General features: G+C 55.1%; 8 protein-coding genes and 2 non-coding genes across 44 annotated transcripts; 7 read left to right on the top strand and 3 right to left on the bottom strand.

The window, feature by feature from the left end:
- The first annotated feature begins 12,176 nt into the window (after positions 1 to 12,176).
- TRNAV-CAC (transfer RNA valine (anticodon CAC)) lies at positions 12,177 to 12,249 on the top strand. Its single transcript has one exon. It is a non-coding gene; the product is annotated as a tRNA-Val (tRNA).
- Positions 12,250 to 12,776: 527 nt separating this feature from the next.
- On the bottom strand, positions 12,777 to 12,848 carry TRNAG-UCC (transfer RNA glycine (anticodon UCC)). The gene has a single exon. It is a non-coding gene; the product is annotated as a tRNA-Gly (tRNA).
- Positions 12,849 to 13,101: 253 nt separating this feature from the next.
- On the top strand, positions 13,102 to 62,458 carry DPP9 (dipeptidyl peptidase 9). 17 transcript variants are annotated; one of them, XM_063620718.1, is made up of 24 exons: positions 13,145 to 13,250; positions 13,536 to 13,668; positions 14,048 to 14,124; positions 14,378 to 14,430; positions 16,994 to 17,084; positions 22,638 to 22,894; positions 31,285 to 31,397; positions 32,960 to 33,133; positions 33,210 to 33,378; positions 34,549 to 34,662; positions 35,108 to 35,236; positions 36,959 to 37,020; positions 39,561 to 39,661; positions 43,197 to 43,374; positions 43,936 to 44,098; positions 46,299 to 46,378; positions 47,565 to 47,717; positions 48,396 to 48,531; positions 51,831 to 51,976; positions 52,793 to 52,939; positions 53,969 to 54,121; positions 54,760 to 54,902; positions 57,714 to 57,825; positions 61,036 to 62,458. In XM_063620718.1, exons 5-24 carry the CDS (start codon positions 17,029 to 17,031, stop codon positions 61,126 to 61,128), a joined length of 2,679 nt encoding a protein of 892 aa, XP_063476788.1. In that variant the 5' UTR covers positions 13,145 to 13,250; positions 13,536 to 13,668; positions 14,048 to 14,124; positions 14,378 to 14,430; positions 16,994 to 17,028; the 3' UTR covers positions 61,129 to 62,458. The 17 variants fall into 17 exon arrangements, with proteins under 17 accessions (XP_055106397.1, XP_055106402.1, XP_055106403.1 ...); XM_055250422.2 differs by lacking the exons at positions 13,536 to 13,668; positions 14,048 to 14,124 and having other exon boundaries at positions 13,102 to 13,250; XM_055250427.2 differs by lacking the exons at positions 13,536 to 13,668; positions 14,048 to 14,124 and having other exon boundaries at positions 13,125 to 13,250; positions 33,210 to 33,345.
- Positions 62,459 to 68,995: 6,537 nt separating this feature from the next.
- MYDGF (myeloid derived growth factor) lies at positions 68,996 to 83,543 on the top strand. 2 transcript variants are annotated; one of them, XM_055249635.2, is made up of 6 exons: positions 68,996 to 69,261; positions 70,778 to 70,828; positions 74,684 to 74,745; positions 80,012 to 80,093; positions 80,769 to 80,841; positions 83,006 to 83,543. In XM_055249635.2, the coding sequence occupies exons 1-6, from the start codon at positions 69,088 to 69,090 to the stop codon at positions 83,083 to 83,085; spliced, it is 522 nt and encodes a 173-aa protein (XP_055105610.1). In that variant the 5' UTR covers positions 68,996 to 69,087; the 3' UTR covers positions 83,086 to 83,543. The 2 variants fall into 2 exon arrangements, with proteins under 2 accessions (XP_055105610.1, XP_063476933.1); XM_063620863.1 differs by lacking the exon at positions 83,006 to 83,543 and having other exon boundaries at positions 69,002 to 69,261; positions 80,769 to 80,999.
- A 4,550-nt stretch (positions 83,544 to 88,093) lies between these two features.
- Positions 88,094 to 102,364, bottom strand: TNFAIP8L1 (TNF alpha induced protein 8 like 1). 4 transcript variants are annotated; one of them, XM_055249630.2, is made up of 2 exons: positions 102,210 to 102,364; positions 88,094 to 89,192 (listed from the first exon to the last, which is right to left on the bottom strand). In XM_055249630.2, exon 2 carries the CDS (start codon positions 89,187 to 89,189, stop codon positions 88,629 to 88,631), a length of 561 nt encoding a protein of 186 aa, XP_055105605.1. In that variant the 5' UTR covers positions 89,190 to 89,192; positions 102,210 to 102,364; the 3' UTR covers positions 88,094 to 88,628. The 4 variants fall into 4 exon arrangements, with proteins under 4 accessions (XP_055105605.1, XP_055105607.1, XP_055105609.1 ...); XM_055249632.2 differs by lacking the exon at positions 102,210 to 102,364 and adding an exon at positions 101,682 to 101,868; XM_055249634.2 differs by lacking the exon at positions 102,210 to 102,364 and adding an exon at positions 100,841 to 100,912.
- A 56,316-nt stretch (positions 102,365 to 158,680) lies between these two features.
- Positions 158,681 to 195,522, top strand: SEMA6B (semaphorin 6B). 3 transcript variants are annotated; one of them, XM_055249602.2, is made up of 17 exons: positions 158,681 to 159,010; positions 180,735 to 180,884; positions 181,072 to 181,195; positions 181,962 to 182,022; positions 182,170 to 182,232; positions 183,125 to 183,226; positions 183,650 to 183,740; positions 184,109 to 184,228; positions 184,727 to 184,815; positions 186,531 to 186,748; positions 188,233 to 188,364; positions 188,881 to 189,030; positions 190,066 to 190,248; positions 190,338 to 190,484; positions 192,015 to 192,092; positions 192,209 to 192,267; positions 193,972 to 195,522. In XM_055249602.2, the coding sequence occupies exons 2-17, from the start codon at positions 180,764 to 180,766 to the stop codon at positions 194,871 to 194,873; spliced, it is 2,640 nt and encodes an 879-aa protein (XP_055105577.1). In that variant the 5' UTR covers positions 158,681 to 159,010; positions 180,735 to 180,763; the 3' UTR covers positions 194,874 to 195,522. The 3 variants fall into 3 exon arrangements, with proteins under 3 accessions (XP_055105577.1, XP_055105576.1, XP_055105578.1); XM_055249601.2 differs by lacking the exon at positions 158,681 to 159,010 and adding an exon at positions 161,070 to 161,365; XM_055249603.2 differs by lacking the exon at positions 158,681 to 159,010 and adding an exon at positions 179,677 to 179,697.
- Positions 195,523 to 198,322: 2,800 nt separating this feature from the next.
- Positions 198,323 to 201,381, top strand: LRG1 (leucine rich alpha-2-glycoprotein 1). The gene is made up of 2 exons (XM_055250482.2): positions 198,323 to 198,488; positions 199,523 to 201,381. The coding sequence occupies exons 1-2, from the start codon at positions 198,457 to 198,459 to the stop codon at positions 200,532 to 200,534; spliced, it is 1,044 nt and encodes a 347-aa protein (XP_055106457.1). The 5' UTR covers positions 198,323 to 198,456; the 3' UTR covers positions 200,535 to 201,381.
- A 1,891-nt stretch (positions 201,382 to 203,272) lies between these two features.
- PLIN5 (perilipin 5) lies at positions 203,273 to 215,445 on the top strand. Of its 6 annotated transcripts, XM_063620810.1 has the most exons (9): positions 203,273 to 203,429; positions 203,690 to 203,759; positions 204,497 to 204,577; positions 206,751 to 206,946; positions 208,691 to 208,773; positions 209,357 to 209,537; positions 212,164 to 212,363; positions 212,924 to 213,037; positions 213,902 to 215,445. In XM_063620810.1, exons 3-9 carry the CDS (start codon positions 204,518 to 204,520, stop codon positions 214,451 to 214,453), a joined length of 1,386 nt encoding a protein of 461 aa, XP_063476880.1. In that variant the 5' UTR covers positions 203,273 to 203,429; positions 203,690 to 203,759; positions 204,497 to 204,517; the 3' UTR covers positions 214,454 to 215,445. The 6 variants fall into 6 exon arrangements, with proteins under 6 accessions (XP_063476880.1, XP_055106432.1, XP_063476881.1 ...); XM_055250457.2 differs by lacking the exon at positions 203,690 to 203,759 and having other exon boundaries at positions 203,274 to 203,429; XM_063620813.1 differs by lacking the exons at positions 203,690 to 203,759; positions 206,751 to 206,946 and having other exon boundaries at positions 203,363 to 203,429.
- Positions 215,446 to 215,540: 95 nt separating this feature from the next.
- PLIN4 (perilipin 4) lies at positions 215,541 to 236,140 on the top strand. 4 transcript variants are annotated; one of them, XM_063620687.1, is made up of 9 exons: positions 215,541 to 215,988; positions 216,369 to 216,654; positions 218,228 to 219,459; positions 219,610 to 219,677; positions 220,204 to 220,348; positions 221,202 to 221,263; positions 224,152 to 227,905; positions 229,418 to 229,605; positions 233,415 to 236,140. In XM_063620687.1, exons 4-9 carry the CDS (start codon positions 219,627 to 219,629, stop codon positions 233,907 to 233,909), a joined length of 4,695 nt encoding a protein of 1,564 aa, XP_063476757.1. In that variant the 5' UTR covers positions 215,541 to 215,988; positions 216,369 to 216,654; positions 218,228 to 219,459; positions 219,610 to 219,626; the 3' UTR covers positions 233,910 to 236,140. The 4 variants fall into 4 exon arrangements, with proteins under 4 accessions (XP_063476757.1, XP_063476759.1, XP_063476758.1 ...); XM_063620689.1 differs by having other exon boundaries at positions 215,541 to 216,654; positions 233,415 to 233,501; positions 233,577 to 236,140; XM_063620688.1 differs by having other exon boundaries at positions 215,541 to 216,654; positions 224,155 to 227,905.
- Positions 236,121 to 270,920, bottom strand: HDGFL2 (HDGF like 2). 5 transcript variants are annotated; one of them, XM_063620747.1, is made up of 16 exons: positions 270,725 to 270,920; positions 267,662 to 267,738; positions 267,430 to 267,568; positions 252,624 to 252,824; positions 249,528 to 249,644; positions 249,375 to 249,446; positions 244,462 to 244,618; positions 244,267 to 244,342; positions 243,849 to 244,158; positions 241,939 to 242,042; positions 240,266 to 240,339; positions 239,921 to 239,991; positions 239,383 to 239,484; positions 238,593 to 238,806; positions 237,009 to 237,135; positions 236,121 to 236,419 (listed from the first exon to the last, which is right to left on the bottom strand). In XM_063620747.1, the coding sequence occupies exons 1-16, from the start codon at positions 270,794 to 270,796 to the stop codon at positions 236,323 to 236,325; spliced, it is 2,010 nt and encodes a 669-aa protein (XP_063476817.1). In that variant the 5' UTR covers positions 270,797 to 270,920; the 3' UTR covers positions 236,121 to 236,322. The 5 variants fall into 5 exon arrangements, with proteins under 5 accessions (XP_063476817.1, XP_055105580.2, XP_055105581.2 ...); XM_055249605.2 differs by having other exon boundaries at positions 236,121 to 236,422; positions 244,462 to 244,621; positions 270,725 to 270,919; XM_055249606.2 differs by having other exon boundaries at positions 244,462 to 244,621; positions 270,725 to 270,919.
- Between the last annotated feature and the right edge of the window lie 3,290 nt (positions 270,921 to 274,210).

The following is a 274,210-nucleotide window of genomic DNA, read 5'->3' as shown; positions in this document are numbered from 1 at the left end:
TCAGCCTCTCCAGCAGCTGGGACCACAGGCACACACCACCACGCCCAGCTAATCTTTTATTTTTTTAGAGGGGTCTCACGGCGTTGTCCAGGTGCGTTACCACACCACCCAAGAGAGACCAAGAGTGAAACCCAATGCAGGGGAAATTCCAGCAGATTCTCTGTCTGTGTGTTGGTGGGGGATAAACACAGGGGGATAAGGAGAGCATCTTCACGTACCTCCACCCGCCCTGTCCCATCTCTCTCTCCACGTAGCCTTCAGACGGGTGGCTGTTTGATTTTGCAGAGCTAAGACTGTCCCTGAGCGATGTGAAGTGGCCTTAAGCTGCAGGCTGGTGAGAGGTACAGAGAGAAGGAAGGAGAGAAGGAGGGAGTGAGGAAAATCCCGGCCTCCTTTCTTTTTTTTTTTTTTTTTTTTTGTGATGCAGTCTCGCTCTGTTGCCCAGGCTGGAGTGCAGTGCTGCGATCTCGGCTAACTGCAAGCTCCACCTCCCAGGTTCATGCCATTCTCCTGCCTCAGCCTCCCGAGTAGCTGGGACTACAGGCGCCCGCCACCAGGCCCGCCTAATTTTTTTGTATTTTTAGTAGAGATGGGGTTTCACCGTGTTAGCCAGGATGGTCTCGATCTCCTGACCTCGTGATCCGCCTGCCTCGGCCTCCCAAAGTGCTGGGATTACAGGCGTGAGCCACCGCGCCTGGCTGGATTAAATTTTTTAGTGCTTGGGGGGCTTTGAGAAATGTTATCTGCTGTTAAGTTTGTAGTTGTTACAGTGCCATGTATGATAGATTTAAACACCCCCAAATGGCAGTAATCTTAGGGGACTGTGTTAGCAGGGGCTGCAGACAACAGGCATCGTTTCATAAATCAATGAAAATTGCAAAGATGTAGTACAATGAGGGGTTCCTGGGTACTTCAAATCTCCCTGGCCAATCCATCGAAGAATTGCCACTGTGGCATTGAGAATAAATGGGATTATTGTAGATAGGATGCTGAGGGAAGAAATATAAATATTTAATTTTTTTTTTTGAGACAGAGTTTCACTCTTGTTGCCCAGGCTGGAGTGCAATGCCGCAATCTCGGCTCACCGCAACCTCTGCCTCCCGGGTTCAAGTGATTCTCCTGCCTCAACCTCTCGAGTAGCGGGGATTACAGGCATGTGCCACCAGGCCCGGCTAATTTTGTATTTTTAGTAGAGACGGGGTTTCTCCATGTTGGTCAGGCTAGTCTCGAACTTCCAACCTCAGGTGATCTGCCCACCTAGGCCTTCCAAAGAGCTGGGATTACAGGCGTGAGCCACCTCGCCCGGCTAATTTAATTTAAAAGTATTTTTTTTTCAAAGGCAAACATCCACTCAGTTGAAATACTACTGTTGAAGGGGCAGGGAGGGAGAGAAGTGAGTGAGATGGTTTCTGGAATCTCTATCTTTCTCTCTATTTATCTGTCTCCCTTTCTCCTCCCTTTCATTCTCTTTCTCTCTCTCTGTTTATGTCTTTCTCTCTTTGTTTCTTTTTCTTTTCTTTTCTTTTTTCTTTTTTTTTTTTTCTTTTTTTTGAGACAGGGTCTCGATCTGTCACCCAGGCTGGAGTGCAGTGGTGTGATCTTGGCTCACTGCAACCTCTGCCTCCCAGGTTCAAGCGATTCTCCTACCTCAGCCTCCTGAGTACCTGGGACTACAGGTGTGCACTACCACGTCCAGCTAATTTTTGTATTTTTAGTAGAGATGGGGTTTCACCATGTTGACCAAGCTGGTCTTGAACTCCCGGCCTCAGGTGATCTGCTTGCCTCAGCCTCCCAAAGTGCTGGGATTACAGGTGTGAGCCACCATGACCAGCACCCAGCCCCCAACTTTATTTTTTTGAGACAGGGTCTCACTGTGCCACCCAGGCTGGAGTGCAGTAGTGGTGCAATCATAGCTCACTGCAGCCTCAGCCTCCTGGACTTAAGCGGTCCTTCCATCTCAGCCTCCTGAGTAGCTGGGACTACAGGTACATGCCACGATGCCCAGCTAATTTTTGTATTTTTGGTAGCGACAGAGTCTTACCCTGTTGCCCAGGCTGGTCTTAAACTCCTGGCCTCAAGTGATCCTCCCTCCTCAGCCTCCTAAAGTACTAGGATTACATGTGTGAGCCACCGTGCCCAGCCCCATGGCCCTTTTAAGGTCTAGGCTGGTTCTTCTACTGGCTGGTTCAATTCAATGGTCTTTTATTATATCTTATTTTATTTTTAATTACTTTGATTACCTTGAAATTCATCTATGTTGAATGCAGTCTCATCTTGTCCCATGGACTTTGGAGCCAGACCACCTGGCTTTGAATCCCAATTCTGCTACTCATGATCTGGGTGACCTTGGTTGAGTTACTTAACCTCTCTGTCGCTCCTTGAGCAGGTTGAATTAACCTCCCTGTCCCTCCGTCTTCTCACCCGTTAAAAGGGCAATGATGATTCTGGATAGCACCTGTATAATGGGGTTGTTGGGGGAACTAAATGAGTTTAAAGTGTGACCATTCTTTTCTTTTCTTTTCTCTTCTCTTCTCTTCTCTTCTCTTCTCTTCTCTTCTTTTCTTTCTTTCTTTCTTTCTTTCTTTCCTTCCTTCCTTCCTTCCTTCCTTCCTTTTCTTCCTTCCTTCCTTTCCCTTTCTCTCTCTCTTTCTCTTTTTCTTTCTCTCTTTCCCTTTCTCTCTTCTTTCCCTTTCTCTGTTTCTTTCCCTTTCTCTCTCTCCCTTTCTCTTTCTCTCCCTTTCTCTTTCTTTCTCTTTCCCTTTCTCTCTTTCTTTCCCTTTCTTTCTTTCTTTCTTTCTTTCTTTCTTTCTTTCTTTCTTTCTTTCTTTCTTTCTTTCTCTGTCTCTCTTTCTTTCTTCTTTCTCTGTCTCTCTCTTTCCCTTTCTCTCTCCCTCTCTCTTTCTTTTTCTTTCTTTCCTTCTATGGGATCTAACTCTGTTGCCCAGGCTGGAATGCAGTGGTACAATTACAGCTCATTTCAGCCTCAAACTCCCAGGCTCAATCAATCCTCCCACCTCAGCCTCCTGTGTAGCAGGGACTATAGACACTCACCACCATGCCCGGCTAAGGTTTGTTTGTTGTTGTTTGTTTGTTTGTTTGTTTTGCTAAGACGGGGGTCTCACTATGTTATCCAGGCTGGTCTTGAACTCCTGGGCTCAAGCGATCCTCCCTTCTCAGCCTCCCAAATTACTGATAATACAGGGGTAAGCCACTGTACCCAGGCAAAAAGTGACATTTTCTTAGAACAATTCTCAATACAGATTTCTGCTATTCCATGCATAGTTATTCTTGAACACAAACATTTGTATGAAATGTTTCCTGGCTGGAAACATTGAATCCCTATGTACTTTCCTTCTTTTTTGAGATGGAGTCTCGCTCTTGTCACCCAGGCTGGAGTGCAGTGGCACGATCTCGGCTCACTGTAACCTCGGCCTCCCAGGTTCAAGTGATTCTCCTGCCTCAGCCTCCCAAGTAGCTGGGATTACAGGCATGCACAACCACACTCAGCTAATTTTGTAATTTAATAGAGATAGGGTTTCGCCATGTTAGCCAGGCTGGTCTTGAACTCCTGACTTCAAGCGATCCACCCGCCTCAGCCTCCCAAAGTGCTAGGATTACAGGCATGAGCCACCGCACCCAGGCCCTAGGTACTTTCCTTCTTTTATTCCTTTTTCCTCTTCTCTGCAACCCTTGCTGAAGTTTCCTGGTGTGATCGGACATCAGGTAGGACAGGCCACCAACCATGCCTGCTGCGAAGGCCTGCCTGGGGACAGGAATTTGTCTGCAAATACAAGGGTGTCTACCGAGGGAGGGAAGTGTCTGACATTGAGATGCTGAGGTCTGGGGCCCAGAGTGGAGATGGAGAGGATGGGACGGGGGTGGTAACTGGGGTAGGGGTGGAGAGACGCCCAGTGAGGCCAGCTGTACTTCTGCTGACACCTAGTGGAAAGATGGAACTATTGTTCCTTTTAAGCAAGCCGTCTCTGTGAAGTTGTAGCCACCTCTGAAACATCTACCTGACCTCAGGCAGGCAAATATGCACTGAGTGGTGCAACTTGCCAGGAGTCGCACAGCATGCTGGCTGCCCTGAGAGGGCTTCAAAGACCCAAGAAACCATTTTATTTTATTTATTTTATTTTATTTTTGTTTATTTTTTGAGACGGAGTCTTGCTCTGTCGCCCAGGCTAGAGTGCAGTGGTGCGATCTCAGCTCACTGTAAGCTCCGCCTCCCGGGTTCACGCCATTCTCCTGCCTCAGCCTCCCGAGTAGATGGGACTACAGGTGCCTGCCACCACACCACGCTAATTTTTTGTATTTTTAGTAGAGACCGGGTTTCACCGTGTTAGCCAGGATAGTCTCGATCTCCTGACCTCGTGATCTGCCTGCCTCGGCCCCCCAAAGTGCTGGGATTACAGGCGTGAGCCACCGCGCCCGGCTGATTTATTTTATTTTGAGGCAGTCTCACACTGTGGCCCAGGCTGGAGTGGAGTGGCACGATCTTGGCTCACTGCAACCTCCGCCTCCCTGGTTCAAACGATTCTCATGCCTCAGCCTCCCGAGTAGCTGGAACTACAGGCACGCACCACCACGCCTGACTAATTTGCGTATTTTTGGTAGAGGAGGGGGTTTTACCACATTGGCCAGGTGGGTTTCAAATTCCTCACCTCTAGTGATGCACCCACTTTGGCTTCCCAAAGTGCTGGGATTACAGGCATGAGCCACTGCTCCCGGCCCCAAGAAAAAGTTTTAAAGGAGTGTTTCGTTTGTTTGGTTGGTTGGTTTTTGGTAGATTAATGAGTTCGCAGGCCTTCATGGGGCTTCTGGGAGAGGTAACATGTTCTTCCAGATTCGCCCCCTCCACCAGGAAGTCCGCCTGTATTACTTCACTACCATCTCCAAACCCCAGGTCTTTTCTCTCCTTTGGCCGGCTGTGCATTTGTTCATAATTTCAACAAATGTTTACTGAGACTTAGTGACACAATAGGAAACAAAATAGACTAAAATAAATAACAAAAATACTGCTAGTGAAGCTCATAGCCTGGCTAGGGAAATGGAGGAGAAATTAGCAAACAGATCTACAAATGTGATTATTTCAGAGACTAAAAAGTCATTGGGAGGACATCTTTATTTTTATTTTTATTTTTTTGAGACAGAGTGTTGCTCTGTCACCCAGGCTGGAGTGCAGTGGCGTGATCTCAGCTCACTGCAACCTCCCCCTCCCAGGTTCAAGCAATTCTCCTGCCTCAGCCTCCCAAGTAGCTGGGATTACAGGCATGCACCACCATGTCTGGCCAATTTTTGCATTTTTTTTGTAAAGGCAGGGTTTCAGTGTGTTGGTTAGGCTGGTCCTGAACTCCTAGCCTCAAGCTATCTGCCACCCTCAGCCTCCCAAAGTACTGGGACTGCAGGCGTGAGCCACTGTGCCACCCTGGAAGGACATGTTTAAATGACAGGTACCAAGTTTGTGAGTTCCAAGGTCAGGTAGGACACGCTACCACTTAGCTAGGCTCAGGCAGGAAGGGCCCTCTGAGGAGGTAACCTTGGAACCAAGGTTTGAAGGAAGAGAGGGAGTGAGCCTTGGAAATACCTGGGTCTGCCAGAGGGCACAGCCCGTGCAAAGGCCCTGCAGCAGGACCTCAACTGGTGTGTTGGAGGAACAGTGAGGAGGAACAGAGTGAGCAAGGGGGAGAAAGGGAAGAGGAGAGGGCAGGGAGGGGACGGGGCAGGTCATGCCAGACCTGGTGAGACATGGGGAAGACTTGGGCTTTGACCCTGAGAGAGGTGGGAGCCGTGGAGGGTTGTGGGCAGAGGAGGGACAGCACGTGATTCAGGTGCTCAAAAGCACCCTCTGGTGGCTGCTGGTGGGGAGACAGCCTGTGGGGGTTGAGGGCAGGAACTGGGGTCCAGGTAGGGGTGACTGTGTTGGCCCAGGTGAGCTGTGCTGGAGGCTGGACCAGGGAACAGGCACTGAGTGGGAAAGCAGTGATTAGATTCTAGGTGCATTTTTGTTTTTTTGAGACAGAATTTCACTCGTTGCCCAGTCTGGAGTGCAATGGCGCGATCTTGACTCACCGCAACCTCTGCCTCCTGGGTTCAATCAGTTCTCCTGTGTCAGCCTCCCGAGTAGCTGGGATTACAGGCACATACCACCACGGCCGGCTAAGTATTTTTAGTAGAGACAGGGTTTCTCCATGTAGGTCAGGCTGGTCTCGAACTCCTGACCTCAGGTGATCTGCCCACCTGGGCCTCCCACAGTGCTGGGATTACAGGTGTGAGCCACCGCGCCCAGCCTAAGTGCATTTTGAAAGCAGTGTTGATCGAATTTCCTGAGTGATTGGATATGGGTGGGAGAGTAGGGGCCCAGGGTGACTCCCAGGTTCTGGCTGAGTCCCTGGAAGGACGGACCTGCCCTCAGCCTAGGTGGTGGACATGGGAGGAATGGTTTGGGGGTCCAGTTGGGCCCAACGTGACTGCGTTGAATGTGAGACCCCATGAGCCCGCCATGTGGAGACATCAGGGGCTGCTGAACAGAGTCTGGACTTCAAGGGAGACTCAGGCTGGAGACCAGACTGTGGGCAATGCTGGGTGTAGACGGGGTTTGGAGCCCGCTGGGGAGGGGTGTGGGTGGAAGAGGGAGGAGGCTGGAGGACCCAGCCCTTGGCCAGCAATGGAGAGAAGGGAAGACTGAAGGATGTCCCAGACAGGTGGGAGGGAAGTGCATGGTCTGAGGACAGAGCTCCCCGGAGCAGGAGGGATCCGGCGGGTCAGACGCCATGGAGAGGACTGGGACGGAGAGACTGACCTTGGAACCGGATGCAGGAGGGCCATCAGTGAGAAGAGTTTCTAGGGAGTGGTGGATGAGGGAGTCTGACTGTGTTGAAGCTCAAGACAGAGCGACCCTATAATTTATAGTCAAAATCAGGACCCCTTTTTTTTTCGAGACGGAGTCTCACCCTGCCGCCCAGGCTGGAGTGCAATGGCGCGATCTCGGCTCACTGCAACCTCTGCCTCCCAGGTTCAAGAGATTCTCCAGCCTCAGCCTCCTAAGTAGCAGGGATTACAGGCACACACCACCATGCCGGGCTAATTTTTGTATTTTTGTAGAGATGGGGTTTCGCCATGTTGACCAGGCAGGTCTCCAACTCCAGACCTCAAGTGATCCGCCCACCTCGGCCTCCCAAAGTGCTGGGGTTACAGGTGTGAGCCGCCGCGCCCGGTCAATCAAGACACTTTTGAGCAAGAAAGGGGGCACTGAGGGGGTAGGGGCATAAACTGGGACCATCCTAGCCAAAGCCACGTATATAGTCACCTTAGCTCAAAATAGAATTGGAGGCTGGGTGCGGTGGCTCATGCCTGTAATCCCAGCACTTTGGGAGGCCGTGGCCGGTGGATCACCTGAGGTCATGAATTCGAGATCTGTCTGGCCAACATGGCGAAAACCCATCTCTACTAAAAATACAAAAATTAGCCAGGCATGGTGGCACGCCTGGAATCCCAGCTACTCGGGAGGCTGAGGCACCAGAATTGATTAAACACAGGAGGCGGAGGTTACAGTGAGCCACGATCGCCCCATTGCACTCCAGCCTGGGGGACAGAGCGAGACTGTCTCAAAACAAAACAAAAAGATAATTGGAGAAGAGAAAGTGGAACTGGAGAATGAGGACGTCTCATTAGATTCAGTGGGTTTTGCTCTAAGCAGAAACAGACACGTAAATGGGCAACATTATGATAAACTGTAGCAACCGGGATTTCCTGGCAGCTTAGTTAACAGGGAAGCGTTAGAAGTCCGACAATAGGGGATTGGTTAATTAGTTGCAATTCATCAAACAATGGCTAATCCCTCTCTTGTGTCCCACTCCCCCAAAAGATAAGTCAGAATTCTAACCCCCGAGTATCTAAGAACATGGCCCTATTTGGAGATAGGGTCTTCACAAAGGCAATGAAGTTGAAATGAGATTATTAGGGTGGGCTGTAGTCTAATATCATGGATGTCCTTATAAAAAGGGAACATGGGCTCGGCGCAGTGGCTCATGCCTGTAATCCCAGCACTTTAGGAGGCCAAGGCGGGTGGATCACCTGAGGTCAGGAGTTCGACACCAGCCTGGCCACTGTGGTGAAACCCTGTCTCTACTAAGAATACAAAAATTAACTGGGCGTGGTGGCGAGTGCCTGTAATCCCAGCTACTCTGGAGGCTGAGGCAGGAGAATAGCTTGAACCCAGGAGGTGGAGGTTGTAGTAAGCAGAGATCATGCCATTGCACTCCAGCCTGGGGGACAAGAGCGAGACTCCATCTAAAAAAAAATGCAAAAAAAAAAAAAAAAGCCACTGGCTGGGCACGGTGGCTCACGCCTAGTAATCCCAGCACTTTGGGAGGCGGAGGCGGGTGGATCACAAGGTCAGGAGATGGAAACCACCCTGGCTAACACGGTGAAACCCCATCTCTACTAAAAATACAAAAAATTAGCCGGGCTTGGTGGCGGGCACCTGTAGGCCCAGCTACTCAGGAGGCTGAGGCAGGAGAATGGCGTGAACCCGGGAGGCGGAGCTTGCAGTGAGCCGAGATCGCGCCACTGCATGCCAGCCTGGGCGACAGAGCGAGACTCCGTCTCTGTCTCAAAAAACAAAAAAGCCAGAAAAGCACAATTATCACAGTGAGTTGTTGTGTTTTTTGTTTGTTTGTTTTGTTTTTTGTTTTTGACAAGGTCTCACTCTACCACCCAGGCTGGAGTGCTTGTCATGATCATGGCTCACTGTAGCCTTGACCTCCTGGGTTCAAGCAATCCTCCCGCCTCAGCCTCCCAAGTAGCTGGAACTACAGGTGTGCACCACCACACCCAGCTAGTTTTTATATTTTTTGTAGAGATGGGGTTTTGCTATGTTGCCCATGCTAGAATACAGTCTTTTTTTTTTTTTTTTTTTTTGAGACAAAGGTATTGCTTGTTGCCCAGGCTGGAGTGCAGTGGTGAGATCTAAGCTCAGCAAGCTCCGCCTCCTGCATTCAAGCTATTCTCCTGCCTGAGCCTTCCCAGTAGCTAGGATTACAGGTGCGTGCCACCACCCCCCGCTAATTTTGTATTTTTAGTAGAGAGGGGTTTTAGCCATGTTGGCCAGGCTGGTCTCGAACTCGTGACCTCCAGTGATCCTCTCGCCTTGGCCTCCCAAAGTTCTGGGATTACAGGCGTGAGCCACCTCGCCCGGCCTAGAATACATTCTTAATATTGTGAGTTTTAATGTATCTACTTTTAATGTTTCAATACGGTTTCAACAGCATTCTGAGAGAAATAACCATTAAAATACATAAAATCAGGACAGGGATAGTGGCTCAGCCTTGTAATCCTAGCACTTTGGGAAGCCAAGTCGGGAGGATTGTTTGAGTGCAGGAGTTTGAGACCAGCTTGGGAGAGATAGCGAGACCCCATCTCTACTAAAAATTTTTTTAAAAATTAGCCAGGCATGGTGACACCCACCTGTGGTCCCAGCTACACGAGAGGCTGCGGTGGGAGGATCCCTTGATCCCTGGGGGTCGAGGCTGCAGTGAGCTGTGATTGCACCACCGCACTCCAGCCTGGGTGACAGAGTGAGACCCTGTCTCAAAAACACCCAAAAACCCCTCAAAACACATAAAAAACAGGCACAGAGAGGCACACATTTTAGACTCCAATACAGTTTGGCAAATCTCTACCAAAACCTGTCTCAATGGAAACTTTTGACAATTTGTTCATGATGGAGTTATTTACCAGTAATTATTTATATTTTTATTTATTTATTTATTTATTTATTTATTTATTTATTTTGAGACAGTCTTGCTGTCGCCCGGGCTAGAGTGCAGTGGCGCGATCTGCACTCACTGCAAGCTCTGTCTCCCAGGTTCACGCCATTCTCCTGCCTCAGCCTCCCGAGTAGCTGGGACTACAGGCGCCCGCCACCACGCCCGGCTAATTTTTTGTATTTTTAGTAGAGACGGAGTTTCACAGTGTTAGCCAGGATGGTCTCGATCTCGTGATCTCGTGATCCACCCGTCTTGGCCTCCCAGAGTGCTGGGATTACAGGCGTGAGCCGGCCAACCAATAATTAATTTTTTTTTTTTTGAGACGGAGTCTCGCTCTCGCCCAGTCTGGAGTGCAGTGGCACGATCTCGGCTCACTGCAAGCTCTGCCTCCCGGGTTCACGCCATTCTCCCGCCTCAGCCTCCCGAGCAGCTGGGACTACAGGCGCCCGCCCACACGCCTGGCTAATTTTTTTGTATTTTTAGTAGAGACGGGGTTTCACCGTGTTAGCCAGGATGGTCTCGATCTCCTGACCTCGTGATCCGCCCGCCTCAGCCTCCCAAAGTGCTGGGATTACAGGCGTGAGCCACCGGGCCCGGCTAATTTTTAAAATAATATTGTGGTGGGGTGCGGTGGCTCTCGCCTGTAATCCCAGCACTTTGGGAGGCGGAGGCGGGTGTATCACTTGAGCTCGGAAGTTCAAGACCAGCCTGGCCAACATGGTGGAATCCCGTCTCTACGAAAAATACAAAAAATAGCCAGGCATAGTGGCTCATGTTTGTAATCCCAGCTACTAGGGAGGCTGAGGCACAAGAATAGCTTGAACCTGGGAGGTGGAGGTTGCAGTAAGTCAGGATCGTGCCTCTGTACTCCAGCGACAACAGAGAGAGAGAGAAAAAAAGGTGTATTGAAATATTATTTTTCTTGATTATTGAGTGTTTTGGCACCTCCTTAATTTTTGCACCTGGTGCCAGTGCCTTACAATGCTTTAGTCTCCTCACCCTAATCCCAGCCCCGCAGGAGTGAGGGTGTGCGGAATTTTATAGCAGTCTGATTCTAAATTCTTGCCCTCATCTCCCCACCTCTTTTACTGTCTCTTTAAGAAAATAAAGAGGTCTGGCGTGGTGCGCACGCCTGTAATCCCAGCACTCTGGGAGACTGAGGCGGGCGGATCCCTTGAGGTCAGGAGTTCGAGAGCAGCCATGACCAACATGGCGAAACCCCGTCTTTAGTAAAAATACAAAATGTAACCAGGCGTGGTGGTGGGTGCCTGTAATCCCCGCTACTTGGGAGGCGAGGCAGTAGAATCGCTTGAATACGGGAGGCTGAGGTTGTAGTGAGCTGAGATTGCGCTACTCCATTCCAGCCTGGGCAACAGGAGCAAAACTCCATCGGAAGGAAGGAAGGGAGGGAGGGAAGGAAGGGAGGGAGGGAGGGAAAACAGATTGCTTTAACGTGTAACACTGTCTGGGTGGTGAGATGAAAAGCCATTTTAATTACATTTTAATTATCTTCTGTGTCTGGCTTGTTTTTTGTTTTTCCTCCTAAATTTCCTGCATTTAGCGTGTAAACACATACACACACAGTTTTTCTTTTCAGAAAGCTCTTTTACAGTGTAGTTGGGGTCGGGCGCGGTGGCTCATGCCTGTTATCCCAGCACTTTGGGAGGCTGCAGGCGGGCGAATCACGTTGAGGTCAGGAGTTGGAAAGCAGCCTGGGCAACATAGTGTAGGCCCTCTAGTCTCTACAAAACACAAAAGTTAGCTGGCAGTGGTTGCACACGCCTGCAGTCCCAGCTATAAGGCACCGTCTCTACCAAACGCATTTTTTACAATTTAGCCAGTCGTGGTGGTCCACACCTGTGGTCCAAGCTACCCAGGAGGCTGAGGTGGGAGGATCGCTTGAGCCCAGGAGGTGGAGGCTGCAGGGAGGGATGATCGTACCGCTGCACTCCAGCCTAGGCGACAGAACAAGACTCTCTAAAAAAACCAAAAAACAAAACACACACAAAAAAGTAGTTTGATCTAAAGCAAAATGGTGAATATCTGCAGAAACTAATGTGATATCAAGTACAGATTTTATCTATGAGATGAAAAGGTTCATTTGACCCGGGATGGGTTTGTGGGCCATTTGACTTGCATTGTTTTAATGGAAGGTGGATTTATGATAAAGTGATAAACGTGTGTGTGGGTGGGTGGGTGTGTTGGAAAGGGTGTTTATTGGATTTCTTTTTGTCTTCCTTATTTTCCTTCTTTCGGTCTCTACTGTATCAAGTAGAATAACAGATATTCAGGAAGAGCGGATATTGCCTTAGGTCACTGTAGCCAGTGTTTCTCTGGTGCGACAACGTTAACTATTCCTGCAACGTTATCTTTATATGAGAGTTTAAAGAACTCCAATGCTTACCGGTTTCCGTAGTGTAGCGGTTATCACGTTCGCCTCACACGCGAAAGGTCCTCGGTTCGATCCCGGGCGGAAACAGAATTGCTGTTTTTCCCTAACCGGAGAGTAATATACTATTTGAAATTCACCGAAACAGCAATATTAGTCCGATCCTTTCTCTTCCCCCTTCCTTCTGCCTTTTAGACATTTTTATGGGATTTTAAAAAATTTTCCGTGCGCGATGGCTCACGCCTGTAATCCCAGCACTTTGGGAGGCGGAAGAGGGAGGATCACCTGAAGTCGGAGTTCGAGACCAGCCTGGCCAAAATGGTGACCCGCCCCCCCCCCCCCCGCCCCCCCGCCCCACCCCATCTCTACTAAAAATACAAAAATTAGCTGGGCGCGGTGGCGTGAGCTTGTAATCACAGCTACTTGGGAGGCTGAGGCAGGAGAATCGCTTGAACCCGGGAGGTGGTGGTTGCAGTCAGCGGAGATCGCGCCACTGCACTCTAGCCTGGGCGACCGAGCGAGACTCCGTCTCAAAATTAAGATGAAAATTTCAAACTCGCAAAACTCCGTCTCAAACTTAAGATGACAATTTTAAACTCGCAAAATGTTAGATCATATGCGTTGGCCGGGAATCGAACCCGGGTCAACTGCTTGGAAGGCAGCTATGCTAACCACTATACCACCAACGCCTCGATAGCAAACGTAGTCTCCGGATATCCTTAATAGTGGGCAATCATGGGTTTGACTGAGTGATACCAAGTCACACGGGGGTGTCTCTCCCTTACCCACCGGAAGATGTCGTTCATGGGGCGTTACGCACCTTAGGCTGCCGCGCCGCCCCGCGGGCTCCCCCCCCAAGGGCCGCGGACGCCTTGGTACGTGCCTGGTGGTGTCCAATCCCAGGCCGCCGCCTGGGCCGCTCAACTTCCGGGTCAAAGGTGCCTGAGCCGGCGGGTCCCCTGTGTCCGCCGCCGCTGTTGTCCCCCTCGCCCGCCACTTCCGGGGCCGCAGTCCCGGGCATGGAGCCGCGACCGTGAGGCGCCGCTGGCCCCGGGACGACCTGCCCAGCCCGGCCGCCGCCCCACGTCCCGGTGAGCAGCGCCCGCGCGCCTCGTCCCAACCCGGCCGCGACCCTGAACCCGCCATTGACCGGCCCCGCCTCGGCCCTGACCCTGCCCTCGCCATCGCCTGGCCTCCCCTCACCCCGGCGCCTCCATGCACCCGTCTGAGGGTCCCTCCGGCCCCCTGCCTCGTTTCCTCTCCGCCCCAGGCCCCCCTCCACCTTCTTTCCCTCCCCGATTCCTGCGCTGGCCAGGTCACCTCCCAGTTTCTCCCATTCCCTGACGGGCTTCCCCACCCATCCCGTTGCTGCCCAGGCCACCAGGCTCTGACCCTTTCCGGAGGTGGCCGCACCCAAGAACGCCCTCGCTGCTGCAGACCTTGACACCCTCTGCCCTTTCGTGCAGGCTCTGGAGGTCCGGATCTCCTCTCTCTTCCCATGCAAATGCTGTATGTGCACAGAGGCCACCTCCCTCCACCTGCATCCTGTCCTCACCCCTTTACCCCTTCCCCCAACCTTCGCCCCAAGGCTTGTTCTCCCCCGACCCAGTCCTGATCCTCAACCCTACTTGATCCCTCTATTAAGGGTATCCAGAGACCCTTTTTCCTGCCGAGGCGTTGGTGGTGTGGTGGTTAACAGAGCTGTCTTCCAAGGATCCAGCCTACAGGGTCCAGCCCCCTTCTCTCAGCCTCCCTTCTCAGGCCCGTCCAACCGCCCACCTTCTTCCCACACAGCCTTAGGCCAGCCCTGACACTTCCCTTTCCACGCTTCCTCTGAGCCATCAAAAGTGGTCTATTCCCTTGGCCCCCGCCCCCTGGTCTTCCCCAGGGGCCCCAGGAGGAAGTCACTTGCCTCCCCGGCAAGAACCAACCTGCTTTCGAGGAGCTGGGACTAACGCCCAGGAGGTGTGGACCGTAGGCACCAATCCCTGCATTCCTCTGCTGGGTCCCAGGGGAATCGGGGCCCGTGGGATGGCTTCTCTCCCAGATTCTGTCCAGGGCATGCAGACAGTGCTGCAGGGCTTCGAGGCAGAGCTAGAATCTAGCCAGGTAGAATCGGGCCTGACAGTCTGTCTTCAGCTCCTGAGTCGGGGAGGCTGAACGGCTGGCCGGTGCTTCCATTAACCTGCCACCTTCATGACATGTTTATCCTATAAAGGTCTGTGTCTCACGCCTGCAGCTGGAATGGAGGCTGTCTGGACCCTTTAGAAGGTCAGTTGTGCTGGGGTTTGGCAGCCAGGAAGGCTGGGGTGTGGGCTGGTGGGATTCCTTTGCCTGCTCTAGAATATAGAGATTGGCAGGAAATGGTTTTCTATGGCCCTGGGTTGTTGTCCTCCGCAGGGCAGTGGCTGCAGCTTTTTGTGCGCCTGCTGGAGGCTTTTCTTTCCACCCCTGTCCCCCTCTAGCTGCCCCTGGAAGGAGCTTTTTGAAGGCTTTGAGGAGAAGGAAGGGGAGAGTGCTGATTTCAGCAGGATTTGGTGGAGGGGTGCCTGTATCCCCCTACACTGCCTGACCTGGTCAGTAAATGGTGTGGATTCTGGCTCTGAAAGGACTTTAGTTGGAGTCTCCCCCTTCCTGTGGTTTTGAGTAGCTTGTTTAGTTGACAATGCTAGCTGTCATTTAGTTCGTGCTACATCAGACACTGTGTTAAAAGCTGTATGTGTGCAGTCTCATTTAATTCCCTCGGTGGCCCCAGGCGTAGATACTGTCGTAGCATGTTCTTGCTGGGGAAGTGGAAGCTCAGAGAGGTTCAGCGACTTCCCCAGAAGTGTCAGAATTAGGATTTGAACCTTTCTCTCTGAGACCAGAGCCCACACTTTTCACCACTGGACTGAGAGTGTAGCCAGTGATTTTTCGTGGTGACTTTATGCTTAACCGCTTCCCTTACAATCTCAGTCCTGTCCCCATGTGCTTCCCTCTCTTCTTTTGTTTTTGAGACAGAACCTTGCTCTGTCACTGCTGGAGTGCAGTGGCGCGATCTTAGCTCACTGCAACCTCCGCCTTCCGAGTTCAAGCAATTCTTCTGTCTCAGCCTCCTGAGTAGCTGGGATTACAGGCTTGCACCACCACAGCCGGCTGATTTTTGTGTTTTTAGTAGAGATGGGGTTTCACCATGTTGACCAGGCTGGTCTCGAACTCCTGACCTCAGGTGATCTGCCCGCCTCAGCCCCCCAAAGTGCTGGGATTAAAGGCGTGAGCCACTGTACCCAGCTGGCCCTCTCTTCTTTAAGCCTTTGGGCGACTGCGCATCATGGGACCTGGCTTGCCTGAGAAGGTAGTTGGGCACCAACCAAACAAGGGGCCCCTTTGACTTTAGACAGCATCCAAGAAAGGACAGTAGCTCGTTCATTCAACCTGAAATGTTTGTTGAGGACCAGGTGTGGTCTGGGCTCAGGCAATCTGTTGGGACCAGGATAGATGTGGCCTGCCCTGTGGAACTGACATTCTCGTGAGGAGTGCCCCCTTACCCACAGCAGGGTTGCTCAGCCTTGCCACTGATGTTTAGGGTTGGGTCATTCTTGGCAGAGGAGTGGGCGCGGGGCTGTCCTGTCCACTGTAGGGGATTGAGCAGCATCGCTGGCCTCCACCGGCCACATGCCTCCCCTCACCATCCCAGTCGTCATAACCAAAAATGTCCCCTGGGAGGGGCCAGTTATCCCCAGGTGAGACCCCCTGGGTTAGGGGATTCCATGGATCCCCAAGAGACTGCGTCCCATGATCCTCTGCCCTACTAAGGTCCCAGGAGGCTGCACACATTGAAATCCTCACTCTGAGTGGGGGAGGGAGAAAGGAGGTGAATCCCAGGAGCTGGGGGTCCCCCTCGTTTAGAATGCTTGTTCCATGGGAAGTTTATTCCAGTATTAATATGAGCGTAGGCGTCGAACTCAAGTCTCTCCCCAAGTAATGGATGCAGGGGTCTCCGGCTTGGCGTTGCTGACATTTGAGGTGGGATCCTTCTCTGGGGTGGGTCACCCTGGGCACTGTGGGGTGCTAAGCAGCATCTCTGGGCTCCACCCACTCCATGCCAGGGTCACCCCCGAGTTGTGACAGCCACAAATGTCTCCAGACATTGTCCAGTGTCCCCTGAGGGGCCAAATCGCCCCCAGTTGAGAACCACTCTCCCTGGGGAAGGGGACCACTGGCATGATGGTCCAGGCCATTGTATCAGCGTCTGGGTGTGGTGATGGGGGTAGTCAGGTAGCATCTTCAGATGGGGCGCTCAGGAAAGATCTCTGAAGAGGTGGTATCAGGAGCTGCAGGGCAAGAAGGAGCAAGTCATATCAAAAGCAGGGAACTGGCATCTCAGGCCAGGGGGCGCGTCTCGCAGAAGCTGTGTGCTAGGAGCCAGCAGGTGTGTTGAGGGACAAGAAGGAGGCAAGTGTGGCCAAAGGTCACGGTCAAGGGCGAAGCGAGTAGCCAAGGTCACCAGGGCCATCAGGGAGCGGCCACAGTGAGGAATTTGGGATTCTTCTGTTTCCAGCAGGTGCCCTGGTGTGGTGTCCCCGGAGTCACTTGAAACTCCCAGGGACTTCACACCTTGAAAGGAACCTCCTGTTGAGAAAGATGCCAGTCTCTGGCAAATGCCCAGAACCTCCTGCATTTCAGGGGCAGGGCCTGAAGCATCGTCTCTTCAGAATGCGCTTGGCTTCAGGGTGCTCCCTGGAGGCTTGGAGGGCTGCCTGGAGAAATGAGGAGGGGGCGAAGGGGGCAGGAGCGCCCACTCCCCACCTGCCGGGGTTGCAGCCCTTTGGTCTCTCCTCCCACTTGCCCGCAGGCACCCCTGCCCTCCTGAGGTCAGCCGAGCGGTTAATGCGGAAGGTTAAGAAACTGCGCCTGGACAAGGAGAACACCGGAAGTTGGAGAAGGTGAGGCTGGCCTTGGAGGCCCTGATCCATGGGGATGTGGCCCAACTTCTGGAATTCCCCAACAGTCTAAGATCTGGAAGGCCCCTTCTTTCCCTCTCCCCTGGCTTCCCCAGCACGTCCCCAAGGCTGTTCTGGTTATTTCAAGCGAGGAGGCAGTGTGGCGTAGTGCGGGGTTTCCCCCTCAGCACTGTGGACGTTGGGGCTGGAATGTTCTGTGGGGTGGGGCTGTCCCGGGCACTTCATGGTGCTGAGCAGCGTCCCTGGCCTCCACCCACTTCATGCCAGGAGCTCCCCTCAGTTGAGACAACCACAGATGTCTCCAGACATCCCGAAGTGTTTGCTGGGGGCAGAATCACTCCTGGGTGAGAACCACTGACCTCACTGTAAGGATGTGGGTTTTGGGCTCCAAGAGACGGGATTCCACTCCCCTTCCTCTCTGGATGACGTTGGACAGGCCATTCAACCTCACTGAGTCGATTTTTATTTATTTATTTGTTTATTTAAGACGGAGTCTCATTCTGTCAGCCAGGCTGGAGTGCAGTGGTGCGATCTTGGCTCACTGCAACCTCCACCTCCCGGGTTCAAGCCATTCTTCTGCCTCAGCCTCCCAAGTAGCTGGGACTACAGGTGCGTGCCACCACACCTGGCTAATTTTTGTATTTTTAGTAGAGACGGGGTTTCACCGCATTAGCCAGGATGGTCTTGATCACCTGACCTCGTGATCTGCCTGCCTCAGCCTCCCAAAATGCTGGGATTACAGGCGTGAGCCACCGCATCTGGCCTGAGCCCATTATTTTGGTCCTGAAAATGAGGAGGATCCCAGAACTGAAGAAGTCCCCCAAAGTCAGGTGTGCATGGAATGTGGTTAGACACGCACCCCCTGGGGCAGTCAGTAAACTACACATCTCAGGGCCTGGCACAAGATGAAAAGGCGGTAGGAATTCCTCAACCCTGTGAACCTTTCTCAGTATTCGATTTTCTAATACTCTTAGGCTTGTTTGCTTTAATGGAGCATGCTCAGTCGGGAAGAGAATTGAAGAATGGACCGGGGAAGACGGGGACAGTGTGAAGGGCTATGATTGGCCCAGCCGTGGGCTCTAAAACCGGGAGGTCCCAGTGTCTGGTGGGCACATGCCTTAGGGGTCAGTTACTGAAGGGAATCTGTGTCCCTTCCCTTATCTGCACACACTTAATGTCCCACTTGGGTACAGGCTGCTGGGTGACTCTGTAAAGGTTGCATATCAAAGCTAAAGGCCCAGGTGGTGCTGGGGGCAGTTTGGGTAGGACAGAGGGTGGCATGCTGTTTCCCCGGCAGCCCCCACTTGCAGGGGCACTTGCCTGGCCTGGGCCAGCTGCCCAAAGTCCACCTTGAGGCATTTCCCCATCCAGCGCATGGGCAGAACCCTGTCCTCACCGCCCCCATACGCCGCTTGCCCCACACCAGCCAGGGGCTCCCGCCTTTCTTTCTGCCTTATCACCTTGTGGTCAGCCTGAACTCAGAACCACAGTCAGCACTGAATCTGCAGTTCCTTCTAGGCGTCCAAATACTTCCCCCATCTCCGACTACTCCCCCGCCCCCACTCGCCACCAAAGTACCAGCTCAGACGGAGAGATCACAGAGCTTTGGAGCTGGGCACGGTGGCTTGCACCCCTCTCATCCCAGCTATTTGCTAGACTGAGGTGGCAGGATCGCTGGAGCCCAGGAGTTTGAGACCAGCCTGGGCAATATAGCAAGACCCCATCTCTTAAAAAAAATGAAAAATTTAAAAAGGAGATCACAGATCTGCCATCCAGCCTTGACAGAGACCATGCTAGGAGGTCTGGAGCTGTTTGCTGGCTTTGTCACAGGCCGCAGAGGCACCCAGCTGATTGGCTGAAGGAAGGAGTAGGTAGACTTGAGTTAGTGGCCTGGAATCCATCTCTGCAGCTGTGTAAACTCTTGACTCCCCTGAGCCGCAGCATAGGGTGGTACTAGGTGGAGAAAGCCCGTCACAGGCTCGCCCTTGCTCCCTCACTCTTTCGCCAGCCTCTCTGCAATCCGGGCTGTGCCCCCGGGTAGAAGAGAGATGAGTGGAGGGCCAGGCTCCAGCACCAAGCCTCGGCCTGCCTGGAAGCTCAAGCTAAAGAGCCTAGCCACATCCAGAAGATTCCTGGAAGTTTCTCGCGATGTTTCATTTCATTTCTCATCTCCGGGATCAAATTTTTGCTTCTTGGGCTATCTGTGGTGATCAGAGGCAAGATAATTTGTATTGTTCTTTGCAATGGAAACAAGCCACGCGGGTCTGTAAGTGCTTCCGGGCAGGCTCTCAGCTTATGGGTGGCCCCTTTGGGAGCTCTGAAGGTCACATTTTTTCTTTGCTGCTGTGAGCCAGGCTTGAATTGGGGCAGCAGAGCTTAGAGGGGTGCTTAGGCCGCTCCGAGGAGCTCCCCGGGCTGTTTTCTGGGCTTGCTGCCAGCAGTGTTCGGGGCAGTGTGGGTTCTTGAGTGCTCAGGCGGTCCTGGTCCCAGCCCCTGCCTAACGCCGCTCGTGGCTCCCCACTGCCCTGGAGGGGACCGGCAGCTCTGCAGTGGGTGCGGACATCCTGTGTGTGACCTGAGAGCCCTGTAAGTGCTGATGTCCTTTGGTTCGTGTCTTTATTTCTGTCTCAGGAGGAGCTGAACTAACAAACTGTGCTCCTTCTGGCTGGAGGGCAGGACACGCTGGCCCTGCCTAGATGGAGTAGAATGAAAAAAGGGAAGCATTTTCCCCTGTCATTTCTTTGGGGTCGAGTTGGAGAGGGGCCTCCGGAAATCAGCCCACAGCCGTGATACTCAGAAGCCACCTTCCCAAGGGGTCTTCCGCCCCATGAGCCTTTCATATGTCCCATGCTGAGGTGGCTTCTACTCTCCTTGGCTTATGGGACCTTCCCATAGGACATGGGTGTCTCGCAGAGCACAGCACGGGAAGCTCTCTGGGCTCCCACAGGACGCGGGTGTCTCACAGAGCACGGCATGGGCAGTTCTCTGGGCTGCACTCTGTGGCTTTTCCTGCTGTAATTGCTGGGCTTGTCACACAGCATCTCAGTGGGAGGCCGGGGGCTGGGCTGCCTCCACTGAACCCCTTTTGCTCATTCACTCGGCTCTGATTGGGAGCGAGCTCCAATGACCTCCCAGCCTCAGTTTCCCCACCTGTAGAATGGGCTGTCATCACAAGCCCAAGTAAGGCCCAAATGAGGTGACAATTGCAGGTCGTGATCTTTCCTTTTTTTTTTTTTTTTTTTCTCAGACGGAGTCTCGCTCTGTCACCCAGGCTGGAGTGCAGTGGCGCGATCTCTGCTCACTGCAAGCTCCGCCTCCCGGGTTCACGCCATTCTCCTGCCTCAGCCTCCCGAGTAGCTGGGACTACAGGCACCTGCCACTACGCCCGGCTAATTTTTTGTATTTTTAGTAGAGACGGGGTTTCACTGTGTTAGCCAGGATGGTCTCGATCTCCTGACCTCATGATCCTCCCGCCTCGGCCTCCCGAAGTGCTGGGATTACAGGCGTGAGCCACCGTGCCTGGCCAAGTCCTGATCTTTCAAAGGCGCTCGTTGACATCTTTGCAGCTCTTTCTCCCCTTCCCTCTCAAAGCAGGCTGGGGCCCTTTCTCTTGCAGTGGTCACCCCGTGGGGGCTCCTCTTGGCAAGAGGCAGAGTCTTCCGGGCACTGGCACGCTGCAGAGTCAAGGCGGCCCACTCGTCTCTGCCGTTTACTTCTCTCACACCCAGTCCCTGCTGTCCACTCCTGCGGGTTTTCCCACTTCCTCCAAGCAAGCAGCGACTTCCCCAAGCCACGCTGTTGGTCCCGGAGGACAGGGCTTCTGGCAAGGTCGGCAGTCACTCGGAGCCCACAAAGGGAAGCCAGACCAGCCCCGGTGCCACCCTTTCCAGACCACTGGCTCTCGCAGAACTGGGTCACTGCGGCCATGTTTAGATTTCTGTAAAACAAATATTTGCCTGGCCGGTCCAGTCAGGTCAAGGAGTGTGCTAAGTGACGAGGGTGGGAGTGGGGTGGTGGGAGCTGTGACACTGCAGCAGCCGCTCGCGGTGGCTGCTTTGCGGACCCAGAGTGTCCTGAGTGGGAGGAGTGAGTGGGATATTCTTTGGGGAAGGGTGTGCCATTCACCCTTTCACCTGCATCTCCCACATCCCGAGGCTCTGGAACTTCCAGTGAAGGCCAAGCGTCTCCCCGGCTGGACAGCAAGCCGACAGCACAGGTGACCAGGATGGATTTTCATTCCTTCACGCCCAGGCCTCTCCCGAGACCCAGCATGTCTCCCTGCAGGCCCAGTGAGAGATAGTCATTCCACAGTGCTCCGTGGAATGCCTGCCACGTGCCAGCCACCAGCTAAGATTCTGGGAGCACAGCTGTGAATGAGACAGACGTGGGGGAGACAGGGGTCCCACAAATAACCACTGTGATGAAGGTGGAGGGAGGGGGACAGCCAGGTGGTGTGTGAAAGATGAGCAGAAAGACCAGCTTCAGCGTGGATGGTGTGAAAGGTTTCTGAGGGCCTGCCAAATACTTCAGCTGAGATCTGATTAGAAGTTGGTCAAGCAGGCTGGGTGCAGTGGCTCACGTCTGTAATCCTAGCACTTTGGGAAGCTGAGAGAGGCAGATCACTTGAGGTCAGGAGTTCGAGAGGAGCCTGACCAACATAGTGAAACCCTGTCTCTACTAAAAATACAAAAAATATTAGTTGGGCATGGTGGCAGGCACCTGTAATCTCAGCTACTTGGGAGGCTGAGGCAGGAGAATCGCTTGAACCTAAGAGGCAGAGGCTGCAGTGATCTGAGATCACGCCACTGCACTCTAGCCTGGACGACAGTAAGACTCTGTCTCAAAAAAAAAAAAGTATATATATAAAAATATATATCAAAGAAGTTAAGCAAAGTGGGGAAAAATGTACTCCGAGCAGGAGGGCCTGCATGTGCAAAGGCCCTACGGTGGAAAGGAATTTGGCCTGTTTGAGGAGCCGGGTGAAGGCTCATTTGGCTGGGTCACGGGATAAGGAGGATGAGATTCAAGGGCTTGGCAGGGGTCGGCAGCAGCCTTGAGGTGGTGATGAGGACTGGTTGTTATCCCAGGGACTGTGGAAAACCAGGAAGGGTTTTGAGTGATGGGGTCTTGGCAGTGGATGTGGAACATCCTGGTGGGAGGTGCTTTCAGTCATTCAGCCAAAGCCAAGCATGGTGGCTCACACCTGCAATCCCAGCAACTTGGGAGGCTGACGCAGGAGGATTGCTTGTGGCCAGGAGTTTGAGACCAGCCTGGGGAACATAGTTGAGACCCCCACCTCCAAAAAGAAGAACGTTTTTAAAAATCATTCATTTGAGAGGTGATGGTGGCTTGAATCTTAGCAGCGTTAGTGACATGGAAAGAGGTGGACCAACCCAAGAAGTGTTTAGGGAGTGGGGAAAGCGGCAGGGGTGGGGCTCGTCTGGAAGAACCTGAGTGCCTCGCAAGGGGCAGCACTGGGGCAGCTCGTAGGTAACACAGTTCTCCTTCCTCACAGTCTTTGCTTCCTCCCCGCAGCTTCTCGCTGAATTCCGAGGGGGCTGAGAGGATGGCCACTACCGGGACCCCAACGGCCGACCGAGGCGACCCAGCCGCCACAGATGACCCGGCCGCCCGCTTCCAGGTGCAGAAGCACTCGTGGGACGGGCTCCGGAGCATCATCCACGGCAGCCGCAAGTACTCGGGCCTCATTGTCAACAAGGCGCCCCACGACTTCCAGTTTGTGCAGAAGACGGATGAGTCTGGGCCCCACTCCCACCGCCTCTACTACCTGGGTAAGGCGGGCCCTGCAGGCTGCCTGGGCGGGGACAGCATCTGGGACTGCAGTTCATTGGTCATCTCTGTTCCCAGAGGTCCACAGGAGTCGGAAGATCTGCTCGGATGGCTGGGCCCTGGGCATGCTGTCCGAGGCTCAGCCACAGACGCCTCTGACTACAGGGAAGGGCCACCGCGGGGTGGGTGGGGAGTTCCCCGGAGGGTCAGCCGTGCGGGGAGCCATGCACAGGGCAGCCCCGCTCCTCCGTGTGGCCAGGGTGCCGTGGCTCAAGCCTGCCCTGTGGCTCCCAGCCCGGAGATGGTTTCCAGTGCTAGTCAGCCGGGTCCACCCCCTGAGTCACTTCCCAGCCACCTGGTCCGGGCTGGGTGGGGCTCGTGACAAACAGGATCGGACTGAACCATTCCCAGAGGGAGTAGGGAGTAACTCCAGGAGGAGCTCGCCGTGGAGGCGCGTCAAGAAGGATCTTGAGGTTCCAGGAAAGCCGCCCGGATGGCGGAAACTGGTTTGCTGCCGGTGACAGCACAGGGGTAGCTTGCCACGTGCTTGCAGCCCCTGCTGCAGGCCCTGGATCAACACTTCCTCCTCTGGGCGTGTGCCTGCACGCAGCTCCTCCGGCAGCGTCTCCAGTGCCTCATGGGACTGGGCTCCTCTGCACCACGAGTGCCTTCAGGGCACGGGTTAGGCTGCATGTCCTCCAGCAGCTTCTGCAGCCACTGTGTGCCTGGCTTCCGTGAGGTGGGCAGCGGATATTCGGATGGTGCCCACTGCACCCAGAGGCCTTAAGAGCTGGGAGGAAGGACACCTTGGAGAGATCAGCCAGGCCTTTGTCTTTGAAAGCAGTGTGACACATGGCCGGGGACCAAAGGCAGCGTCTCTCCCGCTTGGCACCGTGGACACTGGGGCCAGATTGTTCTCTGGGGTGGGGCCATCCAGCCACTGCAGGGTCCTGAGCAAGTGTTCCTGGCTTCCACCCACTCCATGCCAGGAGCAGCCACATCCCAGTGGTGACAACCACAGATGTCCTCAGATATCGCCAAGTGTTCCTTGGGGGTGGGGTGGCGCTGGGATCCTTGTCCAGGCCGCTGCACTCATCCATGGGACTCATGGTGGTGCCCTCAGCCCCTGAGCCCAGGCCCACATGTACTGCAGCCCCTAGCCAGCATTGGAAGCAGTGAACGGCCGTCATCCTCTGCCTGAGGCTGACCACGTGCTAACGACAGTGACTGAGGTGGACACCAGGTGGCTGTCTTCTTCCCGCCATCAGCGCAGTCCCTCTCCACAGACAGACTTGTGTGGGAATCAGATGGTGGTTTGGCAAACAAAGAATTTAAAAGGAAGAATCATCCAGAACAGGGGTCAGCAGGTGACAGCCGTCTTCAGAAGTCAGGTTTTCCTGGTCCCTGTTACTTTTCTGACATCTTTGACTGTTCTCAAGCTATAGCAGGAGAGTCACTGCAACAGAGGTCATATGGCTCACGTGGCTGAAAACATTTACTGTCTGCCTTTTATTTTTTATTTTTTTTTTTAGAGGTGAGGTCTCACTCCATTGCCCAGGCTGGAGTGCAGTGGTGTGATCACAGCTCACTGCAGCCTGGAAATCCCTGGCTCAGGTGATCCTCCCGACCTCAGCCCTCCAGGTAGCTGGGACTATAGGCACGTGCCACCATACCCAGACAATTTTTTGTATTTTTTGTAGAGATGAGGTTTTGCCGTGTTGCCCAGGCTGGTCTTGAATCCCTAGGCTCAAGCAATCCTCCTGCCTCAGCCTCCCAAAATGCTGGGGTTTCAAACATGAGCCACTGCACCCGGGCTGTCTGGGCCTTTAAGAATGCTGGCCAACTCTAGTCTGGGAGAAATTGGACTGAAATGGCTTGAGTTGCAATTACCTGAGAGAGCTTGGCTGTTACAACTGCAAGTGTACAGACCACGGCTGCCATGGGCCGTTGCCTCTTTCTTATCCTGTGGCATCCACAGTCTCGGGCCACCTGCTCCCGTTGGGGTTGCTGTCCTGGTCAGGGTGTTTGGAGGAGTTTTCTGTGGCTGCCATTGTGAAAATGATTCATACTTCTGGAGGGCAGAAATCCAAGATCAAGGTATCATCAGGGCCACGCTCCCTCTGGAGGCTCCAGAGGAGAACCAGTCCTGGCCTCTCACAGCTTCTGGTGGCGGCCGGCATCCTTTGGCTTGTGGCCACAACGTTGGAACCTCTGGCTTGATGGTCACACAGCCTCCTCCTCCTCCTCTCCTTCTCTTCTGTCTGAAATTCCCCTCTGCCTCTTTTTTTTTTTTTTTTTTTTTGAGACAGAGTCCCTCTCTGTTACCCAGGCTGGAGTGCAATGGCGCGATCTCGGCTCAGTGCAACTTCCACCTCCTGGGTTCAAGTGATTCTCCTGCCTCAGCCTCCCGAGTAGCTGGGATTACAGGTGCCTGCCACCATACCCAGCTAATTTTTGTATTTTTAGTAGAAGCAGGGTTTCTCCATGTTGGTCAGGCTGGTCTCAAACTCCTGACCTCAGGTGATCCGCCTGCCTCAGCCTCCCAAAGTGCTGAGATTACAGGTGTAAGCCACTGTGCCTGTCCTGCGTCCCTCTGATAGGGACTCATGATGCCATCTGGCTCACTTGGGTCATCCAGGATCATCTCCTCAGCTCAAGAGCCTTCACTTAATCCCAGCTGCACAGGCCTGTCTCTCTGTGTAACATAGCCTCCACACCCGAGCCCCAGGATATGGGCACCTCTCTGTCAGGGCCATCATTCAAATCTCCGCGGAGCTGCTAAAAGGGACAGAAACCCTCCAAGCTCATCTGAGCCATGAAGTACCCCTGGAGTAAAGGTAGAGGGGCATCTCATGGAACCCAAGAGCAGAAAGCCCAGTGGACCTCAGGAAGCAGCGCCTGAGAACCAGAGCCTTCCAGAAGCCAGGCATCCATCCATGTGTGTGTGTCTCCATGGGTCCGCCCCACCTCACTGCCCACCTGTCCTCTGCAACCCCTCCACGGCCCCCGGGATTCCATGCCTCAGGTTCTAGCCACCAGCAGAAACGGAGGAACTTTCTCCAAATTTCCGGGACAAAGATTCAGATTGACTCCGCATAGATGAGATCGTCGGGTCGCCTGTGGCTCGTGTGTGTCTGGGGCTGGGATGAGCAGGTCCTCACGGTACACGGGAGGTGCTGAGGGCCCACCCCAGTGGGCATGAACTTGGCAGAAACCCCAGAACGTACCTAGAGCAGCTCAAAAACCAGACTGCCCCTTTGAGGGTGAAATTCACCCTTCAACGACTCCAGTCTGTCACTTCACACTGTCAGGGGCAGCACTGAGCTCACGTCACATCCAAGTTCTCGGGGCAGGCCTCCCCACAGCCCCTGAGTAATAATAACACTTCTTAGCACTAGCCCAGCGTCCAGACTCCAAGGCCAGGCCTGGCCTGCTGCTCAAAGCATGGGACCTGTCCCCTCTGCTCCCTCTGGGGACCCTTGTCCTCAGCAGGCACCAGGTTTGCTGTGGGCGTGTGGGGCTAATCACTGGGCCCCTCCAGAAGGGCTCTTTCAGATCCACATGATAAAGCCCCCAGCGTCAGGCTGGCAGGAGCAGCGGGGAACGTGCGGTTCCTGCTGCTGGGAAGATGGGCTGGGGCCGGCTCAGGTTCCAGGCCTCAGACTGCAGCATTGGGAAACGCTCCCGACCCCGCTCCTGCCCCATGCGGATCGGCTTCTTCCAACTGCAAACGGTGACTTCTGTGGCTGGAGGAGGCCACAGGGTTCCAGACAGTTCTGGAACTCCCTCAGAAGGGAAAGCAAGAATTCCTGTTTCCCAGGCTGAGGTCCAGGGAAGAGCCCTAGCCCTGTGTGGATCACAATCCCCCGCCGGGCCAGCCACTTGAGGCCACAGCGTGCAGTGACGGGAACCGGTGTTTGCGCAGGCCTGGGTCACCGGGACGTGGGTGGGTGACAGGTCAGCATCAGGTGTGTTTGCAGGGGCAGAGCTGGTGAGGGAGGTCCGAGGAGGGATGGGGCAGCAGAAATCCACAGCTCTTGGCGGTCACGTCTAGCCCTTGCCTCAAAGGCCAGTTGTCACCATCATGGTGCCAGCAGCAGCTCGCCCGAGGAATGTGCTGGCAGGAGCCATTTGGTGATCATTGATTAATCAGCCTGGAAGGAGGTGGCCCTGGCGTCCCTGGCAAGTCTGTGGCTTTGATTTCCTGTTTGGAAAGCTCCAGCTCTCCCGGAGAGTCCCTGTGGAGCAGCTACCCAGGCCCTCCCATCCCTCCCACCCCTCCTGTTGGCCCAGGGTGCTTTTTAAAAATTGAGATGTAATTCACATTGCACAGTTTCACTTTTGAAGGTGTGAAACTCAGTGGCTTTTAGTCGCGCATTCACAGAGTTGTGCAGCCGTCACCATTGTCTACTTCTAGAACATTCCCTCGCCCCAAAAAACAACCCCATCAACCATCACTCCCCAGCCCCGGGCAACCACGAACCCACTTCCTGTCTCTGTGGATTGGCTTGTTCTGGACATTTCACATGAACGAAATCACACATCACTTGACCCTCATCCCCATGGGCGGCCGGACGGGCAAGGTCCCAGCAGCTTCAAGGGCTCTTAGAGATTGAGTCATGTTTCCAGCACTTGCGTTCTTTTGCTCACCCCTCAGTCTCTGCACGATTTTTCTCCTTCCCACACACATCTCACTGAACTTTGCATTTTTCATAAATACACTTTAAAAGGAACCCTGTTAATCTAATCTTTTTCTTTAAGTACATCCTTCTGTCACTACCGTACTTCACAAGCACGCTTCCTCATGCATGGGAAACCTGTGTTCCTTGCCACAACTAGAAGTTGCTGTTTCTTTCTTTTTTTTTTTTTTGCGAAGGAGTCTCGCTGTTTTACCCAGGCTGGAGTGCAGTGGCGCGATCTCGGCTCACAGCAGGCTCCGCCCCCCGGGGTTCATGCCATTCTCCTGCCTCAGCCTCCTGCGTAGCTGGGACTACAGGTGCCCGCCACCTCGCCCGGCAAATTTTTTGTATTTTTAATAGAGACGGGGTTTCACTGTATTAGCCAGGATGGTCTTGATCTCCTGACCTCGTGATCCGCCCGCCTCGGCCTCCCCAAGTGCTGAGATTACAGGCGTGAGCCACCACGCCCGGCCAGTTAAAAGAACAACTGGCCAGGCGCGGTGGCTCACGCCTGTAATCTCAGCACTTGGGGAGGCCGAGGCGGGCGGATCACGAGGTCAGGATTTCAAGACCAGTCTGGCTAACAGTGAAACCCATCTCTACTAAAACTACAAAAAATTAGCCGGGTGTGGTGGTGTGTGCCTGAAATCCCAGCTACTCGGGAAGCTGAGGCAGGAGAGTCACATGAACCCAGGAGGTGGAAGTTGCAGCGAGCCAAAATTGCGCCATTGCACTCCAGCCTGGGCGACAGTGCGAGACTCTCTCTCAAGAAAACAAACTTTTAGGTTCAAGGGCACATGTGCCAGTTTGTTCTTTGGGTAAACTTGTGTCACGGGGGTTTGTTGTATAAATTATTTCATCACCCAGGCTAGTACCCAATAGTTATTTTGTCTGCTGCTCCCCCTCCACCCTCCACCCTCCAATAGGCCCCAGTGTCTGTTCTGCTCTGTGTCCATGTGTTCTCATCATTTAACTCCCACTTACAAAGTGAGAACATGTGGTATTTGGTTCTCTATTCCTGCATTAGTTTTCTAAGGATAGTGGTCTCCTCCTCCATCTATGTCCCTGCAAAGGACATGATCTCATTCTTTTTTATGGCTGCAGAGTACTCCGTGGTGTATACGTACTACATTTCCTTTATCCAGTCTACCATTGATGGATTTAGGCTGATTCCATGTCTTTGCTGTTGTGAATAGTGAGAAGATTCTGTTTCATCCCACTGAACCCACAGCTGCAGTCACCCCAAAAGCAGCAGCAGAGGAGTTCCCACAAGGGAGTGCCCTGAATAGTCCCCAGATGGGGTTGGTTGGGATTCCAAAGAAAGGAACCCTAAATGCCAGGGGGATGAGTCCAGAGCATTTCCCAGGGGGCCTTCGGTGCAGGGTGGGCTTCAGCGTCCTTGCGATGGGCATCAGAGAAAAGGCGCGTTCTACAGCCAGGTGTGTCCTCGGCAAGGGGGTCAGGGTATGGAGTTTATGTGAGGGTTTAAGGATTTTGGCTCAGGGCCAGGGCTGGCTTTTGGTATTTATCAGTGCCTGGGAATGTTCTAGGCTCTGGTTCAAGCCTGTAGGGAAAAACCTGCAGCTGGCTGAGCCACAGAGGTCAGGGCACTCTGTGATTTTCAGTCAGGACACAGAAAGCAAGCAAGAGGAACTGGAGGACCCTGTGGCTGCCTATAACAAGAAATAAAAATGGCACAGATATTACTAATTAAGCACTAATCCCAGAGGTGGTGAGCTTGTGGCCTTCCTGTTCTCCTCTTAAAAGCAACCGAGGGCCGGGTGTGGTGGCTCATGCCTGTTATCCCAGCACTTTGGGAGGCCGAGGTGGGCAGATCACCTGAGGTCAGGAGTTCGAGACCAGCATGGCCAACATGGTGAAACCCCATCTCTACTAAAAATACAAAAATTAGCCTGGCGTGGTGGTGGGCGCCTGTAATCCCAGCTACTCTGGAGGCTGAGGCAGGAGAATTGCTTTAACCTGGAAGGCAGAGGCTGCAGTGAGCCGAGATCATGCCACTGCACTCCAGTCTGGGCGACAGAGCAAGGCTGTGTCTCAAAAAAAAAAAAAAAACAAGCAAGTATGAGGAGGTCCTGAAAAGAGGACGGAACAGCACCAATCCGAGGCTTCCTCCTGGAGAAACTCAGGGTTGAAAGTAGAGCAAGGAGGGACCAGGGCTCCGGGCTGTCTGTGACTTGTCGTTAGTCATGTCACGTTTGTGGGCTACTGGACAGCTTTATGCTTGGAGGAGCCCTGTCCCGGTTTTTCAGTGTGTTGCATGGAGAGCGGAAACCGAGCCTTCCCAGGGATTACCGTTCTGCTTCTGCCATTCCCTTTTCTAATGACAATTGTACTGTCAGCAAATCTAAGACATGACCATTTGGAAAATATACAATTATTTTATTTGCCACTAAGAACCTGATTGTGCCTTCCACAATAAGACCCATCCCAAGCCCAGAGACACACGTATGTGGAAAGCCGCAGCTTACTGATGAAATACGCCGATTTCACAGAGGGTCACACACATTGTGCCAAGAGCTTTACGTTTCTTACCTCATGTAATCCACCCAAAACCCTCACTTGGCAGCTCTCACTACCGTCATTTTCTACAGAAGCTTTGATTAAATCAGTGGTTTGAGGTCGGGGTGATTCTGCCCTTGCAAGGAACACTGGGAGATGCCTGGGGATATGTGTGGTTGTCACGACTGTGGGGTTCCCCTGGCATGGAATGGGCGGAGGATAGGGATGCTGCTCAGAGCCTCGCAGTGCCCAGGATAGCCCCACCCCGGAGGATGGTCCAGGCCTGAATGTGATTAGGGGCGAGGTTGGGAAATACTGGACCAGGTGCATGCTTCCCCATTCCCTTTTTTTGAGGCAAAATCTTGCTCTGTCACCCAGGCTGGACTGCAGTGGCGCAATCTTGGCTCACTGCAACCTCTGCCTCCTGGGTTCAAGTGATTCTCCTGCCTCAGCCTGACGAGTAGCTGGGATTACAGGCTAATTTTTGTGTTTTTAGTAGAGATGGGGTTTCACCATGTTGGCCAGGCTGGTCTCGAACTCCTGACCTCAAGTCATCTGCTTGCCTCGGCCTCCCAAAGTGCTGGGATGACAGGCGTGAGCCATGTGGCCTGGCCCTTATTCCTTTTTGATGGTTTTGCCCTCCCTCTAATCCTATATTAAATTCTTGTCCTCTGCAAAAGCCTTGATAAAGAAGGGACTTGGAGAGCCGAACCCAACCTGTTGAGAGTTGGATGTTTGTTCCTGACTGCCCTTCTTGTTCTCTTGTGTGCGATTTCTTTTTCTTTCTTTTTTCTTTTATTCTTTTTTTTTTTTTTTTTGAGACGGGGCCTTGCTATGTTGCCCAGGCTGGTCTCAAACTCCTGGGCTCAGGCAGCCCTCTTGCCTCAGCCTCCCAAAGTGCTGGGATTACAAATGAGAGCCACCGCGCCCAGCCTCTTGTATGCTGTTTCTTCGGTAATTCAGGCCATGAGATTCAGCAGAAATATCTCAGGTGGAAGGCCCTACTGCCTACTTATGCAAACCCAGGATCCATAGCTTTCCGGGGAGGGCTGTCCCGCCGGTGGCCTGGCAGAATGTTCTAGAAGCAGAGGGAACCAGCTGGGTCCAGCTGCAGGGAGCCAGCATCGTGGCTGAGGGCGTCTCCCCATCCTGAGCCAGGGTACCCGCTCTGGGTGTTTCCTTTCTCCCTTTAGGAATGCCATATGGCAGCCGAGAGAACTCCCTCCTCTACTCTGAGATTCCCAAGAAGGTCCGGAAAGAGGCTCTGCTGCTCCTGTCCTGGAAGCAGATGCTGGATCATTTCCAGGTGAGCTGTGCTATTGAGCGTGGGCCCTACCGTGGGCGAGGAGGTGGCAAAGGCCAGCCCCACAGGCCATACACGCCTTCGGTCACCTCTCCGCCCCTCCGGCTGTGAGTTCCCGCAAACCCTCCGTCCTGTGGACTGTGGCGGATGAGCCTTCCCTCCTCCCCCTGACCACCTGTACTCAAGCGACAGAGAAACTCTTACCAAAAGCATCTCTTCCTTTTAACGGCATCACCAAAGATTGGGAATTAACTTGGCTTGAGGCCCTTTTAGAGAGGCTGGTTAATCATTAATCTCATCCAGTGTTGGCTCTCTGGGGATGGTGGAGGGAGGAAAAATGCCTTTTGCATTGATTGGCGTGTTTTTGTGTTTGATGATTGGTAGGCCGAGCAAGAGGATTGCTTGAGCCCAAGAATTTGAGACCAGACTGGGGAACACAGCAAGAGCCTGTCTCTACAAAAAATAAAATTAGCCAGGCCTGGTGGCACTCGTCTTGTAGTTCCAGCTAATTGGTAGGCTGAGATGGGAGGCTCTCTTGAACCCAGGAGGGCAAGGCTACAGTGAGCCGTGATCTCACCATTGCACTCCAGCCTGGGAGACAGCAAATCCCAGTCTCTAAAATAGTAACAATGTAACAATAAAAATAACAACATTATAACATAGTAACAATGTAAACATAACAATGTAACGATAATGATATCTAACAGTGTGGCTGAGATCGTGACACTCCCACTTTCTCCACCACTGGTTCACTGGCCCTCACTTTGGCCTGTCTGAGTCCCCAAGCCAGTGTCCTCGTATTTACACTGCTTTCCACAGAGTGTAGGGGTAATTTTACTTTTGATTCTGCTTTTTTTTTTTTTTTTTTTTGAGAGAAAGTCTGGCTCTGTCACTCAGGCTGGAGTGCAGTGGCACAATCTCGGCTCACTGCCAACCTCTGCCTCCCGGTTCAAGCGATTCTTCTGCCTCAGCGTCCCGAGTAGCTGGAACTACAGGCATGCGCCACCACAGCCGGCTAATTTTTGTATTTTTAGTAGATATGGGGTTTCACCATATTGGCCAGGCTGGTCTCGAACTCCTGACCTCGTGATCTGCCCACCTCAGCCTCCCAAAGTGCTGGGATTACGAAATTGAAAGCTCTTGATGGGAAGGGATTGTGAACAGGGTAGGAGGGTGGGGAGTCTGTAAGAATGGCACTAGGGACCCAAAGAGAGCACTCTGGTGGTGTGGGACAGGGGACAGCCCCTCCCAGGGGCCCCCATCTGCTATGGAGAGGGTCAGTGGGGAGGGAGCTCAGGAAGTGAGGAGGCTTCTGGCCCCAGAGTCTCCCCCGCCACCTCCTAGGATACTCAGCCAGTCCTGCAGGGCCAGGTTCGCTGGCAATCTTTGGCCATCCACTGTGTCAGGGGCTTCGGCAGCCAATTCTGCCCAGTACATGAAGTTCTCTCTGGCGAGGCCCGAAGTCAGATTCCCTGGGAATGCCCCAGCCCGAGGATCTCTGCCCTGGCCAGCGGGGGATCCTCTTTGCCCACTGATGCTGCCCCCTGTCCCCTGTATGTTTCCAGGCCACGCCTCACCATGGGGTCTACTCTCGGGAGGAGGAGCTGCTGAGGGAGCGGAAGCGCCTGGGGGTCTTCGGCATCACCTCCTATGACTTCCACAGCGAGAGCGGCCTCTTCCTCTTCCAGGCCAGCAACAGCCTCTTCCACTGCCGCGACGGCGGCAAGAACGGCTTCATGGTGAGCCCCGGCCCTGGCTGCATGCGGGGGTGGCGTGGCGGGCCCCTCCCCCTGAGCTGGGCATCTCTGTCCTCAGGTGTCCCCTATGAAACCGCTGGAAATCAAGACCCAGTGCTCAGGGCCCCGGATGGACCCCAAAATCTGCCCTGCCGACCCTGCCTTCTTCTCCTTCATCAATAACAGCGACCTGTGGGTGGCCAACATCGAGACAGGCGAGGAGCAGCGGCTGACGTTCTGCCACCAAGGTGAGGCCAGCCCCTCCTGTGCACAGCCACCATAGCCACCTGGCCAGCTTCCAGAAAGGCCCCATTGCCCCCACAGCCAGGGTCTTCTTGCACACACCCCTCACAAGCCACCCTCCCGTGCAGACCTTCTGTGGCCTACCATGTCTCCTGGGAGGTCCTGGCGTCCCTGCCGCTCTGTAGTTTTTTTTTTTTTTGAGAGAGTCTCACCCAGGTGGGCGTGCAGTTGCCCAGGTGGGAGTGCAGGCGGGAGTGCAGGCGGGAGTGCAGGCGGGAGTGCCCAGGTGGACTGCAGTGGTATGATCTCGGCTCACTGCAACTTCCGCCTCTTGGGATCAAGTGATTCTCCTGCCTCATCCTCCTGAGTAGCTGGGATTACAGGTGCCCGCGACCACGCCTGGCTAATTTTTTTTTTTTTTTGTATTTTTAGTTGTGACGAGGTTTCCCCATGTTGGCCAGGCTGCTCTTGAGCTCCTGACCTCAAATGATCCACCTGCCTCGGCCTCCCAAGGTCCTGGGATTACAGGCATGAGCTACCGCACCCGGCCGCTCTGTGGTTTTCTGCTGCAGGCATCAGCCCAGCCACGGTGCTCTGGACCCTCTTCCAGGCGCCCCTGGGCATTTCTGCCCCTGCACACCTTCCCCTCCACTCTGCCTGTCCAGCCCCATCAAGTCAAGGCCACATCTCACCTGCTTCCTACGTGTTGTCTCCACTCCCCTGCTCATCAGAAGTGACCTCGTCCTTCCTTGTCTTGGTTTCAAGTCACTGATCGCTGCCTCTCTGTCCCATAAGCCCTGGCCCCACTTTCCAAACCTGGCCACTCGGCGATGTCCAGAGACATTTTTAGATGGCACACTTGGGCGGGGTGCTCCTGGCGTGCCATGGGGTGAGTGGAGGCCAGGGGCACTGCTCAGCACCCTGCTGTGCCCTGGACGGCCCCACCCCAGAGACCAAGAGGACCCCAGTGTCCACAGTGTGGGGTGGAGCAGCCCTGCTTGAAAGCAGTCAGCTCCAAGCTCTGCCTCCCTCTCCATCCCTCTCCCTCCCTCCCTCCCTCCCTCTCCTTCCCTCCTTCTCTCTCCCTCTCTCTCATGCTCTCTTTGAGCCCCTGGCTGTCCCCAGTGTTAGCAGCCTGCTCACCCCTTGTTGATGCTCTCCATCCCTCCCCCTAGGTTTATCCAATGTCCTGGATGACCCCAAGTCTGCGGGCGTGGCCACCTTCGTCATACAGGAAGAGTTCGACCGCTTCACTGGGTACTGGTGGTGCCCCACAGCCTCCTGGGAAGGTAGGTCCCTTCCATTTTTCAGCATGCTCCGGGGCGTGCTTTTCCTCCTGGAATCACAGGCTGTGTCCTTCCTGCCCCTTACTCCTTTCACCTCAAACCACCTCCACGGTCTGTCAATACCAACACCTAGAGAGTTCCTTAACGACTGTAGACATTGCTGTTGCCCTAAGAGGGGACACAGTTCAGCCTGTTACACCCCACGTGGCCACTTCCCTTGCCAGTTCATGCTGGGAATAGCCCTGCTCTGCTTCCCACTGCACAGGGGAGGAAACCAAGGCCCAGAGAGTTGGGACTGGCATAAGGTCTAGCGAATGGCAGAGCCGGGATTCTGGTTTCAGAGCCCACGGTGCCCATCTTCAGGCCCCGGTGCTGCAGATGGGGGTGGGCTGATGGCAGGGACTCTGCCTCTGGCATCCTCAGCAGTTTGCCCGCCACCCCACTCAAGGTTCAGAGGGCCTCAAGACGCTGCGAATCCTATATGAGGAAGTTGATGAGTCCGAGGTGGAGGTCATTCACGTCCCTTCTCCTGCGCTAGAAGAAAGGAAGACGGACTCGTATCGGTACCCCAGGACAGGTGAGTGCCCGGTACATGTGAGGGGCCAGCCCCTGGGGCATGGCTGGTGAGGTGCACTGTCCCCCAGGCCCTCTGAGCTGCATGTGTGTGCTCTGGGCATCTATGGGGGTGTAGAAGGAAGGCTTCTGCCCTGCAGGGGCCGCCCCTTTCTCCTGGCTTACCTTGGCCTCCTGATCATATTGCTCAGAGGTTGGCAAGCCGTCTCTGGAAGGGGCGAGGGCACAGGTATCTCAGGCTTCCAGGGCCAGGCGAAGGCAGGCTCTCTTGCAACTGCCCCACCCTGCTGCTGCAGCACAAAAGCGGCACGTGCAGGAATGGGCGTAGCCATGTGCCAAGGAAACTTGACCAAAGTTTCGATTACAAATAATTCACCTTGAGATACATATGATTTTCATATTAGCGAAAATGTCGCTCTTGTTTTGTTTGCTTGTTTTCTTAACTGTCTCAGAATGAAAGAAGGATTTTCAGCCATACAAAAACAGAAGGCAGGCTGGATTTGGCCCTCACACTATAGTGGTGTTTGTTTGTTTTTGAGAAAAGGTTTCACCTTGTGGCTCAGGCAGGAGTACAGTGGTGCAATCACAGCTCATTGCAGCCTCCAATTCCTAGGCTCAAGTGGTCTTCCCACCTCTGCCTCCCAGGTAGCTGGGACTAGAGGTGTGTGCCACCATGCCCAGCTAATATTTAAATTTTCTGTAGAGACAAAGTCTTGCTTTGTTGCCCAGGCTGGTTTCGAACTCATGTTCAAGTGGTCCTCTCGCCTCGGCCTCCCAAAATGCTGAGATTACAGACGTGAGCCACACGCCCGGCCACTCCCAATTCTTAAACATCTTTCTAATTATTTAAAAATATCTCTGGAGCCAAACAGCACACGTGCAGCCCAGATTCCGAGTTCAGGCCTTAGGTTTGCAACCCCCATGGGACCATATAAGAGCATCGTTATTGCCCGTACTCCACGAGTGCCTGCTCTATGCCGTGCTAGATGGAAGCTTCTTCCTGTGGGGTCTTTCCAAATCCCACTGCAAATGAGCTAAGTCAGTCTTTTCCCCCTCGTTTGACAGATGAGAAAACAGGCTCAGAGATGTCACCTGCCCTGGAGGCCAGAGCCACGAGGGCTGGAGTTGAGTTTCTTATAGGTCTAGCCAAAAAAATAAGCATTCTCCGCTCTGCTGTGGCCCACGCCCTCTTTTGGAGCCTGAACTAAGTCCCACTCTTTGGAAGCCTCTTGGGTCCCTTATTCTGTCGCCACTGGCCTCCCAAGGGCGCAGGTCTGGCTGTCACACAGGCTCCCTGGTTTTGCGTGGGACACACCCCACTTGTCACGTTGTCGGTTTCACTGTGATGCCTTGGGCTTCACCGTCTGCTCCAGAGCTCTCCCAAGGCAGGGATGGCGTCTTCCTGGTGTCTGTGGCCCCCACAAGCCCCAGCTCTCAGCACAGGGTGCGGCCCGTGTTCTTAAATGAGAAAGCTAGATGCCACGTCACTGTCGGGAATGCAAGCCAGGCCCAAAGTCAGAAGGTCCCCACCTGAGGGGTGTCATGCCTGTTCCAGCAGGACGATGTGCCTGCAGACAGACCGTGGGACACCTGGCTTCTCCTGCCTCCCCCACTCCAGCTGTACACCTCTCTGTGGATGTTACCCCACAGCCCAGGCCCCCCGCGCCGGCTCTTGGCACACACAGGTGATGCCTGCCTGGTGTTCACCTCACTTTGGTTTTTGCAGGCAGCAAGAATCCCAAGATTGCCTTGAAACTGGCCGAGTTCCAGACTGACAGCCAGGGCAAGGTAAGGGGGCCTGCTGCATACTAGATAATCTTCTAGATGATGCGGGGAAGGGCCGGGTAGGCAGCTGGGTGGATGGGCAGGTCACTCACCTCCCTTGCGGGGGCACTCCACAAGCCCCAGCCCTGCCGCCCGGTCCGCCTAGCCATGGGCCTTCCCTGTATGTCTCTGGGCCTGCGCCTAGAATGCGGCGTGGTGAGCTGGCCTCCCTGCCTCACAGAGTGGGTCCTGAGACTCGAGGCCACGCCCGCGGTAAGGAGCAAGCACCGGGCAGGGGTCCTAGGAGGACAGGCGCGGCAGGTGTTCCCAGGCTACCCCAGGAGTGGGTGATGTGTGGATCTAGAGCTGCCCTCTCTCCAAGTTTCTAGAACAGAGAACTCCATGGGGCAGATGGCTGGGGGACCCCAACTTCAGATGGGGTGTTTCCTCCAGCATTTTGGGCAGATCCTCAGGGGTCAGTTCACTGGACCCGTCAGCTACTGTGGGGAGGAGAGTGTTCTGGATCCCATCCTCCCGACCTCGTCAGATCTAGTACACAGGGTCATCATCACCTGGGGCTCATCTCAAAGGACCCCACAGCCTGGAGGCGCCATCAGGCAGCAAAAGGCATCATCACCCTGCAGCAAGGCGGTCACCGGCAGACCATACCTGTGACCGCATCTCCCTCGGCCCCCGCCTCCCCAGCCACCCCCTGCAGCCCAGCATATCCCTCCCTTCTCTCACATCCCTACCCTCCCTGGGGACCCCCAATAGCCCCACATTGATCAGTTCTCTCGGAAGTTGCAAATCCCATAAGACCTAGAAGGGTGTCAGGAAGTTAAGTAACATCACATTGGAGAACTCGCAGACAGAGCCCTGGGCCAAAGAGGCTGGGGCAGAGGAGAGCAGATGCCGATGGGGACATCAGGCGTCCAGAGAAACCCTCCCTTCCCCTGCGCCAGAGGATGGAAGGGCCGGGACAAACCAAAAAGGCCCTTGTGTGCTCTTGCAAAAATGACATAATATGATTAGGGCCTCTCCAGACCTCTTTTGCATTCTTTTTTTTTGAGATGGAGTCTTGCTCTGTCGCCGAGGCTGGAGTGCAGTGGCGCGATCTCTCCTCACTGCAAGCTCCGCCTCCCGGGTTCACGCCATTCTCCTGCCTCAGCCTCCCAAGTAGCTGGGACTACAGGCACCCACCACCATGCCCGGCTAATTTTTTGTATTTTTTAGTTGAGACGGGGTTTCACCGTGTTAGCCAGGATGGTCTCGATCTCCTGACCTCGTGATCCGCCCGCCTCAGCCTCCCAAAGTGTTGGGATTACAGGTGTGAGCCACTGCACCCGGCTTTCTTTTGCATTCTTGACAGGAGCAGTCTGGCAGATTTTAGGTGATCAGTCTGAGTGGCTTTGCCAGTGATCCACATGAAACCTCCCTCCAGGCTGGGGTTTTGCTTTGCTTGTTTGTTCTTGTTTTTTGAGACAGGGTCTCACTGTCATCTAGGCTGGAGTACACTGGCACAATCATGACCCACTGCAGCCTCAACCTCCCAGGCTCAAGGCAATCCTCTCGCCTCAGCGTCTTGAGTAGCTGGGACTACAGGCATGCACCACCACACCTAACTAATTGTGGGTTTTGTAGAGATGGGGGTCTCGCCATGTTCCCCAGGCTGGTCTCGAACTCCTGACCTCAAGTGATCCATCTGCCTCGGCCTCTCAAGGTGCTGGGATTACAGGCATGAGCCACTGCACCCGGCCCCGCCAGGCTGTTTTAGTGGCTTCTTGCACTCTCAGACGTGCAGAGTCCTTGGGTGGGCCTGGGTGATGCCAATCAGACAAGTCGGCTTGGGGATGTGGGATCGGTAACCCACTCAAGTGGTAGAGCTGGAGGCCCTGCTGCCGTTTCTCCCTTCGATCCTCCAGAGATGCTGTGCCAGCCCCATTTAGGCACGAGAAAGCCCCAGGTCCCCTATCTCTCAATACCCTGGAGACGCCATGCCAGCCCTGTTTAAGCATGGGGAAGCCCTGGGTCTGGGGACTGTGCTTGCCCAGAGCCACCTGGCTCTAAGGGACAGCCCAGACCAGAGCCTTTGGGTCCAGGCACCCGCTGGGGTGCCGCCATTGGCTCGCCCAGCCCACCTGCCCCTGTTAGGTGTAGTCGTTTGTTTGGGCCATGACAAAGGACTACAGACTGGGAGGCTTACACGGCCGAAATTGACAATGTCCAACACCAAGCTGCTGGCGGGTGGCTCCTTCTCCATGGCTTCTTGGTGGCCGTTGCTTCCTGTATCTCTTCTCAAGACGGCCTCCCTCTATGTCTGTGTCCACGTGTCCCCCTGTAAAGATAGCAGTCATGCCGGATCAAGGCCCACCCTCATCCACACAACCTTGTCTTAGTACATCTCCAGTGGCCCCATTTCCAAAGAAGGTTGTGTTCTGGGGTTCTGGGGGCTGAGACTCCAGCATATGAATTTGGGGGGGACACGATGGGACCCAGCACAGTGGCCTTCTCCTCCGAGCAGCGCCGGGCAGCCCAGGGCATGACCCATACCTGTTTCCCTTCAGATCGTCTCGACCCAGGAGAAGGAGCTGGTGCAGCCCTTCAGCTCGCTGTTCCCGAAGGTGGAGTACATCGCCAGGGCCGGGTGGACCCGGGACGGCAAATAGTGAGTGTCTCCAGCTGGAACCCAAGGAATTCACCTGCAGGGCCCTGGGCCCTGGGCAGCCACTGAAGCTGCCTCCTGGCCTTCTGTGCCATTCCTTCCATCTGCTCACGTCTTCCCGCAGTGCAACTGCCAGGACAGGCCTCAGACCAGTGTCCAAAGGGCCCTCCTGACCTCAGCCAGTCTGAGGATGAAACACTGGACTTATGAGTCCCAGTGTTAGTGCCACTGGGACATGCTGATCCAGTTACCCAGAGTGTGGAGGAGGACCTACAGAGGGGATTTCAGGTGTCCCCAGACCTCAGGCCCAGAAAAACTGAGTCACAAAGTAGAGCTGCTCACCTATACTCACTCCTCAGCCTCCCACCCATGTCGAGGAGAGAACTCTATCACGTCCCTAAACGGGGGCCCCAAACCCCAGTGGGCAAATTCAGCCTCTGCCTGTTTTTTTTTTGTCTGAGACGGAGTCTCGCTCTGTCGCCCAAGCTGGAGTGCAATGGCGTGATCTCAGCTGACTGCAACCTCTACCACCTGACTTCAAGCAATTCTCCTGCCTCAGCCTCCCAAGTAGCTGGGATTACAGGCACCCGCCACCATGCCCAGCTAATTTTTGTATTTTTAGTAGAGACGGGGTTTCAGCACCTTGGCCAGGCTGGTCTTGAACTCCTGACCTTGTGATCCACCCGTCTTGGCCTCCCAAAGTGCTGGGATTACAGGCATGAGCCACCGTGCCCAGCTGTCCACCTGTTTTTATACATCCCATGAGCTCAAAATGGCAGTTACACTTTTATTTATTTATTTATTTATTTTTTTGAGATGGAGTCTCACTCTATTGCCTAGGCTGGAGTGCAGTGGCACGACCTCGGTTCACCGCAGCTGTTGCCTCCTAGGTTCAAGCGATTCTTCTGTCTCAGCCTCCCAAATAGCTGTGACTACAGGTGCCCGCCACCACGCCCGGCTAATTTTTGTATTTTTAGTAGAGACAGGGTTTCACCATGTTGATCAGGCCGGTCTCGAATTCCTGGCGTTAGGTGATTGGCCCACCTCTGCCTCGGCCTTTATGCTTTTAAATGATTGGAGGGCAGAAGGGAGGGGATCCACAGAAGATTTTATCACACATGGAAGTGACGTGAAATTCACATTCAGTGTCCATGCATAAAGTTGTGTTGGCACACAGCCAAGCCTACTCATTTGCAGACTGTCAGTGGCAGAATTGAGTAACTGTGATAGAAACTATGACCCACCAAGCTGAAAGTATTTTGTATCTGGGCCTGTTTCACAGAAAAACTGCTTCCCTTGCCCTACACACTTGCTGGGCCTCCTTTCCTTTTATATTTTTTGTAAAAATTGGGAGGCGGAGGCAGGTGGATCATGAGATCAGGAGATCAAGACCATCCTGGCTAACACGGTGAAACCCCGTCTCTACTAAAAATACAAAAAATTAGCCGGGCATGGTGGCGGGCGCCTGTAGTCCCAGCCACTTGGGAGGTTGAGGCAGGAGAATGGCATGAACCCGGGAGGGGGAGCTTGCAGTGAGCTGAGATCGCGCCACTGCACTCCAGCCTGGGCGACAGAGTGAGACTCTGTCTCAAAAAAAAAAAAAAAAAAAAGGGCTCTTGCTCTATGGCCCAGGCTGAAGGGCAGTGGCACAATCATAGCTCACTGTACCCCTGAGCTCCTGGGCTCAAGCATTCCACCCACCTCAGCCTCCTGAGTAGCTAGGATCACAGGCAAGAGCTAGCATGCCTGGCTAATATTTTTATGTTTTGTAGCAACAGTGTCTTACTATTGTCCAGGCTGATGTCAAACTCCTGGCCTCAAGCAGTCCTCCCATCCTGGCCTCCCAGAGTGCTGGGATTCTGGGATTACAGGTGTGAGCCACCATGCCCAGCCTGGGCCTTCTTTCTAACAGATTCAGGTTCAGTGCTTTGGGAGGCCCATGAGCTTTAGTTAGGATTTCTTTTTTTGTTTTTTTCCTTTGAGACAGAGTCTCACTGTGTGGCCCAGGCAGGGGTGCAGTGGTGCGATCATAGCTCACTGCAGCCCCGAATTCCCAGGCTCAAGCAATCCTCCCACCTCAGCCTCCTGAGTAGAGGGGACTACAGGTACTCATCATCACGCCTGGCCAATTTTTTGTATTTTTTGTAGAGATGAGGGTCTTGCTTTTGCATTCCTATGCCTCTAAGTGTGTTCACTTTTCTAATTGCATTTGTTAATGCCTCCAATAGAATGTTAACAATGAATTATATTACGTGCTGCTGCCATATGTATGTTTGCTAGGACTGTGGGTGTGAGTCACCACACCCAGCTAATATTTTAATTTTTTTTTTTTTTTTTTTGAGACGGAGTCTTGCTCTGTCACCAGGCTGGAGTGCAGTGGTGTGATCTTGGCTCACTGCAACCTCCGACTCCCAGGTTCAAGCAATTCTCCTGCCTCAGCCTCCCGAGTAGCTGGGATTACAGGCACGCACCACCACACCCAGCTAATTTTTTTATTTTTAGTAGAGATGGAGTTTCACCATGTTGGCTGGGACGGTCTCAAACTCGTGACCTTGTGATCTGCCCGTCTCGGCTTCCCAAAGTGCTGGGATTACAGGTGTGAGCCACTGCGCCTGGACTTTTTTCTTTTTTTTTTTTTTTTTTGTAGAGACAAGGTCTTGCCATGTTGCCCAGGCAGGTCTTCAACTTCTCGGCTCAAGCGATCCCCCCCACCTCAGCCTCTTAAAGTGCTGGGATTGCAGGCCTGAGCCCAGGCACCACTCTAGTTAGTATTTTACGTCCCTGTGATGCTTCCCTTTGGTTTGGTTTTCGTTGCTCTCTCTTTGTGTGGAGGTGCTGCTTTTCCATGTAGAATACTGACATCTCCTCTTAAAATAAATTCAAGTTTAAAACTTGTTCATTTAGGTCAGGTGAGGTGGCTCACGTCTGTAAACCCAGCACTTTGGGAGGCTGGGGCTGGCAGATCATCTGAGGTCAGGAGTTCAAGACCAGCCTGGCCAACATGGCGAAACCCCATCTCTACTAAAAATACAAAAATTAGCCAGGCATGGTGGCAGGCGCCTATAATCCCAGCTACTCGGGAGGCTGAGGCAGGAGAATCGCTTGAACCTGGGATGTGGAGGTTGCAGTGAGCTGAGATTGCACCACTACACTTCAGCCTGGACAAGAGTGAAACTCTGTCTCAAAAAATTAAATAAATAAATAAAATAAAGCAAGCCATGAAATAAAGGATAGCAACTGTGGGCCGAGGAGTCAGTGAAGAGGAGAAACTATTAGAGATTGCCGCTGTGAGACTTAGGCCATTGTTCCCGAAACACTTGGATCATGAAATCTTGTCACCCATCCTGTCCGCCCCTAAGCATGTGCCAGGAAGGAAGCCTGTGTGTGCTGCGGGGTTACTTGGCCAAGTGCAGGTGAAGCCAGCGCAGGAAACCCAGCCCTGATTCCACACGGGTTTGGACGCTACGTCCCCAGCTTCTCTGCAGGCCACTGAGGCTCCCGGCTTCCCTCCCATCTTCCCCCCCATCTTCCCCCTCAGCGCCTGGGCCATGTTCCTGGACCGGCCCCAGCAGTGGCTCCAGCTCGTCCTCCTCCCCCCAGCCCTGTTCATCCCGAGCACAGAAAATGAGGAGCAGCGGCTAGCCTCCGCCAGAGCCGTCCCCAGGAACGTCCAGCCGTATGTGGTGTACGAGGAGGTCACCAACGTCTGGATCAATGTAAGCGGGGCAAGCACTGGCTGTGTGCCCGCCTGGGCCCTGGAGTCACACTGTCCCCACCCCCACGTCCTAGAAGGCCGAGCGCCAATGGCGAGCGGGGTTTGCCCTTGTGTGGAGAAGTGAGCTCAGGCTTTGGCCATCCCTGGCTGGCAGGGAAGAGGGTCTGGGGGGGTTGGTGAGTCTGGCAGCCACTGGAGCCTCTCCCCTCATCTATTTTTTTTTTTTTTTTTTAATTAGAGACAGGGTTGCTCTGTTGCCCAGACTAGAGTGCAGTGGTGTGGTCATAGCTCACCGCAGCCTTGACCTCCTGGGCCTAAGTGATCCTCCCACCTCAGCCTCCAGAGTAGCTAGGACTACAAGCCTGCACCGCCATGCCTGGCTAATTTATTTATTTAGTTTTAGAGGTGGGGTCTTATTATGTTGTCCAGGCTGGTCTCTGAAATTCCGTGGCTCAAGCAAGTCTCCTGCCCCAGCCTCCCAAACTACTGGGATTACCGGTGTGAGCCACCATGCCCGGCCACTCACACCTTCTGACGCATCTTCTGTCTCCTTCCTGGACAGGTTCATGACATCTTCTATCCCTTCCCCCAATCAGAGGGAGAGGACGAGCTCTGCTTCCTCCGTGCCAATGAATGCAAGACTGGCTTCTGCCATTTGTACAAAGTCACCGCCGTTTTAAAATCCCAGGGCTACGATTGGAGTGAGCCCTTCAGCCCCGGGGAAGGTGAGCAGAGCCTGATGAGTACGGTCGACTCATCGCGTTAGTCATGTGTGGTTCAATATGCTGTTTGTTCATTGATCGGCGCCCCCAACTCAACCAGCATGGCCTGCAGGAGAAGGGACAGAGATCGGCAGGAAGCCAGCCTTCCCCAGTGACTGGTCATGATCTGGCAGGGCTTAGAGCACCCAGCTGTTGGCTTATTCAGGCAGCAGATTTACTGAGCACCTCCCCTGTGCCAGGCCCTTAGCACTACCAGGGGTTGGCCACCTATGGCCCACAGGTCAAATCCGGCCCACCACCTGTGTTCATAAATAAAGTTTTATTGGCACTGGGCCACGGCCACTTGTTTACAGAGACTGTCTGTGGTCGCTTTTGTGCTGCAGCAGCAGAACTGGGTACTCCCAGCAGAAACTGTCGTGCAAGGCTAAGATTTACTGTCTAGCCCTTGTAGAAACATTTGCCAGCTCCTGCTGTTGGTAGTAGTGACGGAATTGTTCATTGTAAATAAAGAAAAAGGAAAATCCCTGCTCTTGGGACCTTCTAGTGGAGGAGGCAGTATTCCAGAAACAGGTGCTGCCTCTGGTGTGATGCGCGTGGTGGAAGGAAATGCAGTCGGGCGAGACGCTTGAGGGTGAGGGGCCTTCTTTCTACAACGGGAAGGCATGAGGATGTCTCTGGATAGCATGCTGTGGAGGTGAGGGGTCCACACCATGGCTCTGGGCAGAGCCACAGCCCATACAAAGGCCCTGGGGCAGGCAGGACTGTTCCTGGCATGTTGGAGGAATAGGGAGGAATTTGAGACCAGCCAGGGTAACATGGCAAAACCTCACCTCTACTAAAAACACAAAATATCGGCTGGGCTTGGTGGCTTACGCCTGTAATCCCAGCAGTTTGGGAGGCTGAGGCAGGTGGATCACCTGAGGTCAGGAGTTGGAGACCAGCCTGACCAACATGGTAAAACCCCATCTCTACTAAAAATACAAAATCTAGCTGGGCATGGTGGCAGGCGCCTGTAATCCCAGCTACTCAGGAGGCTGAGGCAGGAGAATCACTTGAACCCAGGAGACGGAGGTTGCAGTGAGCCGAAATCACGCCATTGCACTCCAGCCTGGGCGACAAGAGCAAGACTGCGTCTAAAAAAAAAAAAAAAAAAAACGCCGGGCGCGGTGGCTCACGCTTGTAATCCCAGCACTTTGGGAGGCCGAGGCGGGCGGATCACGAGGTCAGGAGATCAAGGCCATCCTGGCTAACATGGTGAAACCCTGTCTCTACTAAAAAATACAAAAAATTAGCCGGGCGTGGTGGCGGGCGCCTGTAGTCCCAGCTACTCGGAGAGGCTGAGGCAGGAGAATGGCGTGAACCCGGGAGGCGGAGCTTGCAGTGAGCCGAGATTGCGCCACTGCACTCCAGCCTGGGTGACAGAGCGAGACTCCGTCTCAAAAAAAAAAAAAAAAAAAAGTCTGGTTTTACAAAGTCCTAATGTGTCCTAAGAGGTCATGGGCCCAGTTGGCTCCTCCCCCACACTCCCCACCGCCCCCCCATGCCACACACAGATGTCATGTGGCCTTTGGAGGGTTCTAAAATTGGGAAATTCCAATGAAAATCCAGATTCCTGGTTTCTCTTCCTGGTTTTTTTTTTTTTTTTTTTTTGAAACAGGTTCTTGTTCTGTCGCCCAGGCTGGAGTGGCAGTGGTGTGATCATAGTTCACCGCAGCCTCAACCTCCTGACACAAGCAGTCCTCCCAACTCAATCTCCCAAGTAGCTGATGCCTGGACCACAGGCACACACCACCACACCTGGCTAATTTTTTTTTTTTTTTTTTTTTTTTTTGGAGAGACAGGGTCTCACTATGTTGCCCAGGCTGGTCTCAAACTCCTGGCCTCAAGCAATCCTCCTACCTCGGCCTCCCAAAGTGCTGGGATTACAGGAGTGAGCCAGGGGCCTCCTGGTTTCTCATGGGAAACACTGGGCCTGCCATCCACATGGCAGGAACAGGCCCCACAGGCTTCCTCGCCCATGTGGCAGGTTTGACGCAGTGGCCTGAGTTCACAGCCAGGTCTGACGCTGGCGTCTGAGTTCACAGCAAGCCGGGATTTCAGTGGCTCCATGGCGAGTCTGCTTGGGTGGAATTTGGCCTGGGTGCCATTGGGCGCCTGCATCACCTCCCAGGCCCCTTCACCTCCCTTCTTTCTTTCCTTCCAGATGAATTTAAGTGCCCTATTAAGGAAGAGATTGCTCTGACGAGCGGTGAATGGGAGGTTTTGGCGAGGCACGGCTCCAAGGTACCAGGGTCTCCTTGCAGCCTTCCCCTGCTCCACGCATGTGTGTTTTACACACATACACTCACACACACACACACAAGTGCATACACACACACTCACACACACATTCTCACACACACACTCATTTTCGCACACACACATACACTCACACACGCTTGCACACACGCACACAGATCTGTGAGGACTCTGCTTTATAGCAGTTTGCAGGCCTCAGCACGGTGTCTACCGTACACACAAGCCAATCATTTCATCACCTCCCTGTCTCATCTTGAACGTTGTGCCATTCACGTGCTTTATCCTTTCACCCTGAAATTAAGGAAAACATTGGAAGCCTTTTAGAAATCCTGAAAGAGGAAGCGTGTCCTCTGCAGGCCGTCCGGGGCCATGTGTCCAGCTGCCTTGTTGGGGGCACGATGCGCCCCCCAGTGGAAGCCTGTGCCCTGCTGTCCCGGGAGACCACTTATCCTCAGTTTCTTCACGTCTTGGGGTCCCTGGTCACCGCATGCTCCAGCTGCCTCCACTGGCCTCTCAGGCCCTGGGCACAGGGGTGATGCCCTCTCCGTCCTTGGCGCTCTGAGGCCTCCCGGCTCCTTTCCAGGCATCAGCCAAAGCCTGCTCACTCCCGGGCAGCAGCAGTTGTTTCGAGACCATTAGTGTCCCGGCGCAGGTGAAGGAGGGGCCCCGCTGCTCCACGCAGTGCAGGCTGCCCTCCCGCTCCTCCAGGAGACGCCACTTCGGGGCCTACTGGGGCTTCCCACAGGAAGGTAGGGCCCTGCCACTTCTGAACCCAAGCACCTGGGTCGGAGGAATGGCTGACCAGGCTGGGGACTGCTGGGTTCCCCTGAGCCTCTGTTTTGGGCACGGTGCCCTCCCTAGCCTTCCCACCTGGTTCTGGTGGGCCCTCCCAGTTCAAGCCGGGAAAGAGCCGTCTGGGGTGGAGTGCAGGCCCCAGGTCCCACCTGAGGACGCGCAGTTCTCAGCTCGACCAGGGGCTGCTCCCAGCCCACGGGGCCAGATAAGCGCATCTCTCAGAGATGGTTCATCTCCAGCCCTAAAGCCAGACTTGGGTGAGAACAGCGTGCGTCCCCAGTCCGAGGAACATGGGGCCCACTCCTGTGGGGCGTGGAGAGGGGCATGGGCCCACGGAGATCTGGGATGCATCACGAGGACCCCCTGTCCCCTGCAGATCTGGGTCAACGAGGAGACCAAGCTGGTGTACTTCCAGGGCACCAAGGACACGCCGCTGGAGCACCACCTCTACGTGGTCAGCTATGAGGCAGCCGGTGAGATCGTACGTCTCACCACGCCTGGCTTCTCCCACAGCTGCTCCATGAGCCAGGTGGGACTGCCCAGCCTCATGGCATCGCCCCGTGCCCATCCAGCAGCTCCCAGCCAGAGCAGTCCCTGATGGCCGGGCACAGCACTCAGGGTCATTCTCATGGTCTCACATTCTCATAGCTGCCTTGGGGCAGGTGGTGCCCACCCCTGCCTCCTGGGTAAGGCAGGGAAGGGAGTAAATTGCCCACCACCACTCGCAGGGTAGTAAGTGGTGGAGCCCCACAGTGCCTGTCTGCTGAGCCTGGGCTCTGCCGCTCTGTGTGCAGTGGGATATGGCCCTTAGCCTCTCAGAACATTCTAGAATGTCAGGCGGTGGCCATGCAGAGGGCTGCCCCTAGTCCAGGGCATGAGTCGGCTGCAGTTTGCCAGCTGTGGAAGCAGCAAGTGTGCAGGCCTGTGCTGTGGCAGAGCCCTTGGCAGATCCAGGGCGTTGGTGACTGTCCCCGGGCCCCTGGCTGGGGGACGGACTTGTCCCGCCCTCAGTTTCCTGCTCTGCAGAATGGAGTGATGGCAGTGGTGCCCCCCTTGCAGCAGTGGGTAGAGCTTTGAGGTTTCGTGACAGGCAGGGGCAGAGGGATGGGGGCAGGCGGGAGGGAAGCTACCCCGGATTTGCAGTTGGCACCCAGTGGAAAGGGTGCAGCGGCATCCTGTGGAGCTCATCACCCCATTCCACCCCCAGAACTTCGACATGTTCATCAGCCACTACAGCAGCGTGAGCACGCCGCCCTGCGTGCACGTCTACAAGCTGAGCGGCCCTGATGACGACCCCCTGCACAAGCAGCCCCGCTTCTGGGCCAGCATGATGGAGGCAGCCAGTGAGTAGCCCCTGCCCCACCCCACGGGAGCCTCCGCCTGCCTGGCTGTAAAACAAGACAAGGGCCCCATGCTGGGGTAAGAGTCAGAGGCCTGGAGCCGGACTGCTTTGCCTCCCACAGCACCCAGGCCCCTCCAGGCATCCGGGAACTCGTCACAGGACATAAGCAGCAGACCCTGCTGTCCGAGACAGTCTTGGGTCCGAGCTGCAGTAAAGGGCTGGACTGCACAGAACCCGGCAGGGATGCAGCTCCGTGCCAACCCCCTGCCAAAATGGTAACCAGTGAGACACAGACCCTGTCACTGGGAGCTCCCAGGGTAGTGGGCAGGTGACAAGTAAACATTTTCATCAGCGGGCACAGTGGCTCCTGCCTGTAATCCCAATGCTTTGGGAGGCCAAGGCAGGAGGATTGCTTGAGCCTAGGAGTTTGAGACCAGCCTGAGCAACATAGTAAGAACCCCCTCTACAAAAATGTTAAAAATTAGCTGGGTGTAGTAGTATGCACCTGTAGTCCTAGCTACTCAGGAGACTGAGGTGGGGGGAATCATTTGAGCCTAGAAGTTGGAGGCTGCAGTGAGGTGTGATTGTACCACTGCACTCCAGCCTGAGCAACAGAGCAAGACCCTGACTCTAAGAAAAATTAAAAATTAACATTTTGGGCCGGGTGCGGTGGCTCACACCTGTAATCCCAGCACTTTGGGAGGCTGAGGCGGGCGGATTACAAGGTCAGGAGATCGAGACCATCCTGGCTAACACGGTGAAACCCCATCTCTACTAAAAATACAAAAAATTAGCCGGGCGTTGTGGTGGGCGCCTGAAGTCCCAGCTACTCGGGAGGCTGAGGCAGAAGAATGGCGTGAACCTGGGAGGTGGAGGTTGCAGTGAGCAGAGATCGTGCCACTGTACTCCAGCCTGGGCGACAGAGTGAGACTCCGTCTCAAAAAAAAAAAAAAAAAATTTTTTTTGAACAGTGGTGGTCCATGCAGGGGTGGCCGGGATGCCAGAGTCCACCCACACTGGTTTGAAACCCGCCGTGGTTATCAGGCTTTCCACTTCACCTTCTCCAGGACCCTGGAGTCCTGGCCACAGCAGCATGCAGAGGGCCCTTTATGGTGTCCCGTGCCCAGAGGCTGCCGCCCACAGCAGCACCTGCTCAGAGCCGACACTCCGAGGCCTTTATCAGGAAAAGGAGCAAGGGGTCAGTCACGGGGGGCCTCAGGAAATGAGACAACCTGACACCTTGCCCAGAACCTGGAGGTTGGCCAGGACCCTGCATTGATGACTCCAGGTTCCAGTGCTGGCTCCGTTACACACGTCAGCGTATCCGCATGAAGTGTTTCTTTATCAATGAAACTGTATATACAGAGTGTAGGATGAAAACCAGCAGGTCAGCACACTGCTGGGCTCCCAGGCATCACTCAGTACAAGGACAACCCACCCTGGCCCTGTCTCTGCCGTGTTGGTGGGTTTCCAGAACATTCTAGACACAACGAATTTCCAGCATATGCAGAGTATTCCGTGGGCTGGAAAGCATTTTGTGATGCCCTCACCCCTGAGCAGAAACAGATCCCAGGCCTCCCTCCAGAGCCCAGTCCTCACCCTCCTGTCCGCACCGACACCGCCAGGAGCTGGGTCCCTGGCTTCAGATGAGGAGATGGGTCAGGGAGGGGAAGGGGCCCAGCAGGGCACCCAGCCTAGCAGTGGGGGCAGAGACCAGAACCTCAGTGCCCTGGGGAATGAGGCACTGTTTCCTGAAACTCCCAATCTGTGCCACGTTTGAAGACTGCCTGCATTAAGAGCAGGCCAACTGCTGCCAAATCCAGCCATGTGCAGTCCCTCTGTGGTCTGTGGCCGCATTAGCGCTACCGCAGCAGATGACACAGAGACACGGCACAGAGCATGTGTCCCGCCACGCCCAATTCCCAGAGCCCAATATATTTGCTATCTGGCCCTCCACAGTAAACTTTTGCTACCCCTAGACCTGTAGTACCCTTTACTCATCTTCCTATAAATTGCCCCACCAAAATTTACCTACATACATTTATTTAAAGAAAAAACTTTGGGCCAGGTGCAGTGCCTCACGCCTGTAATCAGCACATTGGGAGGCCAAGGTGTGCAGGTCACCCGAGGTCAGGAGTTCGATGGCTGGGTGTGGTGGCTCACGTCTGTAATCCCAGCACTTTGGGAGACCGAGGTGGGTGGATCACCTTAGGACAGGAGTTCGAGACCAGCCTGGCCAATATGGTGAAACCCCATCTCACCGGGCGCGGTGGCTCACGCTTGTAATCCCAGCACTTTGGGAGGCCGAGGTGGGCGGATCACGAGGTCAGGAGATCGAGACCACGGTGAAACCCCGTCTCTACTAAAAATACAAAAAAATTAGCTGGGTGTGGTGGCGGGCGCCTGTAGTCCCAGCTACTCGGAGAGGCTGAGGCAGGAGAATGGCGTGAACCCGGGAGGCGGAGCTTGCAGTGAACCGAGATTGCGCCACTGCACTCCAGCCTGAGCAACACAGCGAGACTCCGTCTCAAAAAAAAAAGAAAAAAAGAAACCCCATCTCTGCTAAAAGTACAAAAATTAGCCAAGCGTGGTGGCGAGCACCTGTAATCCCAGCTACTTGGGAAGATGAGGCAGGAGGATTGCTCAAACCCGGGAGGTGCAAGTTGCCGTGAACTGAGATTGTGCCACTGCACTGCAGCCTGGGTGACAGTGTGAGACTCTGTCTCAAAAAATAAAAAAACAAAAAATACAAGCAGTTCGAGACAAGTTTGGCCGACATGGTGAAACCCCATCTCTACTAAAAATACAAAAACATTAGCTGGGCGTGGTGCCGTGCACCTATAATCCTAGCTACTCAGGAGGCTGAAGCAGGAGAATCGCTTGAACCCAGGAAGGCGGAGGTTGCAGTGAGCCGAGATAACAAGACTTTGTCTTGAGAAAAAAAAAAAGAAGAAAAAGAAAAAAAACGGAAAAACCTCCACCATCTTAATTGGACGACCACTGTTGCTTTGCAAAAATAGCAGTGACCCTACTCAGGAGGCCAAGGTGGGAGGATCGCTTGAGGCCAGGAAGTTGAGACCAGCCTGGGCAACAGGGAGACAAGACCCCATCTCTACAAAAACTGTACAAATCTTATTTTAATTTTAAAAAATGTTTTTTTCAATTATCAATTCTCGGGAAGCCCAGGAAAAGAGGGGGTGCTTTGGTCCACCCTCCGAGGCTTGGGGTGGGCAGGAGAACAAGGGTGTTGGCCAGATGTGGCTTCCCTGGGCAGCCAGATAGCCGCCCTGTCTCCCGCAGGCTGTCCCCCGGATTACGTGCCTCCAGAGATCTTCCATTTCCACACGCGTTCGGATGTGCGGCTCTACGGCATGATCTACAAACCCCACGCCTTGCAGCCAGGGAAAAAGCACCCCACCGTCCTCTTTGTGTATGGAGGCCCCCAGGTGGGTGCACACATGCTCCCCAGGCCCCAACCCCACCATCCACCCGAGGACTCCCCATCCCCACTCAAGCGCCAGCTGTAGAATGGTCAACCAGAGGAGGCTCCCCGGCCACCTGCCTGGTGTCCCAAACCACCCCGCCTGCCCTGACTACACAGGGTCCTTGGGGCCCCTCACTCTCCTGCCTCTGTGCGCGTTTGCATGCTCCCCGCCCTTCCTGGACGGCCTCTCCTTCCCCCTCCGCCTACTGACTCTCCCCTGTTCCTCTAGGAAGCCCTCCAGTCTCCAGGTTGGTACAGAGGTGGCCATGGGCCCTGGGCCCAATTCCTGGAGCAGGGGTCAGGAGTAGGCAGCAGATTGGCAGGTGGACCATCTTAGGCGCACATCTTACCCAGAGCAGCTCTGTCCCCAAAAAGGATGCAGGGCGATGTCTGGGTACTTTGTGGTTCATCACCACTGGGAGTTCTCCTGGCCTGGAGTGGCTGCTCAGCACCCTGCAGTGCCCAGATGGCCCCACCAGAGAATGAGCCACCCCAATGTCCATCATGCCAGCATGGTTGTTCCAGGCAGGACTGGGGCAGTGGCCCAGCTGAGAAAGAGCCTGACAGGGGCCTTTCCCTCTTCCTAGCAAGGTCCCGAGTGTGGGCCCCTCCCGCCTTGTCACTCCCAGGTGTCTATCCAGAGCCTCCGGGGCACAGGTGCCTTCATTAGGCTCTAAGGCCCCAGCCCGGCCCGGTCCCCAGCCCGCTGGCATCTCCCCTTCCCGGCCCGTCCTGCCCGGCATCTCCTGCTGGACTGCTGCCCCTCACCTCCCCACAGGTGCAGCTGGTGAATAACTCCTTCAAAGGCATCAAGTATTTGCGGCTCAACACGCTGGCCTCCCTGGGCTACGCCGTGGTTGTGATTGACGGCAGGGGCTCCTGTCAGCGAGGGCTTCGGTTCGAAGGGGCCCTGAAAAACCAAATGGTAACAACTCCTCCCAGTTGCTCTGGGTCCTTCCAGTCTCGGGAAGGGAGCCCTGGGCTGTGTGGGTGCGGGGCTTGGGGGCGGCTCTGGAATACCACCTGCAGAAGGGCACTTCTGGCTGGGGTGACGCAGGCTCAATGAGGTGGCCTTTTAAAACAAAAGGGGACGTATGCTTTGCTGCTCAGCCCTGGGCTGCGCCCTGCAGGGACAGAGGCATCTGTTCATGCTGCCTAGTGCCTGAGCACACAGAACTCAAGAGGCTGCAACCCAGATGCAGCCAGACACCGCAGGACTGCCCGGGGCTGCAGGAATTCCCAAGGGCGGGGCTGGACAGGGCCGGTGGCTATGGAAGTTGTGCCAACAGTGGCGATGACGACGGTGGTGATGGCGATCATCTCAGCCCCTTTGCACTGCTGGAACAAAACCCCACAGCCTGGGGATTTATAAAGAAGGAAAATCTCTCACAGTTCTGGAGGCTGGGAGGTCCAAGGCCAAGGCAGGGCTGTGTCGGGGAGGGCTACTCTCTGTTCCCACAAGGATGCCTGGTTGGCAAACCCTCCAGAGGGGCCCTGTGCTGCCTCCTACACGGCAGAGGGGTTGCAAGGGGCGGAAAAGGTGTGACCTCCCTTCATCAGGCCCTTTTATAAGGGTTCCTCATCCCATTCACATGAGTGGGCCCCGTGGCTCAGTCGCCTGGGCACCCCTGTCTTTTTCTTCCTCGTGCCCTCTGGAAAATGGTTCCTTTTCCTGTTAATGTCCCTTTATTAGGGATGGGCAAACAGGCCCTCAGAGGGGATGTAGCTCCCAGAGCCACTCACCTGGGTGGTGGCAGAGCAGGATGGCTGCTGGATCTGTCCAGCCACCCCCAGATAGCAGGCAGGGTTGGCAGGGCCTGGAGGGACAGGGGGCTGCCAGCGAGCCACTTTTCATCCAAGAGGGAGAGACGCCCTGAAAGGAGCAGAGGTGTCACTGCAGGGGAGGGAAATACCGGGAGGAGGCCACTGAGAGGTGCCCGGCTTCATCCCTCAGGGCCAGGTGGAGATCGAGGACCAGGTAGAGGGCCTGCAATTTGTGGCCGAGAAATATGGCTTCATCGACCTGAGCCGAGTTGCCATCCATGGCTGGTCCTACGGGGGCTTCCTCTCGCTCATGGGGCTAATCCACAAGCCCCAGGTGTTCAAGGTGGGTCCCATCCCTGGCCGGCCTCAGCCGCGCCCCTCCCTGCCCCCTTCCCCATCTACGCCGCGTTCGCCCACCGCCCGCGCCACCCGGAGCCCACCCCCCGGGGAGGCGCCTCGGCAGGGGCCTTGCCACGTGGCTGTTTCTCCCTGCAGCAGCCCCACGGGGCCGAGCCCCCCTCCTCATTGCCCGCCACCGCCGACCGCAGGATGGCATCCGGCTGCACAAAACCCCGCCAGCAGCTCTCTGTGGGAGGCTGAGCCCGGGACCCCGGCCTCGGATGGGCAGAGGTGGGGCATGGTGTGCAGAGCGGCGGGGGGGCCCCAGGCCGGCGGCAGTCAGGGCACTGCGGGGCGGCGGCGATGAGGAGGAGGAGGAGGCAGACGGGCAGTGGGACCTGGCCCTCTGCGGCGGCGGGGAGGGGCCGCACCTGCCCGCCTGTGGCGCCCTGCCCACCCCTGAGCCACGCACCATCCACGGGGGCCACGCGGTCTGAGGGCCCCTCCCTTGTTGGCCCCGTGTGCATGAGCGCTCCTCACGGGCTCCAGGGCGGCCCCGGGACAGCGGCTGATGCTGGCTGTAGGACCCGACGCCTGTTTCTCTCTCTCTCTCTGCCCCCATCTGTCTGCTGTGTCCCTCAGGTGGCCATCGCGGGCGCCCCGGTCACTGTCTGGATGGCCTACGACACAGGGTACACTGAGCGCTACATGGACGTCCCTGAGAACAACCAGCATGGCTATGAGGCGGGTTCCGTGGCCCTGCACGTGGAGAAGCTGCCTAATGAGTAAGGCCGCCGCCCTGCCCTGCGCTCCTCCCCAGGGCTTCTCCTGCAACCCGGCACCAGCTGTCTCCATCAGGGTGCCCTCCTGCCCAGCTGGCTGCGCCCAGGGAGCCTCAGGCCATGCTCCCACCTCCCCTCTGTGCTCCTGTGGTGGCATCTGCCTGCATGTGCCTCACAGTCCCCTCCAGCCCACCCTCCCTCCTCACTGCACCTTGCAGGAAGGGGCACCCGGGGATGCTTGTCTGGGGAAGGAGGCTCCCAGCCCTGCCCTGGGAAAGATGAGGGAATTCGAGTCACTGCTTTTCACAGGCAAGCCTCCCCGACTCCCCTGTGCTGCATCCTGCCGGAGGCCCCATCACAGCCTCTGTCTTGTGCTTCCGGACATAGATGTCCCCAGGGCCAGGGACCAGCTCAGATGTCCCATTTTATGCTTTTGACATGGGTTTTATTCTCTGATGGAGAGAAAACAGTGTTCCCATTTTCTGGCACATCTCCAGAAAACGTTCCCTGCAGTCCCATGCAGTCACCTAGGGGGTTAAAAATCTGCCTGGGCATGGGCCAGGCGTGGTGGCTTACGCCTATAATCCCAGCACTCTGGGAAGCTGAGGCGGGCGGATCATGAGGTCAGGAGATTGAGACCATCCTGGCTAACACGATGAAACCCCGTTTCTACTAAAAATACAAAAAATTAGCTGGGTGTGGTGGTGGGCGCCTGTAGTCCCAGGTACATGGGAGGCTGAGGCAGGAGAATGGCGTGAACCCGGGAGGCGGAGCGTGCAGTGAGCCAAGATAGCACCACTGCACTACAGCCTGGGCGACAGAGCGAGACTCCGACTCAAAAAAAAAGAAGTCTACCTGGGCACTTTGGGAGGCCAAGGCAGGAGGATTGCTTAAGGTAGGAGTTCGAGACCAGCCCGGTCAACATGGTGAGACCCCATTTCTGCAAAAAAATACAAAAAATTAGCTGGGCGTGGCGGTGCACGCCTGTAATGCCAGCTACTCGGAAGGCTGAGGCAGGAGAATCGCTTGAACCCGGGAGGTAGAGTTTGTAGTGAGCCAACATCATGCCACTGCACTCCAGCCTGGGCAACAGAGAGAAACTGTCTCAAAAACAATAATAATAATAATAATAGGCCAGGCACGGTGGCTCGCATCTCTAATCCCGGCACTTTGGGAGGCTGAGGTGGGAGGATCGCTTGAGGTCAGGAGTTCAAGACCAGCCTAGCCAACACAGTGAAACCCCATCTCTACTAAAAATATAAAAATTAGCCAGGTGTGGTGACACACACCTGTAATCCCAGCTACTCAGGAGGCCGAGGCAGGAGAATTGCTTGAACCTGGAAGGGTGAGGTCGCAGTGAGCCAAGATCGCACCACTGCACTCCAGCCTGGGCAACAGAGCGAGACTCTCTCTCAAAAAATAATAATAATTTATTGTGGTGAAATTCACAGAAGCTAAAAGTCACCTTAAAGCAGCCCTCGGTGCATTTGCGGTGGTTCCAGAACCTTTCCAGCATTGCAGCGTCAAACCCTGTTCCCATTCCTTAGCAGTCACTCCTTGTCCGGGGGCAGCCACTGATCTGTGCTCTCTCTCAATGGGTTTATAAGTTCAGTTAATTTGGATGAATGTAAACCGGAATTTCAATGGCGACGTGTGGCCACTGGCTCCCGTATCGGACAGGAAGGGCTAGGGCAGCCAATTCTGGTGAGGCTGCGTGTTGGCCTCACCAGTAGCCCAGGCCACACTCCAGACCACAGAGAGCAGCAGACCTAGGTGGGTTTTTGTTTTGTTTTGTTGAGAGAGTTTCCCTCTGTCGTCTGGGCTGGAGTACAGTGGCTTAATCTCAGCTCACTGCAACCTCCACCTCCCGGGTTAAAGCAATTCTTGTGCCTCAGCCTCCTCAGTAGCTGGAATTACAGGCATGCACCACCACGCCCAGCTAATTTTTGTATCTTTAGTAGAGACGGGGTTTCACCATGTTGCCCAGGCTGGTCTTGAACTCCTGACCTCAAGTGATCCACCTGCCTTGGCCTCCCAAAGTGCTGGGATTGCAGGTGTGAGCCACCATGCCCAGCATTTTTTTTTTTTTTTTTTTTTTTTGATCATAGCTCACTGCGCCCTCCCAGAGTTCAGGTGATCCTCCTGCCTCAGGCTCAGCTGGGACCACAAGTGTGCACCACCATGCCTGGCTAACTTTTAAATATTTTTGTAGAGATGAGGTTTTGCCATCTTCCCAGGCTGGTCTCAAACACCTGGACTCAAGCAATCCACCCAGCTTGGCCTCCCAAAGTACTGGGATTACAGGCATGAGGCACTGCACCGGCCTGGGTTTTTTTGTTTGTTTGTTTGTTTGTTTTTAATTTAGAGATGGGGTCTTGCTCTGTCAACCAGGCTGGAGTGCAGTGGTATGATCATAGCTCACCGTAGCCTCCACCTCCTGGGCTCAAGTGATCCTCCTGCCTCAGCCTGCCCCAGTAGCTGGACTTACAGGCACACCACTACACTCAACTGATCTTTTTTTTTTTTTTGAGACGCTGTCCCGATCTGTCGCCCAGGCTGGAGTGCAGTGTGATCTCGGTGCACTGCAACCTCTGCCTCTGAGGCTCAAGCAGTTCTCCTGCCTCAGCCTCCCAAGTAGCTGCGATTTCAGGCACCTGCCACCATGCCTGGCTAATGTTTTTTAATATATTTTTAGTAGAGACGGAGTTTCACCATGTTGGCCAGGCTGGTCTCAAACTCCTGACCTTGTGATCCGCTCCCCTCCTACCCCGCGGACAATCCCTGGCCTCAGACCCTTCCCCCTCTGTTTTCCAGGCCCAACCGCCTGCTTATCCTCCACGGCTTCCTGGATGAAAACGTGCACTTTTTCCACACAAATTTCCTCGTCTCCCAACTGATCCGAGCAGGAAAACCTTACCAGCTCCAGGTGGGTGGCTCTTGGGGGCTTCGGCCCCTCCCCGAGCCGACAGAGCCCTGGGAGTTGGGGTTGGGACGGGGCGGGGTGGCTTCCCACTGTAATCAGAGGCTCCCTGGGGGATCTGGGGCTCCCAGCCCCCCACCCCACAGCCCTATGTCCCTGCCCTCCCAGCTCCCAGGGCCATTGATGTATCAGTCCTGTCTTGACAGCTCAGGGTTCCGCCTGCCTTCGGTGCTGGGAGCACGGGGTCGGGGGAGGGGGGGCTGCCACACCCACCCCTGCTCCGGGCCTAATGGAGGGAGGAACCCCTACCGAAATTGCCCCGCAGACGGGCTTTATTTGAAACTGAGAAATTGCGTAGAAGAAACCGCTGAGTGCAGAAGGCCCTAGGAGGCTCCTTAACTAAGGGGCTGGGGCCAAGCGTTCCCTGAGGATGCAGCAGTGAATGGTGCTAGAGTGAGTGGTGCCAGCCAGGCTTGGGGGACCGAGCGGGAGGAGCGTGGGGGAGTGGGTGGAGCCTTGGCAGCAACGTGAGGCTCCGTCTAGGTGGGCGGGGCTTCTGCCCAAAGGGGTGGGCATGGTTATGGGCGGGGCCTCAATGGCGAGGAGGGTGGAGCTTCTGCGGAGGGACGGGGCTTCAGTGTTACGGTGGGTGGGGCTTCTGCAGTAAATGGTTGGGCTCGGTGTGGGGAAGGGCCTCAGTGGTGAAGAGGGTGGTGCTCGGTCGGGGAGCAGGGCCTCAGTGGTGAGGAGGGTGGGGCTTCCGCTGTAGAGGAAGGGGGGGCCTCAGGAGGGTGGAGCTTCTGCTATAGAGGGGCGGGCCCTCCGTGGGGGCGGGGCTTCGGCTGGATTTCCAACTGAGGGTAGTGGGAGGTGACCCGGGCTTGTGAGCAGAGCGTAGAGTTGGGCGGCTTGCCGTTTGACCCACATTTCTCTGGCTGCTTTGTAGACGGCCTATGAGGGACAGTGGGACGTGGTCCATAGTTGTTCCGGCGGGAGATTCCGGAGGTATCTTGGAGGCAAGAGGGCCAGGTTTTATTACCTGTGGACTGCAGACAATTTCTGCTTCCGGGGCGCCTCGGCATGCTCTGTCCTGTAGGGAGCGTCCTGTTGCCTTTCAACAAAGCAGGGAAATGGGGCCGCAGAGCAGGAGGGAGGCAGAGCCGCCTTGTGGGGTGATGAGTTGATCTCTTGGCAGTGCCCCCCACCGACACCTCACATCCCAAGCAGCCCAGGGGGTGATGTCAGGCGGGGTTGGAATGGAACTTCAGATGTCTCTTCCCAGCCTGAGACCCGAGCCCACTGCCCTCCCAGGGGCCAGGTAGCTGGGACAGCATTCACCCTTGCACCTCGTTTCTCCGTCTTTGAAACGGACATGATAATTCGGCCTCCTCGGAGGCTGCTGGGGCCAAACAAGGTCTGTCAGAAAAGCATTCAGGCCGGGCGTGGTGGCTCACGCCTGTAATCCCAGCACTTTGGGAGGCCGAGGCAGGTGGATCACTTGAGGCCAGGAGTTTGAGACCAGCCTGGCCAACATGGCAAAACTCCGTCTCTACTAAAAATACAAAAATTAGCCGAGTGTGGTGGCACACGCCTGTAGTCCTAGCTACTCGGGAGGCTGAGGCAGGATAATCTCTTGAACCTGGGAGGCGGAGGTTACAGTGAACCGAGATTGCGTCACTGCACTCCAGCCTCGGCGGCAGAGCGAGACTCCGTCTCAAAAAAAAAAAAAAAAAAAAAAAAGAAAAGAAAAAAGAAAAGCATTCAGCACGCAGGGTGGGCCCAGGGTCCTGTCTCACTGCCTCCCCACAGGAAGTGGAACATGAGATGAGACAGGCCTTGAGGTGGGAACACGGCATTGTGTGGGACAGATAGAGTGCACCTCACCTTCCGTTTCAAAGACCCCAAAACATCTGGGCCAGGTGGCTGGCAGCCCCAGGCCCTCTTTATGCACAAATCACATTTGTCACATGCTGGGCCTTGGGCTTGGTCTGGAAGCTCACTGGGGAGCCAGACAGACCCTCTCTCTGCCCTCTTAGCCCAAGAGGAAAAAGTAACCAGGCAGCTGGGACCCAGAGTGGCATAAAGGCATGGGCACAACATGTGCATATGGCTGGTAGCAAGGGCAGCAGAGTCTGCCCCAGGGAGTGCCACTGCCCGGGCTGGGGAAGGAGTAGGCCCTTGAAGTGTCTGGGGCAGCAGGACCTGGAAGCTGGTCTTGATGTCAGACTGGCAAGTCCTTGCAGAGGTCTAGGCTGGGGACGGTGTCATCAAACTCGTGATTCATCCAGGGATGGATTAAAGAAGGCAAGAGTAGAGGAGGGGAAACCAGTGGGTGGCTTGGTGCATTCCCAGGGTGATGGGCAAGGGTGGGGACCAGTAGCCTGGAGAGGAGGGGATGATTCAGAAACCCATCTCACTGGCAGGAGGTGGCATAGATGGGCAACCTGCCCCTGCTACCGGCCAGCGTCAGGGTTCTTTGTGGAGAACGTGGGGTTATTTTCATGCCTTGGTCCTACCAACCCCTAGGGGGCAGTGGGGAGCTATAGGGGTTGTCCGTCAGTGCCTCGAGAGCCCTCCTTCATGGCCAGAGGCAGGACCTGCACCTCCCCCACCCCCACCCCACCCCCGCCCCCGTGTGGATCCACCCCTGGGCCTGGCGTTGGCTGAGCCAGGTCTCTGGAGCCTGGGGAGTTCCACATTACTGCCTGCCTCTTGGCTTGATCCCCCTTGGGCGCTAAGAGGACTCAGAAAATGCTTCACAAATCCTCAAAGGCAGCTGTCCTAAGGCCCAGAGCTAGTCACATGCCTTTTGGTAAAGTGGAAATGGCTCGAGACCAGGGCACCAGATGTCCCTGAGGCTTGAAGCCCCAGCCACCTCCACAGAGATGAGTTGGTCGCCCGTCAGCAGGTTTGAGGGAAAGAGGCAAACGGTTTCTTCCTAAATCTTTCCTCTGTGCAAGTGCACACCGCAAGGCGTTTTGTAAACTTTGTCTTACCAAACCCTCCCAAAGACTGTGAGGTCCAGATTCACCCCATTTTTGAGAGGAGCCCAGAGTTACACTGCAAGTCAACAGCCGAGGTGGAATTCAAACCCAGATCCATAGACCTCAGAGCACCTGCGCCTTTCCGGATGCCCTGAACCAGAATAAGGGAGGAGCCTGGGACACGGGGGTGGTCCGGCCACGCCCCCCAGCCCTGCCTCCTGTCTCCCCGCAGATCTACCCCAACGAGAGACACAGTATTCGCTGCCCCGAGTCGGGCGAGCACTATGAAGTCACGTTGCTGCACTTTCTACAGGAATACCTCTGAGCCTGCCCACCGGGAGCCGCCACATCACAGCACAAGTGGCTGCAGCCTCCGCGGGGACCAGGCAGGAGGGACTGAGTGGCCCGCGGGCCCCAGTGAGGCACCTTGTCCCGCCCCGCGCTGGCCAGCCCCGAGGAGCTGCTGCCTTCACCGCCCCGACGCCTTTTATCCTTTTTTAAATGGGTTTTATGTCCGCTGCTTCTTGGTTGCCGAGACAGAGAGATGGTGGTCTCGGGCCAGCCCCTCCTCTCCCCGCCTTCTGGGAGGAGGAGGTCACACGCTGATGGGCACTGGAGAGGCCAGAAGAGACTCAGAGGAGCGGGCTGCCCTCCGCCTGGGGCTCCCTGTGACCTCTCAGTCCCCCGGCCCGGCCAGCCACCGTCCCCAGCACCCAAGCATGTAATTGCCTGTCTCCCGCCGCCAGCCTCCCCCACTTCATGTTTGTGTTTTGTTTGAGGGGATATTTTTCATAATTATTTAAAAGACAGGCCGGGCGCGGTGGCTCACGTCTGTAATCCCAGCACTCTGGGAGGCTGAGGCAGGTGGATCACCTGAGGCTGGGAGTTCAAGACCAGCCTGGCTAACATGGGGAAACCCTGTCTCTACTAAAAATACAAAAAATTAGCCGGGTGTGGTGGCGCGTGCCTGTAATCCCAGCTACTCGGGAGGCTGAGGCAGGAGAATCGCTTGAACCTGGGAGGTGGAGGTTGCGGTGAGCAGAGATTGCGCCATTGCACTCCAGCCTGGGCAACAAGAGTGAAACTCTGTCTCAAAATAAATAAAAAATAAAAGACAGCAAGGGGTGCCTAAATCTAGACTCGGGGTCCACACCGGGCAGCGGGGTTGCAACCCAGCACCTGGTAGGCTCCATTTCTTCCCAAGCCCGAGCAGAGGGTCATGTGGGCCCCACAGGGGAAGCGGCCAGGGCCCGTGGGGGGCACCACCTGTAGACAGCCCTCCTGTCCCCAAGCTTTCAGGCAGGCACTGAAACGCACCAAACTTCCACGCTCTGCTGGTCAGTGGCGGCTGTCCCCTCCCCAGCCCAGCCGCTTGGCCACATGTGTCTGCCTGGCCCGCACACACCAGGGGTTCCGGGGTTGGGAGCTGAACCATCCCCACCTCAGGGTTATCTTTCCCCCTCCCCTTCCCTCCCCGCCAAGAGCTCTGCCAGGGGCGGGCAAAAAAAAAAAAGTAAAAAGAAAAGAAAAAAAAAAAAAGAAACAAACCACCTCTACATATTATGGAAAGAAAATATTTTTGTCGATTCTTATTCTTTTATAATTATGCGTGGAAGAAGTAGACACATTAAACGATTCCAGATGGAAACATGTCACCTGCCTGAGGTTCCTTCTAAGTCCTGGGGCTCCTGAGTGGGAGGGGCTTCCGGGGGGCAACAGACAAGACACGGTAGAAGGGCACTGCCATCTGCGGGGACTGCTGGGGTGGTGGGGCTGCCTGGGCACCATGCCCTGATCAGATTGACCCAAAGAGGATGGCTTCAGCCACCTGATGAGGGTAGTCCTGTCCTCACTGGTCTAGGAAGGTCTACTGGTCTCCAGGGACTCAGCTCTGGCTGTCGTGTGTGGCCTGGTCTGGCCCCCCGGGCTCCCCAGAGCCTTACTTAGCACAACCCAAATTACAGCATCCTCCACGCTGGATCCTCCCCCGGCCAACACCTCCTTTTCTACATGAGACTCTGCACCCTGAGGACCACGACAAGCCAAGGCCCTCCTCACATCGTCCCAGCAGCCAAGACACCCAGGAGACCCTGTTGGCAACGTGTGGGGCATGTGGGCTCCGTTTCTAACAGCAGGGATGGACTGCCCTGCTTATCCACTTGCTCCATTCTTTGGAAATTTCCACTTTTAAAAAAAAGGGGGGGGGCTTACCGTCTGGGAAGTGAGGAGCGCCTCTGCCCGGCCGCCCCGTCCGGGAAGAAATGAGGAGCGCCCCTGCCCGGGCGCCCCATCCGGGAAGAAGTGAGGAGTGCCTCTGCCCGGCCGCCCCATCCGGGAAGAAGTGAGGAGCGCCTCTGCCCGGCCACCCATCGTCTGGGAAGTGAGGAGCGCCTCTGCCCGGCCGCCCCGTCTGGGAAATGAGGAGCACCTCTGCCCGGCCACCCACCGTCTGGGAAGTGAGGAGCGCCTCTGCCCGGCCACCCACCGTCTGGGAAGTGAGGAGCGCCTCTGCCCGGCCACCCACCGTCTGGGAAGTGAGGAGCGCCTCTGCCCGGCCACCCACCGTCTGGGAAGTGAGGAGCGCCTCTGCCCGGCCACCCACCGTCTGGGAAGTGAGGAGCGCCTCTGCCCGGCCACCCACCGTCTGGGAAGTGAGGAGCGCCTCTGCCCGGCCACCCATCGTCTGGAAGTGAGGAGCGCCTCTGCCCGGCCACCCCGTCTGGGAAATGAGGAGCGCCTCTGCCCGGCCACCCATCGTCTGGGAAATGAGGAGCGCCTCTGCCCGGCCACCCATCGTCTGGGAAGTGAGGAGCGCCTCTGCCAGGCCGCCCCGTCCGGGAAGAAATGAGGAGCGCCTCTGCCCGGCCGCCCCGTCCGGGAAGAAGTGAGGAGCGCCTCTGCCCGGCCGCCCCGTCCGGGAAGAAGTGAGGAGCGCCTCTGCCCGGCCGCCCCGTCCGGGAAGAAGTGAGGAGCGCCTCTGCCCGGCCGCCCCGTCCGGGAAGAAGTGAGGAGTGCCTCTGCCCGGCCGCCCCATCCGGGAAGAAGTGAGGAGCGCCTCTGCCCGGCCACCCATCGTCTGGGAAGTGAGGAGCGCCTCTGCCCGGCCGCCCCGTCTGGGAAATGAGGAGCACCTCTGCCCGGCCACCCACCGTCTGGGAAGTGAGGAGCGCCTCTGCCCGGCCACCCACCGTCTGGGAAGTGAGGAGCGCCTCTGCCCGGCCACCCACCGTCTGGGAAGTGAGGAGCGCCTCTGCCCGGCCACCCACCGTCTGGGAAGTGAGGAGCGCCTCTGCCCGGCCACCCACCGTCTGGGAAGTGAGGAGCGCCTCTGCCCGGCCACCCACCGTCTGGGAAGTGAGGAGCGCCTCTGCCCGGCCACCCATCGTCTGGAAGTGAGGAGCGCCTCTGCCCGGCCACCCCGTCTGGGAAATGAGGAGCGCCTCTGCCCGGCCACCCATCGTCTGGGAAATGAGGAGCGCCTCTGCCCGGCCACCCATCGTCTGGGAAGTGAGGAGCGCCTCTGCCAGGCCGCCCCGTCCGGGAAGAAATGAGGAGCGCCTCTGCCCGGCCGCCCCGTCCGGGAAGAAGTGAGGAGCGCCTCTGCCCGGCCGCCCCGTCCGGGAAGAAGTGAGGAGCGCCTCTGCCCGGCCGCCCCGTCCGGGAAGAAGTGAGGAGCGCCTCTGCCCGGCCGCCCCGTCCGGGAAGAAGTGAGGAGCGCCTCTGCCCGGCCGCCCCGTCCGGGAAGAAGTGAGGAGCGCCTCTGCCCGGCCGCCCCGTCTGGGAGGTGAGGAGCGCCTCTGCCCGGCCACCCATCGTCTGGGAGGTGAGGAGCGCCTCTGCCCGGCCACCCATCGTCTGGGAGGTGAGGAGCGCCTCTGCCCGGCCACCCATCGTCTGGAAAGTGAGGAGCGCCTCTGCCCGGCTGCCCCATCTGGGAAGTGAGGAGTGCCTCTGCCCGGCCACCCATCGTCTGGGAGGTGAGGAGCGCCTCTGCCCGGCCGCCCATCGTCTGGGAAGTGAGGAGCGCCTCTGCCCGGCCACCTATCGTCTGGGAAGAAGTGAGGAGCGTCTCTACCTGGCCGCCCCGTCTGGGAAGTGAGGAGCCCCTCTGCCCGGCCGCCCCGTGTCTGGGTAGAAGTGAGGAGCTCCTCTGCCTGGCCGCTCCGTCTGGGAGGTCTACCACGGAGGCCAGAAGCAATGTGGGGGCTGGACGTGGTGGCTCACGCCTGTGGTCCCGGCACTCTGGGGGGCGAGGCGGGTTGATCACTTCGGGCTAGGAGTTCGAGACCAGTCTGGCCAACTTGGCGAAACATGAAGAATACAACAGACAAACCAACCAACCAACTCAATGACAACAAAACAGGTCTACCCTGGAGTCATACTCTAATTTTTTCTATTTTCCTCCCTTTCTGATCCTTTATCCCACTTTCTTTTTCTTCCTCTTCCTTCTCCCTCTTCTTTGTCAAATAGAGGATTGAGTTATTATGACTGATCCAAAAAAAAAAAAAAAGGGGGGGGGGGCTTAAAAAAACATACGAGGCCGGGCGTGGTGGCTCACACCTGTAATCCCAGCACTTTTGGATGCCAAGATGTGTGGATTGCATCAGTCCAGGAGTTGGAGACCAGCCTGGGCAACATGGCGAAACCCTGGCTCTACAAAAACAAAAAATTAGCTGGGTGTAGTGGCGCATGTGTCTGAAGTCCCAGCTACTGAGGAGGTTGAGGCTGGAGGATCACTTTAGTCTCGGGAGGTCGAGGCTGCAGTGAGCTGTGATCATGCCACTGCACTCCAGCCTGGGTGACAGAGTAAGACCCTAGTCTCCAAAAAAACAACAACATCAAAAAGGAAGTATAAAAACAAAAAAAAATTCAGTACAAAATGATATTTAGGGGACTCAGGCACAGTGGCCTCCACCTGTAATCGCAGCTAATCAGGAGGCCAAGGCGAGAGGTTGGCTTGAGCCCAGGTATTTGAGATCAGCCTCAAAAAAAAAAAAAAAAAAAAAAAGCCGTGTGTGGTGGCTCACGCCTGTAATGGCAATACTTTGGGAGGCTGAGGCCAGCAGATCACTTGAGCCCAGGAGTTTGAGACCAGCCTGGGCAATATGGTGAAACCCCATCTCTACTAAAAATTGAAAAATGAGCCCAGCGCGATGGTGCACGCCTGTAGTCCCAGCTACTCAGGAGGCTGCAGTGGGAGGATCGCTTGAGCCCTGGAGGAGGAGGAGGTTGCAGTGAGCTGAGGAGGTTTCTCCAGCCTGGGCAACAGAGTGAGACCCTGTCTCAAACAGACACACACACACACACACACACACAAAAAGGAGGCCAGGCACAGTGGCTCACACCTATAATGCCAGCACTTTGGGAGGCCAAGGTGGGCGAATCATTTGAGCACAGGAGTTTGAGACTAGCCACAGCAACATGGCATAAACCCCATCACTACAAAAAAAAATAATAATAGCTGGGTGAGGGCTGCATGCCTTGTAATCCCAGCTACTTGGGAGGCTGAGCGGGAGGATCATTTGAGCCCAGGAGGTTAAGGCTGTAGGGAGCTGAAACTACCACTGCACTCCAGCCTGGGCGGCAGAGCAAGACCTTGTCTCAAATAAAAATAAATAAATAAAATAAAAAATCTGATATTCGTGTGATCGAATCTTGTCCTTTAGGACTGACAGATTTCATATCATGATTAGTGGGATCTGTGGAATAGTTTGCTGTTTGCTCCTCTGTCACCCAGGCAGGAATGCAGTGGTATAAGGACAGCTTACTGCAACCTCGACCTCCTGGGCTCAAGTGATCCTCCCACCTTGGCCTCCCAAAGTGTTGAGATTACAAGAGCCCCGTGTCCAGCCTTGTTTTCTTTTTCTTTCTTTTTATTTATTTATTTATTTTTGGACAAAGGGTTTCGCTGTGTCACCCAGGCTGGAGTGCAGTGGTGTAATCTCAGTTCACTGCAACCTCTGCTTCCATGGCTCAAGTGATCCTCTGGCCTCAGCCTCCCAAGTAAGTGGGACTACAGGCACAAGCCATCATGCCCAGCTAATGTTTTTGTGTTTTTTACAGGGACGGTGTCTTGCCATCTTGCCCAGGCGGTTTTTAAACTCCTGAGCTCAAAGTGATCTGCCTCCCAAAGTACTGGGGCCAGCCTTGTTTTTTCTTTTAATCCTTTTAGTGTGATGATTTGTGGTGGATGGGTGAAACTTGGGGCTGAAACCTTTCTGGAAAGAACACACACACGCAGGCACACGCATACGTACAACCTGCCTGGGTTCCGTAGCAGACTCCCAGCAGCTCACAACTGAAATTCCTTGTTAGCAGCAGAGCTTGGCCATGCATCGAATCCTTCATGGTGACAGGCTGAAAGTTGAACACCGTGGTAAGGTAATGGGGACTCCATCAGTGGAACCGTGCTGTGTCACTCACCTAAGGAACAGGGCTGCACTGTGCTTGTCCAGTTTATGGAGACAGTGTCTCATGGGTCCGGAACAGACAGCTGCATGGAGGAAGAGATTTGTTTGTTTGTTTGTTTATTAAGACGGAGTCTTGCTCTGTCACCCAGGCTGGAGTGCAATGGCATGATCTCAGCTCACTGTAACCTGTGCCTCCTGGGTTCAAAAGATTCTCCTGCCCCAGCCTCCCAAGTAGCTGGGATTACAGGCGCCCACCACCATGCCCAGCTATCTTTAAAAAAAATCTTAAAATATCTTAAAATATATATATATATAAAAATATATTTATGATTATATATATTCATATATATGAATATATATAGAGAGAAATGGGGTCTCACTATGTTGCCCAGAATGGTCTAGAACTCCTGAGGTCAAGCAATCCACCCACCTTGGCCTCCCGAAGGGTTGGAATTACAGGCATGAACTACCACGCCTGGCCAAAAATTTCCTAACGCAAGCAGGTATCCCAATTTAGAACAGGCTGCCACTGCAGAAAGGCAACTGGCCTGGACTTCCGTCATTGGCAGAGGAGTCAGCCTCCACTGGGATCCTTCTCACCTCCCTGGGGCTCACCACCCTCCGTAGCTATGGAGTAGAGTGATTTAATTCCTCAAAGGGTGAATTATAACCCATCTTAGGAGTCATCTATGACGTTTTCTCTCTGGATTCTGTTTTTTGCCAGTTGGGAAGGACTAGAAACACTGGCTTAATTCTTGACCCCCGAGGCCTGGCCACTGGTGTTTTCTTGAAATGTTGAGCCATTTGTAACCAAAGAATGACTTCCTTCTCTAGTTGAAAACCTGGGATCTAATGATAGCAATAGCTAGAATTTATAATTCTCAGTTCATTCGTCCCAGTGTGGGAACTTAATTCCCTCACTTAATCCTCCCAACAACTCCTTGAGGTAGGGATTATTTTCTTTTTAACTTTTTATTTTGAAATAATTTTTGCCTCCCAGAAAATCTGCAGAAACTGTAGGGTTTCCTAGTACGCTTCATCCAACTCCCCCTAATGTGAACATCGTCTGTAACCCCTAGGACAAGCCAGGTTATCAAAGCCAAGAAGTGAACACCCACATAATCCTATTAATAAATACACACACTGGTCGAGCGTGATGACTCACACCTGTAATCCCAGCACTTTGGGAGGCCGAGGCAGGCGGATCACTTGAGGTCAGGAGCTCAAGACCAGCCTGGCCAACATGGTGAAAACCTGTCTCTACTAAAAATACAAAAATTAGCCGGGCGTGGTGGTGCACACCTCTAGTCCCAGCTACTCGGGAGGCTGAGGCAGGAGAATCACTTGAACCTGGGAGGTGCAGGTTGCAGTGAGCCGAGATCGCGCCACTGCCCTCCAGCCTGGGCAACAAGAGGGAAACAAAAGCAAGTATCCTGCTTCTCATCCTACTTTCCCTCTGCTAATTTGGAATATCGATGCACACACATCTTGGCTGTAATGATTATGAGAAGTTCGCCTAATGGTGACCTTCGATTTCCCTCACTCCCTGTACATCCCATAACTGAAAGAGCTGCAGTCAGTCACACGGCTGGTGAGGGACCCTGAGACCGCAAAACGAACTCCATTACCACCTGAGGGACCCTCCAAGGATCGCCGTGCTACGTAGGGTCCCTAGGGTACGAGGCCGCCCCCTAGGCGGCCCCGACCCCTCTGCAAAAGTCCCGCCCACAACATGGTTGCCCCGGGCGGTGGAGAGGGCGGGGCGTGCCGGGTCACGTGGCACAGCCGACGCCGACGTGGCCTTCAGCGGACACTCCACGTGTCCCTCGCCGCGCCCCGTCCGCTCGCCCCTGCCCTGAGGATCTTAGTCCAACATGGCGGCGCCCAGCGGAGGGTGGAACGGCATCGGTGCGAGCTTGTGGGCCGCGCTGCTCCTAGGGGCCGTGGCGCTGAGGCCGGCGGAGGCGGTGTCCGAGCCCACGACGGTGGCGTTTGACGTGCGGCCTGGCGGCGTAGTGCACTCCTTCTCCCATAACGTGGGCCCGGGGGTATGTGCCACCGCCGTCCCTCATATCTGAGTGCTGGCAGGCCCGGGGAGGGGGCACGGAGCATTGGGGGCGGGGCCTGAGGAGGGGGCGCGGACCGCGGAGGTGGGTACTGAAGAAGGGGTGCGGATTGTTAGGGTCGGAGGCTGAGTGGGGGGCGCGGGACCGTGAGGCCGGGGTCATCACTGGGGCAGGACTGAACTCATAGGGAGCGGGGCCTTGTGGGCGCCGGTGGCGTTGAGGGTGCGTGATCACCTGTCACTTGTCGCCTGCCTAGAGTGTCCAGGCAGCCCTGCCCTCCAGACGCAGAGGTGGGGAGGGGTCAGTGATGGGAGCAGCAGGAGGCTAAAGGGTATCTGCCCTCCTGGGCCTGAAGGAAATCAGTCGCTGCAGCTCTGACGAAGGAGGAAGTGCTCCTTCTTTCCATTGCACAAGGTCCCCCCTCACCGAGGGTGTGAGGCCGGGCCCTCAGGCCTGTACTCAGCTTGTCGGCAAAGTCCCTTTCCCTCTCAGCCTCCCTTTCCCCGCCTCTAATAACGGTATCTTTACTGTTTTTTGACTATTTCTTTTTAGACTTGCGTGCAGTGGCGGGATCTCGGCTCACTGCATCCTCAGCCTTCTGGGTTCAAGCAATTCTCCTGCCTCAGCCTCCCCAGTAGCTGGGATTACAGGCGTGTGCCACCACACCCGGATAATTGTTGTTGTTGTTTGAGATGGAGCCTCACTCTGTTGCCCAGGCTGGAGTGCAGTGGCGCGATCTTGGCTCACTGCAACCTCTGCCTCCCAGGTTCATGCCATTGTCCTGCCTCAGCCTCCCAAGTAGCTGGGACTACTAATTTTTGTATTTTTAGTACAGATGGGATTTCACCATGTTAGCCAGGCTGGTCTTGAACTCCTGACCACAGATGATCCGCCCACCTCGGCCCCCCAAAGTGATGGGATTACAGGCGTGAGCCACCGTGCCAGGCCAGTTTGTTGACTACTTCCTTATAGCTAGGTGTGATGCTGAGTCTTTTATATGTTAGGCCCAAGTTACAGATGAGAAAATGCTTCAGATAAAAAAGAGAAACAGAAAATAGAGGCTCAGAAAAGTTTTCACTTGTCCAGGGTCCCCAGGTCCCATGGCAAAACCCATCTCTACAAAAATAGGAAAAATTAGCCAGGTGTGGTGGCAGGTGCCTGTAATTCCAGGTACTCAGGAGGCTGAGGCAAGAGAATTGTTTGAACCTGGGAGGCAGAAGTTGCAGTGAGCTGAGATCATCCCACTTCAGCCTGGGCTACAGAACAAGACTCTGCCTCAAAAAAAAAAAAAAAAAAAAATTTGTCAGGTGGTTGCGCACCTATTGTCTCAGTTACTTGAGAGGCTGAGGCAAGAGAATCACTTAAACCTGGGAGTTCGAGGCTGCAGTGAGCTGTGATTGTGCCCCTGTACTCCAGCTTGGGTGACAGCAAGACCCCATCTCTTAAACAAAATAAAAATTTCCTTCTACTGAACCTTTTTTTTTCTTCCATTCTCTAGGACAAATATACGTGTATGTTCACTTACGCCTCTCAAGGAGGGACCAATGAGGTGAGTTGTTCAAAATTCCCTCTAGCTTGCTGTGACAGTATCCATTGTTGTATGGAGATATTCTGTAGCAGACAGCAGGGTTGGGTCTCACCTACATCACCTTATACTCATTGAATGACTCTTCCTAAACCAATAAAAAGGGAGAGTATTGGCATTAAACAGTGACGACAGATTCTGCTGTCATTATTTCACAGAGCAAGCAAATGTCTGGACAAAAGGAGGGATGGGAGATGGGAGTCTGCCATCCCCATGAGCATCTGTTGGGATGTTGAATTTTATATGCAGTGCAACAAGTTATCACAGCTTAGGGGCTTAAAACAGCACCCATTTATTATCTCATAGCTTTGTAGGTCAGAAGTCTGGGTCAGCTCAGCTGTGTGCTTCATAAAACCAAACTCAAGGTATCATAGGCTGATACCTTGCATTTTGGGAGGCTGAGGCAGGCAGATCACCTGAGGTCAGAGTTCGAGACCAGCCTGGCCAACATGGCAAAACCCCATCTCTACTAAAAATACAAAAATTAGCTGGGCATGGTGGCACATGCCTGTAGTCCCAGCCACTCAGGAGGCCGAGGCAGGAGAATCACTTGAACCCAGGAGGCGGAGGTTGGAGTGAGCCAAGATTGTGCCACTGCACTCCAGCCTGGGCAACAGAGTGAGACTCTGTCTCAAAAAATAAATAATAAATAAATAAAGGTATCACAGGCAAGGCATGGTGGCTCATGCCCCGTCTCTACAGAAAATAAAAAAATCAGCTGAGCGTGGTGGCGTGCACCTGTGGTTCCAGCTACTTGGGAGACTGAGGTGGGAGGATCGCTTGAGCCCAGGAGGTCAAGGCTGTAGTGAGCCGTGATTGTGCTACTGGGCAACAGAGCAAGACCCTGTCTCAAAAAAAAAAAAAATCTCTCTGGGCTGGGAGAAGAATCCTCTCCTTCCAGCTCTTAGTTGGCAGAATTCAGTTACTTGTGGTTCGGGGACCAAGGTCCCTGTTTCCTTGCTGGCTGTTTTCTCCAGCTGGTGGCAGAAGAGCCAGTAAAAATGATTTGGGCCGAGCACAGTGGCTCATGCCTATGATCCCAGCACTTTGGGAGGCCAAGACTGGCGAATCACCTGAAGTCAGGAGCTCGAGACCAGCCTGGCCAACGTAGTGAAATCCCGTCTCTACTAAAACTACAAAAATTAGCTGGGCGTGGCGGCACATGCCTTTCATCCCAGCTACTTGGGAGGCTGAGGAAGGAGAATCACTTGAATCCGGGAGGCAGGGGTTGCAGTGAGTCAGGATCACGCCACTGCACTCCAGCCTGGGCAACAGAGCGAGACTCTGTCTCAAAAAAAAAAAAAAAAAGGGTGATTTGAAGCACATGGACACATACGCCACTGCTGCCCTTGAGGGAACTGCAGGGCAGGGAATACAGGCGGCCTCTAGGAGCTGAGAACAGCCTCTGGCTGGCAGCAAGAAAATGAAGACTTCAGTCCTGCAACTGAGAGGAACTGAAATCTGCCGCAACCGCAAGAGCTTGGAAGAGGACCTTGAGCTACCAATGAGAGCCTAGCCCGGTGAACACCTTGAGACGGGTTTCGCCATGTTGGCCAGGCTGATCTTGAACTGCTGACCTCAAATGATCGGCCTGCCTTGGCCTCCCAAAGTGCTGGGATTACAGGGGTGAACTAGCGGCGTCCGGCCTCCTAGCGATTTTTCTGTATCCTGTGTAAAGCGCTTCAATCGCATGGACACATGGAGTTGACAGCCCCTTACTAATGAATTGAGGGTTACTTCCAACCCAGTCCGTGAATAACCTTGGCCAGGGTTCATTGTACAAGTGCAGTTACATCTGTGGGAAAACCACCCAGAAGTGGGATTCCTGGGTCCATTTTCTTAAAAGTAAAACTGGGCCGGGCACAGTGGCTCATGTCTGTAATCCCAGCACTTTGAGAGGCCAAGGCAGGTGGATCACCTGAGGTCGGGAGTTCGAGACCAGCCTGGCTAACATGGTGAAACCCCATCTCTACTAAACATACAAAAGTTAGCAGGGTGTGGTGGCACGGGCCTGTAATCCCAGCTACTCAGGAGGCTGAGGCAGGAGAATCGCTTGAACCCGAGAGGCAGAGGTTGCAGTGAGCTGAGATCACACCACTGCACTCCAGCCTGGGTGATAGAGCGAGACTCCGTCTCAAAAAAAAAAAAAAAAAAGTAAAACTGTATGTTTTGATATCATGGTAGATTTACATTCACTTGTAAGAAAAATCCTCCAGAGAGATCCAAGTACCCTTTAACCAGGTTCCCCAGTGGTAACACCCTGCAAGATGCCGGTCATTTTAGAGATGGGGGTCTCGCTATGTTGCTCAGGCTGGTCTTGAACTCCTGGGTTCAAGTGATCATCCCACCTTGGCCTACCAAAGTGCTGGGATTACAGGCATGAGCCACCATGCCCAGCCTGCATTTTCCATTTTGCCTGTACCTGTTGCACCTCCACCAACGACCTGGGATAGCCTTGGTTTTCACACCCGTATGGTGTGTTAGCAGATGGGGGCTTTTGCCCTTCTGACCTGTGAGAAAAAGGTATCTCACTGTAGTTCAGCTTGCATTTCTTTATTTTTCTTTTTTTTTTTTTTTTTTTTTTTTGAGACAGTCTCCCTGTCGCCCAGGCTGGAGTGCAATAGCGCGATCTCGGCTCACTGCAGGCTCTGCCCCTCGGGGTTCACGCCATTCTCCTGCCTCAGCCTCCCGAGTAGCTGGGACTACAGGCGCCCGCCACCTCGCCCGGCTAATTTTTTGTATTTTTAGTAGAGACGGGGTTTCACTGTGTTAGCCAGGATGGTCTCGATCTCCTGACCTTGTGATCCGCCCACCTCGGCCTCCCAAAGTGCTGGGATTACAGGCGTGAGCCACCGTGCCCAGCTGCGTTTCTTTATTTTTCATAAATGATATTGGACTTTTTTTTTTTTTTTTTTTTGAGACAGAGTCTCGCTCTGTTGCTCAGGCTAGAGTGCAGTGGCGCGATCTCAGCTCACTGCAAGCTCTGCCTCCTGGGTACACGCCATTCTCCTGCCTCAGCCTTCCGAGTAGCTGGGACTACAGGCGCCTGCCACCACACCCAGCTAATTTTTTTTTTGTATTTTTAGTAGAGACGGGGTTTCACCGTGTTAGCCAGGATGGGCTTGATCTCCTGACCTCGTGATCCGCCTGCCTCAGCCTCCCAAAGTGCTGGGATTACAGGCGTGAGCCACCACACCCGACCTGGACATCTTTTTATGTGTTTAAGAGTTGTTCTTAGGCCTGGCGTGGTGGCTTATTTCTGTAATCTCAGCACTTTGGGAGGCCAAGGTGGGAGGATTGCTTGAGGCCAGGAGGTTGAGACCAGCCTGGGCAATATGGCAAGACAGTGATTCTGCAAAACACAAAAATTAACTGGGTGTGGTCCTAGCTACTTGGGAGGCTGAGGTGGGAGGATCGCTTGAGCCCAGGAGGTGGAGGTTGCAGTGAGGTGAGATTGTGCCACTGCACCCTAGCCTGGGCCACAGAGAGAGACTCCATCTCAAAAAAAAAAAAAAAAAAAAAGAAACACAAACAAACAAAAAACGTTGTTCCTATTTCCCCATCCTTGGGAGCCACTTTGGGGTAGTTCTCATTAGAGGCACCACTTTTATGGGAAGGGTGTGGTACAGGCAGGCTCCCTGATCACAGATGGACAGCAAACCCCAGGCCATCAGGAGGGCGGGGCAGGGGATTTAGTGGCCAGCCCCTGAATCGGGAGGTACAGAAGAGGTGGCCTGACTATAGAATCAGAGGCACACCTTGAAGTCTCCAAGAGCAGCTGTGTGTCCGGGGCTGACCCGCGCTGTCTTCTGTCCCCAGCAATGGCAGATGAGTCTGGGGACCAGCGAAGACCACCAGCACTTCACCTGCACCATCTGGAGGTGAGACTCGGGGTGGGGATAGCATTTCCGGCTGCCATTGGCCTGCCCTGTGGCCTCGGGAGCTGCTTTGGAAGGCAGGGAATGAGAGGGGACGAGGACAGACAGACAGATGGGGGCTGCACCCCTGGAGGGGAAGACAGGCCAGCAGGGAGACTCATGCATGTGCAGGTGTGGGGTGGCAGGGTCGCTGGGGCGGGAGTGCTCCCCAAGGAAGTGCACTGATGTAGAGACTGAGAAGGTCTGGGGGAGACAGGGGGAGCCTGTGCAGGGCAAGGTCCCAGGAAAAGGAGAAGCAGCTCAGAGGGTGCAGAGCGTCGGCGAGGGCCCAGGAAGGCCCCAAGGGGCTCCACCCTCCCCTAAGGGTGACACGAACTCACCAAAGGGCTTTTTGGCTTTTTTGGGTTTGTTTTTGTTTGTTTTTTTTTTTTTTTTTTTGAGATGGAGTCTCCATCTGTTGCCCAGGCTGGAGTGCAGTGGAGCGATCTTGGCTCACTGCAACCTCTGCCTCCTGGGTTCAAGCGATTCTCCTCCCTCAGCCTCCTGAGTAGCTGGGATTACAGGCATGTGCCACCATGCCTGGCCCTTGTTGGCAATGTTTAAAAATTAAGATAAAATTCCATAAAACACAGCATTTGAAGCTCACAGTTCAGCTACATGGAGTACTTTCTCAGAGGTGTGCAGCCAGACCTCTGCTTCCAGAACATTTTCATCCTCTGAAAATAAACTCTGTTCCCATCAGAGTCATTCCCCTTCCCAGCACATGGCAGCCACGAATCCCCCTCCTGTCTCTGGATGGGCGTGTCCTGGACATTGCATAGAAATGGGGTCAAACCTTCCCTGTGTGGCCTTTGGTGTCTGGCTTCTCAGTGAGCGTGACGTCCTCAAGGCTCATCCGTGCTGAGGCCTGTGTCAGCCTCATTTCTTTTCCTGGCTGAGTCCTATTCCAGAGGGCTCCCTTCAGGGACATGTGGAGCTCAGATCCCTCTGGCTGAAGGAGGCAGGCTGAGGCAGGGAGCCCCTCCAGGCACTGACCAGGATGGAGTCGGGGGTTGGGGGTGGGGCGCAGATTGAAACCTGTGCAAAGTGAGGATGGGGTGGGTGGAGAGGGCACAGATTGGAGGCTTTGTAGAATGAGGATGGGGTGGGTGGGGAGGGCACAGATTGGAGGCTTTGTAGAATGAGGATGGGGTGGGTGGGGAGGGCACAGATTGGAGGCTTTGTAGAATGAGGATGGGGTGGGTGGGGAGGGCACAGATTGGAGGCTTTGTAGAATGAGGATGGGGTGAGTGGGGAGGGCACAGATTGGAGGCTTTGTAGAATGAGGATGGGGTGGGTGGGGAGGGCACAGATTGGAGGCTTTGTAGAATGAGGATGGGGTGGGTGGGGAGGGCACAGATTGGAGGCTTTGTAGAATGAGGATGGGGTGGGTGGGGAGGGCACAGATTGGAGGCTTTGTAGAATGAGGATGGGGTGGGTGGGGAGGGCACAGATTGGAGGCTTTGTAGAATGAGGATGGGGTGGGTGGGGAGGGCACAGATTGGAGGCTTTGTAGAATGAGGATGGGGTGGGTGGGGAGGGCACAGATTGGAGGCTTTGTAGAATGAGGATGGGGTGGGTGGGGAGGGCACAGATTGGAGGCTTTGTAGAATGAGGATGGGGTGGGTGGAGAGGGTAGATTGGAGGCTTTGTAGAATGAGGATGGGGTGGGTGGGGAAGGTAGATTGGAGGCTGTGTAGAATGAGGATGGGATGGGTGGAGAGGGCACAGATTGGAGGCTGTGTAGAATGAGGATGGGGTGGGTGGGGAGGGTAGATTGGAGGCTGTGTAGAATGAGGATGGGGTGGGTGGGGAGGGTAGATTGGAGGCTGTGTAGAATGAGGATGGGGTGGGTGGGGAGAGCACAGATTGGAGGCTGTGTAGAATGAGGATGGGGTGGGTGGAGAGGGTACAGATTGGAGGCTGTGTAGAATGAGGATGGGGTGGGTGGAGAGGGCACAGATTGGTGGCTGTGTAGAATGAGGACGGGGTGGGTGGGGAGGGTAGATTGGAGGCTGTAGAATGAGGATGAGGTGGGGAGGGTAGATTGGAGGCTGTAGAATGAGGATGGGGTGGGTGGAGAGGGCACAGATGGAGGCTGTGTAGAATGAGGACAGGATGGGTGGGGAGGGTAGATTGGAGGCTGTAGAATGAGGATGAGGTGGGGAGGGTAGATTGGAGGCTGTAGAATGAGGATGGGGTGGGTGGAGAGGGCACAGATTGGAGGCTGTGTAGAATGAGGATAGGGTGGGTGGGGAGGGTAGACTGGATGCTGTGTAGAATGAGGATGGAGTGGGTGGAGAGGGTACAGATTGGAGGCTGTGTAGAATGAGGACAGGATGGGCGGGGAGGGTAGATTGGAGGCTGTAGAATGAGGATGAGGTGGGGAGGGTAGATTGGAGGCTGTAGAATGAGGATGGGGTGGATGGAGAGGGCACAGATTGGTGGCTGTGTAGAATGAAGATGGGGTGGGTGGGGAGGGTAGACTGGAGGCTGTAGAATGAGGATGACGTGGGGAGGGTAGATTGGAGGCTGTAGAATGAGGATGGGGTGGGTGGAGAGGGCACAGATGGAGGCTGTGTAGAATGAGGACAGGATGGGTGGGGAGGGTAGATTGGAGGCTGTAGAATGAGGATGGGATGGGTGGAGAGGGTACAGATTGGAGGCTGTAGAATGAGGATGGGGTGGGTGGGGAGTATAGATTGGAGGCTGTAGAATGAGGATGGGGTGGGTGGGGAGGGTAGATTGGAGGCTGTAGAATGAGGATAGGGTGGGTGGGGAAGGTAGATTGGAGGCTGTGTAGAATGAGGATGGGGTGGGTGGAGAGGGCACAGATTGGAGGCTGTAGAATGAGGATGGGGTGGGTGGGGAGTATAGATTGGAGGCTGTAGAAGGAGGATGGGGTGGGTGGGGAGGGTAGATTGGAGGCTGTGTAGAATGAGGATGGGGTGGGAGGGGAGGGCACAGATTGGAGGCTGTGTAAAATGAGGACAGGGAGGAGGGGAGGGCACAGATTGGAGGCTGTAGAATCAGCTAGCTGGGGTAGGAGGAGGAGGAAGGTGCTGGGCAGAGTCCTGGTGGAACTGGCAGAGCTGGTGCAGGTCTGGTCTGGGGACGAGCTAGGTAGGTGACAGGTGTGGGAGTCTGTGGGGTAGTGGCTGTGGAGGTTTGGATGATGCTATCTCCCGGGGCGTGTATCCCGCCAGAAGGGCCCCAGCTGTTTCCCCTCAGGCAGGTCTTTACCAGCATGTTCTCTGAAGGACCAGCCTGATGGCTCATAGCCTTCTTGGGGTGCAGACATCTGGGAATCAGACAAAAGCTGTGCACTCTCTTCCACCTGCCCAAACACACACGCATCTGGGTCCACAGCCCCTCTGCAAGTCTCCCCAGACGCCGCCCGATTCTGCCCCTGCCGCCATCCTCTGTCAGGCTCATGGTTTATGGGCTTATCCCGGCTCCACTTGCCCCACTCATTCTCGTAACCCCACTGCCTAGATCCCAGCTCAATCTGGGCAAGGTCATGAAGGGACGGAAGCCGTCGGGCCCCCTCCAGTGGGGAGGGGGTCAGGGGGCTTCAGGAATCTTGTCCCTTCTTCCCTGATCCTTGGCCCAGAATGTCTCAGCCCAAACAGTGGGTATTTCTTGAGCATTTATTTTGTGCAGACACTTTGGAGGGGGAAGTCCAAGCTATAGTTCCACCACTGCGGTCAGGTTAAAGCATGTTGACAAATGGGAGACGGAGATCAGGGAGTGGCGACGTTTAATTGAAGGACAGGGTGTGATTTGCCGCCTCATGTGGGCGTTGTCCCGCCGTGCCCTGCGGGGTGCTTTACAAACAGCAAGTGTTCACCCAGTTGTTTCCGGGGAGATTCTCACCCACTCCATGGGACTGGCTGCGTCACGGGCAGGCCAAGGCCCCAGGAGGCATCAGCAGGGTCATTGAGAGGAGATAGGCCCCATCAGCCCAGAGAGACCCTGCAGAGGCCGCCCTGTAGTCATGGGGAAGCCCACGGTCGCCACCGTCTGTCTGCAGGCCACCGCCCTGCATGGACCCCTGAGTGCCAGCTCCCCAGTGGGCATCTGGGCAGGTGCAGGTCCAGAGCAGTTGGGATGGTGGCTGGGCTCACCTTGAGCCTGAATCCTCCTGTCCAACCCCCACAAAAGCTCCCCAGGGGCATGCTCAGCCCTGGAGACCCGCCACCCCAGGCCTCCTCATCTCAGACAGTGACTGGACCCTCCCTGACCAGGCCTGTTGGCGGGTGCTAGGGCTTAAAGAAGAATCTAGGGCTCCCTGGATATCCCCGCCCCACCCATGCACATAGAACCCCAGCTAGGGCTTCCACAGAAATGGCCCCCCTGCTGCCCCTCCATCCCCATCACACTCTCTTCACACCAGAGATGCCATCATCCCCTGCTGTCACCTTCCGGCACCTTCTGCCACTCCAGTTCCTTAGAAGCCCCCGTTAGCAGCCTCTAGAGACCTGGGCAGATGATCCTCCCCAGTTCTTAGTTAACTCCTGTACCTCTTAGTCAACGCCCTCTGGGAAGCCTTTACTGGCCTCTCATTGCCCAGCCCCAGCCCCCGTCGCAGTACCTGGATTGCTTTCGGCACCCGAGAAGCCATGTGCAGTGAATGGACATGGGGTCCTGTCCCAGAGCAGCTCCCAGCCCACGGGAGAGAGGCGTGTCTGTGAATGAGCTGGAAGAACATTCTGGCACAAAGGGGCCAGGCATAGTGGCTCACACCTCTAATCACAGCTCTCTGGGAGGCTGAGGTGGGCAGATCACTTGAGGTCAGGGATTCAAGCCAGGCTGGCCAACATGGTGAAACCCTGTTTTTACTAAAAATACCAAAATTAGTCGGGTGTGGTCACGGGTGCCTGTAATCCCAGCTACAAGGGAGGCTGAGGCAGGAGAATCACTTAAATCCAGGAGGCAGAGGCTACAGTGAGTTGAGATTGTGCCATTGCCATCCAGCCTGGGCAACAGAGTGAGACTCGTCTCCAAAAAAAAAAAAAAAAAAAAAACATTCTGGCACAAAAGAAAGAGGGTTTGCTGTTGAGAGGGCCCCATCCGTTCTTCCCAGTCAGCAGGTGCTTGGGAATGGCGTCCATGTTGAGAAGCAGGCACGAGATCTGCTGACCCCAGCCCGAGTCCCTGGCGGGGCTACTTCCAGGGCACACAGACCCAGCAGGCCTGGCCTGACTCCCTCGCCCCTCTTCCTCTGCAGGCCCCAGGGGAAGTCCTATCTGTACTTCACACAGTTCAAGGCGGAGGTGCGGGGTGCTGAGATCGAGTACGCCATGGCCTACGTGAGTATCTTGGGGTGGGGCAGGCTCCAGGTGGGGCTTCTGTGCACTGGGGCAGCTGTGAGATGTCCTGCCACAAGAGGGCTCCATGGGAACAGGGAGGAGAGGGGACAGCGAATCCTGCAGAGGTAGGGTATGTAACTTGCAGGAACCTGGCACACAGACGCCCTCAGGCCAGGAGGCACCGGGGCACGGGGGTTTGGTAACCTGTTGCTGCTGGCTTCTCTTGTATATGCCAGAAAAGACTTCTCCAGGCCAGGCGTGGCGGTTCACACCAGTAGTTCCAGCACTTTGGGAGGCTGAGGCAGGAGGATTGCTTGAGGCCAGGAATTTGATACCAGCCTAGGCAGTATAGCAAGACCCTGTATCTATCAAAAGTAAAAAAAAAAATAGCCAGGCGTGTTGGCATGCACCCGTAGTCCCAGCTACTCAGGATGCCGAAGCAGGAGGATCACTTGAGTCCAGGACTTTGAAGCTGCAGTGAGCTATGATTGCACCGCTGCATTCCAGCCTGGACAGTAGAGTGAGGTCCTGGCTCAAAAACGAAAAAGTTTCCTCTCGCTCTCTAGTAAAAGTACAAAGCTTTAGTCTGCGCTTCTCTGGAAAGCAAACTGAATCGTTTTCCTAATGATGAGCATTGAAATGGCCCTGGTAAAGTTTCCACTCATTCTCTTTCAGTCTAAAGCCGCATTTGAAAGGGAAAGTGATGTCCCCCTGAAAACTGAGGAATTTGAAGTGACCAAAACAGCAGGTGCGGAAAGATGGGGATGGGGTAGAGGTGACGCCACCCCCATCGAAGGGTGGGCAATCGCGGTGGTTTGGAGGGGGTGTCGGCCATAGGGGTCCTGGAGACTGTAGACCAGGCATCCACAAACTAATTCTATAAAGGCCACCTCGTCAGTATCTTCAGCTTTGTGGCACTGTGGGTTCTGTCTGAGCTGTGCCATTGTGGCACAAAGCTGCTGCAGAGAGTATGTCCATGAATGGGTATGGCTGTGTGCCACTAGAACTTTATCTTAGCTGGGCACAGTGGCTCATGCCTGTTATCCCAGCTGCTCAGGAGGCTAAGGTGGGAGGATCATTGGAGCCCAGGAGGTCAAGACCAGCCTGGGCAACAAAACAAGACCCTGTCTCTACAAAATTTTTTTAAAAATTAGGCTGGGCGCGGTGGCTCACGCCTGTAATCCCAGCACTTTGGGAGGCCGAGGCGGGCGGAACACTTGAGGTCAGGAGTTCGAGACCAGCTTGGCCAACGTAGGGAAACCCCATCTCTACTAAAAATGCAAAAAATTAGCCAGGCATGGTGGTGCGCACCTGTAATCCCAGCTACTTGGGAATTGCTGGAACCTGGGAGATGGAGATTGTAGTGAGCTGAGGTCGTGCCACTGTACTCCAGCCTGGAAGACAGCAAGATTCCGTTTTATTTTATTTTATTTTATTTTATTTTTATTTATTTATTTTTTTTTTGAGACGGAGTCTCACTCTTTCACCCAGGCTGGAGTGCAGTGGCATGATCTCGGCTCACTGCAGGCTCCGCCCCCTGGAGTTCACGCCATTCTCCTGCCTCAGCCTCCCGCGTAGCTGGGACTACAGGTGCCCACCACCTCGCCTGGCTAATTTTTTGTATTTTTAGTGGAGACGGGGTTTCACCGTGTTAGCCAGGATGGTCTCGATCTCCTGACCTCGTGATCTGCCCGCCTCGGCCTCCTAAAGTGCTGGGATTACAGGCATGAGCCACCGTGCCTGGCCAATGCCGTTTTAAAAAGAAAAAAAAATTAGGCAGGTATGGTGGTGCGCACCTGTAGTCTCAGCTACTCAGGAGGCTGAGGTGGGAGGATTATTTGAGCCCAGGAGGTCGAGGCTGCATTGAGCTATGATCGCACCACTGCACTCCAGCCTGGGCATCAGAGTAAGACTCTGTCTCAAAAACAATAAACAGGGCTGGGAATGGTGGCTCACACCTGTAATCCCAGCACTTTGGGAGGCCAGGAGTTCCAGACCAGCGTGGCCAACATGGTGAAACCCCGTCTCTACTAAAAATACCAAAAATTAGCCAAGTATGGTGGCACATGCTTGTAATCCCAGCCACTCAGGAGGCGGAAACAGGAGAATCTCTTGAACTTGGGAGCAGGAGGTTGCAGTGAGTCGAGACTGCACCACTGCACTCCAGCCTGGGCAACAGAGGAAGACTCTCATCTCAAAAAAATAAATAAAATTTAAAAAATAAATAAATGAAGTAAAACAAAGTAGAAACCATCAGGGCTTTGAGGTTAGGACTGTGGCATGCCAAGGGGAGGCTGCAGGGGTCACTGGGAAACATCAGGGTCCTTCTTTGGTTGCCTGAGCAGCACCAGTGTCCTCAAGCCACATTCAGCTGCATGGCGCCAATGCTAAGCAGAGGAATCGGAGGTGCCAAGCTGAGGTAAGGGTGGGAGGCAAGGGAGTGGACACAGCAGGTAGGGCCAGGAGACTTGGGTGAAGCAGTGGAAGCCAGAGTTCTGACCCTGCTGGAGAAGTGTCGTGTGGGCCTCAGACAGGTTCACCCACTGAGCAGGAGGTCTTGCAGCCTGACCCACCCTGCATCCTGTTCAGGCCAGGATCATCTCCTTCCTGGGCTTCTTCTGGCCCCTTTCTGCGTCTCTTCTTGACAACGTGGCACAAATGACCAGGGTTCTTACCACCTCAGGTCTTTCTGTGGCATCATGCTGCCTGCCATCTATGTTAGCCCCACCAACCTTACCCTCCACATCACTGTTTTCCTGTCTGTCACCCATAAGACTTTCAGTGCCTGGGGCCTTTTCACATGGGAGTCTGCTTTGGGGACTGCTCCCATTCCCTGCTCACCCACCCCAAATCCTCAGGACTTCTGAGAATTTTCAGTGTTGAGGGCCCAACCATGTGTTTCTTTCTTGCAGTGGCTCACAGGCCCGGGGCATTCAAGGCTGAGCTGTCCAAGCTGGTGATTGTGGCCAAGGCATCGCGCACTGAGCTGTGACCAGCAGCCCTGTTGCGGGTGGTGCCTTCTCATCTCCGGTGAAGGTGAAGGGGCCTGTGGCCCTGAAAAGGCCAGCACATCACTGGTTTTCTAGGAGGGACTCAAGTTTTCTACCGGGGCTGATGTTGCCTTGTCCGGAGGGGCTTGCAGGGTGGCTGAAGCCCTGAGGCAGAGAACAGAGGGCCCAGGGCCCTCCTGGCTCCCAACAGCTTCTCAGTTCCCACTTCCTGCTGAGCTCTTCTGGACTCAGGATCGCAGATCCAGGGCACAAAGAGGGTGGGGAACATGGGGGCCACGCTGGGGAAAGCAGCCGTGCTCCCCCCGACCTCCAGCCGAGCATCCTTCATGAGCCTGCAGAACTGCTTTCCTGTGTTTACCCAGGGGACCTCCTTTCAGATGAACTGGGAAGAGATTAAATGTTTTTTCATATTTAAATAAATAAGAACGTTAAAAAGCAACCCCACAGCCTGGGCCCTCCCAGCTGGCCGTTGCGGGTCAGGGGCTCAGACGCGGCTGACACTGCCCCACCGTGGGCAGGTGGGCGGTGTCTCCGGGAGGGACTTCTCTGCAGGCATCAAAGTGCGAGATCCCAAGGTGGCCGTATGTGAACTTGCCCCCTTCCCCCCTTGGCACTCGCTGTCCCTGGGTCCCCCACATGCTGTGAATTCACACTCGGGTTCCTGTGGCTGCCACAGGCCCCAGTGCAGGAGGATGTTCCAAGGCCGACCTGCTCTCCGCAGCCTGGGGCGTTGGTTTCCCTTAGTTTGTTTTTCTTTTGAGACAGGGTCCTCTCCTGTCACCCAGGCTGAAGTGCAGTGGTGTAACCACGGCTCACTGCAACCTCCACCTCCTGGGCTCAAGCGATCCTCCCACCTCAGCCTTCCAAGTAGCTGGGACTACAGGCACGCGCCACCATGCCCGGCTCATTTTTGCATCTTCTTTTGATAGAGACAGGGTTTTGCCATGTTGCTCAGGCTGGTTTCAAACTGGGCTCAAGCGATCCACCTGCCTCGGCCTCCCAAAGTGCTGGGATTATAGGCATGAGCCACTGTGGCCAGCCTCCCTTAGTTTTTTGAAGATGGGTTGCAACAGTGACTAAAAAAAAAACAGACTAGACAGAATGGTTTACGCCTATAAATCCCAGCACTTCGAGAGGCTAAGGCGGGAGAATCGCTTGACACTAGGAGTTCAAGACCAGCTGAGGCAAAATAGCAAGACCCCCATCTCTACCAAAAAATTAATTTTAAAATCAGCCAGGTGTGGTGGTGCACACCTGTAATCCCAGCTACTCAGGAGCCTGAGGCAGGAGAATCGCTTGAACCCAGGAGTCCAAGGCAGCAGTGAGCCAAGATCGTACCACTGCAGTCCAGCCTGGGCCACAGAGTGACACCTTGTCTCAAAAAGAAAAAGAACCAGCCAGCCTTGACTTCCCAGTACATACTTGATGCCACCACGTGAGGAAAGGCCTGACAGCTGCACACGTCCGTGGGAAGGGCCCCTAGACCAAGAATGGCCGTGCTCTGAGGTCTGAAGACCCCCCCAGGGCCAGGAGCCTTTCCAGCTCTCGACTCTGAGGTTCCACAGGGCCCAGAAGATGAGCACGACAGGGTTGCCAGGGCCTCGTGTGCAGAAAAGGCTGTGGGAAACAGTGCCCGCCACCCATACCCCGGCCAAGGCGGGGGGACTCTTTCCTGGTCAGCTGGGATTCACCCACAGCTTCCAGATCCCTGGCTGTCAAGGATGATGCCCGGGTGGCCTGATGCACCAGCACACATCAGGGCATCTCGGAACACACAGGAGCTTCACTCTGACCCTACATGTGCATATGTGTGCTTTTTTTTTTTTGAGACTGTATCTTGCTCCATCACCCAGGCTAGGGTGCAGTGGTGCGATCTCGGCTCACCGCAGCCTCAACCTCCTGGGTCCAAGCCATCCTTCCAGATAGGTGGGACCACATGTGCATGCCACCCTGACTGGCTATAATTTTTTATTTTTTTATTCTGTTTCTGAGACCAAGTCTCACTCTGTTGCCCAGGCTGGAGTGCAGTGGCACGATCTCAGCTCACTGCAACCTCCGCCTCCCAGGTTCAAGTGATTCTCCTGCCTCAGCCTCCCAAGTAGCTGGGATTACAGGCACCCCCCACCACACCCAGCTAATTTTTGTACTTTTTAGTAGAGATGGGGTCTCACCATCTTGGCCAGGCTGGTCTTGAACTCCTGACCTCAGGTGATCTGCCTGCCTCAGCCTCCCGAAATGCTGGGATCACAGGCGTGAGCCACTGCACTTGGCCTTATATATATATATTTTTTAGAGCTAGGGTCCCGCTATGTGGCCCAGGGTGGTCTTGAACTCCTTGGCTCAAGTGATCCTCCTGCCTCAGCCTCCCAAAGCATTAGGTTTACTGACATGAGCCACTGCGCCCAGGCTGGTGTGTGCTTTTATTTAAATTGTTCCATAGTTCTATTTGGTTTGTTTCCTTTAATTAAATCTCAAATTTACAAGAGTCCAGACTATCTGGACAGCCCAACAGGGACACGGAGAGTTTTGCACATTGATGTCTCAACAGCACAGGGTTCCATCGGGACTTCGTGAGAAAATCAGAATCCATGTACGTTCTTGAAGATCTCTCGGCCTAAGATAAGCGGAGAAGGTTGCCTTGGAAGCGTGGGGTAGAGGTAGGAACAGCTGGCTCTCTGGCCAAGGCCTTTGGCTTTTTCGCGGAAGCAAAAACCGAACCACGGGAAGGCTGCTCCGAGTCTGGGGTCAGAATTTCCTATCAGTGAGTGCAGCAGGCCAGGGAGAGGCGAAAGGGAGTGGAGAGGACTGTGGCGAAAGGGAGAGGGGCGGCCCCTGCACAGCTTCACCAGGCGTCAGTGCAGGCTCAGATGGCCCAATTGGCGAGTTTTCAAGAGAAACTCCAAATCCAGACGGGTGTGTGTGATCTCTTGGTTTTAAATGCAGGCAAATTCCAAATGTCTCAAATACTGGATGGGGCCGGCTAGACCTACCTTCTCACCAAGTAAGGCCCACAGGCCCCTGCCGCAACCTCTACCCTCCACAGGCAAGGTTCTGCAAAACAGTCATGGGACCTCATTTCACCTCCCCCCACAGGCACCCAAAATAACCTTCCTGACCTGCAGCACCATTTTGCAACCTTTGAGAACCCATGCCCCCTGCTGACAAACAAAAATGGCAAATAGACTCCCCCACACCACGCCTCCACGCCCCGAGCTGAGAATCACCGCATCTCGTGGGTGGTACCACAGCCAAGACGACAGCCAAGCTTTGCTTTCTCGGGTCTGTCTGATAAAAGCAACATGGTTGGCTGGTTGGTTGCTGATTGTCCAAACATGAAATCACAATATTACAATGTACACACTTTTTGAGGCCGAGATAGGTAGGTCGCTTGAGCCCAAGAGTTCGAGACCATCCTGGGCAACATGGTGAGACCTTCTGTCTACAAAAAATACAAAGATTAGCCGGGTGTGGTGGTGCACGCCTGTAGTCCCAGCTACCCAGGGCTGAGGTGGGAGGATCACTTGAGCCTGGGAGGAAGCAGCTGCAATGAGCCGAGATTTCACCACTGCACTCCAGCCTAGTGACACAGCGAGACTGTCTCGAAACAATAAATAAACAAAATGTGCACACAGCTCAGGTGGGTCCCCCCTCACCCCTGGGAGGGGGGCACGCTCCGTCCCCTCCCACGTGGCAGTCCCTGGATTGGAGCAGTTTCCCCTCCCGACCCAGGGCAGAGGTCTCCAGCTTCATGGAGGCATCCTGGCTGAACGTGCCAGCATTCACTGGAGCCTTCTTGAGTGGGGGGCTTCCAGGACCACATCCTGTGGACTGAGGGGCTTCACGCACATTTATTCTCATTCAGTTCTCTGGGCCGCAAGTCTGAGATGAAGGTGAGGCTAGGTCCCTCCAAGGCTGAGGGGGATCTGCCCCGCGCCTCTCCCAGCTCCTGGTGGTGGCCGGCATCCTTGGCCTTCCTTGCATGCATGTCTGTGTCCAAATCCTTTTTTTTTTTTTTTTTTAAGACAGAGTCCCACTCTCACCCAAGCTGGAGTGCAGTGGCATGATCATCGGTCACTGCAGCCTCTAACTCCTGGGCTCAAGTGATCTTCCCTCATCATCTCTCAAGTAGCTGGGATTATACGTGCGCACCACTACAGTAATTTTTTTTTTTTTTTTGAGACGAGTCTCGCTCTGTCACCAGGCTGAGTGCAGTGGTCGATCTCGGCTCACTGCAACCTCCGCCTCCCTGCAACCTGCGCCTCCCAGGTTCAGGCGATTCTCCTGCCTCAGCCTCCCGAGTAGCTGGGACTACAGGCATGCACCACCATGCCCGGCTAATTTTTGTATTTTTAGTAGAGACGGGGTTTCACCATGTTGGCCAGGATGGTCTCGATCTCTTGACCTTGTGATCTGCCCACCTCAGCCTCCCAAAGTGCTGGGATTACAGGTGTGAGCCACCACGCCCGGCCCACCACAATAATTTTTTTTTGTAGAGACGAGGGTCTCACCATGTTGCCCAGGCTGGTCTTGAACTCCTGAGCTCAAGCAATCCTCCTGCCTCAGCCTGCCAAAGTGCTGGAATTACAGGAGTGAGCCACTGCACCTGGCCCCAATCCCCCACTCCCCCCCTTATTTTTTTGAGACAGAGTCTTGCTCTGTCACCCAGGCTGGAGTGCAGTGCTGCGATCTTGGCTCACTGCAACCTCCACCTCCTGGTTCAAGCGATTATCCTGCCTCAGCCTCCCGAGTAGCTGGGACTACAGGCATGTGCCACCATGCCCGGCTAATTTTTTGTATTTTCAATAGAGATGGGGTTTCACCGTGTTAGCCAGGATGGTCTCAATCTCCTGACCTTGTGATCCGTCCGCCTCAGCCTCTCGAAGTGCTGGGATTACAGGCGTGAGCCACCACGCCCTGCCCCGGGCCCCCATTTTTTAAGGACCCCAGTCCTTGAATTGGGGCCCACCCTACTCCAAGATGACATCATCTGAACTAATTCCATCTGTAATGATCTTATTTCCAAATCAGATCATCTTCTGAGGTCCTGGGGGTTAGGACGTGAGTTTATGGACGGCGGGGGTGGGGGGTGCTGCGACTTGTCCCCTAACACTCCCCTTCCCCCAGTTCACCATGTGAACCCCTAGTCCTTGTGCGAGGGGATGAAAATCCCAGGCGACATGATCAAGTGGGAAGCAGCAGCAGATTTGGCTTTTACATCAAGCGACCCAGGGGTCGGTGTGGCCCAGAAAGTACATACGGGGTGGAAGGTGGTCCCCAGAGTAGGGCCCCGAATTCCTCTCCCCACTGGGTAGGGGGCCAGGAGGAGAGGTGACATCGATGTTTGAAACAGCTTCTACAGATGCCTCAGCATCCTCTCAAAGGGGACAGGTCACCCACCTGTCTAGGGGAGTTTGGCCGGAGTCCGATTGGGAGAAAAGAGGTGGAAAAAAACCCATAAACCCCACCCACGCACAGCAGGAGAGCCCCAAAAGGCGTGAGGGGCGCGGTCGGGCGGCCCCGGGGCTCAGAGGCTGCCCTCGTCCAGCATCCGGCCCAGGCCCTCGCAGATCCTGCGCAGGTGGGAGCGGTAGGGCTCGGCGGGGCCGTAGAGTGCAGCCAGGAAGTCGCAGTCGGCCAGGTGGCCGAACACGTGGTTGATGCGGCCGTGGGACTTGGCGGTCAGGTGGGGGCCCACGGCCTCGTGCAGCAGGTCGCGGCACTCGAGCAGCCCGGCGGCCAGCACGCGCCGGTCGAAGGTGAAGTCCACCTGGTGGAAGCTGACGGCCGTCATGGCCAGGCAGCGCGCCCGGTGGCGGAAGCGCCGCAGCAGCGCCAGCTCCTCACTGCCCAGCTGGTCCCCACGCAGCAGCAGTCCCAGCTTCAGGGCCACCTTGACCAGGTTCTTGAGCATCTTCTGGGCCTCCTTGCGGCTGCGCGTGAACTCCCTGGTAGCGCGGTACAGCTCGTCCAGCACCTCGCTGCTGGTGTCATCCACCAGCACGGCCACCACTGCCTTGGACGCCATCTTACTTAGGAGCTTCTTCTGCGCCTGCAGAGCCAGGCTCTTGGTGCTGAAGGTGTCCATGGCCTGCAGGGGACACAGACCAGCCATCAGTTTTGCACATTGGGGCACTCACACAGAAGAGTTGACAATACCACAGACCCCAGAGGGCCTAACGGAATTTGTTTCTTTAAAAAGTGTCATGCTAGACGCAGTGGCTCATGCCTGTAATCCCAGCAATTTGGGAGGCCTAGGCGGGCGGATCACCTGAGGTCGAGGTCAGGAGTTCGAGACCAGCCTGGCCAACATGGTGAAACCCCATCTGTACTAAAAATACAAAAATTAGCCAGGCTTGGTGGTGGGCGCCCGTAATCCCAGCTACTTGGGAGGCTGAGGCAGGAGAATCCCTTGAACCCGGGAGGCGGAGGTTGCAGTGAGCTAAGACCATGCCACCACACTCCAGCCTATAATTCATGCCTGTGGTTCATGCCTGTGGTCCCAGTGCTCTGGGAGGTTGAGGCAGGAGAACTGCTTGAGGCCAGGAGTTTGAGACCAGCCTGGGCAACATAGCAAGACCCTATCTCTACAAAAAATCAAAAATTTTATTTTTTATTTATTATTATGATTATTATTATAAACAGAGAAGGCCCTTCTAAACCCCACTATCTGTAGGGCCTGATGCCAGCCCTCAAACTCATCATATCCTTGCTATGAGCTGAGAAGGGGCTCAAGGTGATTGTTACAGGGGGTTCCGTTCCATCCCCCTAGGTCCAGCTCAACACTCCCCACCCTCACCCCACAGCTCCATGAGGTGGGGTTCCGAGTGAGCCCCAGACCCGGGGCTGTTCAGGGTGGAGGAGCCCTGTTACTATGGCAGTGCCTCCAGTCCCACTGCCCCCGCAGGGTTGGTTTATTTATTTATTATTTATTTATTTATATAATTTTTTTTTTTTTTTTTTTTTTTTTTTTTTTTTTTTTTTTTGAGACAGAGTCTCCCTCTGTCGCCCAGGCTGGAGTGCAGTGGCGCAATCTCGGCCCACTGCAAGCTCCACCTCCCGGGTTCATGCCATTCTCCTGCCTCAGCCTCCAGAGTAGCTGGGACTACAGGCACCCGCCACCACGTCCAGCTAATTTTTTGTATTTTTCATAGAGACGGGGTTTCACCGTGTTAGCCAGGATGGTCTCGATCTCCTGACCTCGTGATCTGCCCGCCTTGGCCTCCCAAAGTGCTGGGATTACAGGTGTGAGCCACCGCGCCCGGCCCCCGACAAGGTTTATAACAGGCATGCCCAAGGCCTTCAGCCCCGAGTGAGCCAGGGAGTGGTGGGTTCAAAGGGGGCCATTTGTGGGGTTTCTGGGAAGGCACGGCTCCAATGATTCCTCCAACAGGGAAACACTGACTTGGACAGCCCCCGTCCAGGCTGGGACAGGGGAGGTGGCCAAGGTGAGAGGCTGGCCAGCTCTCGAGGCACAAGGGACAGGCCTCTGACTGTAGAACCATCCCCCTGTCCCTGTCTGCTCCCTTTCTCTGTCCACCCTGCCCTGTAACCTGCCCAATTTCCCCGGCCCTGGAGCTTCCCCCTCCACCCACCTCCTTCCTGCAGCTCTGGAATTCTTCCTAAATCTCAGAGTAGGGCATAGCCCTTACCTGCTGAGAACCAGCTGACAGCTCCTCAAAGCCCCCAGGACCAAGCCCCACACCTCACTTGGAGCCCTGACTCTTCCCTGTGGACCCCAATACCCTAAGGCTCCATCTCCTCCGTGGTGAACTCCTATACATCCCCCAAAGCCTGGCCCCCAAGCCCCTGCCTCTTCCCTGGTAAACTCCTACACATCCCATCACTTTGGCCCCCAAGTCTCTGCCTCCTCTGAGCCACAGGTTCCCCAGGCATTCCCATTGCTCCTCTGCTCCTCAGCTCTGCACCCCAACCGGTCTGCCTCACCCCAGGCCGCAGGGGAGGTCATGGGCCCAATTCCTTATCCACGGTGTCCCTGCAGACTCCAGAAACATCTGCTGAATGAAGAGGCGAGTGTGGAAGAACTGGGGGAGGAGGGAGGGCCTGAGACCCGCCCCCGGTCTCTCTCACTGCCCCAGGCCCTGCTCAGCCTCCACTCCCACCCTAGCGCCAGGCTGCCAGCCTTGGAATGCCATGTGGGCACCCACCTACCCCAGGAGCCCCCACAAAGCTGGTCTTTGTGTGAGTTCAGACTCCGGGAAAAGTTCCAAACCCTCGGCCACCCTCTGAGGTCAGGGCAGGCACGGGAATTACTGGATGGGCCGCCCCTGCCCTCCGACCTCGGTCACCAGACCCTGGCTCTGCGCAGGCTTGGGCCAGAAGAGGGGTGCTGTTGGCTCAGTGCCACGTGGCAGGCCCTGAATCAGCGATGTGTGCTCACTTCGTCATCGCCACCGTGTACTAGGCAGGTTGCCTGTTTTGCAGAAGAGACCACAAAGGCTCAGAGAGGCTGAGCCACTTCCCCAAGGCCACACAGCAATATAGTAACCACTGGCTCCCAACGCCCTTGAACCCCAACTCCCTCTGCCTTCCCCACCTAACGCCCTCAACTGGCCGTGAGTCTTAGAGGGCAACCCTGATATTTAGGGTCTGCTCCCAGCTCTGGCCTCTGCAGCAAGCAACTTAACAACAATGTGCCTCAGTTTCCCCATCTGAAATATGGGGAAGATCGGAACTAACTTTGTCCTGGGGCAGAACCTTGTGACCAAACCGCAATGCCCCCTAAGCTGTGAGCTTCCTCTGGACGAGAGGCTGCAACCACTGCCTGGAATTCCACCCTTCCGTGCCCACCTCAGCTCTGTGAACTTGCAGACCTAGTTCTATCTCAGTGAGATTCTCTGTGCAAAAAAGAAAAGTTGGCCGGGTGCGGTGGCTCACACCTGTAATCCCAGCACTTTCGAAAGCCGAGGCGGGAGGATCACGAGGTCAGGAGACTGAGAACATCCTAGCTAACACTGTGAAACCCCGTCTCTACGAAAAATACAAAAAATTAGCCAGGTGTGGTGGCACGTGCCTGTAATCCCAGCTACTTGGGAGGCTGAGGCAGGAGAATTACTTTGAACCTGGGAGGCAGAGCTTGCAGTGAGCCGCCGAGATCGCGCCACTGCACTCCAGTCTGGGTGAGAGTGAGACTCCGTCTCAAAAACAAAATAAAAAAAGACACACATGGCTGGGTGTGGTGGCTCACACCTGTAATCCCGGCACTTTGAGAGGCCGAGGCGGGTGGATCACTTGAGGTCAGGAGTTCGAGACCAGCCTAGGCAACATGGTGAAACCCCGTCTCTACTAAAAATACAAAAATTAGCTGGGCATGGTGGTGGACGCCTGTAATCCCAGCTACTTGGGGGGCTGAGACAGGAGAATCACTTGAACCCAGGAGGCGTAGGTTGCAGTAGGTGAGATCATACCACTGGACTCCAGCCTGGGCAACAAGAGCGAAACCCTATCTCAAAAAAAAAAAAGGATGTTTGCAGATTCGAAGAGGGGTCTCCCGAGCCCCTGGGTCCAGCCTCCCCAGTTCATATATGAATAAACCGAGGGGGCTCGAAGAGGAAAAGGCCTTTCTCTGCATCTGGGAATGAGGTTCCTGGACCTCATCGGCCCTGGAGCCCACGTCTTTCTGCCCATCTCGGGAGCTGCGTGACCCCAGTCAGGGCTGTGCCCCTCTCTGGGCCTTGACTTTCCCATCTGCAAGTCCTGAGGCTGGAGAAGTTGATTCCGGAGGGGAGTCAGGTCTGTTTACAGCTTCAGGAAGGGCCTGGGCTCCCAAGAGCAACCCCCACCCCCTGCAAGGCCAACAGGAAGAGGGATGGGGGGCAAGCAGCTGTGGCCTCCCTTCCTGGCCCCCACACTCCTAAGACGGCCAGGGCAGCCCCGGGACCTGCTGACACCTGGGGCAGCCCAGCTGCCTGGCCTTCCCCTTCCTCCTCCCTGACCCATTGTTCTGCCAGAAACGCTCCCATCCAGGCAGCCAGACAGGAGGATGACTGCTCTCCCAGGGGAACGGGACGAGGACCAAAATAAACCTGGGTCTTCCTTCCTGCAGGAGGCGGTGTAGCGGCCGCATCAGCCCTTACAGGGCAGGGGCCTTCCTAGGGACTGCCTGGGGCCTAGGGGCATCACCCTCCAAATGCCAGGGCACCCCGCCATCGTCACAAGCACACACAGCCCGCTACAGCTTCTGGGATTCAGGTGTTAACACCCATTCAGTGGCTCAATGAACATTTATGGAGCACCAGCTGTCCTGGGGCAGAAGCTTGTAACCATACCCTAGTGTCCTGAGCCAGCGACCTGTGCCTATTCGTCATTCCCACCAGGCGCTGGCCAGGGTGCCTGTTTTGCAGAAGAGACCACAAAGGCACCGGGGATACAGCAGGCATCAAAACAGATCCCATCCCTGCCTTGCTGGGGCCCTGGCCTTCTAGACCCCAAGCTGCCTCCTCATTACAAAATCATCTGGGCCGGGCAAGGTGGCTCACACCTGTAATCCCAACACTTTAGGAGGCCAAGGCGGGAGGAGTGCTTGAACTGGGGAGTTCAAGACCAGCCTGGGCAACACAGCGAGATCCCATCTCTAAAAAAAAATTGTTTTTAATTAGCTGGGCATGGTGATGGGGGTCTGTGGTCCCAGGTACTCGGGAGGCTGAGAAGGGGAGAATCATTTGAGCCCAGGAAGTCAAGGCTGCAGTGAGCTATGATCACACCACTGCACTCCAGCCTGAGCAACAGAGCAAGAACCTGTCTCAAAAGGAAAAAAAAAAAAAAGCCAGGCGCACTGGCTCACGCCTGTAATCCCAGCACTTTGGGAAGCTGAGGTGGGCAGATCACCTGAGGTGAAGAGTTGAGATCAGCCTGGCCAACATGGTAAAACCTTCTCTCTACTAAAAATACAAAAAATTAGCCGGGCATGGTGGCAGGCACCTGTAATCCCAGCTACTCTGGAGGCTGAGGCAGGAGGATCATTTGAACCTGGGAGGTGGAGGTTGCAGTGACAGTGAGCTGAGGTCTCCAGCCTGGGTGATAGAGCGAGACTCCGTCCAAAAAAAAAAAACAAACAAACAAACAAAAAAAAACAGTCTGACGGCTCCTCAGACATCTAAACACGGAGTTACCATAGGACCCAGCAATTCCACTTTGGGGGATCTACCCAAGAGAAACGCAAGCATACACCATGCAAACACTTGTTTTGCACGTCATGGTTTACAGCAGCATGACCCAGGGTAGCCTGCAAGTGGAAGCAACTCAGATGTCCATATGTCCATTAATGGGTGAATGAATAAACACAATGAGATCCGTCCAAACAATGGAATGTTCTCTAGCCATAAAAGGAGTGAGGCTCACACACAAGCTCCAGCATGGATGCACCTTGAGGACATCATTCCCAGTGACAGAAGCCAGACACACAAGGCCACACAGTGTGTGATCCCACTTGTATGAAATGTTCAGGAAGGGCCGGGCGCGGTGGCTCACACCTGTAATCCCAGCACTTTGGGAGGCCGAGGCGGGCGGATCACAATGTCAGGAGATCGAGACCATCCTGGCTAACACGGTGAAACCCCGTCTCTACTAAAAATACAAAAAATTAGCCGGGCACGGTGGCGGGCGCCTGTAGTCCTGGCCACTCAGGAGGCTGAGGCAGGAGAATGGCGTAAACCTGGGAAGCAGAGCTTGCAGTGAGCCAAGATCGCATCACTGCACTCCAGCCTGGGCGACAGAACGAGACTCCATCTCAAAAAAAAAAAAAAAAAAAAAAAAAAAACGTTCAGGAGAGGCCTGTCCACAGGGGCAGAAAGCGGATTCACGGGTGCTGGAAACTGGAAGAGGGGAAAATGGAAAGCGATTGCTAAATTGGGAACCAGGTTTTTTTGGGGTGAGTGGTAATGGAATGTTCTGGAATTAGAGATTCCAGAAATTTATGATGGTCACATAACTTTCTGGTTATAAATTGTACACTTTAAAACAATGATTGGCCAGGTGTGGTGGCTCATGCCTGTAATCCCAGCAGTTTGGGAGGCAGAGGCAGGAGGATCACTTGAGGCCAGGAGTTCAAGACCAGCCTGGCCAACATAGTGAAACCTGGACTCAACTGAAAAAAAAAAAAAGTCGGCTGGGCGTGGTGGCGAGCACCTGTAATTCCAGCTACTCAGGAGACTGAGGCAGGAGAATCGCTTGAACCCGGGAGGCGGAGGTTGCAGGGAGTCGAGATTGCGCCACTGCACTCCAGCCTGGGTGCAAAAACTGTTCCCCTGCTGGAAGGAGGAGGTGCCAGTAACCAATAAATAGAAACAAACAAGTTAATTTCAGGAAGAGAGATATGGGCCATGGGGGCGGGGGATGAAGTTCAGGGTAACCAGGAGGGCCTCTCTAGGGAGGGGCTGGGCCGGTTGAACTGGGCCTGCAATGACAGGGTCTGCGGGAAGATGCTCCAGGCAAAGGGCACAGCCTGTGCAAAGGCCCTGGGGCAGGGCTGTGTAACGCTTGTTACAGGAACAGCCAGGAGGCCTCAGCCCTGTCCACAGCCTCTGTCCAGGTCCATCCACAGCTCTGAGGTCTCCCTGCTGTGACCCTTGGCAGGCCCTGTGCACGGGGACAGCTTTCCCATCTGTAAAATGAGTGACCAGGCACCAACTCCCTGGCTCCTTTGACTCTTCCCCTGGTCCCTATATTCTTTTTTTTTTTTTTTTTTTTTGAGACAGATCCTCCTGCCTCAGCCTCCCAAAGTGCTGGGACTACAGGCATGAGCTACCACCCCTGGCTTAAATGTACTTTATTTAACTATAAGTTTATGTTTTTTTTTTTTTTTTTTTTTTTGAGACGGAGTCTTGCTCTTTCGCCCAGGCTGGAGTGCAGTGGCACAATCTCGGCTCACTGCAAGCTCCGCGTCCCGGGTTCACGCCATTCTCCTGCCTCAGCCTCTCCGAGTAGCTGGGACTACAGGCGCCCGCCACCACGCCCGGCTAATTTTTTGTATTTTTTAGTAGAGACGGGGTTTCACCGTGGTCTCGATCTCCTGACCTTGTGATCCGCCCGCCTCAGCCTCCCAAAGTGCTGGGATTACAAGCGTGAGCCACCACGCCCGGCAAGTTTATGTATATATGTATGTATGTTTGTCTGTATATATGTTTGTATGTATTTTGAGATGGAGTATTGCTCTGTCTCCCATGCTGGAGTGCAGTGGCCAAATCTCAGCTCACTGCAACCTCTGCCTCCCAGGTTCAAGCGATTCACCTGCCTCAGCCTCAGCCTCCCAAGTAGCTAGGACTACAGGTGCGTGCCACCACACCTGGCTGCTGTATTTTTATTTGTACAAAAATACAAATTTGTGTATTTTTAGTAGAGATGGGGTTTGGCCATGTCAGCCAGGCTGGTCTTGAACGCCTGGCCTCAAGTGATCTACTCGCCTCGGCCTCCCAAATTGCTGGCATTACAGGTGGGAGCCACCACACCCAGCCTTAACTATAAGTTTATATTCTCCCACGTTAAATAATGGCTGCGTTTAACTACCAGATGGCAAAATTCCTGAAAACACAGGAGGTGGCTCTGGTGAGCTGGCTGCAATTATGTCACAAGTCCCTGCCATCCCCACCCCTGTCCCATGAATTCTTCATGCCCCTCACAGAGAGTGTCAATAATTGATGGATCTGTTCAGCAGGGCCACGCCAGCGGCTCCATCTGTCTTGTCTCAGCCCCGGCTGCGCTCCAGGGGCCCGGGGGGCCTCACGCCTCTTCCCACCGAGGCCAGTGATCCCAGGCCTCATCCCACCAACTCCCAGGGTCCCACTGCACCAAGCCCTTTAAGACCCATGACTCAGGCTGGGCACGGTGGTTTACGCCTGTAATCCCAGCACTTTGGGAGGCCGAGGTGGGCAGATCACCTCAGGTCGGGAGTTCAAGACCAGCCTGGCCAACATGGTGAAACCCCATCTCTACTAAAAATACAGAAATTAGCAGTGTGTGGCACACCCCTGTAATCCCAGCTACTCGGGAGGCTGCATCACGAGAATCGCATGAACCTGGGGGGTGGAGGTTGCAGTGAGCTCCACTTCACTCCAGCCTGAGAAACAGAGTGAGACTCTGTCTCAAAAAAAAAAAAAATCCATGACTCAGGCCTTGCAAGTTGGTGTCCATTTTATTTTTATTTATTCTTTTTTTTTTTTTTTTTTTTTAAGACAAGGTTTACTCTGTTGCCCAGGCTGGAGTGCAGTGGTACCATTATAGCTCACCATAGCCTCGACCTCCTGGGCTCAAGTGATCCTCCCACCTCAGCCTCCTTAGTAGCTGGGACTACGGGTATGCGCCACCATGCCTGGTTATTTTTTTTTTTCTTTGTAGAGATGGCATCTTGCTATGTTGCCCAGGCTAGTCTCGAACTCCTGGGCTCAAGTGATCCTCCCGCCTTGACCTCCCAAAGTGCTGGGATTGCAGGCATGAGCTGCCACACTTGGCCAGTGTCCATTTTATTTTATTTTTATTTTTTTGAGACAGAGTTTCACTCTTGTTGCCCAGTCTGGAGCGCAATGGCATGATCTCAGCTCACTGCAACCTCTGCCTCCTGGGTTCAAGCGATTCTCCTGCCTCAGCCTCCCAAGTAGCTGGGATTACAGGCATGCGCCACCACGGCCGGTTAATTTTGTATTTTTAGTAGAAACGGGGCTTCTCCATGTTGGTCAGGCTGGTCTCGAATTCCTGACCTCAGGTGATCCGCCCACCTCAGCCACCCAAAGTGCTGAGATTACAGGCATGAGCCACTGTGACTGGCCAATTTTGTTTTTTATTTATTTTTTGAGACGGAGTCCCGCTCTGTTGCGTGATCTCAACCCACTGCAACCTCCACCTCTCGGGTTCAAGCAATTCTCCTGCCTCAGCCTCCCAAATAGCTGGGATTACAGGCACCTGCCACCATGCCTGGCTAAGTTTTGTATTTTTAGTAGAGATGGGGTTTTGCCACGTTGGCCAGGCTGGTCTCCTCCTGGGCTCAAGCGATCCTCCTGCCTCGGCCTCCCAAAATGCTAGGATTACAGGCGTGAGCCGCTACACTTGGCCAGTGTCCATTTTAGTTATGGCAAAAGAGAGAGGGGAATCTGTTGGCCCAAGTTGGGGGTGATATCAGTTGTTCTCAAACTGGGTTCCCCAGAACCCTCAGGACCACCCCATGGATGGGCAGGGGCCAGCTGCCTGCTGGGTTGTGGTGGAGAGCCTGGACACTTTCCACTGTGGCCAGATTTCCACTGGAGAAAGGGTTCGAGGGCCAAACATGAATTATCGGGTACCCATAGCCCATGACTCTGCAGAGGAGGGGACAGGCTTGCCTCAGCCCAAGCAATAGGTTCTCACAGTGCAGAGAATTCTAGGATCACCTGGCAGGAGGTGCATCCAGCCCATAAATGTGTCCCAACGCAACCTACTTCTTTTTTTTTTTTTTTTTTTTTTTTTTTGAGACAGAGTCTCACTCTGTTGCCCAGGCTGGAGTGCAGCGGCGCGACCTTGGCTCACTGCAATCTCTGCCTCCTGGGTTCAGGTGATTCTCCTGCCTCAGCCTCCTGAGTAGCTGGGATTACAGGCACGCGCCACCATGCCTGGGTAATTTTTGTATTTTTAGTAGAGACGGGGTTTCACCATGTTGGTCAGGCTGGTCTCCAACTCCTGACCTCAGGTGATCCACCTGCCTCAGCCTCCCAAAGTGCTGGGATTACATGAGCCACCGTGCCTGGCCTAACGCAACCCGCTTCTTATCTCCCCCACAGCCTCCATCCTGGTCCCCTCGTCCCTCGGCACCATCTATCCCCATGCCCCTGTCTATCCTCCCTGTAGCAGCCAACGGGTGCCTGTGAGTACCTGAGTCAGGTTCCCTCCTTCCCCTGCCCACCACCCTCCATGGCTCCCACCTTTCTTGGGGTCAAAGCCAAGTGTTCCTGGCAGCCCATAAAATCCTGCGCACCCTGCCCTGTCCCCTCCCTGCCCTCCCCTCCTCCCTCCCTCCCCTCCCCTCCTCCCTCCCTCCCCTCCCCTCCTCCCTCCCTCCTCCTCCTCACTGCTCCAGCCCCATGGGCCTCCTTGCTGCTCCTCCACCATGCCAGGCGCCAACCTGCCCCAGGGCCTTTACACAACCTGTGCCCTCTGCCTGAGCTGCTCTTCCCTCAGGTCTCCACATGGCTGTTTCTTTCTTGTCATCCAGGTCTGGGTTTTTACATGGCCCCTCCTCAGGAGGCCCTCCCAGATCCCCCATGTGTTTTACTTATTTTATATGTATATTAAAAAAAATTTTTTTTTTTTGAGATGGAGTCTCACACTCTGTCAACCCAGGCTGGAGTGCAGTGGTGCGATCTCGGCTCACTGCAACCTCTGCCTCCTGGGTTTAAGTGTTTCTCATGCCTCAGCCTCCTGAGTAGCTGGATTCGGGCACTCACCGCCATGCCCGCCTCATTTTTGTATTTTTAGTAGAGACAGGGTTTTGCCCTCTTGGCCAGGCTGGTCTCGAATTCCTGACCTCAGGTGATCTGGCCACCTCGGCCTCCCAAAGTGCTGGGATTACAGGCGTGAGCCACGGCGCCCAGCCAATTCTCTTCTTTTTCTTTGAGACAGGGTCTCACTCCTATCGCCCAGGCTGAAGTGCAGTGGCATGATCTCCGCTCATTGCAGCCTCAACCTCCCACTCTGGCTGGGACTACAGGCCCGCGCCACCACACCTGGCTAATTTTTTTTTTCTTTGTTTTAAGTAGAGACAGGGTTTCACCATGTTGCCCAGGCTGGGAAATTCTCTAGATGGACCTGCAAGTTTTGGGTTATAGGGAAACTGAGTCAGAGAGGGTCAGGAGCTTGCCTGTTTCTAAAGCAGTGATGTGGCAGAATCAGAATTTGAACCCAGCCTTTAACCTAGCGCAATCCTTTCCTCATCCTAGTCAATGGCGCATTTGGGGTTCAAGTCTCCTCTCTCCCAGAGCCCACCCCAGAGGGGAAGGAACGAAGCCTTAGGAAGCTTCTAGAAGTACTGTGTCCTGTAATCCCCTCCTCGGGCTTTTGACAATGTCTTGCTGAATCTCCCCCACCCCTCAAAGCACCCTCCCTGCCCCCAGTTATCTCAGCCCCACAAGAAAAAGGAGATGACCAGCCCCATTGGACAGATGGGGAAACTGAGGCCTAGAAGCTGGGGATTTACAAGATCCCAAGAACTCTGCCAGAGGTCCCTGCGTCAAAGCTCGAGCGGGTGTGATTCCAGGGAGGGGTGCTGAGGGGTGTTGGAAGATGCTGAGAAGGGGCAGGCACGCTGTGGAACTGGGCAGTTCCTGCTTCTCGCTCTGCCTCCTTGGCCCCCTCCCCGTCTGTAACACCAGAGGCTGTACCTGGGCAAGTGTGAGTCATTTTTTAGCGTTGACGTCTCTCTGGGAGGAGTGTTTCCCTGTCAACAGCTGGAGTTTTGTCCTCAAGGCACCCTTTCGTGGCCGCATTGGACAGACAGGAACACTGAGGCCTCCGGAACCCACCATACTGAATTGTCAAGCAATCAAAAGACCCCTCGCCCACCTGGGCTGACCCCTGGGGGAACGGGGATGGGGAAACGGAGGCTCTGGGGGCACCTGACCGTCGGTCCAAGGCCACACAGCAGGAAGGGCCATACCGCGGGGCCTCAGACCTGCACCCGTCTGCAGAGCCACCCCACCATCAGAGCAGGGTTCAAGTCCCCCCCGGCCCCGTATTCCCCGCAGGGGTCCAGGCACTCACCCACCACCTGTATCCCAGGCTGCTCCAGCCTCTGGCCAGTGCCCGATTCACCCAGGTGTTTGTGTGGCTGGAGACAGCCCTTTGTTCACCGTTTCCATAGGTACAGCGTCCGTGAGCGGCCCCTCCTCTGCCCCTCCCAGCCCTTGCCTGTGCAGGTCCGGGGCCCAGCCCATCCAGGGAGCTTGTTATGTTTCAAAGTTGGCGCCCTCGGACCTGCCGTAGTGGCAGAGTTCACAGCCCATGCAAAGGCCCTGAGACAGGACCTTGCCTGGGGTGTTGGAGGAACAGGAGGAGGCCAGTGTGACTGGGGCAGAGCCACAGCGAGAATCAGGCGGGTTATGAGCAGGGCCTGTATTCCTGCATCTGATCCCCCAGCAGCCCTCAACTCGGGGAGTTACGACCCACTCCTCTTTTACAGATGAGGAAACTGAGGCTCCGCAGAATTGAAAAACTGGTTCAAGATATCATGCGGGTGGCAGAGCTCAAACCTAGATTGGTCCAAGCTCCGCCACCACTGGGCTGGCCCTGCTGGAGCCTCCCAAGGCGTTCATCACCCCCAGCTGAGCTGGGACTGGCTCAGGAAATAAACTCTGGCGGCCTGTTTACACCTGGGGCTGCTCCTCCACCAGCCCTTCCCCCCACCATAGAGAAGGTGCTGGGAAATGTGAGGATGCAGAGAAAACAGATTCTGTCCTGCCTCTGTCCCCAGTTCCCTGGCCAAACATTGGAAGCATTGGCCTCTTTCTAGGCTTTAGTTTACCATCCCAGGAAATGGGCCTAGTTCGACTTCACAGAAAAGGCCAGGAGGCGACAGATGTCCTTCAGATCACCTGCCAATTACCTTAGCAGCGACGGTCCCAGTTCACAGCTGGCAAAACTGAGGTCAAGGCCCCACAGGCCACTTGGGAGCTCGTTAGGGGACAGTCTGGGTGGGCCTGGGCTGGCCTAGGCCTGGCTCCCCGCCACCGATGCCTGGACCGATGCCTGGTTTAGCCAGAAGCTACAGTCATGCCCACCTCCGCACGGCTGGCCCAGCTGCCCACCCCCTGGAATGCCCTCAGGGTTCTGGAATCTGGCCTGAGCACCTGCGCCCTGAAGTTAAAGGGGGCAGAGTCCACTAGAGTCCACATGGGGGATGGGGGTGCTGGTCCCAGAGCAGAGCCCCACGCCAACGGGGGCAATTGAGACTCAACCTGTCTCCCCCTAACCTATACAGCGAGAGTGACAGAGAGACAGAGGGAAACTGAGGCAGGAATGCAGACGGACAGGCGGTGGGGTGCAGAAGCATTAAGGGGCGGGAGAGACAGAGGGCGGCCAGGTGGCCCCGGGATGCGCTGAAATGGGGGGCGCCCCGGCACTGCGCGCTCACCTGCTTTCGGAGCAGAGTCCGTACGTCCAACCGTCGGGGATCCGTCCGGCCGCCTCCGTGGGCCGGGGCCGTTGCCGCGGCGGTGGGAGCAGCGCAGGAGCCTGAGCCGGAGCCGGGGCCGGGGCCGGGGCCGGGGGGGGGCGGGCAGCTCGGCCCCGCCCTCCACTCGCCTCGCCCCTCGGCAGACCACGCCCTCCACTCGCCCCGCCCGCGCGGAGGGGACTGGAGAGTTGCCAGGCATGAGGGGGCGGGCCAAGCGCTCCGGATTAGCCAATGACAGGGCGGGCAATGTACGAAAAGGCCAATGGGAGCAGGGCACTGCGATGGGAGGAGGTGGGGGGGAAGGGGCGGAGCCTGGGGCGGGGTCAGGCGGCTCTCGGGGATTCCTCCGGAATCGCGAAGGGGCCCGGATGCGGGGGCGAGGCTGTCGTGGGGGTGCCGGCCGCAGAAAAGGGAAGAGATAAGAGTACGAGACAGAGAACCTGGGGAGGGGGGCACAGAGACACCAACAGGAAGCGACCAGAGAGCCAAAAGGCAAAACAGACCAACCACGTGGTTCTGCACGGGCCCCTTCCTCCTCCTGGGGCTAGTTTACCCACCTGGATAATAGGAATTTCGGCAGAAGCTTGTTTCTCAAAGTACGGCCTCGGGGAACCCTTCGCGTCAGAAAGATCTGAAAGTCCATTTAAAAATGCAGATTCCAACTAGGCGTGGTGCCTCACGCCTGGAATCCCAGCACTTTGGGAGGCCGAAGCAGGAGGATACGTTGAGCCCAGGAGTTTGAAACCAGCCTGGGCAACCTAGAGAGACCTTGTCTCTACAAAAAAAAAAAAAGAAGAACAAAATAAGTTAAAAATTTAAAAATACAGATTTCTGTGCCACCAGAAGGGATGAATCTAACCCAGGGTTGTGGGGCTATAGATAAATCTTTGGGGTGAGGTGGAGGGCTCCTGGAGACACCATCAGAGGATCCCCGGGTCCAGCCTCGATTTCTGTAGGAATGAGCCTGCAGGACACACAGGAGCCTCCCGGCTGCGCAGCGCCAGCTGGGGCCCCCCAGGGAGGATGCAGCTGTGAGTCCTGGGAACCAGGCCCTGGAGCTGCTCCCAGGTCCCCTGCAACTCCATTTCCGCTCTGCAGCCCCAACTGTGGGTCCCGGTTGCAGCTAGGGCCTAGGGAGCCCATAGCAACCTCGCTGCTTCATCCTCCAGGAAACCAGACAACAAATTGTTGAGGGCCTGTTGTGTGTCCTGACCTGCACACGGGATTCAGGGAGACCGAGGCACAGGCCTCAAGAGGCAAAAGTAAGTTAAATATCTCATTGACTGGTCCCGGTGGCTCACCCCTGTAATCCCAGCACTTTGGGAGGCCGAGGTGGGCGGATCACCTGAGGTCAGGAGTTTGAGACCAGCCTGGACAACATGGTGAAACCCCGTCTCTACTAAAAATACAAAAATTAGCCGGGTGTGGTGGCACATGCCTGTAATCCCAGCTACTCAGGAGGCTGAGGCAGGGGAGTCGCTTGAACTCTGGAGGCGGAGGTTGCAGTGACCCAAGATCGGGCCACTGCACTCCAGCCTGGGCACAGAGCAAAATTCCATCTCAAAAAATAAAACATACAAAAAAAAAATTAGCTGGGCATGGTGGTGCACGCCTGTAGTCCCAGCTACTGGGGAGACTGAGGTGCGAGAATTGCTTGAACCCCGGAGGCAGAGATTGCAGTGAGCCAAGATCGTGGCACTGCACTCCAGCCTGGGCTACAAAGCAAGAGCCCATCTCAAAAAATAAAAAATAAAACAAAAATATGAAAAAATTAGCCAGGAGTGATGGTGCACGCCTGTAGTCCCAGCCACTTGGGAGACTAAGGCATGAGAATCACTTGAACCCAGGAGGCAGAGGTTGCAATGAGCCGAGATCGCGCCACTGCACTCCAGCCTGGGCAACAGCGAGGCTCTGTTTCAAGAAACAAAACAAAACACCTTCTTATTTCATTTTGGAGGAGGAGACTGAGGCCCAGAGAGAGGAAGTAACTTGCCTGAGGTCACACAGGCACAAGGTGGTAGAGTCAGGAGTGACTGTCCCATTTTACAGACGATGAAATGGAGCCCCAGAGGGAGGAAGGGATGGGTCCCAGGCCACACAGCCACGTGAGGCAGAGGTGGGATTAGGACCTGATTCGGTCTGACTTTGGGGTGGTGTGTACAGCTCCTCTGACAACCCCAGCATCAAGGGGGTCTCCCCATCAGGGCAGGAGGACTGGAGGCATCTGAGCCTAGCGTGATTTCACCTTTCTTTCTTTCTTTCTTTCTTTCTTTCTTTCTTTCTTTCTTTCTTTCTTTCTTTCTTTCCTTCCTTCCTTCCTTCCTTCCTTCCTTCCTTCCTTCCTTCCTTCCTTTCTTTCTTTCTTTTTCTTTCGACAGGGTCTCCATTTGTCACCCAGGCTGGAGTGCAGTGGTGCAATCACAGCTTACTGCAGCCTCAACTTCCCGGGCTCAAGCAATCCTTCTGCCTCAGCCTCCCAAGTAGCTGAAATCACAGGTGTGCACCACCAAGCTTGGCTAATTTTTATTTTTTTTAATAGAGATAGGGGGTGTCTCACTATGTTGCCCAGGCTGGTCTCATACTCCTAGCCTCAAGCGATCCTCCTGCCTCTGCCTCCCAAAGCACTGGGATTACCTGGTCTCTTTTCTATATCAGATAAGAAGGTTGGGGCTCGGGAGGGCTGGGGTTCAGTGGGGTGTGTAGGGGTGGGGGAGGGATGATCTTGGCCAGGAATGCAGGCTCACTGGGTTATGGGGCTCAGTGGGAATAGGGCCTCTGCTGGGACTGGGCTCTGTCTACAGTAAGGGTGCAGCCCAGGATCAGGGTTCAGCCTAGAGTTGGAGGCTCTATCGAGGGTCCAGGCTCAGCCCAGAGTCGGGATTTGGACGGGGTCGCAGGCTCTATTCCGGGTCAGACCTCAGCCTAGAGGGGGGCTCAGCCCTGAGTTGGGAGCGCAGGCGGATGGAGACTCTATTGAGTTTGAGGCTTGGCCCAGGACCAGGGCTCAAGGCTGATCAGAGGCTCTATCCAAAGTTGGGGTCTCAGCCCAGGTCCCAGCTCTACTGGGATTGAGGTTTAGCCCAAGGCGGGAGCTCAGCCCAATGTCGCGGCTCCGTAGGAGGTCGGGGATCGATCCAGAGTTGGGAGCTCTATAACCCGGTAAAGCTCAGCCGAGTGGGAGTCGGGTCCAGAGTCCCGAGGGTCCCGGGGGTCGCCGCTGCGCCGTTTCCGATCATGCCCGGCAGAGGGCGCGCTCTGCCCACAGCCCGGGCTGGCGGCGCCTTCTCTTCCTCGGAACCCGCGGCCGGGGCGGGCGGGATCTGCGTGCGGGGCGGGGTCTCCGGGCCTAAGTCTCCCCGGAGCCTAGACCCACTAGAGTCACCCGCACCCCCAGGCCAGGCCTCGCACCCTGCCGGGCTGTGCAACCCGCAGCTAGCGACCCCCTTCTCTGGCCCTCTGCCTCGGCCCAGTGCCATGGGATCCCGGTTGGGGGAGCTATGGAACCTTGAATGTGGGGGCGATGGAACTCCGTTTGCAGGGATGATGAGACCCCGGTTGGGATGGGGGATGGGACTCCGTTTGTGGGGTGATGGGACCCTGGTTGCGGGGGGCCGATGAGATCCCAGTTGAGGGGCTTGGAGGAGGCGGCTTATTCTGTTGTTCTGCAGGAGCCAGGGGACTCGTCTTGGGGGCCAGAACGCACTGCCCTCCCCCTTCCCCCTCTCCCAATGGTAACTCCTACACGTCCGCCATCTGTCCCCAGCCCATCTGTCTGTCTCTGCAAGACCCTTTCCAAGGCCACTTGAGAAAGGGAGTGGGTCGCCGGGCCCAGAGCAGGGACGGAAGGAGGGAGCGAATCTTGCTGGAGCGCTCACCTCTGAAAGTCCAGGCCCGGGGGCCTCCTGGAACTTTCCCAAGGTCACTGGAAGAGAGGGAGGGGCTGTCACCCTCCCTGGGGTCAGGAGCTGGGCGTGGGGTCAGGGGCGCACTCCTTTCCCCCCACCCACTAAACCAACTCCCTCTATCTTCCTGCTGCCAGAGAAGGAGCCAGCCTGCCCCCGAGGGAGGGTGGATTTACAAGTGTCAGCTGTGCAGACGCCAGCCTGTGTCAGCAGGGTGTCTGGGAAGGTAGAAGGCGCGTGTGTGCCCGTGTGTGCCCTGTGGGTGGGTGGGTGTGTTTGGGGAGAGGGCAGCCCGATCTTCTGCTGCCCCTGGGGATAGAGAGTCGTTAGTCATCCCGGGCAGGAAAGGAAACTTCACTTTTTGGAACCTCAGTGATTGCATCTGGAAGATGGGTGCAGTGATCATAGTGGATTCAGAGATTTGTAAAACTGCAAGGACGTGGTGCTGGGACTCAGCACTCTTGCATTGGCTGACGGCCTCAATAAGACACCGGCAGCTGGGCGCGGTGGCTCACGCCTGTAATCCCACGACTTTAGGAGGCCAAGGCGGGCAAATCACTTGAGGTCAGTTCGAGACCAGCCTGGCCAACATGGTGAAACCCGGTCTCTACAGAAAATACCAAAATTAGCCGGGCATGGTGGTGAGCGCCTGTGGTTTCAGCTACTTAGGAGGCTAAGGCAGGAGAATCATTTGAACCTGGGAGGCGAAGGTTGCAGTGGGCCGAGGTGGTGCCACAGGACTCCAGTCTGGGTGACAAAGCAAGACTCTGTCTGAAACAAAAAAAGAAAAGGAAAGGAAAAAGAAAGAAAACAGCTGAGAATTGCCACACCCAGCGATCAGAAAGGCTGGGGTATTTATCCCCCCATGTTCAACCAGCATTGACTAAGGACTACTCCCAGGAACCTTAGCTCTGGGCAGAGAGAACGCCCCAAAACAGGGAGATATGTCTGTGGTTCTGAGCAGCTGCTACAGGGCATGACTCAGTATGGGCTGATGAGAGCCAGCCCCGGGGCTTAGTCCAGAACTACAGAGGAGGCAGCACCAGGCTGGGGAAATACTAGCTGGGATCTGCTAAGGGCTGGTATGAGATCCGTCTTCTGGCAGAAGCCAGGGGAGGAGAACAGAGCTAAGTCCAGGAAGGAGACTGAATACTGGAGGCCCCTTGATCAAACTGTGCCTGAAACCCCTCTGGACCAGGCAAGGACATTTCTCTCTCTCTCTGCCTCCCTCCCTCCCTCCTCTCTCCCCCTCTCCCCCCCCGTCTTGGTGGGGTCTCACTATGTTGTCCAGGCTGGTCTTGAACTCCTGGCCTCAAGTGATCCACCTGCCTCAGCTTCCCAAGGTGCTGGGATTACAGACATGAGCCTCTGCGCCCAGCCCTAACACCTTGTATTTTAACAGCTCGGTGATATGTTCAGGTCCTGTACTGGACTGAGAGTCCTGGAAGAGCAGGTCCTGGCCCATTTTTCTCCTGCCATGTTCCTGGTGCCCAAAACAGGGCCTGGCACACAGTAGGTGCTCACTTAAATGAGTGTTAAGCAATCAAATGAGATTTCTTTTCTCAATTTGTGGTTGAGAAAACAAAGCCCAGGAAAGGGGGCAGACTTGTCCACAAAGCAAGTAGGAATCTGGGTCAGGATTCAAATCAGACTTATGTGGCTCATGGCCCAGCACATCCCTTCACCTGTGGAGCACTTCTGCTGTCTGCCCTGTCTCTCTCCACCATGGCTCGGTCTGGCCAGCCTCTCTCCTCCTTATCTCCCTGAAATGCCCCCCACCCCCACCACAGCTTCCAGGAAGACTCCACAGGGCCCAGGCAATCCGGGAGGGCTTCCTGCAGGAAGGGCTCCTAGACAGTGCGGTGTGCTGAGAGCTGTGTCTGACTGTGAAATGCCGGTTGATTTGCTCGTCTACATCTTTTCAGGAGGCACAGGGCACAGGTGGGATATATTCCCACAGCTGTCCTCACACTTACCCATCTGTCCCGGTGACTTCATCAGAGCCTGAGCTGGGGGTGTGGCTGACCTCATCTTCCCACCTCCCGGAGTGTGGTGAGCAGAATCCTGACCTGTTGAAAGTATTAACTCAGCAGCCCCACGCCTGGCCTGAATCTAGGGCAGCGAGCTCCTTCTGCTGATTATCTGAGTCTCTGCCTGCTGTTAAAGTTCCCCTTTTAGCTGATAAGGAAAATGAGCCCAGAGAGTGACTTCCCTTGCCCCGGAGACACACAGCATGTGCTGAGAGCTGGACTGGTCTCTCCTTGGCCACTGTCTTGCCTCTTCAGTGCATTCTCTGCAAAGCCACTAGAGGGTGCCTGTGAGCACCTGACTCAGGTCCTGTTCCTCCTCTGTCCACAGCCTTCCATGGCTCCCACCTCCCTCAAGGTCAAGACCCAAGTCCTTCCTGCAGCCCATGACGGCCTGCGTGACCTGACCCGTCCCCTCCTTGCCCTCCCCTCCTCCCTCTCTATGCCTAGCTCACTCTACTCCAGCCACACGGGCCTCCTTGCTATTCCTCCAACATGCCAGGTGTGGTCCTGCCCCAGGGCCTTTGCATGCATGGTGCCCATAGCCTGGGATGCTGTTCCCTGGAGATCTTCATAGAGCACTTGCTCTAATCAGCTCGGGAGGAGCAACGGAGAGGGAGAAAACCACTCACAGAGGGATAGGGGAATGCTAACGAAACGTTGTTTTTTTTGTTTTTTTTTTGAGACGGAGTTTTGCTCTGTTGCCCAGGCTGGAGTGCAATGGCGTGATCTCGGCTCACTGCAACCTCTGCCTCCCAGGTTCAAGTGATTCTCCTTCCTCTTCCTCAGCCTCCCAAGTAGCTGGGATTAGAGGTTCGTGCCACCACATCAAGCTAATTTTTGTATTTTTAATAGACATGGGTTTCACCATGTTGGCCAGGCTGGTCTCGAACTCCTGACCTCAAGTGATCCGCCTGCCTCAGCCTCCCAAGGTGCTGGGATTACAGGCGTGAGCCACCGCAGCCAACTGATGAAACCCTTTCTAGCTTCCTTCATCTCTCCTCCTGAAGAAAGACCTTCAGCCCACCTGGTGAGTCATGGCCATGGCGGGCCCTCTGTTTCCCCATGTGTAAGAGACAGGTAAGGCTTCCCAAATCCATGCCAATGGCTTCTCATCTTTTCTTCCATTTCCCCATATCCATAGTTAACTATTTTCCTTTAAACCTCACATCTGAAATATCAGTCAATGTATTTTAAAAATCTTTTTTAGCCAGGCACGGTGCCTCTCGCCTGTAATCCCAGCTCTTTGGGAGGCTGATGGGGGAGGATCGCTTGAGGCCAGGAGTTCCAGACCAGGCTGGGTAACATAACAAGACTCCATCTGTACAAAAAAAAAAAAAAAAAAAAGCAAAGATTAGCCGGACGTGGTGGTGCACACTTGTGGTCCCAGCTACTCAGGAGGCTGAGGTGGGAGGATCATTTGAGCCTGGAAGGCCGAGTGATCTGGTTTGCTTCTGTGTCCTCACCCAAATCTCATCTCTAATTGTAATCCCCACGTGTTGAGGGCGGGAGGTGATTGGATCATGGGGGCAGTTTCACCCGTGCTGTTCCCGTGATAGTGAGTGAGTTGTCACGAGATCTGATGGTTTTATAAGTGTTTGAAGTTTCTCCTTCGTCCCCCCGTCTTGTGAAGAAGGTGGCTGCTTCCTCTCCCACCATGATTGTAAATTTCCTGAGGCTTCCCCAGCCACGAGGAACCTAGTCAATTAAACCTCTTTCCTTTATAAATTACCCAGTCACAGTGGCTCACGCCTGTAATCCCAGCACTTTGGGAGGCCAAGGTGGGCAGATCACAAGGTCAAGAGATCCAGGCCATCCTGGCCAACATGGTGAAACCCTGTCTCTACTAAAAATTACAAAAAAATTAGCCGGGCGTGGTGGCACGCGCCTGTAGTCCCAGCTATTTGGGAAGCTGAAGCAGGAGAATCACTTGAACCCAGGAGGCGGAGGTTGCAGTGAGCCGAGATCTCGCCACTGCACTCCAGCCTGGGCGACAGAGTGTGAACGCGTCTCAAAATAAATAAATAAATAAACAAACAAAAAATAAATAAATAAATTACCCAATCTCAGGAACGTTCTTTATAGCAGTGTGAGAACAGACCAATACATTCAGACTGCAGTGAGAACAGACCAATACATTCAGACTGCAGTGAGCCGTGATGGCGCCACTGTATTCTAACCTGGGTGACAGAATGAGACCCTGTCTCTAAAAAATAAAAAATAAAAAATAAATCCTTTTTTTTTTTTAAATCACAAAGGTGAAAGGAAAATCAGCTTCTCTCACCATAGATTGAAGGTAACTGAAAATATAATTTAGTCTGATTGACTTAAATGGATCCCGTAGAGACGGAAGGAATGACAGGTGGGAGAGACTTAGAACCACTCCCTCGACCCCTTGTCCTGGAGGGACCCAACTGAGACTTGAGAAAGACAGAACAGATATTCAAAGGGGTCACTGTGCAACTGGGCTTCCAGGTTATTCCATACCACGCCAAACACTCTGCGAAGTCATATTTTGTTTTGTTTTTTGTTTGTTGTTGGTTTTGAGACGGAGTTTTGCTCTTGTTGCCCAGGCTGAAGTGCAGTAGAATGATCTCTGATCACTGCAACCTCTGCCTCCCAGGTTCAAGTGATTATCCTGCCTCAGCCTTCTGAACAGCTGGGATTACAGGTGTGCGCCACTGCACCCGGCTAATTTTTGTATTTTTATTTATTATTTATTTATTTATTTATTTATTTATTTTTTGAGATGGAGCCTCACTCTTATTGTCCAGGCTGGAGTGCAATGGCACAATCTCTGCTCACTGCAACCTCCGCCTCCCGGTTTCAAGCAATTCTCCTGCCTCAGCCTCCCAAGCAGCTTGGGATTACAGGCGCCCACCATCACACCAGGCTAATTTTTGTATTTTTAGTAGAAACAGGGTTTCACCATGTCGGCCAGACTGGTCTCAAACTCCTGACCTCGGAGGATCTGCCTGCCTTGGCCTCCCAAAGTGCTGGGATTACAGGCGTGAGCCACCACGCCTGGCCAATTTTTGTATTTTTAGTGGAGATGGGGTTTTGCCATGTTGGCCAGGTTGGTCTCAAACTCCTGACCTCAGGTGATCCTCCTCCCTTGGCCTCCCAAAGTGCTAGGATTCCAGGTGTGAGTCACCACGCATGGCCTATTTTTTTTTTTTTTTTTTTTTTTGACACAGAGCCTCGCTCTGTTGCCCAGGCTGGAGTGCAGTGGCATGATCTCACCGCAACTTCTGCCACCCAGGTTCAAGCGATCCTCCTGCCTCAGCCTCCCAAGTAGCTGGGATTACAGGCACGTGCCACCACACCCGGCTAATTTTTGTATTTTTAGTAGAGACGGGGCTTTACCATGTTGGCCAGGCTGGTCTCAAACTCCTGACCTCTAGTGATCTGCCCACCTCTGCCACCCAAAGTGTTGGGATTATAGGCGTGAGCCACTGTATCCGGCCTGTCTTATTTTCTGCTGTGTTCTCAGGACCTAGAACAGATGAGCACAGAGTAGGCGCTCAATAAATGTGAAATAAACAAATGCACCCATGTCTGCCCCTCCTTATGGCCCATTGTGATTGGCAGAATATTGACAGCGCCCCGTCCAAAGATGTCCACATCCTAATTCCCAAATCCTATGTATATGGTACCTCAATTGGCAAAAAGGACTTTGCAAATGGGATTACGTTAAGGACCTTGAGATGAGGAGATGATCCTGGATTATCCGGATAAGCCCAGTGCAATCACAGGGTGCTTATAAGAAGGAAGCAGGAGGCTGGGCGCAGTGGCTCATGCCTATAATCCCAGCACTTTGGGAGGCCGAGGTGGGCGGATCACCTGAGGTCAGGAGTTTGAGCCAAGCTTGCCCAACATGATGAAACCCTGTCTGTACTAAAAATACAAAAATTAGCCAGGTGTAGTGGCGGGCACCTGGAGGCTGAGGCGGGAGAATCACTTGTGCTCGGGAGGTGGAGCTTGCAGTGAGCCAGATTGCCCCACGGCACTCCAGCCTGGGTGACAGAGTGAGACTCCGTCTCAAAAAACAAACCAAACCAAACCAAAAAAAAAAAAAAAAAGATGGGGCCCGGCACAGTGGCTCATGCCTGTAATCCCAGCACTTTGGGAGGCCAAGGCAGATGGATCACAAGGTCAGGAGTTCCAGACCAGCCTGGTCAATATGGTGAAACCCCGTCTCTACTAAAAATACAAAAAAAAATTAGCCGGGTGTGGTGGCTCGCATCTGTAGTCTCAGCTACTCAGGAGACTGAGGCAGAAGAATCGCTTGAACCCAGAAGGCAGAGGTTGCAGTGAGCTGAGGTCACGCCACTGCGCTCCAGCATGGGCAAGAGAGCGAGACTCTGGAGACTCTGTCAAAAAAAAAAAAAAAAAAAGGAAGCTGGAATGCCAGGTTCAGAGAAGTAGACCTGATCGATAACAGGAACAACCAGGGTGAGGTAGCTTGAGAAAGACTCCATCAACCCTTGCTGGCTTGGAGATGGAGGAAGGGGCCACGAGCCAAGGAATCCAAGAAGCCTCTGAAGACTGGGCATGGTAGCTCACGCCTGTAATCCCTGCACTTTGGGAGGCCAAGGCAGGAGGATCCTTTGAGGTCAGGAGTTCGAGACCAGCCTGGCCAACATAGACAGACCCTAGTCTCTACAACATAAAATTAAAGCCTCTAGAAGCTGGAAAAGCAAGGAAAGTAGTTCTCCTCTAGAGCCTCCAGAAGGAATGCAATCCTGCAGTTGCCTTGATTTTAGCGTAGGAGAACTCAGAACCCCAAGGAGGCCGGGCGCGGTGGCTCATGCCTGTTATTCCAGCAATTTGGGAGGCCGAGGTGGGCAGATCATCTGAGGTTAGGAGTTCAAGACCAGCCTGGCCAACATGGTGAAACCCCTTCCTCTACTAAAAATACAAAAAAAAAAAAAAAAAAATCAGCCAGGCGTGGTGGTGCACGCCTGTAATCCTAGCTACTCGGGAGGCTGAGGTAGAAGAATCACTTGAACCCAGGAGGCGGAGGTGGCAGTGAACAGAGACCACGCCACTGCACTCCAACCTGGGTGACACAGTGAGACTCCATCTCAAAAAAAAAAAAAAAAGAATTTGACAATCCTTTGCCTTGAGTTTCCTAGTGGCAATCACAGTTGGTTTTGCCGACTCTCTTCCTTAGCAACCAGCAACCCCAATTTTCCTTGGGGAGCAGCCCTTTCCCCACTTCTGGTCTCGGTAGTTAGCTGACTCCATCCTCCCCCAGCTGTCCTGGCCAATCAGAGCACTACCTCTTCTGGGGGTTGCTATGATTGGTTCAGGACTGAGCCAGTGAGAATGAGAAGAGGAGGCTCTGTGTCCCTACGTGCAGGATATAGAGCTGGGAGGATGGAGTTTGGAGCCACTGAGGGGCATCCTTGCCACTAAGAAAGGGGAGCCCACTTCGGGGGTGAGGCTGGGAGAAGCCAGCCCAGAAGAAAGCAGAATTGAGAGATGGCAAGACAAAAATTGCTAATGTCATGAGTCGAGTTCCTGGATCCAACCATACCTGAAGCTGTAATATTGCACTTGTCAATGAGCCTGGGTAGTAATTTTCCTTTTTTTTTTTTTTTTTTTGTTTTTGAAACAGAGTCTTGTTCTGTCACCCAGGCTAGAGTGCAGTGGCACAATCTCCGCTCACTGCAAGCTCCACCTCCCGGGTTCCCGACATTCTCCTGGCTCAGCCTCTGGAGTAGCTGGGACTACAGGTGCCCGCCACCACGCCCGGCTAATTTTTTGTAGTCTTAGTAGAGACGGGGTTTCACCGTGTTAGCCAGGATGGTCTCGATCTCCTGACCTCAGGATCCACCCACCTTGGCCTCCCAAAGTGCTGGGATTACAGGCATGAGCCACCGCGCCTGGTCTTTTTTTTTTTTTTTTTTTTTGAGACAAAGTCTCATTCTATGTCACCGAGGCTGGAGTGCAGTGGCACAATCTCTGCTCACTGCAACCTCTGCCTCTCGGGTTCAAGCGATTCTCCTACTTCAGCCTCCTGAGTAGCTGGGATTACAACCATGTGCCACCATGTCCAGCTAATTTTTGTATCTTTAGTAGAGACGGGGTTTCACCATATTGGCCAGGTTGGTCTTGAACTCCTGGCCTCAAGTGATCCGCCCACCTCGGCCTCCCAAGGTGCTGGGATTACAGGCGTGAGCCACCATGCCCGGCCACTTTTTCTTTTTTGTTGTTACTGTGGGAGTGGTTGTTTTAATGACTGGCAAAAGAATGTTGATGAGCACCTTTTCTGGGTAATGTGTAAGATCTTGGAATTTCTGGAATAGCTATGGGGGGAAAGTGCTAGGACCTGAGAGTCACTCCCAATTTATTATTTTATTATATATTTGTTGTAGAGACGGGAGTCTTGCTATGTTGCCCGGGATGGTCTCAAACTCCTGGCCTCAAGAGATCCTCCTGCCTCAGCCTCCCAAAGTACTGGCATTACAGGCATGAGCCGCAGTGCCTGCAGGTTCCACTTCCAACTGTTGAGTCTGAAGCCAGAGACAGTTGGTTCTTTCATGCTCAAACTGGGTGGTGATGGTGCACCGCGGGCAAGGGTGCCTAGCACCATGAGGTGGCCCTGAGGCAAAACCCAGGAGCCTGGAGGGTCCAAAAAGGCCACAATAGACTGGGGGAGATTTGAAGAGAAAGCCTGAAAAACTCGAGGTTTCAAGTATCAGTAAAACTGTGGGAGATGGCCAGGTGAAATGGCTGACATCTGTAATCCCCACACTTTGGGAGGCCGAGGCAGGTGGATCACCTGAGGTCAGGAGTTCTAGACCAGCCCGGTCAACATGGTGAAACCCCGTCTCTACTAAAAATACAAAAATTATCCAGGCATGGTGGCAGGCGCCTGTAATCCCAGCTATTCGGGAGGCTGAAGTAGGAGAATCGCCTGAACCTGAGAGGCAGAGGTTGCAGGGAGCCAAGATTGCACCATTGCACTCCAGCCTGGGTGACAGAGCAAGACTCCATCTCAAAAAGAAAAAAAGGCTGGTGGCTCACGCCTGTAATCCCAGCACTTTGGGAGGCCGAGGCGGGCGGATCACGAGGTCAGGAGATCAAGACCATCCTGGCTAACAGGGTGAAACCCCGTCTCTACTAAAAATACAAAAAAAAAATAGCAGGGTGTGGTGGCGGGCGCCTTATAGTCCCAGCTACTCGGAGAGGGTGAGGCAGGAGAACGGCGTGAACCCGGGAGGCGGAACTTGCAGTGAGCCGAGATCGTGCCACTGCACTCCAGCCTGGGCGACAGAGCGAGACTCTGTCTCAAAAAAAAAAAAAAAAAAAAAAATTGAAAGAAGAGGAGCTTCCACAGTTACCGGTTGTAGCTTAATCCTAGAAAGCACTTGGGCATTAAATAGTCAGGTAAACCATGCACACATCCAGCGTTCCAGCGATTCCATTTCTAGTCGTAGTTCTTAGAGAAATACTTTGCCAAGTGCATAAAGAGAGAGGAAAAGACTTTTCATAGTAGCAGCATTTGTAATATTAAAAACCAGGAATAGAGCGGGGTGCGGTGGTAGTCCCAGCTACTTGGGAGGCCGAGGCAGGAGGATCACTTGAGGCCAGGAGTTCGAGGCTGTGGTGTGCTATGATTGTGCCTGTGAATAGCCACTGCGCTCCAACCTGGGCAGCATAGGAAGACTGCATCTCTAAAACCAAAACCAAAACCAGGAATTAACCTAAAAGTTCATTGATAGAGTGGGGCACAGTGCCTCACACCTGTAATCCCAGCACTTTGGGAGGCCGAGGCAGGTGGATCACTTGAGGTCAGGATTTGGAGACCAGCCTGGCCAACATGGAGGAACCCCACGTCTACTAAAAATACAAAAATTAGCCAGGAGTGGTGGCGTGTGCCTGTAATCCCAGCTACTCAGGAGGCTGAGGCGGGAGAATTGCTTGAACCCGAGAGTCGGAGGTTGCAGTGAGCCAAGATCGCGCCATTGCACTCTAGCCTGGGCAACACGAATGAAACTCCATCTCAAAATAAATCCATAAATAAATAAAATAAAAATTAAAAAAAATAAAATATTGAGTGAAAAGAGCAAATTGCAGGATGATATGTACCTTATGAGAATATTAAGATTTATTTTTAGTGTGCAAAATTACACTAGTCACATTCGTGGATAGATGGGTGAGAGTTTATACACATAAGAATGTAGAAAAATGTGTGACTGGAGGAGGTCAAAGGCCACTGTACCTTGACTTCTAGTATTTCCATTCTTACAAAACAAAACAGGCCTGAAGCAAATATGAGAAGGGTTAAGCACTGCTGGTCCTGCGTGGAGGAAACACAGGTGCTTGCTATATTTGTCTTTGCACTTGCCTTTCGTTTTTACTTTCCTCAAAGTTAGAAAAAAAAAATGTTTATAACAAAGAAAGTTATGGAGGATTTAAATAGGTGGAGAGGAAGTAGGAGTGTGTTCCAGCAGAGGTACCAGCTTCAGCAAAGGCTTGGAGGCAGCAGTGAGCACGGCCTTTGGGAGATAAGAAAACCTGTTGCAGAGGCCGGGCACGTTGGCTCACGCCTGTCATCCTAGCACTTTGGGAGGCCGAGGTGGGAGGAACGCTTGAGGTCAGGAGTTCGAGACCAGCCTGGCCAACATGGTGAAACCCCGTCTCTACTTAAAATACAAAACTTAGCCAGGCATGGTGGCATGCACCTGTAATCCCAGCTACTCAGGAGGCTGCGGCAGGAGAATCACTTGAGCCTGGGAGGCGGAGGTTGCAATGGGCCAAGATCACACCACTGCACTGCAGCCTGGGCGACAGAGTGAAACTCTGTCTCAAAAAAAAAAAAAAAAGGAAAAAACGAAACCTGCAGCAATCATTCTATGTCCTGAGGGCACACTTGAATCCTTTTCCCAGCCCCCCAGCTCTAGACCTGTTGATTCAGAATCTCCAGTGGAGGGGAGGGATGGAAGGTGTTGGTTGGAATTTGAAACTCCCTGGGTGATTGTAATCAGCAGGGCAGGACTAGGAGCCATGACATACACGGTCTAGTGCAGTAGCCACTTAAAACATGTTTGCTGAGTGGTAACTGAATAATGAAGGGAGAGTGAAAATGAAGGCTACAGGGACAGGCTGGCAGGGGCCAGCCTGTAGTTGGGACTTGGGAGGGGTTAGGCAGTCCAGATCCAGTTCCCTTAATTGTGCTTAACAAATTACAAATATTAGCCTAAGAGAATTCCGGGTGATAAAAAAGTGTTCTAAAGAAAATACAAGGCCGGGCGCGGTGGCTCACGCTTGTAATCCCAGCACTTTGGGAGGCCGAGGCGGGCGGATCACGAGGTCAGGAGATCGAGACCACGGTGAAACCCCGTCTCTACTAAAAATACAAAAAAAATTAGCCGGGCGTGGTGGCGGGCGCCTGTAGTCCCAGCTACTTGGAGAGGCTGAGGCAGGAGAATGGCGTGAACCCAGGAGGCAGAGCTTGCAGTGAGCCGAGATCGCGCCACTGCACTCCAGCCTGGGAGACAGGGCGAGACTCCATCTCAAAAAAAAAAAAAAAAAAAAAAAAAAGAAAATACAAGCGCCAGGCGTGGTGGCTCACGCCTGTAATCCCAGCACTTTGGGAGGCTGAGGTGGGTGGATCACCTGAGGTTGGGAGTTCGAGACCACCCTGACCAACACGGAGAAACCCCATCTCTGCTAAAAATACAAAATTAGCCGGGTGTGGTGGCACATGCCTATAATCCCAGCTACTCGGGAGGCTGAGGCAGGAGAATGGCTTGAACCCGGGAGGCGGAGCTTGTGGTGAGCCGGAGATCGTGCCATTGCACTCCAGCCTGGGCAACAAGAGCGAAACACCGTCTCAAAAAAAAAAAGAAAGAAAGAAAATACAAGCACCAGGTATGGTGGTGTGCTAGCTACGTTCCAGCTATGGGGGAAGCTGAGGCAGGAGGATTGCTTGAGTCCAGGAGTTCGAGGCTGTAGTGAGCTGTGATCATGCCACTGCACTCCAGCCTGGGCAACAGGGGACCCTGTCTCATTTAAAAAAAAAAAAAAAGATGATGATGATGATGTGATAGAAAACAATTTGGTAGCTTCTTTAGTCAGGGCAGTCAGGGAGGGCTTCCTGGAGGAGGTAACATTGGAGCTGAGCCCTAAAAGTTGAGAAGCTAGCCCTAAAGATGGCAAAGGATGGGTGTGGTGGTGCACGCCTGTAATCCCAGCTACTAGGTAGGCTGAGGCAGGAGAATTGCTTGAATCTGGGAGGTGGAGGTTGCAGTGAGCCAAGATCGCGCCACTGCACTGCAGCCTGGACAACAGAGCGAGACTCTGTCTCGAAAAAAATAAATAAATAAATAAAAATAAAAAAAGATGGGAAAGGAGGACCAGGCAGAGAGAACAAGCAAACAGGCGGTTCCAGCACAGGGTGAGCAGGGCTGTTTTGGGGGATGCCCAGGGTATCAGAAGATCTGAGGGGTGGGCCTGGTTCAGGCACAGGTCAGGCAAGGCTTCTGGAAGGAGGCAGCTGGAATCCAGCTCTGACTTATCTTTGTCCAGCCCTGTCACTTGTGAGCAGAAAGGCCACCACCCCGCCCCCAGCATCCCCGAGGGAAATGGCACCTGAATCAAGGCGTTTATTTTTTTCCAAGGGAGTGAAAGTGAACATGATCATCTCTCCATCCATCCGCTTTTTAAATTTAGCCCAGTGCACATGGAACTTGGTTCAGGAAAAACAAGAAGTTATAAAAATATAATTCCATTCTTCATCACGGGCAGCAGAGGGAGCGAGGCGGGGAGAGACAGGGGAATTCAGAGGATGGGGAAGGCAGAAAACTCAGAAACAGCTCCAGAGACAGGGCTGCCTAGAGGGGAAGGTCCAAGGCCCCAGCCCCAGGCAGGCATCAAACTCACCTCCTGCCCTGCCCTCTACATAGGTCCCACCTCCTGCCTCTTCTCCATCCCTCCCTCCCCTCTGCCCAAGGGCCCTTCCCCAGCCTCTCCCACCTTCTCCAGTCCCGCCCCCAACAGCTGGGACTAGACTGGCCAATCTAAAATCTAGAATCCGACCGGGCGCGGTGGCTCACACCTGTAAACCCAGCACTTTGGGAAGCCAAGGTGGGTGGATCGCCTGAGGTCAGGAGTTTGAGACCAGCCTGGGCAACATGGTGAAACCCCATCTCTACTAAAAATACAAAAATTAGCTGGGTGTGGTGGCACATGCCTGTAATCCCAGCTACTCAGGAGGCTGAGGCAGGAGAATCGCTTGAACCCAGGAGGTGAAGGTTGCAGTGAGCAGAGATTGCACCACTGCACTCCAGCCTGGGTGACAGAGTGAGACTCTGTCTCAAAACAGTCCCTTGGCCGGGAAGACAGGGCCAAGTCTGTTTTTTGTTTGTTTGTTTGTTTTTCTGGCTGTAAGTTTATTCAATGCAAACTAATCCTCTCCAATTTTACCGAGGTGGCTGACCATGTCCACCACCAAATCCACCTCTAAACTGGAATTCGGTTGCTGGCCCAGCCCCAGCCTTGGCTTCCTGGCCAGCACCAGGGGGCACAGCGCCCCACCTGTGGGTCTCTGTCAGCTTCCCCTCTTGGGAGTCTTGGAGGGCACTCACCCTCCAGACGTTTAGGCCGAGGGCTGCCAGTCTCTGGACGGCTGCGGCATAGAGTGGCAGGCACACTCTCTGAGGGCAGCTGGAGGTCATCATGGAAACACTAGATACCATCATTGATAAGGTACCAGTAGAAATGTCTCCAGTTGGCCAGGCACGGTGGCTCCCACCTGTAATTCTAGCACTCTGGGAGGCTGAGGCGGGCGGATCACAAGGTCAGGAGTTCGAGACCAGCCTGACCAACATGGTGAAACCCCGCCTCTACTAAAAATACAAAAATTAGCCAGGCAGGGTGGTGGGTGCCTGTAGTCCCAGCTACTCAGGAGGCTGAGGCAGAAGAATCACTTGGACCCGGAAGGCGGAGGTTGCAGTGAGCCCAGATTGCGCCACTGCACTCCAGCCTGGGCGACAGAGCGAGACTCCATCTCAAAAAAAAAAAAAAAAAAAAGGTCTCCAGGCAAACTGTTCCTCCACATGGCCTCGCGATTTGAGAGACTGTTTGGCCTTTATGACGTGTAGGTTGGGCACATTCCTGTCTGCCAGCTCTGGGTGTGTAGGCAGGCGGGCATCCTTCTTGGCCACCATGACTCCCTCCTTAAAAAGGAGTTCATAGACCGGGCATGGGGGCTCACACCTGTAATCCCAGCACTTTGGGAGGCTGAGGCGGGCAGATCACTTGAGGTCAGGAGTTCGAGACCAGCCTGGCCAACATGGTGAAACCCCGTCTCTACTAAAAATACAAAAATTAGCCAGGCATGGTGGCGGGCGCGTGTAATCCCAGCTACTCAGGAGGCTGAGGCTGGAGAATCACTTGAACCCAGGAGGCAGAGGTTGCAGTGAGCCGAGACCGTGCTATTGCACTCCAGCCTGGGCGACAAGAGCAAAACTCAGTCACAGAAAAAAAAAAAAAAAAAAAAGAGAAGTTCATAAATGGCAATCCGGTTCTCCTCAGCCATCAACATCTCTGCAACTGTCAGGGCCGCGGCTGGAAAGGGGGCCGAGTCTGCTTTTGTCTCCACTGCTTCTTTCCCCAGTACATGAATCTCTGGCTACCATTGAATCTCTGTTCTAGGCTCCAGGGTCCCTAAGACCCCTGAGTCTGGGGTCAACTCTGCTGAAGTTTGGAGGAGCAGGGTGGGGATACCTTCTCAGCCAGAAAAACACAAGATCTCAAATATCAGCGCCCCCCTTTCTTGAAACCCCCTGGACCCTGGACGTCAGGTCTGGATCCTGTCTGTCAGCTTCATCTCTGTTGCTAGGCAACCCCAGCGCTCTCCTCCACCCCCACCTCCCCGCATTCACACTTATTTCTTGGTGAAAACAGACAAGCTCTTCCCAGCCGCCTCACCCCAAGTCCATGAACCCCTGGGCACTCTCTCAGAACAAAACTGCCCTCTGGATGAGGGTCTCACACAAAGCTGGCCCCTCCCCGCCTCCCATCCTCCCATTCCGCCTCCTGGAAATATATATATATAATTTTTTTTTTGACCCAGAGTCTTATTCTGTTGTCCAGGCTGCAGTGCAGTGGCATGATCTCAGCTCATTGCAACCTTCGCCTCCCAGGTTCAAGTGAGTCTCCTGCCTCAGCTCCCCGAGTAGCTGGGATTACAGGCATGCGCCACCATACCCAGCTAATTTTGTATTTTTAGTAGAGATGGGGTTTCACCACCCGCCTCAGCTTCCCAAAGTGCTGGGAGTGAGCCACAGCACCCGGCCACCTCCTGGGAATGGGAATAGATGTCTATAGTAGTTCCCATGATTCCGATTTCCCGTGTTCTAAAGTCAGAAGCACCTTCCCTATGTTGGCTGGCTTCACTGTCACCCATGGAGGTGGCACAGCCATTGTTGCTACACAGAGGAGGACACTGAGGCTCCGAGATGCAGAGTTGACTGCCCCCAATCACACAGCAAGGGTTGGGCCACTGAGCTCAAATCCGGAGCCCTGTGGGGACTCCCACTCAAAGCTGCAGGGGGTCCCAGGCCAGGTGCTGTGTGACCTGGGGGAGGAGCCTTTCCCTCTCTGTTCCTCCCCAGCCAGCCAGGGAGAAGGTGAAGCCTTAAAATCCATTTGAATTCCATCTCCTTGGGCCAGGTGTCCTGGCACACGCCTGAATCCCAACGCTTTGAGAGGCTGAGGTGGGAAGACCCCTTGAGGCCAGGAGTTCAAGACCAGCCTGGGCTATATAACGAGATCCCATCTCTACAGAAAATTTAAAAATTAGCTGGGCACAGTAGCAGGCACCTGTAGTCTCATTTACTCAGGAGGATGAGGCAGGAGGATTGCTTGAGCCCAGGAGTTCAAGGCTTCGGTGAGCTATGATCACACCACTATGAGGCACTCCAGCCTGGACGACAGAGCGAGCACCAGTCTCAAAAAAACTCATAAACTCCATCTCCCATCTCTGCCTCAGTACCTGGGAGGCAGGAGCAGGTGGGGGATCTGGAGGTAGCGGAGATGGGGGTGCCGCAGGAGAGAGGGGAGTGTGGAGCCCAGAGGCTGGCAGCCCCGGGGGAGATGTGCAGCCAGAGCCTGAGAGACAGAAATAGAACATCAGAGGAGAGGCAGAGATAGAAGAGAGGCAGAGTCAGAGGAGAGGGAGAGTCAGAGGAGAGGCAGAGTCAGAGGAGAGGCAGAGACAGGGGAGAGGCAGAGACAGAGGAGAGGCAGAGACAGGAGGGGCGGGGGAGGAAGGCCAGACTATCCCCCTGTGCCCAGCCAGTGCCGGATCCACAGTGGCGTGGAGAAGGGAGAAAGCGGAGGAGAGGGACGGGTGGGGAGGAAGGTGGTGGGTGAAGCAGGTGCCCCATGGGAGGAGCAGAGACAAAAAGATACAGAAGCAGAGAGACCCAGGTGGGGGGTCAGGGGAAGACAGAAAAAGAGAGGGCTGGGGAGAGAGAGAGAATAAGAAAGGGGGGGGAGAGAGGGGGAAAGAGAATGAGAAAGAAAGGGGAGAGAGAGAGAATGAGAAAGGGAGTGGGGGAGAGAGAATGAGAAAGAGATGGGGGAGGGTGAGGAAAGAGAATGAGAAAGACGGGGGAGAGAGAAAGAGGGGGAAGTAAAGAGGAGGGAGAGAGAAAGAGAAAGGGAAAAAAAGAGAGAGAAACGGAGGAAGAAAGGGGGGGAGAGGGAGAGAGAGAGGGAGAGAGGGAGATGTAGACACAGAGAGACGTGTAGAGACCCAGAGATACACACAGAGATAAGGAGAGATGGTGAGATCATTGTGGAGAACTGGGAGAGAAGGAGAGAGATGTGGCCAGCCCTAGACACTCAGAGTGCTGTTGGGATCATAATTGCCCGAGTAGCTTTTGGGGGTTCTTTTAGCAGGCAGCATTGGGTATTCGAGCCAGTCTTGGCCAGTGCTGGAGCCTTGGGGTCTCCCAGAGTCCACCCCACAGCCCCTCATGGTCAGGCTGGGGTGGAAGGAACCCAGAACTGGGTGGGCAGTGGCCAGAGGGGCTGAGGAAGAGGAGCTGGAAGCAAAGCTATTGAAGGTAATTGATTGCCAGGAAGAAAAGCCTTTGGGGAAAAGCATTTCTGGTAGAGGGACCAGCATGGGCAAAGGCCGGGTGGGGGTGAAATAAAGTCAGTCACTTGGACATGGCAAGATTGTCCTGTGGCTCATGTTGGAATGGATGCTGCAGAGGGGATAGGATGGAGATGAGGCAGGAAAGGCCCCGAGGGTCATGTACCCCAAAATACAGGCATCGGGGCCCAGAGATTCCTCCATCTTGGTTTGGCTCATGAGGAGCCACCAGGCTGTGGAGAAGTAAAACTGGACACAGCTGGACGCTGACCGAGGGGTCAGGGCTGGGGCAGAGGGACAATCCTGGGGAGCTCAGGAGGGAAGAGTGGGGGCAGCAGACACTGATCCCTGGGATAAAACAGGCTAAGAATCCCTTATCCAAAATGCTTGGGATGGCTGGATGCAGTGGCCCATGCCTGTAATCCTAGCACTTTGGGAGGCTGAGGTAGGCGGATCACCTGAAGCTGGGAGTTCGAGACTAGCCTGGCCAACATGGTGCAACCCCATCTCCACTAAAAATACAAAAGTATGGTGGCGCCCACCTGTAATCCCAGCACTTTGGGATGCCAAGGTGGGTGGATCATCTGAGGTCAGGAATTCAAGACCAGCCTGGCCAACATGGCAAAACCCCGTCTCTACTAAAAATACAAAAAATTAGCTGGGCATGGTGGTGGGCACCTGTAATCCCAGCTACCTGGGAGGCTGAGGCAAGAGAATCGCTTGAACCCAGGAGGCAGAGGTTGCAGTGAGCCAAAATCACACCGTTGCACTCCAGCCTGGACGACAGAGCGAGGCTCTGTCTCAAAAAAAAAAAAAAAAAAAATTAGCTGGGGGTGGTGGCGCACACCTGTAATCCCAGCTACTTGGGAGTCTGAGGCACGAGAATCACTTGAAACCAGGAGGCGGAGGTTGCAGTGAGTCAAGTTCACGTCATTGCACTCCAGCTTGGGGGACAGAGTAAGACTCTGTCTCAAAAAAAAAGAAAAAGAAAAAAAAAAAGCTTTGGAACAGAAGCATTTTTCCCTGGTGAAGAAGTGTTTTGGATTGGGGATTTTTTTGGATTTCAGAATATTTTCATTATACTTGCTAGCTGAGCGTCCCTAATCTGAAAATCCAAAATCCAAAATGCTCCAATGAGCCTTATTATCTTTGAGTGCCATGTTGGCGCTCAAAGCATTTCCAATTGGAGCATTCCGGATTTTGGATTTTGGATTTTGGATTTTGGATTTTTGGACTGGGGTGCTGAACCTAGATAATAATTTAACAAGATGACGTCATAGCAAGTGGTGGGGATGAGGTTATTTTAGCCAGGGATGGCTTCTCTGAAGAGGTGACGTTTAAGCTGAGACCTAGAACAGGAAAATGAGACAACTCTGAGGGGATCTGGGGGCACAGCTGTTCTGGGAAGAGGGTGCATCCCATGCAAAGGCCCTGGAGCAGGACCACACCTGGTGTATTGGTGTTGGAGGGACAGTGAGGAGGCCCGTCTGGCTGGAGCAGAGTGAACGAGGCAAAGAGAGGGAGGAGGGGAGGGCAGGAAAGTTTGTGAAGGGCCTGGTGGGCCTCTGGGAGGACTTGAGCTTTGACCCGGAGGGAGGTGGGAGCCAGAGGGCTCTAGGCAGAAGAAGGACAGATCTGACTTAGATTTTTTTCTTCTTCTTGAAATGGAGCCTCACTCTGTCGCCCAGGCTGGAATGCAGTGGCATGATCTTGGCTCACTGCCACCACCGCCTCCCAGGTTCAAGCGATTCTCCTGCCTCAGCCTCCAGAGTAGCTGGGGTTACAAGCGCCTGTCACCTCCCCTGGCTAATTTTTGTATTTTTTAGTAGAGATGGGGTTTCACCATGTTGGCCAGGCTGGTCTCCAACTCCTGACCTCAGGTGATCCACCCTCCTCGGCCTCCCAAAGGGTGGGGATTACAGATGTGAGCCACTGCACCCAGCCCTGACATAGATTTTAAAGGAGTCATCTTGAATTCTTTCGTATAAGAAGAAAAATAAACATCTCAAGCAAAAGTGACCAAATGTAACTGTGTTCACTATGGTTGTTCCTCCCGTGATACCCTTCTCCCGGCCGGGTGCAGTGGCAGGTGCCTGTAATCCCAGCGACTCGGGAGGCCGAGGCAGGAGAATCACTTGAATCCGGAAGGCGGAGGTTGCAGTGAGCCGAGACTGCACCACTGCACTCCAGCTTGGGCAAAAGAGCAAGACTCCATCTCAAATAATAATAATAATTATTATTATTATCCTAATATCAACCAACTCGTAAATAAGCAATGTCAAGTTGACTATGACTGGTGGGTCTCCAGCTCCAGCCTAGGCTGGATCCACTGACTTTGGTCAATTCCAGCCTCCCTCTGGCCTGCACGCCTGACCCTTTCCTGGGGCTGGGGACCCCCATCGCTGTCCCCTCACCTTGAGCCTCTCCGGCAGGGAGGCTGGTATCTTCCCTGACCTCACCGACTAACGCCTCAGCTCTGAAGGCCTAACTGTGCATGAAATCCCATCAAATTATCAGGCCCTGATGAGCAATTCCCTAGATTATTTAGCTCAGTGAAGTAAATAATGACATTAGCTGTCGCATTCTCCTGCAAGCTCATTTTGTGGTGGGCCTAGCGACAGAGGCCCCTCATTATCTGCAGTGTAACCGGAGGCCCCTGCACTCTGGTCATCCTGAGTGGTGGGAACAAGGGAGAGGGTGGGAGCTCACAGTCTTCAGATATTAGCCCTAGAGGGACTCAGTGCTGTCCTACAAATGGGGAAACTGAGGCCCAATGCAGAACCTGCCTGAACTCACACAGAGAGTTAGGGTCTCTGGAATCCATCTCCACATCTGCCATTGATCTGGGAGAATGGTGACCCACATGGGCACACACCACCCCCTGTCCTCATCTCCATCCTAAGGTGTGCCAAGGCGGAACTCAAATATGGGATAAAAGTGACATGCAGAGTGGCAGAAGGCTCCAGTATGCACACATCTGAAGTCCTTGTCTCATTCGGAGGAACAAAGAGATGTTGATTAACTTCCAGTTATGGTAAGTTAAGTATACGTGGTAAGAGTGTAAGGGTGACTACTCAAAGGCAGAAATGGAATGCATAATTTCCAAATCATGAGGGGGAATAAGAAAGGAACAAAGAAGGCCAGGCTCAGTGGCTCATGCTTGCAATTTCAACACTTTGGGAGGCCGAGGCGGACGGATCACCTGGGGTCAGGAGTCCAAGACCAGCCTGGCCAACATGGTAAAACCCTATCTCTACTTTAAATATAAAATTGGCTGGGCTTGGGCTGGGCATGGTGGCTCATGCCTGTAATCCCAGCACTTTGGGAGGCCAATACAAAATTAGCCAGGCATGGTAGTGCACTCCTGTAATCCCAGCTACTTGGGAGGCTGAGGCAGGAGAATTGCTTGAACCCGGGAGGTGGAGGTTGCAGTGAGCCGAGATCGCGCCATTGCATGCCAGCCTGTGCAACTAGAGAGAAACTCCATCTCAAAAAAAAAAAAAGATACAAATTGAAAAATTGAAATATTTATGAGTCAATTATATGATACCCAGAATTCTTTCTTTCCTGCTCTCATTTTTTTCTTTTTTTTTTTTGAGATGGAGTCTCACTCTGTCACCCAGGCTGGAGTGCAGTGGCATGATCTCGGCTCACTGCAACCTCACCTCCCAGGTTCACGCCATTTTCCTGCTTCAGCCTCCCAAGTAGCTGGAACTACAGGCGTCCGCCACTACGCCCGGCTAATTTTTGTAATTTTAGTAGAAATGGGGTTTCACTATATTGGTCAGGCTGGTTTTCAAACTCCTGACCTCAGGTGATCCACCCTTATCGGCCTTTCAAATTGCTGGGATTACAGGTGCGAGCCACCGCACCCAGCTTCTCTCTTTCTTTCTTTCTTTCTTTTTCTTTCTTTCTTTCTTTCTCTTTCTTTCTTTCTTTCTTTCTTCCTTTTCTTTTTTCTTTCTTCTTTCCTTCCTTCCTCTTTCTTTATTTCCTTTCTCTCTTTCTTTCTTTCCCTCCTCTTTCTTTCTTTTACTCCTCTTTTCTTTTCCTTTCTTTTTTTTGATGGAGTCTCACTCTGTCGCCCAGGCTGGAGTGCAGTGGCGTGATCTTGGCTCTCTGCAACCTCTGCCTCCCAGGTTCAAGTGATTCTCCTGCCTCAGCCTCCTGAGTAGCTGGGATTACAGGCGCCCGCCACCACGCCCGGCTAATTTTTGTATTTTTAGGTAGAGACGGGGTTTCATCATGTTGGTCAGGCTGGTCTTGAACTCCTGACCTCAAGTGATCTGCCCGCCTTGGGCTCCCAAAGTGTTGGGATTACAGACATGAGCCACTGCGCCCATCTCAGTGCATGTTTTCTGGATGAACAAACGTGTACCTCTCCACAATCCCGTCTTTCTCCAAGCCTCAGTTTCCTCCCCTGTGAAATGGGGTGAATCTCTCCCATGGGAAGCGTGAAGTGTGGGCTTCATATAGACAGCCTCCCCGCTCTCAGCGCAGGCCCGGGTGGAGGGGGTGCCCTCTTTCCAGGATTAATGGTGTCCCTGCCTCTGGGGTCAGATTCTGGCTCCACTGGGCATTCCGATGCTGATCCCAGAAGGTCTCAGGGCTGAGCCCCGGAGCTCTGAGCTGGGAAGACCCTGAGTTAGGGACTGGGGGCACTCAGCCAGTTTGTGGAGGGGGTCTGAAGTACCAGCCAAGGGGAGGGGTGGAGACCAGGACAGGGTTAGAGCCCCAGACCCTAGGGGTGCCCCAGAGAGGAAAATTGGGGAGGGGGATGGGCTAGTGGCCTGTCGCCAGCCTCTACCTCTCTGTCTCTTCCCATTCTCTTTCTAGATCTCTGTCTCTGTGTTTCTCTGTCTCTAGGTCTCTCTGAGTCTGTTTTGATCTCTGACTACCTCTTTTGATCTCTGCTGGTCTCCTTTCTCTTGTTTTCTATCTCCTTGAATCTACCTTTATCCCTGTCTTTCTTTCCCTCTCTGTCTCTCTAAGTCTCTTTGTCTCTCTCTCTCTCTTTTTTTTTTTTTTTTTTGAGACAGTCTCCCTCTGTCTCCCAGGCTGGAAGGCAGTGGTACAATCTCAGTTCACTGCAACCTCCGCCTCCCGGGTTCAAGTGATCCTCCTGCCTCAGCCTCCTGAGTAGCTGGGATCACAGGCACCCACCACCACTCCCGGCTAATTCTCTCTCTGGTTCTCCATCTCTCTGAGTCTCCTTTTATCTCTATCTCTTTCTATCTCTGTCTCTTTTCTCTTGTTCTCTCTCTCTCTAGGTCTCTGTCTCTCTCTATCTCTCTGAGTCTGTATCTCTCTCTGTATCTCTGTGGGTCTCCTCTGTCTCTCTGAGTCTCCCTTTATCTCTGACTGTCTCTGTCCATCTCTCTGTGTTTCTATCTTTGTCACCTTCTGTGTGAGTCTCTCTGTGTCTTTTATCTGTCCCACCCCAGCTCAGCTTCTCTTTATGGGTCTCTTTTATCTCTCTTTGGTTCTCTCTTTCTCTCCTCACCTCCTCTGTCTCCCCTTCCCAGGCTCCACTTCTTTCCCCGACCTCCTCCTGGGTCCAGATGCCGGCCCCCTCCCCGCCTCCACCCTGCCCTCCTCTGGCCGTGTCAGCCCTTCCTGTCCAACCCAGAAACAGCAGCCAGGCCAGGGCAAGGCAGCCAGCCAGCCTGTCTGCTGGGGACCCCAGGACCTCCAGCGGGACTCCCGCCTCCCCGGCCTGATCCCCAGGGGCTCTGTCCCCCCCGCAGAAGCCCTGCCTCCCTCAGTGCCTCTTCCCTTCCTCTGCCTAGAGGTCCTGTGTTATTGCTGCTGGCACCCGAGGCTGCAGAAAAAAAACGGAAGTCACGGTCACCGTGGCTCCTACTTGTCCTTCTCTCTCTTTGCCCCAAGTCCTCAGAGCATGAAAAACTCCGTCTCCGTGTGAGAACAACACAGTGGGTGCTTCATAGTTGTTTGCGGAATAAACAAACACATATTGAGTGCCTACTGTGTGCCAAACAGTATCTGAGGTACAGGGGACACTGTGGCGTTCAAGACGGACAGAAGTCTGCCCTCCTGGAGTTGACCCTCCAGAGCAGGAGGCAGATGGGAACAAGCACACATTGCACCATGTTGAGTAGTGCCTGCCTGCAAAAATAAATTCAAAAATTACATACACCTCGGGTGGGACCAGTGGCTCAGGCCTGTACTCCCAGCACTTTGGGAGGCTGAGGCAGGTGGATCACGAGGTCAGGAGATCGAGACCATCCTGGCTAACACGGTGAAACCCCGTCTCTACTAAAAATACAAAAAATTAGCCGGGTGTGGTGGCACGCGTCTGTAGTCCCAGCTACTCGGGAGGCTGAGGCAGGAGAATCGCTTGAATCCAGAAGGCAGAGGTTGCAGTGAGCCGAGATCATCCCCACTGCACTCCAGCCTGGGTGACAGAGCAAGACTGTGTCTCAAAAAAAAAAAAAAAAAGAAAGAAATACATACACCTCAGTTGGGCACGGTGGTTCAGGCCTGTAATCTCAGCATTTTGGGAGGATGAGGTGGGCAAATCACTTGAGGTCAGGAGTTTGAGACCAGCCTGGCCAACATGGTGAAACCCTGTATCTACTAAAAATACAAAAATTAGCCAGAGCCAGACTCCACCTCGAAAAAAAAATTAATTAAAAAAGAAGAAATAGGCCGGGTGCGGTGGCTCATGCCTGTAATCCCAGCATGTTGGGAGGCCGAGGCAGGTGGATCACCTGAGATCAGGAGATAGAAACCAGCCTGGCCAACATGGTGAAACCCCGTCTCTACTAAAAATACAAAAATTAGCCAGGCATGGTGGTGAGTGCCTGTAATCTCAGCTACTCGGAAGACTGAGGCAGGGGAATTACTTGAACCTGGGAGGCAGAGGTTGCAGTGAGCTGAGATTGTGCCACTGCACTCCAGCCTAGGCAACAAGAGTGAAACTCCATCTCAAAATAAATAAATAAATAAAAATAAAAATAAAAGGCTGGGCGTGGTGGCTCATGCCTGTAATCCCAGCACTTTGGGAGTCCAAGGTGGGCAGATCATGAGGTCAGGAGATCAAGACCATCCTGGCCAACATAGTGAAATCCTATCTCTACTAAAATACAAAAAAGATAAAAATATTAGCCAGGCATGGTGACACATGCCTGTAGTCCAAGCTACTCAGAAGGCTGAGGCAGGGGAATCACTTGAACCCAGGAGGCAGAGGTTGCAATGAGCCAAGATGGTGCCACTGCACCCCAGCCTGGTGACCAGCGAGACTGCGTCTCAAAAATAAATAAATAAATAAATAGGTTGGACACGGTGGCTCACACCTGTAATAATCTCAGCACTTTGGGAGGCCGAGGCGGGCAGATCACTTGAGGTAAGGAGTTCGAGACCAGCCTGGCCAACATGATGAAACCCCGTCTCTACTAAAAATACAAAAATTAGCCGAGGGTGATAGCATACGCCTGTAGTCCCAGCTACTCGGGAGGCTGAGACAGGAGAACCGCTTGAACCCAGGAGGCAGAGGTTGCAGTAAACCAAGATCACACCACTGCACTCCAGCCTGGACAACAGAGTGAGACTTGGTCTCAGGAAAAAAATAATAAATAATAAAAATACAAATACAAAAATTAGCCAGGCATGGTGGCAGCTGCCTGTAATCCTAGCTACTCAGGAGGCTGAGGTAGGAGAATCACATCAACCTGGGAGGTGAAGGCTGCAGTGAGCCGAGATCACACCACTGCACTCCAGCCTGGGCAATAGAGTGAGACCCTGTCTGAAAAAAAAAAAATTATACACACCCAGAACCTCAGAATATGAGCTTTTTTGGAAATAGGGTCTTTGCAGATGTAATTGATTCAGGACCTCAAGATGAAATTCCATCTGCAGGCTTCATGGTCCTTTGCTGTATTATCTTGCTTTGGACAACCCGTACACAGGAACTAATTCAATTTTTTGTTTTGAGATGGGTCTCACTCTGCCACCCAGGCTGGAGTGCAGAGGCACAATCATAGCTCACTACAGCCTCGACCTCCTGGGCTGAAGCAGTCCTCCCATCTCAGCCTCCCAAGTAGCTGGACTATAGATGTGAGCCACCACACCTGGCTAATTTTTTTATTTTTTTGTGATGGGGGTCTGACTATGTTGCCCAGGTTGGTCTTTAACTCCTGGCCTCAAGTGATCTTCCCACTTCAGCCTCCCAAAGCACTGGGAATACGGGTAGGAGCCCCCCCACAATCAGGCTGGACTCATTCTTTTTTTTTTTTTTTTTTTGAGATGGAGTTTTGCTCTGTCGCCCACACTGGAGTGCAATGGCGCAATCTCGGCTCACCACAACCTCCGCCTTCCGGGTTCAAGTGATTCTCCTGCCTCAGCCTCCCAAGTAGCTGGGATCACAGGCACCCGCCACCACGCCCAGCTAATTTTTGTATTTTTAGTAGATTTGGGGTTTCACCATGTTGGCCAGGCTGGTCTGGAACTCCTGACCTCAGGTGATCCACCTGTCTCGGCTTCCCAAAGTGCTGGGATTACAAGTGTGAGCCACCGCGCCCGGCCTGGGCCTCATTCTTAACCAGGCCTCGACAATCCTCTTCCCTTCCCTTCTTCAGGACCAAATTTCGAGTCATCATTCCAATCTCAGTGTATGTGTTGCGTCCTCCAGGAAGCCCACTCTGATGCCTCCCCTGGCCCCCACTGGAGGGCGTCTTGCCCCTACTGTTTCCTCGAACGCAGCACAAGACCTAGCACATAGTTGGTGCTCAATAAATGTCTGCGGCTTGCATGACAGGGGCTGCTCTACCCGATCTGTAAATAGCCCTGGCCTAATGATAAACATAATGAGCTCACACACAGGGACTCATAATTGTGACAGGCAGGTGGGCCCTGGTTGCCACGTGACCCCGCAGCTCCAGCCTGCGCCGGGCTCAGCCCAGCGCCTGCGCCCACGGCAGCGCCACAGCCTCCTCATTAAAGCAGGCCTTTTACTTAGGCAGGCGCTGCCAATTCTAATTGATTGTCTGCGTCCCTGGGGGCACTCGAGTTCCCGAGGTCAGCAGCTGGGCCGGGTCCAGGCCGAGGCAGGCGGGAGGGAAGCCGGCTCCCGGAGAGGGAACAAGGCGTGGAGATTGGACCCGCCGCCTCTACCTACGCGCTCCCTCCTGTGGCCCCCGGGACTGGGGCAGGCGCTGCCCTGCAGGCTCAGGTTCCGGAGACTGATGTGGCCCCCACCCCAGCCCCGTGCAAGCTCCTGGTATGTGTGATGTTCCTGCACCTGGTCATGCCAAGAGCACGTGTTGACAAATCCACAGGTCCAGAGCCAGAGGTGGTAGCACATAGGGGCTGGACTCGGGGTGGTGGGGGGGCGGGAGTGCGGGGCGGAGAGGGGAGTGGGGGGGGGCTCAAATCTAACAGCTCTATGCCTCAATTTCCCCTTCTCTAAATGGGATCCTAATACTACTACCATTTTGTTGTTTTTGAGACAGAGTCTCGCTGTCTCCCAGGCTGGAGTGCAGTGGCGCAATCTCAGCTTACTGCAACCTCCACCTCCCGGGTTCAAGTGATTCTTCTGCCTCAGCCTCCCAAGTAGCTGGGATTACAGGCGCGCACCACCACACCTGGCTAATTTCTGTATTTTTAGTAGAGACGGGGTTTCGCCATGTTGGCCAGGCTGGTCTTGAACTCCTGACTTCAGGTGATCCACCCGCCTCAGCTTCCCAAATAGCTGGGATTATAGGCGTGAGCCACCGTGCCCAGCCTCTAATACTACCTTTCTCACGGGGCTTCTTGGGGTAATTAAATAAATGCATGCCTAGGAAATGCTGAAGCCCAGCTCCAGCCTGTACTTGGTGTTCTGTGGAGGTTATTACTTATGCATTCTACAAGTATTGAGCACCTACTGTATGCCAGGCTGAGCAGTTTCAGCAGTGAATAGAACACGCAGATTGCTGTCCTTGTAGAACTGACATTCAAATAGTGAGAGAGAGTAAACCTAATTTTAAAAAAAGTGAACGTTGGGGCTGGGCACAGTGGCTCACGCCTGTAATTCTAGCACTTTGGGAGGCCGAGGGGGGAGGATTGCTTGTGGCCAGGAGTTCATGACAAGCCTGGGCAATAGCAAGACCCCATCTCCTTTTTTTTATTTTTATTTTATTTTATTTTATTTTTTAAGACAGAGTGTTGCGGGCCGGGCGAGGTGGCTCACACCTGTAATCCCAGCACTTTGGGAGGCCGAGGTGGGTGGATCACGAGGTCAGGAGATCGAGACCAGCCTCGCCAAAATGGTGAAACCCATTTTTGTACTGAAAATACAAAAATTAGCCGGACGTGGTGGCGGACGCCTGTAGTCCCAGCTACCCAGGAGGCTGAGCCAGGAGAATCACTTGAAGCCAGGAGAATCACTTGAACCCATGAGGCGGAGGTTGCAGTGAGCTGAGATCGTGCCATTACACTCCAGCCTGGGCGACAAGAGCGAAATTCCATCTTTAAAAAAAAAAAAAAAAAAAAAAAAGAGTGTTGCTCTCCTGCCCAGGCTGGAGTGATTGCAGTGGCAGGATCTCAGCTCATTGCAGCCTCAGCCTCCTGGGTTCAAGTGATTCTCCTGCCTCAGCCTCCTGAGTAGCTGGGATTACAGGTTTCACCATGTTGTCCAGACTGGTCTCGAACTCCTGACCTCAAGTGATCTGCCCACCTCAGCTTCCCAAAGTGCTGGGATTACAGGCACGAGCCACCGCGCCTGACCACAAGACCCCACCTCTAAAAAAAAAAATTAAAAATTAGTTAGGCATGGTGGCACATGCCTGTGGTCCTAGCTACCCAGGAGGCTGAGGCAGGAGGATTGCTTGAGCCCAAGAGTTCAATGCTGCAGTGAGCTGTGATTGTGCCACTGTACTCCAACCCGAGTGACAGAGAGACCCTGTCTCCAAGGAAAAAAACGAGTGAATGTTAAAGTGTTTTGGGGAGGACACAGGTAACACACACACACCCACACACACACACACAGTCTGAACGTGGTGAAAACATATGCACACAACTTAGAGAGGTAGGTTCTCTTATTTCCATTTCACAGATGGAGTAAATGAGGCTCTGAGACGAAAAGAAAATGGGCTAATTCAGGAACCTGTAACCATTTCTGTAACAGTCTGTGCTCCACGTGGCCCCAGAGCTTTTGCACCTGCTGTGCACTCCATAAATGTCCATTAGCTGAAAGGATTCAGCCCGGCTCCTGGGTGCTGCCCTTGTCACACATAATCTATAAACTGGCAGGTGGGATAGGCCAGACAGGGGTCTCCCACCTCCCAGCCTTCATCAGGCCTGTCCCTGCCTCAGTAACACGATTTCTTGAAGCTGTTTCCAGCTTCTCATTCTCCCTGGAGAAGCCTCATTACTCCTCTAGGGCTGAGATGCAAGAACCTGCAGCCTCCAGGGCTTTGAAACCAACACATTAAAATCAAAATCAACAACTTCTACATGGAGACCCTTGGGACTAGACCTTGGGCTGTGAGGCCCTGGCTGCCTACTGTCACTTTTGTTTTGTTTTGTTTTTTGTTTTTTTGAGACAGAGTCTCTGTCGCCCAGGCTGGAGTGCAGTGGCGCGATCTCGGCTCACTGCAAGGTCCACCTCCCGGGTTCATGCTGTTCTCCTGCCTCAGCCTCCTGAGTGGCTGGGACTACAGGCGCCCGCCACCACACCCGGCTAATTTTTTGTATTTTTAGTAGACACAGGATTTCACCGTGTTAGCCAGGATGGTCTCGATCTCCTGACCTCATGATCCGCCCACCTCAGCCTCCCAAAGTGCTGGGATTACAGGCCTGCTGTCACTTTTAACCTTGTGGGCAAGGGCATGACAGATTCTGGGGCCATTAGAGAATTGCCTGAAGCATCAGGAACTGGTAATAACCCACATTAGGGTAATGATTTTTTGTTTGTTTGTTTTGAGACAGAGTCTCACTCTATTGCCCAAGCTGGAGTGCAGTGGTGTGATCTCAGCTCACTGCAATCTTCACCTCCCGAGTTCAAGTGATTCTCCTGCCTCAGCCTCCTGAGTAGCTGGGATTACAGGCATGCGCCACCACGCCCAGCTAATTTTTGTATTTTTAGTAGAGACGGGGTTTCGCCATGTTGGCCAGGCTGGTCTCAAACTCCTGACCTAGAGTGATCCACCCACCTCAGCCTCCCAAAGTGCTGGGATTACAAACGTGAGCCACTGCACCCGGCCTGGTTCTTTTTATAGTAAAATTCCGAGAGCCATCAGCACTTGCTGTCTCCACTTCCCCGTTTCCTGTTCCCTCCTAAATCTGCTCCAGTGGGGGCTCTCACACGCCCTACGCCCTCCTGAAGTTGCCGGCCCCACAGGAGAGGGATTTTGTCTGCTCCGTTCCCTGCCGGACAGAAGCCCAGTGCCTAGAAGAGCACCTGGCATGCAGCAGGTGCTCAATACGTGTTTGCTGAAGGAGTGAATGGCTGGATGCTCTCTTAGACGCTGCCCTGGAATTGATTCCAGAATCCTTCTCTACCTACTTGGAACTGACTCCAGTAGTGTCTATCCCACCCACCACCCTCTCACCCCATCTGCTGTGCGAACCAAGCTTAGAGCTCCCTACAGAGGAAGGGTGAAAAACAATCCATCCATCCATCCACCAGTAATCCATATATCCATTCACTCACCCATTAATACATCCACCAGTAATCCATATACCCACCCACTAACTCATCCATCCATCCACCCACCAATAATCCATATATCCATCCACGCACCTGTCCATCCATCCACCCACCCATCAATCTATCCATCCATCCATCTATTCATCCATCTATCCAACCATCCATCTATAATCCATATATCCATCCACTCACCCATCCATCCATCCACCCATCAATCCATCCATCCATCTACCCACCCATCAGTCCATCCATCCATCCATCCATCCATCCACTCAACCATCTATCCAAATCCATCCATCCATAATCCATATATCCATCCACTCACCCATCCATCCATCCAATCGTTAATCCATCCATCCATCTACCCACCCATCAATCTACCCATCCATCCATCTACTCATCTATCCAACCATCCATCCATAATCCATACATCCATTCACTCATCCATCCATCCACCCTCCCATCAGTCCATCCATCCATCCATCCACCCACCCACCCATCAATCCTCCCATCCATCCATCCATCCATCCATCCACCCGCCCATCCATTCATCCATCTATCCAAATCCATCCATCTATAATCCATCCATCCATCTACCCACCCATCAGTCCATCCATCCATCCATCCATCCACCCATCCACTCATCCATCTATCCAAATCCATCCATCCATAATCCATATATCCATCCACTCACCCATCAATCCATCCATCCATCTACCCACCCATCAATCTACCCATCCATCCATCTACTCATCTATCCAACCATCCATCCATAATCCATATATCCATCCACTCATCCATCCATCCACCCTCCCATCAGTCCATCCATCCATCCATCCACCCACCCACCCATCAATCCTCCCATCCATCCATCCATCCATCCATCCATCTATCCATCCATCCATCCATCCACCCACCCATCCATTCATCCATCCACCCACCCATCCATTCATCCATCTATCCAAATCCATCCATCCATAATCCATCCATCCATCTACCCACCCATCAGTCCATCCATCCATCCATCCACCCATCCACTCATCCATCTATCCAAATCCATCCATCCATAATCCATATATCCATCCACTCACCCATCCATCCATCCAACCATCAATCCATCCATCCATCTACCCACCCATCAATCTACCCATCCATCCATCTACTCATCTATCCAACCATCCATCCATAATCCATATATCCATCCACTCACCCATCCATCCACCCTCCCATCAGTCCATCCATCCATCCATCCACCCACCCACCCATCAATCCTCCCATCCATCCATCCATCCATCCATCCATCCATCCATCCACCCACCCATCCATTCATCCATCTATCCAAATCCATCCATCCATAATCCATATATCCATCCACCCATCCATCCATCCAACCATCAATCCATCCATCCATCTACCCACCCATCAATCTACCCATCCATCCATCTACTCATCTATCCAACCATCCATCCATAATCCATATATCCATCCACTCACCCATCCATCCACCCTCCCATCAGTCCATCCATCCATCCATCCATCCACCCACCCATCAATCCTCCCATCCATCCATCCATCCACCCACCCATCCATTCATCCATCTATCCAAATCCATCCATCCATAATCCATATATCCATCCATTCACCCATCCATCCATCCACCCACACATCTATCCACCCATCCATACATCCATTTACTCATCCATCCATCCACCCATAATCCATATATTTATCCACTAACCCAGCCATTCATCCACCCATAATCCATATATCCATCCACCCTCCCATCCATTCACTCATCCATGTATCCACCTACCCATTCATCCATCCATCCACCCACTCCCATCCATCCATCTATAATCCATTCATCCATCCACTCATCCATACATCCATTTATCCATCTATAATCCATACCTGCACCCATTTATCAATCCACCCACCTATAATCCATACATTCACCTGTTCATCCATCCATCCATAATCCATACATCCATCCTCTCACAAATTCATACATCCACTTACCCACCTACCTACTCACCTACCTCTCTATTCATCCATCCATCCATCTATCCATCCATAATCCATACCTGCACCCATTTATCAATCCACCCACCCATAATGCATACATTCACCTGTTCGTCCATCCATCCATCCATCCATCATCCATACAACTATCATCTCACAAATCCATACATCCATTTACCGATCTACCTGCCCATCCACCTATTCATCCATCCATCCATCCACCCACTCCTCCATAATCCATCCATAATCCATCCATTCATTTATTCACTCATCCATACATCCATCTATCTAATCACCCATCCATTCACCACCTTTTTTTTTTTTTTTTTTTTTAATATGGAGTCTCACTCTGTCGCCCAGGCTGGAGTGCAATGGCACGGTCTCGGCTCACTGCAAGCTCTGCCTCCTGCGTTCAAGTGATTCTCCTGCCTCAGCCTCCCAGGTAGCTGAGATTACAGGTGCCCACCACCACGCCTAGCTAATTTTTGTATTTTTAGTAGAGACAAGGTTTCACCATGTTGGTCAGGCTGGTCTTGAACTCCTGACCTCAGATGATCTGCCCACCTCAGCCTCCCAAAGTGCTGGGATTACAGGTGTGAGCCACCATGCCCAGCCCTTATTCACCACCTTTCTACCCATCCATCCACCGATGCATCCACCCTCACTCCCTCCCTACCTCATGCACTCATTCACTCAGAGGCAGGCTAACCCTTATGCTCATCTTTATTCCTCCCCCTGCCTGCTTTGTGCCCTTGAGCCAGGCCCTACCTGTCTCTGGCCCTTGCTTTCCTCCTCTGCACAGTGAGGCTGATGATAGCACAGACCTCCAAGCCTTGCACAGTGGCCTCAGGCCACACACAGTTGTTATTTGTTGTGACAGACAGCAAAGGGTGGTGGTTAAGAGTGCAGCCTGGGCTGGGTGCAGTGGCTCACACCTGTAATCCCAACACTTTGAGAGGCCAAGGTGGGAGGATTGCTTGGGCCCAGGAGTTCAAGACCAGCCTGGGCAACATGGAGAAACCCTGTCTCTACAAAAAAATGCAAAAATTAGCCAGGTGCGGTGGTGCACACCTGTAGTCCCAGCTGCTCAGGAGGCTGAGGTGGGAAGATCACCTGAGCCTGGGACACAGAGGTTGCAGTAAGCTGAGATCAAGCCACTGCACTCCAGCCTGGGCAACAGAGTAAGACCCTGTCCCAGAAAAAATAAAAAATAAAAAAGTAAAGAATGCAGCCTGGAGTTTGAATCCCTGCTCTGTGACTCCCCTGCTGTGTGACCTTGGCCAAGTGATAGAACCTCTCTGAGCCTGTTTCCCATCTATAAAATGAGGCTGATAATAGCACCTGCCTCCTTGGGGACTTTTCTGGGGAATTGCATGCAATTACACATGTTGCATATGGGGTTCAATAAGTCCTGGGTGGGGCTGTTAATGTATATTTATGGTAACCCCCGGAGGTAGGGCATGGCTGTGAGTGCCTGACAGGCTGATGCCCAGTGAACTCTGAGAAGGGAGCAGCTGGCGGGAACCTTGGTGACTGCTGTGGCAGGCAGAGGGGGCAGCTATGCCCCTTCTCCTCTCTGCTTGTAGTGGGAGAGCTAGGGGGCTGCTGGCCCAGCAGCCTCAGGTGAGGACCCACCAGGTGCACCTGTTTATGTGCAGAAAACAGGGTCTGCACCCCCTCTGCACCCAGGGATTCACAGTCCAGGGTGGGGGCTATGGAGGCTTTGCTCTGTGCACTCTCTGGCAATTATCCTGACAGGGGCAGACTCAGAGTCCTCACCATCAGGGGCCCTGGGTGGTCTACACAGTCCAGGCAGGGGAGACAGAGTGTGGCAGGGGAATCTGCTGTATCACTCAACAGGCACGGGGACTGGTTCCCAGATAGAGTTACCCCCGGGAACCATCTCACACCCTCAATCCCTGACTCCAAGCCTGAGGGCCTGGAAGGGCCTGGGACGATGACCTCCCCACACACAAGCCTCTCTGAACCTCATAGAAAGCACAGACTCAAGCCAGGTGCGGAGGCTCATGCGTGGAATCCCAGCATTTTCAGAGGCCGAGGCGGGAGGATCACCTAAGCCTGAGTTCGAGACCAGCCTGGGCAACATTGCGAGACCGTCTCTACAAAAAAATAAAACAGCCAGGCGTGGTGGCGCACACCTGTAGTCCCACCTACTCGGGAGGCTGAGGCAGGAGGATAACTTGAGCCTGAGAGTTGGAGGCTGCAGTGAGCTGAGAGCACTCCATTGCACTCCAGCCTGAGTGACAGAGGGAGACCCTATCACCAAAAAAGAAAAAAGGCACAAACTCAGAAGGAAAAAATATAGCAACAATAACATTTATAAAGGGTTTCCTACAAGCCAGTATGTACTAGAATTAATTTTTTTTTTTTTTTTTTTGACAGAGTTTCACTCTGTGGCCCAGGCTGGAATGCACTGGTGCCATCTCGGCTCACTGTAACCTCCGCCTTTCAGTTTCGAGCAATTCTCTTGCCTAAGCCTCCTGAGTAGCTGGGATCACAGGTACCCGCCACCACGCCCGGCTAATTTTTGTACTTTTAATAGAGACAGGGTTTCACCATGTTGGCCAGGCTGGTCTTGAACTCCTAACCTCAAGTGACCTGCCCACTTTGGCCTCACAAAGTGCTGGGATTACAGGCATGAGCCACCGCGCCCGGCCTAGAATTAACTTTCACTCTCACAGCCACGTTATGAAGTAGATGCTATTATAGACCCCATTTTATTGATGGGGAAACTGAGGCACACAGCGGCAACATGGCCTGACCAGTTGCACAGCTGGTAACTGGCACCCAAGTTTGAACCCTAGACTGTTTAAGCATCTTATTCCCCACACAGTAAAAACAGCCCAGGAAATGGGTACCACCATCTACCCACGGTACAGATGAGTAAACTGAGGCTCAGAGAAGCTGTTAGGTCATGTGGAGAGAAAACAGGAGAGCTGGGGCTCGGGTCCTGGGCCACAGCCCCAAAAATGTGGTCTCCTCACCGCTTCAATCACCAAATGCTCTCTGGGCCTTGGTTTTCTCATCTATAAGGTGGGTTTAATTGTAAAATCCAACTGGGAAGGCTGTGATGATGAACATATCAGAGCAGGCATGGAAGACCCCACTGTGGGATGGGGCAGAGCAGGACGGCCTGCAGAGGAAGGAAGGATGTCCAGTGAGTTGGAGGTCGCCGTGAGGACAGCAGGGGGACAATGTTTCCCATGGCCACGCTCTCGAAACTTTCTCCCACCTAGAGCAGTTGGAGCTGCCTCTGGCACCCCCTGCCTGAAAACTCACATAGCCGTCACCCCCAGCATCTCCCCAGTCACCTTGTGCCCCCTGTCCCCTCCCAGAGAACAGCGCAGCCTCTGTGTCTAGGCGTGAGGTTTGCCAGCGTTGCCCAGAGACGACTGGGTAGCAGGCGACTCCCGCCCCCTGCATGCAGACCCCGGCCCGCCCAGCCTCCAGGACCCCCTCACCAGGACAATGGACGGGCCAGGGGAGGAGGGGGACAGGAAGGGCTCGGGGCTTTGGGGAGCCTGGGAACGAGGCGGCTCTGAGTTGGCGTGCAGAGAGGGGGCTCCGAGAGGGCAGGGGGCAGGGCCGGGGGGACTTAGAGAAGGGGGCTCCGGGACGGGAGGGGGACATGGGGACTTAGAGAAGGGGCTCAGAGGGGAGAGGGTGCACAAAGGGAGAAGGTTCTCGGGGAGGGGAGGCAGCTGAGCCTCCTCCCCCACAGTGGCTCCAGAAGCGAGACCACCCCCTCCCCATGGCACCGGCTCGAGCCGCAACAGGTGTGGGGGGTTCTGAAGGCAGCACTAAGAGATGCAAAATCCTTTTCGGAAGTAAAGTGACACAGGCCTGCACCGCTCTAAATACAGACACAGCTGACTGGCGGTGGGGAGGTCAGAGGGAGCCAGGAGGGCTCGAGGAGAGGGAGGGAGGTAGAGAGCATGGGATAGGGGCGACCCCGAGCCCCGGGGACGCACGCGGTCAGATTTCTGGATGGTCAGAAACCCGGTGACTTGATACACTCCTGACCCTGTGTCCTGGGGCCCCAGGGGAGGACAGAACTTAGGCGGCCCCCTCTGCCCCACTCAGCCTCCTGGAGCCCTGTTCCCGCCCCTCGAAGAGCCCCCTCCCCTCTCCACACCCCTCCCCAACCTCCGCTTCCTCTCCTCGCTCAACCCCGCCCCACTCAGCCCTGCCCCCCAACTCCCCCCGCCTCCGAGCCCCGCCCCTCTCCTCTCAGCCCCACCCGTTTTCTCTCAGCTCTGCCCCTTCCCGCTTCGCCCCCTCTTCTCAGCCCCTCCCCTCTCCTCTCAGCTTTACCACTTTCAGCCCCTCCCTCTCTCAACCCGGTCCTCTCTCGGCCCCCTCCTTCTCTCAGCCCCTCTCGTCTCTCAGCCCCCTCTCCTTCCTCACTCCTCCCCTCTGAACGTCTCCCCTCTCTCAGCTCCCTCTCCTCCCTTACCCCTCCCCTCTAAGCCCCTCCCCTCTCTCAGCTCCCTCTCCTTCCTCAGCCCCCTCCTCTCTCAGCCCCGCCCCTCTCTCAGCTCCTCCCCTTGCGGGGACCCCGACTGTCAGCTTCTTCTGGGGCTGTCCATTCTGGGCCAGGAAGAATAGAAAAGTGACCCTTTGGTCCATGGTGGCCTCCCTGGCCCTTCCTCATCTGAGCAACAAAGCTCTCCAGGTTCGACCTTTCAGGGGCGCCCCGCGCAGTTCCAGCCCCTTCTGCAGGGACTCCCCCTACAGAGACCCCCTGCCGCGCACACCAGTCCCAGGCTGGGCTCCCCTGAGCAGAGACCCTGCCAGAAGGACCGTCCTCCATGAAAACCCCTTCAGATCCCAGCACGGACCTCAGCGCCTGACTCCTCATCCTTGAGCTGGGGTTCCCCCCAGCGTGGAAGTGCGCGATGGGCAGAAATTCTGACTTCATCCCTTCATCCTTTCATTCGTGTATAGAGCAAGCGTGTAGTACCTAGCACAGGTTTGAACTCTGCAAACCTGTGCTAGGGGCCAGGGATACAGGGATATGTGACCCCGACAGAGCCAGCCTCGCCCCCAGTGCGGTTCGCAGTCCAGTGGGGGAGGTGGTCATTGCGGTGATGGGGGTCAGAGGGCCTAGCTGGGGGGGGCGCACGGGAGTTTACGGTGGCTCCCGGAAGGCTTTCCGCAGGACGTGTGATCTAACCTGAGGGCTAAAGAAATCCATTAGCTTCCGGGCACGGTGGCTCACGCCGGTAATCCCAGCACTTTAGGAGTCCGAGGCCGGTGGATCACAAGGTCAGGAGTTCGAGACCAGCCTGGCCAAAACGGTGAACCCTCGTCTCTACCAAAAATACAAAAATTACCCAGACTTGGTGGCGGGCGCCTGTAATCCCAGCTACTCGGGAGGCTGAGGCAGGAAAATCGCTTGAACCCGGGAGGTGGAGGTTGCAGTGAGCCGAGATCACGCCACCGAACTCCAGCCTGGGACAGAGCGAGACTCCGTCTCAAAAAAAAAAAAAAAAAAAAAAAAAAAAAAAAAAAAAAATTCCATTCTCGGGGCAGGCTCACGCCTGTGCTCCAGGCAGAGGAAAGAGCCAGTGCAAAGGCCTTGAGGCAGAACCAAGAGCTCTGGCTGGCAATCCCAGCTTAGCCGTTTTCTTGCTGTTTGTCCAGGACAAGTGGCCAGTGCTTTCTGAGCCTGATCTCCACATCTGTAAAGGGGACTCCTGACATAGTACTCAACTAAAGGGTTCAGGAGGGCACATGGCATATAGTAGGTGCTGAATAATATTTGTCAAAAGTGGATGAAGGAATTGAGAGGCGTTAGAGAATGCGAAAGTGAAGGCGCTTGGCTCCCATCTGGAGGTGGGTGGGTCGGAGCAGCTCCTGACCTCTTCTCCTGGCCAAGGCCCCCTCTGCCCCCAGGCCCCCTCTCCCCCCAGGCCCTCCTCCCTGGCCCACCAGTCCCCTGCCAGCTGTCTCTCCATGTGTGCGCCAGCCTGACAGGAGCAGGCGCCTGTTCCGGAACGCCTGATGCCTTGCTTCCCAGGGATTTTAGAGGGACAGGTCCGCGGAAGTTCAGCTGCCACACGGGCTTAACCCTGGAGCCTGGGCGCCGGGTCCTCAGAGGCCCGACGCCATTCCTCTTGACCCCATAGAGAGCCCGGGCACTGCTTCCAGCCTTCACTGGAAAGACCTTGCTTCAACTCCGAGCTCTGGCCTTGCCCGGCTGTGTGGCCTTGGGAAATTTAGCCAACATCTCTGATCATCTCCACCAATAATAATACTAACAAGATGACGTGGTAGCTCAGGCCTGTAATTCTTTGTAAATTCGTGAATTCTTTGTAATTCTGTAAAACTTTGGGAGGCAAGGCAGGAGGATCACATGAGACCAGCAGTTCCAGATCAGCCTGGGCAACGTGACGAAACCCTGTCTCTACAAAAATAAAATAAAATAAAAATTTTAGCCAGACATGATGACACGTGCTTGTAGTCCCAGCTACTCGAGAGGCTGACACTGGAGGTTGGTTTGAGCCCAGGAGTTTGAGGCTGCAGAAAGCCATGATTGTGCCACTGCACTCCAGCCTGGGCGACAGGAGACCCTGTCTCAAAAAAAAAATTAGACCAGGCGTGGTGGCTCATGCCTGTAATCCCAGCACTTTGGGAGGCTGAGGAGGGTGGATCACCTGAGGTCAGGAGTTCGAGACGAGACTGGCCAACATGGCGAAACCCTGTCTCTACTAAAAATACAAAAATTAGCCAGGCATGGTGGTGCGTGACTCTAATCCCAGCTATTTGGGAGGCTGAGGCAGGAGCATCTCTTGAACCCGGAAAATGGAGGCTGCAGTGAGCTGAGATTGCACCACTGTGCTCCAGCCTGTCTCAAAAATAAATTGTCAATTAAAATGAAATAAAATTAAAAATTCATTTCCTCACTTGCCCAAGTCACCGTTTTTTGTTTGTGTGTTTGAGACACGGTCTTGCTCTGTCACCCAGCCTGGAGTGCAGTGGTGCAATCATAGCTCACTGCAGCCTCGACCTCCTGGGCTCAAGCGATCCTCCCACCTTAGCCTCCAAGTAGCTAGGACTACAGACACACACCACCACGCCCAGCTAATTTTTATTTTTTTTGGTAGAGACAGGGTCTTGCTATGTTGCCCAGGCTGGTCTCAAACTCCTGGGCTCAAGCCATCCCCCAACCCACCTCGGCCTCTGAAAGTGCTGGAATTATAGCCATGAGCCACTGCACTCAGCCTCAAGTCACCGTGTAAGTGCTAAATAGCCGCATGGCTGCTGACTACCGTGTTAGCACAGATTTCAAACACCTCTTTCACTGCAGGAAGTTCTGTTGGAACCTTGCTGTGGGAGCATGTGCTTATCTGTGACTTGGCCATGTGATGAGAGCTCAGGCCCTGAGAAGTTACAGTTAACTTCATCATTTCTGTCTCTCTGGTAGAAAAGAGAACCCCAACTAGGGCTTTACTGAAATATAGACCATTAATTCGTTTGTATCTAGCCTGATCTTAATCTAACATTCCCCCTTAAAAAAAAAAATCTTGGGCTGGGCGCAGTGACTCACATCTGTAATCCCAGCACTTTGGGAGACTGAGGCGGGCAGATTACCTGAGGTCAGGAGTTCGAGATCAGCCTGGCTAACATGGTGAAACCCCATCTCTACTAAATATACAAAATTAGTTGGGTATGGTGGCACACGCCTGTAATCCCAGCTACTTGGGAGGCTGAGGCAGGAGAATCGCTTGAACCCAGGAGGCAGATGTTGTAGTGAGCTGGGATCGTACCATTGCACTCCAGCCTGGGTGACAGTGAGACTCCGTTTCAAAAAAAAAAAAAGCCAAAAAAACCAGCCTGGCCAACATGGTGAAACCCCATCTCTACTAAAGATACAAAAAATTAGCTGGGCGTGGTGGCACCCACCTGTAATCCCAGCTACTCAGGAGGCTGAGGCAGGAGAATTGCTTGAACCCAAGAGGCAGAGGTTGCAGTGAGCCAAGATCGCGCCACTGCACTCCAGCCTGGGCGACAGGACAAGACTCCATTTCAAAAAAAAAAGAAATCTCAGGCTGGGCACGGTGGCTCACGCCTGTAATCCCAGCACTTTAGGAGGCTGAGGTGGGCGGATCACCTGAGGTCAGGAGTTCCAGACCAGCCTGGCCAACATGGTGAAATCCCGTCTCTAATAAAAATAGAAAAAATTAGCCAGGCCTGGTGGTGGGTGCCTGTAATCCCAGCTACTTGGGAGGCTGAGGCAGGAGAATTGCTTGAACCAGGGAGGCGGAGGTTGCAGTGAGCTGAGACCGCGCCATTGCACTCCAGCCTGGCAACAAGAGTAAAACTTCATCTCAAAAAAAAAAAAAAAAAAAAAAAAAAAATCTCCATAGATACCTAGTTCCTCAAATACTCTTAGAACCAGCCTCAACATTTTATTGGCTTCCTGAGTAATGAGCTAATGAATCATGGACATGTGCCTACTTGACGTTTGGGTGACTCAAGTTTTCAGCATTTCTTTTCTTTCTTTCTTTATTTTTAGAGACGGGGCCTTGCTCTGTTGCCCGGGCTAGAATGCAGTGGTGCAATCATATCTCACTGCAACCTCCAATTCCTGGGCTCAAGCAAGCCTCCTGCCTCAGCCTCCCGAGTAGCTGGGACTACAAGCAAGCACCACCATGCCCTGTTAATTTTTTTCAAATTTTTTTTGTAGAGATGGGAGTCTTGCTATGTTGCCCAGTCTCAACTTTTTGAGAACTATATATGTCTTTTTTTTTTTTTAAGTTTCTCTTCTCTTTAACTGAACTGAACCTGGAAGCGACATGTAAATCCCCATTTCGCAAACAGAGAAACTGAGGCCAGCTCCTTGCCTCCCCCCATCCCAGACCCCCTCCAAGCTCCGGGGTCCAGTTGTTGCATACCTGGCTCTCCTCATTTGAGGACCCACCCTCTCACTGCCCGCCCAACTTCTAGAAACAACTCTGAGAACCTGTCTTTCTCCTGCTGCAGCCAAGAACCAGGTCAGCCCAACGCTGGGACATCAAAGGGAATCTATAAATACAGCTGCAGGAGGAAAAATAGACACTTTCCTGGCCCCTCCCAGTCTTCCTTCTCTCCCACTCCAGATCTTTCCTGGCTGGGTTCCCACCCCAGGAGCTGGGCTGAAGCCCTCGACCCCAGGGACCCCCTACAGGGAGGCAGTGGAGGAGAACAGCTGATTGCACCCCAGTTTCCCCCAAGAAACTCAACCTCCTCTGCCCTCTCCTCCCCTACCAGGTAGCTGAGAAAAGAGGGGTATGGCTGGGTCTTTCCTCTGCAGACGTGGTTCTGACCAGAGGTGCGCATTACCAGCTTGTCAAAATCTTCAGTCCCCAGAACCAGGGAATCTTCTTTCCGTCTCTTGGGGAACATGTAGGGCTTCTGCCCTGTGCTGGGCTCTGGAAAGCTGGCAGGAACAAGGCTGACTTAGTTGGGGCAGTCAAGGAGAGCTTCCTGGAGGAGATGATATAAGCTGAGCCCAAAGGATGATGGGAATGATTGGAGAGGGTGAAGAACAGGTGGGGAGGGAGATGGAAGGGAAAGAGTTTGGAGTCCTCCTTCATTCTTCACTCTTCATATATATACATTTCCTCCCCATCTGGCCCCTACTCCTCTTTCAGGTCTCAGCTCAATGTCACCTCCTCAGAGAGGCCCTCCCTGATGCCCCCAGAGAATCTCTGCCCTTCATTTTCTCTCTTTTTTTTAATTTTCCTTTTTTTTTTTTTGAGACAGGGTCTCCCTCTGTCATCCAGGCTGGAGTGCAGTGGTGCCACTACAGGTCACTGCAGCCTCAACCTCCCTGGCTCAACCGATCCTCCTGCCTCAGCTTCCTGAGCAGCTGGTACCACAGGAACATGCCACCATGCTTGGCAATTTTGTTTTATTTTTTATCTTATTTTATTTTTGAGACAGAGTCTCACTGTTGCCCAGGCTGGAGTGCAGTGGCATGACCTTGGCTCACTGCAACCTCCATATCCCGGGTTCAAATGATTCTCCTGCCTCAGTCTCCCAAGTAGCTGGGATTACAGGTGCATCCCACCATGCCTGGCTAATTTTTTGTATTTTTAGTAGAGTTGGGGTTTTGCCATGTTGGCCAGGCTGGTCTCGAATTCCTGACCTCAGGTGATCCACATGCCTTGGCCTCCCTAAGTGCTGGGATAACAGGCGTGAGCCACTGCACCCGGCCTCCTTCATTTCTTTTCTTCCTGGTCCTTATAATAATCTGAAATCATTTTAGCCAATTACTTGTTTCCTCATTATCTGTCTGCAAATGCCTGGAGAGGGCAAAGACGCTGCTGGCCTAGATTATCTCCCTCTCTCTCTCTGGAACTCACCTCCATGGGCCTCAGTTTCCCCATCTGTAAAGCAGGGCAGAAGTGTGACAAGTCGCTTCCATGGAGAAACTGCCGGCCTCATTTGTCATTAAAGTTACTATTTTCCTTGCAAACGGCTTGCCTGGTTCTGTAGACTCTTGTAATCGATATGCTAATTGATGCAGATTTTATGTAAATGATACGGATGTTTATGTCTCCCTAGAAATTCCCCACTGGCCTTGGGGATCCCCGAAGAAGCTGGGGAGGGGATAGAGCTGTCTCAGCCCAGGTTCCTTGGAGACCCACCCACACTTATGCGGGTGAGGGCTGAGGAGCATCTGGAATTTGCCCTACCCCCTCCTCCTTCCTGGCCTCCAGGCTTTGCCCAAAGATGAGCAAATCTCTAGACCCTGGGGTGGGGACAGGGATGGGGGGATAGAAAACTGAAGACCCAGGGGAAAGACTGAGACAGAGACAGTGAGAAGCAAGATTGAGTGATGAGGAAGCAGGCGGCGAGATGGACCTAGAGACGGAGACGAAAGGAGAGAAGCCTGGAGGGGTGAGGTGAGAGCGCAAGGCAGGTTCCCCCTGCAGCCACAGAGCAGGCTGGGGACAGACGGCAGAGGGACCTGCCCCCATCATGCTTTTGGAGCAGAGGAGCGACCTTCCCATCTCCATCCCGGACGTCGCCTATTGGAATCTTCTGGAAGGGAAAACTGAGTCCAGATAAGGAGAGCCACCAGCCTCACCATCATTGCAGGGCAGGGGCAGGGAGGCTTCCTTGACAGTCTCCTGAACCTTGCCAGACACTTATTGAGTGCCTACTGTATGCCAACTCTATGTTGGGCAGTGCTGGACATCACCTTGGCCTGGACAGTTCTGGCCCCAGTCCTTGGGCTCCCAGTCGGGTGTGTGGGATTCAAACTGAGACATTTACCTTGGGAATGAAGGAGGGCGGGTTGACCAGGTCAACCTGGGGGGAGAGGGAGGCAGAAGGTCAGGAGGAGAGAACAGCCCATGCAAAGGCCCTGAGGCAGGGTAGAGCTTGGCACCCTAGAGGAGCTGAGTTAATTCCAAAAGCCCCCTTACCTGCCTGCCCTCCCCTCCTCCCATTCCTCACTCTGTTCCAGCCACGTGGGCCTCCTCACTGTTCCTCCAACATGCCAGGCATGGTCCTGCTCCAGGACCTCTGCACGGGCTGTGCCCACCCACCTACCACACTCTTTCCCTAGGTACCTGCATGATTATTTATTTATTTATTTATTGAGACAGCTCTGTCGCCCAGGCTGGCAATACGATTTTAGACATACAATCTCTGCTCACTGCAACCTCCGCCTCCCGGGTTCAAAGCAATTCTCCTGCCTCAGCCTCCTGAGTAGCTTGGATTACAGGTGCCTGCCACCATGCCTGGCTAATTTTTGTATTTTTAGTAGAGATGGGGTTTTACCATGTTGGCCAGGCTGGCCTTGAACTCCTGACCTCAAGTGATCTGCCCGCCTTGGCTTCCCAAAGTGTTGGGACTATAGGCATGAGCCACTGTGCCCGGCCACTGCATGATTTTCTCCGCCTTCTTCTTCAGGTCTCTGCTCAGATATCACCTCCTCAGTGAAGCCTTCCCTGACTACCTGTTTAAAATCTTTCTGCTAGGCCAGGTGTGGTGGCTCATGCCTGTAATCACAGCACTTTGGGGAGGCTGAGGTGGGAGGATCCCTTGAGCCTGGGAGTTGGAGGCTGCAGTGAGCTATAATCAGGCCACCACACTCCAGCCCAGGGCCACAGAGTGAGACCGTATCTCTAAAAACTAAAATAAAATGAGTGAATCCTCTCCTCTGATCTCTGAACTCTGCCAAGATGAGGGTCCATTTGTGTCTTGCTCAACCACTGTATCCCCAGCACTGCTTAGTAGAGCCTGGTATACAGTAGGTGCTCAATAAAGTTAGCTGAATAGTAGGCCAGCAAGGGGCAAGATCCCCGAGGCTCAGTTCTGCTTCCTGAATGTGTCCGAGATTTTGTAGCCGAGGCTGAGCAGGCCCCTGGTGGGGAGGGAAGGGTGTGATCTCAGCTCGACACCTTTGATGGCCTCTCTGCACGCTGTCAGTGTCACCTGTGTGGCTGGCCCTAGTGGCAATGATGAACTGCCACTAGCTGAGTTCATTCACACACACACCCTCCACCGTCACTGCCTGTTTCTGCTGTTGCTATTATTTTTATTTATTTATTTTTGAGGGAGAGTCTCATTCTGCTGCCCAGGCTGGAATGCAATCGCATGATCCTGACTCACTGCAATCTCTGCCTCCTGGATTGAAGCGACTCTCCTGCTTCAGCCTCCCAAGTAGCTGGGATTACAGGCACCTGCCACCATGCCTGGCTAATTTTTTGTTTTTTTTTTTTGAGACGGAGTCTCTGCTCACTGCAACCTCCACCTCCCGGGTTCAAGTGATTCTCCTGCCTCAGCCTCCCGAGTAGCTGGGATTACAGGCTCCCGCCACCACACCTGGCTAATTTTTGTATTTTTAGTACAGACGGGGTTTCGCCATGTTGGCTAGGCTGGTCTCGAACTCCTGACCTCAGGTGATCTGCCCGCCTCGGCCTCCCAAAGTGCTGGGATTACAGGCGTGAGCCACCACGCCCGGCCATATTGTATTTTTAATACATTTTTTTTCTGTGCTTGGATCTTGCCACCCTTTCTGCATACCAGTTCTGGTTTTCTTTCTATCTTTAAAGAAAAAATGTGGGCCAGGCACAGTGGCTCACGCCTGTAATCCCAGCACTTTAAGAGGCTGAGGAGGGCGGATCACGAGGTCAAGAGATCGAGACCATCCTGGCTAACACAGTGAAACCCCGTCTCTACTAAAAATACGAAAAATTAGCCAGGCGTGGTGGCAGATGCCTGTAGTCCCAGCTACTCGGGAGGCTGAGGCAAGAGAATGGAGTGAACCCGGGAGGTGGAGCTTGCAGTGAGCCAAGATCGTGCCACTGCACTCCAGACTGGGCGACAGAGCGAGACTCCGTCTCAAAAAAAAAAAAAAAAAAGAAAAAAGAAAAAATGTGGTAAAACACACATCACAGAAAAATCACCATTTTAACAATTTCTAAGTGCACAGTTCAGCGGCATTAAGCACATTCACGTGGTTGTGCACCATCACCGCCGTGCTCTCGAGAACTTTCTCCGCTTCCCAATCTGAAACTCTGTCCCCATGAAACACTCACTCCCCACCCCCTCCCCAGCCCCAGGCACTCCCCATTCTCCTTTCTGTCTCTATGAATCTGATGACTCCAGGGACCTTCTAGGAGTGGAACCACACAGGATTTGGCCTTCTGCGTCTGGCTTATTTCACTGAGTGTGACGTCCTCAAGATGCGTCCACATCTGAAGCCTGTGATGGCTGAATCGTATTTCACCGTGTCCATGGACCGCCTTATGTTGATCCATGTATCTGTTCATTGGCAGTTGGTTTCCTTCTGCCCTTTCGCTGCTGTGAACACGGGTGCCAGGATCGGTTCTGGTCGTCTGTTTTCATTTCTTCTTTGACAATGCCCTTCACAACTGTAATGGCATCAAAGCTCCTTCCCACAGCTTCCAAGAGAGGATGAAGATTAGGAAAAATCACCAAGAGGAAGAAACAAGAATCTCAGGACCTCCCATGGAGAAGATGACTTACCTTTATTAAGCACCAACTACGTGACAGCCTCCAGCATTTTTTTCAATGGGGGGACAGAGTCTCACTCTATCGCCCAGGCTGGAGTACAGTGGCATGATCTCGGCTCAGTGCAACATCTGCCTCCCAGGTTCAAGCCATTCTTGTCCCTCAGCCTCCCAAGTAGATGGAATTACAGGCACGCACCACCACGCCCAGCTAATTTTTATATATTTTTTAGTAGAGACAGGGTTTCACCATGTTGGCCAGGCTGGTCTCAAACTACTGACCTCAGACGATCCACCCACCTCAGCCTCCCAAAGTGGTGGGATTACAGGCATGAGCCATGGCGTCCATCCTAGGCCCTGGCATCTTTTGGAACGTTCTCATGTTAAACAACTTGTTCACAGCTGGTGAGTGGTAAAGCTGGGGGATGGATGCCAGTGTGTGAGCTGCAGAGATCACATCCAGTCCACTGTCTGCTTGCTAGCCTCTGATGACAGGCAGCTCACTACCCCATCACTGATTTTAGAGAAAAGAAAACAGGGGGTGGAAAAGCGCCGTCCCCGCCAACTTGGGATGATCAGGGAAGGCCTCTCAGAGAAGGGAACGTTGGTGGGGAACAGCTTCCAGGCAGTGGGAACAGCAAGTGCCAAGGCCCCCAGGCAGGAGTGAGCTGGGTGTGCTCACTAGGCTGGAATGGGAAGCCTAGGGGAAGGGAGATCTAGGGGAAGGGAGATTTTTTTTTTATTATTTTTTTACTTTTTGAGATAGAGTCTTGCTTTGCTGCCCAGGCTGGAGTGCAGTGGCTCAATCATCTTGGCTCACTGAAACCTCCGTCTCCCGGGTTCAAGGGATTCTCTTGCCTCAGCCTCCCGAGTAGTTGGAATTACAGGCATGCACCACCACACCCGGCTGATTTTTTTTGTTTTTTTGTTTTTTTGTTTTTTTTTTGAGACAGAGTCTCACTCTGTCACCAGGGCTGGAGTGCAGTGGCATGATCTTGGCTCACTGCAACCTCTGCCTCCCTAGTTCAAGCTATTCTCCTGCCTCAGCTTCCCGAATAGCTGGGACTACAAGCGCTCGCCACCACGCCCAGCTAATTTTTGTATTTTTAGTAGAGACAGGGTTTCACCACGTTGGCCAGGATGGTCTCGATTTCTTGACCTCGTGACCCGCCCGCCTCAGCCTCCCAAAGTGCTGGGATTACAGGCGTGAGCCACCGCGCCCGGCCGATTTTTTGTGTTTTTAGTAGAGATGAGGTTTTGCCATGTTACCCTGGCTGATCTCGAATTCCTGAGCTCGGGCAATCTGCCCTCCTTGGCCTCCCAAAGTGCTAGGATTACAGGCGTGAGCCACCGCACCCGGCCAGAGGGGAGATTTTGAAAGCGGAGAATGTGACACCTGCCCCCGCCCAAATGACACTCACCTCCCATGCCTCAGTTTCCTATCTATACCCAAGGACAGACCCTAGGGAGGTTGAAGGTCCCTGGACGCCCTCGCTCCACCCACAAATTCCCTGTTAGGGACACCAGGATGCCACTGCCTCATTTGTCACTGCATCATATGCAGATGATGCCTTGGGGGAGGGGGTTCTGGGCCAACCCAGGACACACACGGGCCTTTCTGGGGGATTTCTCAGTTTCCGAGGAGGAAGCCTTGTAATTGCTCTAATTTCGATTTATAAATCAGGCGGCAGGTCCTGCTGCTTCCGTCTCTAATTTAATGTTTCCTGCGTGCAAGCATGGTGCTGTTAGCTCCAGCCAGACACACAGCCTGAACCTCGGGCCCAGGGTCTGAGGGGCTGCAGAGGGGGTCTCAGGCCTGCAGAGTGGTCTGGGGACCACCGCCTCCCTAGCTGAAGGCATCCTGTGCACCCGGAGCTTGCATATATAACCCCTCTCTCAATGAGAGGGAGGCAGCGAGGTGTAGGGAACTCAGGCTGACCATGGGACCAGGCGTCCTGGGTTCTGGGTTGGAGTCTTTGTCTCCGTTCAAAATGTGCAAAGCACCTGGAGCTGTGCAGTGCACACAGTAGGTGCTTAATAAGTGCTTCTGACGTTATTATTTCCCTGGATACCCCTGCTGCATACTGGGGAGGTGGTCACCATCATGTCCTGTTTTGCTAAAGAGAAAAATAAGTGACTCTGGTCTCACTCTGTGATCAATGGGCCTCAGTTTCCCCTTTGATACAATGAAGGCAAGCCCCGTTGAAATCTCAGACTTCCACTCATTCATTCCTTCATTCGTTCATTCATTCACCACATGTGTTGAGTGCTTACTGTCTGCTTGGCTCTGTTTTAAGCCTCGTGACACAGTGGAGTCCTGGACAGACCTGGGAACTTGACTGTCTTAGGGAGGAATTGGAAGAGAAACGAGTAAATGCATAAGAGAAAGTCCTATTGGTGAAAAGTTGAGCAAAGCCATCAAAACACGGTAAAGAGGGATGAGGAGGGGAATTATTTTTATTTATGTATTTAGTTTAGAGACAGGGTCTTGTTCTCTTATCCAAGCTGGAGTGCAGTGGCGCAATCCTAGCTCACTGCAGAGTGATTACTGAAATGAGGGGAAGCTGGGGAAACATTGGAATTGAGATTTGGGGTAGGTGAGGAAAGGAGCCATTTGGACATCTAGGGAAAGAATGCACAAGGCACAGGGGACAGGCAGTGTACAGGCCCCGAGGCAGTACAAGCTCTGTGCAAAACCTACATATTCAGAGACACGGGCTGTCCCAATAAAGCTGTACCCTTGGCATTTCAGAATGGAGCTGCCTCCTCCTCCAGGAAGCCCTCCTGGATCTTCAGTGACAATCATGATTAGGCTGAAGTAGCAAGGCGGGGAGGCAGTCCATGTCAGGCTCAGGGGCACCAGGCAGGGCGCAGGGAAGAGGTCTAAGAGACCCCACTCACTCCCCCCAGGTCACACTCGCCTTAAGACCCCTCCAATTAGGGGATCCCTGAGACATTAATGCTGTCCTGAGAGTCCTTCCAGGACAGCGGCACCTTCTTCTTAAAAGCTGGGGTTCAAATCCTGGCTCCACCATTTCCTGGCTGTGGGATCAGTGAAGTCACGGATCTCTGGGCCTCAGTTTCCACCCTTGAAAATGGAGTAACAGCATAATAGTCCTAGAATCGTGGGGGTGCATATAGCAGAGGCCTAATATGTTAAGTCATCATTATAATTATTAATATATGCGCAATACAGGGCTTATTTTGGGCAGCAGGCCCAGGGATGCTGTGTGGTTTTTGGAAAGGGCTCCACCCTCTCTGGGCGCCAGACTCCCCCAAATCCTCTCAGCAGCTCCAGGAGGGAATTGGAGGTTGAGAAAGGGTCCTCAACGGAATCCCTGCCCCATTCCGCGAAGAGTCAGGGGTCAAAGAACAGGGAGCGAGAAAGGGTCAGGACCATGCGGCCACCACTCCCCCAGCCCCGGGGCTCCAGGCGGTTAGCTCCGCGGAGGACCAGCTGGGCGGATTTAGCCGGCGCATCTGCCGCCTGAGCAGCTGCCGTTCTGGGGGGGCCGGAGGGGGATTTGGGACGAGGGAAAAATCTGTCCGAGGAGAATCGCGTCTGCGCGGCCCAGCTGCCGACTTGAGCTGGGGGGACACCCCGAATCCGCTCGGACCCCCGGCCCCTCCCCCGCCGCGACCGCCCCCACGTGCCTCTAGGGGAGGGGGCGTCGGGGAGGCGCTGACGTCACACGTGGCCCCAGCCAATCGGAGCTGCCCTTTCGGCGCCCCCAGGGGATTCCCTGGCCTGAGCGGAGACCCGGGGTGCAACCTGGCAGCGAGGACCCCCCAACCTGGGGTTAAAGAGGGCCTGCACTTGGCCGTGGAAACAGGCTGGGGGCCATTTGGGGAAGGGATGGGACCCAGGCGACCTCTCTGAGCGGCTGCCCGTGATCCTGCCTCCAGCTTGGCCCAGAGAGGGCCAGGGACCCCCGGGAGTCACACAGCGGGGCGACGAGGCTAGTGGTCCTGATGGGGGCGCGCAGGCATTGGGGCGGGGCTTCCCTTCCTCGCAGGCGCCGGCAGTAAGGGGCCAGGCTCAGCCTCACCCCATCCCGGGGGCCCTAAAGGCCTTCTGACCTCCTCCGGGTCTCCCCGGGCCTCCTCGGACCTGGGGCCGCAGCCCGGGCCGCACTGGGAAGAAGGTGTCGGTGGCCGCGGACGTCCGCAAAACCCGCACTGGAATCCACCCGGTCGGAGCAGGACTGGAGCGCTGCGCTGCCAACGCGCCCGCCCCGGCCGGGGAAACTGAGGCCCAGCGGGGCGGGGCTTTGCTCAGAATCCCACGGCTGGGAGGGCGCTGCTGGCTCTGGTGACCTCGGGCGAGGCCCTGCCCCTCCCTGGGCCTCCCTGGCCCATCCTGCCACTGTCCTCCAGGTCAGGGCTCAGACAGCCAGGAGCCCTGGGCGGGAGGAGGGAGAGGCCTGGCCTGACCTTGCCCCGGTCCAGGACATGAAAGACCCATTCATGGTCGCAGAAGCCTCGGTGGCAGCTGAGCCACCGGTGGGGGTGGGGCCTCCCTCAAGGCCTTTGTCCCCGAGGTCTCTCTGCCTAGAACGCCCTCCCTGCACACCCCTACCCCCACCCCCCTGCTTGGATCTATGGTCCCTCTAAGGCCTCCATGTCACCTCCTCGAGGTCCTCCTGGACCTCCAGCCAGTCTGTCTCAGCCTGCAGTTCTGTGCCCACTGGTTTCTGTATCCCCAGGCTAGACAAATGGCACAGGGCAGATTTGTCTTGTTGACAGCTCAGTCCAGTATCTGGTACACAGTAGGTGCTCAATAAATGTTTGCTGAATGACTAGGGTGCAGAACTGCCCAGCTGGGCACAGCCAAGAAGGCAGGAGAGGGAGGGGATGCCAGGGGCTGGGCACAGCGCAGGGAAGGGAGTGTAGGTGGGAGGATGCAGATTCTAGACCCCAAGCCTCGTAGCTGGGGCTCGGCCCCCTCCCCTGTGGAGCAGGCCTCAGTGGCCCCCAGTGGGCAGGACACAGGGCGAGGTGGGGGCTGGACACCAGCAGGTGCCTTGGCTGATTTGCCTGGGATGCTAGGGCGGCCGGAAGGCGGGAAGGGCAAAACCACGAGCAGGAAGGACTGGCTGCTCCCGGAGGTTTGTGGTCACCAGGATGGCCCTGGGAACATGCCCAGGAATTGGAAGAGCCGGGCTGTCTCCATGGGTGCCAGGGAGCCTGCAGATTGCCATGGGTGGCCTGGGGAGCAGGGTTCAAGTCCTGATACCCAGTCCCCACTGAGTGGCTGCTGGAAGCCAGTGCACAACCTGTCTGGACCCCCTGGATGGCGCGGAGCCAGGGATGGGGCATAGTGGCCCCAGCACTCAGTAAGTGTGCAAGAAAAGTCACAAGCTACATAACAACAAAGTGCTGGCTGGGCTCAGTGGCTCATGCCTGTAATCCCAGCACTTTGGGAGGCCAAGGTGGGAGGATCGCTTGAGGCCAGTAGTTCAAGACCAGCCTGGGCAATGTAGCAAGACCCCAGTCTCTACAAATAATAATAACAAATTTTTTTAAAAAATCATCTATCCTCTCTCTCCCCCATTTCTCTATTATCTATCTAAATTATAGAAAAACAGAAAAGAGGCCAGGCGCGGTGACTCATGTCTGTAATCCCAGCACTTTGGGAGGCTAAGGTGGGCGGATCACCTGAGGTCAGGAGTTCGAGACCAGCCTGGCCAACATGATGATACCTCATCTCTACTAAAAATACAAAAATTAGCCAGGCATGGTGGCAGGTGCCTGTAATCCCCGCTACTTAGGAGGCTGAGGCAGGAGAACTGCTTGAACCCGGGAGGCGGAGGCTGCAGTGAGTCAAGATCATGCCACTGCACTGTAGCCTGGGTGACAGAGCAAGACTCCATCTCAAAGAAAGAAAGAAAGAAAAAGATAAGAAAAACAGAAGAGACAAGAAAAAATAAGTGTTTACAGAGCATCTACTGTATCGAGAGAGGCCAGAGCGACCAGGACGGCACTCAGTCCAGTAGGGGAGACGTATAGGATCACATCCACATGGAAAGGTACTTTGGACAGGAAGGGGCACTGAGGCACGGAGAGCAGCCCCTGCTGTCCTGAATTATTCGAAGGGTCGGCAAGGTTACAGGAAGGTCTCTGAAACCTCCAGGCTCTGTCCTGGGGTCTCAAATTCATGGGGGAACCTGCAGTCCTCGAACTCCCTCCTGGGCCAGGTCCCACAGGGCGCTGGCGACAGAGGGGCAGGTCCGGGAGTCGTGAAACATGGAGATCTCTGCAGCCAGTTTGCTCAGGTTCAAAACCCCCTGACGCTCTCTAACTGGGTGACCTTGGACGAGACCTCCCTGTGCCTCAGTTTCCTGAAGTGTCGAGTGAATGTTGCTAAATGGAATACTTGTAGATTGAAGAAATAATCTCGTCTATGAAAGGGGCCACCCAGACTGCAGGGTTCCTGACAGCCTCATTGACCCCATGGGCTGGGTGTGATTGGGGCTGGATCCTGGGGATGCGAGTTTGAACAGAGGGGACCAGGAGAGGAAGTTGGGGCGGCTCAATTAATAAGTCCACCACCTGGACCAAAGCAGGGTGACCCCCTTGGGTCTCTCCCCACAACTCACCCAAACGCCACCCACCGGCTCCGCCCTCCGCTCCGCTCCGCGCCGCGGTTGCTCCGGGCCGGGTTTTGCGCGGCTCCAGCCCGGCTTTGGGGAGGTGGGGGGTTGCTGGAAGGGGGGGCGGAGGTGGCAGAGCCGCGAGTCGCAGCGGCGGCCGCGGCGGGCGGAGGAGATGCGGCCGCGGCGCGCCCCCGGTCCGGCCGCCGCGCAGCGCCCCCCGCGGAGCCGACGCCAGCGCGCGGGGGGCCGGGGCTGAGCCCCCTCCCCCAGCGCAGTGCCGCTGGCCCGGGGGCGGGGAGAGCGCGCCCCCCCAGCACCCCTCCCCAGCCGGGGATGCCGGGCTGAGCGGCCCGGCCGGGACAGGTGCGCGCACGGACCCCCCCAGCCCGCGCCCTCCCGCCCTCGCGCCTCCCGCCCGCGCACTCGCGGCGGCCGCGGCTCCGAGGTAAGCGCCCCGGGGCGTCTGCGGAGGGGGTTGGGGGAGGCGCGGGGATGGGGGCGTCTGTCGGCACGCAGCTGGGGGGGCCGAAAGGCTGGCTGGGGTGGCCGGGTCAGGCGCTAGGACTGGGGGGCCTGCGGGCCCTGCCACTGGAGGGGACGGATTTGGGGCCAGGGAGGGGGTTTGGGGAGCGCTAGAACGAGGGGGGGAATCTCTCAGCCACACCACTGGGGAGGGGACCGTATTGGAGAGGGGGTCGCTGGCCGTATGGAGGGGTCCGGTGGGGGTCCGGTGGCATCGCTTTGGAGGGGCTGGATTTTGGCCTGGGGCGCTCCCTGAGGCTCCATTATGGGGGTGTCTAATGGCACCGCAACGTGGGGGGGGGGCGCTTGGATTGTTGACTGGGGGCCTGTATGTGCAGCTAGGTTGGGGGTTCTGTCGGCACCGCAGCGGGTGGAGATTTTGTCCTGGGGGGGCCCGGAGGAGATACAATAATGAGGTTCGCGGCTGCGCCGCTGGGGAGCTGGATTGGGGCCCAGGTAGGAGGTTCGGGGCAGGCAGGGGGCCTGTTGGTCGGGGGTTGGGGGTGGCGTTGGGGGGCGGGGTCCTGAGAGCCGAGTCGAGGCGACCCGGAGCTGGGGTGCGGGTCCTGGCGGCGGGAGGCCCCTCCGCCCCACTTCGCGTCCAGCAGCCGCACCTTGGGCGCCCGAGTCGTCTCCGGCCTCCTGTCCAGCCCAGAACAGGACGAGTCCCGGGTCCAGGCCGCGGGGCAGGGGTCGCAGTGGTGTTGGAAGGGAGGGCCGGCCAGTCCGGATCTCCCCCGCTGCAGTGGGGGCCTTGGGGTTCGGGGCCCCCCAAGAGCTGACAAAAGGACAAAGAAAACGTCTATCTCCAAGCGCGCCGGGATGGGTGGGGGGCGCCGAGTGTGGCCCCCTCCCGCGGGCGCTGATTGGTCCCCGGGGCGAGGGTCACGTGCCCTCCTCTCCTGCTCTCCGCCTCTGGGCGCTCTCCGAGTTTGGGGCATCTCCCAGAGGGGGCGCTACCGTCATGAACCCCCACCTCTGCCCGGGCCGGGTTAATGCTGGAGCTAGGAGCGTTTGCGGGAGTCCTGGGGTTGGGGGAGGGATTAGCAGACCCTCGCCCCGGCCCCCAGGTGGCCCTCTCTCTCTCGCTGAGGTCTTTGACATCCTCTACCTGAGGCTGTCATCTTTGACCCCTAGACTGGAGCGGAACGGGGGCTTGGAGTTATTGGGGTGCTCTGAGGCTTTGGGGTTCTGGGTTTGAGTTTAAGGAGGGAGAGAGGGACTCATGGCTGTGGTGGCTGAAGGGGATCCCTGCCCCATTTGCAAAATTGCATTTCGGTCTGTTTTTCTGTGTTCCTTCAGCTTGTCAGAAGATCCAAATTCCCTCTCCAAAATAAAAATTCAGGACCCCTGGGGCATCCCCCTTGTCCTGAAACCCTTTCCCACATCCCAGGAGACCGGTTTCTTTCAGGGGCGGGACTTCAGGATGTACCTGAACAATTGCTTTAAACTCTACTTGTGAAGAGTACAGGTTGTGGGGTGAGGGAGGGGATGGCTGGGGCCAAGGCCGAGTTGGAACCCATCTGGGAGGGGGTCTTAAACTCTCCGGGAAGTTGTCTGGGAGTCACTGCCACCCACACAGAGATGCCTCGGATATTGGGTAGGTGGCAGCCTGGCGTCAGCCTCTTGTCTGTTCTGAACCGGCCCATTCCCAACAGCAGGTGGGGAAACTGAGGCCCGAGGAAGCCGCTGAAACCCAAGAGCCCTCCTGCATCCCAGCTCCTCGCCGAGGGTTGCCCTGAAGCTCTGCTCCTCCCTTCTTCCCCTTGACTCTGGGCTATGTAGGATTCAGACCTGGAGCTTTGAGAGGAGGCACTTCGCTGTGTGGCCTCAGGCTGGTCCCTAGTCCTCTCTGGGCTTCAGTCACCCCAGGAGATGCTCTTTGGTTTTGGACTGGAGTGGGGGGAGGTGAGGAAGAGAGGGGTCACTTGAGACTGTCTTGATCTGTGCCTGCCCCACTTTGACTCTGGTTCCCTCACCAGGCTCCGCTGGGGCTGAGCCCCGACAGGATCTTAGGGTCCGTGTCGCCTCTTCTGCTTTGAAGTGAGTTGTCTCCAAGCCTAGGTGTCCAGTCCCCCCAGGAGGGGCCTTTCCCCCTGAGAACTCAGTCCTCGCCTCTGTCCGATGGGCATAGAAGGGGCTGCAGATGTGGCATGTCCTCTGCAGTGGCCACACTGGGCTGGCGGCCGGAGTTTGCTAGGGTTACCCGGACTGGGCCTGGAAGATAGAAATCAAACTGCCCTTGGAAAGGTGACCATGACGTCAGCCTGCAGGACAGGTGAGCTGGATCCCTGGGGACTGAAGGATTTTGCTGGTCACCGCCCGTCTCCCGGGAAGGAAGGTGTCCCGAGCTGACCCTGGGCGTGGCCCTGTCCTGTGGGCCCAGAAAGGGAGATGCTGGAGGGAGAAACTTCCAGGGCAGTGGTCAGGACAGGTGGGAGCAGGGAAGGCTGCCTGGAGGAGGGAGTACTGGGACTGGGCTTGAAGGAGAAGGATTCTGCCGGGAGGAGAGGGGGACAGGCATTGCAGGCAGAGGGAACAGCAAGGATCATCACAGTGGGGTATGTTGGAGGAGCCCTGAGTGGCTGGACTGTTTAAGAGGACCGTGAGGTAGGCAGTAGCCTTGAATGCCAAGCCGAGGAGAGAACTTTATCCTAAGGGCAATGGGGAGCCATGGAAGGTTATAGAGCAGGGGAGGGGCATGAGTCACATTTCAGATCTTGAGGAAGGGTAGCTACGAGGAGACAGGCTCCTTGGAAACCAAATGCATTGCTGGAAGGAGTGGTGAGCCGCCCCCCGTGGGAGGCAGGCCAGAGGGGTTGGACGGCTGTCTTTCCAGAACCCTGGATTAATAATCCTGATATTGGTCAGGCCCAAGTGATCTCCTGGATTTTTTTTTTTTTTCAGTTTCCAGGTACTGTGGGTTTTCTGAACTGCTGTGGTATTTAAGATACCAGGGTTCTGAGATTCTCAGGTATTTAAGGGGTTGTGGGCTCTCAGGCTGTGACTCCTCCAAAACCCAGCTGTGATTTGGTTGGGCTGTGGCTTTCTCTTGGCCATGGTGGTGCATTTCTTCCCTCCCTGTCTTCATGTAGCAGCAGTAGGGAAACTGAGGCTCAAAGCAGCCCAGGACTCAGGCACCAGCCACCAGCCCCACGTCCTCTGGCTGAATTATCCCAAAACAGACCCTTCACCCTAGACGCCCTCACCATCATGAACGGTGGTGCTGGCCACGGATGTGTGGCCATAGCAACCCAGGCACGCAGTCCTCTTTCGTTATCACAGTCCTTCATCACCTCTCTTCCAGGGACATCCAGATGAAGTGGTAGACATTAGGACAAGTAAGAAAGTGGCGGTGGCTCACGCCTGTAATCCCAGCACTTTGGGAGGCCGAGGAGGGAGGATCACCTGAGGTCAGGAGTTCAAGACCAGCCTGGCCAACATGGTGAAACCCCGTCTCTACTAAAAAAAAAAAAAAAAAAAAAAAAAATTAGCTGAGCATGGTGGCAGGTGCCTGTAATCTCAGCTACTCGGGAGGCTGAGACAGGAGAATCACTTGAACCCTGGAGGCGGAGGTTGCAGTGAGCCGAGATCACGCCATTGCACTCCAACTGGGCAACAAGAGCAAAACTCTGTCTCAAAAAAAAAAAAAACAAGAAAGTTACATGAGGCCGGGTGCAGTGGCTGACACCTGTAATCCCAACACTTTGGGAGGCCAAGGCAGGAGGATCACTTAAGGCCAGGAGTTCAAGACCCGCCTGGCCAACATGGCGAAACCCCGTCTCTACTAAAAATACAAAAATTAGCTGGGCATGGTGGCGCACGCCTGTAATCCCAGCTACTCAGGAGGCTGAGGCAGGAGAATCGCTTGAACCCAGCAGGCAGAGGTCGCAAGGAGCTGAGATCGTGCCACTACACTCCAGCCTGGAGAACAGAGCGAGACTCCGTCTCAAAAAAAAAAAAAAAAAAAAGGAAAAAGAAAAAGTAAGAGACTTAGGAGGCTGGGGACCACCTTTATGACTCTTTGGCAGGGACACAGGGCCCCACTACTTGCCACCCTCAATGCCCTTTCTCCATCTGGCCCCAGGGTCCAAAGGTGGCCACCCCAGGGCCCCACTGGGAGGTAAGGCCCGCTCTAGACTACATTTCCCAGGATGCACCATGGCCCGGCTAAGCCAGCCTTCTAAGGGCGGACCTAGGAGGGAGCTTCCCAAATACAGGAGCCCAGAGGAGGATTGTGGGTTCTCAGGTGGGCCTGGTTCCAGTCAATTAGGTCAATCAGTTAGTTAACAAATGCTGCCAGTGGCCCCCATGTGCTGTGTCCTGTGCTAGATGATGCTAGGATCCCAGAGAGGTAACCTTAACTCAGCTGTCTATTTGGAGGGCTTCCAGGCCAGAGGAAGAGAAACAGGGGCAGGCACTGGCCCCCTGTGCTATGTGGGTTTGGGGCTAGGGCAGAGGGAGCAACTGGGGCTAGGGAAAGCTGTACTCTGCCTCATGGATGAGGGAAGATGTACCAGGAAGGGGCATTGTAGCTAGGGCCATGATGGATGTTTAGGAGTTCACTAGGGGGTGGCCACATGTTTTCTGATGATTGCAGAAGAACTTCCCTCCCCTGAAGGCCATGGACTCAGAGCCCCTGGGGAAGTTGAGGTAGCCATTCTGAATTATCGCCCTTATAGGCAGCCGTAGCATTTGGATCAGACTGACTTGAGATTGAATCAATTTCTTCTCTCACTTATGCCCCCTCTCTGAGCCTCAGTTTCCCCATCTGTAAAACAGAGGTTGCTATTCTGCCTCCCTTAGGGTTGACCATTTAAACAAGAGGATGCAGGCAAAATGCCAAATATAGTTCTGTTGGGTTTCTGACTCCAGAAAAAGGAACAATCTTGCAAAGCAGAAACGTGGGGCTTCTGGCCATGATCTCATTTGGAGCTGTGGGAGCATTGCTTGCATTTAACAAGTGGACTGATGTTTAGTGAGCACCTATTAAGTGCCAGGTACCTCGGACCCAGTAATGACCAAGGCAGACTACTGCATCCGGCCCTTGTCGAATTCCCAGCTGGGCGGGGGGCAGGGGGCAGGGGAGCACAGACACTAACTAGAGAAAGGGCAAGGTCAATCAGGTATAGTCAGTGCCCTGAAGGCAATTATCCTGCAAGTGGCTGAGAAGGGCAGGGCTGTGTTCACTGAGGCTGTCGGTTAGGGTGTCTCTGAGGAGGTGACATTTGCGCTGAGACCTGGAAGATGAGAAGGAGCTGGTCATGCAGAGATCCTGGGAAGCAGCACTCCAGGCAGAGGGCACGGCCGGTGCAAAGGCCCTGGGGCAGGACCTCACCTGGCGTGTTGGAGGAACACCAAGTAGGCCAGTATGGCTGGAGCAGAGCGCGGAGGGGAGAGTGGGAGGAGGGAAGGGCAAGGAGAGTACGAGGCCAGTCATGCAGGGCCTTGTGGGCTGCAGTGAGGACTTGAGCTTCAACCCCCGGGGAGGTGGGAGCCATGGAGGGCTGCGGGAAGAGGAGGGACGGGACCTGACTCTTGGTGCCCTCTGGTGGCAGCTTTGGGGAAGACAGACAGGGGGTGAGGCTGGAATTGAGGACCAGGTCCTGTAATAATTGATCGGGGCCGGCCAGGCAAGGGTAATAGAGGGGGGATAAGTGGATGGATAGGGGACAGATTTTTGGAGTCACCCACAAAACTTGCTGAGATGGATGTGCAGAGGCTGAAAGCCCCTTTCTCTGGGGGCAGGGCAGTGCTGTGGTTAAGAGCTCAGCATCTGGACTCCTGGGCCCGGGTTCAAATCCCAGCTTGGCCATTTCCGGGCTGTGCGACCTTGGCCCCATCCCTTGCCCACCCTGGCCCCGAGTTTTCCCACCTGTGGCATGGTCAGAAGAGCCCCTGTCACCTACCCTACTGGGCTAAGTGAGGGACAGGGCTGCGAACACGGGGTAGGCACCCTGTAAGTGTTTGCTGTTGTCCCTCTTTGAAGGTCGGAGCTTCAGGCTCTGGGGAGCAATGAGGCACAGATGGGGGTGACAGGTTCCCTGAGATGACCCAGCAAACTGGGGGCCCCTTCCCCTTGAACACCATTCTCCGCAGTCTGACGGTTCTCAAGCCCCATCCCCCAGCGCCAACGTCACTCTGCCAGCCCCTCCACCATTCCTGAGCCCTGACTCACCAGGACTTGTGGTCCGCTCTGACCCCGGGGCCTTTCCCCTGGGACCTATTTCCCGCCTTTGTCTTCTTCAAGTTCATTCGCCAGGTCTTCCGTTCCCAGCAGCACTTGGCACTCCCTGAGACCCCCACCCCCATTCCCCACCACCTCTCTCAGCGGGGCCCCCTCCAGGCCTCTCACACTGGTCCCGGCCACTTGGGGATCCCCAGCCTCTGGGGAGGGGCAGTGACTGGAGGAATTCTGGGGGAGGAGTTCAGCAGTGGGGGGGAAGGGCGCCCAGAACCCCAAGTTGGAGGGGAAGGGCTCCTCATTTTCTGCACCTAGATCAAGCCCCCAAAGGCCGGGCCATCTTTCTTCCTCCCTAAGTGGAGTCCCTATAACAGAGCCTTAGTCCCCTCTGAACCCCACAACTAGGTCTCAAGCTCAGGACCCAGCCCTCTGTACTTCCTCCCAATTGGGTCTGAAGGGACAACCTGTCTGTCCCCAAACCTGCTTGGGAATCTGTGGGTGCTCGACGCCCCAGCCCCAGCCTGGATTCCCTTGGAGCCCCAGCCCCCTTGAGCCACCCCCTCCTGGGTCCCTTAATTACCTGCTGGGTATAAATGACACTTCAATTTCCTCTGAATGGTGGTTGCAACCCCCCCAGCCACCCATTCCTAATTACAAGTTGCTGTTTCCGACTTGCCTCCTGGTGGCCCAATTTCAAAACAGTGATTAAAATTAATTACCTGGGAGCCCCCTCCCTGGAGGGGAGAGCCCCAGGAGCCCTGGAGATGCATCCGTGTCCCCACTGGAGGTTCTGCATGGGCTCCCACACCCTGGCTTCCCGAGTGGCCTGGGGACAGGGACAGCCTCTCTCTGGGTCTCTGCTTGCTTATCTGTGAAATATTTCAGCTGGCCAGATGCGGTGGCTCACACCTGTAATCCAACACTTTGAGAGGCCGAGGCGGGTGGATCACTAGAGATCAGGAGTTCGAGACCAGCCTGACCAACCTGGTGAAACCCTGTCTCTACTAAAAATACAAAAATTAGCCGGGCATAGTGGCGCGTGCGTGTAATCCCAGCTACTTGCAGGCTGTGGCAGGAGAATTGCTTGAACCCAAGAGGAGGAGGTTGCAGTGAACCTAGATCGTGCCACTGCACTCCAGCCTGGGTGACAGAGCGAGACTCTGTCTCAAAAAAAAAAAAAAAAAATTTAGGGTGTGCCACCATCATGGGCAGGTGGCACATTGTGAGCACTTGGAAAATGTCAGCAAGAGGTGGCCTCACACAGTGGCTCACGCCTTTAATCCCAACACCTCGGGAGGCTGACGCAGGAGAATTGTTTGAACCCGAGATCAAGACCAGCCTGAGTATCATACCCCCTCTCTACAAAAAATACAAAAAATTAGCCGGGTGTGGTGGTGCACACCTGGAGTCCCGGCTACCCAGAAGGCTGAGGCAGGAGGATCCGGTGAGCCTGGGAGGTCGAGGTTGCAGTGAGCCGAGATCATGCCACTGCACTCCGGCCTGGGTGACAGAGATCCTGTCTCAAAAAAAAAAAAAAAAAAAAAAAGTGTCAGCAAGAAGCAAGATCACGTTTGCATCCATGGTACACTTATGTGCTATGTGACCTCAGCAAAATGGCTTAACCTGTCTGAGCTTCAGTTTTTCCATCTGCAAACAGGGATGAGGGTGCTGGTCTCTGAGGGTTGATGCCGGCAGGAAATAAGTTCATATGTGGGAAAAGCATGGCGCATAGTAGGTGCAGCCCTCCTAAATCTGATCTTGAATTCCTGCTCTCCTGGCCTGCTGTGAGTTGAATGCGGAAGGCGGCTCAGGGTAGAGTCCCATCCTCTGCGAAAGAGACACTCGGCATTAATTGAGTGCTTCCTGCATGCTGAGCTCTGTGCCAATCCCTGGACACACACAACCCCGAGCCTGGCTGAGTCTCCAGCCATATTGGTGCACAGTAGGTGTTCAAGAAGTCTGGAATGAACATATCCTTGCAACTATTTTAATATTTATTTATTTATTTGTTTATTTGAGACGGAGTCTTACTGTCGCCCAGGCTGGAGTGCAGTGGTGCGATCTCAGCTCACTGTATCCTCCGCCTCTCGGGTTCAAGCGATTCTCCTGCCTCCGCCTCCCAAGTAGCTGGGATTACAGGCGCCCGCCATCATGCCCGGCTAATTTTTGTATTTTTAGTAGAGACGGGGGTTTCGCCATTGTTGGCCAGGCTGGTCTCGAACTCCTGACCTCAGGTGATCTGCCCGCCTCGGCCTCCCAGTGTCGGGATTACAGGAGTGAGCTACCGCGCCTGGCCAACTATTTTATTTTTAAATTATTATTATTATTATCATTAGTATTATTATTGGAGTCAGGGCTCTCACTGTCGTCCAGGCTGGAGTGAAGCGAGGCCATCACAGCTCACTGTAGCCTTGACGGGCTGTGATGATCGTGTGAGTGATCCTCCCACCTCAGGTGTGAGTGTGAGTGATCCTCCCACCTCAGCCTCCCAAGTAGCATGTCGTACCACACTCAGCTAATTATTTTTTTTTAGAAATGGGGTCTGGCTGTGTTGCCCCGTCTGGTCTCGAACTGGCCTCAAGAGATCCTCCTGCCTCAGTCTCCCAAAGTACTGGGATCACAGGTGTGAGCCACCTCGCCCAGCCTCCCTGGAACTATTTTATAAGTGGGGGCTCTTCCTGGGACATTCATTCAGCTGATTTGTGGAGCACCTACTGTGTGCCAGGCCCCATGCTGGGCACTGGGGTCACAGCAGTAACTGAGACAGACCCCTGCCCTTGTGGAGCCAATATTTTTATCCTCATCTCTCAGAGGAGGAAACAAGCTCAAGAGATGGGAGGGTTCTAACCCAAGGCAGCACAGCAGTCACGACAGTTAATTAAGCACCTATCATGGGTCGCTCATTTACCCCTCATGAGAAGCTGATGTGGATGGTTATCATGCTTGGTTCACTGATGGGGAAACTGAGGCTCTGAGAACTGAGGACTCGGGAGGGAAGGTCAAGAGTGGAGGGGAGGCCGGGCGCGGTGGCTCACACCTGTAATCCCAGCACTTTGGGAGGCCGAGGCAGGCGGATCATGAGGTCAGGAGATTGAGACCAACCTGGTTAACATGGTGAAACCCCATCTCTACTAAAAATACAAAAAATTAGCCGGACGTGTGTGGCGGGCGCCTGTAGTCCCAGCTACTCGGGAGGCTGAGGTAGGAGAATGGCGTGAACCCGGGAGGCGGAGCTTGCAGTGAGTCGAGATTGCGCCACTGCACTCCAGCCTGGGCGACAGCTAGACTCTGCCTCAAAAAAAAAAAAAAGAGTGGAGGGGAGGCCGGGTGCAGTGGCTTAGGACGGGCACAGTGGCTCACACCTGTAATCCCAGCACTTTAGGAGGCCGAGTTGGGCGGATCACTTGAGGTCAGGAGTTCAAGACCAGCCTGGCCAACAATGGCGAAACCCCCGTCTCTACTAAAAATACAAAAATTAGCCAGGTGTGGTGGCATGCACCTGTAATTCCAGCTACTCAGGAGGCTGAGGCAGGAGAATCGTTTGAATCCAGAAGGCGGAGGTTGCAGTGAGCCTAGATTGTGCCACTGCACTCTAGCCTGGGCAACACAGCGAGACTGCTTCAGAAAAAAAAAAAAAAAAAAAAAAAAAAGGTGGAGGGGAGGCTCATAAGCCGCCTCCCAGGCTGGGCAGGGATGAGTTAACCGACATCCAGTAGGATGGGGGACACGGGGGCCTCTCTCTTCTGCCCCATCCCCATGCCCGGGCCCCAGGGACTCCCTCCAGCCTTCCTGCCAAGTTCCTAGACAGCCCCAGAGCCTGGCTGGGCTGTGATGGAGGCGACCGAGGCAGCTGGAGGGGCAGCTGTAAGCAGAGCCCGTAACCAGACCTGGATGGCCCTGGGGCCCGGCTGCCGGGACCAGGTTACTCGATCCCCCGGGGGACGCTGGCCCCGGAGCCAGAATCCTGGGGCGGCCGGGACGATAGGGAGCTCCTTGTATGGAACTGGAGACAGACATCCCACCCCCGTCCCTTGTGTTGTGGCAGATGGAGAAACGGAGGCTCCAAGCCTGCCTGGGATCACTGTCTTTTATCTTGGAACAGAGAGGCCCAGAGAGGGTGTGTGGCTGGCCTAAGGTCACACAGCAAGGTCATTTAACCTAAAGTGAATGCCTGTGTGCCAGGCCCTGAGCTAGTGTCTTTATTTTATGGACGAGAAAAAAAAAAAGAGGCTGGCCGGCCACAGTGGCTCACACCTGTAATCCCAGCAATTTGGGAGGCCGAGGTGGCAGGATCACTTGAGGCCAAGAGTTCAAGACCAGCCTGGCCAACATAGCGAAACCCTGCCTCTACAAGAAGTACAAAAATGAGCTGGGCATGGTGACGCACACTTATGATCCCAGCTTACTGGGGAGGCTGAGACAGGAGGATTGCTTGAGCCAGGGAAGTTGAGATTGCAGTGAGCTATGATGGCACCACTGTACTCAGCCTGGGCGACAGAGCAAGACCCTGTCCTTAGAAACAAACAAGAAATGAAGCTGAGTGTCCTGTCTGAGTGAAGGGGAGAGCCCCCGGAGTCCTTTCTGTGACGTGCCAGCCTCCCCATCCACCTTGACCTCCTGTCCCTTCCTCTAGTGGTCCCAGTCGCCACGCTTTTTCCTCTACAGTTCCTTCCCCTTGGAGCACCTTCCTCACCTTGTCACGGGGTCTCCCCTTCGACCTTCAGGCTTCAGCTCAGATATCCCCTCCTCTAATCATTCCTCATGTTTTTATGGTCATGCTTATTATTGTGAGAAGCTATCGAGTTCCGATATTGGTTGACGTGTGTAGTGTATCCCCGTCTCCCCATGGGACTGGGAGCCCCATAAGGGTAGGGCTTTGTAGCTGTCTCGGTCACGGCTGTGTCCCCATGCCCGAACACATGTGTCTGGTATACAGCTGGTGCCCAATAATTACTAATCCAATGAGTAAGTGAATGACTTCCAATCTGGGGTACAGGGAGCCAGAGCTGGATGCAGTTGCTTCCAGGTTGGCGGTTGAGTGAAGATGAGGGCAGGGTGGTTGTGGCTGGGGGAACCCATGGAAACTGAGGCCCAGCCAGGGCAGTCAGGGAAGGCTTCCTGGAGGGGGGGACACGCATGCATGGCCTTGACTGGTGAGCAGGAGTCAGCTGTAGAGCTTGGAGGACAGAGAGTGAGGTTACTATGCCTGGCTGGGTGGGAGGGCAGCTGGGCCTTGAGAAGGCTAAAAACGTTCCCCAGCAGAGGGGACAGCCTGAGCCAAGGTCTGCGGGGAGAGGCTGGAAATGCCTGATAGTAGGTGAGGGCAAGAAGAAGCTTCAAATTATTCCCAGAGCAGGAGATGTCCTTGAACACTGAGGTATTAAAAAAAAATTGGTTCTAGGCCGGGCATGGTGGCTCACGCCTATAATCCCAGCACTTTAGGAGGCCGAGGTGGGCGGATCACGAGGTCAGGAGATCGAGACCATCCTGGCTAACATGGTGAAAACCCGTCTCTACTAAAAATACAAAAAATTAGCCAGGCGTGGTGGCGGGCGCCTGTAGTCCCAGCTACTCAGGAGGCTGAGGAAGGAAAATGGCGTGAACCCGGGAGGCGGAGCTTGCAGTGAGTCGAGATTGAGCCACTGCACTCCAGCCTGGGTGACAGAGCGAGACTCCATCTCAAAAAAGAAAGAAAGAAAAAAAGAAAGTAGAACTTCCCTGCTAAGGCAAAAAAAAAAAGGGCCGGACGCGGTGGCTCACACCTGTCATCCCAGCACTTTGGGAGGCCGAAGCAGGCGGATCACCTTAGGTCAGGAGTTCAAGACCAGCCTGGCCAAACATGGTGAAACCTTGTCGCTACTAAAAATAAAAAGTTAGCTGGGTGTGGTGACAGGCACCTGTAATCCCAGCTACTCAGGAGGTTGAGGCAGGAGAATCGCTTGAACCCGGGAGGTGGAGGTTACAGTGAGCCGAGATCTCATCAGTGCACTCCAGCCTGCGCAAAAAGAGTAAGACTCCATCTCAAAAAAAAAAGAAAAAAAAAAAAAAAAAGAATTTTAGCTACAGACCAGCTATCAGGAAACAAAAAGGATGTAGAAAAAAACATATTTCACCTGCCGCATATTGGTTCAGATGATACTCTTTCTTCCTCATGGAGGTGTTTTAGGGTTGAATTTTAAATCACCCACAGTGTACAGAGATGGGGAAACTGAAGCCTGGAGAAGGGAAGTGACTGTCTGCGGTCAAACAGCTGAGGCAGAGCTGGGGTTTGAACCTGGGCTGTGCGGTTCTGGAGCCAAAGCTCTTCTTCTGGGACCTCTTCAGCTGCCAGTGTTTTCTGTCCGGGCCTCAGTTTCCCCGGACCTCAGTTTCTCCAACCAGCCAGTGAGACTGGACTGAGCAGGGCAGGGCAGGATGGCTTGTCGATGGTGCCCCTGGTTCACTGGGATCTTTGTTGTTGTTTTTTTTTTTTGAGACAGAGTCTCACTCTGTTGCCCAGGCAATGGCGCAATCTCTGCTCACTGCAACCTCCGCCTCCCGGGTTGCCGTGATTGTGCAATGGCACGATCTCGGTTCACTGCAACCTCTGCCTCCCGGGTTCAAGCAATTCTCCTGCCCCAGCCTCCCGAGTAGCTGGGATTACAGGTGCGCGCCACCACACCTGGCTCATTTTTCGTATTTTTAGTAAAGATGGGGTTTCACCATCTTGGCCAGGCTGGTCTCAAACTCCTGACCTCAGGTGATCCACCCCCGGCGCCCTGGGCCTCCCAAAGTGTTGGGCTTACAGGCGTGGCTGACCATGTCTGGCCTCATTATTTTTTTCTTTTTCTTTTTCTTTTTTATTTTTTGAGATGGAGTGTCGCTCTGTCGCCCAGGCTGGAGTGCAGTGGTGCAATCTCAGCTCACTGCGACCTCCGCTTCCCGAATTCAAGCGACTCTCCTGTCTCAGCCTCCTGAGTAGCTGGGACTACAGGTGCATGCCACTGCACCCAGCTAATTTTTCTGTTTTTAGTAGAGACGGGGGTTCACAATATTGACCAGGCTGGTCTCAAACTCCTGACCTTGTGATCCGCCTGCCTCGGCCTCCCAAAGTGCTGGGTACAGGCGTGAGCCACCGTGCCCGGCCCCAGGCGATTATTTTGTTTGGGGAATCCATACATGAAGCTGCCCCTCTCAGAGTCTGTGATGCACGTGGGTCCCCGCAGGATCTTGCTCAGATGCAGGCCTGGGTGAGCGGGCCTGGGCCTGGGACTCTGCATTTCTGACAGTGGGGTCCTTGCTGCTGTTCTGAGACCCACACTCCCAGCAGCACACGGGCCTGAGTGTGACGGGGGAGGAGAGGAGGGCATAGCGTGGGGAGGGCGGAGGCGTCTGGGTTCCAGGAAGGTCGAAGGGGAGCCTCTCTTAGATGACGTGAAGTGAGGAAGTGAGTTGTGTGTGTATCTGGGGGAACTCACAACGCAGAGGGCACAGCCTGGGGTAAGGCCCTAGGGCAGGACCATGCCTGGCCTGTCGGAGGAACAGCACGGAGGCCCGTGTGGCTGGAGCCAAGTGATGAGTGGGAGGGAGGGAGAAGGGGAGGGTAGACAGGGCATGGGGCAGGTCGTACAGGGCCTTGTGGGCTGCAGGGAAGACTCTGGCTTTGACCCCGAGGCAGGTGGGAGCCATGGAGGGATAAGGGCAGAGGAGAGACTGGACCTGACTCGTGTGCTCAGAGGCGTCCTCTGGTGGCTGCTTCGGGAAGGACAGCCTGGGGATCAGGGCGGAGGGGACTGGGCTGGGCTGGGCTGGGCTGAGCTGGGCCAGGCCGGCGGGGAAGGGAGTGACCACGGTATGGACGGGAAGCGGTGAGAGTTAGAGGCCGCAGGAGTGGCTGATGCTGGCTGTGAGGCTGGTGGAATGGGGTGTGGCGGGGAAGTCAGGATGAGCTCCAGGTGTGGCCTAAGCCATCAGCTGAGACGGAGGACGCAGGAGAAGTGGGGCCGGGTGGGGGTACATGGCCCATCCGTTGACCCCGATTGGATCGGTAACCTCAGTGCCACTCCAGCGAGAACCCCATTAGAGTTTTGTTTTATTTGTTGTCTTGGAACTCACAACCGGATCCTAAAACTTACACTGAAGCCTCGGGGGCCAAGAGCAGCCCAGACACACCGGCCTGGAGGAGAGAAGGTTGGGGGAGAGTTCCCCCAGGAAATTCAGGCCCGTGACGGGGTGACAGTAGCCAGGACGGTGCGGTTCTGGGGTCGTGCCCAGCATGGCTGAGGGTGAGACTTCATGAGCCCTGTGTCTGGAGCGGCTGAGGGGAAGCTGTACCCCGAATCCGGAGCTGGGGGAGGCCTGGCTAGAGTCAGGACGGTGGGTGTCATCGGGTATAGACGGGGTTTAGAGCCCCAGGAGTGGACAAGGCCGCCCAAGAGGGGCGTGAGTCGAGGGAAAAGAGAGACGGAGAGCTGGCCGTTGAGGGGGGCGCAGGGCAGAAAGGTGGGAGTGAGGCTGGCGAGTGTAGGACATCGGGGGCCGCCAGAAGACAGAGCTCCCAGGAAGAGGAGCTGAACTAGGGGGTCCCCGAGGACGTTTCCATTCCTGAGCCTCAGTTTCCACATCTGCACAGTGGGCTGTGTTTGCAGAGCTGGAGTGACAGCCTGGGGCCCCCTGGAGGGAACTGTTGCTTTGCGGCCCCTCTCCCCCAACAAGGAGCCCCCGTAGAGGACATGCAAGTCCCCAGGGTTGCAGGCAGGAGCCCTCCAACCCCTGGGGCACGCAGACATGTGGGTGCACAGGTGCCCCGGAGAACCCCGCACGCCACAGGGTGCACCCGCCAGCCCCGTGGCTTCCTGTGACCAGGTGTCCGGCAGCCGCAGCGTGGCAGGTGGTGGGGCCGCTTCCAGGCAGGCAGGCGCCAAGCGGCTGCTGGCAGAGGATCCTCGAGTTTCACGGAGAGAAGCAGATGGTCTTGGCGGTAGGGGGAGGTGCACAGGCCTCGGGTAACCCCAGATCGAGGGGGTAAACTGAAGCTAAGTAGATGGGGTTCGTTGTGAACTGGCCTGGACTCCCCGCAGTAAACATTTGGGGTTCAGTTGTGTGTTATTATCAAAATAAGTAAAATTGAGCAGGATCTGTGGGCTCCGCTGATCCTGACTTCAGGCAAATGACTTTACCTTGCCGTGCCTCAGTTTCTCAGTCTGTATAAGGGACCTATTAAGAGAACTCACCAGGCTGGGTGCAGTGGCTCACACCTGTAATCCCAGCACTTGGGGAGGCTAAGGAGGGTGGATCACTTGAGGCCAGGAGTTCAAAACCAGCCTAGGCAACATGGTGAATCCCCGTCTCTACTAAAAATACAAAAATTAGCTGGGTGTGGTGGTGCATGCCTATAATCCCAGCTACTCAGGAGGCTGAGGCAGGAGAATTGCTTGAACCTGGGAAGGCGAAGTTGCAATGAGCTGAGATCATGCCACTGTACTCCAGCCTGGGCCACAGAGCGAGACTCTGTCTCCAAAAAAAAAAAAAAAAAGCACTCACCCCTTGGGGGTGTTGTGAAGATTAAATGAGTTAATTTAAGTACTTATGACAATGCCTGGCACCTAGAAAGTGCTTTGTGTTTGCTAGGTGTTTTTTTTTTTTTTTTTTTTTTTTTTTTTTTTTTTTTTTTGAGACGGAGTCTCGCTCTGTCGCCCAGGCTGGAGTGCAGTGGCGCGATCTCGGCTCACTGCAAGCCCCGCCTCCCGGGTTCACGCCATTCTCTTGCCTCAGCCTCCCGAGTAGGTAGGACTACAGGCGCCCACCACCACGCCCGGCTAATTTTTTTTGTATTTTTAGTAGAGACGGGGTTTCACCTTGTTAGCCAGGATGGTCTCGATCTCCTGACCTCGTGATCCGCCCACCTCGGCCTCCCAAAGTGCTGGGATTACAGGTATGAGCCACTGCGCCGGCCTGTTGTTGTTATTTTATTTTATTTTATTTTTTTGAGACAGGGTCTCACTTGGTCGCCCAGACTAGAGTACAGTGGCCCAATCATAACTCATTGCATTCTTGAACTCTTGGGCTCAAGCGATCCTCCTGCTTCAGCCTCACAAGTAGCTGGGACTACAGGCATGTGCCACCACGCCTGGTTAATTTTTTATTTCCTGTAGAAATTGTGAGGGGGGGTCTCACTATGTTGCCCAGGCTGGTCTCAAACTCCTGAGCTCAAGCAATCCTCTTGCTTTGGCCTCCCAAAGTGTTTTACAAAATTAATACAAAAATTAACCGGGCGTGGAAGTGCACACCTATAATCCCAGCTTCTTGGGAGGCTGAGACACGAGAATCACTCAAACCTGGGAGGTGGAGGTTGTAGTGAGCTGATAGTGAGCCACTGCACTCCAGCCTGGGCCACAGAGTGAGACTCTGTCCCCGCCCCCGCCCCCCTGCCCGCCAAAAAAAAAAAAAAAAAAAGCCAGGCATGGTGGTGCACACCTATGGTCCCAGCTACTCGAGAGGCTGAGGCAGGAAGATTGCTTGAGTCCAGAAGTTCAAGGCTGCAGTGAGTGGTGATTGTGCCACTGTACTCCAGCCTGGGCAACAGAGCCAGACCCTGTCTCTTAAAACAATGTTTAAAGAAATAGTTTCTAGAGTTAAGTATTATTCTGATAAAACTCAAGATGAGGCCGGGCGCAGTGGCTCACACCTGTAATCCAAGCACTTTGGGAGGCCGAGGTGGGTGAATCATGAGGTCAGGAGATCGAGACCATCTTGGCTAACATGGTGAAGCCCAGTCTCTACTAAAAAATACAAAAAATTAGCCGGGCGTGGTGGTGGCAGGAGCCTGTAGTCCTAGCTACTGGGGAGGCTGAGGCAGGAGAATGGCGTGAACCCAGGAGGTGGAGCTTGCAGTGAGCCGAGATGGTGCCACTGCACTCCAGCCTGGGCGACAGAGCAAGACTCCATCTCAAAAAAAAAAAAAAAAACAACAACAACAACAACAAAAAAAACCCACAAGATGAAAGACACACCATGTCACACCCATTAGGATGGCTACTGTCAAAAAACTGGAAGGTAGCCGGGTACAGTGGCTCACACCTGTAATCTTCGCACTTTGGGAGGCCAAGGCGGGCAGATCACCTGATGTCAGGAGTTCGAGACCATCCTGGCCAACATGGTGAATCCCTGTCTGTACTAAAAATACAAAAATTAGCCAGGTGTGGTGGCAGACGCCTGTGGTCCCAGGTACTCGGGAGGCTGAGGCGGGAGGATCGCTTGAACCTGGGAGGTGGAGATTGTGGTGGACTGAGATCACGCCACTGCACTCCAGCCTGGGAGACAGAGCGAGACTCCATCTCAAAAAAATAATAAGAATGAAGGGCATGGTGGCTCACACCTGTAATCCCAGCACTTTGGGAGGCTGAGGTGGGCAGATTGCATAAGGTCAGGAGTTGAAGACCAGCCTGACCAACATGGTGAAACCCCGTGTATACTAAAAATACAAAAAAAAAATTAGCCGGGCATGGTGGCGTGCACCTGGAGTCCCAGCTACCTGGGAGGCTGAGAAAGGAGAATGGCTTGAACCCGGGAAGCGGAGGTTGCAATGAGCTGAGATCATGCCACTGCACTCCAGCCTGGGAGACAGAGCGAGACTCTGTCTCAAAAAAAGGAAAAAAAAAAAAAAAAAAAAGGAAGGAAATCCTGACACAGGTCACACTGTGGATGCATCTTGAGGCACTCACGCTCAGTGAGAGAAGCCAGACGCGAAAGGACAAACACTGTGTGATCCCACTCCTAGGAAGTACCTAGAGTTATCAGGTCCACAGAGACAGCAGGATGGGAGGTGCCAGGGGCTGGGGAGGGGGGTGAGGAGTGAGTGTTTCATGGGGACAGAATTTCAGTTTGGGAAGTTGAGAAAGTTCTGGAGATGGTGGTGGTGATGGTTGCACAATTATGTGGATGTTCTTCATGCCAGTGAACTGTGTGTACTTAAAAACAGTAAGGGCCCACCAGGCGCCGTGGCTCACAACTGTAATCCCAGCACTTTGGGAGGCCGAGGCAAGTGGATCACCTGAGGTCAGGAGTTCAAGACCAGCCTGGCCAATATGGTGAAACCTTATCTCTAGTAAAAATACAAAAATTAGCCGGGTATGGTGGCGGGCACTTGTGATCCCAGCTACTCGGGAGGCTGAGACAAGAGAATTGCTTGAACCCGGGAAGCTGAGGTTGCAGTGAGCCGAGATCACGCCATTGCACTCCAGCCTGGGTGACAGAGCAAGACTCTTGTCTCCAGAAAAAGAAAAAAAAAGAGCAGTCACCCCTTGGGGGTGTTGTGAAGATTAAATGAGTTAATTTAAGTACTTATGACAATGCCTGGCACCTAGCAGTGCTTTGTGTTTGCTAGGTGTTTTTTTGTTGTTTTAATTTAATTTTATTGTATTATTTTGAGACAGGGTCTCACTTGGTCGCCCAGACTGGAGTACAGTGGCCCAATCATAACTCATTGCATTCTTGAACTCCTGGGCTCAAGCAATCCTCCTGCTTCAGCCTCACAAGTAGCTGGGACTACAGGCATGTGCCACCACACCTGGTTAATTTTTTATGTTCTGTAGAGATTATGCGGGGGTGTCTCGCTATGTTGCCCAGGCTGGTCTCAAACTCCTGAGCTCAAGTGATCCTCTTGCCTTGGCCTCCCAAAGTGCTTTACAAAATTAATACAAAAATTAACCGGGCGTGGCAGTGCACACCTGTAATCCCAGCTTCTCAGGAGGCTGAGACACGAGAATCGCTTGAACCTGGGAGGTGGAGGTTGCAGTGAGCCGAGATCATACCATTGCACCCCAGCCTGGGCGACAGAGTGAGACTCTGTCCACCTTCCCCTGCGTCCCCCCCCGCAAAAAAATAAAAAGCCAGGCATGGTGGTGCACATCTATGGTCCCAGCTACTCAGGAAGTTGAGGCAAGAGGATTGCTTGAGCCTGGAAGTTCAAGGCTGCAGTGAGTGGCGATCGTGCCACTGTACTCCAGCCTGAGCAACAGAGCCAGACCCTGTCTCTTAAAACAATGTTTAAAGAAATAGTTTCTAGAATTAAATATTATTCTGATAAAACACAAGATGAAAGACACACCGTGTCACACCCATTAGGATGGCTACTGTCAAAAAACCGGAAGGTGGCCGGGCATAGTGGCTCACACCTGTAATCCTCGCACTTTGGGAGGCCAAGGTGAGTGGATCACCTGAGGTCAGGAGTTCGAGACCAGCCTGGCCAACATGGTGAATCCCTGTCTGTACTAAAAATACAAAAATTAGCTGGGCCTGGTGGCACGTGCCTGTGGTCTCAGGTACTTGGGATGTTGAGGCGGGAGGATCGCTTGAACCCGGGAGGCAGAGATTGCGGTGAACCAAGAAGATGCCACTGCACTCCAGCCTGGGTGACAGAGCGAGACTCCATCTCAAAAAAATAATAAGAATGAAGGAGGCTGGGCATGGTGGCTCACACCTGTAATTCCAGTACTTTGGGAGGCCGAGGTGGGTGGATTGCATGAGGTCAGGAGTTCAAGACCAGCTTGACCAACATGGTGAAACCCCACGTGTACTAAAAATACAAAAAAATTTAGCCGGGCATGGTGGCGTGCACCTGCAGTCCCAGCTACCTGGGAGGCTGAGAAAGGGGAATCGCTTGAACCTGGGAGGCGGAGGTTGCAGTGAGCCGAGATGGCACCACTGCACTCCAGCCTGGGCGACAGAGCAAGACTCTGTCTCAAATAATAATACCACTAATAATAGTTAAATGAAAATGGTTAAGATGACAGCTTTTATGTTATATATATTTTAGCCATTTTTTTTAAAGGCACAGGGCAGACAGAGCTCTTAGTTAGGTTCTGGGGTAGGGGCTAGAAAGGCCTCTGTCATGAGGGGAGGGTCTGTCATGAGGGGAGGGAGAGTAGGCCGAAGTGCAGTCTGAGGTCAGCGGCCTTGAATCCCAGGGAGAGGCTGGGGCCTGGACAGGCCGAAGTGGGGTCTGAGGTCAGCGGCCTTGAATCCCAGGGAGAGGCTGGGGCCTGGACTCAGGGGTCCCTGGGAGCCACAAGAGGCTGTAGAGCAGGGGAGGAGCCAGGGAAGGAAATTCTGAAGGAAACAGGGCCGTGCCCTCAACACACGTGGAATCCGGGTGTTCGCTGAGTCACAAATCCTGGAAGCTCAGGGTCGTGGGGAGGAAGTCCAGCCGCGCTATGCAAGGTCTTCCTGTTTTTGGAGGAGGCAGGCACCCCAGGGCCGGTCGTCGCGAATCACCTTCACCTCCAGGGGCTCGGAATCCCTGAGCCACAAGGCCAGGGCAGGGCTGGGGGATACCCCTGCTGCTCAGACAGGGAAATGGGCACAGAGCTTGCCCAATACTTCCCAGAAGGACGAGGCTGCTGAGCTTCTCATTCGGGGCTCCGGGACCTGGACTGTACCCCTTTCTGGTAGGGGGTGCCCTGAACTGGGACCTTCAGCATGGAGGGCGGGGGTTCAGAGGGTGAATTCTGCCTCCATGTCATTACCTGGATGGGAGAGGGTCTCCACACCACACACCTAGAAGTTTCTGCAAAGTTACCTTGAATGGGAGTCGGAAGCAGGCCCCCTTGAGAGGTGGTGAGATGTCTGTCATGGAGGTGTGCAAGCGGAAGATGAAAAGGCTGGACTTGGGAAGGAGGTCAGACCTACCAGGGTCGAAGAGGCCCTTGGCATGGGGAATATTCTGTGATTCTGTAGTTATGTAGTACTGTCATTCCCAGCTTGTGGCTTTTTTTTTTTTTTTTTTTGGATGAAGTCTTGCTCTGTTGCCCAGGCTGGAGTGCAGTGGTATGATCTTGGCTCACTGCCACCTCCACCTCCTGGGTTCAAGGGATTCTCCTGCCTCAGCTCTCCAGTAGCAAGGATTACAGGCACACGCCACCGTGCCTGGCTAATTTTTGTATTTTTTTGTAGAGACAGGGTTTCGCTATGTTAGGCAGGCTGGTCTTGAACTCCTGACCTCAGGTGATCCTCCCACCTCGGCCTCCCAAAGTCTTGGGATTACTGGCCTGAGCCACCTCACGCAGCCAGCTTGTGGCTTATAAAATTCCAAGAGCCTTTGACTCTTTTTTTTTTAGCCTTTGAGTTTAATATTTTTGTGTTTTAATTCTAAGAATTTTTATGCATGTGTTTGAGATTGCATTTTTAAATATATGTTTTAGGATATTTGTATCTATTATTATAATTATTGTTATTAGTTTTAAGTTTCCGAATGCAGTTTTGTTTGAAGTCGTTTCCTGGGCTTTCACACACACGTGGCCATAAAGTTGTTCTGATAATTAAATCAGTGCTATGTGTTATTATTATTGCCATTATTGTTGTTATTAATTATTATCCCCGTGGGGAATTTTTCTGGGATTTGAAGGAGCGTCTTCGGCTCTCGCGCGCCGTCTTGTGGCCGAGAGCGGGACTGCAGGCCGCTCACCTCGCCGCCCCTTGCCCGCAGGCGCCACCTCCTGTCGCCTGGCCCTCGCCATGCAGACCCCGCGAGCGTCCCCTCCCCGCCCGGCCCTGCTGCTTCTGCTGCTGCTACTGGGGGGCGCCCACGGCCTCTTTCCTGAGGAGCCGCCGCCGCTCAGCGTGGCCCCCAGGGACTGTGAGTCTGGGGGTGTGTTGGGGCGGGGGTGGAGTCACTTGGGAGTATCTCGGTTCCCAGTTGGGTCTGCTGCCCCCACTGGGGGACTCAACCAGTTCAGGAGCTATCCCTAGAAGGGGCATGACCTCAGGCCACCCTCTCTTCACCCCCAGCCCTTGCTCACACCCCTCTCCACCCCCTCACTCAGACCTGAACCACTACCCCGTGTTTGTGGGCAGCGGGCCCGGACGCCTGACCCCCGCAGAAGGTGCTGACGACCTCAACATCCAGCGAGTCCTGCGGGTCAACAGGACGCTGTTCATTGGGGACAGGTATTGCTGGGGACAGCGAGGAGGCGTGTGACGAGCAGAATGAGCGAGGGGGAGAGAGAGAAGAGGCGGGGGCAGGGAGGAGATGGAGCAGGTCGTGCAGGGCCTGTTGGGCCATTGGGAAGACAGGCTGTGACCCGGAGGAAGGTGGGAGCCACGGAGGGTTGTAGGTAGAGGAAGGACTGGACCTGACTTAGGTGCTCACACGCGCCCTCTGGTGGCTGCTTCTGGGAAGGGGTGAGAATGGAATCCAGGGCACCAGGGTGGAGGGGACTGGGCTGTCCAGGCTAGCTATGATTGAGGCTGGACCAGGTGGAAGCTGTCGTGGGGAGAAGCGAGTGTGAGATTACGGGGCTTCTAGGGATGGGCTTCCCAGAAAGGAGAGAGACCGGACAGATCAGATGCTTTGGAGAGGATGAGGAGGATGCAGAAGTGACCACTGGGCTTAACTACACGAGGTCACCAATGACATTGAGCAGGGCGGCTTCCTCGGCAAGGGTGTGAGGGGAGAGATCCTGGTGGGCGCCTCGGAGGCGCTGAGTCGGGCACCTGATCTAAGGCCATGGGACATGGTGTTGGGGGCAGTCCGTGGGGGCAGTCTGCTGGCGCCCTTAGAGGGGGGCGTGTGGTCGGCGCTGTAGTTGCTCGTGTCAGAGACATTGGCATGTCCCTGCGTGCCCCCGTGTGCACACCACATTGGCAGTGGGAAGGATGGAACGGGAGAGGGTGGCGGAGCCCCCATGTTTCACTAACTATGCCCCTCCCCCAGGGACAACCTCTACCGGGTAGAGCTGGAGCCCCCCACGTCCACGGAGCTGCGCTACCAGAGGGTGAGGAAGGGGTGCAGGTGGGAGTGGAGGGGTAGGGCCAGAGGGACGCGGCACTGCACCGGGGAGCTGGGTGGATTCAGCCCTGCACGGCGGGGTCACTTAGAGCTGCTGGGACCCGGTACCCCCTCACCAGCTCTCTGTCTGCAGAAGCTGACCTGGAGATCTAACCCCAGCGACATAAACGTGTGTCGGATGAAGGGCAAACAGGAAGTGAGTTGGCCCTGGCTCGGTCCCGGCCCCTGCGAATCAGCCCTGGCATTACCCATGCCCCGCCCCAGTCAGGCCAGGCCACGCCCACTCCACCAGCCCTGGCCACTCCCCAACCCACCCCAATCTGCTCTGGCCCCGCCCAACTGCCAGCCCTGGCCACACCCCCAAACAGCCATGTCCACGTCCACGTCCCCACCCAGTTGGTCCTAGCCTGGCCCCCAACCTAGCCACAATTAGCCATAACCACGCCCCAAATAGTTGTGGCTATGCCCACACTTCTGCCCCAGTCAGTCCTACCACCACCCCCAGCCTCATTCCAACAAGCCCAGGCCATGTTCACACGCCACCCAATCGCTCACACTCCACCCAATCGATCAGATCCCCATCCCGACCCCTCCCCTATCAGCCCTGCCCGCCCCCCACGCCCCCGGCCCGCCCCAATAAGCCCAGGCCACGCCCATCCCACCAGCTCTGGCCACGCTCCCAACCTGGCCCCAATCAGCCATAACCGTGCCCACCACGCCTCAGGTAGTTCTGGTCACGACCATGCCCCACCCCAATCGGCGCTGACCACACCCAGGGCGGATCCTTCTCCTCCATCCCAGGTTAGGACACTCTGCTGTTGCCATGGTTATGCCCACAGTCTGACCATGCCCACCATCCTGGCCTTGCCTGCACTGCTGATACAAAGTGTTTCCCTGTCTGGGCCGCACCGTGTGCCCAGCCAGTCCTAGGTTCAGCCCCTGCTTTGGCCACGTCCCAAGGAGGGCCCCAGCCTTGGCCATGCCCACAACAGACCCGCCCTCCACCCACACAACTCAGGTTCTGGCCACGCCCATGACCATGACCACGCCCACATCGCGCTCCCCACTTCCTCCTGTCCCCACCTCAGGGCGAGTGTCGAAACTTCGTAAAGGTGCTGCTCCTTCGGGACGAGTCCACGCTGTTTGTGTGCGGTTCCAACGCCTTCAACCCGGTGTGCGCCAACTACAGCGTGAGTCTTCAGACTCCCTGCGCCCCAGGTCCAACCTCCAGGCCTCTGCTAGCCCGACCTCCGCTGGCCATGGCTTTTCCCCAGGCCGTGTCACCTCCTCCAGGAAGCCTTCCTGGATATACTCTCCCTGCCTCCTCCCCCTGAGCTCAAGAGGAGTCAGCGCTGTCCAAACGAGGCCTGTACAGGGGGCCAGGGAAGCCGTAGCTACTTAGGCAATGAGCCAGTTACAGGTCTAACTAGGGATTGACTCTTAAACCCATTTACAGATCAGTAAACTGAGGCCCTGAGAGGTTAAGTGAATGGCCAAGGTCACACAGTAATCCATGGTGGATCAGGATTCCCCCTGGAGTGGGGGGCAGAGGGAGCCAGGGGCTGCTAGGCGGGGTCAGGAGATCTGTCACTTAGGCCCCATGGTCCCTGCAGATAGACACCCTGCAGCCTGTCGGAGACAACATCAGCGGTATGGCCCGCTGCCCGTACGACCCCAAGCACGCCAATGTTGCCCTCTTCTCTGGTAAGTACCCCCCCCTCAACCTCCATCTGATCGGCCCCAGCCACTGGCAAGACCTGGCATTTTCTACTCCAGCATCTGGGTCATTTAGAAGGCAGCTGGATGACCACTTGTCCCAGCTGTGACATGGGCAGACTCTCAGCCCAGGCTTGGGGCTCAGCTGGGATTGAGGCTCAGTGGGGTTTGGGGCTTAGCCGGGGTCAGGGGCTCAGTTAAGGTCAGGAGGTGGGGCTTGGATGGGATCAGGGCTCAGCCTGGAGACAGGGGCTCCCCTAGGCTCAGGACTCAGTCTCAGAAAATCGAGTTTCGACCCACCCAGCCCCTGGCCTCTGCGGTCTCATCTCTTGCCTGCCTTCCCCACCCCCATCCAGACGGGATGCTCTTCACAGCTACTGTTACCGACTTCCTAGCCATTGATGCTGTCATCTACCGCAGCCTCGGGGACAGGCCCACCCTGCGCACCGTGAAACACGACTCCAAGTGGTTCAAAGGTGAGACCAAGAAGGGCAGTGGGCCCAGACCTGACAGGGCCCAGAACCTGACATTCATCAAATCCCCCCACCAGAATAAGAGTCCCAGAGGAGCTTGGTGGGGGGATTTCCACCACATCTTTGGAATCTGTTGGCCTTTTTGAAGACTAGAAAGCTAGAGGAACAAGTTTAGTTGGATCTAAAGTAGAACCCACTGGAAGTGGGTGGCTTAGAAGCCCAAAATGGAACCACAGAAAAGATATAGCAGGACTCAGCTCTTCAACACATGAGGGAGGAAGATAACAAAAAATAGTTGATGTTGCCATTTGCAGCAAGAGACACAGCGATTTTAGTCTTCTGACCTCCCTTCCCCTGCAAAATACCAAACTTTGAGTCTGTTTCATATTGTCTGGGTAACCAGCCTAGGTCCCCCCTTCATCATATAAGCCATGAGTTCTTAGCCCCAGAAACCCCCTTTGTCATGTCAGGGGCTGAGTTCTGACCCCTCCTGTCCTGCAGAGCCTTACTTTGTCCATGCGGTGGAGTGGGGCAGCCATGTCTACTTCTTCTTCCGGGAGATTGCGATGGAGTTTAACTACCTGGAGAAGGTGAGCCCAGTGCAGTGGGGCATGAAGTTGAGAGGCTCTGATCATGCCGAAGTGAGGGGGCAGAGGTGGATCCATGAATCCCTGCATAGGGTGAGAAGGTCCTGTCCTCCATTTCTGGTCCCCAGGGCCTCCTTTCCAATCATGATCAGGCCCTGAGGCTGAAGGCATCTGCGAAGCAGCCGTGGAGCACTCAGCCCTGACGAGGGACTTGAGTTGGAAGTCAGATATACCTGGTGCTCTTGCTATTCACCTGTCCACCCACGAAGCCACAATCACTTATCCATCCTTCATCCCCTGTCCATCCGTCTACCTGCTCACCCTCCCACTTACCCATCTGCCTGTTCTTCAGCCCACCCACACTTTCATGACCCCATTAATCCATCTACTCATCTGCCCACCCACTCACTCATCCACCCACTACCATCCATCTGTGCACTCATTCATCTGTCCATGCATCCATCCACCCATCAATTCATCCAGCCACCCTTCCATCCTATCCATCTATCAGTCCATCCATCTATCCATCCGCTAATCCATTCACCCATCCATTCATCCATCCATCCATCCCATCCACCCATCCATCCATTTATCTACCCATCCACCCACACACCCACCCGCCCACCTATCCATCCATCCATGCATCCATCCATCCATCCATCCATCCATCCACCCATCCACACATCCATCCAGCTGCCAATCCATCCACCCATCCATTCATCCATCTACCTATCCACCCATCCATCCATCCATCCATCATTCACCTATCCATCCATCTGCCAATCCATCCACCCTTCCATCTCATCCATCCATCCATCTCATTCACCCACTCATCATCTATGTGCCCACCCATCTATCCATCCATTTATCTGCCCATCCACCCACACACCCATCCATCCATCCATCCATCCATCCATCCATCCATCCATCCATCCATTCGTCCATCCATCCATCCATCCACTCACCCATCCAACCATCCACCCACCCAACTCACTCATCCATCCATCCGTCCATCCATCCATCCTTCCTTCCATCCATCCACCCACTTATCTATCTATTAATTCATCCACTTATTCACCTACCCACGCATCCATCCATTCCATTCACCTAGCTTTCTCTCCATCCATCTGTTCATCCATCCATCCACCCATCCATCTACTTATCTACCAGTTGCTCGATTACCTCGTCTTCCGTCATCTCCTCCATTATCTGTCATCCTTCTTCAGAGGTATTTATTGATCCATCCACCCACTCATCCCTCCATTGTAATCGTCCATCTATCTTCTCATCCACTCATCCATCCATCCAGGCAACCAGGCAGTGCTGAAGTGCACAGACTGCCACTAACTACTATTGTGACCTTGGACCAGTCACTTCCTTTTATCTGCGCCTCTTATCAGTGTCCCCACATGTACAATGGGGGGATATCAGTAGGCCCCGCTCGGGAAGAGTGTAGAAGACATCAGAATAAAATGTGGCACTGCGTGGAAACAGTGATGATTATGGCCATCACTGTTGCTATTATCATCATTGACATTCCCACCGGGGATTTCTGCCAGGGAAGCCGGTGCCCAGAGAGGAATGGTGACTGGCTGGGGTCCCACCAGAGCCAGGGTCAGATTCCTCCATCCCGGCTTGGGTGGTGGGTGGCACAGCCTGTGAGCAGGCCTTCCTGGGACACAGAGCTCAGGCCCCTGTCTGTCCACTGTCACGCCCAGGTGGTGGTGTCCCGCGTGGCCCGAGTGTGCAAGAACGACGTGGGAGGCTCCCCCCGCGTGCTGGAGAAGCAGTGGACGTCCTTCCTGAAGGCGCGGCTCAACTGCTCTGTGCCCGGGGACTCCCATTTCTATTTCAACGTGCTGCAGGCTGTCACGGGCGTGGTCAGCCTCGGTGGCCGGCCCGTGGTCCTGGCTGTTTTTTCCACGCCCAGCAACAGGTCAGCGCCCACCAATGGGAGCAAACTGGGAGCCTTTGGTGGGCATGGGTAGACAGGGCCTGCATTCACTCCTCAGATATGCCCTGGGTCCTAGGTAGGGCACCACTGGATTAGACCCCTGAGAGGCTTGGGCCCCAGGCTGGCGTGGGACAAGCTGACACTGACCCTCCTAAGTCCTTTTGGTCAGAACTGGGCCAAAGATGTCCTCATCCTCTGCCTTTGGGGAGAGGAGCAGGGAGGGCTTCCTGGAGGAGGGGACACTGGAGCTAGGCTTTGGGTGTGAGATGGAGGAAGAGGGAAGGGTGTTCAAAGTTGGAGAAACAGCACGTTCAAAGGTCCTGAGGCTGCAGTGAGTTCAGTATATTTAAGTAATCGTGAGAGAGTCTGTGTGGTAAGGGAACTAGGGGAAAATGCACAACAGGAGGGCAAGGAAGTGATCGGATGGATCAGGCGAGGCTTTGTGGGCTGCAGGCAGAAACTTGGACTTTTTCCCTGAGAGCACTGGGGAGCCATGGAAGAGTGAAGAGCAGGAGGGATGAGATCAGATTTGCATTTTTTTGGGGGGGGGGCATTTGGTTTGGTTTTTTTTGAGACAGAGTTTCACTCTTGTTGCCCAGGCTGGAGTGCAACGGCACAATCTCGGCTCACCGCAACCTCCGCCTCCTGGGTTCAAGCAATTCTCCTGCCTCAGCCTCCCTAGTAGCTGGGATTACAGGCGTATGCCACCACGTCCAGCTTATTTTGTATTTTTAGTAGAGACGGGGTTTCTCCATTTTGGTCAGGCTGGTCTCAAACTCCTGACCTCATGATCCACCTGCCTCGGCCTCCCAAAGTGTTGGGATTACAGGCGTGAGCTACTGCACCTGGTCAAGATTTGCGTTTTTAAAAAGCCTACTTGTGGACTGGGCACAGTGGCTCACGCCTGTAATCCCAGCACTTTGGGAGGCTGAGGAGGGCGGATCACTTGAGGTCAGGAGTTCGAAATCAGCCTGGCCAACATGGTGAAACCCCATCTCTACTAAAAATACAAAAATTAGCTGGGTGTGGTGGTGGGCACCTGTAATTCCAGCTACTGGGGAGACTGAGGCAGGAGAATTGCTTGAACCCAGGAGGTGTAGGTTACAGTGACCTGAGATCACACCACTGCACTCCAGCCTGAGCGACAGAGCAAGACTCGGTCTCCAAAAAAAAAAAGCCTGCTGGGGAGTGGGTTCTAACAGTGGCACTGGGGAGGCAGGACATCCAGTTAAACAGGGATGGGAGCCTGGACAGGGGTGGCCTCGTAGACCCTGAACTGTGGTCCAATCTGAGATGTTACTCAGGAGGAGCGGCTGCATTCGACAGATGCGGGAGGGACAGGGGACATCTCTGGCCTAGGAAGACTGAAGATTCACTGGCTTCTGCAGACAGAGGCTCCTGCACGCGCTTGTCCTAGATGGGGCCTCCCACCGTGCTCACCAAACTCTTTCATCCCAACCCCTCAGCATCCCTGGCTCGGCTGTCTGCGCCTTTGACATGACACAGGTGGCAGCTGTGTTTGAAGGCCGCTTCCGAGAGCAGAAGTCCCCCGAGTCCATCTGGACGCCGGTGCCGGAGGATCAGGTGCCTCGACCCCGGTGAGAACCCCCTCCGTCCTGAGTCATGTGCCCAGATGAGGCCCTGATCCCCAGGGCCGAGGGCTGGGGCTTCCGGTTGGCTATTTAGCTGATGCTGAGTTCAGCTGTACCCATTATGCAGTTGGGAAAAACTGAGGCCGGGTGTGGTGGCTCACGCCTGTAATCCTAGCACTTTGGGAGGCTGAGGTGGGCAGATCACCTGAGGTCCAGGGTTTGAGACCAGCCTGACCAACATGGCGAAACCCTGTCTCTACTAAAAATATAAAAATTAGCCGGGCGTGATGGCACATGCTTGTAATCCCAGCCACTCGGGTGGCTGAGGCAGGAGAATCGCTTGAACTTAGGAGGTGGAGGTTGCAGTGAGCCAAAGCACTCCAGCCTGGGTGACAGATTGAGACTCCGTCTCAAAAACAAAACCCTAAGGGCCGTTGGGCAAAGCAGTGGGTACCTCTGGTGAATCAGGCCCCTTTATGAGGACCTTTACATTCGTCCTGACCACACCCTTGTCACCCCCAGGCCCGGGTGCTGTGCAGCCCCCGGGATGCAGTACAATGCCTCCAGCGCCTTGCCGGATGACATCCTGAACTTTGTCAAGACCCACCCTCTGATGGACGAGGCGGTGCCCTCGCTGGGCCACGCGCCCTGGATCGTGCGGACCCTGATGAGGTCGGTGCTGGAGGGGCAGGGCGTGGCGAGGGGAGACAGGATGGGGTAGATTGAGGGTGAGAGGATCCAGATGCTCAACACAGCTGATCCCTGGCTTCCGGCACTGCCCAGAGAGCCGGAGACGCAGAGAGACAGAGAGGGAAAGATGGAGAGACACTAGGAACAAGAGAACAAAGAGAGAGACAGAGAGGGATCAAGAGGTGACAGATGGGGCTGGGCACGGCGGCTCATGCTTGTAATCCCAGCACTTTGGGAGGCCGAGGCGGCCAGATCACCTAAGGCCAGGAGTTTGAGACTACCCTGGCCAACGTGGAGAAACCTCGTCTCTACTTAAAATACAAAAATTGGCCGGGCGCGGTGGCTCACGCCTGTAATCCCAGTACTTTGGGAGGCCGAGGCAGGCGGATCACGAGGTCAGGAGATCGAGACCATCTTGGTTAACACGGTGAAACCCCGTCTCCACTAAAAATGCAAAAAATTAGCCAAGCGTGGTGGCAGGCGCCTGTAGTCCCAGCTACTCGGGAGGCTGAGGCAGGAGAATGGCGTGAACCCGGGAGGCGGAGCTTGCAGTGAGCCGAGATCGCGCCACTGCAGTCCTGCTTGGGCGAAAGAGGAAGACTCCGTCTTAAAATAAAATAAAATACAAAAATTAGCCAGGCGTGGTGGCGGGCGCCTGTAGTCCCAGCTACACGGGAGGCTGAGGCAGAGAATCACTTGAACCCGGGAGGCGGAGGTTGCAATGAGCTGAGATTGCGCCACTGCACTCCAGCCTGGGTGACAGAGTGAGACTCCATCTCAACCAAAGAGAGAGGGCCGAGGAGAGCCTGGTTTGGGGTTGTTTCTAAAAAGGGCGAGTGTGCCCAGGTGCCTGTGTGATCACCCATGTCCCCGGCATCCATGCACACACGCATTTATTGCTGTCACATGTGTTGGTGTGTCAGCGTCTGTATGCACCTGTGTAACTATGCCTATGCCCGTGTTGGTGGCAGGTGGTGATATGGGGCCAGCCTGACCCTCCCCTGCCCTGTCCCCCAGGCACCAGCTGACTCGAGTGGCTGTGGACGTGGGAGCCGGCCCCTGGGGCAACCAGACCGTTGTCTTCCTGGGTTCCGAGGCGGGGACAGTCCTCAAGTTCCTCGTCCGGCCCAATGCCAGCACCTCAGGGACGTCTGGGCTCAGTGTCTTCCTGGAGGAGTTTGAGACCTACCGGCCAGACAGGTAAGTCCGGGCAAAGGTGGGGAGGGGTCGCCAGCAGGAGGGGAGATGGGCTGAGATGCCCTCAGCCTCACCACTCTGCTTGTCCCCAGGTGTGGACGGCCCGGCGGTGGCGAGACAGGGCAGCGGCTGCTGAGCTTGGAGCTGGACGCAGCTTCGGGGGGCCTGCTGGCTGCCTTCCCCCGCTGCGTGGTCCGAGTGCCCGTGGCTCGCTGCCAGCAGTACTCGGGGTGTATGAAGTGAGTGTCCATCCCAGGCCAGCCGTGGGCGGGAAGCAAGGGAGGATGGGCATGGGGAGGGAGAGCTGGGTTCCAATGAAAAGCCCAGTGATGTCCTAGTCATTGAGCTGGGCAGAGGGCACGGCCCGTGCAAAGGCCCAGGGGCAGGACCACTCCTGGTGTGTTGGAAGAACAGCAAGGTGGCCGGTGTGGCTGGAGCAGAGTGAGCAAGGGGGAGAGAGGAAGGGAGGACGGGAGGGGATGGGAGGGGACAGGGCGGTTTATGCAGAGCTTTGTGAGCCTCAGGGAGGACTTGGGCTTTGACCTCGAAGGAGGTGGGAGCCATGTAGGGTTGCAGGCAGAGGAGGGACTGGCCCTGACTCAGGTGCTTACAGGTGCCCTCTGGTGGCTGCTGCCAGGAGGAGACTGCAGGGGAAGGAGAACCAGGCACCAGGGTGGAGGCTGTTTCCCTGTCTCTAAAATGGGAGGAAAGCTAGGATGCATGCCAGTGCTGGCACACGCCTGCGCTCCATGTGGGCCGTCAATGCAGAGGACCCTGCTTCCTGCCCGCCGTTATTGCAACAATGACCCAGTAGCTCCGAGTCCAAGGACACAGCCTCTGGCACGATGCCTGGGCTCCCATCTCAGCTCTGCCACTTGGGCAAACATTTACTTTCTCCAGCCTCAGTTTGCTTATCTGTAAAACGGGGAGTGAACAGTGCCCTGTACACAGATTTGTTCTAAGGACTCCAGGAGTTGCTATTAAGAGGAGGGACTGGGCTTGGTAGCTCACGCCTGTCATCCCAGCACTTTGGGAGGCCAAGGCAGGAGGACTTCCTGAGCCCAGGATTTCGAGACCAGCCTGAGCAACACAGCATAGTGAGACCCTGTCTCTAAAAAAAAAAAAAAAAAAAAAAAAAAAAAAAGCAAAAATCAGCTGGGCTTGGTGGCACACACCTGTGGTCCCAGCTACTCAGAAGGCTGAGGCAGGAGGATCACTTGAGCCTGGGAGGTTGAGGCTGCAGTGAACTATGATCATGCCACTGTACTCCAGCCTGGGTGACAGAGCATGACCCTGTCTCTTAAAGAAAAAAAAATTAAATTATAATAAAAAAAATTTTTTTTAATTTAAAAATAAAAAAACGCCAGGCACGGTGGCTCACGTCTGTAATCCCACCACTTTGGGAGTCCGAGGCGGGTGGATCACCTGAGGTCAGGAGTTCGAGACCAACCTGGTGAAACCCCGTCTCTGATACAAATGCAAAAATTAGCTAGTTATGGTGGTGCGTGCCTGTAATCCCAGCTACTCGGGAGGCTGAGGCAGGAGAATCGCTTGAACCCGGGAGGCGGAGGTTGCAGTGAACCAAAATCCCGCCACTGTAGTCCAGCCTGGGCGACAAGAGTGAAATTCCGTCTCAAAAATAAATAAATAAATAAAATAAAAATAAAGGGGCAGGTGCTTGGAACAGGGCCCACAGGTCACCACCATCACCATTGGGGTTGTGTAAGTGACTTGGACACTTGTCCCATTCGGTCCCTGGTCTGCTCTAGGAACTGTATCGGCAGTCAGGACCCCTACTGTGGGTGGGCCCCCGACGGCGTCTGCATCTTCCTCAGCCCCGGCACCAGGTACTGCGGGAGAGGGAGGTGGGTGGAGGGTGTGTCAGACCCGCCCATGATCCAGGATCCCCCGATCTCTGACTGTGAGAGGGGCCTCTGCTGACGGTGCCTCCTCTCCCCCTTAGAGCCGCCTTTGAGCAGGACGTGTCCGGGGCCAGCACCTCAGGCTTAGGGGACTGCACAGGTGAGTTGGGGGGACGGCAGGCTAAGCTAAGACCCCCATCCCCCACTACCATGGGGGAGGGGAGGGAAGAGGCTGGAGGACCCTCGACTCCTCCGGGAGGTGGTGGGGAAACTGGACTCCATCAGAGAACTTTAGAAAGGCATGGGGTGGGCCGGGCGCGGTGGCTCACACCTGTAATCCCAGCACTTTGGGAGGCCGAGGCGGGCGGATCACGAGGTCAGGAGATCCGAGACCATCCTGGCTAACACGGTGAAATCCCGTCTCTATTAAAAATACAAAAAATTAGCCGGGCGTGGTGGCAGGCGCCTGTAGTCCCAGCTACTCGGGAGGCTGAGGCAGGAGAATGGTGTGAACCCGGGAGGCGGAGCTTGCAGTGAGCCAAGATCACGCCACTGCACTCCAGCCTGGGCGACAGAGCGAGACTCCATCTCAAAAAAAAAAAAAGAAAGGCATGGGGTGGTCTCATGTATTGAAGAAGGAGATAGGGGAAGAACAGAGACACCAAGAAACAGACAGGCTTTGAGAAGGACGAAGAGACAACAGAAGGCAGACAGACAAACTTCAATAGGACAGAAGGGGCCTGGTGCAGCGGCTCCTGCCTATAATCCCAGCATTTTGAGAGGCCAAGACAGGACGATCACTTGAGCTCAGGAGTTCGAGACCAGCCTGGGCAACATAGTGAAACCCTGTCTCTAAAACAAAAACCCAAAAATAATCCAGACATGGCAGTGCATGCCTGTCATTCCAGCTACTTGGGAGGCTGAGGCGGGAGGATCGCTTGAGCCCAGGGAGGTGGAGGCTGCAATGAGCTGTGACCAGGCCACTGTACTCCAGCTTGGGCAACAGAGCGAGAACCTGTCTTTTTTTTTTTTTTTTTTTTTTGAGACAGAGTCTTGCTCTGTCACCCAGGCTGGAGTGCAGTGGTGTGACCTCAGCTCACTGCAACCTCCACCTCCCGGGTTCAATTGATTCTCCTGCCTCAGCCTCCTGAGTAGCTGAGATTACAGGCACACGCCACCATGTCCGGCTAAAATTTGTATTTTAAGTAGAGATGGGGTTTCACTTGTTAGCCAGGCTGGTCTCAAACTCCTGACCTCAGGTGATCTACCCTCCTCAGCCTCGCAAAATGCTAGGATTACGGGTGTGAGCCACCATGCCTGGCTGGGATCCTGTCTTTAATAAAACAAACAGGTAGCTGGAGGCAGGGTTGCAGTGAGCTGCACCACTGCCCTCTAGCCTGGGGGACTGTCTCAAAAAAAAAAAAAAAGAAAGAAATTAAAAAATAATAAAAATAAGACCAGGCGCGGTGGTTCATGCCTGTAATCCCAGCACTTTGGGAGGCAGAGTGGGCAGATCACAAGGTCAGGAGTTCGAGACCAGCCTAGCCAACATGGTGAAACACCATCTCTACTAAAAATACAAGAATTAGCTGGGCGTGGTGGCAGGCACCTGTGGTCCCAGATGCTCGGGAGGCTGAGGCAGGAGAATCACTTGAACATGGGAGGCAGAGGCTGCAGTGAGTTGAGATCGCCCCACTGCACTCCAGCCTGGCACACAAAGCAAGACTCCTTCTCAAAAAAAAAAAATAAATGAATAAATAAAAATAAAAATAATAAAAAAGAGGACAGAGGGACGGAAGGAGGTAGGAGGGGTGCCCAGGGCCGCCCCACCGGCCCCACTAACACCCCTTTGCTCCCCGGCCAGGACTCCTGCGGGCCAGCCTCTCGGAGGACCGCGCGGGGCTGGTGTCGGTGAATCTGCTGGTGACGTCGTCGGTGGCGGCCTTCGTGGTGGGAGCCGTGGTGTCCGGCTTCAGCGTGGGCTGGTTCATGGGCCTCCGTGAGCGGCGGGAGCTGGCCCGGCGCAAGGACAAGGAGGCCATCCTGGCGCACGGGGCGGGCGAGGCGGTGCTGAGCGTCAGCCGCCTGGGCGAGCGCAGGGCTCAGGGTCCCGGGGGTCGGGGCGGGGGCGGAGGCGGCGGCGGTGGCGCCGGGGTTCCCCCTGAAGCCCTGCTGGCGCCCCTGATGCAGAACGGCTGGGCCAAGGCCACGCTGCTGCAGGGCGGGCCCCACGACCTGGACTCGGGGCTGCTGCCCACGCCCGAGCAGACGCCGCTGCCGCAGAAGCGCCTGCCCACCCCACACCCGCACCCCCACGCCCTGGGCCCCCGCGCCTGGGACCACGGCCACCCCCTGCTCCCGGCCTCCGCTTCGTCCTCCCTCCTGCTGCTGGCGCCTGCCCGGGCCCCCGAGCAGCCCCCCGCGCCGGGGGAGCCGACCCCCGACGCCCGCCTCTATGCTGCCCGGCCCGGCCGCGCTTCCCACGGCGACTTCCCGCTCACCCCCCACGCCAGCCCGGACCGCCGGCGGGTGGTGTCGGCGCCCACGGGCCCCTTGGACCCAGCCTCAGCCGCTGATGGCCTCCCGCGGCCCTGGAGCCCACCACCGACGGGCAGCCTGAGGAGGCCACCGGGCCCCCATGCCCCTCCGGCCGCCGCCCTGCGCCGCACCCACACGTTCAACAGCGGCGGGGCCCGGCCCGGCACAGACTTGGCCCACCTCCTCCCCTATGGGGGGGCGGACAGGACTGCGCCCCCCGTGCCCTAGGCCGGGGGCCCCCCGATGCCTTGGCAGTGCCAGCCACGGGAACCAGGAGCGAGAGACGGTGCCAGAACGCCGGGGCCCGGGGCAACTCCGAGTGGGTGCTCAAGCCCCCCCCGCGACCCACCCGCGGAGTGGGGGGCCCCCTCCGCCACAAGGAAGCACAACCAGCTCGCCCTCCCCCCACCCGGGGCCGCAGGACGCTGAGACGGTTTTGGGGTGGGTGGGCGGGAGGACTTTGCTATGGATTTGAGGTTGACCTTATGCGCGTAGGTTTTGTTTTCTTTTGCAGTTTTGGTTTCTTTTGCGGTTTTCTAACTAATTGCACAACTCCGTTCTCGGGGTGGCGGCAGGCAGGGGAGGCTTGGACGCCGGTGAGGAATGGGGGGCCACAGCTGCAGACCCAAGCCCTCCCCCACCCCTGGAAAGGTCCCTCCCCGACCCAGGCCCCTGGCGTGTGTGGGTGTGCGTGCGTGTGCGTGCCGTGTTCGTGTGCAAGGGGCCGGGGAGGTGGGTGTGCGTGTGCGTGCCAGCGAGGGCTGCTGTGGGCGTGTGTGTCAGGTGGGCCACGCGTGCAGGGTGTGTGTCCACGAGCGACTATCGTGGTGGCCCCAGCGGCCTGGGCGTTGGCTGAGCCGACGCTGGGGCTTCCAGAAGGCCGGGGGCCTCCAAGGTGCCGGTTAGGAGTTTGAACCTCCCCTCTGCAGAGGGAAGCAGGGACAATGCCGGGCTTTCAGGCAGGGGACACGGGGAGGGCCTGCCCAGAAGTCACATCGGCAGCAGCTGTCTAAAGGGCTTGGGGGCCTGGGGGGCGGTGAAGGTGGGTGGGGCCCCTCTGTAAATACGGCCCCAGGGTGGTGAGAGAGTCCCATGCCACCCGTCCCCTTGTGACCTCCCCCCTCTGACCTCCAGCTGACCATGCATGCCACGTGGCCGGCTGAGTCCTCCACCCTCTCTGGAGTTTGCCTCCCCCAGCCCCCTCCCCATCAATAAAACTCTGTTTACAACCACCGGCCCCCATGACTCTGGCTATGCTCTGCCTCCTGGGGGTGGCACAGGTGGGGGAACCCTCAAAAGTCAAGGCCAGGCCAGGCGCGGTGGCTCATGCCTGTAATCCCGGCACTTTGGGAGGCCGAGGTGGGCAGATCACTTGAGGTAAAGAGTTCGAGACCAGCCTGGCCAACATGGCAAAACCCTGTCTCTACTAAAAATACAAAAAATTAGCCAGGCTTGGTGGGGGGTGCCTGTAATCCCAGCTACTCGGCCGACTGAGGCAGGAGAACCGCTTGAATCTGAGTGAGAGGTTGCAGTGAGCTGAGATCACACCACTGCACTACAGCCTGGGTGACAGAGCAAGACTCTGTCTCAAAAAAAAAAAAAAAAAGGCTGGGTCAAAATAAATCTGGGGAGCTGAGTATGGAAACATGGAGACTTCGGGGTCCCCATCTTCATCTGCATAGGAGCCAGTTTCTTTTTCTTTTTTTTTTTTTTGAGACAGAGTCTCGCTCTGTCACCCAAGCTGGAGTACAGTGGCGTGATCTGGGCTCACTGCAACCTCTGCCTCGTGGGTGCAAGCAATTCTCCTGTCTCAGCCTCTCGAGTAGCTGGGACTACAGGCACCGGCCACCACGCCCGGCTAATTTTCGTATTTTTAGTACAGACGGGGTTTCATCATATTGGTCAGGCTGGTCTCAAACTCCTGAAATCAGGTGATCCGCCTGCCTCGGCCTCCCAAAGTGCTGGGATTACAGGCATGAGCCACCACGCCCAGCCAGCCTTATGAATTTTGTTTTAAGTGGGACAAGAAGCCATCAGAGAGTTTTAAGCAGGGATGTGATCTGATTTCATTTTAAGGGATCGTTTTGTTGCTGTGTCACTGCATTTCACAAGCCTTCCTTCCTCTCAGCCCATGTTGATTAAGACCAACTAACGGCTGGGCTCTGGAGACAGGGCAGGGCACAGGACAGACTGAGTGCAGTGGCTCACGTCTATAACCCCAGCACTTTGAGAGACTGAGAAGATTCCTTGAGCCCAGGAGTTTGAGACCAGCGTAGGTAACATAAAAAAATTTTAAAAATTAGCCGGGCATGGTAGCATGTGCCTGTATTCCCAGCTACTCGGGAGGCTGAGGCAGGAGAATTGCTTGAACCCGGGAGGTGGATGTTGCAGTGAGCCGAAATCACATCACTGCACTCCAGCGTGGGTGATAGAGGGAGACTCCATCTCAAAAATAAATTAGCCAGGCATGGTGGCACATGCCCGTAGTCCCAGCTACTTGGGAGGCCTTGAACCCATGGTCAAAGCTACAGTTAGCTATGATTGCACCACACAGCTCCAGGCTGGGTAACAGAGCAAAATGCTGTCTCAAAAAAAAAAAAAAAAAAAAAAAATGACAGGGCATGGTGGCTCACGCCTGTAATTTCAGCACTTTAGGAGGCCGAGGCCAGTGGATCACATGAGCTCAGGAGTTCAAGACCAGCCTGGGCCACATGGCAAAATCCTGTCTCTATTAAAAATACAAAAATTAGCCAGGCATGGTGGTGCATGCCTGTAGTCCCAGCTACTCGGGAGGCTGAGGCGGGAGAATGGTGTGAACCCGGGAGGCGGAGCATGGAGCTTGCAGTGAGCGGAGATCATGCCACTGCACTCCAGCCTGGGCAACAGCGCGAGACTCTGTCTCAAAATAAAAAGAAAAAAAATAGTCATAGGTGCAGATAAAGGTGACACCATCATACCTAAATATTTAGAACTCAACAAGAATGCAAGCACTCTGTAGCCAGGTCCATGAGATGCAGCCAAAGCTGTTCTCAAAGGGAAATTTGTAGCCTCCAAATGCATTTAATAGGAAATGAGGAAGAATGGAAACAGTAGCATGGATGTCAGATTCAGATGAAGAGAAAAAGGGGCAGAAGCCCTTGGAGATTTGAATTCAGCTTCATAGATGGGGAAACTGAGGCCAAGAAAAGTTAAGTCACTTGCCAAATGTCACAAAGCAAAGGTTTTCATGACAGAGCTGGAATTCAGAACCAGGTTTGGTTCCCCCCAAGCCACTGTCTACGGACCGTAGAGGCTTTTGGCATTACTCACTATCGGATTGTATTTTTAAAATGACTTCATTTAAAAAAAGCAATATCAACATACCATGAAGTCAAAACAAGAGTTTTTTTGTTCTTTTCAGTGAGCTTCCTGGTTGCTCAAGTTTATGGTAAATACCTCCTCTTGCTCAAAGAGCTATCCCTGTCCCCAGGAATGGTGCCTTGCAAACCTTGATCCTTGAACTCTGGGTTGGGGGAAGTGAGGATGCAACTAGAGAGACTCTTGGATGTCCCCCAAAATCAGGAAACAAGGAAAGAAAAACCTCGGTTTTAGAAGCAGGGTCAAAAAGGGGTTGAACAGGAAACAATTTCCAGGAAGCAATTTTGTAATCCTGACCCCTCCCCTTCCCCTGCCTGGCTTAGGCTCAGCCCCTATCAGGAACTGGACAGGGGTGGGGACTTCCCCAGGGTTGGTTCCCCTGCCCCCAGTCCAGGCAGGTATAAGGCCACCTCCGCAGGACAGGACAACCCAGAAGCAAAAGAGAAGAGCCACCATGTCCTCCTGGAGCAGACAGCGACCCAAAAGGTAGGTCCCCACACTACCTGTCCTAGGCAGGTTTGAACGCCAGGCCATGTGGAGATACAGGACATTCCAGCTAACCCACAGAAGTCACGGGGAGCAGATACAGGCCTGATGGCTGGGACAGATCAACCTTAACTGTGACAGAAAGATTGGCACACACACACACACACACACACACACCCGCAGAAGCCCAGGTGGGTATGGGCAGCAGGGAGCCGGGGGAGGCTTCTTGTTAGAGGCCTGGGGCCACAGTGACCAAGGCTGTCCAGACCATGTTTGATGGCTGCCGGGCCAGGGAAGCCCGGGAGGAGGTGGGAAAGCCCCAGGCTTCCAAGGGTTATGGTGCTAAGTGTAAACCACTGCTTCCCAAGGCTAAATGCCCACCCTCAGACCTGGCCAAAGCAGGACACGCTTTTCATGTTCAGAGGCTGCCGTAAGCTATGATCATGCCAATTCCCTCCAGCCTGGGCAACTGAGCAAGACTCTGTCTCAAAAACATGAACCTGAACATCTGTCTTCCTCCAAGCACTCAATTGGTCAAGACTGTACAGAAAGACCAGGATCCCAGAGCAGAGAAGTCTTCATGGAAAAGAGGGCATTGGAGCTGGGGCTTTGAAGGATGAATAGGAGTTCACATCAAAAAACAGAGCCAGGGAGACAAGGACTGACCCAGAAAATAAGCCAGATCAGAAGAAACTAGCCAGTTGGACTGTGAATAATTAACAGCCCATGGGGGCTAGGCTGGTGATGGGGAAGTGTATTCATATTATGCGGGAGTTACACTCAGAAACTCAACTTTCCTAGAATTATAATTCTCCCTGGAACAGGGGCCACTTCTGGCAGCAGTTGGGGGTGAGGGTAGAAGCTGGAAGAGGAGGAGGAAGCAACTGCCCTAGTCCAGGTAAGAGATGAGGCAGCATAGTCCAGGCTGGTAGCCGCAGAGATGGGAAGAAGTGGGCAGATTTGCGGGTGTATTTTCACCTAGCTGAGTGTATTTTCACTGTGGTTTAGTAAGCATCTTCTGTTACTGCCTGCAGCCCAGGAGGCATTCAACCCCATCTTTCTAGAACTCTGTCCCTGCTGCTGCTGTTGGCAGCCTCAGCCTGGGGGGTCGCCTTGAGCCCCAAAGACTGCCAGGTGTTCCGCTCAGACCATGGCAGCTCCATCTCCTGTCAACCACCTGCCGAAATCCCCAGCTACCTGCCAGCCGACACCGTGCACCTGGCCGTGGAGTTCTTCAACCTGACCCACCTGCCAGCCAACCTCCTCCAGGGCGCCTCTAAGCTCCAAGAATTGCACCTCTCAAGCAACGGGCTGGAAAGCCTCTCGCCCGAATTCCTGCGGCCAGTGCCGCGGCTGAGGGTGCTGGATCTAACCCGAAATGCCCTGACCGGGCTGCCCCCGGGCCTCTTCCAGGCCTCAGCCGCCCTGGACACCCTGGTGTTGAAAGAAAACCAGCTGGAGGTCCTGGAGGCCTCGTGGCTGCACGGCCTGAAAGCCCTGGAGCATCTGGGCCTGTCTGGGAACCGCCTCCGGAAACTGCCCCCTGGGCTGCTGGCCAACTTCACCCTCCTACGCACCCTTGACCTTGGGGAGAACCAGCTGGAGACCTTGCCACCTGACCTCCTGAGGGGTCCGCTGCAATTAGAACGGCTACATCTAGAAGGCAACAAATTGCAAGTACTGGGAAAGGATCTCCTCTTGCCCCAGCCGGACCTTCGCTACCTTTTCCTGAACGGCAACAAGCTGGCCAGGGTGGCAGCCGGTGCCTTCCAGGGCCTGCGGCAGCTGGACATGCTGGACCTCTCCAATAACTCGCTGGCCAGCGTGCCCGAGGGGCTCTGGGCATCCCTAGGGCAGCCAAACCGGGACATGCGGGATGGCTTTGACATCTCCGGCAACCCCTGGATCTGTGACCAGAACCTGAGCGACCTCTATCGTTGGCTTCAGGGCCAAAAAGACAAGATGTTTTCCCAGAATGACACGCGCTGTGCTGGGCCTGAAGCCGTGAAGGGCCAGACGCTCCTGGCAGTGGCCGAGTCCCAGTGAGACCGGGGGCTGGGGTTGAGGGTGGGGGGTCTGGTAGAACACTGAAACCCACTTAGCAAATAATCTTGCCTTTGGCTGGGCGCAGCGGCTCACACCTGTAATCTCAGCACTTTGGGAGGCCAAGGCGGGCGGATCACGAGGTCAGGAGATCGAGACCATCCTGGCTAACACGGTGAAACCCTGTCTCTACTAAAAATACAAAAAATGGCGGGGCGCGGTGGCTCACGCTTGTAATCCCAGCACTTTGGGAGGCCGAGGCGGGCGGATCACGAGGTCAGGAGATCGAGACCACGGTGAAACCCCGTCTCTACTAAAAATACAAAAAATTAGCCAGGCGTGGTGGCGGGCGCCTGTAGTCCCAGCAACTCGGGAGGCTGAGGCAGGAGAATGGCGTGAACCCGGGAGGCGGAGCTTGCGGTGAGCCAAGATCGCGCCACTGCACTCTAGCCTGGGCGACAGAGCGAGACTCCATCTCAAAAAAATAAAAATAAAAATAAAAAACAAATAATCCTGCCTTTTACAGGTGAGACTCGGAGCTGTCCATTGTGGCTGGGACCCCGTTTCACCCACCCATGCTTCCTAGAACACACGATGGTCTTTCCTTACCCATGCCCAAGGTGTGCCCTCTGTCTGGAATGCCATTCCCTGTTTCCCAGATCTCTGGAACTCTGGGTTCTCCCAGCCCCCTTGTCCTTCCTTCCAGCTGAGCCCTGGCCACACTGGGGCTGCCTTTCTCTGACTCTGTCTTCCCCAAGTCAGGGGGCTCTCTGAGTGCAGGGTCTGGTGCTGAGTCCCACTTAGCTTGGGGTCAGACCCAAGGGGTTTAATAAATAACCCTTGAAAACTGGATCGGATTAATTGGCTTTCATTGTGTTCCTGGCATCTTCTCAAATCAACTTCCTAGGACTCCAGGGTGAAGGAGGAAAAGAGGCATGGCCCAGGCCCTGGGGTGCGGGATATGGTCTCCCTAGGGGATGACAGTTGGGATCAATGGCCTGTGACTTCTCCTCTCCCTTCCCCCATCCTGGGACCTAACTAGAAATAAAACCTTGACCGTTGCCCGGGTGTCATTTTACCAGTGGATTTCTGCCAGGGCTTGTGTCCTGGGAGAAGGTTTAAGTTAAACCAGATTGCCCAGGTCTCCAAACAATTTGTCATGCTGGCCTGAGATCATCTAAGGGGGCACTTGCCCCGGGCAAGGTTGCAGGGGCAGGATGGGGCTGAAGGGATGGGCAGAGTCCCGGGCCCACCTGCTGATACAGCATTGGCCATGTGGGGGCTGCAGTCAGATTTGGGAGACCCTGGGGCTTGGGGGCATGTCCAGTTTTCCCAGCTCCCTAGAAAATGACCATGCAGCCTGGCGCCATGGCTCACGCCTGTAATCCCAACACTTTGGGAGACTGAGGCAGGCAGATCACCTGAGGTCAGGAGTTCGAGACCAGACTGGCCAACATGGCAAAACCCTGTCTCTACTAAAAATACAAAAATTAGCCAGGCATAGTGGCACGTGCCTGTAATAGCAGCTACTTGGAAGGGTCAGGCAGGAGAATCACTCGAACCTGGGAGGCGGAGGTTGCAGTGAGCCAAGATCGCGCCACTGCACTCCAGCCTGGGTGACAGAGTGAAACTGTGTCTCAAAAATAAAAATAAAAATAAAAATAAAAAGACCATGCCTACATCTGTGGTCATTCCAGGCACGGCAATGAAAAGGCAGGGTTCTGGGGTCCAGCAAGGCTCAGTTTGAATAGGATCCCTGGCCGGGCGCGGTGGCTCATGCCTGTAATCCTAGTACTTTGGGAGGCTAAGGCAGGCAAATCACGAGGTCAGGAGTTCAAGACCAGCCTGATCAATATGGTGAAACCCCATCTCTAGTAAAAATACAAAAATTAGCTAGCTGTGGTGGCGGGCGCCTGTAATCCCAGCTACTTGGGAGGTCGAGGCAGGAGAATCACTTGAACCCAGGTGGCGGAGGTTGCAGTGTGCCGAGATCGTGCCAGTGCACTCCAGCCTGGGTGACAGAGTCAGACTCTGTTTCAAAAAAAGGAATAGGATCCCTCGCTTGCTATGGTATGCAGGGCAAGTGATTTATGATCTCTGAGCCTCAGCTTGCTCATCTGTGAAATGGGGATCCTAGGGAAAGGGCAGGCCTGGCTTCCGGCTTAGTTAAGGGGCAGATTAAGAAATAAAAAGAGGCTGGGTGCAATGGCTCACACCTGTAATCCCAGCAGTTTGGAAGGCTGAGGTGGAAGGATTACTTGGGGCTCAGGGGTTGAAGACAAGCCTGGTCAACACAGGAACATCTCGTCTCTCCAAAAAATTTAAAAAGTTAGCTGGCCGTGGTGGTGTGTGCCTGTGGTCCCAGCTACTTAGGAGACTGAGGCGGGAGGATCACCTCAGCCTAGGAGGGCAAGGCTTGCAGTGAGCTATGATCACACCACTGCACTCTAGCCCTGGGCAACCGAGCAAGACCCAGTCTCAAAAATCGATAAATAACAATAATTAATAAGAAAAGTCAGCAGCGAGTTGGCCAAGGTCACTCAGCAGGGCTATGGGGGCTATGATCGCATGGACTGTCTCTATGGCAACAGCAGTGAGGGTGACAGGTGGCCAGACTTGGTCCGGGAAAGTATAATAGCTCAATCTTTTGAATCTAGCGCTCCCGAATTGCTATGGCAACCGTAGGGCCCTGGGCTGGCTCAAGGAGAGGCCGAGGGAAGCCTGGAGCCACGCCCCCTGGGCACGCCCCCGCACGGCCTCTCCCCATTGGTCAGTTCCGGAGGCCCCCCCCCACTCCGCGAGCAGCTATAAGAGGAACGGGCGGGACTAGCGGGAGGAGCGGAAACTTGAGCCTGGGGTCAGCGGAGACACCTGGGGTCTGAAGCCGCTCGCGCCCAGGTGAGTGCCCTGAGGGCGGCGTCCAGGAGCGTCCCCGGGGCTCAGGAGAGGAGCTCCAGATAGGGTGGTTGGGCGAAGGTCTGGCGGCGTGGGACGGGTACGACCGGCCAGAGCAGGTGGCTGGGACCCTTGGCCCAGTTGGCCCCAGCTCAGGACCCAGTTGGGCGAGGACCAGGCCTCAGAGGACGCGGGGTGGCAACCGGAGGGATCGCAGGCGGCAAGTCTGAGGCCTGAGGTCGAGCTCCCCCCTCTAACTCTAGCTGGCTGCGTGACCTTGGGACCAGCATGGACCTGCTGCGTGCCTCAGTTGCCCTGTCTGTCAAATGAGCTGTGAGTGGACTAGGACCCAGCAGCTACCACCTCCAGCCGTCTGGGGTGCTTGGGCAGTTCTGGGCGTAGGCAAGGGCCGCAGGGGTAGCAGGGACCTCCCCCATCTTACAAAACAGGAAACAGCCCAGAGAGGTGAAGGTGCTTGCCAAAAATCCCACAGCTGGCCAGGTGCAGTGTCTCACGCCTGTAATCCCAGCACTTTGGGAGGCCGAGGCAGGCGGATCACTTGAGCCCAGAAGTTTGAGACCAGCCTGGGCAACATGGCGAAACCCCGTTTCTACTGAAAATACAAAAATTGGCCGAGCATGGTGGCACGTGGGTAATCCCAGCTAACTGGGAGGCTGAGGCAGGAGAATCACTTGAACCTGGGAGGTGGAAATTGCAGTCAGCTGAGATGGCGCCACTGCTCTCCAGCCTGGGCGAGAGAGATTCTGTCTTTAAAAAAATAATAAAAATAACACCGCAATTAATGGTAGCATTTGAACCCAGGTCTTTCTCACCTCAGAGACCATGCTTCGAGTCACTCCAGCAACCCCACCTGGCCAGAGGCTCATTATTGGACACCTTCTGTGTACAGAGGTCTGGACATGCATTGTCTGAGCCCCACAGAATGCCCTATTATGCAGATGAGGAAACTGAGGCCCCAAGAGGTTTGAGAGTTGCTAGAGTCACAGAGCCCAATTTGACAGGATCTGACGCCTGGGCAGGTGCTCCCTTTACTCAATCCTGCCCCGCAGGGTGAACCTGTTTGCAGCACGATGTCCGAAGACGAGGCGGCTCAGATCCCCAGACCCAGTGTGTGGGAGCAGGACCAGCAGGTGAGGGCTGCCCCTCCCATGGAGTGGGGACACAAGGAATTGTGTGGGACAGTCCCTTCTAGGAGCGTTTCAGGCCAGGTATCCCGCCCCACTCCTCTTCTTGCTGGGAAAACCTGAGTCATAAACTATTTTGGTCCATGGAGGGAATGGTCTATTTCCTAGTGGGGGCTTAATGAGGCCCTGGGAGGGGAGTATCTCTCAAAGACACCCAGCTGGCTTCTGTGGGCCCTACCCAACCCTTTCCCTCTCCTCCGATCCCTGGGTCTCCACCTGTATCCTTCTGTCTCCATGTCCACCATCATGGCGCCCTCAATAACAACAACAATAGTAAGAGCAGCAATCACCGTATCGGTCGCAGTTCCAAGAGTTTCACATATATTGGCTCCTTGAACACCCATCACAACCCTAGTAACGCATTTCATAGATGGGGAAACCAAGGCACAGAACAGTTCAGTTGCTTGCCCAAGTTCACACAACTTGCAGGCAGCTGAACCAGAAGTGAACAGAGGCCACTGTGCTCCAGGGGCAGTGCTCGGAACCCCCAGAATCTAACATCTCCTCCCTCGAGCAGACAGATCACAGTCGACCCTTTAACAACATGGGTTTGAACTGCACAGGTCAGGCTGGGTGCGGTGGCTCACGCCTGTAATCCCAGCACTTTGGGAGGCCAAGCGGGCAGATCAACTGAGGTCAGGAGTTCGAGACCAGCTTGGCCAACTTGGTGAAACCCTGTCTCTACTAAAAATACAAGAATTAGCCCTGTGTGGTGGTGGGTGCCTGTAGTCCCAGCTACTCGGGAGCCTGAGGCAGGAGAATCGCTTGAGCCCTGAAGGCGGGGGTTGCAGTGAGCCGAGATCACGCCACTGCACTCCAGCCTGGGTAACAAGAACGAGACTCCATCTCAAAAAAAAAAAAAACAAAAGCCAGGTGCGGTGATGGCTGTCTGTAATCTCAGCTAATTGGGAGGCTGAGGCAGGAGAATCTCTTGAACCCAGGAGACAGAAATATGCAGACCTTTTTCAACCAAATGCAGATAAAAAAAAAATATAGTATTTGGCCAGGTGCAGTGGCTCATGCCTATAATCCCAGCATATTAGGAGACTGAAGCAGGAGGATCGCTTGAGCCAGGAGTTCAAGACCAGCATGGGCAACACAGCAAGACTCTATCTCTATAAAATAAAATTAGCTGGGCACAGTGGTGGGCACCTGTAATCCGAGGTACTTGGAGACTGAGGTGGGAGGATTGCTTGAGCCTACGAGGCTGAGGCTGCAGTGAGCCGTGCTTGAATCACTGCCCTTCAGCCTGGGCAACAGAGCAAGACCTTGTCTTTATTGAAAACAAAAAAACTGTGACCAGGTGCAATGGCTCAGGCCTGTAATCCCAGCACTGTGGGAGGCTGAGGTGGGTGGATCACCTGAGGTCAGGAGTTCGAGACCAGCCTGGCCAACATAGTGAAATCCTGTTTCTACTAAAAATAAAAATAAATTGGCTGGGCGCGGTGGCTCACGCCTGTAATCCCTATACTTTGGGAGGCCAAGGCAGGTGGATCACCTGAGGTTGGGAGTTTGAGACCAGCCTGACCAACGTGGAGAAACCCCATCTCTACTAAAAATACAAAACAAAACAAAACGAGTATGGTGGCACATCCCTGTAATCCCAGCTCCTCAGGGGGCTGAGGCAGGAGAATCACTTGAACCCAAGAGGCAGAGGTTGCGCTGAGCCGAGATCGCACCACTGCACTCCAGCCTGGGTGATAGAGCGAGACTCCGTCTTAAATAATAATAATAATTGCCAGGTGTGGTGGTGGGCACCTGTAATCCCAGCTACTTGGGAGGCTGAGGCAGGAGAATTGTTTGAATCCAGGAGGAGGAGGTTGCAGTGAGCCGAGAAGGTGCCACTGCACTCCAGCCTGGGTGACAAGAGTGAAACCCCATTACAAACAAAATTGTAATGCTCTGTGTACGCCATGGGAAGAGGAGCCCGTGCATGCAGGAACCATGACACTCTCACATCCGCATTTATCTTCACCGCCTCTACAGTACACCACGATGCTCAGTACTCCATCCTTCCACTCTCACATCCCTCATCCTGGCCCAGAGAGGGGAAGTAGGTTGAGGTGTGGCTGGGGTCCCACTTCCCCCAGGGTCTCCCTGATGCCGACCCTTCCCGCAGAACGTGGTGCAGCGCGTGGTGGCTCTGCCCCTGGTCAGGGCCACGTGCACCGCGGTCTGCGATGCTTACAGCGCGGCCAAAGACAGGCACCCGCTGCTGGGCTCCGCCTGCCGCCTGGCCGAGAACTGCGTGTGCGGCCTGACCACCCGTGCCCTGGACCACGCCCAGCCGCTGCTCGAGCACCTGCAGCCCCAGCGTGAGTGCCCCGGCCTGTGTCCCCAGGAGCTGTGGCTTGCCTGCCCCGCCCCCGTCCCGTCCCATCCTCCTTGGTCTATCTGCATGACATTCCTGGGGGTCATCTTCAGCCTAGCCACCTGTCCCACTGCCATGCCACCTCTCCTCAATCTTTTCACTTAAGTCTCTCTTTAATCTGATCACCAGCTGGGCATGGTGGCTCATGCCTATGATGCCAGCACTTTGGGAGGCCGAGGCAGGAGGCTCACTTGAGGCCAGGAGTTCAAGACCAGCCGGGGCAACATAGCGAGACCCTGTATCTCAAAAAAAAAATTTTTTTTTTTTTTTTTTTTTTTTTTAACATCTGGCTGGGTGTGGTAGCTCATGCCTGTAATCCCAGCACTTTGTGAGGCTGAGGCGGATGGATCACAAGGTCAGGAATTCAAGACCAGCCTGGATAACATAGTGAAACCCTGTCTCTACTAAAAATACAAAACTTGGCCAGGAGTGGTGGCACGCACCTGTAATCACAGCTACTCGGGAGGCTGAGGCAGGAGAATTGCTTGAACCTGGGAGGCGGAGGTTGCAGTGAGCCAAGACCGCACCATTGCACTCTAGCCTGGGCAACAGAGTGAGACTCCATCTCAAAAAAAAAGAAAAAAAAAAATCTGATCCCCTGACAGGCGCCGTGGCTCATGCCTGTAATCCCAGCATTTTAGGAGTCCGAGGCAGGCAGATCACTTGAGGTCAGGAGTTCGAGACCAGCCTGGCCAACATGGTGAAACCCCATCTCTACTAAAAATACAAAAAATTAGCTGGGCGTGGTGGTAGGCACCTGTAATCCCAGCTCCATGGGAGGCTGAGGCAGGAGAATCGCTTGAACCTGAGAGGCAGGGGTTGCAGCAAGCCGAGATCGCGCCACTGCACTCCAGCCTGGGTGATAGAGCTAGACTCTGTCTCTAAATAAATAAATCTGATCCCCTGGCCCTCTGCCCTTACCTGTTTACTGGCGGGGCCCCTCCTCTCTGTCCCTATTCCGTCTGTCTCCCTGTGTCCCCTCATTTGTTGGCCTGAGGTGGCTTGGGTCCATTTGTCTCTCCAGGCCCCCTCCCCTCTGCGCCTGCCTCTGCCTGTCCTCAGCCCCGCAGCCTCCACTCTGCAGTTCTCACATCTCTGTGGACCCCTGAGCCGATGACAGGCGGGGGACTACAGGACCCTTGGCCTCTAGTCTGACCCAGGAAGAAGGTCACCTGAGGGTCCTAGCTCAGCACCTCCTCACCTCCCTCTCAGCCAGCTTCTGTGACCTTGAGTCTGTCCTCTGGGCCATCTGAGCTGGGCACGGCTGGAAAGTCACCTTGGTGCTGGGAGAACAGGGTGGGTGGCAGGGCCCAGGCAGGAGGGCAGAGGAGGCAGTGGCCTACCCATACACTCAGGGCCCCCAGTCTCACCTAGGGAGAAAGGCAGATCCCCCTGTGATCTAAGCCTTCTCCCCATCTACCTCTCCTAGGCTCTCCAGGAGCCACAGGTATCTGCACCATCGTCTTTGGTGTAAGCGGTTTCTTGGTGTAACGTCTCAGGAAGCCTGTCCATCTCCTGGTGTGGGTCTCATTTCCATCATTCTGTTTTGTCTCTCCCTGTCTCTCCTGGTCTCCTTCCTTCTCTGTCTCTGCTTCTCTCTCTAGCATTCCCTCCCTCTACAACTCTCACTGTTTCCCTATCTCCCTCTGTGTCTCCCCGAGTCTCACTCCCCACCTCTCTCCCTTCAGTGGCCACCATGAACAGTCTCGCCTGCAGGGGCCTGGACAAGCTGGAGAAGAAGCTTCCCTTTCTCCAGCAACCTTCGGAGATGGTACCCCGGACAACTAGACATGGGGACCTCCAGCGGGGGCAGGACAGACTAAAGGCGGGAGGGAGGGAGGGATGGTGCCAGCCAGGCTGTTAGTTAACTCGAGAAAAAACAGCCAGGTTAAGATAACTGCAACATGTGTGTGTGTGTGTATGTATGTATATATACATATATGTATATCTGTATAGTGTATATATGTGTATATATGTATAAGTGTATATATGTATATACGTATACATGTATATATACGTATATGTGTATATATACGTATGCGTATATATACGTATACGTATATGTGTATATATATACATATATGTGTATATATACGTATATGTATATGTGTATATATGTGTATGTATATGTATATATATGTATGTATATATATATGTATTGCTAGTAAGGGCTGGTAACTCCCTCAACACCCTCTGTGAAGGAAGGGTTTTATCACCTATTTTATAGGGGAAACTGAGGCACAGAGCCAGGAAGAAGTCCAGGGATCTTTGAATCCCAGCCCCAGGGAACTAGGGTGGCAGAAATGGAGCTGGAGTCCCGCGGTGCCTGGAGTGGGGGGGGCCCTTCCTTCCAGGTGGTGACCTCGGCCAAGGACGCGGTGGCCAGCAGTGTCACGGGTGTGGTGGACCTGGCCCGGCGAGGCCGGCGCTGGAGCGTGGAACTGAAGCGCTCCGTGAGCCATGCCATGGATGTCGTGCTGGAAAAATCAGAGGAGCTGGTGGATCACTTCCTGCCCATGACGGAGGAAGAGCTCGGTGAGGACGACACCCTCAACCCTAACCCCTGAGTCCTGCCCCGTCCCCATCCCCCCATGGTACGGATCAGAGAGGTCTGAGACTCACCCAAGGTCACACAGCAGATCAGCAGGAAACATACAACTCGAAACCAGGCCTGTCCTCTCTCCCGGTCACTTCTATGGACCCCAACCTGCATCCTGCCAGGAGTCAGAACACCCAGACCCTAAGGGCATACAGGGCTTTTAGACTTGAGGTCCCAAACTGGTGGCCCCCCAAATGCCTATACAACATGTTTTAAATATTTTCATTCTTTGCATGCATTTAACAACCAGATTTTGCATTACATGTCCCGATTCTTGGCTTGTTTTGAAAAACTAGACACACTGCCGGGCACAGTGGCTTACGCCTGTAATCCCAGCACTTTGGGAGGCCAAGATGGGCAGATCATGAGGTCAGGAATTCAAGACCAGCTTGGCCAACATAGTGAAACCCCGTCTCTACTAAAAATACAAAAAATTAGCCAGGCATGGTGGCAGGTGCCTGTATTCTCAGCTACTCGGGAGGCTGAGGCAGGAGAATCACTTGAACCCGGGAGGTGAAGGTTGCAATGAGCCGAGATCGCGCCATTGCACTCCAGTCCGGGCGACAGTGCAAGACTCTGTCTCAAAAAAAAAAAAAAAGAAAAACTACTAGACACAGCCAGGGTATTGTCTGCCCCTTCAGATGGTTTGCTTAGCCCCACTAGTCTCCAGTGGTTATGTCGTATCTACTTTGATGGTTTTTGGTACCTGCCTGGCCCTGGAGACCATGTGAATGTCCAACTCCAGCCTTACGGCACTGGAAGAATGTATGGGCTTACCCCAACCTTAGCAGAAAAGCAGGGAGGCGGCTGGGCGCGGTGGCTCACACCTGTAATCCCAGCACTTTGGGAGGCCGAGGCAGGCCGATCACAAGGTCAGGAGATCAAGAACATCCTGGCTCACACGGTGCAAACCCCGTCTCTACTAAAAATACAAAAAATTAGCCGGGCCTGGTGGCGGCCACCTGTAGTCCCAGCTACTCGGGAGGCTGAGGTGGGAGAATGGCGTGAACCTGGGAGGCGGAGCTTGCAGTGAGCCGAGATTGCACCACTGCACTCCAGCCTGGGCGACAGAGTGAGACTCTGTCTCAAAAAAAAAAAAAAAAAAAAAAAATTTTTTTTAGAGATGGGGGTCTTGCTATGTTGCCCAGGCTGGTCTCCAACTCCTGGGCTCAAGTGATCCCCCTGCCTTGGCCTCCCAAAGTGCTGGGATTACAGGTGTGAGCCACTGTGCCTGGACTATGATATATTCTTTTTATTTTTTTCCACCATATCTTGTGTGGATTTTCTCTTTATTATTTTTCATTTTTTTAATTTTAATTTTTTTTTGAGACGGAGTCTTGTTCTGTTGCCCAGGCTAGAGGGCAGTGGCGTGATCATAGCTAACTGCAGCCTTCAATTCCTGGGCTCAATTGATCCTCCTGCCTCAGCTTCTCAAGCAGCTGGGACTACAGGCACGCACCACTGTGCCCAGCCCTGGCTACTTTCCGTATTTCTTTTTTAGAGATGGGGTCTTGCTGTATTGCCTAAGCTGGTCTCAAAGTCATCCTCCCTGGGCTCAAGCAGTCCTCCCATCTCGGCCTCCCAAAGTGCTGGGATTACAGGTGCATGCCGCTGCGCCCAACCTATATTTTTAAAAGGCTGCTTAAAAGGCCGGGCGCGGTGGCTCAAGCCTGTAATCCCAGCACTTTGGGAGGCCAAGGTGGGCGGATCACGAGGTCAGGAGATCGAGACCATCCTGGCTAACACGGTGAAACCCCGTCTCTACTAAAAATACAAAAAAATTAGCCGGGCGTGTTGGCGGGCGCCTGTAGTCCCAGCTACTCGGGAGGCTGAGGCAGGAGAATGGCGTGAACCCGGGAGGCGGAGCTTGCAGTGAGTCGAGATCGCGCCACCGTACTCTAGCCTGGGGGACAGAGCAACACTCCGTCTGAAAAAAAAAAAAAAAAAAAGGCTGCTTAAAAGAATGGTTAAGCAGGCCGGGCACGGTGGCTCATACCTGTAAACCCAGCACTTTAGGAGGCCGAGGCCGGTGGATCAGTTGAGCTCAGGAGTTCTAGACCAGCCTGGCCAACGTGGTGAAACCCCATCTCTACTAAAAATACAAAACTTAATCAGATGTGGTGGTGCATGCCTGTGGTCCCAGCTACTTAGGAGGCTGAGGCAGGAGAATCGCTTGATCCTGGGAGTCAGAGGTTGCAGTGAGCTGGGATAGTGCCACTGCACTCCAGCCTGGGGGCAGAGCGAGACTCTATCTCAAAGAAAAAAAAAATGGTTAAGCAGTTTGGGGCCAACGTGCCTGAGTTCCAATCTGGGTCTGCTTCTTGCATCCTGCAGGATCTCACCTCTCCCTTGCCTCGGTTTTCCTCCTGTGTAAAACAGGGCCCACAATAGTGCCTACATCTTAGGGTTTGGGGAAGACCAAATGGGTTGATGTCAGTCAAGGGGAACTGTGAATGTGGGAACCTGTGGCTTCTGTACCCAGAGGTGGGTGAGCAGATGTGGAGGGGGTGGCTGTGCTGACCCCGCGCTGTCCCCGTGCTGTCCCCGAATCCTGTCCTCCAGCGGCACTGGCAGCTGAGGCTGAGGGCCCTGAAGTGGGTTCCGTGGAGGATCAGAGGAGACAGCAGGGCTACTTTGTGCGCCTCGGCTCCCTGTCAGCGCGGATCCGTCACCTGGCCTACGAGCACTCTCTGGGGAAACTGAGGCAGAGCAAACACCGTGCCCAGGACACCCTGGCCCAGCTGCAGGAGACGCTGGAGCTGGTGAGAGCCCGCTGCCCGCCTCTGCTCCGGGATGCAGGCCAATCAGCATGGATTGAGCGCCAGCTGAATACCAGATCCCGTGCTAGCCTGAAGCAGGAGGCGGAGCTGGGTGCAGCTGTCTCCAGCTGCGTGTGTTCAGGGCTGGGGGACCCGGGCCTGGAGGAGCCCAGGGATGTCATGGCTCTGCCTGGAGAGTCAGGGAGGGGTTTTGTGGAAGAGGGGAAGGAGAAGCTGGAATTTATAGCGAGTTAGGGTAGGTCAGAAGAGAGCCTTCCTCTTCTGGTGCCGTCCTCATCAGAATCCTCCCATCCTCAGCTCTTCCCTCCCCGCAGCAGTCACCAGAGGGCACCTGTGAGCCCCTGAGTCAGGTCTGTCCCTTCTCTACCCACAGCCCTCTATGGCTCCCACCTCCCTTGGGGTCCAAGCCCAAGTCTTCCCCACGGCCCTGCACAACCTGCCTCGGTCTCCTAAATGCTTACTGAGGCCAGATCAGTGGTCCTGGACCCCACCGCCACCCCTAGATCCCCCAGCTCTGAAGACTGCCATTTCTGTCCTTGCAGATAGATCACATGCAGTTTGGGGTGACCCTCACCACCCCGGCCCGCCCTGGGAAGGTGCACGAGCTGTGGGGGGAATGGGGCCAGCGCCCTCCGGAGAGCCGCCGCCGGAGCCAGGTGAGACCGCAGGAGTGCCAGGTGAGGTGGTGTCTGCCACCAGGCCGCGGAGGAAGAGGGGGAGTGACGGACTGTGGGTCAGCCTAGTACTGCTGGGAAACCCAGCTCAAGATATCTCAAACCAAGTGCTGAGCTCAGTTAGTTGAGGTGTCTGTGGGGGGAAACTGGGGCAGGTTTAAGTCCCATTGTGTGTTTTACTCATGTATTTATTTTGAGATGGAGTTTTATTGTTTTATTTATTTTTGAGATGGAGGGAGGTGGGAGGAGAGGGGCGTGTTGGCCCAGGCAAGCAATAGTCCCTGGCTTCCCACTCCTTCTCTCTTTCCCTCCCTCCACATTCTCTCCCTGAACCTATAGCCTATAAACCATCTCTCCGCTTTCCACTTTATTTTTATTTATTTATTTGAGATGGAGTCTCACTCTGTCGCCCAGGCTGGAGTGCAGTGGCACGATCTCAGCTCACTGCAACTTCCGCCTCCCAGGTTCAAGCGATTCTCCTGTCTTAGTCTCCTAAGTAGCTGGGACTACAGGTGCCCACCACCACGCCCGGCTAATTTTTTTTTATTTTTGGTAGATACGGGGTTTCACCATGTTGGCCAGGCTAGTCTTGAGCTCTGCACCTCAGGTGATCCGCCCGCCTCGGCCTCCCAAAGTGCTGGGATTACAGGCATGAGCCACCGCACCCGGCCCCATTGTGTGTTTATGAAGGAGACTGAGTCAGGGCTGGGTCACGTTCTGTGTCTATGGGGGACAGGACTATGAGACAGGTTGATAGCCCCACTGTGGGTCCATCAGAGAAACCGGGGCAGGACAGCAGTCCTCCTGGGCTTCCATAGGGGAAACTGAGGTCCCCGCCCCCTGCAGGCAGAGCTGGAGACGCTGGTGCTGTCCCGCAGCCTGACCCAGGAGCTGCAGGGCACAGTAGAGGCACTGGAGTCCAGCGTGCGGGGCCTGCCCCCCGGCGCCCAGGAGAAGGTGGCTGAGGTGCGGCGCAGCGTGGACGCCCTGCAGACCGCCTTTGCTGATGCCCGCTGCTTCAAGGACGTGCCAGCGGCCGCGCTGGCCGAGGGCCGGGGTCGCGTGGCCCGTGCGCACGCCTGCGTGGACGAGCTGCTAGAGCTGGTGGTGCAGGCCGTGCCGCTGCCCTGGCTGGTGGGACCCTTCGCGCCCATCCTTGTGGAGCGACCCGAGCCCCTGCCCGACCTGGCGGACCTGGTGGACGAGGTCATCGGGGGCCCTGACCCCCGCTGGGCACACCTGGACTGGCCGGCCCAGCAGAGAGCCTGGGAGGCCCAGCACAGGGATGGGAATGGGGATGGGGACGGGATGGGTGTTGCCGGGGACATCTGCGAGCAGGAACCTGAGACCCCCAGCTGCCCGGTCAAGCACACCCTGATGCCCGAGCTGGACTTCTGACCCATGGGCCAGTGGAGGCGGGGAGGAAAGGCCACCTGCACGCCCCGATCCCTGCTGCCCCCTGGTGGCCACACGTAAGCATGAGGCCTTGGCCTTGACCCTTCTTTGGAATCAGGCCCAACTCAGGATCCCTCACCACCGTTTTGGTATTGGACTCTCCCATTTTTTCCTTGAACACATGGACAAAGAGGCCCAGGGGGAGCAGGGCCTCGAACCCAATTCAGGCCAACCTGAGCCACAAGCTGGGTTCTTCACCTATGCCCTGTTCCCCAGCTCCATGAAGCTCATCCAAATCTTTCCAAGGGGCTGGGCACAGTGGCTCACGCCTGTAATCCCAGCACCTTGGGAGGCTGAGGCAGGTGGATCATCTGAGGTCAGGAGTTCGAGATCACCCTGGCCAACATGATGAAACCCTGTCTCTACTAAAAATATATATATATATATAAAAAAGCCAGGCATGGTGGTGTGCACCTGTAGTCCCAGCTAGCTGTGAGGCTGACGCAGAAGAATTGCTTAAACCCGAGAGGCGCAGAGGTTGCAGTGAGCAGAGATCACGCCACTGCACACCAGCCTGGGTGACAGAGCGAGACTCCGTCTAACAAAAAATAATAACAGCCTCCCCAAGAAATACACATTTTGCCCAATGCCTTCTGTTTGGGGCTTTGAAAAGTAGAGCCCTGACTGGGTGTGTGGCTGACACCTGTAATCACAGCAGTTTGGGAGGCCAAGGTGGGAGGACTGCTTGAGCCCAGGAGTTGGAGGCTGCAGCGAACCATGATCTTGCCCCTGCACTCTTGCCTGGGTGACACAGCAAGACCCTATCTCAAAAATGTTTTTAAAAAATACTTTCCAGGGAAACACACATTTTGCCCTATTTGGAACTTTGAAAAGTGAGCCCTCCTCTGCCCGTGGGCTGTCCTGCTCAGCCTGCCATACCCGCTTGCTTTGCTGTTTGAGATTTGCCCCCAGAATAAAGGTCCTTTTCGTTGAAAGGCCCATGTGTGTGTTCCAGCCAGGGTGGGTCTCAGTCCCAGGGGGCTGGGGGCCACGGAGGTGCGTCACTGCAGAGACACGGAGAAGGGGGCGTGTAGAGCCGGAGTTCAAGATCTAGAAGAATGATGCTTCTCTGACCTGCCCGTCATCCTGTCTGGGATCCACCGTTACTGCCCAGCCCACGTGGGGTAAGCGTTGCCACTTAAAATTAGCCAGGCACCACGGCTCATATCTGTAATCCCAGCACTTTCGGAGGCTGAGGTGGGAGGATTGCATGAGCCCAGGAGTTCTGACACCAGCCTGGGCAACACAGGAGACCTCGTCTCTACAAAAAATTGTAAAATGACGCATGGTGTGAGCCTGTGCCCCAGCTACTCAGGAGGCTGAGGCAGCAGGATCGCTCGAGCCTAGGAAGTTGAGGTTGCAGTGAGCTTTGACGGGTAACCACTCCACTCCAGCCTGGGCAACGCAGCAAGACCCTGTCTCTTAAACCAGAGCGTCGCCCCTTCGGCTGCATGGAAGCTGTTCTCATCCTGGTACAGGTGAATTTCGTGGAAATTGCAGGGAGCAGAAAAGAAGGGGAAGGAGTCAGATGGGGCAGCTGTCTCTCCACCTCCTGGTCCTGCAGGAGCTGGTCTTGCTGTGGTCTCTCCAGCTGCACTGGCCAGGATGGGAAGACACAGGCAGGGCAAGGGCCGTGGGCTGGTCTCAGGGGGTCCCTCCTGTCCTCTGACCGCATTCCTGGCTGCTCTTCCGACTCCCCTGGGGCTGGGCGGGGTGTTGGGAAACCACAGCTTGGTATGGTGAGGTCAGGGTGGCCCCTGACTTCCCTGGGACATAGTCCAGAGGGCAGCTCTGGGATCTCCGACCACTTCCACCAGCCAAATCTACCTCCCTGCTCCTGTTCTGGAACCTCCCACAGGTCCCCACTGCCCACAGGCCAAACTCTTCACCTTCCAGCTTCCTCCTCCAGCCTGACCTGGATACTTTGCTCTCTTCCCATTGAAGTGGGCACATTCCCACCTCCGGGCCTTTGCTGAGGCTGTGCGGCCACCTGGAATACCCTTCCCACCCCCCATCCGTCCCTCGGACACATCTCATACATCCTCAAGGCCCAGCCTCAATGCCGCCTCCTCCAGGAAGGCTTCCTGGACTCCATCCCAGCCGATACTTCCCTCCTCCGGTCCTCCACAGGCCACCTTCTCAAGGTTTCTTGCCCTTTCCACCTTGACTTATAGCCCCACACAGCCTTGCCCTCTCTTCCCACATGAGGCTGGGGGCTCCTGGCAGGGCCAGGCCTGTTGAGGATGATCAGAACAGCACACAGGGATAGGCATTTTGGCAGAGGGAATAGCTTAGGGAAAGGCACAGCAGCAGGGAAATCAGTTTCACTGGAGCAGAGGTGAGGAAAAGAGAATGGGTTGAGGTAAGCCCTGGGAATTTTCTTTTTTTGCGGGGGGTGGGTGGGGAAGGAGTCTCGCCCTGCCACCCAGGCTGGAGTGCAGCGGTGCGATCTCGGCTCACTGCAACCTCCACCTCCCAGGTTCAAGTGATTCTCCTGCCTCAGCCTCCCGAGTAGCTGGGATTACAGGCGTGTGCCACCACACACAGCTGATTTTTGTATTTTTAGTACAGATAGGGTTTTGCCATGTTGGCCAGGCTGGTCTCGAACTCCTAACCTCAGGTGATCCACCTGCTTCGGCCTCCCAAGATGCTGGGATTACAGGCATGAGTCACTGTGCCTGGCCCATTAATTCATTTAATTTTTATTTAAAAATATTTTTTGGGCAGCCGGGCACGGTGGCTCATGCCTGTAATCCCAGCACTTTGGGAGGCTGAGGCAGGCGGATCACGAGGTCAGGAGATCGAGACCATCCTGCCTAGCACAGTGAAACCCCGTCTCTACTAAAAATAAAAAAAATTAGCCGGGCGTGGTGGCGGGCGCCTGTAGTCCCAGCTACTCGGGAGGCTGAGGCAGGGGAATGGCATGAACTCGGGAGGCGGAGCTTGCAGTGAGCCGAGATCACACCACTGTACTCCAGCCTGGGCGACAGAGTGCGACCCTGTCTCAAATTTTCTTTTTCTTTTGAGACGGGGTCGCACTCTGTCGCCCAGGCTGGTCTCAAACTCCTGTGCTCAAGCCAGTCCTGCCTCGGTCTCCCTAAATGCTGGGATTACAGGGTGAGCCATGGCACCTGGCCTGAGGTATATATTTTTAAAAGGGAGAGGAGATCCAGGAAGGCCTCTTTGAGGAAGTGATATTTGAGGAAAGATCTGGAAGGAGGTGAGGGATGTGGGAAAGGGTGCTGGAGGCAAAAGAAACAACGCGCACGAAGGCCTTGAGGCAGGTGTCGGGGGCTAAGCAGGCACAGTCACGTGTGTCTTTGAGGGACTCCTCTGTCCTGGCGTGTTATGGGAACAGTGAAAAGGCCTGTGTGGCTGGAGCAGAGTGAGGAGAAGAAGGCGGGGAAGGTGGGGAGCGGACGAGGCAGGTTATGCAGGGCCTAGTGGGCTGTAGGAAGGAGACTTGGGCTTTGACCCCGGGCTCCCACCCCAGGGAAGGTGGGAGCCATGGAGGGTGCTGGGCAGAGGAGGGTAGGTCCTGGCTGGGATGTTTATGATCACTTTTTAATTTTTTCTCCCCACACACTGGGCTGTGGCTGCCCTTTGGGAAGGGGAGGGGCACCCAGAGCTCTCCCAGCCACCCTTGGGAAGCACTGGCTGGTAGGAGAGGTTGGGGGACACCCCCCCTTCTCTTCCCCCACTGTTTGTCAAACACAGTGTCGGCTCCAAGGAGACAGATGGCCTGGGAATCATCAGATCCTGTGACTGGACCCTCCCTCCTCCCAGCCCAGTGCCCAGAGCCACCCATGGGGTCTGCCCTCTCACCCCCAATAACACAGGGCTAGGAACCCTGTCTCAGGGGCAGGTAGGAGGGGGACACAGCCCAGGGTGGGTGTCATGGCCATTCCTCTGCCCACCCACCCACAAACAGCCCAGCACATAGGCTGGGCTCAGCACAAAAGTTCCGGGTCTGGGTTTGAATCCGGTCCTCACCACTTCCTGGAACAGGACGCCTCCTCCAAGGAGCCTCCCTGGGTTGGCCCAAGCCCCCCAGGCTGGGTTTCCACTCCTGGGGTGCCCCCAGCTTGGCTGGTGCTCCATCTTGGTCTGTGTTTTGGCCCAAATCCCTTCTGGAGAGTGACGGGCTCCCCTCCACACTGAGGACACCCCCTGCTCCTTGCCGAGACCCCGCTTCTGCCTGGGTAACGCGAAGGTAGCATTTGTTCAGTGCACGACCTCATCTCACAGAGGCTCAGATCACACAGAGGCTCACAACCACTCTCTGTGTTGCTCCATTGAGCCAAACGTGTATTAAGCACCAAATGTATGCAAGGCACTGTTCTGTGGGTAGAAGAGGGTGCCCTGTGGGAACCTGCGGGGAGGTGTTCCAGGCAGAGGGCACAGCCCGTGCAGAGGCCCTAAGGCAGGGCCATGCCAGGTGTGCTGGAGGCATAGCGAGGAGGCCTGCGTGGCTGGGATGAAGCAAGCGAACGAGGAAGCTGGGGGAGATGAGAGCAGAGAAGAAGCTGGATGTTACGGGACGTGGTGCGGAGTATGAGGGAGAAAACTGAGGCACAAAGATGGTAACCGGCCAAGGCGTCCTGGCGCAGCAGGGATTTGAACTACACCCACCTCGTGGATGGAACTGGAGGCAGGACGGCACACAGGCGGTCCCTCAGGCCCAGGAGGGGAGCCCAGCTGGCCTGTGAGCCACTCAGCCTGATGCAAGCTGTGGGCAGGGAACAGGGGAAAGGTGCTGGACCCAGGCCCACGCTGGGCTGGGCAGGTGGCCACGTGACCATCCAGGCCACCTCCCCCGGGCCCATTGGCCGCCTGCCCCTGCTGGCTGGGCCTGCGCCTGCCCCAGACCCTATAAGGCCAGGGAGCCGAAGGCAGAGCCAGCTGCCAGCCGGGCCGGTCCGTCCTCCAGGGAACCCCGCGCAGTCCAGGTGAGTGGGGCCGCGTCTGCTTCAGTGACACCAGGGCGAGGCCAGGCCTGCAGGTGGGTGTCGGGGGCTGCTCAGGCTTTCGGTGGGGACTGGGTGTGGGATGGGAGCCCGGGGAACCCCCATTCACGCACCTTCTCTGCCCCCTTCCAGCTTCTCACGTTCTTACTATGTCTGCTCCGGACGAAGGGAGACGGGATGCCCCCAAACCGAAGGGCAAGGTAAAGAGAGGAAACGGGGGGCAGATTCTTGCTGGGGCCTGGAGATGCCCCAGAGCTGGGGAAAGTCACCTCCACAGTCCTGGGGTCTCAAGTCTGGAGAGGTGCTTCCCTGATGGGCTGGCGGGAGAGGTCTGGGAGCCGTGATGCCAACCCCTTCCTTTCTGACCCAAGCTGGAGGCGGGGGACCCACGCAGACCTCGGCACCTTCCCCAGCGGGTGACCTTGGGCCGGCCTCAGCTCCGCCCCTCTCTGAGTCTCAGTTTCCCCATCTGTGCACTGGGGATCCTGGAAGGAAAAAGTCTTTGGAGATCTGATAGACGATCTTTTTCTCTCTGCATGGGAGGCAGGCTGAGTCTGCCCGTTGCCCAGGTGTGGAAACTGAGGCTGAGTGGCTGAAACACTTTCCCGAGGTCACCCGGGAGCAAGGGGCCGGGGCGGCACTGGGCTGATCGATCGATGCGTCCTCTGACCCCTGTCCCTGCTGAGGCTTGGCCCGCTCATCCTGCACAACCCCTCCCCCATGCAGACCCTGGGCAGCTTCTTTGGGTCCCTGCCTGGCTTCAGCTCTGCCCGGAACCTGGTGGCCAACGCACATAGCTCGGCGAGAGCCCAGCCAGCTGCTGAGCCCGCAGGAGTGCCTGCCGCCGAGGCTGCCCAACCACAGGCTCAGGGTGAGTGGCTGGCCCAGCTAGGGGCGCGGGGGGACTCTAGACATGGACCCGGGAGAAGGAGCTCCCCGGGCAGGGACTTCCAGCCATTTGGGGAGCCCTCCATATTTGTCTGTGTGCTCTCATCAGACACTAGGACATCTTGTGGTGGATGGGGAAACTAAGGCATAAATATGGGGGGTGAGTGGCCGAAGGTGGCTTTCAACCCAGCCTGTCTCCCTGCAATGCCCCCCACTCAGTCCCTCAGCCATTCCCCCACCCTGCACCCCGTTTCTGATGCACCGTGGCCCGGGCTGAGTGAGATCCAGACTCCCAGGGAGGAGGAACAGCTCCCCTGGGGTCACACAGCCCGGGGGCTCCCCAGCCTCCTGTGGCTCAGCTTGGGCGATCAGGGACACGGTGACAGGGAACCCATGGTTGGGGCGGCCGCCTGAGCTGGGCCTCCCTCTGGGCCCAGAGCCCCAGGCAGCTGACTTCTGCTCCACATACCTTGGCCCGGCGATAGGCAGCAGGCAGCTGCGGCGGGGGCGGGGCGGGCTGGGCAAGGGGCTGCTCCCCCACCCCAGGCTATATGAACCCCGGGACCCAGGGTGGGCGTCCAGCACCCAGCAGAGGAAGTTCCACGGAGCCCTGCTTCAGGGAACAGCGGCCCTAGGCTTGGGGGGACTCCCCAGCGGGGTTGGGGGGTGACCAGGTCTGGCTGGTAGCCGTGGATGTCACCTCCTGCTGTCCCTGGCGGGGTAGCTGAAACATTTGTGACCTTTCAGGCCGTGCCTGGCTATTGCGCAATGGGCAGCCGGGTAGGTGGTTCTAACCTGCATCCTTCACCCTCCCTGACCGGCCCCTGTCCCCACAGTGGCTACCCACCCAGAGCAGACGGCCCCATGGACGGAGAAGGAGCTGCAACCTTCGGAAAAGGTGAGAGGCATGTGCAGGGCAGGGTCTGATGTGGCAGGAGCCCTGGGGGTACCCCCTCCTGGGACATTTCAGTTCCTGCCATCTGGGGGGCTGCTGTGGGCCTGAGGGAAGGCAGACAGCCTGGGGATCCCAGGCGGAGCTTCCCCCTCTGAGCCTCTATTTCGACATCTGTGAAATGGGTGCAGTGCTATCTCACTCTAATCACGTAAGGTTCCAGTCTATGCAGGGTTGTGCCTGGCACGATGAGACCAAAGCGACAGCAGCGTTAAGCACTTTATTTCTTCTACTTTTATTTTTTGAGATGCAGTTTCGCTATTTCACCCAGGCTGGAGTGCAGTGGCACGATCTCAGCTCACTGTAACCTCTGCCTCCCAGGTTCAAGCGATTCTCCTGCCTCAGCCTCCTGAGTAGCTGGGACTACAAGTGCTCACCACCATGCCCAGCTAATTTTTGTATTTTTAGTAGAGACGAGGTTTCACTATGTTGGTCAGGCTGGTCTCGAAGTCCTGACCTCAGGTGATCCACCCGCCTCAGCCTCCCAAAGTGCTGGGATTACAGGCATTAGCCACTGCGCCTGGCAAGAGGACCTGTTTTAATCAGCATTTTCCAGATGAGGATATTAGCTCAGAGAGGGCATGTGGCTTGCCCAAGGCCACACAGCGAGTGTCAGGGGCAGAAGAGGGTAAAAAGCTGGGACTTGAACCTGGGTCTCTCCAACTACAGAGCGCAAGGTGCCCACCTGAGCCAAAGCTGTGGGGAGATGGGTTCTGAGAATATAATTTCAGGGCTTCTCAACCCCAGTACTGTGGATATTTGGGGTTGGATCATTCTCCGGGGTGGGGCCATCCTGGGCACTGCAGGGTGCCGAGCAGCATCCCTGGTCTCCACCTGTTCCATGCCAGGAGCCTCCCCAAGTTGTGACAACTACAGATGTCTCCAGACATCACCCAGTGCTCCCTGGGGGCAGAATCACCCAGTTGAGAACTACTGAATTAAAACAGCACCTTGGCTGGGCACGGTGGTTCACGCCTGTAATCCCAACACTTAGGGAGGCTGAGGCAGGCGGATCAATTGAGCTCAGGAGTTTGAGACCAGCCCGGCCAACATGGTGAAACCTCATCTCTACTAAAAATATAAAAATTAGCTGAGCGTGGTGGTGTACGCCTGTAATCCCAGCTACTCAGGAGGCTGAGGCAGGAAAATTGCTTGAACCCAGGAGGCAGAGACTGCAGTGAGCCAAGATCTCGCCACTGCACTCCAGCCTGGGTGACAGAGTGAGACTCTGTCTCAAAAAACAAACAACAAAAAAAAACAGCACCTCACAGGTACGCCTGAGTGTTAGAACTCCTAGGCCATCATCACCTTCATTCATTTTTGTTTTTTTTTTATATTTTTTTTATTTTTTGAGACAGTCTTGCTCTGTCACCCAGGCTGGAGTGTAATGGCGCGATCTCGGCTCACTGCAACCTCTGCCTCCTGGGTTCAAGCGATTCTCCTGCCTCAGCCTCCAGAGTAGCTGGGATTACAGGTGCCTGCCACCATGCCTGGCTAATTTTTGTATTTTTAGTAGAGACAGGGTTTCACCATGTTGGTCAGGCTGGTCTCGAACTCTTGACCTCAGATGATCCACCTGCCTCGGCCTCCCAAACTGCCGAGATTACAGGCGTGAGCCACCGCGCCTGGCCTGTTTTCATTTTTTTAAGAATGGGGTCTCACCGTTGCCCAGGCTGCTCTTAAACTCATGGGCTCAAGCAATCCTCCCACCTTAGCCACCTATAGTGCTGGGATTACAGGCATGAGCCACTGCGCCCAGCCTGAATATAATAATAATATTATTATTATTATTATTATTATTTATTTGAGATGGAGTCTCGCTTTTTCACCCAGGCTGGAGTGCAGTGGCGCGAGATCGCCAAGGCTCACTGCAAGCTCCGCCTTCCCGGGTTCACGCCATTCTCCTGCCTCAGCCCCCCGAGTAGCTGACACTGCAGGCGCCCGCCACCATACCTGGCTAATTTTTTGTATTTTTTAGTAGAGACGGGGTTTCACTGTATTAGCCAGGATGGTCTTGATCTCCTGACCTCGTGATCCACTTGCCTCAGCCTCCCAAAGTGCTGGGATTACAGGCATATATTATTATTTTTGAGACAGGATCTCATTCTGTTGCCCAGGCTGGAGTACAGTGGTATGATCATATCTCACTACTGCCTCAACCTCCTGGGCTCAAGCAATCCTCCCACGTTAGTCTCCCAAGTAGCTGGGACTACAGGTGTGTCCCCAGCCCAGCCAACTGTTAAAATTTTGTAGAGACTGGGTCTTGTTTGGTTGCCCAGGTTGATCTTAAACTCCTGGGCTCAAGTGATCCTCCCACCTTGGCCTCCCAACATGCTAGGATTGCAGGCATCAGCCATCACACCTAGCCTGGATATAATGATTTTAATAAGCAATTTGGTCTCCCTGGTGTCACTAGGACACCAGGCTCAACATTTGCCATGAATGGAGAATAAGCAAGAGCAACAGAAATGTAACTGTAGGACCTGCGCTGAGTCCAGGCCTGGGGACCTTGGCTGTGTCCAAGCCTGGGACGTGCTGTCATGGACGAGGCCTGCCTTGCAGCCGGGAAAGGGGGTGCGTGAGAATGGAAGAGGCTGGCGCTGTGAGCTCGTGAGGACTTTATCCCAGAGAGCCAGGGTGCCACGCCACAGCCCGATGAGTGTCTGGCTGACCGGGGTCGGGGTGAGGAGGAAGCAGCTCGGTTTTTGAGGAGGTGGGGCCTCTGGGTGCCTGCAGTTCCTTGCCCCAAGGCACACTAGGGGGCTAGGCTGGTGGACATCGGGGTGGAGTACGCCTCTCATTCCTTCTCTTGATCCACCTGTGTCCTTTCTCAGCAGATGGTGTCCGGGGCCAAAGACCTGGTGTGTTCCAAGATGTCCAGGGCCAAGGAAGCTGTGTCCTCCGGGATGGCCAGCGTGGTGGACGCGGCTAAGGGAGTGGTACAGGGAGGCCTGGACACCACTCGGTCTGCACTCACGGGCACCAAGGAGGCGGTGTCCAGCGGGGTCACAGGGGCCATGGACATGGCTAAGGGGGCCGTCCAAGGGGGTCTGGACACCTCGAAGGCTGTCCTCACCGGCACCAAAGACACGGTGTCCGCTGGGCTCACGGGGGCAGTGAATATGGCTAAAGGGACCGTACAGGCCGGCGTGGACACCACCAAGACTGTGCTGACCGGCACCAAAGACACAGTGACTGCTGGGGTCACGGGGGCAGTGAACTTGGCCAAAGGGACTGTCCAGACCGGCGTGGACACCTCCAAGGCTGTGCTGACTGGCACCAAAGATGCTGTGTCCACTGGGCTCACAGGGGCAGTGAATGTGGCCAGAGGAACCATTCAGACCGGCGTGGACACCAGTAAGACTGTCCTAACAGGTACCAAGGACACCGTCTGCAGTGGGGTGACCGGTGCCGTGAACGTGGCCAAAGGGGCCGTGCAGGGGGGCCTGGACACCACCAAGTCTGTGGTCATAGGTACAAAAGACACAGTGTCCACTGGGCTCACGGGGGCAGCGAACGTGGCCAAGGGGGCTGTCCAGACGGGTGTAGACACAGCCAAGACCGTGCTGACCGGCACCAAGGACACAGTCACTACTGGGCTCATGGGGGCAGCGAATGTCGCCAAAGGGACCGTCCAGACAGGCGTGGACACCACCAAGACTGTGCTGACCGGTACCAAGGACACCGTCTGCAGTGGGATGACAGGTGCTGCGAATGTGGCCAAGGGGGCCGTCCAGGGGGGCCTGGACACTACAAAGTCTGTCCTGACTGGCACTAAAGATGCTGTGTCCACTGGGCTCACAGGTGCCGTGAATGTGGCCAAAGGGGCTGTCCAGACCGGCGTGGACACCACCAAGACCGTGCTGACCAGTACCAAGGACACCGTCTGCACTGGGGTCACCGGTGCCATGAATGTGGCCAAAGGGGCCGCCCTGACGGGTGTAAACACGGCCAAGACCGTGCTGACCGGCACCAAGGACACAGTCACTACTGGGCTCATGGGGGCAGCGAATGTCGCCAAAGGGACCGTCCAGACAGGCATGGACACCACCAAGACTGTCCTGACCGGTACCAAGGACACCGTCTGCAGTGGGGTGACTGGTGCTGCGAATGTGGCCAAAGGGGCCGTCCAGGGGGGCCTGGACACTACAAAGTCTGTCCTGACTGGCACCAAAGATGCTGTGTCCATGGGAGTCACCGGGGCAGTGAACTTGGCCAAAGGGACCATCCAGACCGGCGTGGACACCAGTAAGACTGTGCTAACCGGCACCAAGGACACCGTCTGCAGTGGGGTGACCGGTGCCGTGAACGTGGCCAAAGAGGCCGTGCAGGGGGGCCTGGACACAACCAAGTCTGTGGTCATAGGTACAAAAGACACAGTGTCCACTGGGCTCACGGGGGCAGCAAACATGGCCAAGGGGGCTGTCCAGACGGGTGTAGACACGGCCAAGACCGTGCTGACCGGCACTAAGGACACAGTGACTACTGGGCTCATGGGGGCAGCGAACGTCGCCAAAGGGACTGTCCAGACAGGCATGGACACCACCAAGACTGTCCTGACTGGCACCAAGGACACCGTCTGCAGTGGGGTCACCAGTGCCATGAATGTGGCCAAGGGGGCTGTGCAAACTGGGCTGAAAACGACCCAAAATATCGCAACAGGTACAAAAAACACCCTTGGCAGTGGGGTGACCAGTGCTGTGAACGTGGCCAAAGGGGCCGCCCAAACGGGTGTAGACACGGCCAAGACCGTGCTGACCGGCACCAAGGACACAGTCACTACTGGGCTCATGGGGGCAGCGAATGTCGCCAAAGGGACCGTCCAGACCGGTGTGGACACCACCAAGACTCTGCTAACCGGCACCAAGGACACCATCTGCAGTGGGGTGACTGGTGCCGTGAATGTGGCCAAAGGGGCCGTCCAAGGGGGCCTGGACACCACCAAGTCTGTGGTCATAGGTACAAAAGACACAGTGTCCACTGGGCTCACGGGGGCAGCGAACGTGGCCAGGGAGGGTGTCCAGACAGGTGTAGACACAGCCAAGACCGTGCTGACCGGCACTAAGGACACAGTCACTACTGGGCTCATGGGGGCAGCGAATGTCGCCAAAGGGACCGTCCAGACAGGCGTGGACACCACCAAGACTGTGCTGACCGGTACCAAGGACACCGTCTGCAGTGGGGTGACTGGTGCTGCGAATGTGGCCAAAGGGGCCATCCAGGGGGGCCTGGACACTACAAAGTCTGTCCTGACTGGCACTAAAGACGCTGTGTCCACTGGGCTCACGGGGGCTGTGAACTTGGCCAAAGGGACCGTCCAGACCGGCGTGGACACCACCAAGACCGTGCTGACCGGCACCAAGGACACCGTCTGCACTGGGGTCACCGGTGCCATGAATGTGGCCAAGGGGGCTGTGCAAACTGGGCTGAAAACGACCCAAAATATCGCAACAGGTACAAAAAACACCCTTGACAGTGGGGTGACCAGTGCTGTGAATGTGGCCAAAGGGGCCGCCCTGACGGGTGTAGACACGGCCAAGACCGTGCTGACCGGCACCAAGGACACAGTCACTACTGGGCTCATGGGGGCAGCGAACGTCGCCAAAGGGACCGTCCAGACAGGCGTGGACACCACCAAGACTGTGCTGACTGGTACCAAGGACACCGTCTGCAGTGGGGTGACTGGTGCCGTGAATGTGGCCAAGGGGGCCGTCCAGGGGGGCCTGGACACTACAAAGTCTGTCCTGACTGGCACTAAAGACACCGTGTCCACTGGGCTCACAGGGGCTGTGAAGTTGGCCAGAGGGACTGTCCAGACCGGCGTGGACACCAGCAAGACTGTCCTAACTGGTACCAAGGACACCATCTGCAGTGGAGTCACTGGTGCTGTGAATGTGGCCAAAGGGACCGTCCAGACAGGTGTGGACACAGCCAAGACGGTGCTGAGTGGCACTAAGGATGCAGTGACTACTGGAGTCATGGGGGCAGTGAATGTGGCCAAAGGAACCATGCAGACCGGCGTGGACACCTCCAAAACTGTGCTTATGGGTACCAAGGATACTGTCTGCAGTGGGGTTACCGGTGCCGTGAGCACGGCCAAAGGGGCTGTCCAGGGGGGCCTGGACACCACCAAGACAGTGCTGACCGGAACCAAAGACGCAGTGTCCGCTGGGCTCATGGGGTCAGGGAACGTGGCGACAGGGGCCATCCACACTGGCCTCAGCACCTTCCAGAATTGGTTACCTAGTACCCAGGCCCCCTCCTGGGGTGGACTCACCAGTTCCAGGACCACAGACAATGGTGGGGAGCAGACTGCCCTGAGCCCCCGAGAGGCCCCGTTCTCTGGCGTCTCCAGGCCCCTAGATGTACTCAGTGTAGGCCTGGAGCCTGCCTGGGAAGCTGCAGCCACTACCAAGGGCCTTGCGACTGACGCGGCGACGTTCACCCAAGGGGCCGCTCCAGGCAAGGAGGACACAGGGCTCTTGGCCACCACACACGGCCCCGAAGAAGCCCCACGCTTGGCAATGCTGCGGAATGAGTTGGAAGGGCTGGGGGACATCTTCCACCCCATGAATGCAGAGGAGCAAGGTGAGGGGATGCCTGGGTTCATGGGTCCCTGAGGCAGGCACAGCTGCTAGCGGGCCCTTGACTTTTTTTTTTTTTTTTTTTTGAGACTGTCTCTCACTCTGTCGCCCTGGCTGGAGTGCAGTGGCGTGATCTCGGCTCACTGCAAGCTCCGCCTCCCAGGTTCACGCCATTCTCCTGCCTCAGCCTCCCGAACAGCTGGGACTACAGGCACCCGCCACCGCATCTGGCTAATTTTTTGTATTTTTAGTACAGATGGGGTTTCACCGTGTTAGCCAGGATGGTCTCGATCTCCTGACCTTGTGATCCGCCCGCCTCAACCTCCCAAAGTGCTGGGATTACAGGCGTGAGCCACTGCGCCCGGCTGGGCCCTTGACTTTAAAAAAAAAAATGTATTTATTTGGTTTGTTTCAGATGGGGGCCTCCCTGTGTTGCCCAGGCTGGTCCCGAGCTCCTGGGCTCAAACGATCCTCCTGCCTCAGCCTCTCAAAGTGTTGGGATTACATGTGAGCGCACCCGGCCCTTTTTTGTTTTTTTAGAGACAAGGTCTTGCTCTGTCACCCACACTGGAGTGCAGTGGTGTGTTCACAGCTCACTATAGTCTCAATCTCTTGGGCTCAAGTGATCCTCCTGCTCCAGCCTCTCAAGTAGCTGGGACCACCATGCCCAGCTATGTATTTTTTTTTTTTTTTTTTTGTATCTCTATGTTGCCCAGGCTGGTCTCATACTGGGTTCAAGTGATCCTCCAGCCTCAGCCTCCCAAAGTGCTGGGATTACAGGCATGAGCCACCATACCCAGCTTCATTTGACTTTTATTTTTAGTTATTTATTTTTGAGGCAGAGTCTCGCTCTTGTCGCCCGGGCTGGAGTGCAGTGGCAGTGCCAGCTCACTGCAACCTCCGCGCTTCCCGGGTTCAGGCGATTCTTCTGCTCAGCCTCCCGAGTAGCTGCGATTATAGGTGCCCGCCACCATACCCGGCTAATTATTATTATTATATCGTACTTTTAGTAGAGATAAGGTTTCACCATGTTGGCCAGGCTGGTCTTGAACTCCTGATCCCAGGTGATCCACCCGCCTTGGCCTCCCAAAGTGTTGTGATTACGGGCCTGAGCCACCGTGCCTGGCCTCACATGACTTTTTTTTTTTTTTTTTTCTTGAGACGGAGTCTTGCACTCTTACCCAGGCTGGAGGGCAGTGGCGCGATCTCGGCTCACTGCAAGCTCCACCCCCCGGGTTCACATCGTTCTCCTGCCTCAGCCTCCTGAGTAGCTGGGACTATAGGCGCCTGCCACCACCCCCGGCTAGTTTTTTGTATTTTTAGGAGAGACGGGTTTTACCGCGTTAGCTAGGATGGTCTTGATCTCCTGACCTTGTGATCCCCCCGCCTCGGCCTCCCAAAGTGCTGGCATTACATGCGTGAGCCACCGTGCCCGGCCCTCACTTGACTTGTATAAAGCCCAAGCCCTGATGCCCTAAGGGGCTTCCGGGACTGAGCAGTGCATCTTCCTTTCCAGCTCAGCTGGCTGCCTCCCAGCCCGGGCCAAAGGTGCTGTCGGCGGAACCGGGGAGCTACTTTGTTCGTTTAGGTGACCTGGGTCCCAGCTTCCGCCAGCGGGCATTTGAACATGCGGTGAGCCACCTGCAGCACGGCCAGTTCCAAGCCAGGGACACTCTGGCCCAGCTCCAGGGCTGCTTCAGGCTGGTAAGAGCTTCCCCCTGCTGCTGCCCCTTGCCCAGGGCACTTCTTAGAACCCCTGCCCAGGACTCACCCAGCTGCAGATGCTAACTGAGCACCTAGGATATGATGCTGTCAGTGTCACCGATGGTCATGGGTCTGTACTCATGGGGCTTGCCTCCTGGCAAGAGGGATGGAGCTAGATCAGATCCTTAAAGACAGTGGGTAGGCCGGACGCGGTGGCTCATGCTTGTAACACCAGCAATTTGGGAGGCCGAAGCGGGTGGATCACTTGAGGCCAGGAGTTCGCAACTAGAATGACCAACACAGGAAACCCCGTCTCTACTAAAAATACAAAAATTGGCCGGGAGTGGTGGCGGGCACCTGTAATCCCAGCTATTTGGGAGGCTGAGGCAGGACAATCACTTGAACCCGGGAGGCGGAGGTCGCAGTGAGCCAAGATCGTGCCACTACACTCCAGCCTGGGCGACAGAGCAAGACTCTGTCTCAAAAAAAATAAAGACGGCGGGGACACAAAGACAGCAAAACAATCTGTGTGCAGAGGGGTAGTGGGCTGGGCAGGAAGGCCGTCCCTCTGGGCCCTGTCCTGACCGATGGGGAGACAGCTGTGCAAAGCCCTCGAAAGCAGGGACAGGACAGCAAGCTATTGGGGAGCAAGTTGGGTGTGTTCGGGGAATAGAAAGGCGGCGCTGTGGCTGGGGAAAGTGAAGCCGGGATGGGATCCAGGGAGCCCGCAGGGCCTGGGGCTGCAACACACGCAGGAAAGGACCCAATGCAACATGACTCGGATGCATCCAGGGGTCACGCGCCCTGGCCAGAGTCGTCCCCCCCTCCCACTGGCCCTGCTCTCTTCCTGTGGCCCAGGTTCTCCCCTTTGGCAATGTGGATGTTGGGGCCGGATCATGCTCTGGGGTGGGATCATCCTGGTCCCTGCAGGGAGCGGAGCAGCGTCCCTGGCCTCCAGTCTCCCCCTCCCCAGTCCTGAGGGCCAGCATTTTCTCTAGAAGCTGTTGTGCGTCCCGGGAGGCAGAATCTCACAGGACTGCTCTGGGGTTTTGTGTTTTTGAGACAGTGAGACAGGGTCTTGCTCGGCCACCTAGGCTGGACTACAGTGGCTTGATCATGGCCCACTTCAACCTACTGGGGTCCCTCCCACCTCAGCCTCCCAAGCAGCTGGACAACTGGCATACACCACCACACCCAGCTAGTATTTGTTGTTGTTGTTGTATTTTTGGTAGAGATTAGATTTTCCTATGTTGCCCAGGCTGGTCTTAAACCCCTGGGTTCAAGTGATCCTCCTGCCTCAGCCTCTGGGTGTGCGCTACCAAACCTGGTTAAATTTTTTGTAGAGATGGGGCCTCCCTATGTAGCCCAGGCTGGTCGAGCTTCTGGGCTCCAGCGATCCTCTTGCCTCAGCCTCCCAAAGTGCTGGGATGACAGGCGTGAGCCACCGTGCCCGGCAGTCACAGGGTTTACATGTTGGTGGACAGCAGTCCCACTCCAGCGGGCCATGGGAAACCTCAAGATGCCGCCTCAGTCAGGATTTCTGGCATGCAGCCCAGGCCACTGTTTTCAATCAACATCCGGGGTCTGTGACAAGCCGCAGTTTGAGGGTCTAACCCAGGGTTCTCAGTGCGGATGACCTGCCCCCAGGGGACACTAGTCCACGTCTGGGGACATCTGGGTTTGTCACAATTGGGGGATGCCCCTGGTGGAGAGTGAGTGGAGGCCAGGGACTCTGCTCAGCACCCTGCAGTGCCCAGGGTGGCCCCACCCCAGAGAACCATCCGGCCCCCGTGTCCACAGTGCCGAGGGCAAGCCTGTCCTAGGGACCCTCGGGACACCTCACGTCACTGTGGCCACCCCCAGGTGCACAGTCAGTCGCTGCTGTGCCTCTGGCACGCGGTACAATGGCGCAGTTGGAAGGTGTTCTGTAAATGCCATGGAGGAATGAAGGAATGGGCCCACCCTCGTGGCCCGCTACAAGCAGCTGATCACAAAGCATTTTCCCACCTTCAAATCCTCACAGCAAAGTAGCCTGGGCCAGAACTCAGCCCAGGTGCTTTTCAGAAGGGGAGAAGGAGGCCACAGAAGAGAAGAGCTTTGCTTGGGGCCACACGTGAAGGATGCTGAGCTGGGAAATGGGATGTGGTGTGTGACTCATCATGCCTCACTTGTTCCTTTAAGTGCTACTGAAGGCCTTGGATATCCAGGCCTGCCCTCGAGGGGGTGACGCCATCGTTGGGGAAGACAATTCACATATGAATGTATAGGGCGTTGCGTCAGATGATGCTTGGAAAATGGAACATGTACCAGGATAAGGAAGTGGCCGTGCTGGGGCTGGTCACCCTGAAGAGGGGACACTTAAAGTCAGGTCTAAATGACAGGGAGTACATCAGAATGGGCAGGAGTGTGATCTGAGCAGAGGGCACGGCCCGTGCAAAGGCCCTAGGGCAGGACTGTCCCGGCGTGTTGGAGGAACAGCAAGGAGGCCTGGGAGGCTGGAGCTGAGTGAGGAGCAGACGGGGCAAGTCGGGCTGGACCTGGGCTTTGAACCAAGGGAGGTGGGAGCCCTGGAGGGCTCTGGGCAGAGGAGTGGCCTGATCCAAGGTGGATTTCACTTAAAAGGATGGCTCTGATGCGGAGGTCAGGCCACCGGGCGGGGGCAAGGGCTAGAGGCAGAGACGGCGGGACGTAAACCCAGGCAAGTGCTGCCGGGCCTCAGGAGTCACGCTGTGGTGGTGAGAAGTAGCTGGGCTCTGGGTGTTTCAAAGTCAGAGCTGCCCGGGTCCGATGGGGGAGGTGAGAGAAGACCCCAAGAGACTCCCCCTGAGGCTTGTAACCTGAGCAGACAAGGAGAGCAGGGGGGCTGAGGGGAGGCCGGGCAGGTTGCAGAGTGGATATTAGGTGCCTGGCCTTGGACAGGGCGAGGGGAGATGCCTGGTGGGCACCGAGGGGATGCGTCTGCATACGCAGCTGGCTTCAGGTCTCCAGCACTGGCGCGGCGAGGGCTGCGAGGGCGACAGCAGTCTGGAGTCAATATTTTGACTGCGTGCCGCATCCCCACCAGCCATTGAGATGACGAGGAAGACGGGGCCCTGTGGACGGGGTGGCAGGGAGTGGGTGCCACGTGCTGGGGACACAGCAACGAGGACAGAGAGGAGAGTCCTGAGCGTTCCGCCACCAGGGGCGGATAAACACCAAAGCCGCGCGCTGTGCCCCCGAGGAGAGGGGCAGATGTGACGGGAGGGACTGGGGCTGCCACACCACGGGCCGGGAATGGTCTTGCCAAGGGTCACCTGGAGCTGAGGCTGAACTCGGGCCTTGTGAAGGGCCTGGGAAGCAGGCTCCGGGCTGAGTGGGCAGTGTGTGCAAAGGCCCTGGGGCAGGAGCCTGCTGGAGTGGCCGGAGGGCAGAATGGAGCCAGTGTGGCCGCAGTGGAGACAGCAGTGGCGTGCCATGGGAGATGAGGCCAGAGGTGTCCCAGGGACCAGCCCACCAAGGCCATGGTGAGGAGCTGGGTTTTATCTTAAGGGCACTGGGCAGCCACAGGAGGGTTTAGGGGTTAAGAGTGACATGACCCCATGGACGCTGTGTTATGTGCGCTCCCTGATGACCTCATGGGGAGGTTTGAACTATTGCCTTTTTCTGCGAGACAACACGCCCACTGTGGTACAACTGACTTGGAACTCGTGGCCTTTCTCCCAGGACTGTGAATACACCCAGGTCCCTGGGGGAGGGGGAGGGGGAGGGTGGGGGTTGTGAAAGGTCATTTGCCAAGAAGCCATCATTTCCCCACTGTACTCTCTCTCCAGATTGAAAAGGCCCAGCAGGCTCCAGAAGGACAGCCGTGTCTGGACCAGGGCTCAGGTGCCAGTGTGGAGGACGCTGCTGTCCAGGAGGTGGGTCTGGCACAGGGCTGGGGTCCCCCCACCCCGCCCATGGGTCTCCACTCACCTCGCGCCTTCCTCCCACAGGAGCGGGATGCCGGGGTTCTGTCCAGGGTCTGCGGCCTTCTCCGGCAGCTGCACACGGCCTACAGTGGCCTGGCCTCCAGCCTCCAGGGCCTGCCCGCCGAGCTCCAGCAGCCGGTGGGGCGGGCGCGGCACAGCCTCTGTGAGCTCTATGGCATCGTGGCCTCGGCCGGCTCTGTAGAGGAGCTGGCTGCAGAGCGGCTGGTGCAGAGCCGTGAGGGTGTGCACCAGGCTTGGCAGGGGCTAGAGCAGCTGCTGGAGGGCCTACAGCACAACCCCCCGCTCAGCTGGCTGGTAGGGCCCTTCACCTTGCCCCCTGGCGGGCAGCAGCTGTAGGAGCCTGCAGGCCCGGTGCGGGGTCGCCCTGCTCTGCCCGGGGAGGAGCTGCCTCAGACCTTCTCCCCGCCCCCAAACCTGGATCGGTTCCCTAAAGCCCTAGACCTTTGGGGCTGCAGCTGGCTGAGCACCGAGGGGCTGCGGAGGCAGTGACCTTCTAAGCTGGGCCACCCCACGCCCTGCTCTAGGTCTGCCTGCACCTCCCACGTCCTCCCCAGCGCTGCCTGCTCCTCTCGGAGCCTGGGGTCATTTAGCCCACCAGCCAAGAGCCTTCCCTTGAAGACCCCAAGTGAGCACTGCAATTAGGAAAGAGAAAAAGCAGCATGCCCAGCCTGGAAGGGCATCTGTTTGCCCCGCTAGCAACCCTTTTATATCTAGCCAGGCTCTTCCAGTCCTGTAGCACAGGCCCCCAGCTATCAGCGGTGCAGGCAGTGCTGTGGCATCCCAGGCTCCGGGCAGCTGTCCTCATGCTGAAAGTGGGTCTCTGGCCTTAGCACACCTTGAGGGTCTTAAGAACCACATTCCCTCATACTAGAAGGTACTAGAAAATGTGACACTTGCCATCATCATCCCAAGGCAGGCTGCTACTGCCTTTGCTGACCCCCAGGGTGGCCTCACGGTCAGGACAAAGCTGCCAGGAGCCACAGCTGGGGCTTTGCACCAGCCTAGCTTCAGACTGCGCAATTTGCAGGGGGTGGGGGGGGGGTGCAAAAACAAGCAAACAGGCTGCTTCTGCCTCCAGCCGCCCACCACAAGCCTGCCCCGGGCACCTGGGGCTCTGAGGCCCCTGGGGAGGCTGGGCCCAGCGGCTGCCCCTGGAGAACACAGACAAAGGACTTCCCCGCAGGGAACTGTGCCCTATGGAGGGATCAGACAGGGCTGGGAACAGCCACAGAGGCCGTGTGCCTGTGACACAGCCCCTCCTCCCCTGCACACTCCCCCTGGGTCCTCACGCCTACCCAAGTGCTGGGCTACAGAGGAAGCAGGGCTGGGGAGGCTGCGGGCATCAAAGACACTGGCGGTGGCGGACCCACCCGCCGGGCAAGGCCGCCCAACCCTTTGCTCTTACGCTGGCCCAGGTCGTGGAGGCTGGCAGGGTCGGGTGTGAGAAGTGCCGTGGCTGCGCTCAGTCCAGTGGGAAGGAGCCGTTCAGCCCGGCCTCCCCAGGAAGCCATATCCCCACTCGCCCGGTAAGAGAACCTTGCCATCCCCTTTCCACTCTCTCCTAGGACACAAGCCGAGGAACCCCAGACCCGGGGGGGAGGAAGGGTGGAGGGGCTGCTGGCTCCCAGGGGTCACCGTGCGCACTGGCGGCCGTGAGGGGCCGGGGCATTCAGCTCAGCTCTGAACTGGGGAAGCTGGCACAGCAGGGACAGCCTCAGGTGACGGGCCGTGAGAGGGGACGGGTCAGGAGCCTTCCCGAGCCTTCTCCTCAGCCTGACACCCATGGCCATCGGAGGCTAGGACGCCAGACACAGCCATTTGCAGAAATCAGGCACAGTGACTGCAGCTTATGTCCAGCCAACCAAGCATGGGGCCGGGGCTCGGGAAGTCCCTTCCCGCCGCACCACAGCCTAATTCTTACTGGGACGGAGGACAAACACGAGACGCCACTGTGGAATGAGCAACTTCGGTGCATGGGGTGACTTGCTAGGGACCGTGCCCACGTGACAGTCCCTTATGCAAAGGAGGAAAGAGAAGCCCCGAGTGGGAGGGCAACTGTCCAAAGTCACAGGGTGCGCGGGTGACACAGGGTGAGTCGAGGCTGGCCCGAGGCCCATGCTCCTTGAACACTGGAGACCACTGTCAGCTAGCAGTGGCCCTTAGGCAAGGCCCGGTCTGTACCCTCCCAGCCCAGCCTTGGGGGCCCTCGCCCTCCCCACATCTGACCTGCTCACCTGCCTGGACGCTGGGCTGCCAGAGGCAGGAAGCATCAAACTCCCCAGCCTCGTGGGTGAGGGCCGGGTGCAGGCAGCACAGCTTAGATGCCCTGGTTTGTCCCTCGTCTCCTGGGAAGCGCTTGCTCCCGCCCAGCTCTCCCGTCACCGGCCTTTCAGGGTTGGGCTAGGCCCAGAGTGCCTTTTAGTCGATTCTCACGGTGGCCCGATGGCTCAACCCCGTCCCAAACAGGCCCAGTGATGCTGCCACCTGCTCCCCAGCTCAGGCCCCCACTGCACCAGCAATGCTAGAAAACCAAGCCAATAAAAGTGATTTCTTTTTTCATTAAAAAACCCTTTATAGTCATTTCATGTTGGTTGGAAATCACAGAAATTAGGCAAAAAAAAAAAAACCCAAGGGAACAAATACAAACAGCACAGCGTTCCCAACAGTTCTCCGCTCTGCTCTCCCGCAAGCGAGGGAAGGAGAGAGGCAGCCTGAGCTCGGGCGGGGGCTGGGCCTGGCTGCCCAAGGCTCAGCTCTCCTCGTCCAGGGCCTCCGAGTCCCCCCGTGCCCTCTCACGCTCCTGCCGGTCGCTCCCAGGCCTGTCCAGGTCGGGGCCCTCCCGTAGGCTGCTGGTGGGAACAGCAAAGGCGGTGTGAGGATGTCCTCCCGCCCCTGCCCTGCCTGTAGGGCGGTCAGGTGGGACGGGCACCGAGGAACGTACCCCCATTGTGGCACCTGAGGCTCGAGTGCCACCCTCCTATCTGCCTGTCTTCTGCCACTAGAGACCACAAACATCTCCAGGGTCCCCAAGCTGGCGCCAGCCAGACCTTGCACAAGGCAGCTGCTGGGTAAGCGAGTGACTCCACTGAGCCTTGTACCAGACAGCAGCCCACAGTGATGGGCACTGGCACCGTCAGATAGCCGGGTGCCTGTGCTCAGGGCCTACCTGGGCCACCCTGGAGGCTCGGCAAGAAGCCACCTTCCCAGTAGGCCGGGGGCAGGCAGCTCAAAGCCCTGGAGCTGCCTCTGTGGGGGCCGCCGCAAGTGCCAGCCAGCAGGGCCCTAAGGTCAGATGTGAGGGTGGGAGGCCCAAGTGGGGACGACATCCCTGAGACCCTTCCCAGAGGGACTGGCACAGGAGGGAGCGGCTTGGGCACGGTGTGCATCACACTGCTGCCACTCAGGAGGCCAAACCCCACGGCCCAGGACACTCACTCGTGAAGGTCTTCAGAGGAGCCACACCTTGGCCCCTCCTCCGAGTCCCGACCCTCCTCGTGCTCCTTGTCCTCTGCGCTCTCCCCCTTCTGCGACGTGGCCTCGCCATTCACCGGGGCTGAGAGATCTGGGTGGGACAGAGCGGTCACAGGACACTGCTGGGCTCCAGCTGGGAACCCCAGAACCCTTCCCTGTCAAGGACTGGACCAGGGGCCAAGCTGAGCGCCATGGGTGACGCATGCCCATCCACCTGGACCCCAGCACCTGCCATCCAGTTTGCAAGCTCCTGACACGGGATGCTGCAGCCAGCCCAGGCCCCAGCCACACTGGCCTGGAGAACTAGGGGCCCAGGAAATGAGGGAACGTGGGCAGCCCTGATAAAAGCCCACAGCAGCCTGGGAAAGACAAAGGAAGACGAGGTCGGGCACAGGGGCTCACAATCCCAGCACGTGGGAGGCTGAAACAGGCTCACTTGAGCCCAGGAGTTCAAGACTAGCTTGAGCAACATGCCAGCAACCCTGTCTCTACAAAAAATACAAAAATTAGCAGGTCCTGGCCAGGTGCGGTGGCTCACGCCTGTAATCCCAGCACTTTGGGAGGCCGAGGAGGGTGGATCACGAGGTCCAGAGATTGAGACCATCCTGGACAACACAGTGAAACCCTGTCTCTACTGAAAAATAAAAAAAATTATCCAGGTGTGGTGGCGGGCACCTGTAGTCCCAGCTACTTGGGAGGCTGAGGCAGGAGAATGGCATGAACCCAGGAGGCGGAGCTTGCAGTGAGCTGAGATCGCGCCACTGCACTCCAGCCTGGGGGACAGAGCGAGACTCCACCTCAAAAAAAAAAAATTAGCAGGGCGTAGTGGTGTAGGCCTACAATCCCAGCTCCTCAGGAGGTTGAGGTGGGAGGATGACTTGCGTCCAGGAGGTCAAGGTTGCAGTGAGCTGTGATTGTACCACTGCACTCCAGCCTGGCGGACAGAGCGAGACCCCATCTCAGAAAAAAAAGAAAAAAAGACACTAGCCTTCGGCTGCCCCCTGGGCCGCAGAGCCCCATCCCAAGCTCGCCCATCCCAAGCTCGCCCATCCCATCTCCAAAGGGCTGCTCTGAGCACCCGTGATGGGGCCATGCCAGCCCAGTAGCCCCACAGCCAGCAGCCCCAAGGGTCACACCCCGTCTCCTGTCGGCCCACCAGGCAAGCAAGGGCACCTGAGGCCTTTGTCCCCAAGCCTCCACCGACTGCCTCTCTGAACAATGCCCCACTCTTTGCCCCCTCTGCACAGAGCCACCCCCTCTCTGGGCGTCCCGGGGTTGGAGGCAGTGGAGGCATGTGCTGTCATGCACTGTCCCTGTCACCCCTCTGGCGTGAGCCCCAAGTTGCCTGCACGGTAGGACCTGAATGCCCCTCACTGACTGCCCTGGGGATGAACGCCGGGTCTGCACAGAGACCCCAACAGGACATGACACTCTGGCAGGTTTGGGGCAGACAGCAGAGCTGTGCTCCCCTTCTGGAATGTTCTGCAAAGCATCTGTTTCTTCAGCTGAGGAGACCGAGGTTCAGGGCCCACCCCGCCCGCCCCTCACCGGTGCTGGGCTTGTCCTCCGCCTTCTCCTGGGGGGCCTCCTCCCCGGCCAGCTCCTCCCCGGCCAGCTTCTCCTCGGCCTTCTCCTTCTCCGTCCCAGCCTTGTTCGCTTTCTGCACCGCCTCAATCTTTGGGCCGAGGACCCGCGATTTGAGCCGGGTATAGACTTCTGCTGCCTTCTCCATTACATCCTTGTTTGCTTTGTAACGGCGAATCTGGCCACCAAGAGAAGAGGCCTGGCTTACCCAAGTGCAGCGACCCTAGCCCCGGCTCTGAACCCCCGCCCCAGCAATGCGCCCCTCCCACAGCCCCTCCTGGGAGCACAGCTCTGTGCAGCAGGCATTTCTTTTTTTTTTTTTTTTTGAGACAGAGTCTCACTCTGTCACTCAGGCTGGAGTGCAGTGGTGCGATCTCGGCTCACTGCAACCTCCGCCCCCCGGCTTCAAGCGATTCTCCTACCTCAGCCTCCTGAGTAGCTGGGATTACAGGCTCCCGCCACCATGCCTGGCTAATTTTTGTATCTTTAGTACAGATGGGGTTTCACCATGTTGGTCAGGATGGTCTCGATCTCCTGACCTCAGATGATCCACCCACCTCGGCCTCCCAAAGTGCTGGGATTACAGGCATGAGCCACCACACCTGGCAAGCACCGGGCATCTATCCTGCAGCCCACGACCTCCTCACTGACCCAGGGCTGCCCCGACAGGAACCCGCTGGGGGCCTGGGCTCCCGGGCAGGCACCTGCTCCCAGCTCCCCCGCCTGCAACCTGCGCCTCTGGTTCCCACCATACCTTCTTCAAGGTGGCCACCACGTCTGTGTTCTTCTGGAGGATCTGAGAGGTCACCTGCAGGGTTCCCAGCTCCTCTAGGGCATTCAGGCACCTCTTCACGTCCTGCAGGGTGGGGTAGGAGTGAGGGAGACGGCCTGGCCGAGGGATCCCCAGGGGTCCCAGGGCCCCGATGGGCGGAGGAAGACATCCTGGGCTCTCCCTGAGGGGAGCGGAATCTGCAGAACAGCCCTCCCCAGCCCCGTCTGCTTGACGGGGAACTCCAGGGACAGCCAGATACCTGGAGTCCCAGGTACGCGAGGGTTGGTCCTGGGGGCCTCCACGCACCACCTGCCAGGAAAGCTGGGTGCTGCATGTCACGACCAGCTCCCCCAGGGCCCTTGGCCAGGAGACCCCATGCGCTTACTAGCAACCGGAAGAGACTCCTGGCCCACCCACCTGCAGGACCCCGGCTTTGCCTCAGTTTCCCAAGACGTCTAAAGGAGCCCAGCAGGGAGGTGGCAGCGGGGACTGCGTGGCTCACGGGCCCTGAGGGTCTTACCGGGCTGTCGACCTTTAGGGCAAACTTGATCTCACTGTGCAGCTTCTGCAGCTTCTCCTCCACGGAGGGCTCTGGGCCAGGAGAGAGAGCACCGTGTGGGCCCAGGCAGGGCCACAGGGGGCCAGCTGCTCAGGGGCAGGAGCCTGAGAGCCTCTGGAGGAGTTGTCATGGGGGCCCCAGGTCTGCAGGCTCAGCCCCCACCCCTGGAGGCACCGCCGGCCAGGCCGGCCGAGGATGTGCTGAGCACCCTCTCTAGGGACAGGCGGGACAGGCCGGCCATGTGACAGCTGTCCCCATTCCCCTCAGCGAACTCAGTGTGGGCAGTGCTGGGCAGCCAGGCCTCACCTTTCTTCTTCTCTACCTTCCTGTCCATCGAAAAGCCCTCGGACCGCTTCCGGGTCCGCTCCACCTTCACGGGCCTGTGGAGAAGTACCCCCCTCAGTTGGGCCCCGTCACCGGCACCCTGCCACTGAGGGGCTGGCGCCCGAGGTGGTGGACCCAAACCCACTGCAAAGGAAACCTTTGGGAGCTAAGCCGGGAAACGGGAGGTTAGCCGGGAGCTAACCCTGGGAGCTAAGCTGGGAAACGGGAGGCGGGGAGGCCCTGCCACAGCCTAGGCGTAGGGCAGACCAGGGCAGCCACAGGCTCGAGCTGCCCAAAGATACAAGCCTTTTCCCGGGTTCTTATGAAATCCCAGGATTCTTTTCCTCGTTCACGTGGCCAAGGGTTGGCTTTGTCTACCAGAGTCGGCGAGCTAGGAAAAGGCCCTCAAGGGTGACACGCGTGCAGGAGGGAGGCCCATTGCTGAGGCTCGGTGCCATGTGCTACTCTGTACCCCACCACTGCCATACCGGCCTGCAAAATTCTCATGGGCAGGTTTGCCCACCCAAGGCCAGATGCCATTTAGAAAGTGGGCTGGGGGACCAGGCACGGTGGCTCACGCCTGTAATCCCAGCACTTTGGGAGGCTGAGGCGGGGGAATCACGAGGTCAAGAGATCGAGACCATCCTGGCCAACATGGTGAAACCCCGTCTCTACTAAAAATACAAAAAATTAGCCGGGCGTGGTGGGACGCACCTGTAGTCCCAGCTACTTCGGAGGCTGAGCCAGGAGAATTGCTTGAACTCAGGAGGCAGAGGTTGCAGTGAGCTGAGATGGCACCACTGCACTCCAGCCTGGGCGAAAGAGCAAGACTCCGTCTCAAAAAAAACACAAACAAAAACAAAAAAAAATGTGAGCTGGAGCTGGGCGTGGTGGCTCACACTTGTAATCCCAGCACTTTGGGAGGCTGAGGCGGGCGGATCACAAGGTCAGGAGATCGAGACCAGCCTGGTCAACATGGTGAAACCCCGTGTCTACTAAAACAACAAAAATTAGCTGGGCGTGGTGGCATGTGCCTATAATCCCAGCTACTCAGGAGGCTGAGGCAGGAGAATCATTTGAACACGGGAGGCAGAAGTTGCAGTGAGCCGAGACTGCGCCACTGTACTCCAGCCCAGGCGAAAGAGCGAGAGCAAGAGTCTGTCTCAAAAAAAAGAAAAAAAAAAGAAAGTGAGCTGGGAGATGGGCTCTGTCTCCCCACCACAGGGGGACCAAGATGCAAACCCCTAGGCCGGGGTGCAGTTTCTCCCTCCTCCTCTGCTCTGTGGACATTGGGGATGGACTGTTCTCTGGGATGGGTCGTCCTGGGCACTACAGGACGCTCAGCAGCGTCCCCGGCCTCCACCCGCTCCATGCCAGGAGCACCCCCAAGTCATGACAACCACAGATGTCCCCGGACTTGGCCCAGTGTCTCTGGAGGCGGGATCACCCCGGTGGAGACCCCTGGGCTGGGCAAAGATCCCGCTCCCGCAGCAGCGATTCCTACACAGCCCACACAACCCGAGGACCAGGAACTTCAACTGGGTCCTGCTCCAAGGCTGAACTCAGAGGTGGGGCTGCCCCTGTGAGAGGTGAGGGTTGCAGGGTGATGCGGGTGCGGGGCCCCCGGGGTGTGCAGGGGGTGGAGCAGGGCTCACTTGGCTTGTGGCTTCTCCTCGGGTCGCGCTCTCTTCTCCTTCTGGCCAGGTTTCCTGGCGGGCTCTGTGCTTGAGGACTGCAGCTTCTTCGCTGATTTCTTGGCCTACAGCAGTCAGGAAGGGCGTGTTGGAGCAGCGGGAAGAGGGGATTACCCAGACCCCTAGCCCATCCCACTACTAGGAGACGAAGCTCGACCCTTTCTGCCACCTTCCACACTGCTTGAAGGTGCTGGGGCAGGATGGGAGGGGAGGGAGGACCCAGTGTCCGGTCCTGAGTGGATCGTGGGGTTCTTGGAGCCCAGGCCCCATCCAGCGGAGGAGCAGCCCCCTGCACTCCTCGTGCCCAGCAGCCCTGGGCTGTGGCTGGAACACCTCCTGCACCAGGAGTTCGGTGCCCTTTCTGTGACGAAAGGAGTGACAGAGAGAACACGGTGCTATTCCTGCTTTCCCCAACAAAGGCAGGCCTGGCCGAGCGGCACCAGCACGTGGGCTCCAGGCTCTCAGTCTAGGTCAGACTCTCTGGATTCAGGCAACACTGCCTGAATCTCCACAAGGGTAGAGGGCGTGACAGGGCCCGCAGCACCACACATGGTATAGGAGAGGCCTGACAGTCACCACCCTAGGAGGCCTCCTACCTGCTCCCACGCTCACCTGCAAGCTGCACTCCATGGCAGCCAGAGGGCACCTGAGAACACCCAAGTGAGGGCCTGTCCCTGCCCTGTCCAGTGCCCTCCATGGCTCCCACCTCCCTCAGGGTCAAAGCCCAAATCCTCCCTGCAGCCCACATGGCCCTGCCCGGCCTGCCCTGTCCCTTCTCCACCCTCCCCTTTTCCCTCTCCCTTCCTCCCTCCGCTCCAGCCGCAGAGGCCACCTCGTGTTCCTCCAGCACGCCAGGCGCAGTCCTCTGGGCCTCCGTGTGAGCTGCTTCTCTTGCCTAGAATGTGTCCCCTCCCAGGAGTCTTCATAGATCCCCTCACTTCATTCGGAGCCTTTTTTTTTTTTGAGACAGAGTCTTGCTCTCTATAGTCCAGGCTGGAGTGCAGTGGCACAATCTTGGCTCACTGCAACCTCCGCTTCCCAGGTTCACGCCATTCTCCTGACTCAGCCTCCTGAGTGGCTGGGACTACAGGTGCCTGCCACAACGCCTGGCTAATTTTTTTGCATTTTTGGTAGAGACAGGGTTTCACTGTGTTAGCCAGGCTGGTCTCGATCTCCTGACCTCGTGATCCGCCCGCCTCGGCCTCCCAGAGTGCTGGGATTACAGGCGTGAGCCACTGCGCCCAGCCCATTCGGAGCCTTTTACTTAAACCCAAACACAAGCCTTTGGAGTCTACTCACACCTTCAGGGTCTACCCTATTTAAAAGAGAAACCCCCTACCCCACTTTACCCTTCTCCTCAGCACCAAAAACTCTGGACAGCACGCACTACCCTCATGTCATCTGTACAGCTCCTCCTTCCCTTGTTTTGAGACAGGGTCTTGCTCTGTGGCCCAGGCTGGAGTGCAGTGGATTGATGACAGCTCACTGCAGCCTCCAACTCCTGGGCTCAAGCAATTCCCCCGCCTCAGCCTCCTGAGCAGCTGGGACTATACAGGCGCACACCACCATGCCCAGCTAATTTTTCAAGGTTTTTATATAGATGGGGTCTCTCTATCTTGCCCAGGCTGGTCTCAAACTGGGCTCAAGTAATCGTCCCACCTCAGCTGCCCAAAGTGCTAGGATAACAGGCGTGAGCCACCATGCCCGGCGCCCTCCCTCCCGTGAATGTCCCCTTCTCCAGGGCAGGAGTTTCTGCGCCCACGCACTGCTTTCCTGATGTGTCCCGGAACCTGGGATACTGCCTTGTACCTAGCAGATGCTCGATAAACGTGTAGAGTGAAGGTGGGACTCCCGGCGCCCTCCCAGCTCACCTCTCTCTCTAGCTCGGCCTCGGGCTCTGAGTCAGAGGAGGACGGGGGACCCCGGCCCCGGCCCTTGCGTCCCCGCTTCTTGACGGGCTCATCGTCCTCCCTGAGCTCATCCCCGCTGCTGCCGCCGCTGCCCCGTTCAGCCTCCCCGCGCTCGGCCCGCTCGCGCCTCCGCTCCTTCTCCTCCTTCTCCTGCTCCCGCAGGCGCCGCAGCTCCTCCTCCTGCTCTCGCCGCCGCCGGGCCTCCAGCTCGCGCCTCCGCGCCTCGTCCCGCCGCTTCCACTCACTGATGCGGTCCACATCGTCGCTGTCACTGGAGGCGGAGGGGGCGGTTGGGGACCTCCGTCCCTCCCTCGGGAGCCTGCCCTGCCCCTCAGCCGATGGAGGTGCCGCCAGAGGGGACCCCAGCCCCAGCACCCACCTATCACTGCTGGAGCTGGACGGAGGCCGTTCAGGTTTCGGTTTCCGCCCTCGCGGCTTCGGGGGAGGCTTCTCGGCTACAGGAAGAGGAGGAGGGGGTGACCTTCCCTTCCAGGGCTCCAAGGTGACCAGGGGACTGCCTGGGAGCGCCCCGGCAGGGGCCAGGCCAAGAGATGTGCGAGCACGAGGGCCCTACCTGGCTTCCTGCCCCTCGGAGGCTTCTTCACAGACACATCGGAGTCGGAGGAGGAGGAGGAAGAGGAGGAGGACGACGCCGACCGCGCCATGGCCACCGGCTCAGGCTTGGCCCCGTCCGAATCTGCCTTGGAGTCAGAGTCAGAGGCTGACGGCGCCTTCTGGGGAGAAGCAGGGACAGGCGTGAGCATCAGGAGCCCCACCGTGAGAAGCGGGGCGCGCCAGGCCAGAGGAGGCTCCTGCACCCCCCGCGGCTGCCAAGCTCTGCAGGCCTCGGCTCAGGGCTCCGAATCCCCTCCGACCCACAAAACCCACCTCCACCCCAAGTGAAAACCGGGATCCCAGGCGGCCCTGGGGCAGCTGCTGGGCCCTTCCTTCCACCTCATATTCCTCAGTGAAGCGGGTACATCAGAACCCCGGGTTTCCCACTGGGAACATCTTTTCTTTGTGCAAAATCTTGTGTGGAGGCCACATCAGACAAGCTGCTGTGCTCTACCGTCTCCACCCGAGTACCCTGCCAAACACACACGCCACACACACACACCACACACACAGACAACACACACACACACCACACACACACACGACATACACACCACACACACACACCACAGACACAGATAACACACACACAGACAACACACACACCACACACACAGACAACACACACACACAGACACCACACACACCACACACACAGACAACACACACACAGACAACACACACACCACACACAGACAACACACACAGACAACACACACACCAGATACCACACACAGATAACACACACCACACCACACACACCGCAGACACCACACACCACACACACAGACAATACACATCACACACACCGCACACAGACACACACCACACAGACACCACACAGACACCACACACACCACACAGATACCACACACACACAGATACACACACCACACACACCGCAGACAACACACACACAGACACCACATACACACACAACACACACACCACACACACAGACAATGCAGACAACACACACACCACAGATACCACACACCACACACACACAGATAACACACCACACCACACACACCGCACAGACACACACATCACAGACACCACACACAGACAACACACACACCACACACAGACACCACACACAGACAACACAGACACCACACACACCACACACAGACACCACACACACCACACAGACAACACACATCACACACACACAGGTAACACCACACCACACCACACACACACACCACACACAGACACACACCACACACACACACCACAGATAACACCACACACCACAGACAACACACACACCACACAGATAACACACACCACACACACACAGACCACAAACCACACAGACCACACACACACCACACACACAGACACACCACACACAGACACACCACACACACAGACAACACATACACCACACGAACAGAGACAACACATACACCACACAGATACACACCACACACACACCACACACAGACAACACACAACACACACAGATAACACACCATATACACCACACACAGACACACACACCACACAGATAACACACACCACTCACACCACACAGACACACGCACCACACAGATAACACACCACACCACTCACACAGACACACACACCACACAGATAACACACACCACACAGATAACACACCACACACACCACACAGACAACACACACACCACACAGACACCACACACACAGCCACCAAACACACCACACACACAGACACACACACCAGACACCACACACACAGCCACCAAACACACCACACACACAGACAACACACACACCACACAGATAACACACACCACACACCAGATAACACACACACCAGACACACCACACACACACCAGATAACACACACCACACACAGACAACACACACCACACACAAACACACACACCACACAGACACACCACACAGATACACACTACACACACCACGCAGACACACAACACACATAACACACACACACCCCAGACACACACACCACACACAGACACAGACACCACACAGACAACACGCACACACCACAGACACCACAGATAACACACCACACAGATACACCACACACACACAGATAACACACACCACACACACAGACAACACACACACCACACACCGCAGACAACACACACAGTTCACACCACACACACACCAGACACCACACACACAGATACCACACATGCACAGACAACACACACCACACATACAGACACACACACCCCACACCACACACCGCAGACACACACACACCACAGACAACACACACCACACACACACCACACAGACAACACACACACCACACAGACAACACACACGTACCACACATACACAAATAACACATACCACACACAGCACACACCACACACACCAGATAAAACCACACACACAACACACACAGATAACACACACTACACACACGACACCACAGACCCCACACACATACACACTACATACACCCCCACACACTACACACATCACACACAGACAACACACACACCACACACACGCCCCACAGACAACACGCACCACACAGACAACATGCACACCACACACACAGACAATACACACACACCACACAGACAACACACACACAGACAACACACCACACACAGATAACACATATACCGTACACACACACCACAGACACCACACACACAGGTAACACACAGCAGACACCATACACACAGATAACACACCACACACACACCAGACAACACACACACCACACAAACACATACACACCACACACACACCATACACACAACACATATACACCACACCCAACAGACACCAGACAACACACACCACACACACCACACAGACACAGACACACCACAGACACATACCACACACACACCACACACAACACACACACCACACACAAACACACACAACAGATACACAGATAACACACACATAACACACATACCATAAGTACAACACATACACACCACAGACACACCACACAGACAACACACACACCAGACACACACCACACAGACAACACACACACCACACAGATAACACACCACAGACACCACACAAACACACATACCACACACAACACAGATACAGATAACATACACAGATAACACACCATACACACAACACACACACAGATAACACACCACACACAGATACACTACACACACAGATACACAGGTAACACACATATCATACACACAACACACAGATAACACACACACCATACACACAACACAACACACAGATAACACACATACCACACACACACACCAGACACCACACACACAGACATCACACACAACACACAGATAACACACATACCATACGCACACACCACACAGACACCAAACACATACAGACCATATACCAGACACACAGCACACACACACACAGACAACACACATACACCATACGCAGACAACACACACAACACACACACCACACACATTACACAAACAACAGACAACACACACACCACACAGGTAACACACATACCAGACACACACCACAGACAACACACACCACACACACAGATAACACATACCACACACACACACACAGATAACATACACACAGTTAACACACATACCATACACACACCAAACACACAGACAACACAAAACAGACACCACACACAACACACATACCATACAACACAGACAACACACACACCACACAAACCACACACACACCACAAAGATAACACAAACAAAAACACACAAACACATACCACACAACCGCACACACAGATAACACAGACAACACACACACCACAAAGACACATATCACACACACACCACACATAACACACCCACCAAACACACACCAGACACACCATACACACAGACACACTAGACACACAAACACCAGACAACAGACAACACACATACCACACCACACACATACCACACACCACACACAGACAACACACATACCATACACACACAACACACAGACCAGACAACACACACACAAAAAAAACACACACCATACACACAGACAACACACATACCACACAAACCATACACACGGACACACCAGACACACAAACACACACAACACAGGCACCACACACACAGATACAAACACTATACGCATACAGCAAAACATAATGCAACACACACAGACACACACACGGACACAGACACACAGACACATGAACACACTGCACACAGGGACACACATGCACACACACAGGCACCACATATACTCACATGGGAACACAGAGGCACAACACACAGACACAGAGGAGAGGCACAGCACACACACACACAGGCACAGGGACACAGGCACCAGAAACACACAGGCACATGCACACACGACACACACATCACACATGCACAATCTCCACACACACTGCACACATACACATGTACATGGTCACAAACATGCATACACACAAGTACTCACACACATGCACGTGGACACACGTGCACAGAGACAGAACACACACACACAATCCGCTCATATATGCACCGGCACACACCTCTCTCTCCTCTCCTCTCTTCTCTCTCCCTCTCTCACTCTCCCTCTCTCTCCCTCTCTTCTCTCAACCTCTCACTCACTCTCTCCCTCTCGCTCTCTCCCTCTCTCTTCTCTCTCCCTCTCGCTCTCTCATTCTCTCGCTCTCTCTCACTCTCATTCAGGCGCATCAGGACTGCTTCACTCCCTTCTGATGCCAACATCCCAGAATGCCCCTTTCCAAACCGGACGGAGGACTCCTGGAGGCAGTGCAGCCATAACGAGGTGCCACGCTCTGGGCAGACGCGGTCCCCTGGGGTACCCTGCAGTCTGTGTCCCACCCCCTCCAGAAATGGCCCACCCCTGCCCTGGGGACAGTGCTGGAGACCACAGAGGTGCCCCATGAGTGGGCACGGGAAACAAAGTCAAGTGCACGCTACCTTTTTTGTCCGTCCCCCTAGGGGGCCCCTCCGCGGCGCCCGGACCACTGCTTTCTTCTCAGGTGTGAAGTCCTGGGGGAGAGAAGTGAGCTAAACTGGGGCCCACTGGCAGCCACCGCACTTCCCTGCCCTCCCAAGGAGCCACCAGCCTACCTGGTCGCTGGTCTTCTCCGACTCAGACGAGCTTTCCGAGTTCTCCTCTTCAGATGGGGACATGCTGGCCTGATCCAGGTCGCTGGAGGCCTTTCGGGCTCGTTTCGAGACCGACATCTGGAAGGGGAACCGCCTGAATGCTCAGTGACGGGAAGGCCGGGCTCCTGGCAGGAAGCCCCCAGCTGACTGCCCACTGCCCACGAGAGCTGAGCTCTGGAACCTCTCTGGAGGGCCAGGAACCCTGTGAGAACTTGATCAAACCAGGGATCTTGAACCTTGAGGACATTATGCTTGGTGAAAGAAGCCAGTCACAAAAAGACAAACTCTTATAGGAGGTCCCTAGGGCTATCAGACTCACAGAGACAGAAAGTAGGATGGGGGGCACCAGGGCTGTGGAGGGAGGTGGGAGTGAGTGTTTCATGGGACAGCATTTCAGCTTGGGAAGACGAGAAAGTTCTGGAGATGACAGTGGTGATGGTTGCACAATCATGTGAATGTGCTTAATGCTGCTGAACAGGGCACTTAAAAATGGCTAATTCTGGGGCCGGGCACGGTGGCTCACGCTTGTAATCCCAGCACTTTGGGAGGCCGAGGCGGGCGGATCACGAGGTCAGGAGATTGAGACCATGGTGAAACCCCGTCTCTACTAAAAATACAAAAAATTAGCCGGGCGTGGTGGCGGGCGCCTGTAGTCCCAGCTACTAGGAGAGGCTGAGGCAGGAGAATGGCGTGAACCCGGGAGGCGGAGCTTGCAGTGAGCCGAGATCACACCACTGCACTCTAGCCTGGGCAACAGAGCGAGACTCTGTCTCAAAAAAAAAAAAAAAAAGAAAATGGCTAATTCTGGCAGGGCGCGGTGGCTCACACCTGTAATCCCAGCACTTTGGGAGGCTGAGGCGGGCAGATCACCTGAGGTCGAGAATTTGAGACCAGCCTGACCAACATGGAAAAAGCCTGTCTCTACTGAAAATACAAAATTAGCTGGGTGTGGTGGCTCATGCCTGTAATCCCAGCTACTAAGGAGGCTGAGGCAGAAGAATCGCTTGAACCCGGGAGGCGGAGGTTGCAGTGAGCTGAGATCACTCCATCTCACTCCAGCCTGGGCAACAAAAGTGAAGATCCATCCCCACTCCAAAAAAAAAAGAGAGAAAAAAAAGAAATAATCCTAGCTTGGCTCAGAAACCCCTCATATACTACAGGTATTTTTTTCTAAATTCTCTATGTTCTTTGCATTTTCCAAGTTATCTACTATAAATATGGTTTATCATTTTAGAATCAAAAAATAATACAAAGTACAAGTGACTTTATCAAAAGAATTTGTTGCTAGAATCTGGTCCTTTGTTTCTACACCCAAATAGTGAGAAGTGGTCAAAAGGCAGGACAGAGAATATACCCAGGAGAATGGAACACACACATCTACACAAAACCCTGTACAGAAACGTTCACGGCAGCCTGATCTGGAATGGCCCAAAAGTGGAAACAACCCAAATGGCCAGCGACATGTGGATCACCACACCGTGTTCCCTCCACACACCAGAATCTGACCCAGCCAGGAAAAGGAAGGGAGGCTGCTGGGCACGGTGGCTCATCACACCTGTCATCCCAGCACTCTGGGAGGCCGAGGCGCGCTGATCAGGTGGTCAGGAGTTTGAGACCAGCCTGGCCAACATGGAGAAACCCCATCTCCGCTAAAAATACAAAATTAGCCGGACGTGGTAGCGGGCCCCTGTAATCCCAGCTACTCAGGAGGCTGAGGCAAAAGAATTGCTTGAACCCGGGAGGTGGAGGATGCAGTGAGCAGAGATCATGCCACTGCACTCCAGCCTAGGCGACAGAACTAGACTCCGTCTCAAAATAAATAAATAAATAAATAAAACAAATGGAGCTGACCCAGGCTGCAGCACGGATGCTCCCTGAGGACGTCACGCTTGGTGAAGGCAGGCAGACACAAAGGCCATGCAGTGTGTGATCCCATTTCTATGAAATGTCCAGGACAGGCCCCTCCACAGAGGCAGGAAGGGGATGTGTGGGTGCCAGGGGCCAGCGGAGGGGCTGCGGAGGATCAGCTGATGGGGACCAGGTTTCTTTTTGGGGTGACGGAAATCTGGAATAATGGTAATGGTTGCAGAATTCCGTGAACACACTAAAAACCACTGAGGTGTATATTCTCGAAAGATGAATCTCATGATGTATGGACTGTAACTCAATTTTTAAAAAATGCATACTGAAAAAACAATTATATTAAAGAAAGGCACCAGGCCAGGCACCATGGCTAACATCTGTAATCCCAGCACTTCGGGAGGCCAAAGCGGGCAGATCATGAGGTCAGGAGATCAAGACCAGCCTGGCCAACATGATGAAACCCTGTCTCTACTAAAATACGAAAAATTAGCCAGGCGTGGTGGTGGATGCCTGTAATCTCAGCTACTTCAGAGGCTGAGGCAGGGGAATCGCTTGAACCCAGGAGGCGGAGATTGCAGTGAGCTGAGATCGTGCCACTGCACTCCAGCCTGGCAACAGAATGAGACTCCATCTCAAAAAAAAAAAAAATTAGCCGGGTGTGGGTGTGGTGGCGGCGGTGCCCATATTCCCAGCTACTGGGGAGGCTCAGGCAGGATAATTGCTGGAACCCAGTGACAGAGGGTGCAGTGAGCCAAGATCGTGCCACTGCATTCCCGTCTGGGTGACAGAGGGAACTCCATCTCAAAAAAAAAAAAAAAAGAAAAGAAAGGTGGCCAGGTGCAGTGGCTCAAGACTGTGATCCCAGTACTTTGAGACCGAGGCAGGCAGATCACCTGACGTCAGGAGTTCAAGACCAACCTGGGCAACCTGGTGAATCCCCGTCTCTAATTAAAAATACAAAACTTAGCCAAGCACGGTGGCGGGTGCCTGTAATCCCAGCTACTAGGGAGGCTGAGGCAGAAGAATTGCTTGAACCTCAGAGGCGGAGGTTGCAGCGAGCCGAGATCACGCCACTGCATTCCAGCCTGGGCGAAAAAAAAAAAAAAAAAAAAAGGCAGGGGAGGGAGAGCAAGCTGCCAGGCAAGACATCAGGGCGAGGGGATGAAGGGCCAGCCCGCCTTGGTCCTCCCCTACCTTTAGTGCAGGCGTCTTCCTCTTCAGGCCACTGTTGTCGCTACTCTTGTCTGAGTCCGAGTCGCTCTCCATCCTGTCGCTGGCGGCTGTGGCGGTTACCGCTGTAACGGCCATGACCCCCCGGTCCTCGTCATCCTCGTCAGCGTCACTGCCGCCGGCAGGGTTGGCCTCGGGGGCCTCGCTGTCGGAGGAGCTCACCGGCTGTGGGAGTCGGGGCAGAGAATGCGCGTCATCACCAGTCGTGGGTGGATTTCCCCATCAGGACTGTGACCCAGAGGATGGCAACCACACGCGGGATCCTGAATGTCAGGCATGTTGCCTCCTGGCTTTATAAATGGGGAAACCGAGGCCCAAAAGGGCCAGAGAACAAAGGCAGGAGAGTGAGATGGATTCGTGTATGGTGGGCACTAGGGTCGGGCCACGGGCTTCAGAGTTAAACCTGGGTCAAGTGACTTCAACCTCTCTGTGCCTCACTGACCAGTTCTGGGCAATAGGGATGGCTCAGTTTTGACCTCAGAGGCCTGTGACCAGGAAAGCATAGAAGTGGGAGGTGGAACACCTAAGGCAGTGCTGAGACCATGCCAAGAGGTCCAGAAATGGTTGCCTTGGCCGGGCGCGGAGGCTCACGCCTGTAATCCCAGCACTTTGGGAGGCTGCGGCAGGCAGATCACCTGAGGTCAGGTGTTTGAGACCAGCCTGGCCAACATGGCAAAACCCTGTCTCTACTAAAATACAAAAATTAGATGGGTGTGGTGGCGGGCGCCTGTAATCCCAGCTACTCAGGGGGCCGAGGCAGGAGAATCACTTGAACCCGCGAGGTGGAGGTTGCAGTGAGCCGAGATCACGCCACTGCACTCCAGCCTGGGCAACAGAGTGAGACTCTGTCTCAAAAAAATAAAAAAAGAGGCCGGGCGCGGTGGCTCACGCTTGTAATCCCAGCACTTTGGGAGGCCGAGGCGGGTGGATCACCAGGTCAGGAGATCGAGACCACGGTGAAACCCCGTCTCTACTAAAAATACAAAAAATTAGCCGGGCGTGGTGGCGGGCGCCTGTAGTCCCAGCTACTCGGAAAGGCTGAGGCAGGAGAATGGCGTGAACCCGGGAGGCGGAGCTTGCAGTGAGCCGAGATTGCGCCACTGCACTCCAGCCTGGGCAACAGAGCGAGACACCGTCTCAAAAAAAATAAATAAATAAAAATAAAAATAAATAAAAAAAGAAAAGAAATGGTTGCCTTTTTTTTTTTTTTTTTTAAGTCATTCAATTATCAGGAGGAGGAAGCCAAGCTAGGACAAGACCTCTGGGCTTCTACCGTCCAGGCATTGCTATTTCTCCTACACTCAAAATGCCCGCTCAGGCAGTGACAGCCGCAGAAATCACAAACACCTATCTGATGCTTCTTATGTGCCAGGCACGTGACCGGGTCACACACTCAGCCAACGTTTGCTGAGCAGTCGTGAGTGTCGGGCACTGGGCCGGTGGCATCAAGAACACAGAAGTGACCATGGCATCTCCCTTGCCCCGGGAGCTGGTTTTCTAGAGGGAGACCCTGAACATTGCCATATAAATATAGACAATTCCAAATCGTGATGACAGGCAGGAAGAAAACACGGGCGTATGGTTGTGAGGATTCAGAGAGGAGTAGGGCTGGTGGCTCACGCCTGTAATCCCAGCATTTTGCAAGGCCAAGGCAGAAGGATCACTTGAGCCCAGGAGTTCAAGACCAGCCTGGACAACATGGCGAAACCCCCTCTCTACAAAAGATACATTAGTGAGGTGTGGTGGTGCGGGCCTGTGGTCCCAGCTGCTTAAGGGGCTGAGGCGGGAGGATCACTTCAGCCCAGGAGGCAGAGGTTGCAGTGAGCTGTGATCACACCACTGCACTCCAGACTGAGTGACAGAGTAAGACCCTATTTGTAAAAGAGAGAGAACCCGGGTGCGGTGGCTCACGCCTGTAATCCCAGCACTTTAGGAGGCCAAGGTGGGTGAAACATGAGGTCAGGAGTTTAAGACCTGCCTGGCCAAGACAGTGAAACCCTGTCTCTACTAAAAATACAAAAAAAATTAGCCAGGCGTGGTGGCGGGCGCCTGTAATCCCAGCTACTCGGGAGGCTGAGGCAGAGAATTGCTTGAACCTAGGAAGCGGAGGTTGCAGTGAGCCAAGATCACACCACTGCACTCCTGCCTGGGCGACAGAGCGAGACTCCATCTCAAAAAAAAAAGAGAGGGTGAGAGAGGAGAGTGTTTAGCACTGGGTGATCGAGGAGGACCCTCGGAGGATGTGACATTTTCACAGAGGAGTCGTCAGAAGCATGGGAAGGGGTAGGAGCTAGCCGCATTCCAGAGAGCAGGAATGGCACCCATGAAGGTCCCCTTGGGAACCGGAAGAAGCTGACGTATACCCATAAGGGGCACAGAGAAGCGGGTGGAGGTGGTGAAGAGGAGGATGAAGAGTTAGGCCGTGGGTGGCTCATGTTTGTGGGAAGAAAATGTATGAGCGCCAGGTGTATTTTTTGTATTTTTAGTAGAGACAGGGTTTCACCATGTTGACCAGAATGATCTCAATCTCTTGACCACGTGATCCGCCTGCCTCAGCCTCCCAAAGTGCTGGGATTACAGGTGTGAGCCACCGTGCTCGGCAGAGATTGCAATTTTTTCTTTTTTTCTTTTTTTTTTTGAGACGGAATTTCGCTCTCGTTGCCCAGGCTGGAGTGCAATGGCATGATCTCGGCCCACTGCAACCTCCGCCTCCCAGGTTCAAGCAGTTCTTCTGCCTCAGCCTCATTACTCATTCATTCAGTCATCATCATGAGACACCTGCTAGGTCCTCCAACAAACATCATGAGACACCTGCTAGGTCCTCCAACAAACATCATGAGACACCTGCTAGATCCTCCAACAAACATCATAGGATACCTGCTAGGTCCTCCAACAAACATCATGAGACACCTGCTAGGTCCTCCAACAAACATCATGGGACACCTGCTAGGTCCTCCAACAAACATCATGGGACACCTGCTAGGTCCTCCAACAAACATCATGGGACACCTGCTAGGTCCTCCAACAAACATCATGAGACACCTGCTAGATCCTCCAACAAACATCATAGGATACCTGCTAGGTCCTCCAACAAACATCATGGGACACCTGCTAGGTCCTCCAACAAACATCATGGGACACCTGCTAGGTCCTCCAACAAACATCATGAGACACCTGCTAGATCCTCCAACAAACATCATAGGATACCTGCTAGGTCCTCCAACAAACATCATGGGACACCTGCTAGGTCCTCCAACAAACATCATGGGACACCTGCTAGGTCCTCCAACAAACATCATGGGACACCTGCTAGGTCCTCCAACAAACATCATAGGATACCTGCTAGGTCCTCCAACAAACATCATGGGACACCTGCTATGTGCCCAGCTCTGTACTGGGAGCTGGGGATAGAAACAGTTAAAACGCAGTCCCTGCTGTCGGGGAGCTCACGGTCTACCGGGGAGACAGACAAGTCCACGTGGTTACAACAAGCTCAAGCTGTGCTGCCACAGCTCCCAGCAGAGGCACCAAGCAGCACACAAGCCAGCCTCGCCAGCGTGGAACACCTGACCGAGGGATTTCAGGTCACTTCTTTTCTAAATAACTGCTTTTTTTAAAGAAGACAGAGAGAGATAGAGTTTTCGTGGTTTGTTTGTTTGAGACAGGGTCTTACTCTGTCACCCAGGCTGGAGTGCAGTGGCGCAATCACGGCTCACTGCAGCCTTAACTTCCTGGGCTCAGGTGATCCTCCCACCTCAGCCTCCTGAGTAGCTGAAACTACAGGTTTGTGCCACCACACCTGGCTAATTTTTTTTTTTTTTTTTTTTTTTTTTTTTGTAGACACGGGGTTTCACCATGTTGCGCAGGCTGGTCTCAAACTCCCAGGCTTAAGCAATCGTCCCACCTTGGCCTCCCAAGCCGCTAGGATTACAGGTGTGAACTACTGCACCCTACAAGATTGGGATTTTTTTTTTTTTTTTTTGAGACGGAGTCTCGCTCTGTCGTCCAGGCTGGAGTGCAGTGGCGCCATCTCGGTTCACTGCAAGCTCCGCCTGCTGGGTTCACGCCATTCTCCTGCCTCAGCCTCCCAAGTAGCTGGGACTACAGGCGCCCACCACCACACCCGGCTAATTTTTTTTGTATTTTTTTAGTTGAGACGTGGTTTCACCGTGTTAGCCAGGATGGTCTCGATCTCCTGCCCTCATGATCCGCCCACCTCGGCCTCCCAAAGTGCTGAGATTACAGGTGTGAGCCACCGCGCCCGGCCAAAATTGAGATTTTTTAAAAGCCACATTCTCTGAAAACAATCCAAATGTCCGTTAACTGATAAACAAATGTGGTATAACAATAGGTTAGAATATGACTTGGCCATGAAAAGAAACAAGGCTCTGACCCAGGCCACAGCACGGATGAACCTTGAGAACGCCACGCTCAGCTGACAGAAGTGAGACACAAAAGGCCACACAGTGTGTGATTCCATTTCTATGAAATGTCCAGGATAGGCCCATCCAGAGAGACAGAAGGTGGATCCATGGTTGCCTGAGGCTTGGCGGGAGAAGAGAACTGGGGGGATACCTAGCAGGTAGAGGATTCCTTTGTGGAGTGTTGAAAATATCCTGGGCCAGGCGCAGTGGCTCAGGCCTGTAATCCCAGCTCTTTGGGAGGCCAAGGCAGGTGGATCATAAGGTCAGGAGATGGAGACCATCCTGGCTAACACGGTGAAACCCCGTCTCTACTAAAAAATACAAAAAATTAGCCAGGCGTGATGGTGGGCGCCTGTAGTCCCAGCTACTTGGGAGGCTGAGGCAGGAGAATGGTGTGAACCCGGGAGGTGGAGCTTGCAGTGAACCGAGTTCGCACCGCTGCACTCCAGCCTGGGCAACAGAGCGAAGACTCTGTCTCAAAAAAAAGAAAATATCCTGGAATTAGCAGGAATGGTACACTGAGAATGTACTAGAAGCTACTGCATGGTATACTCTTAAATGATTAAAATGGTAAAGTTATCTCGATGGAAAAAAAAAAATAGTAAAACAGGCCGGGCGTGGTGGCTCACGCCTGTAATCCCAGCACTTTGGGAGGCCGAGGCAGGTGGATCACCTGAGGTCAGGAGTTCGAGACCAGCCTAGCCAAGATGGCCAAACCCTGTCTCTACTAAAAATACAGAAATTAGCCAGGCCTGGTGGCAGGCGCCTGTAGTCCCAGCTACTCAGGACGCTGAGGCACAAGAATCACTTGAACCTGAGGCAGAGATTGTAGTGAGCTGAAATCACATCACTGCACTCCAGCCTGGGTAACAGAGACTCTGTCTCAAAAAAAAAGGGCTGGGCGCAGTGGCTCACGCCTGTAATCCCAACACTTTGGGAGGCCAAGGCAGGCAGATCACGAGGTCAGGAGATCGAGACCATCCTGGCTAACACAGTGAAACTCCATCTCTACTAAAAATACAAAAAATTAGCTGGGCGTGGTTGTGGGCGCCTGTAGTCCCAGCTACTCTGAGGACTGAGGCAGGAGAATGGCGTGAACCTGGGAGGTGGAGCTTGCAGTGAGCCAAGATCGCGCCACTGCACTCCAGCCTAGGCGACAGAGCGAGTCTCCATCTCAAAAAAAAAAAAAATCATGAAACAAAAAGCCCCGTTCTCCTGGTGTGATGACCAAGATGGCATGTGACAGGCTGGAGTGGGGCACGCATGGTGTCCAGGAGAGAGCAAGGTGGAGGAGATAAGGGTGTGGGAACGCGTGAGAGGCATGTCACGGGGCTCGCGGGCGATGAGGCCAGGAAGGACAGGCAGAGTGAGGCCCACGTTTGTGACCGAGTGTTGTGGCCGGGCAAGAGGGAGCAGGGAGTACACGGTGCAAGGCTGGGCGGATGCTGCAGGCGAGGCCAGCGTTCTGAGTAGAAATGCCCGGACAGAATGGAAGCATGGGCTGAGAAATGTGGGCATCAGCGCTGGTCAGGAGAGGGGGCCAGGAGGAGGGAAGCACGGGAGGGAACCTCGGCCCTTCCTCAGTTTCCCGGCTCCCTCCAGGCTTACCCTGTTCCTCTCCCGCCGGGAGGAGAGGCTGGGAGCCCACAGCAGGCGCACACCAGCCTCCGCGCGCACAGATGCAGGCTAGCGGCCCCCAATCAGCACACAAGGAAAACGAGAACCGGGTGTGCTGACGCCCTCGCTGCTCGGCCCGAGCACGTTTTGTCTCCCTTGCGTCTTCGTGGCCCAAGCGACAGGGCCCTGTCTGTGTAATTTTTGACAAGATTAAAAAGGGTAATACTAAGTAGGTCAGGCCCCAAACGAAGAACGCTTGAGAGTAATACCGCTCTCGCGGCCAATCTCGATCCACCTCTCCACAGAGCCTTTGGGGAAGGGCTAGCGCCCCTGGGGTTTCTCCTTGGAGCATCCCTGGTAAGGAGACAAGGGCTGGGGGTGGGGAGTAGCAGCTCAGAGAATGAGGAGCCCCAGGCTCCTTCCTGGTCGCTGCCTCCACCCAGCCCTGCCCCTGACCCAGCCCTGATGCCCCAGGATCTTCCACAGGAGGAGCTGGTGAGTGCCACGAACCTAGGAGCCACCGTCAGTTACAGGACTTATCAATGCCTCATGTAACCGGTGGGCATGACCAGCCTGATTCTGCAGACGAAGAAAAAAGGCAGAGAGAGGTCAAGTAACAGCTCAGAATCACACAGTGAGTAACTGCAGACCTGAGATGAAAGCACGAGCAGGCCTTGGTGTCAAAGCCTGGGTCGCAGCCACTCCTCATTAAAAATCTTTCCTTTAGTAGGGCCCATGGTTTACTCCTATAATCCCGGCAAATTGGGAGGCCAAGGAAGGAGGATCACTTGAGCCCAGGAATTCAAGACCAGCCTAGGCAACAAAGTGTTGCCTGTCTCTATGAAAAAAATAATGGCCGGGCACGGTGGCTCACGCCTATAATCCCAGCACCTGGGGAGGCCAACGGGGCGGATCATAAGGTCAGGAGTTTGAGACCAGCCTGGCCAATATGGTGAAACCCCATCTCTACTAACAATACAAAAATTAGCTGGGTGCGGTGATGCGTGCCTGTAGTCCCAGCTACTTGGGAGGCTGAGACAGGAGAATCACTTCAACTCGGGAGGTGGAGCTTGCAGTGAGCCGAGATGATGCCACTGCACTCCAGCCTGGGCGACAGAGCAAGACTCCATCTCAAAAAAAAAAAAAAAGAAAGAAATAACAAGGCCAGGGCGCGGTGAGCCACACCTGTAATTCCAGCACTTTGGGAGGCTGAGGCAGGTGGATCACTTGAGGTCAGGACGCTGTCTCTAGTAAAAATACAAAAATCATCCAGGCGTGGTGGTGGGCACCCGTAATCCCAGCTACTCGGGAGGCTGAGGCAGGAGAATGGCGCGAACCTGGGAGGTGGAGCTTGCAGTGAGCCAAGATCGCGCCATTGCACTCCAGCCTGGGCAACAGAGCGAGACTCCGTCTCAAAAAAAAAAAAAAAAAAAAAAGGCCAAAGCCAGCCAACTTCCAGTACCCCCAGCTGAGAGTGAGGGGAACAGCTCATTTCTGTAGCTGTCTTGGAGGATCAGGGTGGGGGGTGTGACTAAATTGGAAAAGAGAAGGTCAAATCCAGCTTTGCCTCCCTGTTCCCAAATATCCCCTCCACCATCCAGTGAGCCCTTCCTAAGTGTCGACGTGCAATTTCTCACTGGACTCTCCCACGAACCTGCTGAGAGGCCAGCACTACCAAATCCTCTGTTTTAGATGAGGAAACTGAGGGCCGGGCACGGTGGCTCATGCCTGTAATCCCAGCACTTTGGGAGGCCGAGGAAGGAGGATCGCCTGAGGTCGAGAGTTCGAGACCAGCCTGGCCAACATAGTGAAATCTCTACTAAAAAATATAAAAGTTGGCCGGGCGCAGTGGCTCACGCCTGCAATCCCAGCACTTTGGGAGGCCAAGGCGGGCGGATCACAAGGTCAGGAGATTGAGACCATCCTGGCTAACACGGTGAAGCCCTGTCTCTACTAAAAATACAAAAAATTAAGGCCAGGTGCGGTGGCTCAAGCCTGTAATCCCAGCACTTTGGGAGGCCAAGGCGGGCAGATCACGAAGTCAGGAGATCGAGACCATCCTGGCTAACACGGTGAAATCCCATCTCTACTAAAAATACAAAAAATTAGCCAGGCGTGGATGGGCGCGGTGGCTCACGCTTGTAATCCCAGCACTTTGGGAGGCCGAGGTGGGCAGATCACAAGGTCAGGAGATCGAGACCACGGTGAAACCCTGTCTCTACTAAAAATACAAAAAAAAAAAATTAGCTGGGCATGGTGGCGGGCGCCTGTAGTCCCAGCTACTCGGAGAGGCTGAGGCAGGAGAATGGCGTGAACCCAGGAGGCGGAGCTTGCAGTGAGCAGAGATTGCGCCACTGCACTCCAGCCTGGGCGACAGAGCGAGACTCCGTCTCAAAAAAAAAAAAAAAAAAAGAAAAATTAGCCAGGCGTGGTGGCGGGTGCCTATAGTCCCAGCTACTCGGGAGGCTGAGGCAAGAGAATGGCGTGAACCCAGGAGGTGGAGGTTGCAGTGAGCCGAGATCGCGCCACTGCACTCCAGCCTGGGCGACAGAGTGAGACTCCGTCTCAAAAAACAAACAAACAAACAAACAAACAAAAATTAGCCAGGTTTGGTGGTGGGTGCCTGTGATCCCAGCTACTCGGGAGGCTGAGGCAGGGCAATCACTTGAACCTGGGAGGTGGAGGTTGCAGTGAGCCAAGATCATGCCACTGCACTCCAGCCTGGGCAAGAGAGTGAGACTCAGTCTAAAAAGATAAAATAAAATAAAAAATAAGGAAACTGAGGCTCACAGAGGGGATGTCAATGGTCAAGATTTGCAGTGAGCACAGGGCACAGCCAAGCCTGGCTCCCAGGCCCACCCGCTCATACAACACGCTCTTGGCCCCAGCTCCCACTTTTTTTTTTTTTTTTTTTGAGACAGAGTCTCACTCTATCCCCCAGGCTGGAGTACAATGGCACAATCTCAGCCCACTGCAACCTCCACCTCCCAGGTTCAAGTGATTGCCCTGCCTCAGCCTCCCGAGTAGCTGGGATCACAGGCACCCACCACCATGCCCAGCTAATTTTTGCATTTTTAGTAGAGATGGGGTTTCACCACGTTGGCCAGGATGATCCACCTGCCTTGGCCTCCAAAGTGCTGGGATTACAGGTGTGAGCCACTACGCCTCCCAACTCCCACTTCTAAGAGGTTATTCCCCGGGGCTCCCATCCTCCAGGGCCTGCCCTGGCTTGTACCAGCCAGAAGGAAAAGAATGCCAGCCTGGGAGCTGGGGGGCCAGGGAGTCGGGGGATCTGGGAGTCAGGGGGCCTGCGAGCTGGGGGCCGTGGTTTCTGACCCCAGCTCAGCTCTGTTGCTCACAAGCTTGAGAACCCTGGACAGGTCTCTCCACCTCTTCATCTACCAAGCAACAAGGATGTATTAGGTGGGATCCTTCTAGGTCAAATGTCTCGAGACATTTTGGTCATCAAGATTACCGGTGGGCACTCCTGGCATGGAGTGAGCAGGGCCCAGGGATGCTGCTCAACACCCTGCAATGCCCAGGACAGACCCTATGCCAGAGAATGACCTGGCCCCAACTGTCACTGCTATACTCTGTTATAAGGTACTGATGCTGAGAAACCGTGGCCTAGGTCTACAAGGCCTCAGACACCAGCTGGGTCCCTCTGGGCATCTAAGCAAACTTTTTTTTTTTTTAATTATTATTATACTTTAGGTTTTCGGGTACATATGCACAATGTGCAGGTTTGTTACATATGTATCCATGTGCCATGTTGGTTTGCTGCACCCATGCAAACTTTTTTTTTTTTTAGACACAGTCTCATTCTGTCGCCCAGGCTGCAGTGCAGTGGCACAATCTCAGCTCACTGCAACTTCCGCCTCCCGGGTTCAAGAGATTCCCCGGCCTCAGCCTCTAGAGTAGCTGGGATTACAGGTGCCCACCACCACATCTGGGTAATGTTTATATTTTTGTAGAGGCGGGGTTTCACTGTGTTGGCCAGGCTGGTCTGACCTCCTGACCTCAGGTGACCCACCCTCCTTGGCCTCCCAAACTGCTGGGATTACAGGTGTAAGCCTGGCTAATTTTTGTAGTTTGGGTAGAGGCAGGGTTTCTTTTTTTTTTTTTTTTAGATGGAATCTCGCTGTGTCGCCCAGGCTGGAGTGCAGTGGCAGCAGCTCAGCTCACTGCAAGCTCCGCCTCCCGGGTTCATGCCGTTCTCCTGCTTCAGCCTCCAGAGTAGCTGGGACTACAGGTGCCTCGCCCAGCTAACATTTTGTATTTTTTTTAGTAGAGACAGCGTTTCACCATGTTAGCCAGGATGGTCTCGATCACCTGACCTCGTGATCCGCCCGCCTCGGCCTCCCAAAGTGCTGGGATTACAGGCGTGAGCCACCGCGCCTGGCCTAATTTTTGTATTTTTGTAGAGACGGGGTTTCATTTTGTTGGCCACTCTGGTCTTGACATCCTGACCTCAGGTGACCCCTCCTCAGTCTCCCAAAGTGCTGGGATTTCAGGCGTGAGCCCGGCTAATTTTTGTAGTTTTAGTAGAATGGGGTTTCGCCATGTTGAACAGGCTGGTCTGGAACTCCTGACCTGAAGTGATCTGCCCCCCTTGGCCTCCCACAGTGCTGAGGTTACAGGCGTGAGCCACCATGCCTGGACCATCTGAGCAACCCCTTGAGTCTCATTCTGCTCATCTACTCAATGGAAAAAATACTTCCCGCTGTTGGGCGTGGTAGCTCACGCCTGTAATCCCAGCACTTTGGGAGGCCGAGGCAGGCAGATCATAAGGTCAGGGATTCGAGACCAGCCTGGTCAATATGGTGAAACCCATCTCTACTAAAAATACAAAAAATTAATCGAGTGTGGTGGCACACACCTATAGTCCCAGCTACTCGGGAGGCTGAGGCAGAAGAAACGCTTAAACCCAGGAGGCAGAGGTTGCAGTGAGCCGAGGTCGCACAACTGCACTCCAGCCTGGGTGACAGAGTAAGACACTGTCTGGAGAAAACAAAAACAAAAACAAAACTACCCACCTGGGCCACTCTGAGGATTACTGTGAGGACCAAAAGGCGATGCAAGTGGAACCAGGCCAAGCTGCCATGTTTCACCTACTGGCTTGGCGAGGGGATGGGACCCAGGCCTTCCTGTCCACTCTTGGTGGCATTACTAGTTGTGCTAAGGCTGTTAAAAGAATGAGCCGGCCGGGCGCAGTGGCTCACGCTTGTAATCCCAGCACTTTGGGAGGCCGAGGCGGGCGGATCACGAGGTCAGGAGATTGAGACCACGGTGAAACCCTGTCTCTACTAAAAATACAAAAAAATTAGCTGGGCATGGTGGCGGGCGCCTGTAGTCCCAGCTACTCGGAGAGGCTGAGGCAGGAGAATAGCGTGAACCCGGGAGGCGGAGCTTGCAGTGAGCTGAGATTGTGCCACTGCCCTCCAGCCTGGGCGACAGAGCGAGACTCTGTCTCAAAAAAAAAAAAAAAAAAAAAAAAAAAAAAGAATGGGCCTGGGCTGGGTGTGGTGGCTCACACCTGTAATCCCAGCACTTTGGAGGCCAAGGCGGGCGGATTACCTGAGGTCAGGAGTTCAAGACCAGCCTGATCAACATGGTGAAACATTGTCTCTACTAAAAATACAAAATTAGCCAGGCATGGTAGTGGGCGCCCATAATCCCAGCTACTCAGGAGGCTGAGGCAGGAGAATCGCTTGAACTCGGGAGGCAGAGGTTGCAATGAGCCAAGACCACACCACTTCACTCCAGCCTGGGCGACAGAGCGAGACTCCGTCAAAAAAACAAAAAGCAGCATCCAGGACAAAACTTAGCCAGAAAAACTTCAGGGCTCCCATCTTACACAATTAAATCTACACCTCTAGGAAAATGGCCCAGGAATCTGCATCTTTTTTTTTTTTTTTTGAGACGGAGTCTCACTCTGTTGCCCAGGCTGGAGTGCAGTGGCACAATCTTGGCTCATTGCAACTTCTCCCTCCCGCATTGAAACAATTCTCCTGCCTCAGCCTCCCGAGTAGCTGGGATTATAGGCGCCCGCCACCACGCCCGGCTAATTTTTGTATTTTTAGTAGAGACTGGGTTTCACCATCTTGGCCAAGCTGGTCTTGAACTCCTGACTTCGTGATCCACCAGCCACAGCCTCCCAAAGTGCTGAGATTACAGGCGTGAGCCACAGTGCCCAGCCAGGAATCTGCATCTTAAATACACGTTCCATCTAAAAGCATAGATGGGCCAGAGAAGCTAAGAGCAGCAGTGGCCTCAACTAAAGCTACTTCTCATCTTGGGGGATCTGTACAGGGCTTGTTTAATTTCCTTTCTTCGAAGACAGGCCTCCATACAGTGCTTAGCAAGCTGTAGGTGTCCAATAAATATTAAATGGTGTGATGATTCACCAGGAGGTAATGAGCTCAGGACGGAACCAAAGAGAACTTGACCTGGGGCCAGAAAAAGATCTCCTGAAACAGCTACCTTGAAGGATTTCTGACCTATCCTTCCAGGCTGGGGACAGGCACAGCCTGGGGAAAGATGGCAAGTATGAAACCAGGGAAACCTCAGTCTCCTAGACACACCACAGGTGTTAAAGTAAAATACCCTCACTCAGCATGCAACATCGGTGGGCCCCGGCCCCGAGAGAAGGGGCTGCCAGATCCTCGGTGCTCAAGGGACATCTGTTGAGTGAATCCTCAATTCTGGACCATGAGCTCCCAGACGGCAAGGACTGTGCCTGACTCATCCCTGTTCCTGGTCCCCAGCGTGGCACGTGTGCATGGCAGGTGTCACCACCGAAACGTCTGCAGATCCTGGAGCAAATGCTCCCAAGCACCACCCAGCCCAGGCCGAGACAAAGGAGAGGCACAGACAGGCCGCCTAAAGATCCTGGGTTCTCAAGCAGGACCACAAACCACAAAGAGACTCCATCCTCCACTCGCAAAAGCCAAAGGCTGGCCCCTCCTGCCTTGCTCTGCACAGACCACCTCGGATGTCCTTTTCTTCCCTAACAGCCAAGCTTTCCCTAGCTTGTGGTCAGTTCCCTGGGCCTCCCCGCCAACTTCATGCCCGCCCCTGCTAAGCCTGGGCTACTACCCCCCCGGCCCCCAGCCTCTCACAGAAACCTCAAAAGCAGTGTGGTTAAAGCAGAGGAAAGAACCCCAGCCCAGTTCCCCCACTCCCCACCTCACCCCAAAATATTCAGAGTAAGGCACCTTTCTCCCATCCTTCCACGGCCTTTTAACCATTTGCCTTCCACTTTTCTAAATTCCTTCCTTTCCCTGACTATTTCCAGACACTCATTTGCCAATGAGATGTCATCTGATTCTTGGTGTTTTTTTCCGACTAAGAACGCTCACGTCTACACACTATGGCCTTTTCACTCCTCTAAAATCTGGCAGCAACAGTGAAAGGGGGGGCTGTTCTCAAAAGAAGAAAAATCTTTTCCTAAGAAAATAAAAGGTTTTATGAGAGCTATGACGACACTCTGTCAGAAATTTGGGCTGGCCAGGTGCAGTGGCTCACCCCTGTAATCTCAACACTTTGGGAGGCCGAGGCGGGTGGATCATCTGAGGTCAGGAGTTCAAGACCAGCCTGGCCAACATGGTGAAACCCTGTCTCTACCAAAAATACAAAAATTAGCTGGGTGTGGTGGTGGGCACCTGTAATCCCAGCTACTCGGGAGTCTGAGGCAGGAGAATCAGTTGGACCCGGAGGCAGAGGTTGCAGTGAGCTGAGATCACGCCATTGCACTCCAAGCCTGGGCAAAAGAGCAAGACTCGCTGGGCGCGGTGGCTCACGCTTGTAATCCCAGCACTTTGGGAGGCCGAGGCGGGTGGATCACGAGGTCAGGAGATCGAGACCACGGTGAAACCCCGTCTCTACTAAAAATACAAAAAATTAGCCGGGCGTGGTGGCGGGCACCTGTAGTCCCAGCTACTTGGAGAGGCTGAGGCAGGAGAATGGCGTGAACCCGGGAGGCGGAGCTTGCAGTGAGCCGAGATTGCACCACTGCACTCCAGCCTGGGTGACAGAGCGAGACTCCGTCTCAAAAAAAAAAAAAAAAAAAAAAAAAGAGCAAGACTGTCTCAAAAAAAAAAAAAGCTGGGCACAGTGGCTCACACCTGTAATCCCAGCACTTTGGGACGCCGAGGCGGGCGGATCACGAGGTCTGGAGATCGAGACCACCCTGGCTAACATAGTGAAACCCTGTCTCTACTAAAAATACAAAAAAATTAGCCAGGTGTGGTGGCGGGCACCTGTAGTCCCAGCTACTCGGGAGGCTGAGGCAGGAGAATGGCGGGAATCCAGGAGGCGGAGGTTTGCAGTGAGCCGAGATCACGCCGCTGCACTCCAGCCTGGACAACAAAGCGAGATTCTGTCTCAAAAAAAAAAAAAAAAAGAAAAAAAGAAAAAAAAAAAGAAACTTGGACTGATTCTACAGCAGGGGTTCTCACCAGGGCTGATCTGTCCCGTTCCCCTCCACCCAGGGGACACTGGGCAATGTCTGAGGACATCCGTCATCACCATGAATGGGGGGGGTGGCCTTGGCCCGGAGTAGGTGGAGGCCAGGGACACTGCTCAGCAACTGCAGGGCCCAGAACACCCCACCACGGGGAACGATCGAGCCCCATGTGTCCACAGTGCCCAGGGGAGAGACCCTAACTGGAGGCCCCTTCTTGCCTCAGAAGCGCCCTTCGCGCTGGCTCTCCACCCCGGGTACTCACCGGAGGGGCGCTGTAGCTGGCGTGGGGGTTGTTCTGGATCTCCCACAGCCCTTCATTGAAGCCTTTCCTCTTGTTGGGCTTCCCGTACTTGTCTTTACATTTGTCGTAGGGGAACAGGTCCTTGGGTCCCAGGAAGGCTCTAGAGAAGGGAAACGGGAGCCAGTCCCAGGTGAGTGAGGCCACCCCGGGAGGCACCAGAGGGGAAAACCAAGCCCCAGCAGGGGACACTTACGTTTCGTGTGTGCCAAAGAAAAAGATGGGGTACTTGTTGGGTGGGGGCTTCACAGCGCCATCCGCGATGTCGTCGATCTGCAATGAGAGGCCAGTGAGGGGGTGGCTTTACCCACTGACCCAGGAAATCACCAAGAAATCAGCCAAGTTACTTGGGGCAAATCACGCTAGGAGGAGGGGAGCCTTCAATCCAGGAAACAGCAGCCCCTTCCCGATAGGAAGCTGCATTCTTCTGTGTACCCTCCACTGCAAAGCTGTGCCCCACCCAGAGAGATCTGCCCCTACCCCAGGGAGAGAGCTGGCCCCAAGGCAGGTGCTCCACCTGAGGAAAGCCAGATCCAGCCCTCTGAAGCAACCAGGGGGTGGGGCCAAGCTCAGCGTCTATGGACTCCCAGGACCTTCCCTGGGGACCCCTCCCGCAAAGAGGGGCTCATGGGCGGTCCCCCAGAGGATGCAGCTGGCAGCTCCAAGGATGCAGAGGGTGGGGGGTGGGCTGCAAGAAACGGCCCTGAGCATCCAGGAAGTCCCACCCTCTCCCTGCAGGCCGATGGGCTCCGGCAGCTGTCAGTCACCTCCCCACAGGAGGCTAACAGCCCCTTCACTTCCAATCAGGTGCTTGGAAACGTTTGGGGCTAGGAGAGCAGGGTGGAGAAGCGGGGACGGGAGAGAGAAAAGCGAGTGCTCTGGGAAGAAGAGAGCTGGGAAAGGGAGGGAAGTGCCTGTAAAGTTGCATTGCTCTGGTCTCCCCCAAGAAAGTCAGCGCGAGCACAGCAGGCTGGAGTGGCTTCTCCGCTCTCAATGCATTCCTTCCCCATCCACGTCTCCAGCTTCTAGGGGGCTCCTGATCTTCCCTGCCCCACTCACCCAGCTTCCTTCTCGCTTGGGTCTCCTCGGAGCTATTTTATCAGAGTCCCTGGCCCCTGGGCTCGGCCGTGGGCCGCCAGGCCCAGCATCCCTCTCCCGCCAGAAGCATCCCAAACTCAGTCCACCCGAGGACCAGCCCGGCATGCCTCACAGGCCCGCTTCTCTCCTGCCTCACCCAAGACCCGCCCACGGTCCTCCGAGGGCCACCCATCCCAGTGGCATCGTCAGCTTCGGACCTGGGCTGGTTCTGGTCCAGAGTACCGTTTGGTCTCCCTCTCCACAGCCCCTCCCTGCTGCCCCAGCCTTCCACCCCCAATGCCAAATTCCTCAGTCCTGCCCGGCCAATTCCACCAACCTCAGCCCTGGGAGACTCAGCCCTAAGACCCGGGGATGACAATAGCCTGGGGTCCCTGCTTCCCGCTGGCCTGTCCCTCTCAGGGCCTGGAACTCACCCCCTCCACACCTGGGACTCCAAGGTGTAGAACATCCTTCAGGCCAGGACACCTGGGACTATCCAGGTCCTCGGGACCCCAGCTTCCACCAAAGGGGCATCCAAGGTCCCCTCGGCCAGCCCCCCTTCCTCAGATGCGCTCCCACTCCCTGGGCCCGGGCCTGTCTCCATTTCAAGCATTGGGGTTGGACCACCCCACACTCAAGTCCCTCCAAAACCAGCTTCTACATCCTCCTCCCCACAGGGGGCCAATCCCCAGGGTCCCCCAACAGCCCCGATGCGGACTTCATTCTAAGGTCCAGTTCCCCGAGTCCCAGTGACTCTGTGAACAGAGCCCCCAGCCCCATTCCCCCACCCCCAGCCCCTCACTCAGAGGCCCCAGCTTCCCTTAGCCTTGACCCTCAACCTTCCCCCGTGACTGCCTCCTCCAACCCTGGACCCCTAGCACACGGCCCTCGGCCCCCAACCCCTCGAAACTGGACTTCTCCAGGACCCGCAAGGGAGTGCTTCAGCCGCCATCGTATCTGACCCCAAATCTCAAGTTCCGCAGTTCTGCTCAAACTTGAACCTTGAGCCCTCAGGCCTGGGACCCCCAGGCCCTCAGGCAAGAGTCCCTCAGGTCCCAGACCCTCCCAGACACCCTGCGCATGGCTCCCTGAGGCACCCTGGACACCCCCAGACACACAAGACATGGCTCCCTCCGGGCCAGGGCACCCCCAGATCCCCAGGGTGCAGCTCCCTCAGGCACAGAAGCCCCAGGCCCCCAGGGCGAGTTTCTCAGGCCCTAGACAACCCTAGACCCCCAGGGCGCAGCTTCCTCAGGCCCAGGACCCCCAGACCATTGGCGCCGCAGCTCCTTCAGGCCCTGGACACCCCCAAACCTCCAAGACGCGGCTCCCTCGGGCCCAGGACACCCTCCAGACCCCCACGGCGCAGCTCCCTCAGGTCCAGGACCCCCATTCCCTCAGGGTGAGAATTTGTCAGGCCCCAGACCGCCAGGGCACCGCTTACTCGGGCCCGCGACTCCCAGACAGTCGGCGCGCGGCTCCTTCAGGCCCCAAACCCCCCCAAACCCCCAAGGTGCGACTCCCTCGGGCCCAGGACACCCCCAAACTCCAAGGGAGCGACTCTCTGAGCCCCAAGACCCCCATACCCCAAGGGCGAGAGTATCTCAGGCCCCAGACACCCTCAGAACCCCTAGGCGCGGCCCCCTGAGGCCCAGGACCCCAGACCCCGGGGCGCGGCTCCTGCAGGGCTTGGACACCCCCAGAAACCCAGGACGCAGCTCCCTAAGGCCCAGGACCCCCAGACCCCGGGAGGGGCTCTTGCAGGCCCAGACCGCGGGTCCTGTAGGATCCGAATACCCCCAGACCACAAGAACGCGGCTCGCTGCAGCCCAGGACCCCCAGGCCCCGAGGGCGGGGCTCCCTGAGGCCCAGGATCCCTAGACCCCGGGGCGCGGCTCCTGCAGGCCCCGGACACCCCCAGGCCCCCGGGGCGCGGCTCCGGCAGGCCCCGGACAATCCCAGACCACTAGGGCGCAGCTCCCTGCGGCCCAGGACCCTCAGACCCCCAGGGCGGGGCCGCTGCGGGCCCCGGACACCCCCAGACCCCATGAACCCCAGACCCCCGGGGTGGAGCTCCTTCAGGCCCAGGACACCCCCTGCCCTCCAGTGCGCGCCTGACTCCGGCCCGGGGCCCCCGCTGCCCCACCCCCCCCCACCGGCCCCATCTCCCGCGCGGCCTCACCCGGGCCGGCCAGTGAGGGTAGCCCTTCATCTTAGCGAACACCAAGTCCCCGGGCTTGAAGGCGTGTGGCATGCTGACGGCGGGAGGCCCAGGCCGCGGAAAGCGGCAGCAGCGGCGGTAGCGGCTGCGGCGGCGGCGGCAGCAGCGGCGGCAGCGGGAGGCGAAGCCGGGGGCGGGAGCGGGACGCCGAGGGGGCGGGGGCGGCTGTCTGGGCAGCCTGCCGACGCGCGCTTATTGGGCGTTGCGCCAACGGAAGTTCAGCCCTCCGGCCGTCACGGGCCGGCAAAGCAGTCTTTCAGGACCACGTGCAGGGGACGGAGAAGCTAGGCGACCAATGAGAACAGAGGTTGGAGCACAGCAGTTAACGGGATTGGATAACGGACAGACCCAAGGGGCGAAACCCAGAGTCTCTAATGGGAGGTTATGGGAGGTGAAAGGGAAAGGTGGGAGGAGACTAACAGAGGCGCTAAGAGAGTGAAGGGGTGGAGCTTAAGGGAAAGAGGCGGGACATAAACCTCCACAAGAGAAGGGGATATAAGTAGGGCAGAACATTGGATACCGCAGAAAAGAAGGCCAATCAGTCAACACAAGGGGCGGGTCATTGACAGCCTCTCCCGCACAAGAGGAGGGGCTTAAAGTAGAGATGCAAGCCATTAGATACCACAAGAGAAGCGCCTCAAGGTAGGGAGCAGGCATTGGCCATCACAAGAGGCGGGGCTTCAGCGGGAACGTCGGCCATTGGCTATCGAAAGAAGAGCGATACAACATAAAAGAGGGACGGGCGATTGCCAGCTTGAGGAGGCGGGGCTTAGAGGAAGGGGCAGGCTCTAGGGGAGCTCTTGGTATGAACAGCCACAAAATGCACAGAATAGTTATTTCTTCACTTAGTTAAAAACTTAACTGAATCCCTGCTATATGCCAAGGCCCCAAAACGCCCCACAGACATATTCATTCATTCAAGAAAAATGTACTGAATACCGTGGGGCCGAGTCACTTGATTGTCCTGGGCTTCACTCTCTGCACTTGGAAAATGGGGCCCGTAATGGTACCGATCTTACAAGATGTTATAGGACTGTGGGGACCCTGCTCTAGACTAAGCCCGGCAACAGGAAATACAGGAAGTATTAGAAGCTATAACTCGGCCGGGCGCGGTGGCTCACGCCTGTAACCCCAGCACTTTGAGAGGACGAAGCGGGCAGATCACGAGGTCAGGAGTTTGAGACCAGCCTGGCCAACATGGTGAAACCCCGTCTCTACTAAAAATACAAAAATTAGCCGGGCGTGGTGGCGCGCACCTATACCAGCTACTCACGAGGCCAAGGCAGGAGAATCATTTGAACCCAGGAGGCGGGAGTTGCAGTAAGCCGAGATCGCGCCACTGCACTCCAGCCTGGGCGACAGAGCAGAAACAAAAGGAAGAAGAAGTTATAATTCTACCTTCCAGGAATCAAGTATAACAGGGCCAAGAAATGTTAACTTTTTAAATTTGTTGATGTTGTTTTGTTTTATTTTTTGTAATTAGGATCCATGGTAAGAACTAAAAAGAACCAGGGTGCTTGAGGAAAAAAAGCTGAATAATGGAGACGACTTCTCTCCTGGGGGATCACAGAGGGTTACTGGATGAACAGTTTAAACAGACACTGGGAGAATGAATAGAAGTTGGACACTATAGTGAGGCGAGCCCTGGGAGGGCATGAGGAGCAGAGGGAAGAGCAAAAACTAGCGTCTGATCCTCACTGAAGGTCAGGAGTACGAGACCAGCCTGGCCAACATGGTGAAATCCCATCTCTAGAAAAAATATAAAAATTAGCCGGGCGAGGTGGGTGCCTATAATCCTAGCTACTTGGGGAGGCTGAAGCAGGATAATCACTTCAACCTGGAGGCAGAGGTTGCAGTGAGCCGAGATCGCTCCATTGCACTACAACCTGGGTGACAGAGCAAGACTCTGTTACAAAAAACAAACGAGACCGGGCGCGGTGGCTCATGCCTGTAATCCTAACACTTTGAGAGGCCAAGGTGGGTGGATCACTTAAGGTCAGGAGTTCGAGACCACCCTGGCCAACATGGTGAAACCCCATCTCTACTAAAAATACAAAAAAATTAGCCAGGCGTGGTGGCAGGCACCTGTAATTCCAGCCACCTGGGAGGCTGAGGCATGAGAATCGCTTGAATCCGGGAAGCGGAGGTTGTAGTGAGCCAAGATTCTGCCACTGCACTCCAGCCTGGGTGACAGAGTGAGACTTTGATTCAAAAAAAAAAAAAAAAGAAAAGAAAAAGCAAACAAACAAAAACAAGAACAACAACAACAACAAAAAACCGTCTGATCCTGGGATGACTGTGTGTGAGTAGGGGGAAACAGATACAGCTGGAGGGGTCCATAAAGGACCTATTGTACTACATTACAAACATAAATGAGAAGTTTGGGTTTTATTTTAACTTCTTGGGAAACTATTGGGGGGATCTGATCAGAGGATACAAAGAGAGTACTTTAGTCTCAAAAACATCCCTATGCATGTGAAATATGGATCAACAAAGACCATTTCTTTAAAACTTAAACGTAAGGCCTAGTGTGGCAGCTCACACCAGTAATCCCAGCACGACTGAGGTGGAAAATTCGCTTGAGCCCAGGAGTTCGAGACCAGCCTGAGCAACATGGTTAAACCCCATTTCCACAAAAAATATAAAAATTAGCTGGGCATGATCCGCACACTTGTACTCTGAGCTACTTGGGAGGCTGAGGCATGAGGATCGATTGAGGCCCAGGGAGGCAATGGTTGCAGTGAGCTGAGATTGCACCACTGAACTCCATCCTGGGCAACAGAGCTAGACCCTGTTTCAAAAAAATACAATAGGCCGAGCGTGGTGGCTCACGCCTGTAATCCCAGCACTTTGGAAGGCTGAGGTAGGCAGATCACAAAGTCAGGAGTTTGAGACCAGGGCGACCAACATAGTGAAACCCCATCTCTACTAAAAAACAAAAATGAACTGGGCATGATGGTGCGTGCCTGTAGTCCCAGCTACTCAGGAGACTGAGGCAGGAGAATCACTTGAACCCGGAGGGGGCGGTTGCAGTGAGCCGAGATTGCGCCACTGCACTGCAGCTTCATTAGACTTCATCTCAAAAAATAAATAAAATAAAAATTAAACATAGGCCAGGTGCCACAGCTTATGCGTGTAATCCCAGCATTTTGGGAGGCTGAGGCAGGCAGATCCCTTGAGGCCAAGAGTTTGAGACCAGGCTGGGCGCGGTGGCTCACGCTTGTAATCCCAGCACTTTGGGAGGCTGAGGCGGGTGGATCACGAGGTCAGGAGATCGAGACCACGGTGAAACCCCGTCTCTACTAAAAATACAAAAAAATTAGCCGGGCGTGGTGGCGGGCGCCTATAGTCCCAGCTACTCGGAGAGGCTAAGGCAGGAGAATGGCGTGAACCCAGGAGGCGGAGCTTGCAGTGAGCCGAGATCGCGCCACTGCACTCCAGCCTGGG

The sequence above is a fragment of the Symphalangus syndactylus genome, chromosome 17 (genome assembly GCF_028878055.3).
Source record: "Symphalangus syndactylus isolate Jambi chromosome 17, NHGRI_mSymSyn1-v2.1_pri, whole genome shotgun sequence".
Classification (NCBI taxonomy): Eukaryota; Metazoa; Chordata; class Mammalia; order Primates; family Hylobatidae; genus Symphalangus; species Symphalangus syndactylus.
Note: the sequence above shows the minus strand (reverse complement) of the source record. Positions and strands in the feature narration are given on the sequence as shown.

Coding starts and splice junctions, on each gene's coding strand:
- DPP9 (XM_055250422.2), top strand. CDS start 17,029: ATGCGGAAGGTTAAGAAACTGCGCCTGGACAAGGAGAACACCGGAAGT. Junction 48,532..51,830: donor CAGCATGATGGAGGCAGCCA/GTGAGTAGCCCC, acceptor TGTCTCCCGCAG/GCTGTCCCCCGGATTACGTG. Junction 52,940..53,968: donor GGGCCCTGAAAAACCAAATG/GTAACAACTCCT, acceptor TTCATCCCTCAG/GGCCAGGTGGAGATCGAGGA.
- MYDGF (XM_063620863.1), top strand. CDS start 69,088: ATGGCGGCGCCCAGCGGAGGGTGGAACGGCATCGGTGCGAGCTTGTGG. Junction 69,262..70,777: donor CCCATAACGTGGGCCCGGGG/GTATGTGCCACC, acceptor TCCATTCTCTAG/GACAAATATACGTGTATGTT. Junction 74,746..80,011: donor TTCACCTGCACCATCTGGAG/GTGAGACTCGGG, acceptor CTTCCTCTGCAG/GCCCCAGGGGAAGTCCTATC.
- TNFAIP8L1 (XM_055249630.2), bottom strand. CDS start 89,189: ATGGACACCTTCAGCACCAAGAGCCTGGCTCTGCAGGCGCAGAAGAAG.
- SEMA6B (XM_055249601.2), top strand. CDS start 161,212: ATGGGCATAGAAGGGGCTGCAGATGTGGCATGTCCTCTGCAGTGGCCA. Junction 161,366..180,734: donor GACGTCAGCCTGCAGGACAG/GTGAGCTGGATC, acceptor CCTTGCCCGCAG/GCGCCACCTCCTGTCGCCTG. Junction 183,741..184,108: donor CAATGTTGCCCTCTTCTCTG/GTAAGTACCCCC, acceptor ACCCCCATCCAG/ACGGGATGCTCTTCACAGCT.
- LRG1 (XM_055250482.2), top strand. CDS start 198,457: ATGTCCTCCTGGAGCAGACAGCGACCCAAAAG. Junction 198,489..199,522: donor AGCAGACAGCGACCCAAAAG/GTAGGTCCCCAC, acceptor TACTGCCTGCAG/CCCAGGAGGCATTCAACCCC.
- PLIN5 (XM_063620810.1), top strand. CDS start 204,518: ATGTCCGAAGACGAGGCGGCTCAGATCCCCAGACCCAGTGTGTGGGAG. Junction 208,774..209,356: donor TCCAGCAACCTTCGGAGATG/GTACCCCGGACA, acceptor CCTTCCTTCCAG/GTGGTGACCTCGGCCAAGGA. Junction 209,538..212,163: donor CATGACGGAGGAAGAGCTCG/GTGAGGACGACA, acceptor CCTGTCCTCCAG/CGGCACTGGCAGCTGAGGCT.
- PLIN4 (XM_063620687.1), top strand. CDS start 219,627: ATGTCTGCTCCGGACGAAGGGAGACGGGATGCCCCCAAACCGAAGGGC. Junction 221,264..224,151: donor AGCTGCAACCTTCGGAAAAG/GTGAGAGGCATG, acceptor GTCCTTTCTCAG/CAGATGGTGTCCGGGGCCAA. Junction 229,606..233,414: donor TCCAGGGCTGCTTCAGGCTG/GTAAGAGCTTCC, acceptor CTCTCTCTCCAG/ATTGAAAAGGCCCAGCAGGC.
- HDGFL2 (XM_055249604.2), bottom strand. CDS start 268,668: ATGCCGGGCTGGTCCTCGGGTGGACTGAGTTTGGGATGCTTCTGGCGG. Junction 252,825..267,429: donor CCAGCTACAGCGCCCCTCCG/GTGAGTACCCGG, acceptor CGACTCCCACAG/CCGGTGAGCTCCTCCGACAG. Junction 239,992..240,265: donor GAAGGTAGAGAAGAAGAAAG/GTGAGGCCTGGC, acceptor CTCCTGGCCCAG/AGCCCTCCGTGGAGGAGAAG.